The following is a 243,453-nucleotide window of genomic DNA, read 5'->3' on the forward strand; positions in this document are numbered from 1 at the left end:
TGGATTGAGTCCTAGTAGTTCACTTTCAAGCCAACTCCCTGCTAATAGCCTGGGAAAAGCAGTAGAACATGGCCAAGTGCTTGGGCTCCTGCACCCACTTGGGAGAACTCCTGGTTCCTGGCTTTCACCTGGTCCAGAGCCGACCTTTGTGGTCATCTGGGGAGTGAACCAGCAGATGAAAGATCTTATTCTATGCCTCCCCTTCTCTCTTTGTAAAAGTGCCTTTCAAATAAATAAATGAATCTTTATAAAAAATGAGAAGTTAATGTGTGGAAGTCCAAATCTTTCCTTATATTTGACATTAATATGCCATGTCATATAATAAAGCATAATAAGACATCCGACAAGTAAAGACGTTTTAGGTTTATTGTTTCCATGAAAAGGGACTGATTTGTAGAAGGCATGGATCTTCAGAGAACTATAACCAATAAGTAGCAAGAGAATATGTAGATGGCAAAGGTTCATGATTATGGAGGCCAAGAAGTACAAGCGTTTGCCACCTGCAGGCTGAGAACCAGGAAGCCACAGATTTAATTCAGCCTAAGTCTGAAGGCCTGATAACCAGGGAGCTGATGGTGTAAGTAACACCTGTTCTGAGCCAAGGCCTGAGAAGTGGAGTGACAGTAGAGAGATGCTGCTGACCTAAGTTTCAGGCTGAGGCTCACCTACATGGGTGAGGGTGGATCTTTTTTTTTTAATTAATTAATTTATTTGAAAGAGTTACACAGAGAGGAGAGGCAGAGAGAGAGAGAGAGAGAGAGAGAGAGAGAGGGGTCTTCCATCTGCTGGTTCACTCCCTAAATGGCTGCAGCGGCCGGAGCTGTGCTGATCCAAAGCCAGGAGCCAGGAGCCAGGAGCTTCTTCTGGGTCTCCCACGTGGGTGCAGAGCCCCAAGGACTTGAGCCATCTAACACTGCTTTCCCAGGCCATAGCAGAGAACCGGATTGGAAGTGGAGCAGCCGGACACAAACTGGTGCCCATCTGGGATGCTGGCGCTGCAGGTGGTGGCTTTGCCACAGCGCCTGCCCTGGCAGATCTTTATTCACTCTACTGATACAAATACTGATGTCCCAGAAACACCCTCCCAGACACATTCAGCAGTAGTGTTTTACAAGCTTCCCTCCACCTAGTCAAGTATATCTATATAATTAACCATTGCAGTCTTCCTACCAGTTACAGAAGAAATTTCACATTTTTTAAAGTGGACATTGCTGGGGCCAGCGCTATGGCATAGCGGGTTAACCATTCACCTGCGCCGCTGGGAGCCAGTTTGTGTCCCAGCTGCTCCTCTTCTGATCCAGTGCCCTGCTGATAGCCTGGGAAAGAAGTAGAAGATGGTCCAAGTGTTTGGGCCCCTGCACCCACATGGGAGACCTGGAAGAAACTCCTGGCTTCAGATTGGCCCAACTTCGGCCATTGTGGCCATTTGGGAAGTGAGCCAGTGGATGAAGACCTCTCTCTCCATCTCTCTGTCTCTCTGTTTGTGATGCTGCCTCTCAAGTAAAATAATTTTTTTTTTTTGACAAGCAGAGTTAGACAGTGAGAGACAGAGAGAGAGACAGAGAGAAAGGTCTTCCTTTTCTGCTGGTTCACCCCACAAGTGGCTGCTACGGCCGGTGCGCTACGCCAATCTGAAGCCAGGAGTTAGGTGCTTCCTCCTGGTCTCCCATGTGGGTGCAGGGCCCAAGCCCTCGGGCCATCCTCCACTGCACTCCCAGGCCACAGCAGAGAGCTGGACTGGAAGAGGAGCAACCGGGACAGAACCGGTGCCCCAACTGGGACTAGTGTGTGGGACCTGGTGTGCCGACGCCACAGATGGAGGATTAGCCTATTGAGCCGTGACGCCGGCCCACTAATTTTTTTTTTTAAAAAGTGGACATTGCTGATCTTTGTACCTGCCCATTTTTTGAACTTTATTTTTATGTTTGCAAGATTTTCTGCTGTATGAGTTTTGCTGAGAGGCAGAAACTACCTTTCAGTACAGATACTGAATACTCCTTCTCAAAGTAACATTTACATGCACAAGTAGGTTTTGCTCAGATTCAAGAACACAAAAATGAGAACCTGTTGTCTTGCCTGCACAGCCTCCAAGTTTTCTTTGTCGTTGAACCTACAGAAGACACTGTGATCTACTCAATATATTTTTCATATACTCACTTTTCTTAATGAAACAGAAATGAGTCAGCTCCATTTATCTTTGCATCAAGAACTTAATACATGTAGGTGAAGGAAGGAAAGAGGGAGGCAGGAAATTGTGGTTATCTTTCAAGAACTGTACCTATGAAATACATGAAATTTGTAAATTTGTTCTCTTTATACTAATAGGTTTTTTTTTAAAGAAATATGCAAAAAAAAAGTCAACTGAAATGTCACATAGGAGAAATAAGGCTTAACAGCATTTCATGTTATAGAAAACTGGATACATATAATTGATTCTAACTTAATATAAGCCAGCAGTATTATGTGTTCACCTCCAAATCACCCATGCACACCAGAGGGTGGGGTAGTATTGGTAGAATAGAGCTGAGGATAGAAGAAAAAATAGTACCACTGATTCTACAATGCTTCATTGGCCCATGGACACTGGTCCCACTCTTTGCACCCCACATTTAAAAGGTATTTATTTGCTTATTTACCTCTTTGAAAGGCAGAATTACACATGCACGCGTGCACACACACACACACAATCTTCTATCCTATGGTTTACCTCCCAAATGCCACAACAACCATGGCTGGAATAGGCTGAAGCCAAGAGCCAGGACTCCATCGGGGGTTCACATATAGGTCAGGGGCCCAATTGCTTAGGCCATCATCCACTGTCTCCCCAGGCTCATTAGCAGGAAGGTGAATCTGAAATAGAGCAGCTGGGACTCAAACCAGCACTCCAGTAAGAGATGCTAATATCAAGCAGCAGCTAAACTCACTGTGCCACAACATCAGTGCCTGTGCCCCACATTTTAAAGAAAGCTTTGTTAAGTAAGTGTTTTCAAAGAAAACTTTGGAAATCATAAAAACTGTCCAAGCAAATGGGTATTTTCCAGTTTAGAGGAGTTTTGATGAAGGATATGTGAATACTGAGTAATCCAAAAATGTTCTTATGGAAAAGACATTTGAAATCTACACTGATACCATTTTCACAGGATATTTTACTGTTAGCCTCATTTAACAATTAAAGGTACATAAGGGAAAAGATAATGGCATTCAGTTAAAGCTTAATGATAACTCTTCAGTATATTGAAAAGATATTTCTAGATTATTAGCTGGGTGATCCTTGCTAACTTAAAAAATTGTCAGTCAAAGGACTTATAAGTCTTTTACATTTAAAAGAATAAATATTAATTTTCCTGCAATTTAATAATCTATTAGATCTAATAATTGAATGAATCATTCAAAAACATAAATTATATGAACATGTAACAGAAAAGTTCACAGAAGAATTAAAATGATTTAACCTATAGAAGTGGAGTTATTATTAGTCATAGTGATCCAATCTTTTCAGTGTTAAAGATTTATCAAGAGAAACCTAGTTTGTACCTTAAATCATCTAATTGAAATTGGCCACTTATACCACATGAGCTGAATCATATAGTAAACAACTTTCTAAAAATATTTTGAAATAATGAGACACACAGTTCTTATGGTTGATTTAGAATTGGGTATTACATAAAAAGTTTATTAAGAATTTTAAAACATTATTTCCCTGCAAAATTAGAATCAGCCTAATCATCCTGAATACCAATTAATATTTAAAGTCTCTTGGTAGTTTTTCTTTTTTCGTATGCTAGGGTGACCTAAAGTCAATATTACCACCTAATACATAGCTTTCTACTCAGTTTTCTCAAAAGCTTCAAAGACCAAAGACTAAAGGAAGAAATTGGGAACCAGCCAGTCGTTACAGAACATTTCATTTGTAGCTCCCAGCATCAATTTAAATTTTCTTCATTATACAAAAGTTGGAGCTGATCAAATGAGTTTTGGGAGTATTTCATAGTGAGATTTGACAATGAAACCACACCTTTGCACTTTACTAAAAATAGAGAAATGGAGTGATCCTTTTAAAATAGAATAACTGCGGGTTATGTTATGTTTAGTGGTGAGAAATTAGTGGCAATGGATAGAGTAAATCTGCTTTAGTCTGCTTTTACAGGCTCAGACTGTGAAAAGTAAATGTTACCTTATCTATAACACTGAGAGTTAAGAATCAAAAGCACTATTTGCTTTCTATTTTTAAAATTTTGCCCATGACTTTGAGAAAGGTACACAAGAGGGAACATGGTAAACATCTAGTTACAATTGCAAGGGCAGTCAAATAGATGTCAGATGCTTTTTTGTATGTATTATTTTTTAAACTACTAAATAAGAGAAATATTTGTGTAGATTTTCCAAATGAGCTAGAATATGAGTTTTAAAAAGGATAGTGTGGGCCGGCGCCGCAGCTCAACAGGCTAATCCTCCACCTGCGGCGCCAGCACACTGGGTTCTAGTCCCCGTTGGGGCGCTGGATTCTGTCCCGGTTGCTCCTCTTCCAGTCCAGCTCTCTGCTGTGGCCCGGGAAGGCAGTGGAGGATAGCCCAAGTGCTTGGGCTCCTACACCCCATGGGAGACCAAGAGAAACACCTGGCTCTTGGCTTCGGATCAGCGCGGTGCGCCGGCCGCGGCGGCCATTGGAGGTTGAACCAATGGCAAAAGGAAGACCTTTCTCTCTGTCTCTCTCTCTCACTGTCCACTCTGTCTGTCAAAAAAAAAAAGGATAGTGCTGTGGGTATGAATTACAAACCAAAAAAGAAAACTCCTCAAGGAGAGGAACCAAGACAATCCATCTTCTTAACTCTCGTATATCTCACAGATATTTACATAATCAGATATTAAATAAATTTGTTTACAGAATAGGTATATTAATGTATTATTATGCTCTGTTTATAGGAGAGGAATATTCTAATAGTCCTGCAAAAATGTTTTCCCTTATGTCAGATCCAGTTTAATGCATTTTTGATGATATTCTAATCTTGGATAGAGAATATAAAGCTCAAATTTCCAGTTTCATAGGATTTTGTGATTTCTTCCATGTAATAAAATCTACTTTATTAAACCCAAAACTAATTTTGTCTATATACTTTGTCTACTTTGAACTATCAATTTAATCAGAAGACACTGTTTCCCAGCATAGTACTGGGGGAAATGTTTCACAGTTAGCTACTGTTCCTGCAAAGTGACAACGTCAGTCTAAATAGAACATCCCTAAGTTTTTGTGAATAGGTAAATGGATTCTGAAATATTCATGTACAGTGCAGTTCTGGAAGATATTATAAATGGTTGATATGTGAGAGTTCACTGGAGGAGGCAGAGTCATCATACATAAGGTGATGGACTGGATTCAAGAGTAATTGAACTCCAGTCAATGGAGAGATCATCTGAAAAGATATGGGTGGGGACTGACAAAGAGAAAACTATGAGTAGGAAACAACATAAAGAAGAACAGTATTTCAGAGACTAACATGGGCAGCCAGCAACCTCATTAAAATACCAAATGTAGGGATATGCTTGTCCATAAAGGAAAAACATGATACTCCAAATGTCATCATTGACTGGGGTCTGTGATCCAGGTCCTGAGTTCTGTCATCTGGGCATGTGGAAAACCTAAACTCATGGGAAGAATTAGAGATTTGACATTAAATGTAATTATTATGTGCTTGAGTCAGAGTGCTACTGAGGAAACCCTCAAGTCATGTGCATTGGTGGATTCGAGAATGTGGCCAATTTCCTCCTCTAAGCTCATGTTCTCCCATGATACTCTTATCCAGTTCCATGCTTTAACTATCAACACTATGTGGAACCAGAATTTGTTACAGCAGTTAAAGTGTCTCTTGGGTTGTCCTATCCCATATCAGAGTTCCTGGATTTGAGTCCTAGTTCTATTTCCAAATCCAGCTTCCTGTGTATGCACACCCTGGGAGGTGGCAGATGATGGCTGAAGTACTTGGGTTCCTGCCACTCACATGGGAGACCCAGACTGAGTTCCAGATTTCTCACTTTGGCCTGGCAGGCATTGACTGATTGAAACAATATGTGGAAGATATATCTCCCACACACACTCTCAAATAAATAAAAATAAAATTAAAAAAAAAAAACATCGCTATGGTTATGACTTCTGTAAGTACATCTTGAAGCTGTACATATTGTCAGAGCTCCAGAGTTCCCTTATCCTTAATTTGTACATCAAAGTTAGCATGTCTAGAACTCTGAATTTCTATTCCTCCTTCAACCTTTCTCTTCCAAATGTTTTCACTTAGCAAAGAATATTATCACCACCTTTTCTCTCAACCTGGAAATCATCCTTAAAAAAAAGATTTACTTTATTTGTTTGAAAGGTAGAGTAAAAAAGAGAGGGACAGGAGGAGAGAAAGAGACAGCAACAGAGAGAGAGAGAGAGAGAGAGAGAGAGAGAGAGATCTTCCTTCTACTGGTTCACTCCCCAAATACACCCAACAGCCAGGGCTGGGCCAGGTCAAAGCCAGGAGCCAGGAAGTCCATCCAGGTCTCCCACAGGGGTGGCACTCAAGCACTTGGGGCGTATTTACCTGCTTTCCCAGGTGCATTAGAAGGGAGCTGGATCAGATGTGGAGCAGCCAGGACTCAAGCCAGCACTCCAATATGAGATCCTGGTATCACAGGTGGGGCTATTGCACCACACCTCAAGCCCCTGTTAAACATCCTTGATTCTTCCCTTTTCCTTACCGCCTATACCCATTTTTTAGTAATTTCTATTATGTCTTTTTACAAAATACATAGCAAATCTGCTCCCTTTTCTCTTATCTGCTTTACTGATATTTCTGTTCCCATTTGAAGATCATTGTTAACATTACCCATGAAAGTCACCAGAAAGATAGATTGAGTCAAGAAAAGATTTTTCCTTATTTGGAGCTCCCATAACTTTCTGTCAGTGGAAGCTCCAAAGTCTGTATGCTACATCCGTTGGAGCAATAATCAGATTGGGAAGAGATTGACTGGGAGAAGCCAGACAGATGTTTATATTATGACATTGCAAGGGCATGTACTCACTTAAACTGTATATTTATTTTAGTAAGGAAAGAGATTGGAGTGTGATGTCAAACATTTCTGCAACTGAAGCCACCACTTGGCATGCTTAGGTGACTGTCACTGAACTTGAAGTAAATGAAGTATTTATTGCAGGGATGGAGTTGTGGCATAGCAGGTAAACCTCTGCCTGCTACACTGGCATCTCATATGGGCACCCAGTTTGAGTCCTGGCTGCTCCACTTTCCATCCAGCTTCCTGCTAATGTGCCTTGGGCCCCTTCACCCACATGGAAGGAAGCTCCTGGCTCCTGGATTCAGCCTGGCTCTGTCCAATTCATTGCAGCTATTTGGGAAGTGAACCAGCGGATGGAAGATGGAAGAAGTCTCTCTCTCTCTCTCTCTCTCTCTCTCTCTCAAAACAAAAAAAAACAAACAAAAAAATTGTATTAATAGTTTCCAGGGCACTACATGAGCAGTCCTGTGTCTCCTTTTACAAAATCTTCTCAAGCCACTTTCTAACGCCTACCCTTGCCAGCTGTGTTCCAGTCACAGTGTGTCTTTTTTAATACTCAAAGCACATTCCTGACTTAAGACCTGTCCCTGGCTATTCTAACTGCTTGGATTACTTTTTCTTTCTCTCTTTGAACAGTCTTCTCTCCCTTGTCATTTTAAAGTCCACAGCATATGTCACCTCTATCTCAGAAAATGTGATCATCTAATTTGAACTATTTCCTCTCTAACACTCATCCCTTCAATTTCTACCATATTGGATTTTGTTCTTCTTAGCAGTTATTTATTTTTGTGTTAACTAGCGAACTTTTCTATTCCTCCAATAGAATGTAAAATTCAAGGGAAACAGTATCCTATATATCTTGGCGAACACTAGATTCTTCAATTCTAGTATAAATCTTTGACCAAAACTACCCAAAAACTATTGGTAAGTGTTAAAGGTGATTTGTAACTACCAGTAGTAATTTATTTGGTATCATGTTGTCTATCACTTGAACTTCTTTTCAATATATCATTTCACACTGTATGATTATAATAGGAAACTGTTTCATGAACATAATTTTGTATGATTAATCATAATTTGGCCTAGTTTCTCATATGCTATAAATGTATGTTTTAATTTAGATTCATCTTCCTTTGACAATAATTTCTAGCAACTGATAAGATTTTTTCCACACCATGTCAGTAAGTGAATTACATGAAAATATTTAAACATATAATGTGCATATCTACTTTAATAAACTTTGCTTTAATTTTTTGGTAAGTAGAGTAAGCACTTTTTTGTGAAAAACTATAGTAGCATGTATCATAAATATTTTCATAAAATTATTTTTATGTGCTAGATTTTCTCAAAGGAAGGGCAACATTTCTTGAACTAAAGTGACTACATCCATGTGATCCCAGAAAACATGGATTACTATATATATATATATACACACACTATATATATTGCTGATTTAAGATTGTCTTGATAGCAGTAGAAGAGGGCCCAAGCCCTTGGGCCCCTGCACCCGCTCCTGGCTCCTGGCTTCAGATTGGAGTAGCTCCGGCCGTTGCGGCCATCAGAGTGAACTGGAGGATGGAAGACCTCTCTCTCTGTCTCTACCTCTCTCTGTAACCCTGTCTTTCAAATAAATAAAATAAATCTTAAAAAAAAAAGATTGTCTCAAACTTATAGAAATGGGAATATCATTTCAAAAAGGATACTATCCAATAGATTTTCAATTAAAGTTTTTATTTTTGTCTTCACATGAGATTTTATTGAAGAATTCCCACTGAGAAATGAGTAGGTATTAACAAAATTCAAGCTATGAAAAATCCACTTAGATTACTTTGAATATCATGTTGGATGTTATTGCACATTAATAAAAATTCGTGTCGACCCTCAGGAATTCAGATTTATTTTAAACAATGAAGTATAACTTTCCACCTCAATTCAATGCTACATAAGAAATTACTCTAAAAATTCAGTTTCCCTAATTCAAAAAGTTCCAGTTGAATTTTAATTTTCAATAGAAATACACATAGTGTTGTAGTTTGTGCCATATTTGCCAAATATGATGCAAATTTTCAGAGAAAACTTCAGGCACCAACTTTCCTTAAAACCATTCTTCGTATTGTACTTCTCATATTCAGCTCTTAAAATTCAATCCTGATGAGATGTAGGCTAAGGAAAGAGTAATAGCTACATGTTTAATAACTATTAATTTAATTTTAGTAAACACACTAAACTAGAAAGTTTGTCTCTTTTGATTTCCCATCAAACAATAAAGCAATGATCGTTACAGACAGACAACATATTAAGGAAAGCCCTGATTTATTTAAGTCCTGGGAAATAACAGATCCCATCCTCCCAACTGCCATTTAGAGGAAAATGTCAAAATTATGTTTAATAAGCTATTTATGAAATGTTTTCTATTTTCCATTCTTCTTGAAGTATGGTAAAATTCATGACCTAGAAACTGAGAAAGTCTGAACTCCAGTCTCAGTCATCTTTTAGTAGTTTGCTCTGAATAAGTTTCAGTTTTCTGTGCTTTCCTTTTCTTTTTTACAGATTTATTTATGTATTTATTTATTTGACAGGCAGAATGACAGAGAAACAGACATAAAAACACAGAGATCTGCTATCCATTGGTTTACTCCCCAAATGACTGCAACTCCATCCAGTCTCTCACATGAGAGGCAAGGGCCCAAGTCCACTGCTTTCCAGGAAAATTAGCAGGGAACTGGATAAGAAGCCACACAGCAGGGAACAGAATAGGCACTCCAATATAGGATGCATTGTAGCAAGAAGCGGCTTAAAAATGCTACCCCCTGAACTTTGCTTTTTAAATTATAAAATGATGATAGCCATATATATCCTGCCTATCTCACAGATATTTTAATGATATAGTTATTGTAAGGATCAAGTCAGTGTCTACAATTGATCAAAAGAAACATGGATGTAATTTATAAAGAATTTGCTGTTTGCTTCAATAATTAAAGAAAAGGCAATCTTTGAGATACCATTTCCAATTTTACCTATTTACATTTTAAAGGACAGGGAAATAATTGCTATACATATTTTTGTAAGTTGTGTATATTTCATTGGGAAAGGATAAATGAATTTTAGTTTCATGTATTGAAATACTGTGCACTGTGGTCTACAATGTCCACATAAAACAGTTTAAAAAACTAGACAGAATATATCAAAATAATTTTTATAGCATGGATAAGGTAGCAAGGTTACAAATAGTAACAGACTGACAGCTGTCTCCTCAATAGCAAAAAGGAAGTGAAAAGGATGGGATAATTTATCAATGTGCTAGAATCAGATATCTTCTATGTAAAACAATGTACCTCAAGAATGAAACTGAAATAAAGGCATTTGTAAGCAAACCAAAAATGAAAAAAATCATCCTTAGTAAACTTGTGCTAAAAGAAGTTCTACCAGATGAACAATTAGTAACTTAGAGAAAGACAACAGAGTAGAAACAAGCAAATACGTGAAAAATCTAAATGAACATTGATTTATAAACTAGCAGTAAATATAATAATAATAATAATGATTCATGGCATTTCATAGTATATATAGTGTGGAATTTGCCCAGGGACACGGAAATCAATCAATAAGACAGAGGATCCAGTAGCAGACCCAGTGATGTATAAGACGACATATGTATAAGCCATATGACAAAGAGAGTTTGCGTAACAAAGTAACAGTAAATAGTCATAGAACAACTGAGTATTCACTCACATGGAAAAAAGAAAATTGGATCCTATTTCACATTACTAATATTCACAGAACTACAAGTAGAGAGAAAACAAGAGACAATGGAGTGATTAAAGAGTAATAAAGCTGAATATCTTCATGATTTTAGGACTGGGATTTTTTTATTAAATGGGACACAAAAATAAATAATTTTTTAAAAAGATGTATTTTTTTAATTTGAAAGGCAGAGTTACAGAGAGAGAGACAGACAGAGACAGAGACAGAGAGAGAGGTCTCCCATCCACTGGTTCACTCCCCAGGTGGCCACAAAGGCCAGAGCTGGGCCAATCTGAAGCCAGGAGCGAGGAGATTCTTTCCAGGTCTCCCAAGTGGGTGCAGGGGCCCAAGGGCTTGGGCCATCTTCTAGGTGCAACAGCAAGGAGCTGGATTGGAAATGGAGCAGCCAGGATTGGAACCGGTGCCCATATGGGATCTAGCACTGAAGGCTGCAGCTTTACCCTCTACACCACAGTGCTGGCTCCCAAAATAAATAATTAGAAAGGAAAAATATATCAATTAGATTATACTGAAATGAAGAAATTCCATTTACCAAGTGCACCTTTAGGTATAAAAATGTGGATCACAGAATGGGAGAATATATTTACACGTGTAATTGATAAAGAGTTTGTACACAGGACATGTAAAGAACATGCTCAAATAATAATAAAAGTTAACCCAGTGGGAAAATGGGAAAGATGAGGAACGATAATTGCACATAAGGGTATATTATTTGGTTAATGTACATGTGAAAAAGTACAGTCTCATTACATATTTGGAAAATTTCACATTAAAATCCATAATCAAAGAACTATACAGGCACTAACATGGATTTTTCTAAAAAATGTTGGATAACATAAAGTGCTAGAAAGAATGTGGAACAGTAGGAATTCCTGCCATGCTCCTTGGAATGTAAACTGATACAAATACTTCAGGGAGAACATACCCTGGAATTATCATCTACTAATGTAGTAAATATGAAAAACCTAAGACCAGCATATCCATTTTTTTTAAATTTAGCCAAGGAAATTGTAGTACATAGTACATATGCACACGAGAAAATAGATCCTGAAATGTTAACAGCAACATTATAGGAGTAAAGTAGAAGCTTATCAATAATAGAGTAGATGAACATATTTTGATTCATTCACTCATACAGTAGAAGGAAATAAGGTGATAAAAGTGAGTGAATCTGCTACATCATTGGAAAAATTGTTAAAGCAAGGCTGAACAGAAGAAGTCAGACAGAAGAGAAAGACATGTGCATAATATAATCGGTATAAGGTTGTGAAACTACAAAAATTAGATTACATTTCTTTGGATTACATAACTTTTAGATTACATTATCTCAGAAGGTATAGAAACATAAGGCAAAACAGGGAAGCAACTACAGAAAAGTCGGGAAAAGAGAGCAGAGAATGGAAAGAGGCAATGGACACTTCTGGCGCACAGTGTTCTCTTGACCTAGGTAGACTGTCATTCACATTTTAATGATTTAGAGCTGCATACATTTCTGTTATATATGCTCTTCTGTATCTGCAACTTTATTACATTTTAAGGACAAAAAAAGTTGAAGGAAATGACTAAATTCTGAAAATTTAAGGACTAGATAAAAAGCTGAAAAGTAGCATTAAAATTATACACATAAGAAAAATTATGGAATTTTATGCCAAGTGTTTCAAAGGAAATTAATAGTTTTCAAAACATCAATTAAATTTTTAATTAGTAGAACATTTAAAATGCCTTTAGGGGCCAGCGCCATGGCACAGTGGGTTAATCCTTTGCTTGCGGCGCCGGCATCCCATATGGACGCTGGTTCTAGTCCCGGCTGCTCCTCTTCCAATCCAGCTCTCTGCTATGGCCTGGGATAGCAATAGAAGATTGTCCAAGTCCTTGGGCCTCTGCACGCATGTGGGAGACCCCGAGGAAGCTCCTGGCTCCTGGCTTCAGATCGGCGCAGCTCTGCTTGTGCGGCCATCTGTGAACCAATGGAAGGAAGACCTTTCTCTCTGTCTCTCCCTCTTGCTGTCTGTAACTCTACCTCTCAAATAAATAAATAAAATCTTTAAAAGTAAATAAAATAAATGAATAAATAAATAAGTAAAATACCTTTAAGATGTCATAGGAAAATTTCATAACCAAACAAAATTGGTAAGTAGATTTTTCTACTGGTTTTCTAACTATCAAACTGATTGATGTTACCACTAACCTCCCTGTGATAAGAAGCATGTGAGAAGATCACTCTTCATCAACTGTTTCTAAGTGTACAGAAGAAAATTAATTTGTCTTCCATTATGGAAAAGAATTAATGAGGAACATATTTAGAAGGAAAAGGTAAAGCAATGACTAGAAAAAAGGGATTATGGCATTAGTATTAATTTTAATGGTGAATGCAAATGGGAAATAAACAATAAAGAATCAGGATTTCATGATTAAATAACATTTGGTGGGAAAATATCATATCTAAATGTGCAAAAGGTAACTATCCAAAACTGACCAGAGAAGGTAAAATACATTGGTCAAAAGACAAAGCAGTAATAGAACAAAGAAATCTACATAGCATATCTTTGAGATAACAATACGGAATTAGCTGTTTCTGTTAGTTTCTGTTAGTTTCTTAAAAATGAGAAAATGGAACAGACACTGCTGTGTTGTGTGTTTGAGACACATCTGGGGATGCCCATACCCGACACTGGACTGCCTGGCTCAAGTCCCAGCTAACTCTGTGCTTCTGATCCAGCTTCCTCCTAAAGGGCTTGGGAGACAGCAGAAGATGACCTGAGTATTTAGGTCCCAGTGAAGTTCCTGGCTCCTGGTTTCAGCCTGGTCTCATCTTGGCTCTGGCTATTGTGGGCATTTAGGGAGCAAACAAGAGGATGAAAGTTTTCTCTTCCTCTCTTTCTCTCTCCTTCTCTCTGTCACTCTGGCTTTTAAATGAACAAATAAACCATGTCCAAAAAGTGAGAAAGTAATTACAGATATACACACTATCAAAACTTCTTTTACAGTTGAAACAGTGTAAACTTTGAAGGAGGATGCAAAAAAGCATGACATCTTAAAATGAACACAGGTATCTTAACCATTAACTTAACCAGTACACCAAATGCCCACCCCTCATTTATATTTTATTGATAGGAATTCAATTGCATGGAGTTACCTAGTTTCAAGAAAGGTTAGAAATTATAATTTTTAGCCAAATATATTGTTACTTCACCAAATGAAATAGTCGTTCTATTATTAAGGAAAATGGAGAGAATAGATATTAGATAAGCAATTATCAATTGTAATTCCTTTATTCTAAGTGAAATGGAAGCTATGAGTAAATTTATCCAAGGTAGTAGACAACCTAATTTTTTAATTTTTTAAAAATATTTTTTAACATTTTTTGATTGCCATATAGAGGATAGATTAGACAAGGCAACTATAAAAGCAGGGCCATCAGTCAGGGAGTCAAATTGCAATGGTACAGAAAATATTTGAAGTAGGCCAATTTTACTGGAGACAGAGAAAATGTTCATATTAAAGAGATATTTAAGAAAATACATCTCCTTGATATGATGACTTACTGGATATGAGGCTGAAGAAGAGACAGGCTTACTCAGAAAACACTTAAATACTTGTGACTTGTAGCACTGGATGGATAGCGAACATCATCATTTAAAGACTCAAAGACTTTTAGAAGAGAATAGGATTACTGGCTGAAGAGGATTAGTTCTGGTCATGTTTAGTCCAAACTGCTTTTGAGATATTTAAAAGGAAATACCAAGTAGATAGTTAAATATACAGTCTTTAAAAATAAAAATCATTAGCATATAGGAGGTAACTATGGTCACAGACACAAATGAGATTACTGCAGAAAAGTATACAAAGTGAGATGAAAAGCTGGCCAAGGACCAAGCCTTAATAAATTCCAGCATCTAATTTCCTGCAGAAGAGGGTGATGTTGCAAGATGATTAAATATGCCTACACAACAAAGTAGGAGAGAAAATAGGAGAGGGTAGTGTCCTGGAAAACATTAGAAGAGCAAGCTTCAAAAAGAGAAAGTTTTCAAGTGTCACAGACTAGTCATGAAAAATGTAACAGTAATATCCATTGGATTTAAAAGAGGAAGGACATCAAGATTTGCTTCAGTAAAGGGAGGCTGGATAAGCCAGAATGCACTGACTTGAAGGAGGTAGTAAAGAGGGCTGTCTAATTAAGTTACAGATGCTCCTTGACTTATGTGTTGATAAGCCCATCATAAATGGGAAATACCATAAATCAAAGTGCATTTATCACAGCTAAGTTACTGAATAGCCTACCTTAAATGCACTCAGAACATTAGATTATAGTTGGGCAAAATCACCTAAAACAAAGCCTATTTTATAATAATCTGTTGCCTACTTCATATAATTGATTGAAAGATTACAATAAAATTTACAGCACCATAAAGATGAAAAATCCTAAACTGAACCATCATAAGTTGGGTACCATCTGCACTTCATATCGTGATGTCAAGTTGCATTGCATTGCAAAAAGATCATGAAGCATGTAGAAAAAAGTATATTTTCCTTTGAGTGTGCCTTTGGCTTATTCCTTTTTTCAACAAGTTTAAAATTCTGCTAGGGAGGATTTATAAATAAGCAATTTGCTAAATGAGCAAAACTTGGTGAACAAAAAATTGTTTTATGTTTTTTCATTCTACTCTAAAATATTCTATTTCAGACAGTCTCTCCCTATGAAAGACATCTTGGGAAGATTCCGCAACTTTACTCCCAATCTTAAGTCCAATCTCATTTAAGTTAAAGTTCCTTCTCTTCTTGCAGTATAGGACCTTATATCTGGAGACCTGCTTTTATGAAGAAGTAATTATTCTGGTTTTCCTCCTTTGAAGTAGTCCCTTGACAGTAGGGACTCCATTTTGGAGCACTTGAGACTCCATTCTGGGAAAGCACCCCCCCACCGTGAGACTCTGGTCTGAAACTATGATCTCAAATAGTCGGACAATAGCAGTGCACTACATCACCCTTGGCAACGCACAAAAACCCCCTAGCATGATTGCTCAAGCTTAAAAGTAGAAAGGTTGCACCTGGGTTACCTGGGCTAATAATGAAGATGTGATTTGTCTATGTCTTAGATCATAATTGCTGATTTTAAGATTTTAGCAACCGCTTAGCAACCGTGTATTCTCTCCCTCCTCCCGATTTTGCGGTTTTTGTCTTTATAAACCCTATGCTGTAGTTCCTCACTGCTCCTCTGTCCTTGTCAGAGGGCCCCAACATGTTGGATCAATAAATTTAATCCTTTGCTGGTTGCATGAGAGAAAAAGTCTCTTGGAGTCGTTCCTCGGGCGGTGGGCTTTTTCGGACCCTAACACCTTCTGCTGCTGCTGTGTGCACTTATGGGGACAGAGCAGGCATTGGAAGAAATTAGGCAAAGCTCTTACTTTGAGTGTCACTGAATGCAGCCCTGAAGAACTTTCTCAGTTTCCTGATGTGAGCAAATGCACAGGCAAACCTCTTGTTGCCTTTCTTCAGCTCCTCTCTCCTGTAGGTACACCCTAGAGTTTCCCGAGTCTCAATGAGACAACTCAAGCCCAATTAATAGACTTTTGAAGAAATTATGTTCTTTGTTTTACTGAATAGTGGCTGTACAACTTTTGAAATCAATTCATTATTTTTCTTCCCTGGTGACCTAAGTTTCTTGACTCCTTCATTTGGACACCTGAGAGCAAGAGGTAGACACCTATTTCTATGCTTGTATGATTGCAATATATTCCCACATATTTGAAAACCCATATCAAGCCTCCCAAGGGGACTCCCAAATACTCTACTAGTGTTTGATTAAAAAGTCAGGGAAGGAAAAACAAAAGTGCACTGCAAGTCTCCCTTCTCTCTTCCTGGTCTTCATTTAAGCTAGGCTTTTGGGGTGTTGATCATGGTCATTGTCGCCATCATGCAATAGGTCCTTCATGAATGTATTTAGTCTTTTTTTTTTTTATCAGAATTCTAAGACTATTGAAAAGGTCCATCATATAACATCATGTCATAATAATAGCCAACAGTAGAAGCTGACCATACCCCAGGGAGAAGACACAAAGGATACATCTGGACTGTCAAGAGAGTGCCAAAGTGGAGCATTTGCCACAGACAACCAGAATTGTTCTGTGAGGGATTAAAAACAGTGCTTGCTCTTTATCTGTGGCTGATATTCTGTCCGTATTGTGAGACTTTTAAATATATGATCTGTGAAGGAACCTACTGATATCTGTTCTTTAAAATGAAAATGAGAGGGTGAGATGTGTGTATGTGTGTGTGAGAGAGAGAGAGAGAGAGAGAGAGAGAAAGAGAGAGAGCGAGCAAGCGAATGAGAGAGAGACTGTTAGGAGGCTGTGGGAATACAGTTAGGAAAGTAGAAAGTGATAAACCTTAATAAAGACAAGGCAGCTAGAAATGGGAAAAGATGAATTTAGGAGAGATTATGCAGGTATAAATGGCAGGATGCATTGATGGGCTGAATAAAACATTCAGTAAAGCTCTAGTTGGTATGGGAATTTTAAAGGTTAGTTTTGTGAATCCTAAGTATTAGGAATTGCAGCATGTTTTGTATCTTGTGTGCTATGAATTTGGATGTAGTTACTACATCTCTGAGTCACAGAATCTTTACTTTAAAATTTAAATCCTAGTAGCACTTCCATAGTGGCTTGGAGGAGCTAATAAATCTACAAACAAAATGAATTCTCCACCTAAATGACAATTTCTGTTGCTGTCTTTTAAGAGCCTCTCTTTTTTAAAAAAGTAATGAATAGGGGCCTGTAATGTAGTACAGCAGGTTAAGCTGCCACTTGCAACACTGACATTCCATATTAGAGCAACGATTGGAGTCCTGGCAGCTGTACTTTGGGTCCAGCTCCCTATTTATGTCCCTAGAAAGGCAGCAGAAGATGGCCTCGATGCTTGGGTTTCTGCAACACACATTGGTGACCCAATTGAGTTCTGGGCTCCTAGCTTCAGCCTGGACCAACCCTGCCCATTGCAGCCAGGTGGGGAATGAATCAGTGGATGAAAGATTCTCTCTCTCTCTCTCTCTCTCTCTCTCTCCCTCTTCACTCTGCCATTTAAATAGATGAATTCTAAAAAAAGAAACTATTTGTCCATTTAAATGAAGTAGGAAATAGATAAGTAGTCCATACTGTAATACCAGCCAAGCTTGATGCTACCTGCTTTACATATGTTGGCTTTTTTGATTTTCATAATGATCCTATTATGCAATTATTATTATTCACATTTTACAAACGATGAACTTGAGGCCCCAAGAAAGGCCCAAGTCACATAGCTGTTTAGTAACAGAGCTAGACAGAGTTAGACAGTGAGAGAGAGAGACAGAAAGATCTTCCTTCCGTTGGTTCACTCCTCAAATGGCCACTATAGCTGGAGCTACGCTGATCTGAAGCCAGGAGCCAGGTGCTTCCTTCTGGTCTCCCACGCGGGTGCATGGGCCCAAGCACCTGGGCCATCCTCCACTGCCTTCCTGGGCAACAGCAGAGAGCTGGACTGGAAGAGGAGCAACCAGGACTAGAACCCGGCACCCATATGGGATGCCGGCGCTGCAGACGGAGGATTAACCAAGTGAGCCACAGGGCTGACCCGGAGCTAGACTTTCAATTCAAGTTGCCTATGCTTTAATCTCTGCACTCTGCTACCTTGCTGTCCTATAAGAAGCTGTCTTGAGCCCTTCAACTGCAAGAAATTGTTCCATCTATCTTAGCCTGAGCTGCTACACTGCTTGATCTATAATTCTATGCTGGTTTTCTTCTCACCTTGAATTGTAATTATTTACACAAACATCCTAACTGGATCATCTACTTATTAGTAAAGTTATCTGAGGAAGGGACTGCTTCTTGTTTATTTTTGTGCTTAAAACCTGAAAAGGCGTAGCCCAGTTGCATATTTGGAAATCGCATAAACCCCAGGCATCACACATTTTCCTTGACACGCTTTGCGACACAAACACAGAGCTTATGATTTCTGTGCCTCAGTCTCCTTATCTGGAAAATGGAGCAAGAATCTTTTTTTGAATTTTTAAGAAGATGAAGAGACACTGCATAACAATTTTTTTTTTGACAGGTAGAGTTATAGACAGTGAGAGAGGGACAGAGAGAAAGGTCTTCCTTCTGTTGGTTCACTCCCCAAATGGCTGCTTCGGCTGGCGTTGTGCCCATCCAAAGCCAGGAGCCAGGTGCTTCCTCCTGGTCTCCCATGCAGGTGCAGGACCCAAGCACCTGGGCCATCCTCCACTGCCTTCCTGGGCAACAGCAGAGAGCTGGACTGGAAGAGGAGCAACCAGGACTAGAACCCGGCACCCATATGGGATGCCGGCGCTGCAGACGGAGGATTAACCAAGTGAGCCACAGGGCTGACCCGGAGCTAGACTTTCAATTCAAGTTGCCTATGCTTTAATCTCTGCACTCTGCTACCTTGCTGTCCTATAAGAAGCTGTCTTGAGCCCTTCAACTGCAAGAAATTGTTCCATCTATCTTAGCCTGAGCTGCTACACTGCTTGATCTATAATTCTATGCTGGTTTTCTTCTCACCTTGAATTGTAATTATTTACACAAACATCCTAACTGGATCATCTACTTATTAGTAAAGTTATCTGAGGAAGGGACTGCTTCTTGTTTATTTTTGTGCTTAAAACCTGAAAAGGCGTAGCCCAGTTGCATATTTGGAAATCGCATAAACCCCAGGCATCACACATTTTCCTTGACACGCTTTGCGACACAAACACAGAGCTTATGATTTCTGTGCCTCAGTCTCCTTATCTGGAAAATGGAGCAAGAATCTTTTTTTGAATTTTTAAGAAGATGAAGAGACACTGCATAACAATTTTTTTTTTGACAGGTAGAGTTATAGACAGTGAGAGAGGGACAGAGAGAAAGGTCTTCCTTCTGTTGGTTCACTCCCCAAATGGCTGCTTCGGCTGGCGTTGTGCCCATCCAAAGCCAGGAGCCAGGTGCTTCCTCCTGGTCTCCCATGCAGGTGCAGGACCCAAGCACCTGGGCCATCCTCCACTGCCTTCCTGGGCAACAGCAGAGAGCTGGACTGGAAGAGGAGCAACCAGGACTAGAACCCGGCACCCATATGGGATGCCGGCGCTGCAGACGGAGGATTAACCAAGTGAGCCACAGGGCTGACCCGGAGCTAGACTTTCAATTCAAGTTGCCTATGCTTTAATCTCTGCACTCTGCTACCTTGCTGTCCTATAAGAAGCTGTCTTGAGCCCTTCAACTGCAAGAAATTGTTCCATCTATCTTAGCCTGAGCTGCTACACTGCTTGATCTATAATTCTATGCTGGTTTTCTTCTCACCTTGAATTGTAATTATTTACACAAACATCCTAACTGGATCATCTACTTATTAGTAAAGTTATCTGAGGAAGGGACTGCTTCTTGTTTATTTTTGTGCTTAAAACCTGAAAAGGCGTAGCCCAGTTGCATATTTGGAAATCGCATAAACCCCAGGCATCACACATTTTCCTTGACACGCTTTGCGACACAAACACAGAGCTTATGATTTCTGTGCCTCAGTCTCCTTATCTGGAAAATGGAGCAAGAATCTTTTTTTGAATTTTTAAGAAGATGAAGAGACACTGCATAACAATTTTTTTTTTGACAGGTAGAGTTATAGACAGTGAGAGAGGGACAGAGAGAAAGGTCTTCCTTCTGTTGGTTCACTCCCCAAATGGCTGCTTCGGCTGGCGTTGTGCCCATCCAAAGCCAGGAGCCAGGTGCTTCCTCCTGGTCTCCCATGCAGGTGCAGGACCCAAGCACTTGGGCCATCCTCCACTGCCTTCCCAGGCCACAGCAGAGAGCTGGACTGGAAGAGGAGCAAATGGGACTAGAACCTGGCGCTCATATGGGATGCCGGTGCCACAAGGTGGAGGATTAACCAAGTGAGCCACGGTGCCGGCCCCTCAAAATTTTAACACATATGCTGATATGTAGTGAGTACTCATGAAATAGCCGTCGTTTCCAATTTTTGCAACACATAATAGACTCTCAATAAATATTTCCTAATTGTTCATTCCCTCTTATACATGGATCTGATTAAAAAAATTCATAGCCACAGGAGAATTGCCTTGAAATGTAATTGCAATCAAATATTTCTACTTTCATGTATATTGACTAGTTCATCATCCATTCCAAGCTTTAACTTGTAAGGAACAACTGTCAATTACTACTCAATATTTTATTTTTTCCACAGAAAAACGATGTTGATGAGATAATGCTTTAATAATAACAAATGAGAAAGAAGTAGCCTTATTTGTAAAATTTCACAGAATAGTGAAGTATTTCACTATATAATGAATCTTTTTTTTTTTTTTTTTTTTTTTGACAGGCAGAGCGGACAGTGAGAGAGACAGAGAGAAAGGTTTTCCTTTGCTGTTGGTTCACCCTCCAATGGCCGCCGCGGCCGGCGCACCGCGCTGATCTGATGGCAGGAGCCAGGTGCTTCTCCTGGTCTCCCATGGGGTGCAGGACCCAAGGACTTGGGCCATCCTCCACTGCACTCCCGGGCCACAGCAGAGAGCTGGCCTGGAAGAAGGGCAACCGGGACAGAATCCAGTGCCCCGACCGGGACAGAATCCAGTGCCCCGACCGGGACTAGAACCCAGTGCGCCGGCACCGCAAGGCGGAGGATTAGTCTACTGAGCCATGGCGCCGGCCTATAATGAATCTTTAAGTAAGGCTAATTGTATTTTGTAAGTTAGGAAGTTAAGAAATATTATTGATATTCATTTTAATTAAATTGATTGGGACTGAAAACTAATTGGTTTGTGAGATGCTGGTTTTTTAAATAACAATAAAAAAAGCCAGATATTTTTTCCCAGAAATAGGTAGCATATATTTTCATACCACCTTAAGTTGTAGACTTAGAGATTTCCCTTCTTGAATTCTCATCAGAAAACTTCTAAGGAAGAGTGTTATGACTGAATAAGGAAAGTAATATTTGAATCTCTCCTCAGACTATGGAAATGTGTGAGGATGTATAATTCCCCTAATCTCCAAATCCTCCTCTCCTATACAACATAAGCTGTATCCGCAAATGTTATATAAAACACAAAGTGTTGCTCTAGTGGAAAAGCAAATGTATTTCTTGTGCTTGCTAAAAGAATAACCATTGAATTACATTGGGTGGTAACAGAGGCCTTACTTTAAATAAATTTGCATATCACTTGAAATGTCACAATAGCTTCTAATGTGGATCCTCTGTAGCTGCTTTTTTAAAATGTATTTTTCATTTTTAAACTGACCAATAAAACTGTATATATTGATCACATACAACATAATGCCTTGTAGCACACATACACTGTGGAACAGTTAAATCCAGCTAATTAATGTAGGCATCATTTTACATATTCATCGTTTTTGTGTTGAGGACACTTAATATTTACTCTCCCAGTATTCCTTAAAATATGTCATTGGCAGTTGGACATCACTTCCTATTTCCACATCCCATGTAAGGGTGCCTAGGTTGCAATCATGTCTCCACTTCCAGTTCCAGCTAAGTGTACTCTGGCAGGCAGCAGAGGATGGCTTCCTGCAACCCACATGGGGGACTTGGATTGAATTCCAGACCCCTGGCTTTGGCCTGGCCTAACTTGGCTATTGCAGACATTTGGAGAGTGAACATGTGAGTAAGAAATCTGTTTTTGTTTGCTTGTCTCTGTCGCTCTCTTTCTGTCTCTCTGCTTTTCAAATAAATATATAAAATTTGTAAAAGAATACAATATATCATTAACTATGACCACCTAGTATCAGATGCTATACAATAAATTTCTTAAATGCATTCCTCTTACTTAACTCTAGTTTTGTGTCTTTTAGTCAACATCTTCCTAACTGCCTGAGTTCTGGTAATTATCATTCTCCTCTCTACTTCTGTAAGATCAATTATTTTAGATTCCACATATGAGTGCGATCATGCAGTATTTGTCTTTCTGTGCCTGGCTTATTTTATAATGCCCTTAACAAAATGCCCTCCAGATTCATCCTTGTTGTTACAAATGACATGATTTCTTTTATTTGATACTGAATAGCATTCCACTGTACAAATGAAGAAAATGTATATACCCCCCCATACAAATATACATTATATACAACACTGAATACTAATCAGCCTTCCCTTTATTGTTATTTATTTATTTAATGAAGATTTATTTATCTATTTGAAAGGCAGAGTTACAGAAAGGCAGAGAGAGAGAGAGGTCTTTCATCCCCTGGTTCACTCCCCAAACATCCGCAATGGATAGAGCTGGGCCCATCCAAAGCCAGGAGCAGGAACTTCTTCTGGGTCTCCCACGCGGGTGCAGGGGCTCAAGGACTTGGGCCATTTTCCACTGCTTTCCCAGGCTACAGCAGAGAGATGGATCAGAAGAAGAGCAGCCAGGACTCAAACCAGCTCCCTATGGGATGCCGACTCTGCAGGTGGCTGCCTTAGCTGCTAAGCCAAGGCTCTGGCTCAGCCCTTATTGTTATTTATTTTTGATTTGTTTGAAAAGCGGAGATCTTTCATCCTTCCGTCCATCAGTTTATTCCTTAAATTCAGGCAATAGCTGGGCTAGGTCAGGCTAAACCCAGAAAACAAGAAGTTAATCTGGGTCTCCCACATGGACAGCATGAACCCTACTACTTGAGCCATCAATTGATGCCTCCCAGTGTGAGCGTCATCAGGAAGTTGGGACTGAAAGCAGAAACTGGGACTCCAACAAAGCTCTCTGACATCTGACATAGGATGTAGGCTTCCCAAGTCTTAACTGTCATGCCAAATGCAGATAATATTGATGCCCTTACAAAGGATAAAGTGCTAAGCTAGAATAAGATTAGAAGTAAGAAATTCCTTTACAACAGTATCTTAATCATCCAAGGGAAGCTTGATAAGGACTTGAATTAGGATTAGTTTCCATTATCTAAAACCTTTTTTAAAAAACCCATCATATTTTTTTAAGTACAAGTCCTGTTAGTAAAGGTGTTTCCCATTAAATGGACTTAGAATTTAATGAAGCAGTAAGTCTTTTCAATCTAAAATTTATAGAGAGAAAGTAGGTGAGATACTCAGAGTTACTCGGGTTGAAACATAAATTCATTTGATTTCATGAGTCCTGGAGCCTCTCTATGATTGCTCAGTTCAAGTGGGGAATGTTTGAGATCCTTAAAGCAGTGAACTCTGAGAGAAGGAGCTTGCTTGACTGATTGGAAAAGGCAGAAGGTAAAGCCCCAGAGCTGGGCGAGTGGAAGCTGGATTAACACATCATGTCATGTGGCAGCCAGAGCTCTCCTCAGGTGAACAGGAGATGTTCCAGGACATGCCAGAGTCATTTTCTTGGAGCCCCCCGATGTCACTGAATTTAAGTCAGCCTAAAAACACCTGGCACAATTGTGAAGAGGGATGAGATGTCAAGAGAAAGAAACAAAGGTGCAGAGTTAAAAAAAAAAAAAAGAAGAAGAAGAAAAAGAAAAAAAAGAAAACCAGTGTCAAAGTCCCAGACAAGAAAGAAATAGTTCAATCTGTGGTTGCCAAGGGTTGAAGGTAGAGCAGTGGGACTGACATTCTGATCATGACTGGGGTGATGGGGATGAACACATTTGTCACAATTCAAAGGGTAAATTTTCCTCAAAGTGCATTGTATCTCATAAAGCCTGAGTAAAACAGGCTTTAGAAAGATGAGCAGACTATTAGAAGTAGAAAAACATATATGTGAGTAACTTGATATGACATACACACAGAGAGAACAAATTACTGCATGGGAATTGATGGATGACCCAAGGTTTAAGAATATGGCCCTGAAAATAACATAGTTTGTTTTTTTTTAAACTGCCGGCTTAATGATACTTAATGATTCTTTTCTTCAATGATTTATTTATTTATTTATTTAAAAGGCAGAGCAGCAAAGAAAGAGGAAGAGACAGAGGGTGGTCTTCTATCTCCTGGTTCACTCCCTAAATGGCTGCAAAGGCCAGGTCCAGGCTGGGCCAGGCTGAAGCCAGGAGCCAGAACTCTACCCTGGTCTTCAACATGGGTGGCAGAGGCCCAAGTACTTTGGGCCATCTTCTGCACCTTGGAGGGAAACTGGGCCAGAAGCAGAGCAGCAAGATCAATAGGCAAATACAAGGGAGTGTACGTTGCATTACTCCATTTACATATCAAGTAGAAAACCAATCAACTTATGATAACAAAAATCAGATCAGTGATTTTTCTGGGGTGTGGGAGGATTGAAGAAAAATGCAGGAGGGAAGAGTCTTGGGTAGCAGAAATCCTTTATATCTTGGAGTGGTGATTTAATGAATGCAGAGCAGTCAGCTTTTTGCCACTAAAATGAAATATCTAAGTAGGCCACTTTATCAACTTTGCAGTTCTGGAGGTACAAAGTCCTGGCAACGTGGCTCAGGTTCTTATGAGGCCCGACCTAGGCTGTACCACGTCATGGTGGTAGTGCCTGTCTATCTCCATCCATGAGGTCTCCCTCTTTGTAAAAAGCTTCAAGGGTTTAATCATGTGTGCTCCACCTAAAGACCTAATACCATTTTCCAAATGCCCCACTGTTGTGTAAACACAATAATCACATTGAATTTCCCCCTTATAACCATTAATGAAAGACTTTAGGATTAAATTCCTGCAAGGGTTTAAGGATCAAATCATATTTAAAGCATAGCAAGGGGTATAAATTTATCTAAATTCATCAAACTGTTAACTTAAAACACATGCATTTTAATGTATGTGAGTTATTACTCAGCAAAGTTTGTTTAAAATATAGCTAATATGTTACCTAAACCTTGTGCAATTTCTGTTTGAATCTTTAGCATAATGAACAAAGGTCATTCTCTTTCATGAAAGATACTTCACAAAGACTGTAAACATTTTTCAAAAATATGGTTGTGAGTCTCCAGATAACCCTTCAATTCAATAACTAGTATGGACTGTTCCAGTTTAGACTGAAAAAACTTCAGAAACTCAATATCTCAATATATTCTGGGTGAGCATTTATATGCAAACATAATTGTTACTGTATTTAAATTTTTTATTTGTTAATTTTATTTGTTTGAAAGAGAGATTTCCCACCTGCTAGTTCACTCCCCAAATGCCCACAACATGTTGGGCTGAGCCAGGCTGAAACAAGGATCTAGGAACTCAGTTCAGGTCTCACATGTGAGCTGCAGCCACTGTTGCTCCTAGGGCATGCATCAGCAGGAATGGAGAATGGAGCCAGGACTCAAACCCTGGTAGGCAAGGAGGTAGCTAGTGGGGTAGAGCTGAGGTTTGCAAGCACCACCCTGCAGCCCTGCCTGCACTATCCAAGCTTCCCATTCTGTGCACTGCCCAACCCCTTCCTTCCCTGCATTGCTAAACTCCTCCCCTTCCAGTTCTGTGCACCCACAATCCCTCTGTGTGGTGGATAACTGCAACCTCCACGGTTTCACTGCTTAAAATCTTCACCAGCTAATAATATCCAATATAGCAGCAAAGCTGTGTCTCTGTGATGACCTTTAGTTCATTATAATATCATTATAATAAAAATAACATGACTGACATCCCCAATCCCATCATGCACTTGATATCATGACACTTCTAAAATTTCCTTAAAAGGACAAGGAAACAGGAGGTACTCAAATCTGCTCTCTGAATATTCAATCAACACCCACCACAGATACTACCCACTATGTCTCTGGATTTTGTAAAGAGCTAGCCTTAGACCTCATTGAGGCCCATGCTTTCTCTCTTGAGTTTGCACACACTCACTCCTGAGTGTACACTTTTGCTTTGTGGGTTAAAAATATCTTGTTTCTGTGCTGGCTTTCACCTATGTCTCATCCTTGAATTCCTTCTTGTGTCAAAGACAAACACCTGTACCCAGCCATTCCAAATCACAGGCATTCTAATATGGGATCCTCCAGTCCCAAGCAACATCTTAAGTTCTAGACCAAATGCCCACACTGTAAACATAATAATTTGTGGAACGTTATCATAGCACTGGCATCACAGTCAGTCTGAAAGTTAAAGGAATGGTGTAGAGTTGGCTCAAGGGCACCATTGCTTACATCTGAAAAATGTATCATAGTGCCTGGAATATTCATATAATCATTGCTTCAAAAATACCTCACTTCTCTCTCCCTCTCTCCCTCCGGGAAGCGGCAGCGGCGGGGCTTGTGCATTCAGGACCTTCGAGACAAGAAGAGAAGCTGCTGAAAGAGGTGGACCACGGGGAGATAACAGGCGGCACAGCATCCATGCTCTCTCCACCAACCGAGTCCTCCGCGAATCCATCGCCCGAGTTGTCACCGTCGTTAACCAGACCCAGAAAGAAAATCTCAGAAAATTCTGCAAGGGCGAGAAGACACGCACCATGCAAGCACCAGGAGAACCTCAAGACCAAGAAGCAGCAACAGGAGCCACTGTGTCCTCTGCGGAGGTGCCCTTAGGGCCTGAGCCCTACGGAGTCAATACAAACACAAGACAGCTCAAAAAACCACATCAAATGAATGAATGAAATGCAGTGAAGACAAATGTTCCACAACCATCCCTGGATGCCATGACTCTGAACATGCTTTGACAAATGAAGTTCTGTTAAGTCAAGGGGGGAAAAAACCAACAAAGTTAATATTCTGCAAGTGATCATTTGTATTGCTGGACCCCAGCCCACATTACATGGCCAAAGAGCAGAGGCACAAGCAAACAGACCTGCAACTTCCATCACATTTGACATCATAGATTTCATACAGATTGTGTCCTAACAAAAATTGTAACAAGTGATAATTCACGACTGCAATCATCAGACTTACAAAAATGAACCAGCATTAAGAAATTAACTTGCAATATCTAGCAAAATAGCATGAAAATTCCTGGCAGATGGAAAGCTAGAGAACAGTTCCTAAGGAAAACAAAACAGTGATGTGGCCTTAACTTTAAGAAACAAAGCAACTGCAGCTGAGAACCCAGCTTACTGAAAAGCCTGCCGTTTAGAGTATATAGTGTGAAACTCTCTGATGACCTGCAAGGTATTATGTTAATGCAAACAATGACTAACTCCTCAAGGACATTCCAGGCATATAACCTCCAATATAGCAGGTGATATAAAGATTAAAAGTTACACAGATAAACTTATAGTCACATTTAATAAGCATCTTGTTTAACATGGTTCTCCAAAAGATAAGTAAACATTTCTTTTGGGTTGAAAAGAACTCCACATTAATTATATATATATATAATTATATATAAATACATATATATACATATATATATAATTTTAGAAAGTGAGGCTAATTATTAAAGTTCTAAATTCTAAAATTATATATATAAATTTATATATATAATTATATATAAATATTATGTATATGCATATATCTATATATAATTTTTGAAAGTCAGGCTAATTATTAAGGTTTCAAAATTAAAATTTTGAGAGGTTAAGGGGCCCACTTAAAGCCATATGTACCAGCAAATGCATTAAAGTCTAAGTTCCCTAGTACCATATTCAGTCATCATTGATTTATTGAATTCATTTATTTGAGAATTAAATACTCATAAGCCACTGTTTAAAAGTTCTCTGCTGAAAAATTTAGTCTGTGATGAAAACTTTTAATCCAAGTTGCTCATTTATATGGTTTAAGAATAATCAAAATATTCAGATGAAAACACCTATAAAGCACTTAGAATCAATCAAGCTTAGTTTATGAATAATAACAAATAACAACAGATAAAACTTCTAATGTATGATCCATTGAGAGATTTTTACAAACCAAACAGTCACTTCTTCTGACAAGATTGTTCTACACTATTGCAGACACTGAAAGGTATAGTATATAGCAATGCCCATGCAACTGGTTGTGGGTTGTGTTTTCCCTCTTTTATGCCTTGTAAAATTGGACTAGATTTACATTCCCAAACATTCTATGGGAGGTTTCTAGAGAAGAGACTGCCAAAGTAGCTGATGTAGATGTGCTAAAGATGCAAATCTGGAAGCAATGGAGGAATGCCTTTCGTACTCTCTGCATTCTGTTGAGCCAGGTCACAGCAATCATGTTCACAGCTGCTGGCCAGCTACAATCTCAGTCACAGTTTGCTACCACTGGATGGCAGGTGCACAGCTGTTTTCACTCAGATTGAGAGGAATATTAGGACACCAGGTCTTTTGCTCTTAGTTAAAGCCTTTGTTCACACACACACACACACACACACACACATCTTTTTTTCTCAGTCTTATAGTTAAAAAGCTATTTATGAAGGGATCATGAGAATACATTTTAAGCCTTCAGATGAAGCCTTAAAAATTCAATGTTTCATTTTTTTTATGCCACTGTGAGTTATAATCATACTAAGTAATACCTTGCATTTGTTAGAACAGAATAGGCTATCTTCTCAAAACAAATGAAACCTGGAATCTCAAAAGCTAAACACAACAGACTCTTGCTCATATAAAGGCCACTACAAGTTATGCAGTCTTTATTTTTTTGTGACTTCATTTTATAGCTGTTGCATTAGAAACATGGTACTGTTGCAGGGAAAAGGGATGACGAACGAGTAACTCCCTTTACTCCCAGTCTACACGTCACCTCCACTCATACTCTATTAGCTAAAACTAGTAGCAAGAGTCCAGCATAACTGTAGGGGAAACCCGGAAATGCAGACCCATGAAGATTATGCACATTGTGAGCAGTAATAACCTCTAATACAAATGTTTCTAAACTCATTCTATCATCTCTTTCCTACATTTGACACACATGATTGATTACTTTCCTATCTGCAAGTATTTGTACTGGATGTAGAAGTTTCCAAGATGGATGAAATATCATCTGTACCTTAAAAGAGCTTAATAGACTGGAGAGACAGACAAACACATATGATAAATAATATAATATGTGAAAGAAAATGGCACAACTAAAGGCATAAACCGTGTTCTATGCAAGGGTGGGGAAACTTTTTTCTTTCAAGGTCCATTGTATATTTGTAACCTCTTTCATGGACCATACAAAAGAACCAACTTAAAAATTAGCCTGCTATAGAATTATTGAATTTTGAGTCGCAAATGTGGCTGCCTTGGCAGGGCCAGACCAAATGATTTCCCAGACCTTATATGGCCCACGGGCTGGAGTTCCTTACCCCTGTTCTTTGGGAAAGGGCACAGAGGAAGGCGGAGCTAATCCTTAAGGAATTCTAAAAATGCCATAGAGGTGATGTCATATTTGCTGGATTTAAAAGAGGAAAAAGACTTCAAGAAATTTGGTATGAAAAATAGGGCAGCAATTGATAAAAGACAAAAATACGAGAAGATACATTATGACTGAAGATGAGAAAGGGACACTGAGGCTGGAATATGAGGTTGAGGGTATATAGCAGAAGACATCTGTGCTTTATTAGGCTATATGCTATAAAAGTATTATTTGTGGAATGCAAGTTGCTTAGAATATTATGTATATTGCTATTTGATTCTTCTGTTGTTATTTTACCCTATGAATCGAAATCAAAGCAAAAATTACTCCAGAACATTTCATGTTCTGATAATACGGGTTGTGTTTCCCCTAAATTACATGCTGCCCCTCCTCAACCTCAGAACAATGTAAAACTACAATCCTTAGGATAAACTGACTGGATTTATTCTCACCTAAATCTCCTTTCAGATTCCCTTCTAATCTGAGCAGACAGTTACATAGCACATAGTCACATGGTACAACTGTTACCGGAGAAGCTAAGGGTCCTTGTCTTCATGCAAGAAAGAATTCAGGCATGAGACAGAGAGCAGTGGAAAGCAAAATAGCAAGGTTTATTAGGATAAGGACATCAGTAAGAACGGACGGGCACCTCTCCAGACAGAACCTGAAAGAGAGTGCCCAGTTCACATTTCGGCTGGGGTTTCTAAGTGGATGGGTCTTGCCTTCTGCCTTTTCCCTCCCCCTCTCCTTCTTCTCCTCCAGAACAAAGGACTTGTTGGGTGTAAATATGAAACATTCCTTTTTGAGTTTTTCCCCCTGAAGTTATCAGACAGGGGAAGCGTGGCTGGCGATGCCCCACCTTAGAGGAAAAATGTTTATCAGGCCAGGTAGAAGGGGCAGGACTCCCTGGAAGGTCATCAGGACCCGGGTGGGACCCTGAAGTGCAGATACTGGGCTGCACCTGGAAGGTTATTGGGTAGAAGGGGCAGGACTCCCTGGAAGGTCATCAGGACCCGGGTGGGACCCTGAAGTGCAGATACTGGGCTGCACCTGGAAGGTTATTGGGTAGAAGGGGTAGGACTCCCTGGAAGGTCATCAGGACCCGGGTGGGACCCTGAAGTGCAGATACTGGGCTGTACCTGGAAGGTCATCAGGTAGAAGGGGTAGGACTCCTTGGAAGGTCATCAGGATCGGGCAGGACTTTGAAGTGCAAGATGCTGGGCTTCTGGAGCTTCCCCAGTGGGTGCTGGTCTTCAGGCCTTTCTCATACATACATAGGCTCAATTTCTGATTTGCTACCTAATACAACCACAAGGCAATTTAGAAATAAGTACATAAATATGAACTCTGGGAGGTATGTAAATTGGATCTATCATTTTAATTGCTGGAAAAACAAGACTTAGAAGAAAACTTGCTGAGGTTGTGATGCAATGCCGTCAGTAGTGATGTCTGAGAGTTTGGCAGTGGGTTACAGAGGCCAGAACATGGAACGGTAAAAGAAAGACAAAAAAGACTCAAAGAGCAGGAACAGTGAGAATAGGGTCAAGATTCAGGAAATATGCAGTTATGGCTGTTCTTCCTCTTTTTGGAAAGGAAACAAAAGTGATGAATGAGCAGAAAAAATGTCCACAGCAAATACTCAAGACCACAACCTCTGACATATGTCTTTATGTTGTTTTTTTTTTGTAAATGAAAATTGTATAGTCATTGCCAGAAACTCCATAATTATTAAACACCTATTAAATAGGGTATAAATGTCTGTTTATGAATTTATTGGATTAAAAATGCAAAGCACTTTCTGGAATTTATTTTTTTAGCTTTTGTACATCATTCTTTTTATAAAATTATATTACAAATATTTTGAAGGTTTTCTTTAAAGATTTATTTATTTACTTGAATGTCAGAGTTACAGAGAGAGAGAGAATTTTCTATCTGTTGGTTTGCTCCACAAATTACCACAAAGGTTAGGGTTGGACCAGGCCTAAGCCAGGATCCAGGAGCTTCTTCTCAGTCTCTCATGTGGGTGGCAGGGGTCGAAGCATGTGGGCAATCTTCTGATATTTTCCCAATGACATTAGCAAGGAACTGGATTGAAAGCGAATCAGTTGAGAGACAAACTGGTATGTCGCAGGTGGTGGCTTAACCAGCTACACCATGGCACTGGTCTTTGAAGATTTTTAATAGTCAACATTTGTTCTTCCTGTCTTATCTACCGGCCACTCCACATACGTCATCTCAATTAAATCTTATGAAAATAATAAAAACACGCCACGGTTTCTATTTTGTAGCTGAAGAAACTGAAATTCAAGTTTTTCCACACCCACAGATTAGCTGCACCAAAAGATGGTATAAATTTATAAAAGTGACTTACTGGGGCCCATGCTGGCATCCCACTTGGGCACTGGCTGAGTCTTAGCTGCTTTACTTCCTACCCAGCTCCCTGCTAAGGCCTAGGAAAGCAGCGGAGAATGGTCCAGGTGCCTGGGTCCCTGCACCCATGTGGGAGACCCGGAAGAGGCTCCTGTCTCCTGGCTTTGGCCTGACCCAACCCTGGCCATTGCGGCCATTAGGGAGTGAATTAGCGATGGAAAACCTCTCTCTCTCTGTCTCTCCCACTCTCTTTGTAACTCTTTCAAAAAATAAAATAAATCTTTAAAAAGAAATGCCAAGCTCTGTGTATTTCTAAAAATGCAAATAATAATTGAATACATCTAATAGAATGATTATAAAAGGGGGGCAGTTAAATTGACAGAAAACTAGGCTTTCCTTTATTTTTCTGGATAGCTGCTTTTTCTCCTACTAGCCATTCGACTTAAATATATTAAAGAAGCCCTATCTTAGGAGTTGTCTAAATTTTCACTTCCAGTACTTCCTCTTTCTAGCTTCCCCCAAAAGCACATTTTAGACAAGAGAAGAAAGCCAACCGATGACTAGGGAATTGCCATCATCTCCAGCTCTTTTCATTGTCCAATGAGTAAACCTTGTTTTGGACAATTAAATTTTGACCTTGGACATCTGAATGAGAAACTGGAGCTGGAATTATTTCAAATGACTGATTTTCTCATTTCTTTGCTATTTTCAAAGTCTGCATTTGGTGTTCTGCAGGCTCCACCTCCATGGTGTAAATTTTATTTTATTTTATCTTTGGGGTGACTTGAGTCTAACCTTCAACCCCTCCGCAGCCCCGTCTCCCTAAAATGACCTCAACGGTTTCCCCCGCAAGCTCCCAGCGAGGACGTGCTAGGGTCTGCATTCTGCAGGCTGGATTTGCTTGCTGTTCTGTCAGGTTGCACAATTCCTGGGGCTTTCTAAACAGGGTAACCACACACCTAGCTCCCCAGGTAAGGCGCCAAAGCTCTTCTCGTAAAGCGTGTCAGGGCCGATCAGGAAGAATGAATCGGCCTGCCTCTCGGCTTTCTAGCGCAAACCTCAAACCCGAAGCGGAGTGCCCGGAGCCACAGGGGAAAGTGTCTTCAGCGTGGACAGCCGCTAGGAGCATGCTCAGTGCGCCCGCAGTCCCGGGCGGCGCCCCCCGCCCCTCCACCTCCCCCGCACCCCACCCAGACGCGCGCTCCTCCGCACCCACAAGGGCGTTCGGCGGCCGCGCCTCCCCTCCCGCCTCCGGCTGTGGCGGGCGAGGACACGTCAGGGGACATAAATAAATAAATAATTCCATTCATCCGGTGACAGCCAGGCGAGCCGGCTGCCACTGGGGCGGGGGGGAACGGAGAGCCGCGGCGTCCACCCGGAGCCGGAGACGAGGTAGAGTAAGTACAACCCGGGACGCAGCGGCGGCGGCGGCGGCGGCGGAGGAGGAGGAAGAGGCGGCGGCGGAGACGCCCGCCGAGAGGGAGGGGTCGTGCGTCTGCTACCGGCGCGGTCCCCAGAGCCGCACGCGTGTGCCCAAATAATGGCCAGCCCCTGACAGACGCGCCAACGCAGTTTGCCAGAGAGCCCTTATATAGACAAAAACACAAAACCTGCAGCCGGTGCGGGGCGAGGGCTGGCGGAGGCCAGCCGGGCGCGCGGACAGCGGCGCGGGGGCTGCGGGGGCCGCGCGCGCGCCGGGGCAGAGGGGGCGCGCGGGGTCCCGGGTGCCCAGCGCTCCGAGAGTGTCCCTGTCCGGGGCCGGAGGTGCCCGGCTTCTCGGCCTTTTCTCTTGTGAGGCTCAGGCGGCGCGGCTCGCCCCGTTCTCGGCCCAAGGGACTGCGGACGCCAGTTCCTGCCCGGCCGGTCCCTGGCGTGCGCCTCTCCAGCATCCTGCCGCTTTCCCCGCGCACCTGGGGGTGGCGTCCGTGCGGCAGGCCGTGGAGACGGGGTGGGGGTGAGAATGCGTCTAGGGGACGTCGTCTCTTTCAGCAGAAGAGCTGAGCTCTGAGAGGCAATTCATAGGAAGGGACAAACTAGGCGAGGCGAGGAGGGGGCTCATTTTCCGTCTGTTCCTGTCCCCAGGAGGCATGGTGCGGCGGGACTGGAGGGTGTAGGGGGCGAAGCCGGCGCCCTGACGGAAGGCGAGCCCTGCCTGGGCCAGAGCCGAGAAGGGCCTGCTCCTCGCCGGGCACAGGCTGGGTTCCGGGGGCGCTAGGCCTGGCCAGGCAGCGCGGGTGGCTGCGAGCCCTTTCACGTGCGCACTGCCTTTTTCCCCTAGCGGATGCTGCTACCGCAGCCGGCCGCTTTTCTCCCAGACTTCGGCACGACAAGGATTGCAAGCTGCCTTGGCGGGGGCGGTCGTGCACGAGGCCATTTGGCTACTGTAAGACTGGGAGGGGATTTTGCGATTCCACTGCAGGAAAATGAAAAATTAAACACACGCGCAACGCGGAAGAGGGAACAAGGAGCAGTTTCTCTGCAAGTGTTATCTTTGACCCTCTTTCATGGGGACGTAGGACTGGGCTGCGCTGGGTGAGGGCTGGCCAGTGGCAATAGGAAAGCTAATGTTTCTGTGGTCTCCTCCCTTCTCGGGTCAAAAGGAGACACAACAAACAAATAAAAATAGCGAGCAGTGATGAAGATGCCAAGGGAAGAAAAAAAAAAAAACGGTCAGAGGAAATCGTGGGCACAACCGCCTTTTCCTGGCATTGCAGGCTTCATAGCTAAACCTAATCAGAGCTCAAAGGGTTGAAGCAGACAGGTTAGCTTGAATGTGCCTGTGTCCTTGGCTTCACAGATACCAAGTGTGCATGTGAGAATGTGTGGCTGAGAAGTTCCTTGGGTAGAGGCTGCCGAAGGCAGATGAGGGGTGAATGGGGTGAATCATACTTAGCCCTACATGGAGCAATTCTTGCTGCAGTTTCTGCTCCTGGGCACATTGCATTTAAACCAGTCTAAGGGAGAGGGCAGTGGCGTGAGCTCCCTGAAAGGGAAAATGAGAACTGTAGGCTACTCAGTGTATTGAGAACTTAGAAAGCATTCTTTGCAAACATGCACATCAACAGTTTGTAGTTACCCAAGTGTTTTAATAGTGGTGAGTGAACTGAAGTTTCAACACCCATTTCACAAAGTCCCATTTAATGCTCAGTTTATTTCTAGACATGCATTTACTCGTCTGTAGGATCTGGTTTATATTTTTGGCCTTGCGCACTCCTGAAGGGCAGGAGGGCTAAGTGACCTAACAGTGTCTCTTGTCCAGAATCAGATTCTTGGATGAAAAGGGTGTCTCCGAGTTTGCTCCCAATTCTGTATTCATCTGCCAAACATTTTGAGAGATTCACGTGGAAAAAGACAATTAACTTCGGTGATTTAGATCTAGGCTTCAGGCTGGTTTCTGTACTTTCTTGAAGTTGAGGAATTGTTTTAAGATCTTTGATGGGACAATGACATAAGCCTCAGCCATTCTCCCTTATTATCCAAAATAAATACTGGAATGTATTCCTTGCCCTTGAAACTCAGTTGGGTCTCACACCCTGTTGCCTTCATACCCCACCCCTTACAGCCACCTGAAAGACTAGTTGCTCTGAACACCTGAAAGACCAGTTCCAGGAATTCCCCTCTACCTGCTGCCCCCTACCCCACCCCCAACCCCAGCCCTCCTAAAATGTAGAAAGGCCTGGCCCCTGGGGGTTGAGGCCTCTGCCTCTTGTTCCGTCAGTGCCATCAGTGTGCACGTGGGCAGTTGGTTGTTCACCTATACGGATTTATTTTCTCTGAATAAATTCAGTCTGGCTGTAAATTTGTACACTGCCTCCTCTCTAGTCTGCGTCTCTTTTCCTAACAATTTTGGCTTTTTTTTCTTACCTGCAGAATGGAATCACTGTGACCCCCCTGAAATGCTATTGTGAGAAATAGAGTACAAAAAAAAAAAAAAAAAAGGAATATAAACTCATTATTTTTGAGCCACTAAAATTGTTCTAGATACTCTACCAGGACTTCCAAAATGAATGAGGTTAGAATTCTGTTCTCAAGAAATTTACATCCTGCCACCTCGGTTAATCTGTCCCATGTTTTCCGTCAGTTGTCTTCTCAATGGAAGAGACAAACTTCAGTATTTCAAAAAGTTTGTGGAATAGTGGAAATAAAAGTGGTGCACATTTTTGAAGACCCGTTGTACATGCTAAGTAACCAGAAAAGGACTCCGTATCTGTAGGCAGTGTTGGTAAGAACCTTTTTTTTTAAATTTTATTTGAAAGACAGTTACAGGCCAGCGCCGTGGCTCAATAGGCTAATCCTCCGCCTTGCGGCGCTGGCACCAGGTTCTAATCCCGGTCGGGGCGCTGGATTCTGTCCCGGTTGCCCCTCTTCCAGGCCAGCTCTCTGCTGTGGTCCGGGAGTGCAGTGGAGGATGGCCCAAGTCCTTGGGCCCTGCACCCCATGGGAGACCAGGAGAAGCACCTGGCTCCTGGCTTTGGATCAGTGCGATGTGCCGGCCGCGGCAGCCATTGGAGGGTGAACCAACGGCAAAGGAAGACCTTTCTCTCTGTCTCTCTCTCTCACTGTCCACTCTGCCAGTCAAAAAAAAAAAAAAAAAAAAAAAAAAAAGAAAGAAAAAGAAAAAAGAAAGACAGTTACAGAGCAAGGTAGAGACAGAGAGAGAGGACTTCTATCCGTTGGTTCACTCCCCAGATGGCTGCAACGGCCAGAGCTGAGTTGATCCAAAGCCAAGAGCTTCTTCTGGGTTACCCACATGGGTGCAGAGCCCAGGTGCTTGGACTGTCTTCTGCTTTCCCAGGCACATTAGGATTAGAAGTGGGGCAGCTGGCGCTTGAACTGGTGCCCATATGGTATGCCAGCACTGCAGGCAAAGGCTTTAACTTGCTGTGCCACAGCACTGGCCCCGGTAAGAACTTATAAAACAACTACTACAAATTTGAGAAGGGTACCCTGCCTCAGGAACCTGTAAAAGTGGCCTCACTGTGGTCCACGGAGGGTGACGTGATACAAATAGAAAATGGAAGATTTTCTCACTTTTATGAGGGGAGAATTTCCCTTCCTTGAGTAGTACCTGATGGAACAAGGACATATGCCTCAGCCATTCTCCCTCATTGCCCAAAAGAGATAAACTTTGGAATGTATGTCTTGCCCTTGACTCTCAGTTGGGTCCCCCCTACCCTATAGCCTTCATATCCCACCCTCCCACAGCCACCTCAAAGACCAGGTGCTGGAATACCTGAAAGATCAGTTCCAGGAATTCCCCTCTGCCTGCTGCCCCCTACCCCACCCCCATTCCCAGCCCTCCTCCCAGCCCCTGGGGTCTAGGCCTTCTGCTACTTGTTCCATCCTGGGCACCTGGGCAGTTGGTCGCTCACCTCTGCAGACTTATTTTCTCTAAATAAATTCAGTCTGGCTGTAAATTCATACACTGCCTTCTCTCTGTTCTGCACCTCTTTTCCTACCAGTATCTTCGCCAATTTCCGCCTTTTGAAAGAAGAACGTGAGCTGCAATTTCTTCCTGTGGTTTGGACAGTCCAATCCACTTGCTGCTAGAAGCCCGAGAGTAGAGTAGATATGATGACATTTCTCTAATGGTCACCATATTCCAGGCAGTGTGCTTCTACTCCCTGGTAGCATGTAACAACCTGTGAGGTTGGTCTGTCCATATCCATATCCATAGAAGAAGTATTTGTGCAGAAAGAGCTATATAGTTGGTTCTATTGACACTGCTAGTGCCTTAGTCTATTTTGTGTCGCTATAGTAGACTACCTAGTATTGGGTAACGGACAAAGAAAAAGAGCTTAATCTGGCTGATGACACTGGTGGCTGGAAAGTTCAAACAGCATGGCTCCAGCATCTGGCTGCATCACCACATGGCAGAGAGTCTCATATGTGAATTAGAAAAGTTTTCTCTTTGGGCTGACCAATCAGCAAAGGATGCCTATAAGACAGTGACTATTAAAAAAAAAAAAAGTTACTCAAGGTAGACAAGAAAAAGAAAAAAGAAAGGGCAGGCCACCAGTCAAGAACTCTGAGTTTATAATTTCATTTAAGCCACTGGTTGGCTTTGTTTTAGGCATTAAGGGGGTAGGACTTGTATGGTTATTTGAACACCGAAGAAGGTAACAAATACAAAGTCTTTTCTATGCTTGATGAATAGAATGGCATACAAAAGAATATATTCCTTTACTTTTATGCATTCTATTTTCCTCTAATGTATTCTGAAGAAAATGTCCCCTTCTGGGTCCTCACACCATGAGTTGTCTTGTATCTTTATCTGAGCTTCTGTTCAGCCAATTATTCTACTTTACTTTGAATTGTAATTATTTGGGTAAGTATCCTAACTCTCTTCCTAGGCTGTATAGTCATTGAGAGTAAAGACCTTAACAGTTAGTGAATCTGGGAACTCCTGTGGACCCAGGTCACTGGACGGGACGGGTTGAATCAGGAGCCCCAGAATCCGGCCTGTGCAGAGCGTGATCTTGGCTCTGCTGTTTACTGCCTCGGGCGTGTTGCTAAAGACTTTACTTCTTGGTGTTTTCATGTGTGAAAGAGGATCATAATAAATTTGAGTTGTAAATAAGATAGTAGTTTAAATAAAATAGTATCTGTAAAAGTGCATACTTAGAAATAACTCAATATATGATAGCAACTAGTGTTAGGAATTAAGTATTTAGCCATAAGTCTTTCACGTTGCTACAGGGACTGCTGGCTTATTCTTAACAGATTTTTGGAAACCTTTGAAATGCCAAGCCTCCCGTTGGATGGCATAAGAGATTTGAATTGCATCATAAACCACTAAATGGACTCCCTTTGAGAGGTTGTCCTGGTTTATCACAGGCTTTCTCAAAACTGTTCACATCAAAGCAATTAGGAAATGCACATTGGGAAACAAGTGCACAGTGATTCTTAGTGAATAATAGAACTTAAAAAAAAAAAACAGTAGAGAAACTTGACCTTTTCTGTTGCTCCCTTGAAAAGTGAACCCAGTAGCCTTGTCTGCCTATGTGGGAAACTCAGCAGTTTATAATTTGAAAAAAGAGAATACGCAAGATGAACCATTTTCTCAAAAAATGAATACATTTGTCTCCCTTTTGACAATTAGTGAATACATTTGTGGGAGGATATGTACATTTATGTATCAACTGTAATGATCAAAATTACCGTAAAAAATTAAACAAATGCTAAAGAAAACTTAACTATAACAAATGTATACCAACTAGATCTGGACTGATAAGTGTTTGGGTGCATCCCAGATATTTTCAACATATTCACAAATATAAGTGATGGCAAATGATGCAAATATTTTTGGGAGTAAGTTTCCTGACCTAGTAACGAATCTCTCTTGCAAATGTTTTATTAATATCTGTTGAAATCCCAAGCAAGTTAATGAAAATCCTATAGGACATTGAGTGACAGCTCCAAGATGTTAGTGTAAAGGTATTTTTGTGGAAGTTTGCAGTGTGGGCAGTCCCACAAAAATGTCTGTGGTTCAATTATAGAAATCATTTGATTTTTGTTAATACTTGGCATTAAGCCAGTGACTTTCCATTGAAAATATTTAGTATGAATGGTGAACACCATAAAATCTTTGTGTATATAAACTGAAATCTGGGAGGTGAGCTTTTGGCCTAGTGCTTAAAAGAGTTCTTGGCTGTTGGCTCCTGGCTGCTGTGGGTATTGGAGGATTGAACAGTGAATGGGCTATCTCTCTCTATCTTTTTCAGAATAAATCAAATAATTTTAAAAGGCTATATAAAATATTGGCATTTTATAGAATTTTATTTCAAACATTTACTATTTTTCTCTCTGATAACATAATGACAGATGTTGTTATTAATTAGTCTATACCCATGATACAGATTCTGATTAAAACTACTGTTTGAAAGAATGGTATTTGTAAAAAGAAGCTACCCTACTAAGTAACTTACTTAAAGATCCATTTATTTTGGAACTAGATTAGATATGAATAAACAATAAGACTAAAAGACTTTCATTTGGCACAATATTAAAGGATAAACTATGTTAATACTATTTACCTGATTCCCAGATCCCAGACTCTGAAGTTGTATAAGTTTTTCTAACTATGCAAATGATGCATTCAGTGATAAGCAACATTATGTGACCCTGCTTCTTAATGGGTGGGAATATCAGCATTTTGGGTAGGACACGTCTTGGTCTTCACTGTGTTGGCATATCTCTTTCATTGTAGTATATTTATGGTCAATCATCTGTCTCAGTTTGGGCCACTATAAAAATTATTGAACTGGGAGGCTTACAACAGAAATTTATTTCTCACAGTTGTGGAGGCTGGAAGTCAGATCAGCATGACTAGGTTCTGGTGAGGGCCCTCTTATGGGCAGATGGAGTACTTCTTGTATATTCATATAGTGGAAAGAGAATGCATTAAAATCAACTAAAGAGTGTTTAAGGAAATTATCCTCAAGAACAGAGTCTCCTGTTTTGTTTTTCCTCAAAGGATAAAAAATAATCTTGTTTGAAAATGTGTTCTTTAATTCATAAAGATATTCAGTTTTAATGTTTAACACTCAGGTTGTCATTAACTTCTTAAGCTACAAATTCTTGTTTGCCTTAGTGTGTCAACAACCTTTGGCAGTGTTGGCATCTGTTGCTGTTCAACTGCCCTTTTGGCTCTTGTATGTGCTTTGTCCTCCTCTGAGAGCTCATTCGCAGCTCTTTATCTAGCTCTCTGTTCGCTTCCTACTCTCTAAGTTATGTGTTTCTCAATTTGTGCTCCGGGCATTTATTTTGCCTGCATTCTGTTCTTAGGCAAAGCTCGTCTGCTGTTGACCACCACTTTCACCTCCACGAGAGTAACTCCCAGGTCTTTGCCTGCAGCCTCATCCGCCCTTACACTTCTGGCATTTCTAGACATTTCCCAATGTCTGCTGGACAGCTCCTTTGACCCTACTGCTGACCCCTACAATATTGCGGTCTCACCTGAATCTTCTGTGCCTCTTCTTGCCTTTGTGTCTTCTCTGTTTGTATTGCCCCCGATTCTTTGATTTGGCATCATCATTGCTTTAATCTAGAAGCTGTTGCGGTCTCCTTCCCCTGAGTCTTGTATCTCACAGTTGCTAACACCTGACAATTTTACACTCAAAAATACTTTATACAAAGAGTTCAGGTGTCTGATAATCTACCGAGAGCATCCTACCACCTGTCTACATGGCACCAGATACCCTTCCTGGAGCACACTTCCTTTACCTACACCTGAATAACACTTAGTGACCCCCATTTCCTGGGTCCAAGGATCAGCAGTCTGTCCCAGTGTGATGTAATTATAACCAACTTTGCCAGGCTCATCTCCCATTGTCATCATACTCAAGTAAAAGTGAGCTGGCCTGTGTGCCTCATCCTCATTCTGTTTCTCAGCACTGTATCTTTGGTCCTCTGTGCTGTCATCTTGAAATGCACTGACATCCTTCTATTTCCGTTTCTTGCTTTAACATTACGACCAAAGCTGAACTTAAACACTGCATTCAAATTTTCTGGGAAGCCTCTGCATTGGTCAAGGATTTCTCAAATTTCAGTGACATTGCATCTGTAGTGTTTTATTTGTTTCAAATGTTTTGCGGTAGTTGCCTTTGTAGAAGCCTTCAGTTTCTCTGCACTCAATATGCATTTCTGAATGTCAAGAATAATAAAATGTCTACATTTTATTATCTCCTCTACTACCTTATTTGATTTTGAGTCTGTATTTCAACTTTTATATATTATTTCAATTTTAAGATTTATTTATTGATTCGAAAGGCAGAGTTACAGAGAGGCAGAGGCAGAAGCAGAGGGAGAGAGAGAGGTCTCTTCCATTTAATGGTTCATTCCCCAAATGGCTGCAATGTCCAGAGCTGGGCCAATCCAAAGCCAGGAGCCAGAAGCTTCTTCTGGGTCTCCCATGTGGGTGCAGGGTCCCAAAGACCTAGGCCATCTTCTACTGCTTTCCCAGGATCATTAGCAGGGATCTGAATCAGAAGTGGAGCAGCTAAGATTTGGGCCTATGCCCATATGGGATGCTGGTGCTGCAGGCTGTGGATTTACCCACTATGCCATAGCATCCTCTGCATCTGCAATACACAGCCTCTATTGTTTAAGAATACAGGTGACTTCAAAAACTTCATGGAAAAATAGAATAAGAGGGAAGTTTGTTTTGGTGCAAAAATTTTTAAATCTGTGTGTAGATTTTCCATAATATGCACTTGCATGAACTTCTTGAACACTTCTCTAACATATTGAGGCAGCTTGTTCTTCTATTTATTCAAATATTTATATATATATATGGAATTTTTTATATTAAAAGGCAGAGAGCTGCCCCCACAACAGTCAGTGTTGTACCAGACCTGGGTCAGGCTGAAGCAAGGAACCCAAACTCCATATGGATCTCCGACATGGGTTTCAGGGACCCACATACTTGAGCAATTACTTCCAGTCCAGGATTGGGAGTGGAGCAGGGACCTGAGCCCAGGCACTCCATATGGGATGGGGGTGTCCCAAGCAGTGTGTTATCTGCAGAGCCAGGCTGCAACCCCAGCAGCCCATAACTCTTTCCAGTGGTGACTAAACTCCATTTGCTCTACTTAGGGTCTTTATTCAGAATCATAGCACTATACAAAATAAATCCGTTTCCCAGTTGAATGACAGCCTGTGGTGACAGCTCATGTGTCTTTTGTTTTCTCTATCAGTTTAACATATTCAGTTTTTCCACTTATTCTTTACTGACCTGGTTAAGGTCTTTTTTAGGGTTGCAGTCAAGTGCAGGAAAGTCAAGAAATGTACGGACTATCTCAGGAATGACAGTGGGGGCTGTTGTTCCTGACACAACTGCCCACTTCAGGGGAAGTCAGAAGGCAGAAATGAAGGTGTATTTAGCGGTCCACCTCTGGGAGAATCTCACTGCTATCTCAGGGCTGAATATTTTCTGTCCGTGAATAAATGATAAACCACTGAAAGAAAGGAAAGGTCATTTTAAATTTTAATTAACATTAGAAATTAGTGACTCAATAAAATCATTCCCCTTTGTAGAATGAATGCTCTCAGAAATAAAATAAAAAATGTACCCTGGATATGTATAATAGATGAGTTTAGATACTGGACCAGAACTTGGATATTATGTAAAGTTACAGAGTTAAGCTTTGAGTGAAAAGCACTTATTTTTGTCAAAAACTTCTTTGTGCCAGGCAATATTTTAGTATTTGTGCTACTTTAACAAATGTAATCCGTTAAACCCTATAATTCCTTATTGATAGTAACAGTGCTTCTGCATTGTTACTATCCTAATTATAGAGATGAGAGCATTAAAGCACAGAGGTAGAGCATTTTGCCTACGGTTATATATCTTGTCACCGGGAGGGTCTGGATTTCAGTGCATTAACCTCAGTATATCTTTTCAGTACTTGCATTTTTTTTAAACAAATTTGTTTTATTTATATGAAAGGCAGAGTTGAGAGAGAGAGAGAGAGGGAGAGAGGGATGGAGAGAGATCTTCCATCTGCTGGTTCACTCCCCACATGGCTCCAATGGCTGGAGTTTGGCCAGGCCAAAGCCAGGAGCCAGGAGCTTCCTCCAGTCTCCCACATAGGTATAAGGCCTGTAATACTTGGGCTATCTTCTGCTGTTTTCCCTGGTGATTAGTAGGGAGCTGGATTGGAATTAGAGCAGCTGGGACTTGAACTGGCAGCCATATGGGCTGCTGATGCTTGCAGGAGTTGGCTTAACCCATTAAACCACAATGTAAGTCCCAATGTTTGCATTTTTAAATATTCAGTACTACCATGGATTTTAAGACATTCTAGAGAAAAGAAGTTGGAGAATTTTTTCAAAGGAATGGGTCAAATAATCTGATGAGTTTTTCTGTGCTCAAACAGAGGTAGCAAGAATAATAATAAGCATTTCCTACAGTTTGCAGGAGGTATCTGGATCCTAGCCGGTGCTTAGACTGCCTACTACTTATGAACCCAGTGGGGCTGGGGAGCCAGAGGAGACTGCAGGGGACAGTAAGTCCAGGACACCATTCCTTTAGGTTGGTTCCTAGATAGTGCAGGTGGAATGTGTGTGGGGTGGCAGGGTTCCCTAGGGATCCCTGGGCTGTGGTGATCTAGGGACTGGAGGATGTTCATGGATATGTATATGTCAAGTCTACAGTGAAGTGGGATTTTTGAATAAAGCCTCTGGCATATTTCAAGCCAGAGAATGCAATCCTTTAACAAGTATTTATTTGCTTATTGCATCCCAGGCACTTTTTTTAGACATTAGGGAGATGGCTATGAATAAAACACTAAGTCCATTTAGTCTTAAATTATCCAAGTAATCAGATGTAGTCTCAAAGCAAAGTCAAGCAACTTATGTCCTTGAATCAACTTTTTGTGGACCTACAATGCCATTTTTTTCCCTCTGTAGTTTGTTTCATTCTTCTGTTCTGTTCTCTGTTTTCTTTTGTCTCTGCTTGTCATAAGTTATTTAAGAGGCTTTGGGGATAGATAGACTTTGATGGAATTTTGACTCAATGACTTCTAAGCTGTTTGAATAAAATCAATATATGTAAACTTTCAGAGCCTTGATTTTCTTGTTTTGGAAACTATAAAGCCCTTTGGATTATTGTTGGAGAGTAAATAAATAATGAAGGTAATCAATAAATGGTAATCATAACCATTTCATTTTTATTTCTGCCTAAAATTTTGGCATGTACTCAGATAAAGATTATTTCTACAGACTTCGGTTCCAGTGCACAAGTATTTATGAGTTATAATGTTGCTGCTCACAACCTAAGCCAAGTAGGAGTTTCAGAAAACACATAGGTTTGTGACTTTACAATGTGCATCACACTCCAATATGAGCAGAATTCTGGCTTCATATATAGGAGAATACTCAAGTATTGTTCTTCATGCTGTGAAAATATTTAAATGTTGAATTTTTCACTTGGCTGCAAAGTTGTATCAATTGGGAAGTACAAGTTTCAAGAGAATTTTAAGATGGGAATTCCTTAGTTTCCACTTAGATATAATAGTGTACATAAGTACTCTTAAAAGGTACCACAAAAAAAGACAATAATTATCCTATTATAACTGAGAGATACTTATTCATATTAACATACAAATCATAGGTCAGCATAATTATTGGTATCATTTAAGTACCTGCTATGTGTCTGCTCTGTCATACATGGTATCTGTAATCCTCATTGTTACCATGTAAGTTAGATATTAATTTATAGATAGGGAAATAAATATTCAGCAAGATGAGACTGACCATTCGAAGACCCCCAAGATTCAATGCCTCAGCAGTTGTTTAGTGTGTAAAATGCCCATGTCACCTAGATCTTGCACCCACATCTTAAATTATTTCAAATCAGTAAATAATGAATGATTGCTATCGAAAATGCTCTCTGAGATGTCTTCACCATCTCCTTCTCAGACAGACTAATTCAGACACAGTGTCTTGTATCTGTGTGTATTCACTGATGATGAAGTAAGTATGGTCTGGAGAGGATGAGGTGTTTAAATGGTAGAGACCATGATCTTCTAGGACAGCTGTTGACAAATTATACTCTTGGATCAAATCTAGCCTGCAGCCTGTTTCGTAGATAAAGTTTTATTGAATGTAGTCATAGCCTTTGCTTCTGTGTTTTCTGTGACTGCGTTCCTGCTGCAGGGCATAGTTGAGTTGTGTCTTTGCCTGCAAAGCCTAAACATTTACTCTCTGGCACTTCAGATGAAAATATTTGTTGACCCCTGCTCTCAAATTTCAGGAGCAGGAGACTTTGCGTTGTTATGGGAGAATCAAAGAAGGCTTTAATGAAAGAAGTGGCGTTTGCTTTGGAACTGAGAGATGGATGGACTTTGGTTAATTGGAGAGAGTATTTGCTCATCGTAAGTGATTCAAACTCAAAAGCAGGCTCATGGATAAATACAAAAGTCTGCTGAAGTATAAGGATCATATTACTGTGTATAATTTATACAATGGCATAATCATTTTTCTGTAAGTGTACTTTAGATATACTGCAAGTATTCATCTACAGCACTGGTTCTTTTTAATATACCTTAAAAATTTTCAACTGACACACAAAAATTGTACATATTTGTGTATCATGTGATGTGTTAATCCATGTTGATACCACAAAATGTCCTATCTGGGTATCTGTTTCCTCAAACATTTGTCTCTCTATGATAGAGACATGCATCCTTTCTTCTTTTTTTTTTTTCAGATAAATATGCAGTACACTGTCATTATCTATCATCACCCTACTGTGTAATAGGACACCAGAACTTCTTATAACTATCTACCTATAACTTAGTACCTGTTAAATAACCTGACCTCATGCCTTCCTTTTCCCCACTCTATCCTGTCTGCAGACATTTTTAGATTCTACTTATGAGTGAGATTAGAGGTTCTTGTCTTTCTGTTTTTGGCTTACTTCATTTTTAAAAATATTTATTTATTTGAGAGGTAGAGCTACACACAGAGAGAGGGAGAGACAGAAAGGTCTTCCATTTGCTGGTTCACTCTCCAAATGGCTGCAAGAGCTGGAGCTGGGCAAATCTAAAGCCAGGAGCCAGGAGCCTCCTCTGGGTCTCCCATGGGATGCAGGGGCTCAAGCATCTTCCACTGCATTCCCAGGCCATGGCAGAGAGATGGATTGGAAGAGGAGCAGCTGGAACACGAACCGGTGCCCTTATGGGATGCTGGTGCCACCGGCCGAGGCTTAGCCTATTACACCACAGTGCGGACCCTGGCTTACTTCATGTAACATGACCTCCAGTTCTACCCACGTTGTTGCAAAATGACAACGTCTCATCATTTTATGGCTGAGTAGTAGTCCGTTTGTGTACATGTGTCACATTTCCTTTATCCGTTTATCAGTGGCTGGATACTTAGGTTGTTTCTATTTTTTACCCTTTGTGAATGGTGTTTTGAGAAATATGGGAGTGGAGATATCTTTTTTTATATAAAGATTTATTTGTTTTATTTGAAAGGCAGAATTAGAGATGGAGATACAGAGAAATTTTCCATTCGCTGGTGCACTCTGGGCCAGGTGAAAGCCAGAAGCCAGGAGTTGCATCTGGGTCTCCTGCTTGGGCCTTCTTCTGCTGCTTTTCCAGGCACATTATCTGGGAACTGGTTTGAGATCGGAGCAGCCAGAACTCCAATCAGCACCCATATGGGATGCTGGCATTGCAGGCAGTGGCTTAAACTGCTGCGCCACAACATCAGACCCAACAAGATGTCTTTTCAGCACACTGAGTTCATTTCCCTTGGATATATATCCAGCAGTGAACTTGCTAGATCATATGGCAGTTAGATGTATAATCTTTTGAGTAATACCCATACTGTTTTCTACCATGGATGTGCTAATTTATATTCCCACCCAAAATGTACGAGATTTCTCTTTATTCCACATCCTTACTAGCCATTGTTATATTTTGTGTTCTGATATAGCCAGTTGAATTAAAGGGAAATGATGGCTCATTGTGGTTTTGATTTACATTTCCCTCATGATTTATGATGTTGAGCATTTTATCATGTACCTGTTGGCCATTTGTTTTTCTTTGAGAAATGTCTGTTTAGAGCTACTGTCTGTTTCTATTGGGTTATTTGGTTTTTTTTTGTTTGTTTGTTTGCTTGGCTACTGAGTTGTTTGAATTTTGTCTGTATTCTGTGTGTGAAATTCTTGTCAGATGTATAATTTGGAAATATTTTCTGCCATTCTGTAAGTTGGCTCTTCAATCTGTTGTTTGTTTCTTTTCTGTGCAGAAGCTCTTTAGTTTGATGAAATCCCAATTGTCTATTTTTGTTTTGTTTCTTGTGCTTTTGGGGTCTGATCTAAAAAAAAAAATCCTTGTTCATTTGAGTGACCTGAACCATTTCCCCTATGTTTTCTTCTAGTAGTTTTAAAGCTTTAGATTTTACAGTTAGGTGTTTAATCCATTTTGAATTGATTTTTAAAAGTGAGTCAAATTTGGTTAAATGTTTGAATCGATTTGTAAGCTATTTAAAATAAGAGTTTTATTTTACTTAGTTATCCACTCTGCTAACATGTACTCCATATGGAAAATCACCAATCTGGGATATCTATTCATTTGATAAAACTGATTATTTTTTATTGAGAGTAGAAGCTATTTTTTCCGTGTTATATTTTCTCTGTAGTTTCATAAATTTGAAAATGCTGGACACAGCACTTGCAAGTTTTCCTAATCATTGGTTATAGTAAAATAAATATAAGATATTTAGCACACAGCTAAAGGCCAGCTCTGTGCCAAGAGTTTTTTGTGCCTTATCTCATTAAAAATTATAGTATGGGGTGTGCATTTGCGGAATAGCAGATTAAGCCAGCATTTGGAACACCTGCATCCTGTTTCGGGTGGCTCTTCTGTTTTAAACCCAGCTTTCTGTTAATGCGTCTGTGAGGCAGCAGATTATGGCCCTTGTACTTGGGTCCATGGCACCCATGTTGGGGACTCTGATGGAGTTTCAGACTCCTGATTTTGGCCTGGTCCAGCCCTGGCTGATCTGAGCATTTTGGAAGGGAATCAGCAGATGGAAGATCTCTGCTATCTCTCCCTCTCTCTCTATCACTCTGCCTTTCCAATAAATAGATGCATAAAAATTAAAAAAAAAAACAGTAGCCCAGTGTGATAAATGCTTTTATTCCTAGATTATATAAAGTGAACTCTGAGAAACAAATGGATTAAATGATTGGCATAGGACTATGATGAAGAAATCGACTCTTAGAAACTCCTGGAGCTGGGCGCTATGCAGTGGTTAAGCCAGTCATTATGATACACACATCTCATACTGGAGTGCCTGGTGTGAATTTTGTTTCTGCTTCTGATCTAGCTACCTACTAATACATTCCCCTGAGAGGCAGGAGATCATTGATGGTTTAAGTACTTGCCACCCATGTAGGAGACCTGTCTGTCCCCAGCTGAGCCATGCATTTGGGGAATGAATTAGAGAATGGAAAATTTCTCTCTCTCTCTCTCTCTCACTCTTTCCCTCTCTCTCTCTCTGCCTTTAAATAAATAAATCAACTTTCTAGAAGTGACTATCATAATTTATTCCATTAGTGTGGGGAGCAACTGGGAGCAACTCGGACTAGACTAAGTTACTGGAATTAAGACTTATTCTATGCATCTGCTTTCCCACAGTATGGCGCTGAGAAGGGAAACAGCTTCTACACAGCTGCCTCCAGTTCAACCAATAAACTGTGGGACCTGCTCCTGATTGGAGGAGAGCAGCGTGCTCAGCGTGTGGGTAGCAGAGTTGGGATTGGTGGAAGAGGACTATAAAGGAGGAGAGAGACAACATGCACCAGAAACATCTGAGGGAACACCTGTGCAGCCCCCGAGAGAGCCGGCCGGCGGTGTGCCGCTCCCCCGCGGAAGTGGGGAATGTGGCAGGGGGAACCGCCCTTCCACGGAGGTGGAAGTGTCGGTAGCCAACCCAGGAAGAACCAGCAGTAAACCCGGGGAGGGCCGAGCAGACGAAAGAACAGCGCAGGGTCCTGTGTCGTTCCTCCACGAAGATGGGGAGCGACATAATGGTGCCGTGACTCGGATATGAAGCCTAGGCAAGGTTTAGTGTCATTCCTCCACGAAGACGGGGAGCGACATAATGGTGCTGTGACTCGGATAGGAAACTTAGGAGGGAAGAAACGGGAAGAAGTGGAAAATACCGGAGAGAGAGACTAGCAAAGAGCCTAGGGAAAAGCCGGACAGAAAAGGTGCCGGAAGAAGCTATCGAAAGCCTAGGCATAGACTCCGATACGGACTGTGGGAAAGAAGTTAGGATTTAAAGTGAAAGCAAGAAGAAACTTAGACTCAGATACGGACTGCAGGTTGAAAGTGAAAGTGAAACCTATAAGAAACTTAGACTTGGATACGGACTGTGGGGAGAGGCCAGGAGAAATGAGGGAGGAATATTGTTGGAAGAAAACTTAGGGAAACATACCGGGTAGAGAAAAATGTTAGGAAGGATGAAGCCGCGAGTGCAGGCCGAGGCGGAGATGGAAGCCATCTTGGAATTCTTCAAGTCAGCCCGGGGAGCAAGAGGCGAAGATCTGGAACCAGAGGCAGAGACGTGGGCCGCCAGGTTAGAATTCGCCAGGTTAGTCCGGGGAACTTGGATTGAATGCTAGTGGCGGAGACGTAAGCTACGCTGTGTGACTCGCGGAAGCCGCCGCGTGCAGAGAGAGCACGGGGCGTGAATAGATAGGGAACGCGGGGCTGGCGTGAGGCCGTGGTGCGGACGCGAAGGGGCGTGGAGACCGCGGAGTGTGCGCGCGAAGCCGAGCCGCGCAGAGCCAGGAGCCCGCCGGCGGGGCGAGGCGCCGGGAAGCGTGCAGAGCCTTGAAGCTGCCGCGGGGCGAGGTGCTGAGAAGCAGCCTCGGGGCGGGCGCCGGGAAGCCGCAGGGATAAGAGAAACAGAAGTTTAGAAGTAAAATGAGAGAAGTAGGAATGCTGGAAGATAGAAGTAAAATGGGAGAAATAGGAATGCCCAGAGATAGAGAAATAGAGAAATAGAAAGGCCTCCCCACAACATGGCAATGAGAGAGCTTGGATTCGGTCTGCCTGATTAGTGAGGCGATGAGCACCTGCGGGCGGCTAGCAGCTTATGCGCCGCAGGTCACCGAAGACAGGCATGTTATCAACACCAATAAGTCTCCCCACAATACGGCAATGAGAAGGCTTGGATTCGGTTTGCCTGATTGCTAGGGCTTGTAAGCACCTGCAGGCAGAGCAGAGCATGCGCTGCAGGGCACCGAACACAGGCACGCATCAGCGCCTAAAAACCTCCTCACAACATGGTGAAGAGAGGACCCGGATTCGGTTTGCCTGATTGATAGGACTTGTAAGAACCTGTGGGCAACTCTAGCAAGCAGAGCAGAGTGTGTGCCGCGGGGCACCAAAGACAGGCGCGTATCAACGCCAAAAATAAAAAGAAAGGGGGATCTGTGGGGAGCAACTGGGAGCAACTCGGACTAGACTAAGTTACTGGAATTAAGACTTATTCTATGCATCTGCTTTCCCACAATATGGCGCTGAGAAGGGAAACAGCTTCTACACAGCTGCCTCCAGTTCAACCAATAAACTGTGGGACCTGCTCCTGATTGGAGGAGAGCAGCGTACTCGGCGTGTGGGTAGCAGAGTTGGGATTGGTGGAAGAGGACTATAAAGGAGGAGAGAGATGGCATGCACCAGGAACATCTAAGGGGAACACCTGTGCAGCCCCCAAGAGAGCCGGCCGGCGGTGTGCCGCTCCCCTGCGGAAGTGGGGAATGTGGCAGGGGGAACCGCCCTTCCACGGAGGTGGAAGTGTCGGTAGCCAACCCGGGAAGAACCAGCAGCAAACCCGGGGAGGACCGAGCAGACAAAAGAGCAGCGCAGGGTTCAGTGTTGTTCCTCCACGAAGAGGGGGAGCGACACATTAGATGATGTAATCCTTTTCCAGTCAAGACATTGTGCCATATTGCTTTTTAGAATGTTGTGTCAGCTTTCATTACAAATTCTGCAAATTTTCTTTCTTTCTTTCTTTTTCTTTTTTTTTTTTTTTGACAGGCAGAGTGGATAGTGAGAGAGAGAGACAGAGAGAAAGGTCTTCCTTTTGCCATTGGTTCACCCTCCAATGGCCGCTGCTGCTGGCGCGCTGCGGCCGGCGCACCATGCTGATCCGAAGCCAGGAGCCAGGTACTTATCCTGGTCTCCCATGGGGTGCAGGGCCCAAGGACTTGGGCCATCCTCCACTGCACTCCCTGGCCACAGCAGAGAGCTGGCCTGGAAGAGGGGCAACTGGGACAGAATCCGGCGCCCTGACCGGGACTAGAACCTGGTGTGCCGGCGCCGCAAGGCGGAGGATTAGCCTATTGAGCCGCGGCGCCGGCTGTCAAATTCTGCAAATTTTCATTCAAAGTGCTGACATTTAATGGAATCTGAGCTCTGTGCCCTCTGTTTCCTTTCTGTCTCTGTCACTTTCCGTTCACAACTCTTTTCCTCTTTGCATTTCCTGTTAGTGGTTAGCGATTTGTAATTTCCTTTTTTCCCTCTTTATTTTTTGTAATGTCCTTTTCTAATAGTCATATAGGTCCTGGTTACCTGTTGCATAGTCTCTTTGATGTGGCAATAGAGTGCTTGAGTGCATGTTCTTAAAGCAAAGGCTGCTTTCAGAGGAAGAAGAATCAATGCAGTTTAATACCAGTAGTCTCCTTTATCTATGAGAGACACGTCCCAAGGTCCCCAAGGATTGCCTGAAACCTTCAATAGGATCTAGCTTTTTATATGCTTTTTCCTCAGGCATACACATCTATCATAAGTTTTAATTTATAAATTAGGTAAAATAAGAGATTAACAACAGTAACTAATGGTGAAATAGTACAGTTATAACAATATGCTATACCAGTAGTTATGTGAATCTCTTATTATACCATAGATATTAGCAACTTCAGCATACTTTTTTGCTTTTCTTGTTAAATTGAGAACTTTCACCTTTCACTTAGCAGAAGCATTTACTTTTTGGCTTATCTTTGACATGTCTGAATTGCCAGTGTCATCAGACTGTACTGTAAGACCATTATTAAGTAAAAGAAGAATGACTTGAAAAGGGGCACTGTCATACTACACCATTGATCTTGTGCCCAAGAAGGCTACTGAGTGACTTACGAGTGTAGGACACACAGTCTAGACAAGCTGTCCCAAGAAGGACGGAGTAGAATAGTGCAAGATTGCACCAGGCTACTCACAATAGCACATGAATGAAAACATATGAATTGTTCATTGATTTTTAGAATTTTGTATTTAATAGCTTTGGATTGAGCTGAATTTAAAAAGGGACAGCAAAATATAGTTTTAAAAACTTTGTTTTATACCATTGTCAAACCAATGGTGAAGAGTGTTATATTACTATAGTTTAAAGATCAGTGATTACTTTAAAACTTACTGTATATGGATGAAATGGTCATTTTTATATTCAATTTTTGTTTATAGTTATTACCTATTTCCCACTAAACTAGAGTCTTTTTGCTTTTTACTTGTTAATCTTCTTATTTGGTGAAAAAATAATAAATACATAAATAATTAAATACATGGGGCAGCAGGTACTGATAGGATGTGACAAAATAATAAATAGACAGGAAAAGGTGAATGATTCAGAGGAAGCCTCAGGCAGTCTAAGGACATGTAACTCTCTTGGCCCCCAATGGGCTGCATTAGCATCTCTGGAGAGTTACCTGGCCATTTATCCCAAGGGGAGAACATTAATTACACATAGTGGTGACCTGGTGTAATAGGATTTACAGATATCAGATATAAAGCTCATATAAAATTATTTCCTATTTTATTATTTCTTAAGTAATAAATGCTGTTAATTTAAAGAAAAATACTTTAGCGAGGAAATGTGAATTTTAATTGGTTTCTATTTTATTTTCATTAATGACATGTATTTATTACTATGTCTCAGTAAGATACCCAGGTCTGTTACCTACATTTATTTTCAAATGGTCTCTCCCAAATTGAAGGGATGTATCAATAATGTATAAAATATTTTAAATGCCTAGAAATCTAATTATGACTTCATTAGGATACTTCAGTGTTTATGCTCAAGATTATTATGCATATTTGATCTGTAACTTTCACTGAAGAATGAATGTTCCATCCAACTTTTTTAGTCTACAAGCTATTTTAAATTATTTCCCATTTTATTAATTCTCATATTTTATTAGCTCTTGTCTTGAAGCAGTAATACTTAATGTCTGTTCAGTTATACATTCGGATAATGACTTGTGTTCTATGAAATCTAAATTTAAATATATAATTTTTGGTATCTGAAGGATTTTCAAAAGGATTTAAACAGATTTTTGAAGTTGGAAAAGGAGGAAGAGAAATTAAACTTGGTGCTGGTTTGGGGTCATGGGATCTTTTACTTGTATCACTTCACATAATCTGACGATCTCAACAGTCCTATAACCTGGGCATGGTCATCACCAGTGTGGGATGGAAAAGTAGTATCTGATGGTTCAGGTGAGTTAGGTAACAAAGCTGTGTGTTTCCAGCACCCACAAATTCCCCTGAATTCTATATTGTCTCCCTAGGTAAAATCAAATTCTTTCTCTTTGCACACACATTGCATTTGTAGAGAAGAAGGAAATTTTTTGGACAATAAACAAGAGATACTTAAAGTATTTTTTTAAAAAATATTTATTTATTTATTTATTTGAAAGAGCTACACAGAGAGAGGAGAGGCAGAGAGAGAGAGAGAGAGAGAGAGAGAGGTATTCCATGCGCTGGTTCACTCCCCAACTGACCACAATGGCTGGAGCTGCGCCGATCTGAAGCCAGGAGCCAGCAACTTCCACCAGGTCTCCCACATGGGTGCAAAGACCTAAGGACTTGGGCCATCTTCCACTGCTTTCTCAGGCCATGGCAGAGAGCTGGATTGGAAGAGGAGCAGCCAGGACTAGAACCAGCGCCCGTATGGGATGCTGGCACCCAGGCTGGGGCGTTAACCTGCTGTGCCAGAGCGTAGGCCCCAATACTTAAAGTTTTGTACTTTTTTTTTTTTTTTAAGACAGGCAGAGTTAGACAGAGAGAGAGCGAGAGAGAGAGGGAGAGAAGGGTCTTCCTTTTCCGTTGGTTCACCCCCTAAATGGCCACTATGGCTGTGCTCTTCATCAGTCTGAAGACAGGAGCCAGTTGCTTCCTCCTGGTCTCCCATGGGGTGCAGGGCCCAAGCACTTGGGCCATCCTCCACTGCACTCCCTGGCCACAGCAGAGAGATGGACTGGAAGAGGAGCAACCGGGACAGAATCTGGCGCCCCAACCGGGTCTAGAACCCCGGGGTTCTGGCACTGCAGGCGGAGGATTAGCCAAGTGAGCTGTGGCGCAGGCCAGTTTTGTACTTTTAAAATGTATTCATTATTAAAAAGAACATCATATTTTTGGGATGGGCATTTTGCAGAGTTGAAAATGCTGTTTGGAACACCCACATCTCTTATCAGGATGCCTGGTTTGAGTCCCAGCTCCTCTGTTTCTGATCCAGCTTCCTGTTAGTGCACACCATGGGTGCAGTGGTGATGATCATTTACTTGGGTCCCTCCAACCAAGTGGGGAACCCGGATAGAGTTCTGGGCTCCTGACTTTGCCATGTCCCAACTCCAGCTGTTGCTGGCCTTTGGGGAGTGATTCAAAGGCTGCCTTTTGAAGAAATAGCATACAAATAAATCAAATTTTTGCAAAACCAAAATAAAATGCCAGAACTTCATTATGATTTTAAATTCAATGTAAGAATTGATCTTAACCCATTTTAAAGGGATTTAGGAAGTCCCTCATTATGAGCAAGTTTTTTTCTTAACTTTCATCCCATTATAAGAAACTTGCAGATGCCCTAATGAAATTATAGCATATATGTTTAAACATGTGTTTCATTCATAGTAACCCATAATTCCAAAATGCATGATTGAAAATATGAAGCAGTGGTGTCTAACAAAACATATCTTGTTATCACGTTTTATCTTAGCTCAGGCTGCTGTAACAAAACGCCATAGACTGAGTAGCTTATAAACAATAGATATTTATTTCTCACAGTTCTGGAGGTTGGACAATCCACAGTATTGTGCCAACAGATTCAGTGTCAGGTGGGCCCTTGGCTGGGCTGTGTCTTCACATGGCACAAGTAGGAAGGGGCTCTCGGGAGTCTTTTGTAAGGGTGCTGATAGTGTCTAGTTCTACTGTGATTGGGACTTTCTCTTTACAGTTGTCAAGAGAATCTGGTTCAGGCATGGCAATTAAAGTATTTCTTTCTTGACTCCAAGAAGATAACTTACCTGGGAAGTTTGGGAAAATTATGAGAAAAAAAGATACATTCGAACTACTCACTGAGTAGTATTTTACAGAAAAGAGTGCTCCACTGTTAACACGTGTACAGACTGAGATCATCTACTTTTATGACAATCTCTAGTATTTAAACTTTTGTTTAAAGCCAAGTGTCTGAGAGCAATAATTCAAACAAGGAGAAATTACATAAATCAGGTATTCCAATATCCAAGCGACTTTTTTCCATAAAATCAGAACTAGAAATATTGAAAACATGCTAGGATTATGATAAGGCCTATACTAAACAAATATGATACACAAATGAAAGATCAATTTGGGTCTGGAAGTAGCATGTGTTGATAGTATCTTGGAGTGAGAAATGTTTTTACGTGAACAATTTGTCTCCTAAAAAGGATCGCGTTTAATAATCAGATCATCAGTGACTTCAAAGGAAATGATTTGAGTGTGCTCTTAATGTTCTTAAAAGACATAATAATAATAAAAGATGGCAGAAATGCCAGGATTTTTTAAAATTTATTTTATTATGGAATAAAACTTTATGTAGAAAATCATACTTCTTGGCCTGGTCAACTGTATGGTTTGGATGCATTTCTATCAAAATTCATGTGTTGACACTTATTGGCTAATGTGATAGTATTGTGGATGGAATTAATCATTGAATTAAGTTATGAATGGAATAAAGGTTTCATGCACCCTGGCTCTCTTGTCCTCCTTCCTCTGCCTGTGAGGGTGCAGTGTTCCTCTTCTGGAGGATGTAGCAGCAGTGGAGGGAGGAGAGGGACCCTGCTCCAGACATGGAACCTTCTGATGCTGGACCTCCCAGCTTCCAGAACCATGAGAAATAAACTTAAATTCTTTATCAGTTACCAGTTGATTGTATTTTGCTTGGAGCAGCATGAATGGACTGAGGCATAAGGTAGCCACCTTCTTTCTACTCTGCTGAGAAGGCTCCCAAATGCCTGGAAGTCTGAAAATAGAAACACATAAATGACATAAGGTCCCAATTTTCTCGAATAATTTTATTTCAAAAATGGCAGTGATCACGAATAACATTTTTTTTCCCTGCAATTGACATTAACTTTTAACTTTTGTTTCTTTATACTTTCTTGGAGTAGGAATTTTCTGATAGGATTGAAAACATGTATTTTCAGAGAGAAATGTGTGTCAGGATTGGCAGTCATTCAGATGCTCACTTGGCCACCTGTGTGAAATCAGCACACCAACGTGCCACTGAGTAGTCACAGGATTGTATCAATAATCACACCTGCAGGAGTTCTTTTGTGGCTCTGCGCTTTGCACCGCCACGCTACGGATGGCAAAATTGCTAGTGGCCCCAGAAATTTACCCCTGGCCTATTGTGAACTAGAGTCTTAATCTACATCAGACATTGTAAATGTACATGGCAGTGTTTCTGAACTCACTTTCCTCATAAGAGATGCAGGTTTCTCGCTGTGAGTTCCTGTGTCAGACACTCCAAAGGGAACCTGTTGGAGCCTGCTTGTTGCCTCATCTTGTACCCTGACCTGGTTCGTGCTCCATGACTTAACACTGTTGGATCTTGGCATTAACTCTGGCCAGGACCTGGTGACTGTTCTCTGAGTCGTCCTTCAGATTTTTTGGAAGGGGAAACTAAAAATAATAGTCATGGGAACCTAATAGCTCCCAGAAGCCTGACTGACAAAAAGCGTAAAGGACAAACAAACAGTGTGATGCCTAAAGTAACTGGCTTGCTGCTTTACCTCCCCAGGTCTGTAACCTTTAGGGATAAATAGAGTAGGGAGTTCATTGTTCAGCATTTCACATGGCCTATAACAGAAAAGTGGGAGCAGTTACTAAATAGCATTTACTGAAGGTGGGAAACAGCCTGAGAATACCTATGTAGCATCAATTTGTTGGATTCTTTTCTTTTGCTTCCAGCCAAAGCACTTTATCATTTACTTTGAGCAAAACTAAATAAAATTAGTCAACAACAGCAAAAACTCATGCGGTTCAGATATTTAGGGAAGATCAATAAAATGTCGAGATTTGTATGAGTAAGTTCCTGCTTTAAGAAATGTTCTAAGTTGATTTTTAGGTGACCTTACAGACTGAATTGTTGAAAGTAACCCTATGTTCTTGAGTCTTCTTAACTCGATTTCTTAGTTATTCAGTTGTCTCAGCTCAGCTGTTTGAGTAAACATAAGGGACGCTCAATACAATAAGGAAAACTGGGCCACTTTTATTCTGGATAAAATGGTAGTTCATAGAAATTAGAGAAATTTTAACATTTTCAGGGGAAAGCCCATTATATGAGGAAGCTATGATACATGTCAGTCTATTCCCGCAGTTTTTTGAACATTCATTATGTAAAAGGTAACTAGAACTTAGTTCTACTAATGTACTTACTAGCATATTTTCTAGCATCATTACCCAGATGAAAATCATATGCTGCTTGAGGAATTTCCTAAAATAAGTGAGGTTTTATGGATTCTAATTGTTATATATTGTGGCATAAATGCATTCATTGGATAAGTGGCAGAGTAACTTTATTAAATAATTCTCTATATTTTTCCAATGAATGGCTTTTCAGGTTAATATTATAGTGTGAAGACAAAATCGCTTCTTTATTTTAGTATGTTTGTTAGACCTATTTCTTCATCAAGTAAGGAATAAAATTGTTCTATCTGCCTGTATTTTTGGGCTAGTCGGCACATTTTTTTTTTTAAGATTTAGTTATTTTATTTGAAAGTCAGAGTTACACAGAGATAGGAGAGAGAGAGAGAGAGGTCTTCATCCAATGGTTCACTTTCCAATTGGCTGCAATGGCCGGAGCTGTGCCAATCTGAAGCCAGGAGCCACGAGCTTCTTCCAGCTCTCCCACGCAAGTGCAGGGGCCCAAGGACTTGGGCCATCTTCTACTGCTTTCCCAGGCCATGACAGAGAGCTGGATCGGAAGAGGAGCAGCTGGGTCTCGAACTGGTGCCCATATGGGATGCCAGTGCTTCAGGCCAGGGCATTAACCTGCTGCGCCACAGCGCCAGCCCCTGCACACTCTTAATCATGTGAATTTAATAACAGAGTTAATCTACATTTGTAAGATTTTTAAATGCAACATGCTTTCTTCTTAATAGCTATGTGCACAGTCTCATGCATCATTATTATCATAGTACTCATAAGGTGCTCCTGGTCTTGGACTGGTACTTGACTATAGTCTGCAGTCTCTATTCAGACAATGCCTATGTTCAAGATTTCACAAATCCATTTTATTATGGATGCCATTTTAGTAGAGCTATTCCTGGCAGTGGGATTTTTTGAAGCACCATTTAGGAAACGTTTGTTTGTGGAAAACATTTGTTTATTTTGTGGGATTTGTGGAAAGACTTTTGTATTTATAGACAATTAGCGTTTTGAAAATATTATTTATAAAGCCCCTCCCCACACATATCTAAAGAGCACTTAAATTTGGACTTATTTTTCAAAACTCTAAACATGTGACCTATTCCCTGGTATTGTACAATGGATGTCCAAATAGGTCACTCCTTCCTTGGATTCATAATAAAGTGACAGACATCAAGATCATATGGTTTACTGAAGTTTTAATACTGATATAATGAACAATAATCACAGTAGAATCATAAATAGAATTATTGAAGTGGGAATTAATTATTGAGATCTGGAATATAGTGTAGTGGACTCAAAATAATTTTAGCCAAATTGGTCCATAGGTACTAAATGAACATATAGTAATGTGAAACCTCTATGGTTTATCTCATGGAATCTTTATCTTCTCAAATCTAGGTTTTTTTTTTATTTTTTTATTTTTTGACAGGCAGAGTTAGAGAGTGAGAGAGAGAGACAGAGAGAAAGGTCTTCCTTTTGCCGTTGGTTCTCCCTCCAATGGCCGCCGCGGCAGGTGCGCTGCGGCCGGCGCACCACGCTGATCCGAAGCCAGGAGCCAGGTACTTATCCTGGTCTCCCATGGGGTGCAGGGCCCAAGCACTTGGGCCATCCTCCACTGCACTCCCTGGCCACAGCAGAGAGCTGGCCTGGAAGAGAGGCAACTGGGACAGAATCCAGAGCCCCGACCGGGACTAGAACCCGGTGTGCTGGCGCCGCAAGGCGGAGGATTAGTCTAGTGAGCTGCGGCGCCAGCTCAAATCTAGTTTTAATTGTCACAAAAAGCACTAATTTTTGCTGGTGTATTGATCCCCCTTATTTCTGTGGGTTGCTATATCACACATAGAAGCATTCTAAACTTTGGGGTTCATTTGCTAGTAAAAGCTGTTCATTATAGTTTCATTTCACTGTTGTTAACTAGCTGACCCGGTTTTCTTTCATTCTGAGTACATTTTTCTCTCTCATAGAAGACAAGACATTTAGTAAGTACTGCAGGAATGTTCCCCAAAATATATTGAAACCATTTCCTGACATCTGTAATACAAATTATCTTTCGTTTTATAGCCACAGTGTCACAGTTTGTAGCCATATGGCTGTATGGCTTAATTATCAATAACATTTATGTGCTTATCTGCTACACAACTCAACATCTCTAAATCATCTTTCTCATCAAGTTCTAAAGCTTTATTCTTCATACCATGCACTCATGCAATTATTAAACCATGTGACTAACATATTGTGGATTTCAAACTATGGATACTTAATACTTTTATGTCAATTATGTTTTCCTGTAATTTGGTTGCAAAACACCATCAAAACTGATGAAGGAGAACCCTCAATGCTGGGTCCCTAACCAATTACCAACACTGGGATGGTAGGAAAAAAAGAGGTGTTTATTGCAAAGCGCTGATCAAGGAGCCAGGAACTATTACTTAATTGCTAGGCTCCCTGAGGGCTTAGGGGTAAAGTTTCTTATAGACTGAAGTTGGGGCTGAGAAGTACATGTTTAGTTCATGTCTAAGATCCTGGTTGGTCTGGACTGCTTATGGCCCCCCTGCCACTGATCAGCAATTTCATGTTCTTTAGGGAATTTTGATGATGTCAGGGTGGGCTCCAGTCAGTGTAGGGGCTACCTGCAGGTAGTTATCCTTTACAGGGGCCTGGAGTTCCTGGAGAAGAAACCTTTTAACACAAGATGGAATATTAAGGTGTTATCTAGATGGGAGATACATGACCTCATGAGGCTGTGTCCAGCTGCACAACTCCCTCAATTCAGTGAGATAAGTTTGGTAAGAGGTCGATAGGCAATCATAAAAGAAGGGTGAGGAAACTTTAAGATCAAGGATAGAGGCTGGGAGGCTGGAAGCCTTGGACCCAATAAGTGCATCCAAAGCCCTGCTGAGGGTCCTGATCTCCATTTCATTTCATTCTTTCTAGTATGCTTGAGACCTGTGAAATTGAAATATGCTTCTGAATTTGGTGATAATCACTCATTTACAGTAAAATTTTGCAATATTATATTCTTGATAATAGACTGATATTTTACTTGGAAATTACCTACATTTTCTGTAGAATATATGTTAATATAATTTCATGATTTTCTCAGATCTCTGTATATTCTATTTGTAATGCCTTATTACAAGAAAATTTCCTCAGATGCATTTTATTTCTCAACTGCCTAATAATTGAGATACATCTAAAGTGAGCACTTCATCCTTTAGAATGACTTCTCATTTTAACATGAAAATCTTACCAAATATTTTTATTCAATTGGACATTTAGGTTATGCTTAATCTAGTTTGCAAGGTATTTCCTGTATTCTTTCAGATTTGTAAGATTCAAACAAAGGGAAATTTAAATTCCAAGTTTGCATTGAGGACTTCATTTTAGTGTTGTGTAGTGGATTATATTACACAATCTCCCTGTACAAAATTAAATACTGCAATCAAAGAAATTTAGATATTATTAATCCAAAAATCTTATCCAATGAATTAATCCTCCTGAATCAATGAAATGACATAATCCAGCTTCAATTAACATATTTACCAGGTATACAGGGAATTCACCACATTGCAAGTTGCTCATTTTTTTTCTTAGCTAGTTTCATTTGTTTGTAAGTTTATTTTAGTATTATCCCAAGAGGAAATTTAACTGTGAGTTTCATTCTTTGAGTTACTAATATTTGTTAAAATGCATGAATTAGAAACATTCAGGCCGGCGCTGCGGCTCAATAGGCTAATCTCCACCTTGCGGCTCCGGCACACCGGGTTCTAGTCCTGGTCGGGGCGCCAGATTCTGTCCCAGTTGCCCCTCTTCCAGGCCAGCTCTCTGCTGTGGCCTGGGAGTGCAGTGGAGGATGGCCCAAGTCCTTGGGCCCTGCACCCCATGGGAGACCAGGAGAAGCACCAGGCTCACTGGCTTCGGATCAGCGCCGTACGCTGCCTGCAGCATGCCTGCTGCAGCGGCCATTGGAGGGTGAACCAACGGTAAAGGAAGACCTTTCTCTCTGTCTCTCTCTCTGACTCTCTAATTCTGCCTGTAAAAAAAAAAAAAAATTCATATCAGATAATCAGGTTGCTGACTTCCCTCTGAATTTGTTCCTGTCCACTGAGCCAGTGAAGGTAGCCACCATGTGAGCAGGGCTGAATAAGTCACAAGATCAGTATGCATAGTATGCATTTATTGATAAGTGTGTCCAACTGTGCCCCTTAAATATAAATGATTATGGAGTGTTGAGCAAAAACCTTGGAGATGGAAATGCTACTTGACTTGATTTGATCATCACCCACTGAATACATGTATCAAATGTTCATATTTTACTCCACAGGTATGTACAATTAAAGTAAAAATGTAAAAACTCATCACCAGCAACAAAAGGAAGTGGTGGGCACTTTAGTTTGATTTATCAAAAACTCAGTTGGTTGGCTACATTGACACCTGCAAATGGTAGCAACTGGGCTGGCAGAAGAGTACAGCATGTACCTAAAACAAACAATTGTGATTATGATTTACATTTATTGAGTGTCTACTGCCTCAGGCACTATATTAAACATTTTATATGCATTATCTTATTAAATCCAGGCAATAGCAGGGACCATTATTACTTCCTTTTTTTTTCTTAAGATTTTATATATTTATTTGAAAGGTAAAGTTACAGAAAGACAGGGAGAGACAGGGGGTTGCAGAACAGATCTTTCATCTGCTAATTCACTACTCAGTGGCTGCAGTGGCCAGGGTGGGCCCAGTCAAAAGCAGGATAGTCCATCCAGATATCCCACGTCATGAGTGGTAGGGGTCCAAGCACCTGGGCCATCCTCTGCTACTTTCCCAGGCACATTAGCAGGGAGCTGGATCAGGAGAGGAGCAGCCAGAATTGGAACCTAATGCTAGTAGGGGATGCTGGCATTGCAGGCAGCAGCTTAACCTGCTATCCCACAAAACCAGCCCCTGTTGTTCTCTTTTTTATAGAGAAAAAATGAAGGCACAGTGACAGTAAGTGATTTATTAGAATTCAGTTAGCAAATAGAGACTGAATACTCTAGCCTAGGATTTCATATTTTAAGGTAATTAATTTATTTGAGAGAGACAGAGGTTTTACCTGCTGCTTCACTCCTGAGGGGCCCTCAATGGGCAGGACTGCTCCGGGCTGAAGCTGTAGCCCAGAACTCAATCCAGGTCTCATGTTGGCAGCTGGAAGCAAATCACTTGAACAATCACCACTGTAGCCCAGAGTCTTCATTAGTAGGAAACCGGATTCAGGAGCCAGGAATGGGGTGGGAATTGAACCCACGTACTCCATTTTTGGACTTGGGAGTGTTAACAGATGTCTTAATGGCTAGGCTAAACACTCAGGCTGAGAATCCACATTTAACGCTTAGATCACTCTCAGCATCTGAACCGTTCAGGGGCACTTGGAGACAGAATAGCTCCCTGACAGCAGGTTAGCTCTGCAGTTGAGTTCTGTGTAGACACTTAAGGGACAGAAAAGGGAGTGATCCTTGTCCTGCCAACATCTGTATTTCAAAACAGGTTAAGAAGCTAAAAGCATAAACAAATTGATTAGATCGTAGTTTGACATTACACAGGCTTCTTCCAGTTGAAGCCTCAAAGGCCCAGTGTGAGCTCTCCATTTTTATGCTTAGCATCCATGACGCATGGAAAGCTGTGTGGAAATGTCTTGAACAAAAATGTCTTGAGGATGCCCTAGTAGTAGCATTCTGAAGGGAGGGAGATGCAGCAAGGCCTTTCTGTTTGGATTTGTCTTGATCTTTCTATGTAGTGTTCTTTCCTTCCTGGGGTGGGGCAAGATCCTTTCTGTACTGTGGGTCTTACGACTTAAAATCAAACAGGGTAGGTCTGGTGGGTTCTTTATGTCCAACTCTTAAACAGAAAGGAGGGGGAAAGCTACAGTCGGAGTTTTCGGTTTTCGTGATTGGCATTGGGAAAAGGTGTTCTTGTTTCTGTGATCCACCTTGAGAGAGCAGAGCCTTCGTTTTTATTATGGTTGCCTCTGAGAAAGAATGAGAGGCAAAAATCAGGAGAAGGCCAGAGAGCAACTTTGCTAAGGAGGACTTTCGTTTGGAAAAGAATTTTCTGAACCCCAGCAGTACTGCCTTTGTTCCCTCCCCTTACTTTGAGTGGATTTTGATTTCTTGGAAACACAGATACCTGCTATGAAAAAAATCAAACTATTTATGTTATCCTAAGTTCTGTCAGCGTAAAAATCTCCGAGTGTTAAAGATTCATTTTCGAGATTTTAGAAGCAAAGCAAAACAGATTACCTTGGAGATTATTTACTGCTTCACATAAAAACCTTTTGCTCTGAAAAATCCAAATAGTGGCTGAATTTACGATGAGGTATGTTTATGAAAGATGGAACAAGTACAATATGGGCTATGATAGAATTAATATGAAGAAAACAGCTGGCAGCCAAGTAATGCTGCCTGTGAGTTTAGGGCACACTTTTTGCCCTGTGCCGCTCAGAGGTGATAGCATTTCTCTTGGCATTTCCATCAGCCTGGAAAATGGATGACTAAGGCTCTTCTAATTGTTTCTATTCTTGATTTCGTGAAAGGAATGACACGTGTAAACCCCACCCCCACCCCAAACTCCTCGTGACAGCAGGCTGGAAAAAGGTTGCATATCACCATTGGAAGGAGGTGAAGATAGGAAATTGGCAAGACAATGATTATGAACCTTGTAGCAGAGACAGATGTAGGAAGCAAGCATTTGTGAGAAAAATCAAATGTACAGTAAGTACACACCTCAGTAGGGAGCCATATAGGATTTATAGTTTTTATTGTGCACAATACTGCTTTTTAGAAAGTTGCCTTTCACACTCCTTTCTGATTTTATGGCCTTATTATTTTTCTGTTTTTTCAAAAGTTGATCAACTGATTACATTTTTTAAGACCAAATATAGTCTGTCTAGGATTCCTGGAACGGATGTAACTAACCTGGGATGGGTACGCTATTGAGGACAACTGGAGGTATTCAGTTTTGCAGTCTTTCCTTCTAATAAGTCCAGTTCAAGATTTAATGCATATAATTGACCCTTTGCTCTCTGAGTCTGAACCCCTTTTTTTCTTATTGGGGCATTACATTCATACATTCTTGAATTTCCTAAGGCGATGATGTGCCTGTCATTGGGGTTAGATTATGATTATTCCAAATGCTAACTATCGATTACAGAAATCTCTGGGTCTCCAGTCCTTTATGAGTACTCAGGCACCTTCCCTGGGAAGAGGAGTTCTGGAATCCCAGTCCAGGAGCTGAATTCTAGCTGCTGTACATGGATTACATCTGTGACAGCTTCTAGATTGCCTGGACATCAGGCTCCATCCAATGGGACATGGTATGAGCTCTTCCTGTTCATTACCAGTGATTGTCATATGTCCTCTAATATTTAATCTGCTGTGAATGCTTCATTCTCTGTGTAGCTATCTAATGGTCTTCATGTTCTACTGCAACTGCCAAGCTGCTAATTGTTTTCCTCCCATTCTTAGATTACAAGGGTGTTGAGAGGTGAACAGTGTAGATCATGTGGCATAGCATACTTTGGTTTCAAATTTTAACATACAAAAGCATTAGCTTTTAAAATTTAACTTTTATTAAAATATGAAGAAATATATATACATATATGTGTGTGTATATATATATATATATGCTAGGAAAGTGTGATTTTTTTATCCTGTTAATGTTTTTCTGGGGAGTGGATTGGGATGGAGGTAGGGAGAGGGGATGGTACATAGCAATAGTTATTCACGTTATTTCAGTGATGGAAAGTAAGTTATATTTACTTTGAGGAAATCATGAATTTTAGTTATATTTACTGTATTTCTAAATATGTTTATAACGCTACCTCCCTTTTTCCATTCTGCCTTCTAATCACATACAGCTTTATATGCTCTCATTCTTCTCGTAAAAGTAAATATAAAATTAATGCTATCACCTTAAAACTCTACATTTGGAATGAAAGGTGGCGTAAATATACTATTTGCTCCGAAGTACTCTACTCTGAACTTGAAACTAGGTAAATGTGAGCTGGAAAACTATCTTTTAATGAAGGATAAACTAACACTAGACATGTCTATTTAATTATATGTTCAAACATTATTAACAACCTACTTATATGTTGCTGGGCTGCTGTGTAAGCCATTATAAGCTTTCTTTCAGGCTTAAAAAATAAGTTGTTGTTTCCACCTTACTGTTGTTCATTTAAGATAGATCACGTAAGTTTGTCAAACATTTCAGCCACTGCATGTATTGATAAAATAAGTCACTCTGTAATTCTCTTTAACTGACATCAAATAGAATGGAGTGCCTGGTATGTGTTTTGTGCATTTTCTCTATAATTATCTTATTATTAGCTTATATGAATTCATTATATATACTGTGTACTTTATATTTACATAATGCAAGTACCTTCTTTCAGGTTAAGGCTTTCTTTTTCATTTTCTAATGGTGTCTTTTGAAAAATAATTCTGAATTTCAGTAGTTGAGCTTAGCAGTTATTTCTGTTATGGTTTCTTTTGAAAATTTTATTCATTTACTTATTTTTATTTATTTGAAAGACAAAGAGACAGAAAAACAGAGAGCTCCCATCTGCTGGCTCATTCCCCAAATGTCTACAACAGCCAGGGCCGGGTCAGGACAAAACCAGAAGCCAGGAACTCAATTCAGGTCCCCCAGGTGAGTGAAAGGGACCTGACCTATCACCTTCTGCTCCCAAGAGTGTGCATTATCAAGAAGCTGGAATTGGAAGTGGAACCAGGACTCAAACCCAGACACTCCAATATACAATGCAGACATCCCAAGTAACACCTTGCACCAAATACTCACCCTTCTTTTTTGGGAGAACATTTTTCTCAACTCCAAGGTCAAACAGATGCTGTCTTAACTATTTCTCAGTATTATCCAATAGATTTTTCTCCTTGGATGGAAATTTTTTTAAAAGATTTATTTATTTATTTGAAAGTCAGACTTACAGAGAGAAAGGGAGAGGCAGAGAGAGAGACAGAGACAGAGAGAGCACGAACAAGCATCCATCCACTGGTTTACTCCCCATATGGCCACATTGGCCAGGGCTGGACTTGACTGAAGCCAGGAGCCTAGAACTCCATCCAGGTCTCCCATGTGGGTGTCAGGGCCCAAGTACTTGAACTATCTGCTGTTTTCCCAGGCATGTTAGTTGCGAGCTAGATTAGAAACAGAGCATCCAGGATACCAATTGGGGCCCTTATGGAATGGCTGCATTGCAGGTGGCAGCTTAACCAGCTGTGCTTTAACCTGCTGTGGTACAAGGCTGGCCCCCATAGATGGAAACCTTTTGTATTTGGCACTAATACAGTCACCACTAACTATTTGTGGATGTTGAACACTGCTAATGGGGATAATGTAACCAAGGAACTGAATTTAGAATTTTAATTCTAATTTAAACAGCCTCATGTGGGTATTTGCTCTATCCCTTACACTAATATGTCTGGTGTTCATTATTTTGCATTGTGTGTGTGGGGAAAGTCTAGTGTCATATTTTCCCAGAATGACCAGTTGACTTAAAGCAATGCCGTGGTTCACTTGGTTAACCCTTTGCCTGTGGCACCAGCATCCCATATGGGTGCCAGGTTCTAGTCCCGGTTGCTCCTCTTCCACTCCAGCTCTCTGCTGTGGCCCGGGAGGGTAGTGGAGGATAGCCCAGGTGTTTGGGCTCCTGCCTGCATGGGAGACTGGGAAGAAGCACCTGGCTCCTGGCTTTGGATCAGCACAGCGCTGGCCGTAGTGGCCATTTGGGGAGTGAAACAACGGAAGGAAGACCTTTCTCTCTGTCTCTCTCTCTTACTCTGTCTATAACTCTGTCAAATAAAAAAAAAAAGGCAATGTCTTTTCACTCTCTTTCTGTATATGTGTGTGTATGTGTGTATTTCTGGGATTTTTATTCTGTTTCTTGATGAATTAATATATCCTGGCATTCACACCCCATACAGTCATAATCAGTACAGTGTTAAAGTTAGTCTTAGTATTTAACAATACATATGCCCCCAGATTCCACCGTTATTCTGATTTAGAAATGACTTTATTATTCATGAACATTTCTTGAATCTTTAATATGCACTTTAAACAGATTTTCAAATAAAAACAACAATAATAATATTGATTGTTTTGCTGTTGGACATTTCTTGACTCTTTAACATACATTTTAGACCTTTTTCAAATAGAAAGTAATAATAATAATAGAATTTTTCCTGCATTACCATTTAATTTCGTTAAGATCTAGCTATACTTCCTGAAATAGGCTTCAAGAAATTCCTTTCCATGTCTGATGACTGAGTTTATTATTTGAGTTAATTTGTGTAAGACCTGGTCCTTTGTAATAGAAAGCCCCTCCATTGAAAGCATTTGATATTATACAGCAAACAGGAAACAGCAAATAAGTAATCAATGCCCAAAGAGTAAAACTAATTGAAAAGTGACTACTTATCAAGATTTCCTCTTGGGATATTTGATGGACTTAATGGGCTTGGACTTGGGGTTTCACAGACCAAAGTACTATGCAGTGATCACAAAACACCAGACCAGCCAGAGGGAAGTCTTAAAGATGGTGTGCCCTCCTGTGACCCGCTAACCTGTATCATCATTGTATCAGAAATATGCTTTCAGGAGTACACGCATTACACACACAGCCGATGACTGCAAAGAAACCAGACTCCCTCTAAACTTGGCACTAGTATAGAGAAAAAATACCACCTAACGATTCCTGAGCAAGGAGCATCGCTCCCACATCTTTGCAGTCCAGTTTCGTATTCCAGGGTGGTTGAAAACATCAGCAGTTCACAATGTCTGTTAATACTCCAGGCCCTGGAAGAAGGAAATGCATACCCTCTCAACTAAGACTCTGGCTCAACCCAAATTTACAGATAATTCTCAGGTGATAAGGAGCCAAGTAATTCTAATTTATAAGGCATTATTAAAAAAAAAAAAAAAAAACAGGAGAAACTGCAGGTCACAGAATCTGGTCTATAAAGACAGTAGATGGCAGTTTTTCTTTCTGCTGCAGTGGTTCATGACAAGTCCCAGTTTTGATGCTACTTCCCCTGAAGCTTTGTGGGCAAAGACAGACTAAAAACTTCCTTACTCCAACAGACTAATGTTTCTCCCTGGCAAAATTAATGACAAACATCAGAGGTAAAAAGACAAGTAAATAAAAATCAAAAGGCTGGTACATACACAAATATATAATAACTGCATAAAAACACAGCTTCATAATAGATACATACTCCATATAGCACAAAAAATGTAAATACTGGCCTAGTAAGCTTTATATACTTAGGAAAAAAGTCATAAATTTTTTCTAATTAAGTGTAAAATAAATTAAGGGATTTTTTTTTTCACTGTTTGGGATCACATAATGCCACAGGAAATTATTTCTGGTTTAATTCACCAATTGTGTATAAATTCTCTTGAGTTCAGAGTCAGTCTATGAAGCTCGCACAGTGTAGGCAGTAGGAGACCTATAGGGAATGGTAAAATTGGTTTCATTTCTAATGAGGGAAAAGTTTTATTTACAAGACAGCTCAGCTGTGAAACTGGAATAAGAGCATGAATTAATTTAGAGACTCTGCATTTAAAGCCTGAATACTTCTAACAACTTCTCACCATGTTCTTGAAAATGGGGGGGGGGGGAGCTATCATAAATGATATTTATAAATATTTGTAAATACTGTAAGTCTCTTGGTCGTGGTATACATTGAACTTCCACACGCTATGTATCCAGATGAACCATTTAAATCTGTTTTGCTCAGTAGGAAAGGACTTAAAAGTGTCTCCTAACCATGACCATGTCCCTTTCATCTTTGCCAGACTGTCTTCCCTCTTAATCTGACCAAATTGCCATCAGCTGTGAGTCTGAAAGTCCAGCAGCAAAATAATCAGAGGAGCAGGCATTCAGCCTAGTGGTTAAGACGTTTGTGTCTTACATTGGAGTGCCGGGGTTCAATACCTGCCTCCGGCTCCTGACTTCAGCTTCCTATTAATCCGACCCTGGGAGGCAGCAGATGATGGCTCAAGTAGTAAGGTACCTGCCACCTACTTGGGAGATCTGCATTGCGTTCCAGGCTCCTGGCTTATGGGAGGGGGAAGCCTAGTTCTAGCCCTTGAGGGCATTTGGGGCCTGAATGAGCACATTGAGCACTGGGTTGTCTCCCCTTCCCCCCCACTAACAGCCACCTCTCTCTATTAAATAAATCAAAATTTTAAAAATAAAAATCAAAGGCCAAATTAGCAGAAACCTGTACTGTGGACTTACTCTGAGCTCAGGAAAATGTTCTAATACTCTGACAGCAGAATATTCCCTTCTGTGCCAGGATAAGCTGCTGCTGTGAAGGGAGAAGACTCGAGGCTGGATGCTGGCCCCTTGTGTTTCAATCTGGCTCACTATGGAATCTGTTATGTGAGTGTAAGTGAGCCACTTCAGGTCCCGGAGTCTCACCATAGAAATGAAAATCTGTTTTATTTGTTTTCAAGTTACAAAGACCTGGTAATAACCTAGAATATATCTGCAAATACCCATTTGTATGGAATTAGACTAGGTTCACATTTTCACTTTTAAGTTACATCTTCTTCCCTTAAAAACAAAACAAAACAAAACAAAAAAACAGGGGTAGGCATTGAGCCTAGTGGTTAAGATGCCTGCATTGGATGTCAGAGTACCCAGGTGTGATCTCCACCTCGGCTTCCAATTCCCATTCCTACTAAGCAGACCCTGGCAAGGCAGCAGGGATGGTTCAAGTAATTGAGTGCCTGTCTTGCAGCTTCAGTGCCCAGCCTGGAGTCACTGCATGCTTTTGGGAGATGAAGCCTATTTCTGCCTTGAAACAAATCAGCAAATAAACAAAATTGTTAAAAACAAAGAAAACACCTCCAGGTACTTAAAAGAAGGCCAGAGAAAACTGTTCCTGAAATATCTAAACTGTTTCTTAGAATTTAACAAAAATAAGACTCTGCTATACAGTCCTTATGATTTTTGGTTTTATAAGCTGTGATTGTGTCTAATACATTCTTCTCTACCTCCCTTATGCTCTACTCCCATATGACAGTGTTTCTGAAACTGGGCTGCTAATAAATATATGATAAATTATAATAGAAAAAACATGAGGTATGAAATTTTACACATAATATAGCTCAATTAATTTAATTATTTTTTAATCCTCACCTTTAAATAATAATTCTATCACTCCAGTTTTTTTTTTACAAAGGAAATTATATAATAAAGTCTTTTCCCCCAAAGTGACAAGCTGTTTTATTTTTGGTTTATCAGTCTGCATTGACATGATTGCTATGTCTCCCTTCCTTTCAGTTTGAGTCTCAGTGGTGCTATAGGCATATATCCAGGTAGATAATGCTTTTACACTGTCTGAACTCCAGGCCACAGTTCATCAGACCAGAGGGCACATCAAGTTAGGAAAAGAAAGAATATTTATTGAGGAGCTGCTATACAGTATTGAACTTGCCCCAGTACACACACACTTTGCATTTGGAATCCTGAGCCTTCCTTTTATTACACATTTTGATGCACTGCCCTTAATTTTTAGTCTCAACTCCTTCCCCTTCTTTTTTATTTATTTTTTACTTTTTTGACAGGCAGAGTGGACAGTGAGAGAGAGAGAGAGACAGAGAGAAAGGTCTTCCTTTTGCCGTTGGTTCACCCTCCAATGGCCACCGCGGCCAGCATGCTGCGGCCAGTGCACCGCGCTGATCCGATGGCAGGAGCCAGGTACTTATTCTGGTCTCCCATGGGGTGCAGGGCCCAAGCACTTGGGCCATCCTCCACTGCACTCCTGGGCCATAGCAGAGAGCTGGCCTGGAAGAGGGGCAACCGGGACAGAATCCGGCGCCCCGACCGGGACTAGAACCCGGTGTGCTGGTGCCACAAGGCGGAGGATTAGCCTAGTGAGCCACGGTGCCGGCCCTTCCCCTTCTGATCATTCATTCAATGAGTCAAGGGCTGTCGTATGTTAGTCCCATCGAGGACGATGTCTCTGGGGCCAGGGCTGTGGCACAGCGGGTTAAGCCACTGTCTGTAATGCCAGCATGCCATATGAGTGCCAGGTCTAGTGCTGGCTGCTCCACTTCAGATATAGCTCCCTGCTTTAGCACCTGGGAAAGCAACAGAAGATGGCACAAGTGTTTGGGCCCCTGCACCCATGTGGGAGACCAGGACAAAGCTCCTGGCTCCTGGCTTCAGCCTGGCCCAGCCCTGGCTGATGTGGACATGTAGGGGGTGAACCAATGGATGGAAGAGCTCTCTCTGTCTCGCTTTCTGTCGCCATAACTCTGCCTTTCAAATAAACAAAAATCTTTAAAAAAAAAAAAGATTGATGTCTCTGAATTTTGCTCTTTGTGAAATGACCTCTGTAACTTTCTCTAATCACTTGTGTTTCATGATTTGCTTTAATTGTCACTTTCTCTATGAAATTATGAGGGAGTCCTACCCGCAGCATTCAGTGCTTTCACAGAAACCTAACCCACCCATCTTACAGCTTTAGTGCATTTGACTGTAATAACATGCTTAGGTATCTGTCTCTCTCACTATGCAGTGAGAGAAAAACATACGATTTTAGTATGTGTAGGTTTGTTAACCCAGCACCTAGCTTAGGGACTGGCATATGATAGGTTCTTAATTACTGACTATATAAATGAATTAGTTAATTAACATCCCATCTAGTCTTTGATGTAGATTTTTACATGTGTAGGATAGAAAGAGAAATAATCTCTTAAGACGACATTAGATTCTCAAAAGACTTTTTTCTGTTTTTATTTATATGATGTGGAGGTCAGTTTGCTTATCTATGTGCCTCCATATCTGTTTATCAGTCTAAGTCAACTCCAATTGCCATAACAAAATACCATAAGCTGGGTGACTTAAACAAGAGGGATGTCTGATTCTGAATGCTAGGAAGTCCAAGATCAAGGTGCGTGGTCCCTGGTGAAGGCCCTCTTCTCGGCTTGTAGACAGCCGTCTTCTCGGGTGTTCACATGATGGGATGAAGGAGAAGGAGAGCAGATTTTATGGTGCCTTTTTTTTTTTTTTTAAAGATTTTATTTATTTATTTGAGAGGTAGAGTTACAGACAGTGAGAGGGAGAGACAGAGAGAAAGGCCTTACATCCTCCTGTTCACTCCCCAGATGGGCACAATGCCGGAGCTGAGCTGATCCGAAGCCAGGAGCCAGGAGCTTCTTCCGGGTCTCCCACGTAGGTCCAAGGACTTGGGCCATCTTCTGCTTTCCCAGGCCATAGCAGAGAGCTGGATGGGAAGAGGAGCAGCCAGGACTCTAACCGGCTTATGGTGCCTTCTTATAAGAGAACTAATTCCATCATTAAGAGCTGACTATCACCACCTCACCTACACCTGATCACATTAAAAAGGTCCTGCTACCTAATACCATCATATTGAGGAAGAGGGCTCTAACATGTGAATTTTGGAGGGACACAAATATTCAGTCCATAATATTTTTCATCTAACTCTGTGTGTCTCTTTTTCCTTTCACAATTACATTAGTAGAACAGTGCTTGGAGAACCTGGTTATCATTCAGTATTTTCTGAAAAAGTTGTAATCACATTTCCATGTTCCTGACTGTAAAATGATATCCTCAGGTTAAGCCAGTGCTTGGAAACCTCGCATCCCATACTAGAGTGCCCGGGATTGAGTTCCACCTCTGCTTCCCGCACAGGTACCTGGGAAGGCAGCAGATGGTAGTCCAAGTTGATTTCCTGTCTCTCGAGTCAGAGAGCCTGATGGAGTTCTGGGCTCTTGCCTTCCCTGTTGCTCGGCCATAGCTATTATGGGCATTTGAGGAGTGAACCAATAGATGGAAGGTCTCTTTCTCTTTTGCTCTCTCTCACTGTCTTTCTCTCTCCCTCTCTGTCACTCTTTCAAATAAATAAATATTAAAAGAATATGTACAGGTTTTCTGTCTTTTGTAGGTTACGACCAATCCAGAACATTTTGAAAATGATAGTAGTTAGATATAGTTAAAAGATCATGCTTTAGGTGCACTGGCCATTTATCAGTGATATGAACATTGATAACTTGCTAAACCTCTTTAAGATTGCTTCCTCATCTGCAAAGTGTGGGTGATAAAACCTGTTTCATCAAGTTTGTCACAAGCAGTGAATGAAATGCCTACGGAAATCACTGGCTCATGCTCTGTTCTCAGAAGGAGGCTGTTTCTTTCTCTTACAGTTGTGGACCAAAGAACACTGTGAGAAAATTGAAGAGTAGCTCTGTGACATCAAGTTTCGAAAATTATTGCATCAATGAAATATATATGTGTTGAATTTGCAGTATGTTTTTTTGCAATAACTTTCATAAGTTTGTAAAACTAGAATTTAACCTTTCTAGGTTAAGCAAATTCCCTGCTAGATTAAATGATTAAAGTCAGTGGTTTCATGGTATCCACGAGGGAAGGCCTTTAGTTTGTCATTTTGGGAAATTGCATAGAGTCATGTGTCCTCTCACAGCGGAGATACATTCTGAGAAATGCATCGCTAGAGGATTTTGTGTTGTGCAAACACCATACAGTGTACTTTCCAAACTGAGATGGCTTGGTGTCACTAGGGGATATAATTTGATGGGATAGCCATTATATTTGTGCCCTGTCATTGATAGAATTACATGATACTAGAAACATGAAATTTATTGTATTTGTTTCAAGGACACATAACTGAGAGCTTTGCCTGTTTATGTATTGTATTCTTTCTTGAGAGGAGATATTTATAGCTGTATATTAACTACTTAAGCAGTCTAAGCAGATTTTTGGCTACAATTAAAAACTGGAAATGTTTCAGAATAGTTTTAGGGTCAAGGGTAAGGTAGAAATCAATGGAAATGTGCTTTCAGGTTGCATCAGTTTGGTTTCCTGAAGAGTTTGACGTGGACTACAAGGCTATTTCTTCAACTGTTAGTAGTAATGGGATTTATTTTCTATCTGAATTTGGGCCGTTGGCTTAAGCAAAGACATCAGGTCTTCTGCTGTTAGAATAGATCTCTGGAACAAAAATAGATTCTACTTTGTAGGTTTTGTTTGTAGCAAAATGTTGAGTCAGTTACCTGAAGACAATCCTCAAGTATAGTGGGATATCACACTTGAAATACATGGAGAGATCTAGGTAAAGGACATAGGTACTGAACTCAGCAAAGTCTAATGGTGCAATGTTATATTCATGTTTATGGAGCCTGTAGGTAATATGAACTTTAGTTCATGCTGCCTGTTAGATATTACTGTATACTTGTTCCACTGATTCATTTAAAATACACATGAGTTTTACATGTTTAAAGCTCTGTTCTATATAGAGGTGGTTAGGAGAGTGAATATGTGGTCAGTGTCCATCAAGAACTTAAACTAGTGTGTGTATGAGGGGTGTTCAAACTGTTAATGGAAAATTCATATTATAAATTTCAAACCTTTTGCTCCCAGATTAACTTGTGTTTAATTCCATTCTTCCATGCGTTTTCTAAAGCAACTCCATATTTGTGTGCATGTTTGCTTGTAGGAGGAGGGTCAGATAGGAAGAATTAAACAAGTGAATAAATTTCCATAATGCAAGACAATACTATTAAGACCCTCAGGAACAGAGAAGGAGGGGGGAGAGAGAAAGAAATCTGAGACTTTGGTCCTCCTGTGAAGGGCAAGTTCACACTTTTATATCAGTTGGAAGGCAGCTTTGCATCTGGGCTTAGAGGTAGATAGGAGGAGTGACTGACACAGAAGGAAGACTGAGCACAAAGGCTAGGAAAGAAAGGGTTGAGTAATTTCACTTTATCATAGTTTAAGCAGGTTATAAACAGATTAAAACCTAAATGCTAGGCCATTGCCTTGGCTCACTTGGCTAATCCTCCGCCTGCAGCGCCTTCACCCCAGGGTTCTAGTCCCGGTTGGGGCACCAGGTACTAGTCCCGGTTGCTCCTCTTCCAGTCCAGCTCTCTGCTGTGGCCCAGGAGGGCAGTGGAGGATGGCCCAAGTGCTTGGGTTCCTGTCACCCACATGGGAGACCGGGAGGAAGTACCCAGCTGCTGGCTTCAGATCTTCGCAGGGCTGGCTGTAGCAGCCATTAGGGATGTGAACCAACGGAAGGAAGACCTTTCTCTCTGTCTCTCTCATTGTCTATAACTCTCTCTCTCTGTCTCTCTCTCTCACTGTCTAACTCTGCCTGGCCAAAAATAAAAAAATTAAAATTAAAAATTTTAAAAAACCTAAATGCTAGAATTATGTGATTTCACATTGAAGTACATTTCACATAGTATGATTTTTAAATTGATAAAGTTGCAGAAAGGAAGAGAATCCAAAGTTTGCAACACTGTTTTTCTTTAGATTCTTTAAAACTCCCTGAGTTTCTTAACATCAGTACTGTTGGTATCTTGGACTGGCTAATCCCTTTTGTGGGAGATGGTTAGCACCATTCCTGGCCTCTGCTCAACTGGGCCTAGGGTTAGGCAAGGAACCAGCAAGGGCACAATATTTAAGGAGGCACTCATTGTAAATTTTAATTCTGCCCTTCTACAACCCTGCAAGTGAGTGCCTCCTTAAATACTGAGCTCCTTGCACCTTCCTTGCCTCTGCCCAGTACTGGCACTGGCTCTCTCCTCCCAGTTGTGACTGCCACGTGTGTCTCCCAACACTGCTGACTGCTGGGGGACAAAATCACCCCTGATTGAGATGCGCTGTAGTCTTTCTGAAGTGACTCAGCGTGTTTCTTGTTTTGTTTTGTTTTGTAGAATGCCAAGAGGAGCAGCCAGCAGTGTGACCTTTTTTGTACTCAGTGATAACTAAACACAGGTGTACTTTGGGTGGTGAGTGAGTGGCTGAGACACTTGGGAAGTGAAGGTCTGAAGAGAGAGCTGTGGAAAGAAAGCACTGTGAGTTAATGGGCTGCTGGGCATTGGTGATAGGGAGTGCCAGGGCTTGTATGAAAAGTTACCCAAAGGGGGGAATTTATTCTACTATGCATAACAGACCTGACTTTTATGTCTTAGCTGCAGTGAAGAGTAAGAATTCGCATGTACATTTTGGGGTGGATATGACAGGATCTTCAAGTACATTTTCCTGATCTTAATGCTCAAAATATCTACAATAAACTGGAACTTTATTTTCTTTTTACAAAATTAGGCAGTCTTCATGGTTAATACCTCATTGTTCTATTTACTTTGGCTAATCTCAGTTCTATCCTACCTACTTTACTCTTTTCTGTTTTCTTGGGCCTTAAGGGAGGCTGTGGCATTTTGGGGAGTGTGGTGTGTATGGCATAGCTGCCAAGTAGATTAAAGATACATCAGATGGTAATGGACTACTAATCATACTAGTTAGTATGAGATCACAAAACCACACTGAGTAGTATGATGTCTAGGTTTAAAACAAGAGATTGTTACTTCATGTTTAGCAGTAGAATTTAATCCCAAAAATTCCTAGTGCCTCACCTTCACAAATGTGTCAGTCAACACATTGCTCCTTTTTTTTTTTTTTTTTTTTTTTGGTGCACTAAAACAGCAGATGCTAATAGCAACGAATTAAAGCATTCAGTTTAATAATAGCACAACAACTTCTGCCAGACAATGTGCTTTATTTTGTTTGGACTTAATCCTCGGTAACATTAACCCTATTTTATAGATTTGAGCATCAGACCTAGCCAGGTTCATTAACTTCTCCAGAGGCACATGGGTTGGATCATTTCATTGCATATCTGCCAACTCTGGAGTCTGTGTTTTTCAGTGTAGATATCTGTAGATAGACTTAAGTGGTAATACTATACACAGAGTGCACATTATGAACAAATAACATGAAACCATACTGGTAGGTATAGAGTAAGTGTCAATGAATTCCCAGTGTTTTCAGGTATTATTTATTTAAAAAAGTGCACTCAATGATTCCTGTTAAAGCATGATAAGGGAGGCTTTATTTTTTTTTTAACTTTTATTTAATGAATATAAATTTCCGAAGTACAGCTTATGGATTACAATGGCTTCCCCCCCATAACGTCCCTCCAACCCGCAACCCTCCCCTTTCCCACTCCCTCTCCCCTTCCATTCACATCAAGATTCATTTTCAATTCTCTTTATATACAGAAGATCAGTTTAGCATACATTAAGCAAAGATTTCAACAGTTTGCTCCCACACAGAAGGGAGGCTTTATTCAGGATGATTGCAATAGGGATAGGGACCAAAATAATGAGTTCTTGCAGTAGTGGTAGAAAGAATAGACTTAATTATGAATATAGAATGGGCAAGTGGAAATTTATAGCCAAAGTTGGGAGTCAGTGGATAGAAAATAACCAAGAGGAAATTTCAGAGGTAAAGGGGATTCTGGGTGAAGGCAGACCAGGGAGTTGAGACCCTCACAGGAGGGGTGGTGGAGGACGAGGAACCTGATCAGGAACCTGATCCGATATCCAGCTCGAAGAGCATCCTGACGTAGTGGGACCCTGCATTGGTAAAGTTAGGTTTTATATGGAAGTGTACCAGTTGGCTTAGAAGAAGGTTTAGGGGGCTGATTCAAGTTTGGCCAAGCAGAGAGTCTTCGTCAATTTTTAAAATTTCATTCTGAGTGCTGTATAGCGGGTGATGGGCAAGCAGGCAGTGACTCATTCCCTCCTGTCTTTCAGTTCATTCTACAGGAACACGCGTAGGTGAATGATACTGAGGGAAGGCTGGAATTCCATGGAAAGGTGGTTTGTTCCTTACTGAGGTTTTCACGTTCCAGTGCAGCTGACGCGCTTAGAACTACTCCATCAGCTAGTGTTAGTGAAAATTGTATAACAGTAGTAGAGTTCTTTTTCCAAGGCCTAAGGCTGGAATATTCTCTCACCATTATTTATTATTGTCATGGAGCCATTAGCTTTTGCCATTAGAAACTAAACTTAGAGGAAAGGTATTACAGTTGGATGTATGTGCTCCAAATTCTCATTACGTGCTGCTGACCTCTCCCTATAAATCTCAGCTTGGAGTTATCAGCTTTCTACTTGTTGGCCCTAATTGGAAAGTTCTCTGCTATATACAGGTACAAAATGCACTATCAGAGCTTGAATTTCTGCCCCTTATTAACATTGCTTTTGTGACTTATTTCTTCAATTCTCTTTCCATTGGAAACCCAGCTGAAACAAATTCCGCAGTTTTATATACAAAGTGAACTTATGGTAGAACACATTACAAATCATGCAACGCAATAAACAAGAGTACAGTGATACTTCTGCCATTAGAGAATATTAACATGTCCTTTATTAATTAATTACTTGCACACTATTTTTTCACTTAATAATCTAGGGACAAATTCATGAATTTTTAAGCAGTTTGAAACTCATTTTACTGTTTGAAAATCCAAGTAGCAGGTATAAAATAGTAAATTCCATGAAAAGTTTCCAAGAAGTGTGTTTTAATTTCTTAAGGCCTACCTACACTTCTATTCTATTTTGGATTCTATTTTGACAAGACTCTCGGGTAGCTCAGAGGTAGCAGAAGCAGTGTTTCTGACTTAATACATGTGTCCATCAGCAAAATTATTTTCCCGAGAGAATCCTTTGGATTTCCCATTCAAGTCATGAGTTCCTGCTGATGAATTTTCCAGCACTCTGTTAAGAGTCAGGGAGGCCACATTTTATGCAGAAAATCCTCTCCATGGAAGTGTCACTGTTCTATTTAGATACATTAGTTACAGCATTCTAGAACTCAGTGTCACTCACAAATAGTTACCTTCAGTGCCTACTTAGAAGTATTTGTGTTTTCAGTTCATATTTAACTATTTAAGCACTTACTTCACCAATTTCAATTAAATAGCACTTATTTTGACACAACGGTGAAGTGTTGGAATACAAGTTTTGTTCTACTTATGTTTTTATTTTTCTATTAAAACTGTTAAACAGTCTTCAGCTTAATAAAATTTCAGCCTCATGAGGTCATGAAATGAAGTGATCAAAAGTATTTATGGATTCTAAATTAAGATCTGTGATGGACTTATTTTTCACAGCATTAATATTGAGAAACAAAGATGCAAAAAAAGTATAAAAATTTTGTCACTGAAAATTGAGGTTAAATCATCATCTTTTTAAATGTATGGGACAAAGTTTTTCAGGCTTTTCTTGGTTGAGTTACTTTATAGCATGTTTGAATGACATGATTCATATTCAGTGACTATATATGTATATACATATATATATATACACACACAAGCTAGAAATGTATTATTGGGTATTGCTACTTGTAGAATTATAAAGGTGGATAGGAAAATTCAGCAAGATAAACAGTAGGTGGTGCATACTTTTGATACATATTATGGTTGTGATTGTGTGAATTTATAATCAGAGATTCCAGCTTTACATATGTATCATGTAGTGCTAGGCATACTGTATACATCCAGTTGCTAATCTTTAAGCCCATAGACTTGACATACTATTTTTCAGATGGTACATAGATTATGAGAAAATAATTCCTGATTGCACCAACTTATTAAGTTTTTTGTTGTTGTTTCCGCTAGAAACTCAACCCACATTTGGATAGTAGTAATAGGTATAACCTGGGGACCTTTCCCTTGTAATCTGCTACTGAAGCAGACAGCACGCTTGTGGGACTGAGTTCTTACTCTGCGGAGTCTTCATTCACAAGGTGGCAGGCATTAGCATCAGATCAGAATTAAGTGAAATTGTAGCACAACTAGTTATTTTTGCTTGCTATAAGAAGTTAAATGATGGAGATGCTAACAGAAAAAAAAATAGTATTTTCCCTAAAATAGTCTTGGATTCTGTCTACCCAAATAAGAAGTGGATCCATGCCACCACTTACTGCTAAAACCATTTATCATGCCAAGTGTTTGCAATTGTGTAGGATTTTTTTCAATGGTTTTATTCTTTTTTTACCAGTTGATTGACAGATATAATGAAAGCTGTTGGCAGCCCCTATCACAAACAACTGCTGCCATGTATTAATAACAAAATAATACCCAGCTTTCTTTTTGGCAACCTGATAAAGAGTTTGATATTCTAATGTCTTTCCATATATATATGTGTGTGTGTGTGTGTGTGTGTGTGTGTGTATGATATTTTGGTACTTTGCTAAAGTTCTCCCAGGAACTTTTAATTTCACATAGGATAGGTTTTTTTCAGAGGAACTTATGTATTAAACATATGACTTGTGTGGGGCTGGCACCATGGCTCACTTGGTTAATCCTCCGCCTGCGGTGCCGACATCCCACTTGGACGCCAGGTTCTAGTCCCGGTTGCTCCTCTTCTAGTCCAGCTCTCTGCTGTGGCTCAGGAGGGCAGTGGAGGATGGCCCAAGTGCTTGGTCCCCTGCACCCACATGGGAGACCATGGGGAAGCACCTGGCTCCTGGCTTCAGATCGGCACTGTGCCATCCGTGGTGGCCATTTGGGGACTGAACCAACAGAAGGAAGACCTTTCTCTCTGTCTCCCTCTCTCACTGTCTGTAACTCTGCCTATAAAATAAATAAATTTAAAAAAATGGCTTGTGTAGGCAAATTTAGAGGCCTCCAAAGGGTTACAGTTGAACAAAACATTTATAGAGAAACCTTTTTTAAAAAAATGTACATACATACATATGTATTACTTGAAATAATCCTACAGCTCTTTAAGCTTTAATTTCTCCATAAACTGGATGTATGATAGCTGCTAGGATGCACTGTAGTGAGAACTAGATGAAACAGCATCTATGAGTAAGTGAGGATTTCAAAATAATTTTGCGTGACAATGGACTTATCTTTCAATCACATTTTCCAAGCACTTTTTGTAGTGCCCTCTAACAGATTATTTACCTAGGTAAATGTCCATCCCACTGCCACCTCTTGCATCACATGGGCAAAAGGAACAATTTCTCTTACCACTTATTTGTAGAGTTCCTATTTACTTCATACAAAGAAAACCTTTTAGTCTGTCTATAGTTGGATTCCCTACTGTATGTTCATTTGCTACTAAATTCTCCTAAGTCTGCCCTTATACATAGTAAGCATTCATTCATTCATTCATTCAAAAACATTTATTATTGACTTTGTGTTTGGTGGAGATATTGTGTTGAGAAAAAGTGAAGATTTTGCCTTGATAGTACATAAAAGCAGTTAAGTATTCCTAATTGACTCCTGAAGCTCTTGGCTCCTGGCTTAGGCTTGGCCCCACCCTGGGCATCGCGGCCATTTGAGGATGAACCAGCAGATGCTCTCTGTGTCTCTCCCTCTCACTGTGTAACTCTGCCTCTCAAATAAATAAAATAAATCTAAAAAAAAAAAAGGACTGCATCCATGTGCTCTTAAACACTATCATCTAACAATGCACTTGTTTCCTAATATGACTTCACACAGTTATAAGAGGAAAAAATGTTTACATGTACAGATTTTATAATTATTATGTTAATTCATTATCATTTAAATACAATGTAAATTAAACTCTCTCCTACATATTTTAATGATGAACCTGAGCTTTGTTAACTGAGTATTGAACAAGAGTTTTAAAATGGCATCAGTAGAGATGGATTCCATACAGTTGTGAGGAATTTGGAGGAGTGGTAAAATTTAATTAAAAGGTAACTTGTTGAAAAGTCTTAGAGTAATTAGAAAAATAGCATACAGCATTTTGGAAAATTCACTTTAATACATTTTAGAAGATTATAATTTAGAAAGTAAATGTATGTTGTCAATTTTTAAAAGCCCTCGGATAATATAGCTTAATATAACTCATTTAAAAGTTATGTAAAATATTAATAAATGATATTACCAATCTTATTTAGGCTTTGCTCCCTGCTTGGACTTTGCTGTATATTTTATATGCGTATCTTTAATGCTTATTCCAGTACAATTATTACCATTTTATTAACATTTTACAGATGTGGAAAAACAGAGGGTTGAAAGTTTAATACATTTGTATTTGTTTTTGTTTTTTAAAAAATTATTTATGTACTTCAAAGGCAGAGTTATGCTGAGAGAGAAAGCGAAAGAGATCTTCTGTCTGCTGGTTCACTCCCCAGAAGGGCGCAAATGCCAGGGCGGGGCCCCACTGAAGTCAGGAGCCTGAGACTCCATCCAGGTCTCCCACAGGAGTGGCAGGGTCCAAGCATTTGGGCCATCATCCACTGCTTCCCCAGGCACATAAACAGGGAGCTGGATCGGAAGTGGTGCAGCTGGGACTCAAACTAGCACACATATGGGATGCTGGTGTCGCTAAGTGGCAACTTAACCCTCTGTACCACAATGCCAGCCCCAATACACTTGTCTTTGATTTCAGAACTATTTAATACCAGATCTGAAATTAAACCCATTCCATTATTTTATGGTGTACAGTGACACAGAGCTGCATGACACATTTAAATTTTCTGCACAAGTTTAAAGCGACAAACATAAATGTATAGAAGTTATTGCCTTGGCCATTGATTCATTCATTCATTTATTCATCAAACATTTGTTGATCCTCTAGGCATTGTGCTAGGAACTGCATATGCAACACATATCCATATTCTACCACATGTCCTGGTAGAATTGATAGTGGAAGACACAAGAATTAGAAATACAAGTAACTATAAAATAACAATTTTGAAAAATGCTAAGAAGGAAACTGTTGGTGCCTTTTGTTAAGTGGATTACAGAGCAGGGTTCTTATGTCCTTCCTTCTCTGTGGGTAATTGTAATTAGATTTACAATGTAGCTTACGGTAACCCAAGAGGATGCTGAAAATAGCTTTAGATAAGTGCGACTACTCTGTTGTAATCAAGCTGAACAGCCGGAAAGCATCGGTCTTCCTATAGCCTTTTCGTTGCACAGAGGAAATTTTGGTTACTTGCTTGATATTCTTGATGAAAATTATGACATTACACCTGAACAGGTTTTTTTTATTTTATTTTTTTGACAGGCAGAGTGGACAGTGAAAGAGAGACAGAGAGGAAGGTCTTCCTTTTGCAGTTGGTTCACCCTCCAATGGCTGCCATGGCCGGCGCACCACGCTGATCTGAAGGCAGGAGCCAGGTGCTTATCCTGGCCTCCTATGGGGTGCAGGGCCCAAGCACTTGGGCCATCCTCCACTGCACTCCCTGGCCACAGCAGAGAGCTGGCCTGGAAGAGGGGCAACCGGGACAGAATCCGGCGCCCTGACCGGAACTAGAACCCAGTGTGCCGGAGCCGCAGGTGGAGGATTAGCCTAGTGAGCCGGCCCTGAACAGGTTTTGAAAGTTTACCAAGTGCTGCATCTGTATTTCAGTTTTTAAAAGGTGACTTTGGGGGTAATCTCAACAATGACGTATGTCAGTTCAGAGAAAAGTGTAAAACTCCTTGGAGAGGATCGTTAGCACTCCCCTTTGGAGGCCTTCAAAGCTGCCATGAGGTCTAGATTACAGGTGGATTACTGAAATGAGAGTAGAAGTAGAGGTCATCAGTCCTAGGCTATGCTACTGATGGCCGTTCATGGGCATTGTTTAATAATAATGACCATGGTGGAATTTTTAGAATAGGATAAATGGGTTTTGAAGGAGTAACCTGATGCTGCTAAATCCCAGTGTTCAGGGAGATATAGCTTGGTGAAATGAACCTAAATGAAGAGAGCCCTTTGTTTGAAGGTAAAAAAGTGATGACACAAAAGCCACAGAGTAGAAGTAGAATTTAGGCTTAGCCTCTGCCCTGGACACCTAAATGTATAACAAAAACAGCTATGTCCATCAGGTTTTGAAGGAGAAAAGAATGTGGAGTAGACAGTGTCTTAGTTAGAAATAAGGAAGATTGTATATAAACAGAAAAAGGGAAAGGTTGAGAAAGACATCAGACTGGAGAGTATGGACCACATAAGAAGCAGTGCAGGGCTGTGTGAGTAAGGGATTCAGCGAGAGTGTTAGTGATTAGGGAAAACTGGGGCTGTGAGTGCCAGTGAGGGGCATCAGTAGAATTTAATGACTGCAGATACATAAATAGAGCTTTGGCTTAAAGGTGTTTCACTATTTCAGTTCCAAATACTGCCATGACCAGATTTCTACTACATTATTGTTTGAACTAAATGGTGAGGATGACAATGTCTAAAGGTCAGTGGATGCCCAGGCTGGTATAGACACCTTGTTGTTCAGTTCAGTGTAAGGATTGGATGAAGCTACCAGTATTTATTCGAGTTTTGTGGCCTTGCTGGATAGTCTTGTACTTAAAACAGTTTTAAACTTGATAGAGGTACATATTTCATAGACTAATTTTCCAAGATAACACTTTTTTCAGTGTTACACTATACCAATTTGATATTTATTAAGATTTATATACCATAGTTTTGTTATTCGGATAGATTACTATTTGCTATTAATTTCCATTGTCACATTTTAAAACAAGATTGTCTTATTTGAGCATTTGACAATGGCAATGTAAGTTAAAAAATATGAATTGGGTCTATAGATTGGCTTGCTCTGCAGCATATGAGAAAGTGTGCCTCATGTAAAATAAATAAGATATATTATCAAGTGAATTTTAGCACAAAATTCATCAAAGTTTAGCCCTCAAAGTGTTTTTATATATTGCAGAGTCCAACCACCCATCCATGGCTGGTGCATGCAATTGGTGTCTTTTCAGCAAAGATATTTGTTCTCACTGTTGTGGAAATGCTTAGTATGATTAAAATTGGAGTATTGACTCCTGTCTTTAAAGCTGTGTAAGCCTGAGAGTCGGCTGTTGCAAGCCTAGTGCTGTTTCCTCCTCCATAAAGGGAGTTGTTAGTATTTCCAAAGAGTAATTGACAGAATTGGAGCAGCCCATTTACTTGTATAACTTTCAGGTTATATTGATATTGAACAAAAATCCATCTGTCTGTAGTTCTCACCCACATTCTGTAGTTCAGAATTTTGGAATTACATTAGAAAATTTAAAGTTTCTTAAAATTAAGTGTTATGTTTTTCATATTTATGCAGCAACTTAGGCTTTGACAGTTCAATAGTAACATTCACAAAAAAATTCCCCAAAGGGTAGCATTGAAGAAATAAAATTTGCCAGGCAAAACCATCTAGGCGTCTCCTGGAGAAAACCTATGCCTCTGCTCTGCTCAGTGGGTTGGCAGATGTGGGCTCCATGCAAATCCAGCAGTGACTTTCAGGGTGTGGCAACCATGTCCCTGGGTCAATTACACTTCCTCTAGTAGTTGTTCTTTGAGGCCTGTCCTTTAGGGCACCTCGTTACATTTGTCTATCTTAATCATATGTAAAAGTAATAATGCTCAAGACTCTAAAGTACAGTTTACTTCATACAATAACATATGAATGCATATTTTGTATAGAGGATACGGTGGCTAATGGAGGGTCCTGTCTGTGTTGCTGTCTTCACCTGTCTTCCTGTGGAATCCCCCTCACCTATGCATTTCAAAAAGAAGTGTTCATCAAACTCTGCATTTGAGTATGTTTTGGATTTATTCTTTTTCACGGTTAAATTTCAACTACAACATTAAACCAATTATACTTGTCTTCAATATTCGTTGATTTGTTTCATCTTTGACTTTCTCAATTAGAAGAAAAACAGGCCATTGACAGCTCTATAGGATGAGTGAACGAGATTAGTTCAGTATTTTTGCTGAAGTTCTGAGATCAAACTTTTTTGTTCTAGTGTTTTCTCTATTTCCATTTTGAAATAGTATTAAGTCATTTCCTGAGGTTCCTCCCATGTAATTGTATTACGCTTGTTTAGAGCTATGAGTTTATATTTCTGATTATTGGGAATACAATAGAATTTCTTGAAGTAAGCCATGAAAATGACCGCATTCTGTAGCTGTAAATAGGTTCTGTGGTTTTATGCCACAAGCTTTCTAGATATCCTGTGACTTTCAAAGATCACCTTTGATGCTGTGTAAACTGCAAACTTAGGTCTGTTTCTGGATATCTGACAGGATGACGTGGTGTCTCATGCTATTATTTAACTGTGAAAGGCATGTTCCTTTTCAGCTTTGCCTTAATGCCCTCATATTTTTCAACCTTGGTTTAGTCAGCCACTCATCAGCTGATGTAGTCTTGCATTTTTGCCTGTATCATTAATCACTCACTTTAAGTCTCCTTTCAAAGTGCTTGCCAGTTGCTTCCAAAACAAACATGTTTTCTGGGCTTGTGTGGAAAGGAAAGGAGAAGGAAATTTAAAAGAAGATAAGAGCTGGGTTTTCAGTTACTTTGACTTTACTATTAATGTTAACTAATGTCATTCAGAGTACAGAATCGTGATTGAAACATTAATGAGTATTTTATTTAGGGAACCATTTTCCTGAAGCCTTGTTGAACACTGAGAATTTACTAATATGATTGGAAGATGCTGCTGAGTTAAAGGGGAAACGGTCTCTTTCCTGAGCTATAGATCCATCTATTACTTCTGAAACTTGACTTACATAATGTTAAATACTCCTTTTAAATTTAATATGGTTTCTGAAATAGTCCATTGTTTTTGGCAGACTCTTGTCTGTTTTGTTAAATACTAATAAAATTACCTCTGTCAGTTTATGCAATTTTTTATTTTTATCATTCTGTAGATAATAATCAACCATGTGTAAACTTGAATAATGTATTTCCCCATGACATCATACATTCTTAGCTTTTTTAATAAACACCTTTGTAAAAATATATTTTATTCATGTCTTCATTAAAGTTTGTTCATGAGTTAGAAAAGATCATGCACCTTAGGTAATGCAGCTTGGTTATAACTAACATTCTTAAGTCAATTAATTATGAGACACACTAGGCATAGAACTTTGTGACACCACAGGGTATCTAAATATCAGTATGGAAAGAGCTGCCAGATGTCTTTAAAACATATTGCCACTTAAATCACCTAAATAATGGCCTCTGAAATTACAGAATTAAAAGTATAATATTTTAGGGCCTGCATTGTGGTACAGTGGTTTAAGCCGAAGCCTGCAGTGCTGGAATCCCATATCAGAATCACGATTCCAGACACAGCTGCTCTGCTTCTGATCCAGCTCTCTGCAAATGTGCCTGGGAAGGCAACAGAAAATGGTCCATGTAATTGGGCCCCTGTCCACCTGCCTGGATGGCATTCCAAGCTACTAGATTCGACCAGGACCAGCTCCTGCTATTGTGGCTATTTGAGGAGTGAACCAGCAAATGCTGTATCTTTTCTAGTTAATAACGTTCCTAGAACAGTATTGTACAGCCTATGCTTTTACTATTAGTTTTATATTGAGGTGATTACAAAACACTTTTTAAAATAAATGTCTTTCTATAACTTAACTGCTATTTAGACATGTATTTGTGAAGGTCAGATATACTAACATTGGTACTAGGTGAAAGTAACTTGCAAGGTCAAAAGGTATGCTAAAACAAATAGAAAACACTTTATTTCATGTTAACTACCTCTTTTTAAAAAGAAATAAAGTATGATATATATATACACTATGAGTACTACTGAGCTGTAAAAAAAAGCCTGAAATCCTGTCTTTTGCAACAAAATTAATGCAGCTGGAAACCATTATACTTAGTGAAATAAGACAATCCCAAAAAAGACAGATACCATATGTTTTCTCTGAACGAGATAACTAATAAAGTGCCTAAAATGTAATGTATTGGTGTGAAATGGACATTTTAGATTTGATGATTGTTTACAGCCTCTGTCTTTTCTGTTAAAGAGTAGTGTTTTTTTTTTTTTTTCCCTCCATACTATTTGTTGAACTCTTTTTTACTTAGTGTAGGGTTAATTTTATCACTACATAAACTGAAAACAGATCTTTGTAAAATTAAGAATGGGAATGGGAGAGGGAGGAGTAAGAAGGGTTGGAGCGTGGGCCAGAAGGAGGGTAGGGTGGGAAGTATCACTATGTTCCTAGATCTGTATAAATGAAATACATGAAACTTATATAAGAAATAAAATTTTTAAAAAATATTTTATTTGACAGATATCATATAACAAATTACTCCTTTTTTTATACTCATCATCCCAAAACACCTATGTTTTAAGGTGTGTTTTCTGTTTTTTTTTTTTTGATAGACATACCTTAAAGCATATGAGAAAATGTCTCTGTCCTATTTTTTTCTTGATAAAACCTCAGAAATTAAAATTAACTTTGTTGTTCTAATGTTGTAGGGGAAATGGAATTTTTAAACTCACATCATTAGAATAAGTTGTTGACAGAAAAAGAAAATAAAAAGGGAACTTCCTATCACATCATTCCCAAGTATTAGTAATGTAATTTTATTTCATATGTATATCAAAAGATGGGAATTGTTGCTTTTAAGGAATATAATTACACAGAAAAAGTGGGTTGTAGCAAATAGAACTAATATGTTATGACATCTTTAAAATAAATTCAGTATTCTACATTTCAGTATGAGTCACTGAAGCAAGAAAGTTAGTTATAATAAGATGTTTTGTCTTTAAAAATGTTTACAGTACACATCTCACTTATTGTGGAATAATACCATTAATTTTGTGAAATATCTTAATATTGATTCTAAATTCAAATCAAGTTAATTACCAGTATAAGAAGCTTATTTGCAGATAGAATTGATATTTTTTTTATTTATACTAAATGGAGAAAATTGTATGTAAATACCTTGCTTATTTTAGTCTTGGAACTTACACAGTAAACAGATTGTCAGTCTAAAATTCCTTCCATTTTAGACTACAATGTTCTCTTGTCAAATGAGGTAACATTCCAAACACTATCAAAATGACCTCGTATTACCTCTATTCTCTCCTCTTTGTCCTTGCTTATGTGAAATGTATTTGTGTAGCACTGAGCTACTACAAAATAATCTGATTTTTTATTATATCTGAAGGTTGGTTATATTGGTTTTATAATAAAATAATTATGACTGTGTACTTTAATAATTCTCTTATTTTTCAGATGGTGAATTAGCAGGAATGCAGTATGTTTTAACTATATGAACTAATATTTGTTCACTGTCCTAAGTAGCAACTATAAATAATAATTATTATTAATAGTAATTTTTGTTGCTGAATACTGTAGTAGGTATCTTAAAGATGTTATCTGCCTTAACTAATGATCATAATTTTGGGGTAGATACAACCATATGCATATTTTTCTTTTTCATAAAAAGGAATTGGATAGAAAAATCAAAAATTTATGACAAGGCCCATATAATCAAAGTACATGCAAGAAATGGTGGTCCAATTTTGATGATCTTTTCATAGTGTTTCTCATTAATTTTTAGACATGTTAATGAAATATTACTTCAAATTTAATTAATAAATTCAATGTAGGAGCTGGTGTTGTGGTGCAATGGGTTAAGCCACTGTCTGTGACACTAGCATCCCGTATGAGCGCTGGTTCAAGTCCCAGCTACTTCGCATCTGATCCAGCTCCCTGGTAATGTGCCTGGCAAAACAGCAAAAGATGGTCTAAGTGCTTGGTTCCCTACCACCTCATCCACATTCCCTGGCTGTTAAGCCATTTGGGGAGTGAATCAGCAGATGGAAGACCTCTCAATATCTCTGTTGCTCACTCTCTCTCCGTACGTAACTCTGCCTTTCAAACAAATAAAGTACAATAAATTTAATGTAAATATAGTTTTAATGTATTTAAAAATTTCAAGTGTGTTCACACATAAATTATCTTGCTGAAAGTGGAAGAAACATCACACAGAAGTTAATAACAAGTTATTGCTATAAAACCCAGTGACTCTAGATTGAATGAATCTCTTTAATGTTTTGTAGAAACTCCTCTGCGTTTGGGGAAATTTGACTTAAGACAGAAAAAAAAAAGGAAAAAGGAAAAGGCGGGGACAAATAAAGGCAGATACCATTGTTACAGCATGGAATTGTTGATGGTGTCAACTAATTTAACAAATACTCTATCCAAATGTAGAGGAGGCTTTAAGTAAACCTTAGAGTTTGAAGGAGGGAAAATCAGTTTCAGCTAATGTGATAAAGTTGGATACCTTTTTCATTTTTAAATCATGCACCTCAGTATTTAAGTGGATACTCTGTTCTTTCCTTCTAGGAGTCACTTTTAAGGGACAATGCTTTCCTTTGAAGCCTTAGACCAGGGGATCTTGGAAACCAAAGGACTTTAGGATTCTTTGTGCCAAGAGAGCTTCCTTGTGAGTACCCCCTGGCGTGGAGAGCTTTTTTAGTTCATCTAGTTATTTTATGTCATGCTTCTTATGGAGGTGGAGGATCTTAATGTGAATGTATTTTTAAAAAATATTTATTCATTTGAAAGACAGTTACAGAGAGGCAGAGGCAGAGAGAGAGAGGTCTTCCATCCTCTGGTTCACTCCCCAAATGGCCACAACAGATGGAGCTGAGCTGATCCAAAGCCAGGAGCTTCTTCTGGGTCTCCTACGCGGGTTCAAGGCCCCAAGGACTTGGGCCTCTTCTACTGCTTTCCCAGGCCATAGCAGAGAGCTCGATTGGAAGTGGAGTAGCCGGGACTCAAACTGGTGCCATATGGGATGCTGGCAGTGCAGGCAGTGGCATTACCCACTATGCCACAGCACTGGCTGTCTGTGTGATGCATTTTTAATTTGTTCCTTTGATTGCATTTTTATTCCGTACTAAAAGAATGATTGTTGAGATAAGTTGCAATATATCAAATGGCTCTTACTGAATGCATGGTTTACTAAGGGAACCAGTTTATTCCTGCCTCTTCATTATTAAGAGCTTGGACTATAGACTCTGATGCTTACTAATTAAAATCTGTCCAAGCATCACTTTTTTCTCATGTGTAAAATGAAGACAACAAAAAGTATCCACATTCTAGTGCTGTTTTGAGGGTTAACTGTGTTGATTCACATTGTGTATACATCACAGAATTTGGCATGTTATGAGGATGTTAGCTATTAGTATTATTTCTTCCTTAAGTACTATATTTTCTAGACTTACTCTGTTTTTTCAGTTACAAATAGGATAGTGTCTAAAACTTTGAGGGTTAATGCTTCTGATATAGAGGTATTTTCTTTTCTTTTTTAAACTTTTATTTAATAAATATAAATTTCAAAAGTACGACTTTTGGATTATAGGGTTTTTCCCCCTATAACCATCCTCTCACCTGCAACCATCCAATCTGCTACTCCCTCTCCCATCCCATTCTTCATTAAGATTCATTTTCAATTATCTTGATGTTCAGAAGATCAACTCTATACTGAGTCAAGATTTCAACAGTTGGTACCCCACAGACACACAAAGTATAAAGTACTGTTTGAAGACTAGTTTTACTGTTAATTCTTATAGTACAACACATTAAGGAGAGAGATCCTAAATGAGGAGTAAGTGCACAGTGACTCCTGGGTTTTTTTGTTTTGTTTTGTTTTGCTTTTTTTTTGTTGTTGTTGTTGTTTTGTTTTGTTTTGTTTTTTATAGGCAGAGTTAGACAGTGAGAGAGAGACAGAGAGAAAGGTCTTCCTTCCGTTTCCGTTGGTTCACCACCCAAATGGCAACCGGGACAGAATCCGGCGCCCTGACTGGGACTAGAACCCAGGGTGCCGGTGCTGCAAGGCGGAGGATTAGCCTATTGAGCCGCGGCGCCGGCCTATTTTAGCTTTCTTACATTGTGAATCTCAGTGTTTTAATGTTACTGTTTAAGCATGCAAACTTTCTGGTACTAGGAAAAGTGTGCAGCACACTGTAAAAAGAAATCCTAGATAAAAAATATTTTGAAAGTGAGAAAACCCTAGTTTGAATATTGAGTTTTTAAAGATTTTTAAAAATTATTGTTTATTTGAAAGATTGGCTGGGGAGAGAATCTTCTACTTGACCATCCACTTGACCATTACTTGTTGCCTCCCAGGGTGCACATTAGCAGGAAGCTAAAATAGGTAGCGGAGCTAAGACTGAAACGAACACTCCAGTTTGGGGCGTGGATATCCCAAGCTGCATATTAATTGCTCTGCCAAATGCCCACCCAGAAAGACATTTTGTTAAGAGAGGTGTCTCTTAAATAGACAAATAAAAATTGCTACCTCTTGATGCCATGTTCTCCGGTCTTACTATGGGGCTTTTTCTTTAGGCCTGGTAGAAACACTTATTTGGTCAACATTTTAGACCTTCACCACAGTAGCCATGTTTGAAGGCACAATACATACTCAATTCAGCCAACATGTCTTGCGCATCTCCCAGTATCAATAGATAAATGATGCCTATTCAAGGCTTTCCCAGCAAAGTGGAGGAGAACCAAGGGTCACTGAAACAGCATAGATTCTTCTTTTTTTTAAATTTTTTTTTTATTATTTGACAGAGTTAGAGAGAGAGAGAGAGAGAGAGAGAGAAAGAAAGATCTTCCTTCCTTTGGTTCATCCCCCAAATGACCGCTACGGCCAGCGCTGTGCCGATCTGAAGCCGGGAGCCAGCTGCTTCCTTCTGCTCTCCCATGCAGGTGCAGGCGCACAAGCACTTGGGCCATCCTCCACTGCCTTCCTGGGCCACAGCAGAGAGCTGGAGTGGAAGAGGAGCAACCAGGACTAGAACCGGGCACCCATATGGGATGCCAGTGCCACAGGCGGAGGATTAACCAAGTGAGCCATGGTATAGGCCCCTAGCATAGATTCTTCTAGTAGAATTGGGCATGGAAGATCTACTTACTCATTCTAGCTACCTACACAAAAAGGCAAATAGCAGTATGCCAAGATTTCATATCCAGCTTTAAATTGTGCACTGCTCTTAGGGAACAACTTGTCTGTGCCTGTCTTTTGGCTCCCTAGGTTTTCTATAGGAGGAGGGCAAGCAAAACAAAACACAGTCTTTATAAAGATACCTGAAATACAAGGAATTCCACTTCTTTAAATTGGCCTCTTAACTACTGAATCGCAGGCCTTATTGGGTGTTTAAGAAACAAACACTGAAAATCACCCTGTGTGCTTTTAGTTAAGTGAGATTTCTGTTTTTCCTTAAATTATATCTGGCATCTTTGTGGTGCCCTTCTGTCACTTCCTTCTATTTTTATTTTATGACCCTACTTCTCACACAGTTTACTAATAGGCATCTAATTGGCCTGGAAACAGTTAAAAAAATCACAAAATTCAGAGGGCTTTCCCCAAAGGACTTATCTATCTGGGAATACATGTATGTAGATCTTTGGGTGACCATGGAGAACTTTTAGAACACTGAACCTACACAGGATATCACTCATTCTTGCTTCTGCTTTGACTTTAATTCAATAGATTACAGGATAGAAAAAAACAGGAACCATTTGAACTATAGCAACAACAACCAGAAACATCACTGCAGTGATTTAGAGGAAGTTGCCCACTAAATTACCTATCAAATACCTTGCCATGTCTCCTCTGTGTGCTTCTCTCCCTTGAAACAGTGTGAAGACATTGGTAGGGATGGAAGCTGAACAGGCTCAGTTGTATTCTCTGCATTTAAATTTCCTCTAACGCACTCACTGTGTCCTCATTTCTTTCTGCGTAGACTGTGAATTATGTGGGTTGATAGTGATGCTAATAGGCCAATAATTAAGAATCTTCTTCCAGGCTGGATTTGCCACACTTTGGCAAAACTAGGAAAAAAATTAAGTTAAATTTTTAGTCTTCTCCATTCAGAGCCTGGCCCAGAAATCATGAATTGAGAGTTCCTGTTGTGAGTCAGTCAGTCATGTTTGCTAATGTTTCCATGGAAAACCTGGATAATACTGACTATAATGATTCTAAATTCAGAGGAGCTTGTCTGTAATAGTGAACTGGAAATCAAATCCTAGCATTGCTTAACAGCTTTATGGTGTAGCAGCACATGTCTGGAGCAGGTAGTTGTATGATTTGGGCACTTAGCTGTAGTATAGGTTAATTCTGATGGCAATGAATTAAGTCACATGAAGTTCTACAGTACATGAGAACTCTAATAACACTTTATACCTCTATATGGCTTTCATAATTCTGGCTTGTTAGCAACTAATGAACCAATCAAACCTTGGGAGAGAAACTATTTGAGAAAAAGAGAAACTGTTTTATTTATCCAGGCATTCCTACTACTCATAACATAATGGCTTTGGTATCCTGATTACTCACTAAACTAATTAATTAAACAGAAGGAAACATAGATACAGCTAACCCCTGACTGTTGTTTAATCTTCATCAGGCTTCACTAGAGATGTGACTTGACTCTATGGTGAAATGGAATTTTTCATTTGAACTTATTTTTCAAACTATGGCTTTAACATAATGGCTTTGGTATCCTGATTACTCACTAAACTAATTAATTAAACAGAAGGAAACATAGATACAGCTAACCCCTGACTGTTGTTTAATCTTCATCAGGCTTCACTAGAGATGTGACTTGACTCTATGGTGAAATGGAATTTTTCATTTGAACTTATTTTTCAAACTATGGCTTTCCCTTTATAGTAATACAGTGTGCCCTGGTAAAATTATCACACTGTGTAGATCAAACCAGAATGTGTCTCCTCTCCTCTGTAAGACAGCATACCCAGAGAAAGACCGAGTGTGGACATGGCTGCATCAAGCTTGCACAGATTTTCCTTCTGAATCCAGATCAGATGTGAAATGACTCAAGTATTCTTTTAAAGGAAGTGTTTGTGTAACGGAATGTGTAGCCAGAATGTAGGTGAGAAGCTGGAGACAGAGTTAGATGATTTCAATGTAAGAAGCAGAAAAAGAAGTCTTCTAACATCAATCAAGTGCCATTTTCTTTTAAGTAATTTTTAAAGAATAGATTGAAGAAAGGCAGCAAGGAGTTAATGCTACACCCTAGTAGGAAATAGCTGATTTCCCAGAGGAATGAAGCCCAGAGAGGAAGCTAGGAATGTCACTGGGCCAGTCAAGGAGGGTAGAGATCTTTTTTTCTGCCAAGGACCATTTGGATATCTATAACATCATTCGTGGGCCATACAACATTATGAAGTTAAAAACTAGCCTGCTACATAGATTTATTGAATTTGGAGTCTTACCTGTTGCTGCCTTGGTAAGACCATACCAAATGATTTCATGGGTCTTATATGGCCAGTGGGCTGGATGTACCCCAACCCTGTTCCATGTCCTCTTTCTGCTACCTAGGAGGACACCAAGAAAGTCACTTCCACACAGAGACAACAGACAGGAGTAAAAGCATTGAAGTAATTGGACTTTATCTAATTCTAGGGCAGTTATTTTTCCTTTTTTTTTTTTTTTTTTGATTTTTTTTTTTTTTTTTTTTTTTGACAGGCAGAGTGGACAGTGAGAGAGAGAGAAAGAGAGAAAGGTCTTCCTTTGCTGTTGGTTCACCCTCCAATGGCTGCCGCGGCCGGCGCACTGCGCTGATCCGATGGCAGGAGCCAGGTACTTCTCCTGGTCTCCCATGGGGTGCAGGGCCCAAGTACTTGGGCCATCCTCCACTGCACTCCCTGGCCACAGCAGAGAGCTGGCCTGGAAGAGGGGCAACTGGGACAGAATCCGGCATCCCGACCGGGACTAGAACCTGGTGTGCCGGTGCCGCAAGGCAGAGGATTAGCCAGCCTACTGAGCCGCGGCGCCGGCCATTTTTTTTTTTTTTTTTTTTTTTAGATCTATTTATTTATTTGAAAGTCAGAGTTACACAGAGAGAAGAGGAGAGAGAGGTCTTCCATCCAATGGCTCACTCCCCAATTGGCTGCAATAGCCGGAGCTGAGCCGATTCGAAGCCAGGAGCCAGGAGCTTCTTCCGGGTCTCCCACATGGGTGCAGGGGCCCAAGGACTTGTGCCATCTTCTGCTGCTTTCCCAGGCTATAGCAGAGAGCTGGATTGGAAGTGGAGCAGCCAGGACTCGAGCATGCGCCCATATGGGATGCTGGCGCTTCAGGCCAGAGGGTTAACCCACTGTGCCACAGCGCTAGCCCCTACTAATTGACTCCTGGAAACTATCTTTCCATATAACTTTTCCTGTTGTTATTCCCTGATGTTTTCATGTGAAACTTTTAAACTTGAGAGAGACAACGTGAGAGATCTTCCATTTGCTGGTTCTCTCCCCAAAAGGCCACCATGGCTGGGGCTAGCTCATTTCATCTGAGATTTCATCTGGGTCTCCCAAGGGGGTGGTAGGAGTCCAAACACTTGGATCATCTTCATCTGCTTTTCCAGGCACATTAGCAGGGTGCTGGATGGGGAGGGTATATTCTCTCTACCACAATGCTGGCCCCTCACTAAGTTTTACTTAAGATTGTTTTGATGTAGCGGAGAATGTCATATTCTGTATTCTGTGGCTGAGCCAGTAGATTGAATGTTGTCTTAAACTCCACTTACTAATATCTTGTTGGTCAATAATACCTTTGTAGTATTTTTAAAACCAGGATATAAATACTGGCTTCTTATTTTACAAATGGTGGTAGAAAGCCAAAGCACATTACAACACCTACAATAGTATTGGTTGTAGCAATACATAGAACCTACATACTTAATGACAATGTGTTTTATAAGGGATTCCTTGGTATTCTTGTGTGGTTTAAGTGAGGGATAGGGTGATAGGTAGATGTTTGTGGAATGTGAGTAGAGTTGGTTGCTAGGATAACAATTGGGAGACTACTTAATGTATTGACGTTACATGGAGCATGTTGGAATGTCGGAAAGGAATTGAATTTGAGTCCTTAAGGAAGTGGAATCTATAAGGATTGATTCTGTGGTAGAGAGTGGGAAACATGACTCTGGGATTTGTGCTAAATCAGTAGCAGAGTGTTGATGAATTTAATAGAGAGCTGTGAGACCACAGTGTATGCTGTGGGTGATTGCAGGGTGCTAAGTCAAATCAAATATTCTGAGCTAGGAAGATATTTTAAAAGCCTTTTCTCTCTCTGCATGTTTCTTTTATTGGCTGAATAACTGTTGACTGGGTAACAGACAAGGAAGAAAGCATCCTAAATATTCCTAGAACTCAAATCAACCTTCCAATATCCTGCGCCATTAGTGAGCTGCTGTTGTCAGCAAGAAGGAGGAATCCCTTAAGGTAGTGTTATGGGAACGTGTATCTCGGTTTTTATTCCAAGTTCTTGCCTGCACAGAAATATGAATTCAAAGCAGGGACGTAAGTAAGGTGCACAAGCAAGAGCAACTTTCCAAAGAGAGATACCTGGCATGAGTGGGCTAGGGAGTTGCCTATCTGGAGAGCATGGGAGGAGGAGAGAGAAGACAACAACAAGGGCAGGAAACCAAAAGAAACAAGGAGCTACTTCCACCTGTACCAATCCACATTAAGGGATAGGGGTGTAAGCCGACACGAAGGCTCACTAGGCTAATCCTCCACCTTGCGGCACCGGCACACAGGGTTCTAGTCCCGGTTGGGGCGCCGGATTCTGTTCCGGTTGCCCCTCTTCTAGGCCAGCTCTCTGCTGTGGCCAGGGAGTGCAGTGGAGGATGGCCCAAGTCCTTGGGCCCTGCACCCCATGGGAGACCAGGATAAGTGCCTGGCTCCTACCATCAGATCAGCGCGGTGCACCGGCCGCAGCGCGCTGGCCGTGGCGGCCGTTGGAGGGTGAACTAACGGCAAAGGAAGACCTTTCTCTCTGTCTCTCTCTCTCTCTCACTGTCCACTCTGCCTGTCAAAAAATAATAATAATAATAATAAAGGGATAGGGGTGTGAAGTTTGGGTGGATTTTAGTGTGCATGAGTCATCTGGGAATTTCATGGAACCTCCACATGGAGTTTAGCTTCTGTATGGCCATGATACCATTGCCTCCTTCCAGGTCCTGGATGAGACACAAGTGTATCATTGGAAAATGGACATATTGGATTGATAGGTAAGGGAGTGGAGACATGTAAGACAGTGCAGGGCAGTGCAGATATTGTAAGAAATCTTCCATCTTATCTATTCCTACCTAATCTTCCTGCCGTTTCCCCCATATCAGTAGTGATTTGTGTGTAGGGTCACTCCTCCCCATCCATCATATTTTCCTGCGGTGTATTAAAGATTTAAAGGAATTATTGTAAGGTGCAATTTTGACCACTTTTTTTCTTTCATCCTTATCAAGTTTAAAAAAAGAAAAAGATACAACTGGGGTGTAATTAACTCAGGTAATAAGCTTGGATTGTTTTCTCCTATATGCTCATTTTGATCTCCATTATAATTCTAGAATTCAGAAAATAGAATCAGAGCCATTATGCTTAAAGAACATTAAGGTTATTGTTTTCAAGGAATATAATCAAAGTGGAGTAGTATTGGTTCAGGCACTCAAAATGGAGTTGGGAGACCCTTGTTAAGCAGGTCTCAGACACATGCGGGGTTAAACTTTTGAACTGAAGTACAACCACAGTGAATTTCTGAGCTGAACTTTTGAACTTAGCTGTCTTCACATACCCACCTGAGTGTGTGCTGACTTTCTGAACTGGGCTGAACTGCAGTTCTGGGACAAACTTCATCAGTCTTTGTAACAGTTCATGAAGTCATCCCTCTTGCTTGCTCCTCTCTTGCAAACCCTTGCTGTACCGTTCATAATTCTTTAATAAGAAATTAAAGAAAAATTCACTTCAAGAAGAGAAGAAAGAAAGAGAGCTTTGATCTGCTAGTCCATTCCCCAAATGCCTGTAGTGACTGGGACTGGGCTGGGCCACAGCCGGGTACCCAGAATTCAACTCAAGGCTACCACAAAGGTGGTAGGGACTCAAATACTTAAGTTGTACCTGGGTGATTACCATGGTCTGTGTTAGCAGGAAGCTGGAGTCAGGAGTCAGAGGCAGTTGTTGAACCTAAACACTCCTATATGGGATTGCAGGGATTCCCAACCCCGAGCTTAACCATCAAGCCAAATGCCCAGTCCCTCAATCACAAGTCTTGACAAACAAGAGATGTTATTAATAAAGCTACAAAACAGTCTCTGTCTTGTAGAATCTCAGAACCTATCTTCAAGACTGCTTGAATTCAGTGTCTCCTGAATTGCAATCTTATTTAACTGCCAAATAAATGTCATTCTTTGTTCTTGACTAGGTTGGTTTTTATCTTGGTCAACATGTTCTTGTTCTTGAAAAGAATAGGAAAGAAAAAATTTTCATTCAGTTGAGAAAAGCAGTGAATTCTAGAAGATTCAGTCATGTTTTTGAGACATTTGATTTTTGTATCCTCTAATTTACTACTGTTTCCCATCAAAAATGTATACCTATGCATTCTGTTCTTTAAAATTTCTTGCACTTTTGATTCAGTTGAAAAACCTGAATTTTGCACATTTCATTTGTTTTTACTCCTGAGTCATAATGTGAAAACAACGAAATCTCACAAGGGAGATGTGCAAATGCTGCAGGAAACTTGGGAATAACATTACAAACAAATCTTTTGCCAAGAACTCACTGTCATGTTTCAAACGTGGAAATTAATAACCTGTTCCAAGAGCACACTTGCTGTTCATCGGGGTTTCCTCCTAAGACTACCAGCCTCCTCTCTCTTGCCCCCACGTTCCTGAGGACCTTTGGAAACTGGGATTGAAAACATTCTTCACATGATCCTATTTGTGGTGCTCCCCTTGAGAATGTGTCACCTTGGCAAAGGTTAGTCACCTTCAGCCATTTTCTCCCCAGGGCTATGTGAACGGGTCTGTTTGCATTGGAGCAAATGCAGCTGTCTGTGGTTGTCTCCTATACCACAGAATGCAGTTGTTCAGCTTAAATTACCCTATTTATATGTGCTTTACTTAAGATATATTTCTTCTAAAAAGAAATGAATCAAATTCTTGAAAGTTTTGCTATGATACAAGGGTGACAAAAATTGCACATATAATTTGTTGTTGCTGCCTTTTTTTTTTAACAAACACTAATCCACAATTTGCTTTTATAGGTAAAATTGAATTCTTGGTAGATTTGTTAAAAATATTTATGTAAAGTGTTAAATAATTTATTAGTAGTAATATGCAAAGAAACGTGAATTCCACATATAGAAAGCAAATATGCAATTTGTAAGCTGAGGTTTTTGTGACATGCTCTGTAAATGTAACAGGTCATTGCTTCTGTCAGTGGATAGTATGTTTTTAAGGATTTAATACTGAAACAACGATAACAAAAATAATACAAAATAAGTACAAAAGGAATTATGCACACGCTTGCCAATTCAAATCCTTATAGATTTTATGTTATAAAGTCATTTTCTTTATAGCATAATTTTTACATGTCGAACTTAAGTGCATTTTTATATTTCTATTCTTATTTAGCTTTGGAACTTCTTATAATAACACTAAATAAAAAGTTAATTTTACTTACCAGAGATTTTAAAGGTTAGCATTTGTGGTCTAATTAATAACATATTTACTTAATAAAGTTAACAATCATTTCTTTGATAAAACTAATTTTCCTGTCATATTTTTTTTTTAATTTGACAGGTAGAGTTATAGACAGAGAGAGAGAGAGACAGAGAGAAAGGTCTTCCTTCCATTGGTTCACTCCCCTAATGGCTGCCACGGCCGGCACTGTGCCGATCCTAAGCCAGGAGCCAGGTGCTTCCCCCTGGTCTCCCATGCAGGTGCAGGGCCCAAGCACTTGGGCCATCCTTCACTGCCCTCCTGGGCCACAGCAGGGAGCTGGAGTGGAAGAGGAGCAACCAGGACTAGAACCTGGCGCCCATATGCGGTGCCGGCGCCGCAGGCGGAGGATTAACCAAGTAAGCCACAGTGCCGGCCCCTCCTGTCATATTTTCATTATATTAAAGCAGTTAGTAAAACAAAACAAGTTGGCCGGCGCCGCAGCTCACTAGGCTAATCCTCTGCCTGCGGCGCGGGCACCTGGGGTTCTAGTCCCGGTCAGGGCACCGGATTCTGTCCTGGTTGCTCCTCTTCCAGTCCAGCTCTCTGCTGTGGCCCAGGAAGGCAGTGGAGGATGGCCCAAGTGCTTGGGCTCTGTACCTGCATGGGAGACCAGGAGGAAGCACCTGACTCGCGCCGGCCGTGGTGGCCATTTGGGGGGTGAACCAACGGAAGGAAGACCTTTCTCTCTGTCTCTCTCACTAACTCTGCCTGTCAAAAAACAACAACAACAACAACAAAATAAGTCATGGAAATTTTATTCTTCTATCCTTTAAAAAAACAATTTTGAGGTATACCTATAGATTACAAAATAAAGTATTTTAATTAATCAATCATTTGTATTATATCAGTAATTTTACCCAAATAGGTATGCTGAACCTTTACTCACATTAAAAATTACAGGATGTTACTGTTTTGGACTAAGTTCCTCCACAAGCCCCAACAGTTTTAGCCAAAAAATCAAAATGGAGTCACTCAGGCTAAAGTTCCACATCACCAAGGGAAAACCAAACTGTTTATATGGCCTTCTGAGAAATCAGGAGACAGAAATAACCAAATCGCCGAATAGGCCAGTTTGTGTTGGCATGGTAGTAAGTTCCCTCTTACCTTAATCTTTATACAGAACAGTAACCTGGAGTAACTTGACATGAACCAATCAGTTATTTTCCTGTTGTTCTGTTTCCTTGTCCCCATCTTATGGAGAGAGTGGTTTTCTTCCTCTTTTTTTTTTCTTTTTTTTCTTTTTTCAGTCTTTTTCTGTTTAAAAAAACCGACCTCTTCTGCTCAGCCCACCAGAACATTCATTCTGTTTCAGGAATGAAATGTTGCTTGGGTCTAGAATAAAAAATGAAGCCAATTAAGATCTCTAAACTAAATTTGTTGTAATGTTGCGGTTTTGCCCTTGGACACAAGCTGAGTGCCCTGCTTTGTTGGGACAGAGATGCATTTGAGGAGATCTCGTCTGTTTTTTTTTGCTTGTCCAATATATATACTGCATAGTTCTAACACCCATAGTGCAGTTTGTTCACTGTATTACTCTGTGTATGTCTAATTTTGTGTGAGGTAAGGTTTCCTGTGCCTTTATTTCATATTCGTTTTGAAACATGAAGTTTTAGAAGACACAGAAACATACCACATATCTTCTGTTTTTTAGTTTGATTTATGTGAGAGGCAAACTTTCAGAGAGAGAAAGAGAGAGAGAGAGAAGTCCTCATCTGCTGATTCACTCCCCAGTTCCCCACAAGAGCCAGGGCTGGGCCAAGCCAGATCCAGGAGTCAGCTCCCCCTCATTTTCTCCCATCTGGCTGGCAGGGCCCCAAAAACCTGAGCCAGCATCTGTTGCCTCCCAGAATGCACAATAGCAAGAAGCTGGATTGGAAGAGGAGGATCCAGGACTGGAACCCAGGCACTCTGATGTGGGAATACAGGTGTCTCAAGCAGTGGCTTAATCACTGTTCCACAGTACCCACCCCACATATGCAAATGCATTTGCTTTGTTTTATTAAATAGAGAAAGGGGTGGTGTTGTGGCACAGTAGGCTGAGCTGCTGCTCCTGGCTACTTTGTGCTTTGGGTTCAGTTTTCTGCTAGTGTGTCTGGGAAGGCAGCAGATGGCCTGAGTACTTGGGCCCCTGCCACCTATATGGAATACCTGGATGGAGTTCCTGGCTCTTGGCTTTTGCCTAACTCAGCTCTGGCTGTTATGGCCATTTGGGGAGTGATCCAGTGAATGGAAGAAATTTTTCTCTCTCTGCTGTTCACCAAGCCTTTCAATTAAATAAGTCTTAAAATAATTAGAGGAAATTTTTGCAGGTTACTTACGTTTTTACCTGGTTATTGTAACCATGATTTGTATTTAGAATGCATCCTATTAAAATCCTTGGAAAGTCTATCTTGAGCTTGGCTATTGCTTGAATGTCAGATCTAAATGATTGCATTTTTCCCATGGGAAGTCAGATGCCCCTCACCCAGTGATTACATGGAGGCTGGCTTGCTCATCATGGAGAGATACTTGGGGCATGGATCCAGATAAATTAGAACTGGAACCCAGGACCCAGTATTTTCTAGCTCTGTGACCTGACATAGATAATCAAAATTCTGAGCTTCAGTGCCCCCATGTTTCAAGTGTTGATCATAATAGTGTATCTTACATGTTTTAGAGTGAGGTTAGTAGGTGTAAATTGTGTGGCAAAATGCCATCCTGGAGTATACAGAACATTCAATAATAATGGATGGCTCATTGTTTCTCCAAAGGTTACTGTAGTTTTTTCAGCTACCAAGATGCACAGCTGTGCTACCATCAGAATCACTCTCACCTCCTTAGGTTGGGGACCCTTTGTGACAATGAGCATGAATTTCCAGAACAGCTTAACATAATGTGTGATCAGGCAAAGGAATGAAACCGTCTGGCTTTCCAGGGAGTCAACACATGACCTTGGCTTCTTCGTTATTATTCATAATTTTCAGAGTTACCTGGCCTCAGATTGGTGAAGATTCACTGATGTTAATGTGCATTGCATAGTACTTCATGATATTAACTCACATGATGGAAAAATGCACTTGAAAATATGGCTACATCAACATCAGAGAATCAGGAGATTAAATTTAGCAGTTCATACTGGCAGACTTGGTCACCTTCTTTGACCCAGGATATAATTTAAGCCAAGCTGACTTTACATGCTGAAAAGTATGAACTAATTGTGCATGTCAAAACAAGATCTTCCAGAAGAGAGGAGGGCTACCTTTCCCCTATTTGAGAGAAGAGAGAGGAAAGGGCAAAGCAGAGAATCTCTGGAGACTTGTGTGCAAGCTTGCTTCTGGCTACAAGTTAATAATCAATTGCCTCTGTTCTCAGCTCTGAGCCCTGAGAAAGTGGCAAACTCGGATTCTCTCTCTTTTCAGGTAACTTTAAAATTACACGAATTGTACCCGCATTTGGCTACACTTTAGAAGGTAGATATGTGGTTTTAATTTTTATTCCTTTTGCATCATTTGATTTTGTGTTCAAGTTTATTGAAAGAGCAATGAAAAGCTCTCTAAATGTCAGCTGATGAAAAGATTTCATTTTTGAAGAGTACTGCATATAGGCTAGTGAGGAACTCTGTGCTGGTACTGGTATCATGGAATTGAGATTTTCAAATGTTTTTATAAACTAACTATTGTGGTTCTTAATTTTACTGGCTGAAAGCTCTATAATCACAGTGATTTCAAATAATACAGTACATTACCTAGTCTACCGGGTCTCAGTAAGGAAAATTTTTAAAACTTTCTTTGACACTGAAATTTTAAAAATGAAACTGAATCTTTAATCACTAATATTTTATTTGTACTCAGTGTTACATAAAATATCCTCATTTTTCATATCTAAATCAGTATATTTTATAAATTCTCTATGTAATTTTCTGAAAAAAAAAAACCAGTAAACATGTTAGATTTTATTTTGGAACTTAGATTATTTTAGCTCTATATGTTTGGGATGGTATGATGGCATATTTATGAAGTTATTCTATGTTTATATTTCAGGTGATATTATCTGTATGATGTAGATGTAATTAAAGGAATTACACACTAAACTTTACAGTCTACAAATATGGCTTTTAAACATAATAACATCTTTTCTGTACATTTGTAGAGTAATCATTTTCTGCATTGAATTCACAAAGAGATACAGGTTTATTGCTTAGGTCACTGAAGTCACAGTTTAAATAATTTTATATACAGAGTTTGGTTTCTTTCTAAAGTTCCTGGGCATTGCAATCTTTATCCAGCAAGTATGCAGAAACAAGCAAACTGGTTTGGTTTGGATTTATATTCAAAGAACAAAGACAAGTAAACATTAAAAGCTACATGTTTTTGTGGTACTAAAGGTGGAGATGATTACATTTTGTAAATGAGGAACAGAGAGAAGAAGTAACAGCAGTCAGTAGGAGTGCTAGACTGGAAGCAAAGTCTCTATTTATTGGATGACAAATAGAGTTAATGGTTTATTAAGTCAATATTCATGCTGTATTTGAAAAGGAAGTCATGCTTTATTCCTAGGTTTGGTAAATTTGTGTCATCAATTTGCTCTATACAGTCTCACCTTTGTGTCTATATTTGGATTTGTTTAGATAAATTTCAGTTCTGTTACAAAAGGAATTTTTCAAAGCTAGAGAAGAGGGTTTTGCCAGATCTCTTTCAGTTACACACTAAAGCTATGCTGACAGGTTCATAATTTGATCATTAAATATTCTAATGTTTCATATTTAAGGAAATTTTAAATATGTATAGAATCAAAGTATTTGAATAAAAATGAAACTTTTTTAAACTTGAAATATTCATATACAACCTAAAGATAAAACAGTTATTTGACATGATCAAAAATGTATGTGGGGGCCGGCGCCGCGGCTCACTGGGCTAATCCTCCGCCTAGCGGCGCCGGCACACCGGGTTCTAGTCCCGGTCGGGGCGCCGGATTCTGTCCCGGTTGCCCCTCTTCCAGGCCAGCTCTCTGCTGTGGCCAGGGAGTGCAGTGGAGGATGGCCCAGGTGCTTGGGTCCTGCACCCCATGGGAGACCAGGAAAAGCACCTGGCTCCTGGCTCCTGCCATCGGATCAGCGCGGTGCGCCGGCCGCGGCGGCCATTGGAGGGTGAACCAACGGCAAAGGAAGACCTTTCTCTCTGTCTCTCTCTCTCACTGTCCACTCTGCCTGTCAAAAAAAAAAAAAAAAATGTATGTGGGATCCTAACAATTATTAGTGTTTTTTTAAGTTGGGTATATTCATATTTCTTATATTTTAGTAGATTCAACTAGATACTCATATTCAGAAGTTGGCTTGCACCTATTAATAACTAAGTGCTGTTTTAATTCTCTGTGGCCCTTGGATGTTCACTTACTTTTTAATTTCCTATTGAAAAGACAAATTACTAGCAAAAGTTTGTTCCTTTAGCTCTTCGTTAGATATCCTTCATGGATTGCTAAACAGTTCACCAAGGCTTTTTGGCAGTTATCCATCAATGTTAGCGCATACATAGACCCACACATTTATCTAAAAGGGAGACATGCGGAAGGTAGCAGTGCCATCAGCACTAGGAGGGGTGGGAGCGTTGGAGAACACAATGTAGTATTGAAAGTCTCAGTAGCACAGTTACCATACTTTGCAAATCATGGGTAATACATGCAACTCTGGGGAGCCACTGCTTAAATGAGCTACAAATGGGAATATGACAGTAAAGATAATGCTTCTCTCACTTGATTAGTGTAAGAATCATGTCACTATGTGTAAGAAAACTACCTGATAGATCGTAAATCTTTATCCAGCACTTTCTAGTTCTGCCATAGTAAAGTACCACCAACTGGGTGGTTTTAAGCAGCAGAATTTGTTTCTCTTTCCATTTTGGAGCCTGGAAAACTGAAATCTTGAGATCTGGAGGAGACATCTTCCTTGCTTCTTGCAGCTTTTGGTTGACCCAAGCTTCCCTGGGTGTGTGTGTCACTGTAGGCTCTACCTCCATCTTCACCTGCCACCCACTCTGTGCTTCATGTTTTGAGTTAATGACTGGGAGTAAGGCTTCAAAATACCTTTTTTTCTTTGAGAGGCACAATTTAATCCATAGTTAGCTGATTTTTGACTTCTGAAATTTAAGTGTGCAACATGCATCCAACTGATCCCGATATCCTGAAGTGTCCTGACAGGACTGTAAGTTTAAATTCTTTTTTTTTTAAATTTATTTATTTATTTGAGAAGCAGAGTTACAGAGAGGTCTTCCATCTGCTGGTTCACTCCCCAAATGGCAGCAAGAGCTGGAGCTGGGTTGATCCATAGCCAGGAGCCAGGAGCTTCTTCCAAGTCTTGCAGGTGGATCTAGGAGCCCAAGCACTTGGGCCATCTTCTGCTTTCCTGGGCCATTAGCAGAGAGCTGGATTGAAAGTGGGTGGGGCAGTTGGGACATGAACCGGCGCCCATATGGGATGCCGGTGCCACAGGCAGAGGCTTAACCTACTGCACCACAGCACTGGCCCTTGTGAGTCCAAATTCTATGTAAATTAGTTATGGGTGAGAGACTTGGGATATAGTCCAGTATGGGGAAAAATTTCTCTCCGTCTTTGGATTTGTGAAACTTAGAACACAATTCATCTATTTTCAAGGTACCATGGTGGGATAGATACAGAAAAGACATTCTTATTCCAAAAGCGACAGATTAGAGGGACAAAAAGATGGTACACAGTAGGCTCACAACTTCTCAGGACAAATTCCACTAGGTTGTAAGGCTTGAAGATAATTCTGCGTAGTTCTGTGCTCTGTGTTTTGGGCCTGCTGTGGTGGTCCCACCTCTTTAGCCCTGGGCATCAACTGTGCCGCTCAGCCTGGGTGGTGGCCCTAGCCCTGCATTTTGAACAGAGGGCCCATTACCCAAACCCTCTGTAACCACAGTTCTTCCCTCAGAGCCATTCTTTCATTTCATCCTCCTTTCCTTTCCTAAAAAATGCAAAACAAGATTATATTTATTTTTTTTTGAAATACAGAGAGACAGACAGAAACAAACATTTCACATCTTGCTGGTGCATTCCTGATTGCAAACAATAGCTGGGCCTGCTTGGAGTAGGCGAAATACATGATCCTGGAAGTCAGTTTGGGTCTCCGGGGTGAGTGGCAGAGGCCCAAATCCTTGAGCTATCACCTGCTGCCTCCCAGAGTACACACTGGCAGAAAACTGGAGTTGGAAACAGAGCCAGGACTTGAACCTAGATGCTCTGATAGGAGTGTGGGCATCTCAAATGGCATCTTACCTGCTATGCCAAATCTCTGTGCCCCTATCTCTGGTCTTTTTAGGAAGGCTGGCAGTGTTTTTGCTCATATAAAATTTTCAAAAATCTTTTCAGCCTTTTGTGAAATTCATGGGAATCCAAACAAGAGGTCCCTCTATAGATCTTCTCTCTACCTGCATCTCTATTCCTGAATTTGAGGTTTGCCATTCTTCTTGTGTGATTTTATACTGTTACTATATAGTGTTTTATGATGGTTTAAGAGTTAGCAGACCTCATATATTGGTATCATTCTGAATTAGTCCTTTTAAAAAGGTGCATGCTTCATTTGTTCCATAATACGTTTAAAACGACACGGCTGGCATAAAGCTGTAGCTCATTCACTTTAACTCCTGTATATTACATTCTACGAACAGGTGCACTTCATTCTCCTATTGATGTATGTTTAAAAGGGTTCTCTTTTCAACTCTTATATATTGTGCTGTTATAATCATTCCTTTACATTTCTTCTCTTGTACGAATGCATATACCTGAGAGACGTGGATGATAGTAAAATAACGTAGACCCAGCTTGAAGCTCTGAAGAGTTTCCATTGCTCTGCGTCCTGTCCCTCTTTGGAAGATTTGGAAATCAAGGCTTTCAGCCCCGGACTAGCTTCATTCAGTTTTGTTGCAAAGTTCTTCTGCCTGTGTCCCCTTGGCTGTACTGTAAAGAAAGTTTTGTCGTGTAGGTAGCTGGGCAGCAGGTTCTTTTTTGCTTCCTCCATTCAGGAGGCGTTGAGGATGTGGGAAGCAGACCCAGAGCAGCACCAGGCTTTCATCAGAGATGGACTTTCTCATCTCCCATCTTCCATGGAGCACTTGGAGTCCCCCCTGCCACGTGGAGCGTGAACTTCTGTCTCACTCGGTGCTGCAGACCCAGAGGCCAGCTGGCACATTGTTTCACTACAGTGCCGCTGCTCTCTTTCTGGGCAGTGGGGTTGTTTCTTGTTTTTGTTGTTATTTTATTGTCATTTTAGTTAGTTCTTTAATTTGGTTTTCTTTTCAGATTTTATTTTTGAGCATCATGTGCTTGCAGCAGAGGAGTTTTATCCAAATTTTTGATGTATCTTGATGTGTTGGCTTACTATGGCATAGGTTTGATAGCAAATAAATAGGAAGTGGTTGACAGTTCCATATTGCCTATCACACACTATGATGGATCTGCTTTGAATTTCAATTGTGTGGGATGCAAAGATGACATTCCCACATGAAAATCAGAGAGTTTTATTTATATCCTTACCAAGAGAGTTCTGCAAGTACACTTTATATTAGTCCAAGAGCTTCAGTTCAAATTCACTTTTGGATCTAGTCAGCTATTTGAACCAAAGCTTTAATGCAGCCATGAAACCCTACACTATAAAGCATAAAAGAGTGACTTTGGCTTAAGATATTTTATAGGCAGAAGTTTCCATTTCTATTATCTCCATAGTAAAATAATTTACAAGGCTCTTAGAAAATTTTGAATTTTGAGCAGTGTAGTAAGCATATCAGGATGATTTTGCAACATAATGCTCCCACATATAATGAATCTAACCTGATGGATAGAATGTTTAGCATTTTACACACGGGTGTAAAAGAACATTTTCAAAAGATGAGGAGTTGGATTTGGCATGATTAATACTGAGCTGTTCTTTCTGACAGAGTAACTGACAAATAGATTTGGTTGTTTCTGAGGCTAGTTCTGAATTATACCAGTTAGACCATGTCAGCAACAGAGACAGAATAAATACTGAAGGTGAGAATCCCATGATCTTTCAACAAAATTAAGCCCTAACTTTCTAGGTTGAATCAATGTGTCACTTGCAGATTAAATAAGCTGCTGGATTTTATTTTGGAGGGAGGTCTATTGGTAATCCTTAATATATTTAATTTTTGCTAGCAATAAAATATTTTACATTAACATTTAATTAACACATTTTCTTCTCCTTGGAATAATTATAAACCATATGAGTAGTAATGACATCATAACCCGTGAAGACACTGGCAACAATGAAAAAAATCACAATACTTATTTCTTATTTAAAACTTTGGACTTAGTACCAGAACAGCTTTATAAAGATGAATCCATGTGTTTCATTCTCTGTGTTAGTTTTTCTAAGTGACTTCAGTTGACTTTTCTGGGATTCATTGGAGCATCACTGGCTGTCTAACTGGAAAAGAGAATTGATTTTACTGTTAGTTCTTCAAGGATTTCACCATTTCTTGCCAGGTACCTTTTGCAAATATGAATGGTATTCAGACATTTCATGAAAAAAGTGTATTGTGTAAAAGCTACTCCTGAATTTCAAAAAATGTTTGTACCAAAAGCCTTATTTTTTATTATTTTAAAAAATTTTTATTTTCATTTCTTTTTTTTTTTTTTTTTTTTGACAGGCAGAGTAGACAGTGAGAGAGAGAGACAGAGAGAAAGGTCTTCCTTTGCCATTGGTTCACCCTCCAATGGCCGCCGCGGCCAGCGTGCTGCAGCCAGCGCACAGCACTGCCGATGGCAGGAGCCAGGTACTTCTCCTGGTCCCCCATGGGGTGCAGGGCCCAAGGACTTGGGCCATCCTCCACTGCACTCCCTGGCCATAGCAGAGAGCTGGCCTGGAAGAGGGGCAACCGGGACAGAATCTGGCGCCCCGACTGGGACTAGAACCCGGTGTGCTGGCGCCGCAAGGCGGAGGATTAGCCTAGTGAGCCGAGGCGCCGGCCCTATTTTCATTTCATTTGAGAGAGAGAGCGAGCGAGAGGACTGTTTCATCCACTGGTTCATTCCATCTGGCTTAAGCCAGGCCACAGGCAAGAGCTGAGAACTCAATTTATGTCTCCCACATGGGATAGCAAATACTTGAGCCATCACCTTCTGTTTCCCAAAGCGTGTGCTAGCAGGAAGCTGGAATTGAAAGCAGAGCCAGGACTCAAACTCAGACACTGACTTGGAATGCCGGAGTCCCAGGTGGCCTCTTCACTGCTGCACAAAGTGCCTGTCCATAAATTTATTTTCCCACAAAGTGTTGCAGGTTCCTGCACACTCTTGTTGGCTCATGTTACACTTTTCTTGTCACTTGACTTCATTATACTCTTCATTTAAAACTCGACCAGAATGTGTTTATGGTCAACTCAGGCCGGTTTAGTTGTCCAGCCTTATACAATAGTTATTACTATAGACTCATTTTCTTTAACTTTAGTTTGATGAGAAGTTTATGGCCTAAGGTGTATATATTGGATTAACTTTGCTCCTGTGCATTGAGGTGTCTTATATTAATGTGACATTATGAGAACTAAGAAAGTAGCCACTGGGGCCGGCGCTGTGGCAGGTTAATCCTCTGCCTGTGGCAAGGGCATCCCATATGGCCACTGGTTCTAGTACCAGCAGCTCCTCTTCTGATCCAGCTCTCTGTTATGGCCTGGGAAAACAGTGGAAGGTGGCACGAACACTTGGGCACCTGCACGCATGTGGGAGACCCTTAAGAAGCTCCTGGCCCCTGGCTTTAGATTGGCCCAGCTCTGACCGTTGCGGCTGTTTGGGGAGTAAACCAGCAGACAGAGGACCCTTCTCTCTGTCTCTCCCTCTCACTGTCTGTAACTCTACCTCTCAAATGAATAAATAAAATCTTTAAGCAAAAAAAAGAAAGTAGCCACTAAAATAATTTTCTATTTTCAGTTGTTCAAAAGAGAAAAATTGCCACATAGAATTATAATCTTGTCCTTATTTGTTGTTATTTCCCCCCAAAAAATGTATAATCTGTGAAAACACAGGCTTTGTCTTTTCCCATCATTATATCTCTGTTGCTATCCCACTGGACTTCCGTGATGCAGGAGTTGTTTTTGAATTAAATAATAGAGTGAGGGATACTTCCTCTGGCAGAACTTTGATAACAGAACAGTTCAAGATTACCGGTAGTACATATCCACAATGTCCATGGAGCTTTGGATATATGTAACTAGTGTTGACATTTGTTTTCTTTTTATATTTTAATTCATTTATTTATTTGAGAGGAGCGAGCATGCCCACATATGCCCGAGAGAGAGAGTACTCCCATCTGTTGGTTCACTCCCTGAATGAATGGCAATGGGCTGGGCTGAAGCCAAGAGCTGGGAACGCAATCCATGTCTCCATGTGACTGGCAGGAACCCAACCATTTAAACCATGACTTGTTGCCTCCCAAGGGATGTATGAACAGGAAGCTAGGACTCAAACTCAGGCTCTTAGATGCGGGTTGTGGGCAACCCCACCAGGGTCTTCATCACTAGACCAAAGATCTGCCTCATAATATTGATATTTGAAAGGTCCCACTAGAGGGAGAGAGTAGCAGAAATCTCTGAACCATGCTGATATTTACTATCAGGGCATTAGTGTTATATTTGTTGCTAGTACTCACAGTTTTGTTTAGGTTAACGCAGAATCCTGTGCAGTGTCATTAGCTCACTAAAGTAAGAGACATCAGGTGATAAGGGTAGAAAGAGGAAGATGGTGGCAGATATAACAAGGGGTTTATGTTCTAATAAGAAAGACAAGACTTTAGGTCAGGACACCAGTCCGTTGAGAACTGGAGTGAAACCAGCAGTCAAGACAGAAATCATGCTCCCAAGATTGGGTTACATTTGGGAAGACTATACAGTTGGCATTCAGGTTTCGAAGACTGGCCTGAATGCAATGGTGTAGAAGATAGATCATATTAATACACATTGAAGCATCTGGAACTTCTAAAATAATGACTTAGTTATAACTGCCCCAAAGAGGAGTGGGGCTTATCCTCAGCAATCAGTCCTCATACTGTTAACTGAGTGAGTTTGGATCAACAGGTGAAGTAAGGGAAGGCGACCTCATGTCTCTCATTATCCAGCAGCCTATCTTGAGTTCCTTTATAAGGTGTCAGTGACAAGAGTTCAAATAGACCCTTGATTCTGGCAAGAGAGGACAGGCTTAAATGCACAAATAGTTTCCAAGTACCAACTTGTTTCATGTTTGCTATTATCTCATTCAATAGCCACTAAAATCTCAAACACCCAATATGATGGTATTTGGAAACGGTGTCTTCGGGAGGGAAGTAGGTCATGAGGACAATGCTCCCATAAGAAGAGACACCAAAGAGCTTAATGTATCTCAGATGAGCATGAAAGAGAGCCCTCACCAGAACACGACCATACTGGTACCCAGATCTCAGACTTTTAGCCTCAAGCTCTGCAAGAAAATAAATTTCCATTGTTTAAGCCACCTAGGGTATGATATTTTGTTATGAGATCCTGAGAAGATGGATAGACACAGGTCACATTGTAAATCCCCAAAGTAAATGCAAAAGGTGTATTTAAATAGATAGAAGGAGGAGGAATCATTTGGGGCCTAATTTGCAATCATCCCTGATGTGAACAAATATCATCTGTGATATAATAAATTTGTATGGGAATTATACATTAATGATTTATGCTTCTTTTGATATCACATTTTAAAAATGCCCTTTAGAAAAAATGACCTGAGGGCAGATATTCTCATGTTATTCAGTGCTTCTGCCTTATATATCATGTTTGTTCTTAAGTATACTTCAGTATTATTACGTGTTTTTGTAGGCTAGCTCATTTTTCCTAGTGGTTCTGTATATAGAAGCAAATGACAATACATGGTGACTGTTCATGAAATTTGCCTTCACATAATCTGTCCAAGATTTAAAATTTCTATTATTTCGTTGTCAATTGACCTTCAAGCAATTTATCAGAGAATTTATGAGGGTAACAGCATGAATATGTATACCCAATGTCTCTTGTGGAAAATATGACTCTTGGCTTTTTTACTCTTGAGATGATTAAGTCTCAAACCTGAAGTTGACAGCAGAGTCATTGTACAGATTGATGTTCTCAGTGACTAACGTGTGACAGAGTGTGGTTCTGATTTATTATGCTTCTAGACAAAAACAACTTGCTTCATTTTTTTTAGTATGTTTACTATGCTGTTTTGCTAATTGGATGAAAAAATTGAATTTCCATTATATTGAAGTCATGAACATTTTGAATAAATTTATCTTTTAAATTAAGGTTTTATTTTCTAAAAAGTACAATTTCAGTTTGTTTCTTTAGTATGCTGACATGCTATTACTCTTTTCTTTTTTCATGTCAAGTGGTTCTTGATTTTTTTTAAATTATACCTAACAGTAAACTATTTCTCATACAAAAATCTGATAGTAGCTATTGGATTTTGAGTACCAGTTATTCAGTCAAGCACAGCACATGTACTTGAAAAATAATCATAAACAATTAGGTACATCCCCCACTAATGGATCTTATAATTGCTGGAAAATAGAGAAATCAGAAATCATTTTTATCTGACTCCACAGGAATATTTTGAATTATTCTAATGTTTTAAATTTATTTTTAGCAGTTAAAGTATACTGCAATAAAAAAAGAAACAAAAGTGTAAAAAATAGAGGGGATGAAGAGAATATATATATATATATACTTTCATTTACTAATTAGGCACAGAAATGTTATTGTTTAGGGTATATTTCTAAATAATTTAGATAAAATTGATAAATAAAAGATTTTGAGTAACACTTATGTAAGTTAGAAAATGTATTAATAGAACAAATATCCAGAAACATACTATTCTGCTGAAGAATTTAATAGTATGCTGTCATCTGAAATGAGTTCACAAGGGATCTTCAGCAGTTATGGAAATGTATGTTCTGAAAATACTGTGCATGGATTTCAAACACTTTTTTCATCAAACTAAACTTGTCTTTTAATTCTATTTCTCTGCAGTTTTTTTGAAGTGCCCTCATAATTCTCTGTTTTCATCCTCACCTTCTCCTGATACAGATAACTCCTTTTTTAAAACGTTGTTTCAGGTCACTGCTTGTGTGTGTTTTGCTTTCCAGTAAAAAGAAAAAACTGGAATTTATGCTAGTGTAAAGACATGACTGCAATAGTTCATTATTGGACAGATTTGAGGGCTGTTGGAAGGGGTTACATCCAAACTGGATACATTTGGAATATAAATTGAGCAGATTCTTTCAGTGAGTTCTAAACCTTTGTATCCAAATGCTTATTAACGATGCCAATCATGTTTATAAGTTAATATCATCTGCACTCAACCCAAACTAAACATTTTATCTTCTTCCAGCCCAGCTTGTTTTAGTTAATGGTTTCAGTGGACCTCAGTCACTCTCTTTTTTGTTCACTGCTGTTTGGCATCCATTTTCCAAGTATATGCAAGGATTTCATTTCTTCATAGCTCTCAAATCTGCCCTCCTTATGTCTTTCTCCAAGGCTGCTATTTTCCTGTGTCTTTTCTAGATTCCTTTAATAGAACCTAACTAGTTTCTTGCTTTTTTTGTCTGTCTCCAGTCATCTTTTTTACACTATATTTAGGATCATTTTCTAAAATGCAGACTAACTCATTCCCTTGCTTAAAAACCTCAGTGATTTTCAAAGCTTTAAGATGAATGAAACATGTGCTTTTCTAGCCTCATTCCTCTCTAGCTCTGCATGCCATGGTGTTATGGTGCCTGCTATTAACAGGACATACCAACTTTTAACTTTTGTTACCTGTTACCACTCCCAATTCCTACCCCCTCCCCAGTCATCCCAGGTGGTAATCCCATTCCCTTGTCAAAATTCAGCTTGCCCAATTCAGCATGAGTGTTTTAGTCTATTTTCTGTTGCCATACAAAATATGGAACAGTGAGTTATATATAAAAATATAGGTGTATTTCTTACAGTTCTGGAGATTGGGAAATCTGCATCAATGTGCCAACTAGGGAAGCATCACATGGCGAGACAGCAAGCATATGAACTCAGGTCTCTCTTCTTCATATAAAACCACTAATCCTTTTATGTGGTGTCCCACCTTCATGATCTCATCCAACTCTAATTACTTCCCAGAGTTCCCACTTCCAAATATCATTACTCATGAGTTTGGGGATTAAATTTCCAATGTGTGAGTTTTTGGAGGATATGTTCAAACTCTAGCAACTGAAGACATTTCCTTGGCTATCACTGTCTGGGTTAGCCTTTCCTGATCTTATGCCCATAGAAACACAATTTTGTAATTATCTAACTCACAGTTACCTTCCAGGTTGTGTTCATTTATGGGTCAGAATCTGTACTCATGTCTTAGATCTTTGGCATCTGTATTTCCATTGTCTGGCACAGGACCTTGGCATAAAATGAGACACTCAATAAATGCCTGGCAAATAAATGAATACAAGAAACAAGAAGACCATAAATACAATATTCTACCTTAACATCATAAGGGTAGAATTAATATGAAGATGTTAACTTGGTAAAGCTTACCCTAAGAGTAGAAATTCAAGAGAGAAAGTCACTGCTCTGTGTATTATCACATCAGAGAGCAAGGATCTGTAATTGAAGACCAGTATCGTTAATACTCATTTACTGTGGAGCTTATCCATATTTGTCATTTTTACTATCTCCATACATTTCCCCAAAGAGATGGTTGGTAATAACCTTAAAAAGTAAGCAGTTTTCTGCCTAACTTTAGAGACATCAAGGAAAGACAGGTGACGGAGACCATCACAATTTGTAGTCCACACTGCCAATAATAGAATTTTTTGAGACAGAAATAACAGACAGGAAGACCAAGTTCCTGGGACCCATAGCTAAGAAAGAATAAAGCAGGGGTGTCTGAATTGAATCTGAGAGCTTCCAGTAACCCTGGGGCTGAACAGCACAGATGATGGAGGACTTTGTCTAACCTTGAATTGTTAACTAGACTTGGAAAAAAACTTGAAATTTATAGGAATTAAATATAATCTTATGCAAATGAATAATCTTGATTGTTATTGTGTTTGGTGTTGAGAAGAAGGCAGGGCAGAGAAAAAGAGTATCTTCAGTTTCTACTCTTCAGAAGTAAGTTAAACAGTACATCTTCCACATCTTACTTTCCCTGGCTACTTTCTATCTCCCAGATAGGTTAATGTCTGTCATAATATCCTAGTTATTTATTCATATAGAGTGCAGTCTGTAACTTATTTATATTTGTAACGTGCTCGCTTCCTCTCATGACAGTGTACACTCACGGGAAGGAATTTGCCTTGTTCAGCACTGCATCCTCTGTGTTTAGCTCATAGTAGACTTTGAGTTGGTATTTGTTGAATAAATGAATGGATGAACTGATACCTAGAAATGAAGTCACACTGAAAGTAGTAATCCCAGTTCTTCAGATTCTTCACTCTTTATCTGCTGTGCATGATACATTTTAATTCTCTGTGGAGTCCTCCATCAGGTGTTTGTGGGAATCACATGAACTCTGAAAGAGAAGTCAAATGACTTTGTTCACTACTCTTTTCTCATTATTGCTAATACCCTTGGTGGAAAAAAAGAAGCAACAGAAAACACTGCCTGTATAAAGGGCCTTGTCCTCTGGTAACTCCTAAAGTAACTGATTTCCAAGGACTGATTCCCAAGGTTCAGGCAGCTGTGGCAAAAATTCCCTTACTTAAGTCTGTACCATACTTTATCATCCGAATGTTAAAATATTGTGCACAGAGCATCAAAATATTTTATAGAAATAGCTTCTGTCCTTAAACTGTCCATCTTCTATCCTCTGGAACTCCTTGTCCTGAAAGTTGGACAGATGTGGGTACCATGCAACCCATCTTATTATTGTTTAACTCTCTTCTGGACATCAATATACTATTCTTTCTGCTTATAGCCATAGAGTAAAACAAGCAAAGCAAGACTCATAAAATTGTCAGTTTCTGCAAATAGATTCCTACAATGATCCTCAGTTCACTAGCTGTATCAGGGTTCTTACCATGGCTCACTAGGTTAATCCTCCGACTGGGGCGCCGGTTCTGTCCCGGCTGCTCCTCTTCCAGTCCAGCTCTCTGCTGTGGCCCGGGAAGGCAGTGGAGGATGGCCCAAGTGCTTGGGCCCTGAACCCACATGGGAGAACAGGAGGAAGCACCTGGCTCCTGGCTTTGGATTGGCGCAGTGCGCCGGTCGTAGCGGCCATTTCGGGGGTGAACCAACGGAAGGAAGACGTTTCTCCTCTCTGTCTCTCTCTCATTGTCTAACTCTGCCTGTAAAAAAAAAAAAAAAAAAAAAAAAAAAAAAAAAAAAGAAAGAAAGAAAGAAAAATGTAATTAAAAGATGAGCACAGTTTTAAAACTTGCATTCTCTGTTAACTTTCTGAAGATTCCTTTTGCAAGCATAGCTCTTAATCACAGTTTTACCTCCACCAAATCAGTCCTCTGTATAGAGCTACTGTTTCTATTTGAATCTAGCTGCATCAAAGGCTCATTGCAAATACCTTTTTTAAAGATTTATTTATTTACTTGAAAGTCAGAGTTACACACAAAGAGAAGGAGAGGCAGAGAGAGAGAGAGAGGTCTTCCATCTGCTGGTTCATTCCCCAGTTGGCTGCAACGGCTGGAGCTGGGCCCATCTGAAGCCAGGAGATAGGAGCTTCTTCTGGTAGAGGGGCTCAAAGATTAGGCCATTTTCTACTGCTTTCCCAGGCCATAGCAGAGAGCTGGATTGGAAGTTGAGCAGCAGAGAGTCGAACTGGAGCCCACATGAGATGATGGCACTGAAGGTGGCCGCTTTATCCATTACGCCACAGTGCCGGCCCACAAATACATTTTTATTGAACTGCCTCAAAAATTATAAAAAAGGTTGAAATAATTTTTCCTAATCAAATTATCTTTTGTAGTAATTTCCATCTTCACTAGGAGGTGCACACAATTTAGAGAGAGATGGTGGGGAATGAAGAAGGATGAAGAATATTTCTTATTTGGTAGCTCCTCTTAGGTTCTAATGTGTCTAAACTCAATACCTCAAATAGTGATTCAACTGGTACACTTAATCTTTTCTATTTACATGGGAATCTCTCTGTCATTGGCAGCCTTGAGAGGGCCAGCTGTAGACATCTATGGAACCAATGACATTTAGGTAATTTTTTCCTTTGTTAAAGAACAAGGTTCAGAACAGTCTGAACTTCTCGGGATACGATTAGATTCAAAAGTCTGATCATCACTAAGAGGAGCCAGCTTAGAGCCAGTTGAGTACTGAGATCCCAAGAATTCCTGCATGAATTTCATTCCTAAGTTCCTTGGGGATAGAGTTTACATGCTGAAGCCAAAGGAACTGGGTTCACCTTATCCTCACAATCCAAGTGGAATTTAAATGCTCTTTAAAAAATTGTATTGTGAAATCAAATTTTTTTTACCTTTGGCAGCTGTTTAGCCTAATGGCTAAAACACTGATTAAAATGTCCGCATCCCAAATTGATGTGCCTGGGTTTGATACCTGGCTCCTGCTCCTGACTCAAGTGACTGGATTCCTGCCACCCACATAGGGGACCTGAATTTGTTTTCCATTTCCTGGCTTCAGACATTTGGGAAGTGAACTAATAAATAGGAGTGCATGCTCTCTCTCTTTCTCTCTGATTCTTAAATAAAAAGTTCTACTACCTAATTTTACCTAGCATGTGAATTGAACTTTATTTTACTGAAACAAATTCAACCTTTTAAATTGAATCATTGAGTAGCTATACACTTCATCATTATCTACAGGCAATGATCCTATTACTGATGTCTATGTTAAGGTTGTACGAATAATAAACTACATTCTTAGGGTTAATTTTATTTTAAGTCATATTTTATATAATTATATGCAAATATATTTTACTACCTTAAGGTTTAGAAGAAGTGAAATATTGTAAAAAGGAAATAATGTAATGTTTTGCATATCCTGATAAGAAATTATTTACTTGGCCTGAGATTAGTGTTATAGGATATATGGAGAGTACATATTTGATTTATTCATTTTTCACTTCTCTAGATACAATCCAGGATGGAGGGACATAAATAATTTAAAAAATATAATATGAGGGGGCCAGCATTGTGGCACAGTGGGTTAAGATGCGCCTGCAGTGTTGACATCCAATAGGGGCACCTGTTTGACTTCCACCTGCTCTACTTCCTTGTTTTTCCCCTCTGGCTACTCTACTAATTCAGCTCCCTGCTAATGTTCCTGGAAAGCAGCAGAGGAAGCCCAAGTGCTCAGGCCCCTGCACCCACTCGGGAGACCCAGAAGAAGTTCCTGGCTCCTTGCTTCAGCCTGGCTCAGCCCTGGCTGTTGTAGCCATTTGAGGGGTGAACCAGCAGATGGACGATCTCTCTTTGTCTCTCCCTCTCTCTCTGTAACTCTGCCTTTCCAATAAATAAGTAAATCTTTAAAACATATGTACATATAGTATATGATATAATCATATAGCTTCAATTCAGAGTTTAGAGAAGGGAGCTTTTCCTTTCTCTGAAATGAATAGAAATGATTTTGTGATTTTGTTTTAGATGGCATCACTTATTTTTATGGAAGGATGGATGTGATTTCATCATGTGATGATGCAGGAAAGTTGAATAAAGGGAAGGAAAGTGAGTTTCTGATAAAGAAAATTTTCTACAGTAAAACAAGAGTAGAAATTCTATACTTTATACAACTAAAATTGCAATGCGTGTTAACATTGAAGAAATATTGAAGACATTGAGGAAATACGGAATAAATATTCTAGTTAGCAGAGAATTGATCAAATCTTATCGTTTCTGTGTAATGCCTATTAATATCCAGGTGTTTCCTGACACAGTAGTTAGACAATTTGAGTAAAATGTAAAGAATGGTGAAACGTGAGCAACAAAGATTTAATGCATTTGAACTTCATAAAACCTGAATTAAAGATTTTTGAGTGGTGGGGTGACCTAATCTGAGAAGGAACATTAGAAGTAATGTTAGAAGATTAATCTTTTTTTGTTAATTAGATTCTAGGTTATATTTGGATTTTACCAGTATTTCCACCAATGTGTTTTTTTATCTTTTTAAATTTTTATTCAAGTTATAAAAATTTCATATATTTCATACATACAGATTTAGGAACATAGTGACACTTCCCTCCCTTGCTCCCATGCTCCAACACTTCCTCCCCCTCCCTCTCGGATTCCCATTCTTAATTTTTACAGTGATCTATTTGCAGTACACTTAATGATTGTATAGTTTTCCCTACTCTAAACAAAGGAGTTCAACAAATAGTATGAAGAGAAAAAAAATAAGACAAAACATTGTTCCACAATGGAGGAGACAAGGGCTATAAACCACCATCTATTCTCTAAATGTCTGTTTCACTCCAATACATTACATTTCAGGTATCCTATTAGTTACATTGGATCAGGGAAAACATGATATTTATCTTTTTGGGACTGGCTTGTTTCACTAAGTATAATGGTTTCCAGTTGCTACCATCTTGTTGCAAAAGACAGGATTTCATTTTTTTTTTTTTTACATCTGAGTAGTAGTCCATAGTGTATATATATCATAGTTTCTTTATCCAGTCAACAGTTGATGGACATCTGGGTTGATTCCATATCTTAGTCATTGTGAATTGTGCTGCAGTGAACATGGGGATTGTCCATTTGAATGTCCTCTCTTGCAAAATGAGATTTTAAAGAGAAATCAAAATGGGTCATTTGATAGTATCCCATAGCTCTCCAACAGTGTTTTTAAGTTTTCTGTTTTCTTGTTGTTTTCTTTGTTGTCTCACTGTAAGATTTCCAAAGATTTGTCTTCTAGTTTGGATATTCTTTCTTCTGCCTTGCCAAGTCTGCTGTTAAGGCTTTCCACTGCATTTTTTCTTTGATCTATTGAATTCTTCATTTCTAATATTTCATTTTGATTTGCTTCTGATTGCTGCCTGCTGGCCACTGCCACCAGCACTGCCAATCAGGTGTCCCGTCTGTCAGCTGCTATGCCTGCACCCAAGGGTTTTAGTAGCTGCTGCCCTAATCCAAAATCCTAATCCAGACAGTGGGCTCTGTTTTGGAGAGACTGGGGGCGGGGAATCAAGTATCCTCCTCCACTTCCACTGGGTCCATGGGTAACTGCCAACCCCCAGAGCTCCAGTCTGGACCCATGCCACACTGCTGGGGTACATGAAGAGAGATGTTTGTGTGAAGGATTGTGGGGCACAATGATGGGAAACTAAAAAGGAGAAAATGCTCAGTGGACTATTGCAGGTTCTCATACTCAGTGCTTTGAGGGTATGAGCCATGATGTTTAAGAGAAACAGGAAGAAAGATGCATTCAACAGAAGCGACTTCTTATAGAGGAGGAGGAAGAAAGGACTCCAGCATTTTGGTTTCAAAACTGTTATAAAACTTAGGAGTAAGGCAATTATATATTACAGTTGGACACCCATTTAAAAATATCTTGGGAGAGCATAAAAAATGAAGAATTAAAATGCAGGAAAAGGAATACTGCAACAAGGAATAATTGGGACATGCCTCTAATCAGAGTGTTAGCCTCAATTTGCAGAGGTGGATCATGTTATGAGCATATGTAGGAAGAAAAAAGATAGCAATATTGCTTTTATGAGAACCCACAGATGTTGGATCTGAAAAGGAAAAATGTCATGAAATATGGAATAGTCATATAGTAAGAGAGAAGCCAATGACTGCAAAGTCTTATACAAAGCACAAGTACATATTGTTAAATACTATGAGGAATTTTAATGAGATGAGGCTCAATAATTTTAGAAATTAGGAAGTCATAGCCCATATTCAGGAGAAAATACATTCAGTTAAACTTTGCAAGAGAAAAACCTAAAGTAAGAAATTCACAACCATAGGTGGTGAGTAGAGTCCTCTAGGAAACCTGGCCCTCGTGTGATGGTTTGAAGTGAAGAAGATGAAAGAAAAACATTGCCAGTTCATGGGAAAAGCACATCTAAAGCAGGTTACTTTTCCCTGCTATTTTTAGGCATGGGGATATGTACATATTTGGTAGACTGAGGGAAAGAACTAGAAAAGACTGACAAATTAAAAATGATGTATGAAAATTATTGGAACCACTTCCTCCAAAAAAAAAAAAAAGAGAAATTTCATTAGAATCATTATTAAACGGATTGTTGTGAGATAAAAGAAGGATGGCTTTTTCGCTAGGACAGAAGAAAGTAAGCACTGTTTGAGAGTAAGATGGAAGACAGATAGCTCCCTTTTTTTGTCCCAGGTTTGGAAGAATGGCAGCTGGGTGCTCCTGTCTCAGCTGTTGCGGTGCTCTGTATCAACCTTCAGTGAGTAGGGTAGGCAAACAAAATGTCAGAAAAGCACATGCTGTCAGTGGTACATGGAAGTATGTCAAGGATGCAGTAGGACAAGAACAGAGAGCCGTTCATGCAAGTCACAGAAAGGTCAGAATAAGCATAGTGAGTAGAATGGAACAAAAAGGAACTCAGTCAAGCAGGGGATTCTCTGGAATGATGAGCAGGTACAAAATCAAATTAATAAAATAATTAAGATCTTGAGAAATGAAAATGAGATCAAGTCGATACCAGGTGCTTTTGATAACATCCCTTCTAAGTTATCATCAAACTTGGAAGAAGCCCACATACGAATGTTTAGGGAAAAGCCAGAGGGAAGGTAGACACAATGTGCAGAGGTGAGAATTTTCTGATGATTTCATCTGATTTGCTGTCATACAAGAATGCCGTCAGTTCTCAGAGGACTGACTATTTGCATTTTTGTGTCCTTTTTGGGACTCAGAATCTTGACTGCTGCAGTAGAGACTGGAAAATGGAAAAAGAAGTTTTTTCTCTTCCCTGTGTTTGGGGTGGTACTTCTTTCTGGTCAGCTTCCCAAAGTGACAAGCTGGACCCAGCCAGTTGATTTACATGAAGCAGTTCCTGTAGCTCTCATCTAGGTTATATCTAACTTTGGGCCCATCCTTTTTGCACTCAGTACCAACTTCATGATCAGTGCAGATTGTATATTCAAGGAGTTTTGAAAGACTAATAATTTCAATGTATAAACTGTGCATTTTATCTGAATCAGTGATTTTTACAAAACAATAACATGAAATCTTAAAAACCAAGGAGTCATGAATTCTATGGCATATCGATGTGACAGAATGTGACAGAAACCATCTCTTTTGACTCCACTTCCTACTTTAGCAGGTTTTATCAAACCATTATAAGATATGCTTGTAGGTAATAGTTCCCACCATGTCAGTGTCATGAAATTTATTTAAGTGTCTGACAAGGGGAATGTCTTTTGGAGTGTTGATAAATCATCAGCTCTTACATATTAGTAATGTTACATTAGTGACTCTTTAAATGTTATTGAACATGATATTTTCATCCAACAGCGTATGATTGACATGATTCTCATTTGTTAAACAGTAAATTTTACTTAAGAGTGTTTAAATTGGAGCTGGCGCCGCGGCTCACTAGGCTAATCCTCCGCCTTGCGGCGCCAGCACACCGGGTTCTAGTCCCAGTCGGGGCGATGGATTCTGTCCCAGTTGCCCCTCTTCCAGGCCAGCTCTCTGCTGTGGCCAGGGAGTGAAGTGGAGGATGGCCCAAGTCCTTGGGCCTTGCACCCCATGGGACACCAGGAGAAGCACCTGGCTCCTGCCTTCGGATCAGCGCAGTGCACCGGCCGCGGCGGCCATTGGAGGGTGAACCAACAGCAAAGGAAGACCTTTCTCTCTGTCTCTCTCTCTCACTGTCCACTCTGCCTGTCCAAAAAAATAAATAAATAAATAAAGGTGTTTAAATTGGGCAGATACAGGGTACCAAATAAAATACACAGTTTATACATTGAAATTATTAGTCTTTTAAAATGCCTTGAATATGCAATCTGCAAGGTTCTATTTTCATTCTGTCTTTGAGAAAATATTTTATGTGATTGATTTGCAACTAGAGTCAAACTGTTCTAGTTTTATGAGAATGTATTCTGTTGGATAGCATGAAAATATGCTATACTATTTTGATATTGATAAATGGAAAATTATTCAAACATATTCCAGGTTCCCTGAGGTTCTCATATAATAACTTTTATGGAAACTAAATTATGATTTGGGAATGGAATAAAATTCTATTATTAAGAAACTAAGACTTGGCCTTTAGGAACTTCTAGTATTTAACCAGGCTCTGGCTGATTACACAGTGGAATTCCTTCACATGATCATTTCAGATTAACGTTTCTCATTCAGCCTGTGGTTTTTAGAAGCATGGAATAGTTGTTAGGATACTACCTATCTGTGTTGACTTAGGTTTAAATGGCAATAGCGTTTTCTCAGAGCATGGAAGACATTTGTGTTCCACATGCTAAGAAAATCTGCAAAAGAGAAAAATTTTAGTGTCATGGAATCAAAGCTTAGGAGTTCAAAGGGACTTCAGAGAACACTGAATCCTGCCTTGTCTGTATAGATAAAGAAACTAAGATCCAGTGTAATTGCCATTTGCTCAAAGGGTTACGACACTTTTGTGACTTACTGTGATGTATATATTTAAATTTTCTGTAGTTTTATATTTTTGCACATAAAGTAAGTTACTGTATATTGGAATTATCTTTACCATTGTCATTTTATATTTCCAGTGACCATTTTTCCTTACTATTTAGGATAACAGCATATTTTAAAACCTTAAAACATTATTTAGTTCCAGTTTGTGCAAATAGACCATCCATTTGTGATGCCTATCTCTCTATGTATACTTAATTATAGAAAATTTGAGTTTATCAAACCACCATGGAACCACAAGACTGATCCCCATCCTTTTCTCAATTATTTTATTTATTTATTTATTTTTATTCTATTTGAAAGGAAGAGAGACAGAGACAGAGAGGGAAAGACAGAGACAGAGAGGGGAAGACAGAGACACTGCTTCCAACTGGTGATTCACTCCTCAATTGCCAACAAGAGCCAGGGTTAGGCCAGGTCAAAGCCAGGAGCCAGGAACTCACCTGGGTCTCCCACATGGGTGGCAGGGATCCACGTACTTAAACCATTACCTGCTGCCTCCCAGGAGGTGCACTAGCAGGAAGCTGTGTTGGGAGAACTCGAAGGCAGAACTCAAACCCAGGCACTCTGATGTGGGATGTGGGCTCCCCAAGTGCTGGCTTATCCCGCTGAGCCATAGTGTTCACCCCAACTATTTTTAAACAAAAGAATTTTCTGTGTCTGATTTAATTCTATTAAGAGGTTTTTCTAAAAAAATTATTAAGCAAAATTTCAACTGGACAGGAAGAATAAATTCAAGAGATCTATTGTACATCATGATGGCTACAGTTAACTATGATATACTGTTGAGAGAGTAGATTTAAGTGTTTACACCACAAAGAATAAGTATATAAATTAAGTCATAGGTTAAATAACTTAATTTAGCCATTCCATAATTTGTAGATCGAAATTCCATAGATTGAAAAGTCATGGCCACCCCAAACATGTAAATTTTTTAGTTAGAATTAAAATCTATTATTAAAATGCACAGAGGCCTAAAAAATGAGTTAATGAGGCCTCTCTCACTTTTTAATCTTCTCCCTAGCACGGTGACCTTGATTTGTTTTTGCCTTGAAGCAGTGTCTTGAGAATCTTTTAGTAGGCTGAAGATGAGAGAAAAAAAAATTACAGTAGTCCACCCTTACCCATAATTTTGTTTTCTGTAATTTTAGTTACATACAGTCCAAAAATATTAAATGGAAAATTCTAAAGTAAGCAATTTGTAAATTTTAAATTTGGCACCATCCTGAGTAGCAGTGATAAAATCTGCCTTCCTGCTCTGTCTTGCTCTATCTTGCCTGATATGTGAATGATTCCTTTGGTTGCTGTGTCCAAACTGTGTACTCTAATCAACTTAAGTTTTATTTATTTGAAAGGCAGGGTGGTAGAATGAGCGAGACAGAGAGACAGAAAGAAATTGTCTATCTGTTGGTTCACTCCCCAGATGGTCTCCCATATGAGTAGGTGGCAAGGGCCATCTTCTGCTGCTTTCCCAGGTGCGTTAGCAGAGAACTGGATCTTAACCTGAGCAGTCAGGACTAGAATGTGGGCTGCTGGCGTTGCAGACGGCAGCTTAACTTGTGTGCCACAATGCCTGCCCCTCAGCTTTACTTTTCTCAGTATTACAGTGCTTGTGTCCGAATATCTTTGTTTAACCTAACAGTGGGGCTGGTGCCATGGGGCACTAGGTTAATCCTCTGCCTGCGGCGCCGGCATCCCATATGGGCACCTGTTTTGGTCTCGTTGCCCCTCTTCCAGTCCAGCTCTCTGCTGTGGCCCGGGAGCACAGTGGAGGATGGCCTAAGTGCTTGGGCCCCTGCACCCGCATAGGAGACCAGGAGGAAGCACTTGGCTCCTGACTTCAGATAGACACAGTTTCAGCTGTTGCGGCCATCTGGGAAGTGAACCAATGGAAGGGGGGCCTTTCTGTCTCTCTCTCTCACTGTCTGTAACTCTGCCTCTCAAATAAATAAATAAAATCTTAAAAAAAAAAAACTTAACAGTGTACCCAAAGCAAAAGAGCAGTGATACTGGAAATTCAGTTAAGCCAAAGCGAAGTCATAAAATACTTCCTTTAGATGAAATGGTGGAAGTTGTCACCTTAGTAAGTAAAATAAAATAATAATAATAATAATAATAATCACATGCTGAGGTTGCTAAAATCTTTGTAAGAATGAGAAAAAAATTTTTGTAGTATTTACTACTCTATATGATTTCAGGCATTTATTAGGGGTTATGGTATGAACTCACCCTAATGGGGGACTAATGTGTTCTTCATCCCTGCAAATCCTATAATACGTACCTGCCTTCCCTTTTCACTTCTGCTTACAAATGTGCCAAATTTACTGTGCCTCATAGCTTCTCAAGTCTCTTGCTGAGTGTAGCTAGATAAAACCAGCTTCTGCTACCAATATTCTGTCTCCAAGCCTCTTTTCTCAGAACCCCAAATAGCTTCTGTGCATTTAATTCATTCCTGCATATACAGGTGGTCCCGAAGTTATGATGATGTAGCTTAACATCTTCTGACTCCCATGGTTGGAAAACGATGCCCATTCAGTGGAAACCATACTTCAGGTTTTGAATTTTGATCTTTTCCCAGGCTAGAGCTAGGCAGCGTGATACTCCCCCATGTTGCTGGGCAGCAGCACTGAGCACAGCTCTTGGTCTGTCAGGTGATCCCAAGAGGAACAACTGACACTCAAGAGTCTACTGTGTTGCTGAGCTACAGCCAGTGTTCACTAGGTGAAGTATTAAATGCATTTTTGACGTAAGGATATTTTCAACTTACGCTGACTTTATTAGGACATAACTCCATCCTAAGTTGAGGAGCATCTGTGTAGTAGAGGATGCAACTGTTAACTCTCTTAGTCACTTTGTGTTCTGTAGTCCTCTTCAAAGCAGTTCACTCTTTCATGACCATTTGTGCTATTTTCATAAATCTGCTGAATAGTTTATTTTCTTTGGGTTCCAAGTTTTAGTTCCTTTTCCTGTTTCAGCAATTACAAACCAGTTGAGTGAAAAGTGAAGTCACTGACAAAGTACACAGCTTTAATGAGTGAGGGAAGAGAACTCAGGCAACTGACCACAAGCAAAGTATATATTAAAATAGGCAAAATACATTTGGGTGTAGGAGTGGCAATTGGAACACTTCAAGTACTTCATGGATGAGAAGTAAGTTGAAGATAGATAGTAGAAAATCTAGGACGTTTAACTCTTTAAGAACCTGGTTCTGGACTGAGTCAAATACTACAGGTACGCTTAGGACTTTACAAAAGATAATTGACATCCTTCAATTTTCATTTTTCTAAAGTGGAGGCAATAGCTACTAACTAATATTGGAAAACTGCAGATTGAAGTGTCAACTGTCTTGCTCAGTGATCTTGTTCATAACAAGTAACAAATGTTGTTTATATGGGCAACTGGTAATTAGAAAATATTATTTAAATTTATGTATGGTTATCATCTCTAGGTATCCTTGTCACAACTTTACAATTATGCAAGAACCTCATTATTTCTTTTTGTATGTTAAAAACAAACAAAAAATAAACTTTGGGGGAAGGCATTTGGCATAGTGGTAAAGACATTGCTTGGGAGGCCCACATGCTGTAGCAGAGGGCCTGGGTTCAAGTCCTGGCTCTGCTTTTCAATCCTGGCTTCCTCTTCGTGTACAACTCGGGAGGAAGCAGGTAATGGCTCAAGTAGTATGGTCCCTGTCACCATGTGGGCATCCGGGTTGAGTTCCAGGGTCCTGGCTTCAGCCTTGCACAGCCCCAGCTGTGGTAGATACTTGTAGAGTTAACCAGCACATGAGAGATCTGTTTATTCCTCTTTCTCTCTGTCTCTCTACATTTCAAATAAATTAAGAGACAGACAGACAGAGAGACTTAAGAACATGGGCAAAATCTCAAAACATAGCTTACAGTTTCCACACAGTATTACCTTATAATAACCTTACTTGAATCTGTTGTAGACTAGTTAAAACCTATTTTTTAAATAGAGTATGTAACCAATACTAATGGAAATAAACATATGTGTAAAGTGAACTTAAGGTATTTTATATATGAAAACATTATGCCAAGTAAATATAATTAAGAAAATATAATTTTCTTTCTGTACTTACCCTAACATTACAGTCTATGTATTTTCCTTTTATGATCTCTTATTTCCAAAGATTTGAAGTTTTTTTATGGTATATAAAAGTTACCATTTTTTCATTGACCATTTTATAATGCTTCTGATCATATTATCTAATTTTCATAATCATTTTTAATGTGTGTATAATTGTTTTTCAAGTAGATGGCATTAGTCTATCCCGCTTCTGTCAAGAGTTGGATATTTAGATTGTCTTTAATTTCCCCATACTATATACATGATTCTTCAAGTTGAGGTCAGAGATCATAGAATCATGATCATGTAGCTGACAACATGTTAAGTGACAAAGAGATGTGTCATAGATGGAACTAAATATGTTCCAGATTCTAAAGTAAGTAATGGTTCACAGGACGCTTACATCATCAGGTGGACAAAGAAGTCAAAATATCAGGGAAGCTCATCTTTGGAAGACCTTGTTTCTTGATGCCTGTGGCCAGGTTGATTCAACTTGCTATGGTACTTTTTATCCTGCCCCAGTGGTATTGTATTTTATGGGAATGTCTAGGGGATTCTAGAATCTCATCATTTGTATCACAACACCTTAAGGATTTTCTTTTCTTATTTGATATTTTGTCAATGAGCATTTCAATTAAAAAGTCAGGAAAATATTTCCTTGGTTGTGTAATCTTCCCAGAAACATCTAGGATTTCTTAAACTCCTCTTCTTTATTAATGGCATTAATGATCAAATCTTTTCAAATTGAGAAAAGAAGCCAAAAGCCAGAAAATATTAGAAGACTAAATATGGAAGATCCAAATCTCTTAAATAGAATCCTGTTTTGTTGTTGTTGTTGTTGTTTTCTTTTTTCAAAGTTGACCAGAGAATGTCACTAAGTTAGAGAGATGAGAAAGATGTTGTAGATAGATTTCCAGCTGGGCTCCAAAGAATTCTAAGCATTTTAAGAAAAATTTTAGGGACTACTCAGGGAATGTGGATAGGTGGAGATCTAAGCTCTCTGTTTGTATTTATTCTCCTCATCCCTTCATAAACAAGAGTCTCTAACTGGTTTAGATAATAGGATTTTGAGTAAAATGGGCTGCTTTAAAAACTGGAGGAGTAGGGGGAGCAAAGTGACAAAAACACACGTCTTTATCATGGTACACCCATACATAGTTTCCCTGAGCCATGGCTTGAGGAGAGAAGAAAAGACTGCAGACATTCTGAAAACAGGAAGACATATTTAAAAGTTTGGGCTGAGTCTTATCCAGACATATTGGATTGCCAATATTCAGTACTACAGGATGGCAATCTTACTAATAATCACAGTAAACCCTTTATCAAATACTTGATTTATTCTTCAGTGTTTGGATACTTCCTGTTAAAATCCTCATTTTATACTGAAAGGAAGAAATAACTAATCAAGAAAACAGTAGAATTAGGAGTTTGAATTTAGGAACTTTTAACTTCAGAGATAGGAGTGATTATTTTTGTATATTGCATAACTGTATATTAATTCACAAGTGTTTAAAAAATACTTAGGGGTGTGTGTTGTGCAGTAAGTTAAGCTGCTTGTTGGGATGCTTGCATCCCGTTTTGGATTGTCTAGCTACTCTGGGAATATAGCAGATGATGGGTCATGTACTTGAATTCCTTCCACCCACATGGGAAACCCGGATGGAGTTCTTGGCTCCTGGCTTTTTCCTGTCCAAACCCTGGATGTTGCAAGAGTTTGGGGATTGAACCAGCAGATGTGTTATCAGCTAGCTTTATGAATAATTTTAATATTAATGTTGAGGGTCCTTGCTGTTTATCCAGATAAGAATTCTGAATATCAGCTCGAATAAAACAGGGGACATGGTAAGGTTTTTAGCATTTATTCAGTGAGAGAAATACACAGGAAAGTGAAGGCTTCATTTAGGGGAGAAATTAGTCTAGAAACGAAAGTTGGATCCATACCAGGCAGAGAGCAGGCAGGAGCCATGTGGGGCAAAGCGTGCAGTTAGGAGCAGCCACAGGAAGTGTAGCGCAGGTGGGAAAGTAGAGAGAGGCCTGGACACTCCAAGCCTTTTATCTGCCTCCAAAAGGGGAGTGGCTACGTAGTCTGATTGGCAGGTGGGCATACAGGTGAAGTCAGGCAGGGCTGTGAGATCACGAAAAGGGGCAGAGCAAAGGTGTGCTCTTCCAGCTCACGAGTCTGATTGCTTTAACCCTGTCTGGCTGCCTGCATCAGATAGAAGATTGATCTCTCTTTCTCACTCTACATTTAAAATAAATAAATATTTTTTACAAACTTAAAAATTAAAAATATAAACTTTATATTTTAAAATTCATTTTAAATTATTCATCAAATTCAAGACACTGTTGTGAGCAATGATACCAGTCATTAGGTCTATCCCTAAAAGACTGAGAACCCTGGGCATTTAATCACCACAGCGCAGCCTTTACTACGTTATTAACTGAAGAACACTGACTGCCCTTCAAAGATTTCTTAAGGTTAGGAAACAAAAATAAATCAGAAAGAGCCAAATCATGACTGTAAGATAGAAATCTAATGATTTGTCATCAAAAACTCACAAATTGCGCTTTCTTTGATATAGCATAACCCCAAAATTGCATAAACCCCAAAATTCCTCCAAAATTGGAGGAATTGCCAAAGAAATTCTACACCTTGGTCTGCTCACTTGATGCATAAAAAGCCAATCCCTGATACTGGGGTGGTGCAGGACAGGAGGTGGTTGTCACAAAGTGTGGAGCAAAGAGCAGGGCAACTGCTGTTTAATTTCTGAGCTCCCTAGGCGATTAGGCATGAAGGTTTTATAGACTGAGTTTGCTCACATGTTGGCGCTAAGAGGTATTCAGCTCATGTACCAGTGTCCACAGTGCTTAGGACGCTCCTTCAGTTAGTGATTCATGTCCTGTAGGGAAGTTTGATGGTGGCAAAGTGGGCTCCAGTCAGTCCAGGGGATGCTCCTTAGGTAGTACTTGCTTCTTGGCCTGGACCTGGAGTCACCTGGGAAAGAAATCCCTTGGGGCAGTTTGAGCATCAGGATGTTAATTATTGGAGTCATAAATGATCTTGAGTTGGATGATAGCTGATGTACTCCCTCAATTCAGTGAGTTAATTTTAGTAATAAGTTGGTATATGATCAGGAAGACAGCGAAAACACATTAAGCTAAGGGATTTAGTCTGGGAGGCTTGAATCTGGTGGCATCCAGTATCTGCAGCTAAGGTGCTATACAGAGGCTTGGTTTCAAGGTCTTCTTTTGCTGGACTGCTTTTACCTCTTGGAAGCCACGGCCATGATTGTGCTTTGCTTTGGGGATCACACTGGTAAAGCCCTGCTTCCTCTCCAGTTCCAGTCCTTGGAAGAAGTGCTTCAGGCTCTTGATCCTACTTGTTTGAAATTTCCATTGCAAGTTCTGCTCTTGTCTGGGCACAACAGTTTTGGTGCCCAGAGTGAAAAATTTGCTCCCCTTTATTTTTTCAGCCAGAATGGTGTAAGTGGACCCTTGAGATGCCTGTAGTGTTGGCTGTTGTTTCTGCTGTTAATTGTTGGTCCTCTTCAATTAGGGCACTATTATGTTTAATCTTTTTGCAAATTGATTTGGCTGGTCGTCTGCTCTGGCTTCATCAGCAGCATTATTTCATCTCTTCTAATGTTATCCATTTGTAAATTGTTATTTTTTTTTTGGAGTATTGTCCTCATATACTTTTTGTAGAGAGTACAGGTTTTCACCATTTTTCCACACAAGCATCATCGTAAGTTGGATGTTTGTTCATGCTTCAACTTTAGCAGAATTCATGCTTCTCTGATAAGGACACTTTTCAGAAGGATATGTTATCTTAGTGTCTCAGACTAGATCTAGTTCAGACATGATATAACAAGTTAGTATGAATTTATTTCTTGGAAAAGACATTTGACAACCAGGCATAATTTTTCACAATACTCATTTTTCATGAACTTCTTGAAGATTTCCTTGTACAGTATTGAAACATTTAAAAATATATAACTTATACATAATCGCTTTCTAAATATAATTGTTATTAATAGGTTTTTATGTATTGTTCTAATTAGGCTGTATACATATAAAAGTACATGTAGGATGCATTGGTGAAGGGAGTGTCCGCAGTCCCTTCTGAAGGTTCAGTAGAGTGAACTGACAAAAGACAGATTAGTAAAAGAAAAAGGCATTCAGATTTACTTAAGGTGCTGGGGTGGGGGTGGGGAATCATAGGAGTGTGATTACCCGCCCATTCAGTGTATCTATCTTCTTGGGGAAGAGAGAGGTAAGGGAATGTAGGCAATTCTTTTTCAAGGATAATAAATGATTATTGTGGAGGAGGAATGGATCCAGGAGACAAAAATTAATGTGTAAGTGATTCTTTTTGAAATCTGAATGAGCCTGCAAGACACATTATCTTGTGACAAAAGTCTGTCTAGATGTAGTCACATTCCTCAGTCTTCTTTTCTAAAATAGATAATGAGATTTTAGGGAGGGGTGGAAGGTAACTGTGTTCTCTTCTGCAGGTTCAGTGTTAAGGCAGATAAGGGGTTATAGGAGTAAAGACTTTCTCCATACCTTTGAGAGAGAAAGACGACCAAGAGGCCTGGGAACTGTAGGAATATCAGGCCTTGAGTCACTGTTTCTACAACCCAGCACACTGGGGTGCTCACCTTGGTGTACTGTTCTCTGAGCCCCATAGTGTCCTTATGTGCATAATTTAAAGATTAATAGACTCAACTTTTTCTGTTCACAATAATTTTAATAATATAAAGAGAACAGATTTCAAGTATTTCATAGATATAATTCTATGTATTTCCCTCCCTACCTCCCTCCTTCCTTCAATCCCCTCTCCTTTTCTTTTCTTTTCCTTTAATTTTTGTGATAACATAAATTCAGTTTACTTTATAATTACAGGCTTAACGCTTAATGCACCACTAGCCATCATCTTCTTTTTTTTTTTTAAGATTTATTTTATTGATTTGAAAGAGTTACAGAGAGAGGTAGAGACAGAGAGAGAGGTCTTCCATTCACTGGTTCACTCCCCAGATGGCCAGAGCTGCGCCAATCCAAAGCCAGGAGTTTCTTCCGGGTCTCCCATGTGGGTCCAGGGGCTCAAGGACTTGGGCAATCTTCTACTGCTATCCCAAGCCATAGCAGAGAGCTGGTTTGGAAGAGGAGCAGCTGGGACTAGAACTGGTGCCCATATGGGATGCCGGCACTTCTGGCCAGGACTTTAACCCATGCACCACTGCACTGGCCCCATCATCATCTTCAACAAGTAAAAATGGACCATTGATCCACAGGAGTATAGACAAAGGCTAAAATTTTCCTGTTTTACAGCTCTTTTTTTTTTTTAAGATTCATTTATTTATTTGAGAGGCAGAGTTAGAGAGAGAGAAATGGAGAGAGAGAGAGAGATCTTCCATCTTCTGGATCACTCCCCAATACTTACCTGGCAGGGGAGACATCATGATCACACACCTGGATCACTTCCCAAAAGGCTGTGACAGCTGGAGCTGGGCCAGACCAAAGCCAGAGCCAGGAGCTTCACTGCGGTCTCCCATGTGGGTGCAGGGGCCCAAGAAGTGTAGCAGCTGGGTGCTCATATGGTATGCTTAACCTACTATACCACAGTGTCGGCCATACAGCTCACTTCTTTGTTACACTTTTGAGAATACTCCACACATATCAGTTTATAGAGCTGCCTCATTTTTTTGCAGTTTGTGGTAATGATATGGGCTATACAGGGTATTAATGAGGGACAAAGGACCTAAGAGGTTTCCAGCAGTTTCTGTGTCTTAGCCCTTCAATATAAAAAACCTCCAAATCTTTCAAGCCAGTTCACCACACCCACTTTCCCGTGATGCAGCTGAGCCTCCTCCATCGTGAAGACGCCATGATGAACATGTGTACGCCAAGCTCCATATGGAGATGCAATAAAACTTTCCCAGAGGTCATCACATGCTCTGAATGCTGCCCAAACTCTATCCTATTTGTATAATCAATTAAGCCACCACTTTCTACTCTATAAAGTGGGCACTATAAAGTTATAAGATAACATCACGGGTTCTAGGGATTAAAACATGGGCACAGCTAACATTCAGTTTACTATAATTGTTTTTGCACTGCTCTAACAGTACAGTTATTAGAAATCAGGAGAAACAATCAACTGGTAGATCCAGTTCCAATTCTTCATAGATAATTATGCACTGGTAGTTTTTCCTAATTGGCCTCTTACAAAAAGATTTTTAGGTAGTGTCTCTGTCTTGCTATCGATTGTCCCATGGTTTGATGTAGCAAGAATGTCCTCACAGTCCTCACAGGCTATAGGCACCATATTCTTACCCATTCTGTAGAACTCTGAGCTAAATAAATCTATGTGTCTTACAATTAAAAAAAAAATCTTTATTTGGTTTGACCCTTACTATCAATTAGTATTCTTAGAATCATTTTAACTACAGCACTAGTTTGCATATAAAAATAGTATTTATGTTACTGACATTTTGTGGGCCATGAACTATTGATATCTTTCTTGTTTAGATGTCGGAGTAAATAAGTCAATAGGATTAAAAGATGGCTCGCTTTGAAGAATAAAATAGCCTCCCAGGATTAGATTCCAATATTAATTCAGTTACATGTTGTAAAAGATAAGATTTGGTTCAATTGAATTCCTATTATAATTTTGGATGAGTTGTCACCTAAACTTAAACATTGTGCATTAATTTGATTTGGATATATCCTTTTGTGTAAGAAATAGGAAATATCAAAAAGATCAGTTGATCATTCTTTAAGGAGCATGTTAATTTGTACAGGTGAAAACAGCCATTTTATTGGAAGGATGTAAAGAAAAACTCATGTTTTAGCTGCAGGATATCTAGAGGAATGTATGGTATAATTGATAATCCCCTAACACCCATTGATTTTATTTGGGACTGAGTGCATTATTTCTGGACTGTGTTTTGAAACATAAACTTCTAGACGGCATAGACTGTTGATAGAGTTTCATAGTATTGAAACTGGTTTAGGTGTGGAAAGTTGAAGAAAGGATTATTCAAAAGTTTAGGAAAGAACATTTGATAGCCAGTACAACTGCATGAGAAAGAGCCTTGAATATAATAGTGGAGTGTAACCACTGTCACCAATAATTTCATTATCTGTGTCTGATATCTTCTTCTGCATAGATTAATCAACTTACATTGATTCTAGAAGAAAAGGCAAAGTTCTTGGGCTTCAATACACAGCCTACCACATAAATGTTGAAAAAGACTTCAAATAGCTGAATGTTTCCTGTAGCCATCAAATTGTTCTCTAGTAACAGTAATAATATATTGTAGCCTATGCACTCAAAAGCATTATAAAAAATAAGGGTGAATAACTTGGGTTAGTGGTGAATTTCAAAAGATTTTGAAGAACAGTTGTTGTTTTTGAATTCCAAAGAACAACTTACAAATTTTGATTGACAAGACAGATTAAAAACAGAAGACAACGAGAACATGTATAAAAATTGAAGTTTGGCATTTCTCCCTAGGGGGGGAAAAAAAACTTGAAGGGGTATGATTGCATGCAGAATGAACAGCCTATAAGTTGATGTGTAAAACAAAATCAGTAACAGTGGCCCTAATAAAAAGTCTTCGCAGCAATTTGATTACCTGTTAGACATTCCACTTTGAAAAAAATCACTTGGCATCTCTGGTCCTTTATGCTCTCACCTATTAAATATGATTCAAAACACCAGATTCTCTGAGTTCATGGGGTTATGAAAATCAATTCCTTGAGAGCCCTAAAGCACTGTTTATTTTTTCAATACAGCTAAATGAAAACTACCATAAAATATATAGTGTACTGCTAAGAAACTAAATTGGCAGATGCCACAGCAAGACTTCTAACTATAATATCAATATATGAATTATATTTATGTATCTGCATTAAGGTGTACTTAATGCAACTCTAATATTCAAAGAGAAAGGGGTGTAAGATAGATTAATATAGGTATAATTACCAACCAAAACTTCCATAATCACTACCCAACGGTGGACAACATCCATACATGTTGGTCAGTCACTCTGGAAGAAAATGAGCCACTCAGGCTGGCGCTGCAGCTCGCTAGGCTAATCCTCCGCCTTGCGGCGCCGGCACACCGGGTTCTAGTCCCGGTCGGGGCGCCAGATTCTGTCCCGGTTGCCTCTCTTCCAGGCCAGCTCTCTGCTGTGGCCCGGGAGTGCAGTGGAGGATGGCCCAAGTCCTTGGGCCCTGCACCCCATGGGAGACCAGGAGAAGTACCTGGCTCCTGCCATCAGATCAGCGCGGTGCGCTGGCCGCAGCGCACCATCCGCGATGGCCATTGGAGGGTGAACCAATGGCAAAGGAAGATCTTTCTCTCTGTCTCTCTCTCTCTCACTGTCCACTCTGCCTGTCAAAAAAAAAAAAAAAAAGAAAAAAAAAAAAAAAGAAAAAAAATGAGCCACTCAAATTAAGGCACTGTGACATTTCCTAGAAATGTTCTCTGTAGTGTGCACAGAGGAATTGGGCTTCTCAAGCTCTCTAATACTGACCGGGGTAAACCATGAGTGAACATAATCATTCACTGGAGAGTTGGATCCACTCTTCAGAAATGCCTCAGACTTTGCTCAAAACTTTGCCCTGAACTCAGGGAAGTTCTCTCTGCCAGAGGAAATGAACACAAAATACATTTCCTTGAAATAGAAAGGTTTCCTGTCTTTGGATTGGGAATGGTGTAGCCATTGTTGAATTCCTTACCTTGAGAAAAAACTAGGAAGGCTGCTGAGACTGGTAGGACCAGAACTGTTAGCCTCTTCTCACTGCTATTGTTCCAGACCGGTGAGGCACATTTAGTGGGAACTCTTCTTCATTCCATTCCTCTCAATGTCTCAGATTTTATCCCTGATTTTCAGACTCCTTTAATCGTCTTCATTTCCATCCTCACTCAGTTTCTCACTTTAGGAGTTTAGGTCACAGCTTCTCTGTCCTCTCAATACAAATCTCCTGGTGGCTGTATTGTCTGTGTTCAGCACTTGATCTCGAATGCATTGTAGGCAACTGTTTTTTTTTTTTTTTTTAATTGAAATAATTGACTTTAATCTAGGCAAAGGAAGGCTTGGCCAAAGCAAAATAAACTCTTACATACTAGATTCTACATATTCGTATTCCAGTGGAAATAATGATACTTGATATATTAGAGTTTTGGCGTCTTCATCTGCCATCCAAACTCTGAATTTGAATTCTAAATTGGAAGATCTCTAAGTCATTGTTTCTTTTTTACACCCAGTCTGACTCATTGTAAGACTCTATTATGACTTATATGTATTTCTGATAATTCTCTTTTAAACTTTCTCTTGATTTACATTGTTAATGACTATTTAACCTATTTAATAGAATTTTAGAAAAATATTTAAATGGGCATAGGAAATTATTTGAGTGGCAGCTAAAGAATGTCAGTAGATTTTCTTTTTTTAAATCCAAAATTTCTTTATCTTACACTTTTCATTCTTTTTTCCATATAAACATTTGATCATTTTGATCATACCTTAGTTGTTCTGTCAGTGGATTGAGAAAAATAAATAAATAAATAAATAAATACTTGCACATGTTGTAAATACACATGCACACACATGTATGTATATATGTGTATACATATGTATGTATACATAGATAATTTTGTTCAATATAAAAATTATCACAATTTTTAGGATGAGTTAAAGCTAGAGCCTCTAATGAGATTTTTGAAATTTAATTATGAATGTTAGTAACACTTGCTTTTTTATTTTTTTAGGTAATCTGAAGTGTACTCTACCTCTTTTCCTTTGTATTGCCTTCACGTATCACTCACAAGCTATAGTGATTAAGATAAAGTTTCCACCTTTAATCCAAAGAAATCTGTTCAAGGGGGCATCTGTCAACAGGTAAAAATATACCATATGCTCTATTTTTCTTGGCTGGGCTTCCTAAAAAAGGATCAAGGCACAATAGTTATAAATTGCATAAAAGATCACAGATTTGTGCACATGAAAAAAAAATCATGAAGCCAATCAGTGTGTTTGAATTGAATCTTGGCTATTGGTGAATTCAAGAATTGCTAATACAGAAGAGGCAGCAATTTTGGAAGTAGAGTTTTCCAAAATCCAATTTGTTCCTGATCCACTTTTTTCTGAGCTAGTTAGGAGATCAGAAGATGTCACTTTATGTGAAAGAAACAAAATAGTATAAAAGACAAGTAAGTGGCTTGACTTCCGTGACAAAACAGACAATTCAAAGAGCAAAGATGATGCTTTGGACAATATACATTAAAATGAAATGAGTTTAGAAGATAGTAGAAATCAATTTCTAGATGATCTTCCCAAAGGCCATCATCCAGAGAAATAAATAGGTGATTATCTATAGAAGGCTGATGTACATATCATGAGTTGTCATTCAAAATTCTTAACAAAAAATTCTTAATAGCAAAAAGATGTCTGTAGATAGGCATAAAACCTAAAAGAGATAAATATGTTCTTATGTGTATTTGTACTTAAGTATGTGTGTGTGCACATGTATGTTTGTATATGTGTCTATAGAAAGGAGAGTTAGCATATACCATTGCTGTACATATTACTTCTTTTAGATTTTTGGGTGCTTCTGGCTTTTGTTTTTTAGATTTCATTTATTTATTTATTTGAAAGGCAGAATGACACACACACACACACACACACACACACACACCCCTACACACTCAGAGACATCTTCCATCTGCTGATTCACTCCCCATATGCACATAACAGCAAAACTGGGAAAGGCTGAAGCCAGGAGGCCAGAATCTCTAGGTTTCCTATGTGGTGCTCTCTGATGATAACTGGGCAGTTGCAAGCCCTTGATGTTTCTGACAACAAACCAATCGTACACCTTTAGAGGAAGAAATATAAATCTTGTTGTTTGCTGATTATCTTCTGTTGGTATGGTCTTGTTAGTTCAAGAAGGCATCAGTGTCAAACTTAGAGTAACATAAGCAGCATGGAAGAAATTCCTAGAGACAGTAATAGAACACTGTAGAAATGTTGGCTCATCAGTGCTCTTGGAAGCCTGGAATACAATGTAGTGTAGGAAAACACACACATTGCAAATTGTGTGTCAGAAAGGGATTCATTAGACTTGTAATCTGAACGTGTATACATTTAGAAATACTTAATCCAGTTGGAAGTTTTTTCCTTTGGTACATATTTGTATCAATTTGTCATGACTTAAAATTGTCATTTCCATTAGAATGAATTGTGTTATATATAGACACATGTATATAATTGAAACTAACACAATATGATGTTAGGAATACATGTTATTTATATGTTTTTCTTTATTATTTATATTTTTCATGTTTTTATATTTGAAATTTTTAGTAAATACTTGTATAACAGGGAATAACAAATAGTTATTTTAAATTTTTAAATTCATTTTAAATTTCTAAATTAATAACTGAAGTAGAATGCATAACCTCCCAGCTTTTAGAAGAGCATTTTTAATCTTTTTTTCTCTTTGGTACAAGCACAACTAGCAAAATACAAAAAATACTGAATTCACAGAGTGCTCAAAATTATTAATTATTAAAGAATATAAAGTAAAAGTACAATGACGTACTTCACATCTGCAAAATTAAGAAATAAATAATTTAAAATTATACATTGGCCAAGATGTGTGGCAAGGAGAATGCTTGTGCACTGCCGATATCAGTGTAACTTTATCCAGTGAATCTTTGGTGGTTCCTCACCAATATCTCTGGAGAACAGTCTGCTTTTGTACTGTGTGAGAGATTGACAACCAACTAGAAACAATTCAAAGCTCCACATATATGGATGTGAGTTTGCATTTGTGTATGTGGCGAGCTTATTTACACACACATGAAACATATATTCAGAAATGAAATGTAGCTGATCTTTATGATTTGTGAATATGCTTACTCACAAAAATGTATTTGTGACTCACAGCACTTCTGAATTATTTGCAGACATGCACAAAGGAGCAAAGCATCTGAGTCAGCCAACGTTCTGTCATCTTGTTTCAGTTCCCATTTAGATGTTTCTGTTGGTGACTTTGCTGTCTGAAATGACCCCCACGAGTAGTGCTGTGTGGTGTTCCTCAGAACAAGGCTGTGGGGTACCTCACTGAGAAAACCTTTGTTGTGGACATGCCTCACTGAAGCTGGAGTTCGGGTGCTGTTGGCCTTGAATTCAACGTTAACAGATAAACTAAACCTATTTGATAAAGTAACATTAAACAGGAACACACACAAAGCAATGTTATGTATTGATTGGGCGGTGAAAATCTTGAGATCAGGGTCTCACACAGAATCATAACCGTGGAGTTCTCCTATGAGCATCAATCAGTATTTTCTAATTTGGTTTTGATGGTGACTTTTAGATCACGACTCCTATGAATAATGAGAAATGAACTGCATTTTATAACATCGGATAAATAAGTCCATATGTACCATGTGTACATCTGTAATTATAATACAAGGATATAAACAATCAGTTTAGAGAATGGAATGATTTTGGAGGAAAGCATTTTTGTCTGAAAATTTATATATGCCTATATAATATATATAATATATAATAATAAGTTTATATATAAACTTCCTTTTCCCATTTTTTGTAATGGGAGCAGTGTTTTAAGGAATCTAGTACTTTATTTTGATGTGAGAATGTGATGCATCTTTATAGAAGGTGGAGCCTACCTAATATGGAGCTCAAACTCAGAACTGATAAGAGTGCACCTATTCACTGTGTGATTCCACAGGACCCCCTTTCTTCTCTATGTGTACAATTTCCTATCTGTAATCTAGACATTCCAGTGTCAACCCAGATCATTAACACAGTTCAAAGTTCCTATTTGTAACATGACTTACATATTAATAAATTACAATATTTTACAATGTGGATTTCAGATAAAAATGTTATTTAACCTTTGAAATGACTTGGAAAATGAATCTTGTATTTATATTCCTAAGGTTTTATTATATTACTTAAACAGTAGTTTAAACTCATGAATTAGCAAAGACAGACAAATTAGTTTCATTTATGCAAGCAAGAAAACTGCGACGAAGATTTTAAGCCTCATAGCTTTTTACATTTGACTATACAGCAAAACTTAGCTTACCACATAAATGCTTTTTGGTATTCAGTATTCTGTGTGCTTCAGAATACAGAAGCTGTAAGAAAGTTGGATGTCTTAAAGTAAAATAACAAAATTTAGGAATATAGAGATTCAGATTCTTTAAAAAATTTTTAAAAACTGATTGCTGGGGGATGGCGCTGTGGCTCACTTGGTTAATCCTCCACCTGCGGCGCCGGCATCCCATATGGGTGCCAGTTCTAGTCCCGGTTGCTCCTCTTCCAGTCCAGCTCTCTGCTGTGGTCCGGGAGGGCATTGGAGGAAGGCCCAAGTCCCTGCACCTGCATGGGAAACCAGGAAGAAGCACCTGGCTCCTGGCTTCGGATCGGCGCAGCGCCAGCTGCAGCGGCCGTTTGAGGAGTGAACCAACGGAAGGAAGACCTTTCTCTCTGTCTCTCTCTCAGTGTCTAACTCTGTCAAATAAATTTTAAAAAATTAACAAAAATTGCTGTTTTTAGCTTGTTTAATACTTATAGTCTGTCTCTGTTTTTCCTTTCTTAACTACTGTGAATTTTAAAAGATATTTCCAGTGTTTCTGTATTGTAAACTCACCATGTTGGATTAGCTGAAAGCCAAGGAGAAACCAGCCTTTCTTCAAATTGGATAGATGAACAGATAAATGGGTATTTTTGTTGTTTCCATTAAATTAAGGATAATTACAAAAGGAGACTGTAAACAAGCCAAAAATAATTCTTCACATGGTTCATTCTTAACATTTTGGGTTCATTTTAGCAATTTTAGTCTCTGCCAAGAACTGACTGGTAAAGCATCCTGCCCTGACGGCCATGATGGGCCAACGTCTACCTTGTGCACATGATCTGTCTTTACTTAAAGCTCTCATTTAGTATTGTTGCTGCAGTGCCCTTGACGTTTTGGTAGGCTTCTAACACATAAATGTACCTCTATAAAGAATTTTCAAATTATTTTCCTAGTGTTTCAGAAAATCATATGTATGTCTGATTATGATTCATAAGCACAGGGAATATAATAAAAGTGCCAAGGTGTCATTTTGGGGTTTTGTTTTTGTTTTTGCTATCTTATTTCTGACTGTGTTTCTGTTATTTTCAGAATCAGCAGTGATTAGTGAAATCCAATTACTGATACTCTTATTTTACTTGGGTCAGATTTCTTTTTTTTTAATTAATTAATTTATTTATTTGAAAGTCGGAATTACACAGAGAGAGGAGAGGCAGAGAGAGATCTTCCATCCAATGGTTCACTCCCCAATGGGCCACAATGGCCAGAGCTGCGCATATCTGAAGCCAAGAGCCAGGAGCTTCTTCCGGGTCTCTCGCGTGGCTACAGGGGCCCAAGGACTTGGGCCATCTTCTACTCTTTCCCAGGCCACAGCAGAGAGCTGGATCGAAAGTGGAGCAGCTTGGCCAGCACCGCGGCTCAATAGGCTAATCCTCCGCCTGTGGCACAGGCACCCCAGGTTCTAGTCCTGGTTGGGGCGCCAGATTCTGTCCCGGTTGCTCCTCTTCCAGTCCAGCTCTCTGCTGTGGCTTTCTCTCTGTCTCTCTCTCGCTGTCCACTCTGCCTGTCAAAAAAATAAAAAAGAAAGAAAGAAAAGAAAGTAGAGCAGCTGGGACTAGAACCGGCGCCCATATGGGATGCTGGCCCTTCAGGCCAGGGTGTCAACCGGCTGCACCACAGCACCGGCCCCAGGGTCAAGTTTCTTAATATCCGAGATTTACATCATTTAAAAACTAAAAAAAAAAAAAAAAAAAATCTTTTATTTTTGGAAAGTAAATTGAATACTTGTTGGAGATAAGAAGACATTGCTTAGCATAATACCTACTCAGTATTTATTGAGTCAAATACTTTTAACCATTTTTGTATCCTTAGAGATTATAGTATAGATGATCATTCTTTTAAATCAGTAAGCTAGAAACAAGCAGTTTGAGTTTTGAAGCTAGTCCATCAAATTAAAAAATGTCACTGTATCTAGATCCATGCTTTATGAGGCTGTGTATGTCTCTTTAGTTAAGAATAACTTCTGTTTTATGGTGTATTTTTGGAAAGATCAAAGGAGTTTTCCTTTTCCATATCATTAAAAAATATTTAAGATTATAAAACACTTTTACCTACAGTCCCCAATGCAACATTTGGTGCATTTGTCATTCTACCCTGATTGATTCTAAAACATTAATTTGAGATTTCTTTCTGAAAAACATTTCTCAGTGAATGAATAAAAAACCAAGTCCATAAAATACATCTTCAAAGAAAAAATAATATGGCAATACAGAAAAAATTTTCTCATTCAATCACAGTGGCAATCAAGGTTTTACTTGATAATTTTAAGTTCTAATTTAAATTTTTTGCATTCTTCTGTATTGCAAAAAAATTGTATTAGCTAAGAGAAAAATGTTAACAAAGCCAACTAATGAAAAATCACAAAGTGACAAAGAATATTCACAGAGTTATAATATTTTATGGAATCAAAAATATATGTATGTAGAAAAATAATGAAAAGAATGTGTAAAATTATTAATAGTGACAGGATAGTGTGATTATGGGATTTTGGGTTTCTTTTTTTTGACTTTGTAATATGCTATTACAAAGGTAAGTAGGTTGAAGTTCTCATGTTAGTTTGTAAGCAAAATTTTATTGGAGCATAGTGAGGTTCCCCCCTCCCCTTTTTGGTAGTATTGTCTTTGGCTATTTTTGTTCCAAAGCTATTGAGTGAACTAGTTGGAAGGGAAACCATATGGCCAGCAAAGCCTAAAGCATTTATTTATTTATTTATATATTGACAGGCAGAGTGGACAGTGAGAGAGAGAGACAGAGAGAAAGGTCTTCCTTTTTTCCGTTGGTTCAACCCTCAAGGGCCGCTGTGGCCGGCGCACCGCGCTGATCCGAAGCCAGGAGCCAGGTGCTTCTCCTGGGCTCCCATGCAGGTGTAGGGCCCAAGGACCTGGGCCATCCTCCACTGCACTCCCAGGTCACAGCAGAGAGCTGGACTGGAAGAGGAGCAACTTGGACTAGAACCCCGGGGTGCCGGTGCCACAGGCGGAGGATTAGCCTATTGAGCCGTGGCGCCGGCCAACCTAAAGCACTTATTATCTGGTCCTTTACAGGAAAAGTTTGCAAACTCTTGTTTTCTAATATAATCATATCAATGTTATAAAGGAAATAAAATATTACTGTTGATCTTATTCAAAAATAGCAGGGTTGACCTGCTATTTGTGACAACAAAAGTTAATAATCTTGAGGACATTATACTAATTGACTAAAGCCAGACACAGAAAGAAAAATGCTGCGTGATCTCATATTTATGTGGAATCTAAAAAGGTTGAATTCATGGAAGCAGAGAATAGAACAGTGGTCCCCAGAGCCAGGGAGAGCAGTGGGGAAATGATTTGTGGTAAGAGGGAGGGGCGTTGTCAAAGGATCCAAAGTTGCAGTTATGTAGGATGCTAAGTCCAGAGTTCTAACAGACAGCAAAACTATATTGTTATATAGTTAATAGGTCTGTATGTATACTTGATATTTGCTAAGAGGTCATTTCAGGTGTTCTTTCTACAGGAAGGGAGGAAGGAAGGAAGGGAGGAAGGAAGGAGGGAAGGAAGGAAGGAAGGAAGGAAGGAAGGAAGGAAGGAAGGAAGGAAGGAAAAAGAAGGGAGGGAGGAAGGGAGGGAGGGAGATGTGGAATTTGAGAGGGAGTGGATGTGTTACTTGTATAGAGTGTAGCAGTCATTTCATTTTGTATATGAACATCAGAGCATCATGTTTTATACCCTTAATATATTTTTAATTATTTTAAAATGTAACAATTGGACCATCTTCACAATCATCAAACAAGGGTAACAATAGGAGACAATAGAGAGAATAGCTCATGTCAAAAGGCACTGCAAGAATTGTTCCATTATTTGATTCAGTGTTAAATAGAAAGTGATACTCTATACCTGAACGGTGAGTATCAATTAATGATGTCAAAAAATAAATAAATAAAAAAGTGATGAGTGAAGTAGGTTGTGTATGAGATTCCCTCCTAGATATATCTGCCTCGTGTAATGTAAAATAAGTGTTTTAACCTTCAATCCTGATATCTGTTAATAGATGATATTGATTTCCCTTCATCCATGAATGAAGAAATCTTAAGTGTATTTGTCAAGCTAGACATGCAAGAGTTAGAGCAGTCCAGATTGGGCTTTATAGTTAGAGCACCTGCATCTACTATCAGAGTACTTGGGTTCAATGCCCACCAGTGTCTTCTGACTCCAGTTCTGCCTGATGCAGACCTTTGGAGACAGTGGTGATGGCTGAAGTAACTGGATTCCTGCCACCCTTATGAGACTTGAATTGAGTTCCCAGATCCTGGCTGGAACATAGCCCGGTACCAACCATTGCTGGTATTTGGGCAGTAAACCAGTAGATGACAGTGCTCCCTGTTTGATTGTCTATCTCTCCATCTCTCAAATAAATAAAAGCAAAATTTAGTAAGAATGATCATGATGGTGTTTTCTGCATCGTTACTTTCATTGTACTGCTTATCATCTTAGCATTTAGTTTAGCAAAACAGAGCTCTACCTGTTTGCAGCTTCGGATTGTAAATTCTCTCTTATGAGTTTCTGGAAAATAAGTCCTTGGTTATATTATGGTCTTGGATAAATTTGAGAACTCCAGAGAATATTTTTACTAAAACCTGAAAAGTACATATAGAAGAGCACTTACAAATATCTTAGATACAATTTGACATTAAACAAAAATTAAATCTGCTTCTGTTTTCCTATACTTGTTTAGTTTTTGGTAGGTGTTCTGAAGACATGGAAAAATTAGTTTTTAATTAACTTCAGATGTCTTAACAGCATAAGTGTGTTTCTCTCTTTCCCTCTAGATTTCAGTTGAAAAACTGAGTGAGAGTAGTATAAGGAGAATACTGAGAAATTCTGGCAAATATAGCTCATAGCTAGAAAGTAACACCATTCTACAATGAAACGATGTTAAAACAACCAAGATGTCTTTAATTAATTAATTTGTTATATGTTATTATTTTCTCCCACAGGAAGGTGGCTGCTGCTTTCCATAAACCAGCCACCAAGTGTTTATAATCCAAAGAAAGTCCTTTTCCCCACCCTTCTCAAAAAAGCAGCAGTCTATTTATCCAATTAGGAGAAGTTCATTGCTATGAAAAATACACAAAATATATCATTAATAAAATGATAGGTAATACCAGTTTTAGAAGAGCATTAAAATTAACTTAATTCCAGCTTTGGCATTGTGGCATTGTTAAGCCACCTCTTGCAATGCCAGCATCTCATATGGGTGCTGGTTTGGATCCTGGCTCTTCCGCTTCTGATTCAGCTCCCTGCAAGTGCACCTTGGAAAAAAGCAGTGGAAGATGTCCCAAGTACTTGGGCCCCTGCCACCTCAGAGTTCCAGGCTCCTTGATTTAGCCTAGCCTAGCCATGGCTTTGGCAATCATTTAGAGAATGAACCAACAGATGGAAGATCTCATTCTGTCTATCTATCTCTTACTCTGCCTTTCAAATAAACAAATAAATAAGTAAATCTTTTTTTAAAGAAAAAAATCATTGTAACTCCACAGAACTATACAATTTTTTTAAAGATTTATTTATTTATTTTTAAAGGCAGAATTACAGAGAGGTAACAGACAGAAGCAGAGAGAGAGATGGAGAAAGGTCTTCCATCCACTGGTTCATTCCCCAAATGACCGCAATGGCTGGAACTGGGCCGATCTGAAGCCAGGAGCCAGGAGCTTCTTCCGGTTCTCCCATGTGGGTGTAGGGGCCCAAGGACTTGGACTGTCTGCTGCCTCCCAGGCACATTAACAAGAACTAGATCAGAAGTGGAGCAGCTGCGCTTGAACTGCTATGTCTATGGGATGCCCGCGCTGCAGGCTTGGACTTTAACCTGCTGTACCACAGCACCGGCCTCTATACAATTTCTAATCCTTTAGGTTTAGAAAACAGATCAAGGCTGAGATTATTCTCATATTCTCAATTATTGAAAAAGTATAATATATGCCTACTAATTACTTCTTTATAATTCATCAGATTTAATATGTTATCTTTATGAACTTTGTATAGGAAATGTTGAAATAAGTCTTTTGGGTTAAGAGAGCATTCTGTTTAAAGTGGCGACACTTCCGTTTTCCTTAAAGCTTTGAAATAAAATTCAGGTGGCTCTTATTGATTGACGAATTCAGATTTAAATTCTTGTCATCTAAACAAATTAAATGTTTTCAAATTTTAATCCATAAGATTCAGAGTTATATTCCTTACCTCAAATTTTTGTGTACATTTGCTGATAATATTATGAATTTAAGAATGTTAAAAATATCCGTGAAAACTCGCTGTTAAAAAGTACTATATTAGTGACTAACAAGAGTGATATACATATGGAAATAAGGTTTAAATTGGTTTTCTTTTTCTTTTTTCTTCAGGTGATTTGAGGTTCAATTAGAAGAGCAGAAATGCCACCAATGCCAAGTGAGCCACCCCAGCACCCACCTCCTGATGGAGGATGGGGCTGGGTTGTGGTCGGAGCAGCTTTTATCTCCATTGGATTTTCGTATGCATTCCCCAAAGCCGTGACAGTATTCTTCAAAGAAATTCAGGAAATATTCCACACATCCTACAGTGAAATAGCATGGATATCATCCATTATGCTGGCTGTTATGTACGCGGGAGGTAAGGTTCCCTGAAAGTGTGATGTTTTGGATTAAGAAAACAATTCTGTGTTACAAGGTTTACATGCATGTCTTGCTATATTAAAACCCTTGTTTCATATTAGAATCACCTACAACCAATCAAAATTGTAGTTAGAACTGAAGTTTCCATGATTTTAATGATCCAACATCTTGAACTATTCACTTCATTTTGAGTCTTACCAGAGTATTTAATTTGCACAGACCAAGATTTATTAAATTATGGAATTTTCAAGTGAAGCATCATTCCATTTAGTTTGGAATGAAGCCTACACAATAGTGTTGTTTTATTGCCCTACTACTACTGCGACAGCTGATAGAAATGATTTCTGAAGGCAGCTTCATTTGTTGACAGTTTATAAAGCCAGAAAGTGCTTATTCACCTTAAGTTGAAGATCTGACATGTTACCATGTACATCCTGGACTCATTCAAATTCCTATAATTGAAGTAATTCCTGATCTCTGTAGGACTCATTAAAAATGATATCTTATTATTTAATGGGTTTCTGACCATCATCTTGTTATATTCTGTGTTCAAATGAGGTTATGAGTTATGAGAAATATGAATAAATCAAAATACCATCTCGTTTCTGAAAGTTAAAGAAATTATTATGTCACCTGTTTCTTTAAATCAATTTCAACAGCAGACCAAACTGTTGTCTGGATTTTAAAAAGTCATTACTTAAAATAAATGGACTTTAGAGTTACTGTTTCTCAATTGAATATTTAAGGGACAAGTATAATCTCAGGATATTTTACAAATAAGGACAATAAGGCTCTTGGTGATAGAGAAATATACTGTTAGTAATATTATCCTGTATTTATTCACATGTGTTTTCGACAGAGGCCTGCCTCAGTACTTGTGAATGTGATATGTCCTGGTCTTCTCAGTTCTCTATGAAATAAATATTAATTTCTCTCCTTTTGGTGGCTGAGGAAAGAGACAAAGTAGTTTTCCCAAATCCAACAGCTCATTAGAAATTGAGACTCTGAACATGTAATCGCAATGGTCTCTGCCTTTCTCTGCCCTTACTCTTTACATATAGTAACTGATCTTGGGCAGGCCTTTTGCCAACTCCATTCACTTTCCACTACGGTCTAGTGACTTGTGTGCCACCTTCACCATTGTTATTTGTTCTTTGGTGTGATAATTATTTTAAAGATATTTTCTCTCCATTGTACTGCAAAGGAACAAAAATAGATCCTGAAATAACCTCACATGTCTTAGTGTTGGTATGTTTTCTGCTTTGAGATTATCTGTGATTTTAGATTAATCCAACAACATCTCCCTTATCCTTCTGATTATTTTATTCCAATTTCAAAAGATATCTTTAAAATCCATTTGGGCCTCTCAGTGAACAGTTTTGCTTCTACAATGTATCTGGAGAATCTCTGACAGTTGCTTTAAGGATGTAACAGTGTTATTTAAAAATTTACTTATTTATATATTTAATTTATTTGAAAGGTAATGAGATAGAAATAAAGGGTCGAGGGGTGGATCGCCCATCTCCTGGTTCACTCACCAAATGTCTGTAACAACTGGGGTTGTGTCATGCCAAAGTCAGGAGGTTGGAACTCAATCCAAGTCTCCCATGTGGGTGGAAGGTACCTAACTGCTTGAACCATCATCTGTTCTTCCCAAGATACGCATTAGCAGAGCACTGGAGTAGGAAGAGGAGCCTGGGCCTCAGCCCTAGGCACTCCGATGTGGGATTCCCGTGCCCCAAGTGGTGTCTTAACCACCACACCAAACACCTGTCCCAACAGTGTTATTTTTATGACTATACAAGCAGTTGATATTGCAGCAGTATGTCTTATTCCTCTCTCCTGTGCATGAGGTATTCTTTAATAATGCTTTATTAGAACAACACACAGAGTCATCTTGGTCTCGGATCCTACAGGTGCTCATGTTAAGATATGTAGGGTTCTTCCATCTTAAACGCAACTATAGCAGACTTCTCTAGTGAATTGATAAACGTCCACTGAATTTGGACTTTGGGTGCTATCACAATTTTTTATTGAGCACATAGTTGACTAAATAATAAGTAAGATAAAATTTTATGTAGTCTTCTAGTGAAGTCAAGTCTTAGTTTACTTTTGCTATTAGTTTTCAGCAAACAACCTAAAAATCTCAGTGGCTTAAGGCAATATAAGTTTATTTCTTGTTCAAGCAGTGTTTCTTCTGGTGATGAAAACATCTTAGGCTTCATACTGTTCCTCAGGTGTGCTGTGGACATCTGTTGGACAAAGACTACAGACAAACAGTATGGAAGAGCATATGAGATATTTCAGGGGACAAGCCTAGAAAGGATGAAGTGCTGTACACATACCCTGGTCAGAACTCACACTGCCCTACCTAGAGGCAGAGACCATGGGTGCTGGGAAAAGTAGGCTCTCTAGAGAAATAAACTGAACTGGGTGGCCTGCAGCCAGTCCTAGACAGAGTATGCTGCCTCAACAATCATTCACCATTCTATGAAACAGGATGTATTTGTGGACTTGCATGGTCATATGATAGCCTTCCATTCCCTAGCTGCATTGGAATGACAAATTAATTTACCCAAACCACTAAGTTTCTATATGAAATTGTAATAAGTAAATATCTATACCATTTTTATCATAAATGCAGATTTTACTATATTAATAATAATTTTTCCTATTTTTAATATATGTGGTGCAAATTTTTTAAAGCACACAAAAAAATTTTGAAATTCATCACAAAAATGGTAGCTTGGTAAACCAGTTAAAATTTGGGGGGACATGTGTAGAGTAATAGATGAATGTGTCTTAGTTTATTATGGATTTTGTGTTTGGTTATTTCAGGAAGAGTTCTAGGCACATAAAACATTTAGTAGATAGTAATTGATAATGGTAATATCTAGATGAGAACCAAGTTATACTTGGAATATTTCTCAATTATTAGGGATTAAATATTTTGCATGCTCATCTCTGAGCATGGAAAAGTCAGGAATTTCAGAAATTCTGCTACCTTTGGTCTGGCTTTTAAAATTGGAAACACAGTTCTAGGTCCCTTGCCTGCTGTATAGAAAGGTCACTGCCTGCCATATGTGCTGTTGAATGCAGCTCTCATGTGTTTATATAGTTTGTTAGTAATAATTTCTGTGCCTTATCTGATAGTTTTTAATTTTTAACAAAATAAATGGCACATTTAAAACTATAATCTCAGTATATGTGAAAACATTTCTTTGTGTAAATATAGATTTATTTTTAAGAAATGTAACTTTTTAAAACAAAAAATCTGGTAGATTCAGTTCATCTAAGCTACAGGTATCAGTCCTGTTACTCACACTGCAGTGTGATTTCTAGTTGGTCAATAGATTGCCTGCTTCCATATTCTGGGTACATTATTTAAAAAATACATAGTCCTATGCTTTATCCCAAGCCATTTTTTTGTCAGAAGAATCCAGAAACTTGCATTTTAAGAAAGCATCAGTGTGGCAGGCATTAGGCTCAGTGGTTAATGCACTGGTTAAAACTCCCATAGGCCGTATCAGAGCACCTAGGTTTGAGTCCCAGCTGCTGACTCTGGTTTCCTGCTAATGTGCACGCTGGAAGACGGTAACTGACAGCTCAGTAGTTGGGTCCCTGCCACCCACAAAGGAGACCTTGACTGAGCTCAAGCTCACAGATTTTGTCTTTGCCCAGTCATGGCTATTGCAGGCATTTGAGAAGTGAATCAGCAGATGGGAACTCTCTCGTGTCTATCTGTCTGGGTACACTGTTGTAGAAGAAAATATTTTATTTAAAAATATTCAGATTATTATTCTGGTATTTGAAATATCTCTGCTTACAGATGCCTTTTAGATGGATGATTGCAAAATAAATTCAAAGACTATGAGGTTTAAAGGTATATAGTTGACTATGAAGCATGATACTTTCCACCAAGTAACTGAAATACTCTGTTCAAGGTAATGCTAATTACATTAGCCTGGAGAGCATCTAAGATCTGACATACTCATTAGGGCTTAGCACTGAACCCATTAATCACTACAGCGGGGTCACTGAGTAAGATGGAGCGTGTTCTGAGGCCTGGCCTGTGATGTCAGGGCTGGAATCTCTTGTAGTAATTAGTTGGCATTTGAGCCTTGGTAGCAGGGTATTGTCTTCCCATCTGATGTCTGAGTTTAAAAAAAAAAAAACTAATAAAAGTATGCAGGAAGGGTGGGAAAGAATGCAAATTATGTTTATACCTTACTTCATCCTTAGAATAATGGCATTAAATTGTAGCAGCCCATCTGGCTGTCCATATGGTGTCCTGGAGTTCTAGAAAATTGCTGCAAAGAGGTCAAGCAGAGTGGTCACCCCATTAATAATGTGCTAAGTAGAGGTAGAAAGCACATTATAATTTAAACTTTGTACATCATTTAGGGATTTGGTTTGTAAGCAGTGATTTCAAAGGATTAGCATTCAGTGCAATGTTTGTCCTTGTTTTTCTATCACAGGATAATCTAAGCATGATTAGTTGTGTAATTGCTGGATACAGATTTTTAGCTACCAGGCTCTATGACTATCTCTTGTGATTTTTCTAGTAATACCTGTTTAGTCTTGGAAGAATCAACCATTTTTGAGAGCAGAGTTGGCTTTGTCTCCATGGTAACTTACGCTTTTGTTTTATTTTACAGTAGGGGTGATAGTTTTATGTTGGATTACTTTACACAGGGAATCAACCATTAGACCATGGAGCTAACTTTATGGGAGACCAAGAAGCAAAAGGCTTTAGCATAGCAGATTGGTGGCCAAAATATACAATGTGTATTTTTCTATTCCTCTTTAAGTTTACATAAGCTTACTATATTATTCTGCTTTCTGCTCTGAACATTTTTGTGGACTAAGGGAGACTACCAAAATAATTCATATAATGGTATATCTTAGTGGTAAAACAAAAAGAACCTCATTCCATTCCTGGCTGTGTTTGAGATAGCTAGAGCTTTCATCATAGCTTTGCAAAAGCCAGAAAGTACCAAGAATAGATGGACAGTCCTCTGTGAGCAAGCTATGGGCACTTTATACCTATGCTATATTAGATTTTTTTTTCATTCATGAGTATGGGTGTGCTAAAGTTTTACTAGAAAATAGGGTACAGTGTGGCAGGGACTACAGCGCCCATCATGTATCCAAGTGTTCCTCTGTATTTCTCAGCTTCCTGCCCCTTAGGCTGAGGCCAAGTGACTAATTGGGACCAATGAAATGGGAGTGGAAGGAGGTGGTCACCCCTGGACACCTGCTGGACAAGGCAGTTGGAGTTGATGTGTCTAGTCTGTCTAGTCCCCTTCACTCTCCTCTGCTGCTGCATGCTGGTTGCATCAGACATGGCCACGAGGGGAGGGCTCTTGATCGATCTCAGACTTTAAAAGAGTAAATAAATGTTAAGTTTCTGAGAACTGTAGTTCAGACTGGCACTGCACTCACCATGACAAATATGAAGGCTTAGTTTGTTTTATAACTATAACATGAATTACGTAAATTATTACATGGGGATGAGAACAGACTAGGGTGATGTCTGCAGTCAGTTTAGCTTGAGAGAATATTTCTATATGTGCTACATTGTCAGATCTGTGCGAGAGAGGAGGGGGCTGTTAGTATCAACTGAAAAAGGAGTTATAAGTGGCTATCATGATTTCTGGTTTTCATGGGAATAAAAGTGAGAGGCACATACATCAAAACAGAGTAGGAGCTGATTGTGCCCCTCCTTGCCTATCTCAAGGTTAAGGAAGGAAGGAGGCAGAGATCAAGGGAAGATTCCAGGCTTGCTTAGGCTTGCATCTGTTCCAGAAGCTGCTTCCTTGAGAGATGATTGATAATGTAGTGCAGATACTACCAGATTATTTCCAAATGTTTCACCAGAAAATTTGAGAATTTCTATGGAGATCCTTTCTGACGGATATATATGTCTGGATAGTGAAACTGTTACTTACTGATTTATATAAATAATTATTTACTAATTGATAACCTGGTAAGAATATGAATATAACCGGCACCGCGGCTCAGTAGTCTAATCCTCCACTTGCGGCGCCGGCACCCCGGGTTCTAGTCCCAGTTCCGGCGCCGGATTCTGTCCCAGTTGCTCCTCTTCCAGTCCAGCTCTCTGCTGTGGCCCACGAAGGCAGCGGAGGATGGCCCAAGTGCTTGGGCCCTGCACCCCATGGGAGACCAGGATAAGCACCTGGCTCCTTCCTTCAGATCAGCGCGGTGCGCCAGCCGCAGCGTGCCGGCCGCAACGACCATTGGAGGGTGAACCAATGGCAAAGGAAGACCTTTCTCTCTGTCTCTCTCTCTCTCACTGTCCACTCTGCCTGCCAAAAAAAAAAAAAAAAAAAAAAAAAAAAAGGAAAAAGAAAGAAAGAAAAAAGAATAGGAATTCATTCTTGATTTCTTGGCTAAAAATTCATGTAAAGTAAGTTATTTTATCAATATGTACTCTAAGCAGATGTGTTTTGTTTGCAAATAACAGAAATTTTATTTAGATACCCTCAGGCCTACAGGGAAAAGTTCTTGCATACCAATCAGAGGAGGGGCAAATAGCACTGGGGAGTCTGTTGATGGGGCCTGTGGCTCTTTCTCCTCCTCTTTTTCCAGAGGGGCAGCTTTGTGTATTTATAGTGATATCCTCCCTCAAGGTTACCATCCAGGTTTCCATGGCAGCCTCCTATCTCAGGCTCAGATTTGATGCAAGGGAGACTACCCTTGCTCCCTATGTTACATTCTGACAAATTCTAGGGATCCAAACCCAGCCTGCTTTGCTTGTGCCCTGCAGGCAGTGGATGAAACCAACTCTATTTCTGAAATAAGAAAGTAGCAATTCTTCTTAAAGAGATTCATATATTGTTTTTCAAGAACAAAGGCATGTGTTGGTTTTTACTAATCACTCATGAACTTTCTTGGGTGGATTAAATGTCAGAAATGCATTTACTATATTTAGAATTCTATTGCCTAATAAAATGTAACACTTAGGAACCAGCCAGAGGACCCAATGACATCATATATGAGTTTGTCCATAGAGTGGAATTTGGAAATGGGAAGTCTTTAGGTCTCAGACTGCTTATTAATGATTTAATCGTCCAATGAGAGTCAGAAGATTTTTGTAATTAAAATAATGAGCTCCAAAATAAGCTCCGTGTAATTGGGACTTTGTCACTTTGTTGTTCAGGCTGCTTGACAGTTGACCTTGGATCATTGGTTTTCTCATCTGTGTAAAATCACAAAAGACTAGATGAGAATACATAAAAACGTTTGTGGAAGTAAAGATAATTATATTGGTACGAAAACCCTGTATGGTTTTTTTCATAATATGCATTTTCCATTAGCTTTTGGAAGACCCCTTATATGCTTTGTTTTCAAAATATTTTGCAGAAAAATAAATTTTTAAAAATTCAGCTTTCCATTAACTTTAAAAAAATATATTTATTTATTTTTTATTTATTTATTTGAATCATGGAGTTACAGGGGGGAGAAGCAAAAAGAGAGAGAGATTTTCCATCCACTGGTTTACTTCCCAAATGACTACAAAGGCCAGGGCTGGGCCAGGCCCAAGCCAGGAGCCAGGAACTTCATCCAGGTCTCTCATGTACGTGGCAGGGACCCAAGCACAAGGCCATTCTCTGTTGCTTTCCCAGGAAAATTAGCAGGAAGCTTGGTCAGAAGTGGAGTAGCCAGAACAGGAACTGGCACCCATAGGTGATGCTGGTGTTACAGGCAGTGGTTTAACTTGAGAAATTGTTCTGTTTTCATTGTGGTGGTTGTTGCTGTTGTGTTCTTGATATAATCCATTGTGCAGTGAGCAAAGTCACAGGTAAGGAACCATGAAGATATTTTGATCTGAGAAAACTGTGCCACCCAGATTTGGAAAGAGCAGGAAAAGCAAGGACTAAATGGTTCATAATCAGTTCTAAAATAAGTTTTATGTCTTTTTTTCATATGTGCTATGCTATTTCACCTTTTCTTGCTATGATTTGGGTAGTACTGTGGCCTTTACTCATTCTTTTGGACTATCCTATATCATTGAAAAAAATTCTTCATTTGTTTAGAAAATTCCCAAGTTTATCATTTTCTGCTTCCCTAAGGAAAATCCAGAAATTCAGTTTTCCCAGAATTCTTTGTACTTTGAACAAGGCATGTGACCCAGGGCTCATCAACCCAGGAGAAGTGTTTCTTTTTTTTTTTTTTTTTTTTAGATTTATTTATTTATTTGAGAGGCAGAGTTTCAGACAGAGAAAAGGTGAGAGAGGAGAGAGAGAGAGGTTTTCCATCCACTGGTTCTCTCCCCAGATGGCCACAACAGCTGGAGCCAGGCTGATCTGAAGCCAGAAGCTGGGAGCTTCTTCCAGGTTTCCCATGTGGGAGCAGGGGTCCAAAATCTTGGACTATCTTCCCCTGCTTTCCCAGGTGCATTAATAAGGAGAAAGATCTGAATTGCAGCAGCCGGGACTTGAACTGATGCCCCTGTGGGATGCTGGTGCCACAGGCAGAGGCTTAACCTACTACGCCACAGCACTGATCCCAATCCAGGAAAGTTTTGAATTGGAAGCTACTGAAGTGAAGATGCAGATGTTTGAAGGAACACATTCGGATATAGACAATCCAGAACCCATTGGCACAATAGTAGTATCAGTGCTGGGGTCACTGGAGCTTGTGCATGGCTGTGCAGTGTGTTGCTAATCGTGCTGGTGGTGGTGTCCCCCTGGAGCATTGCATTTTATTATTGTGATTTGAACAATGTCCAAATTGATTTTTTTATCCTCCTTGTATTAGATCATCTTCCCCTTGCTGTAACAAAATATCCAAGGCTAATACATACTAAAAGAGAGAGGTGTATGTAGTTCCACAGTTTGGGGGCAGAAAATCCAAGTATGAGCAGCCAGACCCATCAGCTTGGTCTCTGGTGAGGGTCCTTGTGGTTGTGGCACATCATGGTAAATACATGGTAGGAGCACATATGAGGAGGACAGATCACATGGTGGGAAGGCAGCCAGAGAGACTGCGGAGGGACCAGTCTTCCTCTTGTGGAACCACCCACTCTTGGGAGAACTGTCTGGCATCCCATGATATTGGCTTAATCCCTTCTTACAGCATGCCCTCAAATGACCTGACAAATTCCTTGCAAGCTCACCTCTTACATGTCCCACCACCTGTTAGCATTGCCACATTGGGAAACTGAGCTTCTAACAGGTGAACCTTTGTGAGACAAATTCAAACCGCACCCAAATCTTAGTAACTCTCATATTCTGTGATTTAATTTTATGAGCTTTTTGAGTCCTTTCATCTTCAAGTAACTAGGATATTGGATAGAAACATATGGAAAGAAGTTCCTAGAAGATCCTGGTGTAGTTCAGTAGGAAATGGGTTCCTGAACTATACTGATTGTTTGAAAACTTTCTTTGAACGGTTCTTTTAAAGAAATAGCAACTTCTCTACTCCCCTCCCAACACCAGCCTCAATAATAGTTCTATTAGGATAGACGAACTTGCAATTATTTCAGTTATCTTTCATTATTATCTGTTTCCACTAATCTTTTCAATTGACTAATTTTAAAGGGCCTTGTGAAAATAGGAATTAAATTTCATATCTTTATATACTGTGAATGAATTTGGACAATGAGGTCAGAGAATTTAAAGTAAATAATCTTTAATGTTTTAAAATTATATTAGTAGTGATTTTGGCAGAGTAATTGCACTATTCCAGACAAGTCTTTAAATGATTAATCCTGGCAGCTATACTTGAGCAAGAATTTTCTCAGCTGATTGAAATCATATTCCATCAGAGTGTGGTTCACAGACTTGACTCTAAGGTGAGACCTCCAACTATGGCAGATGCTGGTCCTGAACAATCATTGTACAGGTGTCACTTAATTCTGTATCACAACTGGACAGAAAACTTACATGGGTATAATTTCACCCATTCACCTCTAAAATGTTCAAAACACAAATGTGGCCCTGGAAAAGCCATGCCAACAGAGCCATCGTGATATGAGCTACCTATTTACTCCATTTGTTATTTAATGACAGCTGTCATAGGTATTCCCACAGAAACACAGTAGGTGCCGTGCAACTGAATCAATAGAAATTGATTTCATTATTGAGTTATCAGGCAATATCTCTGCTATGCTTTGTGTGTCATTTATACCCAAGGGCTTGTGAGTTGGAATCTTGGTCCCCAGTGTATTGATGTTGAGACAGGGCTTAGTGGGAGATCCTTAGGCCACTGGGGGTGCTGCCCTTCAAAGGCAATAAAATAGTCTCCTGGCCTACTTCATTTTTGGAGAAGGTTGGTACAAAAAAGCAAGACTGGCCCCTGCCAGTCTCTTTGGCTTCCTGTCTCATGTGCTTTCCTCGTCACACATAAGCTTCCACCATGATGACATCTGCTGCATGGTAAGCCAGCCAAGAGGGACCCTCAGGAGAAGCCAAATTGATGGGACACCCAGTCTTAGATGTTCAGCCTTCCAAGCTATGCTGAATAAACCTATTTTCTCCATACATTATTCTGACATGGGTGTTTCCCTCTAAAACCACAGCAAGCTAATAAAATCTCTTTAAGTTGAACTTGAAGGGTGAAGAAGCAGCATAAATATGGGAAGGGAAAAGTTTGAGGTACAGGAAACACTGGAAGCCCTGGAAGAGTTAGGGAGAGTTCTGGTGGCCCCACACTAGGTAATTGTGATCATAGATGGTGACCAGTTGGAGAAAGGTGAAATTAAAGGCCCAAAACGTTGGAAATGACCCTGGGCCACATATTGTGTGTCCACACAGACACAAGAGACACAGCTCAGGCTGTCATGAAACAATACCACAGACTGAGTGGCTTAAATAACAGATTTATTTCTCACAGTTCTGGAAGCAGGAATCCAATATCAAGGTGCCGGTTGGGTTGGCTTCTGGTAAGGCCTCTCCTTGTTCTGCAGATGACTGCTTTTAACTCTGTGTGCATCTCCCTCCTTCCCTCCCTCCTTCCCTTTCTCTCTCTCTCTCTCTCTCTCTCTCTGTACATAGACATCAGTCACAGAGGAATAAGGCTCACCCTAATGTTTCCTGTGACCTTCTTAAATCTTAATTAGCTCCTTAAATGTCATATCACCACAGTCATAGTGAGCGTTAGGGCTTAATACAATTACGTTCATAACAGATATGTCTCAATTGCTTGGATCCATACCACTCATTTGGGAAACGTGGACCGAGTTCCTGGCTCCTGGCTTTGACCTGGTCCAGTGTTGGCCATTGAAGCCATCTGGGGAGTGAACCAGCGAATGAAGATCTCTCTCTCTTAGTCTCTCCCTCTCTGTAAGCCTGACTTTCAAATGAAATAAATAAACCTTTAAAAATAAGCGAATAAATAAAATAATAAATCACAGTTCTGAGTACTCTCTTTTCCATCTGTGTTAGGAGTAGATTCATGATCCAGAATGTGCTCACATATAGGTTACTGGCATTGCTCCTGGTAGTTATGCTCTATAAATTTGCCATGAACATCAAGTTAATAAATTCTGAACTGCGGCTCCAAGAGGAAATACAGGGCTAGGGACCTGTTATACTCTAGTCCTGACATTTTTATAAATAGAGCAATACATGACCTTTTTTTCTGTGTATTTTGTTTCAAAAAACATCTTACACAATATATATGTATTTTATTTATTAACATTGCATTTATGGCTAACAGAACCTGAATGAAGACTGTCTCACACATCTGTTTTCTCCTTAAGCACATCACAGCCTTCTTTTATTTGAGAACATTAACCAGGACTTCTGCATTATGCTTTGGGTTATTTTAAGCAGCAAAATCACCACAAAAAAAGGCACAAAAATTCAGCAAATGTGGCATTACATGGACCATGAAAAGGACACTTGTTTATACTGTGAGAATTGAAACAAGTAGGAAGAGTATCGCCGTGTTTCACATCATCTGGGAACATGTATTTCAAATTTGTCACCACTTGGCACAAATCTGCCAATGAGTGTGACAGCAATTTGAGTATTGATTTTGAGGTTACAAATAAATTTTAGTGAGTAGGCAAATTTGCAAATATGGATAGAATATGTGAGTAATGAAGATCGATCATACCTATAACCTTTCTCTGACAGAATTATTGCATTCTCTATGCTGTATGAAAATATTTACAATTACCCAATGTTTCTATTACAGTTGTTTTTCTGTTCTTTTTGAGAATGGGCAAAACCTGCACAACCACAAAGCTAATTTACATTAGCATTTATGTGGATAGTCATTGATTATCACTCTGGATTTTATTCAAGTTCCTCTGAAAAAATAGACATTTTGGAGCCAGCATTGTGGTGCAGTAGGTAAGGCCATTGCCTTCAGTACAGGTGCCGGTTCAAGTCCTGGCTGTTTTGCTTCTGATCCAGCTCCCTGCTAATTGCCTGGGAAAAACAGCAGAAGATGTCCCAATTGCTTGGGTCCATGCCACCCACTTGGGAAATGTGGACCAAGTTCCAGGCTCCTGGCTTTGACCTAGTCCAGTGTTTTCCATTGAAGCCACCTGGGGAATGAACCAGCGAATGAAGATCTCTCTTTCTCTCTCTCTCAGTCTTTCCCTCTCTGTAAACCTGACTTTCAAATAAAATAAATAAACCTTTAAAAATAAGCAAATAAATAAAATAAAAAGTAAACTTTCTTAAGCTATGAAAATAAAATAATCACCCTTTGGTATTTGCAGGGGCTTGGTTCCAGGAACACCCTGCCCCTACCCTGTGAATACTAAAATCTAAGGATACTCAAGTCCCTAATATAAAATGATATAGTATTTGCATAAAACCTGTGGGGTCTTTCCATATACTGTAAATCATCTCTGAATTATTTATAGTACCTAATACTATGTTAGTGCTATATGCATAGTAGTTTATTACTTAGGGATAAATGACAAAGAAAAAAAGTCTGTGCATAGTAAGTATAGATGCAGTTTTTTTCCAAGAAATTTTGATCTAAGGTTAGTTGAATTCACAGATGTAGAGCCCATGCTGCAACTACACTCAGAATCTGTCAGGTCACTAGGAGGTCATTAAGTGCAAGTGTTAGAAAGCCTCTGTGGAAGCTTTGATGGATTTTCCAAAATTGATGATCTACAGACTTTGAACTATTCTGATTAGGATGTACTGTGTCTATTCCAGGTGTTTGATGACTATAACATTGCTTTGGTTCCTATTCTGCTTTGGCTCTACCTCTCAGAAAATCAGTGATAGGATTAGAGGCACTACATGGAAGTAAATTGTAAATTTTCTAAGCTTCCCAGGGAATGAATCTGCATTCCTGGAAGGCTGAAAAGAAAGCCAAAAAACGGATCTCTGATCTGCTTCAGATTCGTCTCTTTGTTTGGGTCATGAAGGAAATTTGTAGAGTGAAAAAAAAAGGAGACCAATTGGAGAAACATTATATTGTGAAGGCGATTTGGAGTTTCTTTTGATTTTCCCAGTCTTGTGCAATTCATCGTTCATATCCATGACTTATATTGATAGAAAAATAAAGGAATCATTTATATACCATAAGCATTGAAAGTATCCTTTGAATTCTAATAGGAGGGAAAGAAATCATACAGTGAGATCAAAACATTTGGGATTTGTATCTCAGCCCATCTAAATTGTTGTCACTTTGGTGGGAAGATGAAATGATGTGTGTTTTGGCAAGGAGAGTTTCTGAAATCTGGTAGCACAAACAGTAGATTGTTTACTCTTTGTGCAAGTACTGGGCTATAGAAACTGCTCTTGAACAAGATCGTTCTCAATGTTGCAGATTTCTATCATCTTCCAAAGAGTTAACTTGGGTCTGGAGACTGAGAACCCTTAAGTCTCCCTTTGTGTTCTGTTTCCCTTATTGTCTGGGAAAAATATTTTCCCCCTGGATCAGAAATATGCAAAGGGTTGAATTTTAATAACCTCATTTATAGTGCCCTTGAACATTCAGAAGTTGTCATTAACCTTCCAAATCCCTCTTGGGCACCAGGAATATTTCATGATTAGTTTAAAATATATGTAAAATATCAATGTAGAGTTAATTTGCCACTTTCCAATAAAGAAAAACAAATTTAATGAGATGGCTCATATAAAGTAAATTATGTCTTCCTCATGAATGCTGCACCACACAAGAAATATTAAGTATCTTCATGTTGTAGCAAAAATATTACTTAGCAGTTTTTTATATCAAAGGTGATATTTCTTAGAAGTTAGATAAAACTTTGCAAAGGCAGCATATCCCCTGCTTCTTAAAGTTAGCTCCCATATTAGATCAAACGCAATAAGCAGGAAGCCAGAGGCAATTCATGCATGTTTTTGAGACTGCTTTCCCTTACAAAGTAGCCTGGCCCCCCTGTGCTATAAACATTCCAAAATACGCATATGGGAGAGAAAAGGAAGCGCTTTTATTATTCACTTTGTATTTTCAGTTCACATCTGTGACCTTTTGTTTTGTCTGTTTGATCGATTTTATTCTCTTAGGTTTATAGAATGAAGCAGCAGTTATGTCAGTTTATTAGATACAGAATTTTCTTAGCTAGTTGTGAAGAAAAAAATTAAAATAGAAATACTTTTTTGCTGTATATGTTTTTTCAGTCATTCATTATTGCTTAGGCAGTCAGTGATAATGATCAGAAAAACACACTTCAAAGTATTTGAAATTATATTTGGTTTCAGACAGCACTTTTTTGTTGTTTTGCTGAGTTGTAAATATTTATTTTTACTGAATGAATTTAATAAAGCCCAAATTAGGTTAATTAAATATAGCAATGTTATTTTTACCTTAAGTGATACTTATGTAATATGCACAACATTTCTAATGTGACTATTTGTATGATTTTTTTCTAAGATATTTTAATTTTTTCACTAGCAGTCTGTTTCATTCTTTGGAGTGCTTAATCACTGATTTTAAGTGAAAAATCTACAGACATTCTTCTTCCAAAGCATAACCCAAAATCCTCAGATATGAGTAATTGATGTGTTTTTAATTTTTTTAAAGATTTTTTTTATTTATTTGAGAGAGTTACAGACAGAGAGAGGGAGAGAAGAGAGAGAGGTCTTCCATTCGCTGGTTCACTCTCCAGATGGCCGTGATGGCCAGAGCTGCGCCAATCCAAAGCCAGGAGCCAGGAGCTTCCTCTGAGTCTCCCACACAGGTGCAGGGCCCAAGAGGTTAGGCCATCTTCCACTGCTTTTCCAGGCCATAGCAGAGAGTTGGATAGGAAGTGGAGCAGCCAGGACATGAACTGGTGTCTACATGGGATGCTGGAGCTTCTGGCAGCAGCTTACTCGCTATGCCACAGCGCCGTCCCCAATTGATGTTTTTTCACAATGGCCAGGGCTGGGCCAGGCTGAAGCCAGGAGTTTGGAGCGTCTTCTGGGTCTCCCACGTGGGTGCAGAGACCCAAGAACTTGGGCCATCATTTGCTGCCTTTCCAGATTCATCAGCAGAGAGCTGGATTAAAAGTGGACCGGGGCCGGCTCACTTGGCTAATCCTCTGCCTGCGGCGCTGGCATCCCATATGGGCACTGGGTTCTAGTCCCAGTTGCTCCTCTTCCAGACCAGCTCTCTGCTGTGGCCTGGGAGGGCCGTGGAGGAAGGCCCAAGTGCTTGGGCCCCTGCACCCGCATGGGAGACCAGGAAGAAGCACCTGGCTCCTGGCTTCGGATCGGCATAGCTCCAGCTGTAGCAGCCATTTGGGGAGTGAACCAATGGAAGGAAGACCTTTCTCTCTCTCTCTCTCACTGTCTATAACTCTACCTGTCAAATAAAAAAAAAGGACCAGCCAGGACTGATCAGGCGCCCGTATGGGATGCTGCCACTGCAGAGGGTGGCTTAATCTACTACAGCACAGCGCCAGCCCCTACAAAACTTTTGAAAAACCTTTTTTCCTCCTTTTGGTTGTTGTTGAGAAGCATTATGTGGTGGAATAGAGGGTTAAGATATGTGGAAGATTTGGCTGTCTTCGAATTCTAGTATTGCCTGTCTACTAGCTGAGTAATTCTGGAAAGATGCCTAATACTCTGTGATTTAATTCCTTATTCACAAACTATCCACATTTATTTTAAACATTTATTTATTTATTTATCTGAGAGGATGAGGCAGAGGAGAGAAACACTCCCATACTCCCATCCACTGGTTCATTCCCCAAACACCTGTAAGAGCTGGGGTTGCACTGGTGCCAAAGCCAGGAGTTGGGAACTCCGCCAGGTCTCTCACATGGTGGAAGGAATGCAACTACTTGAGCCATCACCTTCTGATGCCCAGTGTATGTGTCAGAAGCTAGAGTCAGGAATTAAAACCGGACCCTCTGGTATTTGGATACTAAGATACTTGGGCATCGTAATTGCTAGATTTAATGCCTGCCCCATGTTTATTTTCATCAGTCTATATTTCTGAACTGTGTTGATTAGTTTTATATCCACCAATTAAGCATGATAAGAGAATAATGTGGCTATAAGGGCAAAGATGTCTTACTATCTAACCGTACAGTTAAGAAAATGTTCCAGCATTGAGCTTATGTAAGCTGTTTTGAAAATTCACAGTTATGTAGTGCAGAAATTAAGAAACATAGGTTAAGCAGGAATGAATGTATCCTATGAGAATGTCTGCATTGCCTTAAGCTTTCAACCTAAAAGAATGATAGTGATAAGAAGGAAAATGATCCATTTTTCTGTTACTTTGACTATCTTTTGCCTATCTTTTGTCCAGGTCCTGTCTGAATCAGACATCCTAACATTTTGCTCAGGCTTTGTATTCTGCCTTCTATATGTCCTGTTGCCCATCTGTGTTTTTTCACTGTAGTAGACAGCAAAGCTGTCTGATGTGGTGATGCATAAATCACAAAATCCATTGTAATTATGTGGAGGCCTCTGTGCTTTGCACCTTTTCCTGGGAATAGCTGTGTATTGTGTTTGAACAGATTTTTATACAATATGTCCACAAAATGAACAGCATCTTCCCTAATGTAATACAGCCAGAGCAAATTCAAAGCAGAGAAGCTAAAATGATCAGAGGCACATAACTGTGAATGTGTATTTGTTTTTGAGGTAGAAAATACCTCTTCTAGCAAGACAGACAAATCAGATTTTGTTTTTGCAGGGCGGAACTACCAAATCTAAGAAGAGCTATAATACAATAATGTGTATTCCTGAAGGTTATGAATTATACGAATAGCTGTGTTAACTAAGTTCCACAATATTGGAGTTATGGTGGTAAAGGAGAAGGAACTGGTGCCCAAAAGAAGCCTGGAAAGGGTTAATTTTAAAGCATAAGGGAACAATAATGCTATAGAGTTTATGGTCTCAATAAAAAAATGAATTAAACCAAAATTTTTAACAGAGTCAAATTTTAGATAAAGTCACTAGTGACAAGTCTAGATATAGAAGGTAACAAAGATATTCAATGTAAATTACTTATCAGTTGCTCCTTATTGGGGGTTACTGCATTGTGATTTTACTGAGAGTAAGCTAACAAGTTCATCTTTCCAGGAAATATTAGAGACAGGACCCCTACCTCGGTTCACCTGCCAATAAAGCTCATGTTCTTGTTTACTTTTCTGTTTCAGTGATGTATGGATGTCTCACTGTTGTGCCTCCATTAGCTTTTCTGATCTCTCCTGTTTTGTATCATGTGAAACAGCCATACATTCCATCAATTTATTTCCATCTCTTATGGCATCACTGGAACACAGAATTGAAAGGACACTACTTCTCTCTCTGTCTGGAATTGTCTTACATTAGAATTACTTTTGTATTTATAGTTAACTAAAATTTCTTATTGGGTCTTACTTTCTCTTACTCACACATTAGTGAATTTGGTCTTTTTTCTCCAAATACATTTCAGTGTTGTGAAGGCATCAAAATACACAGTTTTTCCCCGATACAGTGGTTTTGTAGTACATGAGAGGTTGGTTCCAAGATCCTCCTACAGATATCAACATCTGTGGAGGTTCTGGCCCTTTTATAAAATGGCAGGTTATTTGCATATAACCAATGCACTTCCTCCCATATACTGTAAATCATCTATAGAATATTGGCAATACCTAATACAGTGTGAACACTATGTAAATCGTTACACTATGTTAGAGAATAATGCCAAGGGGATGCTCAAGGAGTAATGTCAAGAAAAAAAAGTACGTGTTCAGTATAAATGTAACTTTGTTTTAGAATATTTTTGATCTGTGATTCATTGAGTCCACAGATGATATACACATGGATACAGAAGGATGACTACAACTCTTTTATTGTTGAAAAGGATCAATCATTGGAGTTAAACTTCTTATATCACTACAATTAAATAGAACACAAAAGTATGACTTGGGAGTCAAGATAGACGTTAGGTATGTTACCTGTCCTTTCTAAGATTCAGTGTGTTCTCCAAATATAGAGGAAAATTATAGACTCCAGCTCTGGTTCTTGTTGTTGTAATTGTTTTTGAAAAAGGTGGCAGAACTATCAGCATCAGCATCATCCAGTTCTCTGCCTTGTAATCCCCTAGCCTCCAAGTTGTTGACTTCCTGTCTCCAAGGGAGATGCTAACTCCCTGAAACCTGTTATTAACAATAAGGTGCAAAACCTTAGTAACCTCAATGACTCTCCAATCATTGTCTCCCAGATCCTGTCTTCCAGCCCAGGTTCTTCAGTTCTGCAACTCTAATAATCCTCCACCCATTGACACTATCAAACTGTTGACACTGCCTCTTTTATTGCTGCTTTTCCAGTTCCATCTTTGTCCTCCTTACCTGACTAAATTTCAGATTCATTGATTATCAATTCCTTGCATACATTATTTTTAAGAAAGATTTATTTATTTATTTGAAAGTCAGAGTTACAGAGAGAGAGAGGTGCAGGTGAGGGGTGGAGGTGAGCCAGAGATCTTCCATCCGTAGGTTCACTCGCTGAATGGCTGCAAAGGCTGGGGCTAGGCCAGATGGAAGCTAGGAGACAGGAGCTTCTTCCAGGTCTCTCAAGTGGGTAGGAGGGCCCCAAACACTTGGGCCATCTTCCGCTGCTTTTCCCAGGCGATCAGCAGGGAGCTAGATCAGAAGTGGAGCAGCCAGGACTCGAACCAGTGCCCCCGATATGGGATGCCAGCTGTTTCAGGCAGTGGCTTTACCTGCTTTGCCACAGAGCCAGCCCCCCTTGTGTACTTTCTTAAGTTACCCACCTACTGCTAATTTTCTGGTATCCCTTGATGCAACCATAACTTTGGTTAAAACCATCTGCTCAGTTCCATTATGTCTATCGCTAGACACAAGAAATCCATCCTACAGGATTTTCTGGTCTTTTTTACTTCATCATTGGCAATCAGAGTTCACCCTTAATACTGCCTGTACTCTATTGCCCTAGCCCTTTCCCTCTCACTCTGGGAGATGCATATTTTTCTTTAGTCTGCATTCCTCAAATCTATTAATATCTCCTTCATTATGCATTCCTGAAAATGAATCATTACTGCTTTATTCAGAAAATTGAAGCAGTCAGAAGAACTATGACATACTTGCATTCATGGAAAATGCATACTATAAAAAAATGTATGGCTCTAAACTTAAACTCAACCTTGCTTGAGTCAGGAACTGAGTTTTTATTGCATTTAATTTAAATTAATTTAATTATGATAATTTTTTTTTTTTTTTTTAAAGATTTACTTGACTATTGGAAAGACAGAGTTTCAGAGAGAGGTAGAGACAGAGAAAGAGGTCTTCCATCCGCTGATTCACTCCCCAGATGGCTGCAATGGCTGGAGCTGAGCCAATCCGAATCCAGAAGCCAGGAGCTTCCTGTGGGTCTCCCATGTAGGTGCAGGGGCCAAGGACTTGGGCCATCTTCCACTGCTTTCCCAGGCCATAGCAGAGAGCTCGATTGGAAGAGGAGCAGCCGGGACTAGAAACGGCGCCCATATGGGATGCCGGCGCTTCAAGCCAGGGCGTTAACCGGCTGCACCACTTTGCCCTGAGAGCAAAGAGGTTTTTTTTCCTTTGTGCTTACTGTTTTGTAGTTGGCAGATACATATAACCCTGGCACATAGAAGCTGCTTTACATTGGTCAATGTCAAAATTATTGTAATAATGATCAAATAATACATTGAAATTTTGAATACATATTATAATGAGTTCTAGTCCTGAATGTAGCCCTTAACAACAGTGTGATTTTTCAAGAGTCTCTTGCTTTCTTGGAATCCAATTTGTTTCATTCATATTGTTTCTTTCATTTAAGAAACATGTTTTGAGTTCTTACTGTGTGTCAGGAATTATAGTAGATACTGATGTACAGAGTTGAAAAAGACATGATCCAAGGCCATCGACATGGTAGAGTGGGTAAAACCGCTGCTTGTGACACTGGCATCCCATTTGGGCACCCATTCAAGTCCCAGCTGTTCCACTTCAATCCAGCTCCCTGCTAATGGCCTGGGAAAAGCAGCAGAAGATGGCCCAAGTACTTGGGCCCCTGCCACCACCCATGTGGGAGGCCCTGATGAAATTCTTGGTTCCTGGTTTTGTCCTGGCTCAGCCCTGGCTGTTGCGGCCACCTGAGGAATGAATCAGCAGATAAAAGATCTCTCTCTCTCTCTCTCTCTCTCTCTCTGTAAGTCTGACTTTCAAATAAATAAATCAATCTTCAAAAGAAAAAAAATAGAAAGAATGAAAAAAGACACAATTGTGATCCCCGACGAGTTCCATCTAATTAGAAAGAAGGGAAATTAAAAAAAAAAAACACAAAGCTGAGTGGTAATCTTAAAGACACAGACAGGAACTTTTATAAGAGAAGTGAGAAGATATGAAAGACAGGCTTCATGGACAAGAGAATAAATGATGGAGAGAAAAAAGCAGGATGTTCTGGTGTTTAGAGTGGATTTGAAATGTTTGGAAAGTGTTAATCCTGGAGTATAAAGGTAGCAGAAATAGAAATTATTTACTCCACATAACACAAAATGTAGGCTATCTAGGTACAGGACATTGCATAAAATCACTGTGTGTGCTATTATGAGGTTACAGGGAACATATGCAAAAAATGCTCATAACTGCTGATAATTCTTCACTTTCTTTCCATTACAAAGTTCTAAAATAATGAATAGTTACTGGTGTTTAACTGTTGTTCCAGTTTGTACTGCTGTTCATTTCAATGCTTTTCTTTCCTTGTAGATAGAAATATTTTCCTACTTATAGTTAATAAGCATTTCACAAATACTCCTTTTTTTATTCCTAATCAAGCATGTTTATATAAACTTAAAATGAAAAGTGTAGTTGTAGAGATCAAAAATACATGCAAGTGACATCTGCTATATATAAATGTATGTGTGTGTGTGATTTTAGTATTATAGATACCTCACCAGCTCCGTAAGCAATCAGACAGACTTTCCAAAACAACTTCACAGCAGAAAATGCTGTGAAAATGCAGAGAAGCTTCTCTCAGACTCTCAACAGCATTCTTCCTTTGTGTGCCTCTCTCCTACCACTGAGGATAAAATGACAGTGGAATAAAGGGTAATGTGATAAAGCAGGGTAACTTTTCACCTTTCACACCAGCCAAAGGCCATATCAGATATCTTCCCTGAAAGCTAAGCTTATTGTCATTGTTCAATACCAGTTTTCAGGTATAGGCATGCCCAAGGAAAGAAGAAAATAAGTTAGTCTGCACATTTTAAAGAGTTATGATTGTACTTGCTTATCTTAGGTCATATTCTTCCCCAGTAGATAAGTGTTATACTTCATTTGGTGGAACTGTGAGCAGACTTGCTGGAACCAGTTGGCTGCTTGTATCTGAAATGTGTGCCACACTGCACAACAGAACAGCACTGAGGTTGAATACATAAATGTGACTGTGTTTAACCTTACAGTGCATTACTAACTGGTGAATGATGCTCTGAATGATCACTCAGAATATTTTTATTAAAGTACACGTTTTTAATTTTTTGATGCTTTTTATATTATTTGAATTTGTGGTATTTTCAGAATAATTTATTTAAAATTTATATATATATATATATATATATGTGGAATTCCTACTTTTAGGCATGTAACAATAATAGAAAGACCCAATACATATTCCTCTGTCTGTTAAATGAGAGAGCTATAGAAAATGTTTATTGTGTGAAAATATTAGTAAATTATGACAGATAGAATGTACTTCCTGCCATCTAATAAATGACTGCAAAAGAAGGGGAACTATTGGTGTCCCACTCCCAAGGGATAACAGTATTTTGCAAAATTATTGTTGAGTGAATGCTCTCCTTCAAGTTCACATCCTTATTTAATTGTATAGATAAGAGAGTAAGTCTTTCTATACAGAACTAATAAAAAGCTGCTGATGAGTTCTTGCCTAATGTCTCACCATGGGTAGAGTTTATCATGAATCAGAATGTACTTCCAACTGCATATAATTTAATATCATTTAAAGAAATATTTCCTGAGGACCAGCTGTCTAGCTGTTAGGAGGTCCACATTCCACACTGGAGAGCCTGAGCGCAGAACCTGACCCCACCCCTGACTCCAGCTTCCTGCTAATGCAGAGATTGGCGGACAGCAGTGATGACCTGAGTGACTGGGCTCCTTTAACTCCTGCGGGAGAGCTGGATTGAGTTTCAGACTCCTGGTCTGGTCCTAGCCCCGCCCTGGCTATTGCAAGCATTTAAGATTTGAGCTAATGTTTGGGAACTCTTCTTTTTCTCTCTCTGCTTCTCAAATCAAAAAATTAAATAAAAGATACATTTCCAACTTTGAATCATAATTATGTGAGTCTACAGACCTATATAGAGTGAAATTTCCTCTACTGCTTTACGCATTAAGGAAGTTAGAAGTTTTTCAATGTCATACAGAATGGCAGAGGCAGGATGAAGGCATCTGCTTCTGACTTACAAGGTGTTTTTTTTTTTTTTTTTTTTTTTTTTTTTTTTTTTTGCTGTTTACCATTTTTTCAGAATGATTTTCTCTTGTTAGGTCAATCTCCACTTTTCCTATTTAAAATAATATGTAACAGTCTTCCATTAGAAATAACTGCCCAGGTTAAACCACTGCTTGTGGTGCCACATCTCATATTGGAGTGCTGGTTCAGTCCTGGCTATTCTACTTCCAGTCAAGTTCCCTGATAATGGATCCTGGGAGTTAGACAATAGTGGCCCAAGTGCTTGTGTCCCTGCGACTCACATGGGAGACCCAGATGGAGCTCTGGGCTATTGGCTTCATCATGGCTGTTGTGGGCATTCAGGGAAAGAACCAGCAGAGAAAGACACTTCTCTCTCCCTTTCTCTCCCTCTCTGTATGTTGCTCTGCTTTTCAGGTACACAGAAATAAATACATAAACATTAAAAAAACACTTTCCTTAGCCAGATTATCTGCCACAAAATAATGTTTCATAGATTTAAAATTTCTGTGCAGCTTAATTATACTCTAAGCAATGCTAGCTCAGAAAAGTGTACCAAAGAAATATAAGCTATATGTTCATTATCATTATTATCCTACTTGGTAAATAATAAATGCTTTTATTTTTCAGTATGGTTAAGCCTTTCAAGAAATATGAAAATTTATTCTCCCGCCCTCCTTAGTGCTCTTTGGCCAAACTACTCTTGTTTGTTTGTTTGTCTTTTGCTTACTCCTCTCTCATTAATCAACCCCTTAGCCTCTTAGTCCTTTCATTTCTTTCTCCCTGAACTGCCTCCTACATGCTATTATTGTAATTTATTTTTTGAGAGTTGACAGTTTACCTGGCATTGCTCAAAGCACAAATTGCCACGTTGTGTTTCGTGTGATCTCAGCAGGCCACAGAATGAACGTACATTAGACTAAACCATCCCAAAGTTCAGGCTATGAAGAAAGGATCAAAGTGAAAAGTCAGCGGTTAGAATTCAGAAACATTTTTTAGCCTCAAGCTCACTTTTCCTCTGACTATGTTTAAAATGATTTCAGTTAAAATGAGGATTGAGTACTTGTGATTAATTTGAGTTGCCTTAGACATTTGAATTATCAGAATGCTACTCTCAATTCCCTTGACAGTTGTGCTGAAAATCAAAGTAATTTGAAATTCCTTTGAGAAATGTCTCTAGAATATAAGGAATGGCTATTTTCTGTTAGCCAAAATGTGTATCTTCAATCAGTCAATAATTTATTTTATCTTGAGTATTTACCTGTTTATTTCCAGAAGGAGAGGAAAAGGAATGGGCAGGGGGAAGGAGAGGGAGAGAGAGTTAGTTCCCATCCCCTGATACACTCCTCAAACTCCCTCAGTGGCCACAGCATTGCAGCTGGGAACTGATGCCCAATCCGTGTCTCCTAATGAGTGGCAGGACCTAAGTGCTTGATTCTTCCCTGATGCACTGGCAGGAAGCTGGAGTCAAGAGCTGTAGATGAGAGAAGAAATAACACTGTATATTTGGGGTTTTTAGTCACGGAACAATGAGTGAGTTTCTGGTAATGACTTCTGAGGTCTCATCATAGTCTGATCTTGCAGAGGGTAGGTAGTGGAGGAGAGAGAAAATAGGTGCTTTGAGAATAGAGGATGAGGTATATATAGCAGTATCAGGACACTGTTGAGATTCCATTTGAAGTTTGAGATCATGAATTTAAAGGCACCATTCAACAAAGTTTCATGCTCCTCACTGCAGTTTACTGCTAGTGCAGACCCTTGGTGGCAGTGGTAATGGCTCCAGTGAGTAGGTCCCTGCCATGAGGGAGACCTAGATTGAGTTCCTGGCTCCTGGCATCAGTCCCAGCCCAACCTCAGCTGTTATGAGCATTTGGGAAATGAACCAGCAGACAGGAGATGTCTGTGTTTGTCTCTCTGCCCATTATTAGAGAAGGAATTAGCCATCCAATTCAAGTTCTATAATAAAGGAAAATAGGAGTAGTTGATAAGGAATGGAGGGATTTGGGGGAAGTAATAACATTTGTGTATTAAAAACCTTGGTTTCATGGACATGTTAATAGTGAATGTGTCTGCAAGTGAAATGTAGACAGTGATCCAAGTTGGTGAGGGCATAACGTTTGCATATAACGGGGGCCAAGGTAAGGAGAAGATAGTGCCATCATTGTTGAAGAACACTTCAGCACATGATTGAGATAGAATGTGACAAAAAAGAAATAAAAGGGCAAAACATCAAGGCGGAGACAAAGGTCAGGAAACTTCAAAGCTGTATGTGTACTGACGGAGCTAACAAAAATGATGTTGAAAGATAAGAGACAGACTTTCAGCCAGTGTGAAAGTGTGAGTTTCAGTAGATGAGAGCAAAAAAAAAAAAAAGGAGAGGCACTGTGGCTTGATAGAAACAGCATCAGGCCGGCACTGTGGCTCAATAGGCTAATCTTCCACCTTGCGGCGCCAGCACACCGGGTTCTAGTCCCGGTTGGGGCACCGGATTCTGTCCCGGTTGCCCCTCTTCCAGGCCAGCTCTCTGCTGTGGCCCGGGAGTGCAGTGGAGGATGGCCCAAGTCCTTGAGCCCTGCACCCACATGGGAGACCAGGAGAAACACCTGGCTCCCGGCTTCAGATCACCACGGTGCGCCGGCTGCAGTGCGCCAGCCGCAGTGGCCATTGGAGGGTGAACCAATGGTAAAGGAAGACCTTTCTCTCTGTCTCTCTCTCTCACTGTCCACTCTGCCTGTCAAATAAATAAATAAGAAACAGCATCAAAGATGCGCAAACATTTACAAAAGAAAGAGCAAAGGTGGAGAGGGAGTTTTGAGGTTGACAGAGACCAGGGAGAACACTCATGCCAACTCTGGTCCTGAAGTACTTGGATGCACGGTAAAACAATTTAGAGAAATTCATCATGGAACTAATGACACTCAAAAAGAGTCCAAAGTTCCACAAACAACAGAGAACAAATATAACAAACCAACCGACCAACAATGTGGTTGTTCTGTAGTGCACAGTAAAAAGATAGAAATTAGTAAGTGGAGTATTAGGTGGTGGGATTGAGAGAGCAGCATGGAAATCAGGGGTCACTGCTGGGATTTGAGGCATACTAGGACAAATCCAGATGGCAGAACATGAGCCCAATTTCCTGACTCCAAATGTTTCCTCGAGTGACATTCTGACATCCATTGTATTTTGTTCTGTTTACCACATACTAGATTATGACCTTGTTGACTGTCAGCACTTCTTTAGGCAACATGTAACAGTTTGTCAATAAATTATCATGTCTTGAATTGGGGTGGAAAGTGATCAATATGATCTTGCCCCTGAGAGATGGATATGCTAATTACTGACAAAAATAATATTTGAGCTATTGAGAGTAAAACCTGCTATCACTATGAAACCCATGGAATGATATTCAGCCACATTTTTCCATGAAAAAGCAAAAGCTTCTGTACACATACTTTTTGTTTTTCTATTAAAAGGAAATAAGAATCTAGAAATTCTGAAAGTTTACCCACCTCCTAAATAGGGAAATATCATAGATGCCCGACCTACATATTTGTCTGAGATTGCTTTTCCAGCTTATCTCAACTTTACTTTAAATTCATTTTTATAAATTAAGGATTGCAAAATACTTTCCTAATTTAGATTATTAGTGGTGCCATTAAGTTGGGTGAAAATCATGCCCTAATTGTATAGTCACTGTATTTTCAACTCGTTACTTTTTGTGTTTTCAGTAATTAAATTAATAATTTACATTCCATTTATTTATTCATTTTTAAACATATTTATTTATTTAAGATGAAGAGTTACAGAGAGAAAGAGAGACAGAAAGAGAGGTCTTCCATCCACTGTTCAATCCCCCAATAGCCTCAATGGCCAGAGCTGGGCCGATCCAAAGGCAGGATCTAGGAGTTTCTTCCAGGTGTCCCCCATGGGTGCAGGGGCCAAAGCACTTGGGCCATCTCCCACTGCTTTCCTAGGCACATTAGCAGGGAGCTGGATCAGAAGTGGAGCAGCTCGGACTCGAACCAGCGCTCCTAAGTAATGCTGGTGCCATGGGCAGAGGCTTAACCTATAGCACCACAGTGCTGCCCCCTTGTTCATTTTTTTAAAACATTTATTTATTCATTTATTCTACACATTGAACTTACTGTTAAAATTATACAATTTCATGGAATCTAGGTCAGGGAATCCATTTATCTTATAACTGACCATGTTGATAGCCAGATTGGCCAGGTGCGTATGGTATTTTCCTTTCCCATAACCTCCTCCTGAGTCCTTACTTCACATATACCTTCAGTGACCTAAACTAAAAAAACAGTACCTTGTCTGGAAAAATGGTGCTGCTTTTCTCATTCTCAGTCTCTTTCGTTTCTGTCATTATTAAACGTCTTCTTTCTATATCAATATTTGTTCAGTGTTTTCATTCTTGATTATAATGTTTTAAATACTTGTTTGCTTGAAAGATAGAGTTACAGAGAGAGGAGAGACACACTGAGAGAGAATCTTCCATCTGCTTGTTTGCTCCCCAAATGGCCACAATGATCGAGGCAGGTCCAGGTTGAATCCAGAGGAGCTGGGAACTCCATCTCAAAAGGGTGACAGTAGCCCAAGTACTTGGGCCATCATCCGCTGCTTTCCCAGGCACACTAGCAGGAAGCTGGATCAGATGTGGAGCAGCTAGGACTCAAACTAGTGCTGTGATATGGGATGCAAACATTGAAGGTGGTAGCTTAACCTGCTGTGCTGCAATACCAGCCCCTAGATTATAATTTGAATGCCGTTAGTTCTTTGATTGCACCTGTGAAAACCAAAGCTTTTATGATTCACCTTTCTCTACCAGAAGCTTGACCCCTTTTCCCCTCCTAATTCTGGTATAAAGAATTACATAGATAGAAGATTTCACTAATCTTATGCTTCTGTGCTTTTTAAAATGATTACATAACAAGGTGATGGTTCTTGTAAACAGATCATTTTCATTAATTTATGGTTTAAATCAAGTTATTTGTCTCTAAAGTTCATCTCTTAAACATTTAAAATGCAGAATGATAGCTCAGGGAAAGTTAAACATAGCTTTCAAATAGTGCAATGAGGTTTGCTGACAATTCGCCTGATTCTGGTACCTGGATAGTGCTATCCAGTGAAAACCAGGTATGGGAAGTGATTCATTCTTTTGCATTACTGAAAGTCATTGTGCATTTTCTTTTGTTGTACCATGTGGCCTGCCAACCTTTACGTCTACAGAAATTTGGTTCACTGTCTACAAAGCATCTTATACCAAAAAGAACTTATAATATTAATGTCACTCACTTGGATAATCAAAGAGTAGGCTCTCTAAAATCAGAAATTACTAGGAAACGCATTCTCTAAAATGATGGACTACTAGAGTCTCCCAAGTTTCGTCCTTCCCCGCAATCATATTTAAATACTTATTAAAGTATAGGATATGTGTTAGCATATGAGTATGTATTAAATATACTATTACATAGTAGCAACTGAGTACAAACATGGTTAAAGCAAAAAATAACACAAGGGAGTCAATAAAACACACAGGGATTTAGTTAAGGAGGAGTAGGTAGTTGGCCTTATTACAGAGGACATTTTATTTGAGTATCTGAGAAAAACCCATCTACTCTTCCCTTTCTCTTCCTAACTTATTTTTTTTTTTTATTTTATTTTTTGTCAGGCAGAGTGGACAGTGAGAGAGAGAGAGAGAGAGAGAGAGAGAGAGAAAGGTCTTCCTTTTGCCGTTGGTTCACCCTCCAATGACCGGCGTGCTGCGGCCGGCGCACCGTGCTGATCTGAAGGCAGGAGCCAGGTGCTTCTCCTGGTCTCCCATGGGGTGCAGGGCCCAAGCACTTGGGCCATCCTCCACTGCACTCCCTGGCCACAGCAGAGAGCTGGCCTGGAAGAGGGGCAACCAGGACAGAATCCAGCGCCCTGACCGGGACTAGAACCCGGTGTGCTGGCGCCGCAAGGTGGAGGATTAGCCTAGTGAGCCGCAGCGCCAGAACCTAACTTATTTTGAGAGGAAGTCTGCTTCAAAATATCTGTATGCTTGGCATCTCTGCCTTGAAATACTTGTCCTTCAGAGTGGAAAGTCACGGTCCTCTTGTACCCCACTAAAATATGACTTTGTTAATAGGGTTATTGAATTTTAACCTGTCAAAGTCTCATTCCATAGCAGTATGTATCCATCCAATCTTTCTTCACATACCCAAAACCCATGAGACTTTGAAATATTGATTTGATCAAGCACAAAAGAAGGAAATGTTATCACTCCATAGAATATATGATCATTAATATGTAATATAAAACAAATATGTTTGCTCATTAAGTTTCCAGGACAGGCCTTAAATGTTTTTATGTCAAGTGTTCTTTCTTGATTTATTTTTTTGGCCTGGCTTAATTCCTTTTATGTAATCGTTAAGAACACATACTGCAAATTAAATTAGATGTACACTATTTGAGTTCAGACATGTCTAGATTTTTAAATACTTTATTCTTGTGTATGTTCAAAACTCATAAATCAAATAAGAAACTACCCCTAAGATGCTTTTTGGACATTGTAAATTAAGTGGTAGAAAGCATTAACACTGTACATTTGGGTAGCGTTTTATACTTTATAGCATCCTTTTACATGTATTACTTCATTTGAATTGTAAATAATTTATGAGTTTGGGGAACAATCTGATCATCATTCTGCAGATGACAAGACTGAAGTTCAAAAAGGTTAAAAGACGTGCAAAAGATCACAGGATTCATCTGTAGAAAGACAAGCCTGGTAGCCCCAAGGTCAGTGCTTTGAAGTGTTGGTTAGTAGGATAAGAGTTCCATATAGAAGTCCCCACTAATTTTTTTCTCTACTTTTTCAAACTTTTCAGTTCGTGGGCTATCTAGGAACTTCGGATTTAAGAAGATCGAATTATAGTCTTTACTTCGTTGTTTATTAGCCGTATAACTCCATGTGAGTCACCTAAATACGCCAAGACTGACTTAGGCATCTGGAACGTGGTTACAGGGCAGTGTAAGATTTGCACCAAAAAAGCAAAAGTGCTCCAAAATGATGAGTGCTCTTCTGAAATACAAAAATTACTGTTTCAGGCCACCATGGCATTTTATAATGAGGATTTTACGCAGAAGCAAAAGACAGTCGTCAGACCTCAAGTCTCCCGGTTGGAGCTATGTGGTTCCATGTGCATTCTGAGAATGTGTGTTTTGTTCACAGTAAAATAAGGATTTTTGAGTAATGGTTCCTGAATCTTTCTGGGATCTGAAGAAAATAAACCAAAGCAGGCAGGGGAAAGGGTGCTTTTCACAGCAAGACCACCATGTGTGGCTAAAGTCTCAGGTGTGACATTTAAGTCACATACCTTGACGTTTCTGCCTTCCTCAGGAAGTTCCAACCCCTCTCTTCATGTAGTAATTTTCTAATATACTCAAGATCCTTATTTCTCTGCTGCTTTATCAGGGACCTGATAAACGTTGAAATCATCCTGACTCCTCCTTTCATGCATAGTTCATTGTCCCACTCACCTTATTAAAGTGACTGACTGCTGGAATCTAATTTAGCCAGACTTCCAACCTAATCAGCTCTACGCCTTCTTTACGTTGCCAGTGTGATTTTGCAAAAGAGGGGCTGGCATATCAAGGATTGACTTGTGTGAGTTGATATAAGAGGTCACTCCTAAAATATATTTGTTGACTGTATGATTCATTCTGATATATTAAAAAAAGAAATTCCTGAAATTGCCAATTTGAAGGCACACTGAGACAGCACAGTGATTATAATGAAATGGTGACTGTGCTGTCTCAGTGTGCAATGGCTATGGGTTACCTCTGCTCAACAAAATACTCTGGGAAATTCAAGGTAAACTCACAATTATTCCACAAATTCCCTTGAGATACAGATTTAGGGAATTTGAAGTTTACATCATTGTCATTCTCTATTTTGTTTGTGTAATTAGATTTTTCAGAAGTTATATAAAGTAAAAATTATAAAAATAATGCATTGAAAAAGGCTTTTCTTTTTTTAAAAAATTATTTAATAAATATAAATTTCCAAAGTATAGCTTTTGGATTACAGTGACTTTTCCCCCCCATAACTTCTCTCCCACCCGCAACCCTCCCATCTCCCGCTCCCTTTCCCATTCCATTCACATCCAGATTCATTTTCAATTATCTTTATATACAGAAGGTCAATTTAGTATATATTAAAGTAAAGATTTAAACAGTTTGCACCCACACAGAAACACAAAGTGTAAAGTACTGTTTGAGTACTAGTTATAGCATTAATTTACATTGTACAACACATTAAGGACAGAGATCCTACATGGGAAGTAAGTGCACAGTGACTCCTGTTGTTGACTTAACAATTGACACTCTTGTTTATGGCGTCAGTAATCACCCTAGGCTCTTGTCATGAGCTCCCAAGACTATGGAAGCCTTTTGAGTTTGCCAACTCTGATCTTATTTAGACAAAGTCATAGTCCAAGTGGAAGTTCTCTCCTCCCTTTAGAGAATGGAAAAAGGCTTTTCATTAGATTTTCTGAAAGCCTCACCTTTTGCTATAAATTCATACATTTATGCATTATTCTCCAGTTTCTTAAAATTCAGCTTGGAGTTTCCATTTCTATGACACCAACAATAAAAGCCAATGCATTTCCTGTACAACTAAATCATCTTGAAAAGAGTTTGAAACATGATACAAAAATGAAAGCAAAATTGTATTTTATAGCTCATGAATATAATTTGAACATTCCCCTGTGCTTTGTGATTTAGATGGCAAACAACTGAGGTATAAATAGTATACCACTAGTAAGTTCCTGAAAAGTGATTTAGATTTGGTATATATTTGACTTCTACTTCAAATACATAGCTTGTATATTGGAAGAAAATGGTTTTTTTGCTACTAGGAAACCTCAATAATTTTTTCATCACAAGCATAACATGCTCTATCTTTCCTGAAGTTGGTATATTTCATTAAATCACTTTAATATGCTCTGACTGAAGAATATCAATATCACTCTTCAGATGAAAGGTGGTTCCAGTAATGCCTGATGCCTGAGCATCATTTGTAATACAAATGATGGGGAGCCTGTGGCTTAATGGCCACTAATTTATTTTGAATTTATGATGCCTTTGAGCCATTAGTAAAAAGCTGCTTTACATAGGTTTATGGGGAATAAGAATTCTGTTTGTGGTAGGTTTTATTGCTTGATGTCAGATGGGGAAATATGCCCATTTCAAGAGGGAAAAAAAAGGAAAAAAATCTGCAATAAAGTGGGGTTAGGTCAGAAATCTACCAGTTCTCTGTAACAGTGCTCATACATCATGCCTTCGTTGTGCTTTATCGTAGGTAACCGTGGGGGTGTTTCAAGATGAAAAACTGTAGCCCTGCTGGTTTTGCATTATGTTCAAACATAAATTTTACATGCAATTTCCACTGTTTTTTTTATGAACACATTTCTTAACATATATTTATCATGAAATTTTTCAGGGTAAGGAATATATTATAAATTTTATGTAAAAGAGATTGCCATACATTTAAATACATACCTACGTTAGAATAAAAGTCAACTGCCAAATAATACTTACCTGTAAATATTCTATGATCGCTGCTATAGTGAAAAGAAAAGCAGAACGTATCATTTACCCTTCAAGGAGCTCACCGTCCAATGGAGATAAAATATCTTGGTAGGAACATATATTTTAATGCATGGTTTTAGTAAGAATTCAAGGCAACAATTGGTGAGGTGTCATCAAGTGGCAAGGGACTTACTCCCCTATTGACAAAAGATGGTATCAATGGTTGGAAACAGAAAAGCAGGTCTCCAAGGACAGAACCATTGGGTTTGAGCTGGATGTTAGAGGAGAAGCAAAATATTTTAAAGAACAACATGCACATAAATCATGGTAGAAGCCAAAGAATAAGAAAAATAGCTAAAGGGGGAGTGGTAAAAGATAATTCTGGGAGCAAAGATTTCATATGTATGGATTAATAGAAGATAGAATAGGATTGAGTGGAATGATTTAAATAGGCACCAAAAGCAAGCTAAATACTATTGTCTTTTTTTAAAAGATTTTTTTTTTAATTTATTTGAAAGAGTTACAGAGAAAGGTAGAGACAGAGAAAGAGGTCTTCCATCCAATGGTTCACTCCCCAGTTGGCTGCAACGGCTGGAGCCGTGCCTATCCGAAGCCAGGAGCCAGGAGCTTCTTCCAGGTCTCCCACGTGGGTGCAGGGGCCCATCTTCTACTGCTTTTCCAGGCCATAGCAGAGAGCTGGATCGGAAGAGGAGCAGCCAGGATTAGAACCGGCACCCATATGGGATGCCAGCACTTCAGGCCAGGGCTTTAACCTACTGTGCCACAGCGCTGGCCCCTACTGGCTTCTAAGAGTAATTTCAGACACCGTCTCCAAAAAGCCAACTCTAAAGCCACTGCAGTCCTTTGAAGAATGAGTTCTGGTGAACTGATTTGTTCCCCAGCCTTCTGGTCAGGCATCACTTCAGGGCTGGATTGGTCTAATTGGCTCTGCCTGGTCTGCACGCCCAAAGCTGCCCCAGATGCTGCAGTGAAATAGTCCCTTCCCCTAGCAGACTGCACAGATTGACTTTAGGACCTTTACAGAAGAACTTTTGGACCTCAGATAACCAGCTTCATTAACCCTGGCTGCGCAGTTCTGCCTGGGAATGAAGACCTGTTAGATTTTCATCTCCCTCCAGCCCTTGGTTCCAAGCAGATCCTCCCAGTCATCTGCGTTGCTTGCTCCTGCCTTCCTCTGTACGGTAACAAATGCTCCTCCAAGGACTTGTAGTCCCATATTGAACCTGCTTCAGTCCTTCCCGCTGAACCCTCTGGGACTGCCTTAGATGTTTCTTGTCCTGTTCTCTTAATCTCCAATTTCTTTCACTGAACAAGCCCTCTGCCTTTTTGTTGTAAGCCCTGACTCAGCTTCCCCTCAGATGGGACAGCATATTGTCCCAATGCATTTCTTTTTTTTTTTTAAGGTTTATTTATTTATTTGAAAGGCAGAGTTACAGAGAGGGAGAGACACAGAGAGAAATGTCACTCCCCAAATGGCCACACCAGCTGGAGCCAAGCCAATCTAAAGCCATGAGCTGGGAGCTTCTTCCAGGTCTCCCATATGGGTGCAGGGGCCCAAGGACTTGGTTCATCTTCCACTGCTTTCCCAGGCTATAGCAGAGAGGTGAATTGGAAGTGGAGCAGCCAGGACTTGAACTGGCGCCCCTGTGGGATGCTAGCACTGCAGGTGGCAGCTTTACCCACTATGCCACAGCACTGGTCCCCCCAATGCATTTCGTTCTAATTTTAGTATATGTGCTGCTGAAGCGAGCACAATCCCAATGCATTTCAACAGTGCGTCATCACCACCTCCATGACCCATCCTAAGATTCGAGATCTGTGCTAGTGCAGTGAGACACAGTTGTAGAAAGGGGTTGGAGCAGTAAATGAGGCACGAAAGACATTGGATTAATCAGTATGCATTGGATGCACAGCTTGTGTCACCTCCTTTACCTAATGCTCCCCGCAAGATTATCTTCTTCAGAAACTTTCACCTAAAAGCTTCGAAAGTGATAATAAAGAGACTGCTCATTGGAAAGCTATAATTGAAATTTCATAATAAATTAAAACACAAGTGTGTTTGGGTGATTGCATTGTTGAGAAAAAGGAATTTCAGACTAGTTTATTGGAGTTCTCCGAAGTGATTTTTTTGCTTAGTAATGGACTTTTAAAATAATCAATGCAATCTCTAAAGACTCTTTCCTCTTGTAACATCATTAAATAATTTTGATTTAAGCTGTGTTCTCTTAGGCATTTGATGACTAACAGAAGTGTTGATGTTTCTAATTGCTTTGGCTGGATGAACAATGTTGACTGCTTGCATAACTGGATAAACTGAATGTGAGTTTTCCTAGTTTTTAAAATGCCATGATGACTGGGACTTCTCATCTTTAGATTCTTTTCACATTTGTCTCTGTTACAAAGTTTCTTCCACCTATGAACCAATGTTCCTGGATCTGGTCAAACAGTAGAGTTGAAAAGTAATTTGGCGGCTGGCGTGGTGCCGCAGCTCACTTGGCTAATCAATCCTCTGCCTGTGGCACTGGCACCCCGGGGTTCTGGTCCTGGTTGGGGCGCCGGATTCTGTCCCTGTTGCTCTTCTTCCAGTCCAGCTCTCTGCTGTGGCCCAGGAAGGCAGTGGAGGATGGCCCAAGTGCTTGGGCCCTGCACCCACACATGGGAGACCAGGAGGAAGCACCTGATCGGCGTAGTGCACCGGCCGTAGCGGCCATTTGGGGGTGAACGAACGGAAAAGGAAGACCTTTCTCTCTGTCTCTCTCTATCTCTCACTATCTAACTGCCTGTCAAAAAAAAAAAAAAAAAAAAAAGTAACTTGGCCATGTTTCTGTTTCTATCCTGCTGAGTTTTGAACCATCCAAAAAGTTCCTTAATTTTCTAAGGGTTTAATGCAGTAGTCTGCATCCCTACATCATTACTCTGACCTAGTATACACTGCAGAAAGAGTCATGGACTGTACACACTGGCAGTGTTTTGTCTGCAGAATGAGATCATAATAATAATAAAGATGATTTGGATGGTTTCAAGTTTTGATTTGGAGAATCACTTTTGCAATCTGTGCAAACATCCATCACAAGAAGGCAGACTTTCTGCCAACCAAAAATAACTTTATCCACAAAGTATGGAACTATACTATGATTTTCTTTTTTTTTGAAATTCATTTTTTTATTTTTATTTATTTTTTTGACAGGCAGAGTGGACAGTGAGAGAGAGAGAGACAGAGAGAAAGGTCTTCCTTTTGCCGTTGGTTCACCCTCCAATGGTCGCCGTGGCTGGCACGCCGCACTGATCCGAAGCCAGGAGCCAGGTGCTTCTCCTGGTCTCCCATGGGGTGCAGGGCCCAAGCACTTGGGCCATCCTCCATTGCACTCCCGGGCCACAGCAGAGAGCTGGCCTGGAAGAGGGGCAACCGGGACAGAATCCGGCACCCCGACCGGGGCTAGAACCCGGTGTGCTGGCGCCACAAGGCGGAGAATTAGCCTATTGAGCCACAGCGCCAGCCAACTATGATTTTCAAAGATAGGCAACTCTTTACCAACAAAAATATAATTCTGGAAAGCATAAGTGTGAATGATTGTGAAATGCAACTATAAATCAGAACTGAATGAGGAATTTAGGGAAACAAATAAAATTAGGATGTTAAATATGAAACATTTTATCTTTAATCTTTTGAATATGTGCTACATAGTAGAATGCAAAAAGCTTGTAGATTTTGTCACTGTAAATTGAAGTAGTTCTTACCTGATTTCTTCTGCATTCTCTAAGTTAGTAGTTTGAGATTATTTGCTGAGTGATAGGGTACAAAAGGAGAAGGCTTGGAAATTGAAAGGGATTTGGAGAGAAAATAGCCAATGAATATAACTTAAGTGACTTGACATGAGAAACTACACTAGGATTGCTGAGCACAAGATACATCATGGATTTCCATTGTTTAATTACAATTTCTTTCTAGACTTTAAGGGGTTAAGTATGAATCAGTATCAGGTGACTAAAGTGTTTCTGATGAGTAGCATTGTCAGAAATCTGAGTGGAGCTGCTCATTATAAGCAATAGGACAAAGAATGTGTTCAAGCTGGGTTGTTAGCGCATTTATAAAGTGAAGTGTCAACAATAGGAACACTTTTATCTTGAAAACGTTCATGATTTAATCAAACTGAAGGATTGAATTATTTCTCAAACATTATCACTATTTTGGCTCTTATATCTGATGACAGATAACTGACTTGTTTAGATTTATGGGCTTTTCAAAGACAGGAGGATGGTTTCAGTCAAAATGGGTATCTTTTTTCTATCAAAAAAGCAGCTCTCCAAATGCGGCTCTGAAAGAATGACCCTGGGCTGTGTGCTCCCTAGGTTCTCCTTCCTTGTCTTCCACTTGCTACTGTGCATTTTTAAAGACAGGGTGACCTTCATGCTTCTCATGGTTATCCTGTTGACTTTTTTTTTTAAATCTTATTTACCAGACCCAAATTCTGACACAGGCCATCGTACTGCATCATTTTCCAAAATAGGCTGTGTTTTGACATCCATCCTACCCTTTGATGGCATTTTAAACTTTTGTTTGCCAATGATTTTGATTCTTTATCTTACTGAGTACCATTAGCTGGCAATAGTACTGACCCATAGTGCAGCCTTATGTCAGAAGGAACCTGCCGATAACAGGTCATAGAGGGAAGATTATGAGTGCAAAGAAATGTAACCTTTCAGTGTAAAACAATCTCCTTGCAAAACTGATCTTTGTAAAGAACAGATTTCTTTTTCCAAAGCATCACAATTCTAATGCAGTAGGTGTAGGATGTAGGCCTCTGTACCTGGGAGCATGCTGGGAACTCTTACCTATGTGTTTTCCATGTGATGTGAGGGGGAGCAAACTTTCCAGAGCTGTGCTGGACGATAGTTGGAATCTTTCCCTTCATGGCTCTAGGTCCTAGAATAGTCCTAGGAATAACGGACTTGCTTGGATTCTTGTAGATACTTTCTAAAAATAGGGCAAAAAAATCTAAAGATACAGTGAAGGGTCTATTCTTTTCATTAGAAGGCAAGGAAGAGCAAACTGTCTTGCAGATAGTGTGTTCATAGAGTTCCCACTTACATTTCCCACCATGCTTTGCATTTGCAAGCAAGAAGACATTGGTTTGAACCTGAAAAAGAAAGGCTCCTGAGGTTTAGCCAGTAGCTAAAAGCAGTACTGTTATGCTATTGATTAGCTAGTTTACAGCTAATTTTAGGACATAGTGGAAAAAGTTGACTGTTCAATATGATGCACTTTGCTTCTAGCCGGTCCTCTACAATGTCACCCAAATACTAACTAAAGAGGAAGGAAAGGAGGTAGTTTGGAAGTGGGGAAATCAGCAGAGAGCTCCCCAATGAAAAGAAGAATTGAGGGCAAGGGAAATATCCTGAAGAAAGTTGATAGGCATATATGAGATCTTTTTTAAAAAAAAAAGATTTATTTTATTTATTTGAAAGGCAGGTTACAGATAGAGATAGAGACAGAGAGAGAGAGAGAGAGAATCTTCCGGGCTTCCATTCACTGATTCACTCCCCAGATGTCCACAACAGCCAGGGCTGGGCCAGGCTGAAGCCAGGAGCCAGGAGCTTTTTTTAGGGTCTCTCATGTAGTTGCAGGGACCCAAACACTTGGGCCATTTTCTGCTGCTTTTTAAGTGCATTAGCAGGGAACTTTTTTGGAAGTGGAACAGCTGGGACTCGACTTACGCTTACTGGATGCCAGCACTCCAGGCAGCAGATTAACCTGTTGTGCTACAGCACTGGCCCCTATGAACTTCTGTAAATATCTTATAGTTCATACTAAAAATAAGGGTGAGAAATGGCTGATGACCTTGGTCTATCAACAGATAAAAATAGATTCTTCCCTTAAGCATTTTTTCTTCTCTATATAAATCTGTGCAAGTTAGTTTCTTTCATGATTTTCCTATTTCAGCTTATTTTTGTCACTAGAGTACACTTACGGATCTTTAAGAAAGAATCTTTCCATCTACAAGAAATCACATGTTTTCATATCATTGACCAAGTGGATGATTCAGAGCTGGTGTTGTGGCATAGCACTTTAAACTGCTGCCTGCAATACTGGCATTCAATATGGGTGCCGGTTCGAGTGCTAGCTGCTCCTCTTCCAATCCAGCTCCCTACTAATGTGCTTGGAAAAGCAGAAAATGATCACCCAAGTCCTTGGGATTCTACCACTCACATGGAAGAGTGTGGTGCAGCTTTGGCCATGTGGCCATTTGGGGAGTGAACCAATAGATGGAAGACATCTCCTCTTCTCCTCCCCTCCCCTCCCCTCTCCTCTCCTCTCTTCTCCTCTCCTCTCCTCTCCTCTCCTCCCCTCCCCTCCCCTCCCCTCCCCTCTCCTCTCCTCTCCTCTCCTCTCTTCTCTTCTTGTTTCTCTTTATGACTTCCCTTCCCTCTGTAACTCTGCCTTTCAAATAAATATATCTTCTTTTTTTAAAAGGATGATTATGCACAGAAATTATTCTGGTTATTCTGGCAAAGAAGGAGCCACTGTCTCAGAATTTAATACGTGAAACGCTAGACTGCAGAAAGAGTAATACTTGTTGTACCAAAGGAAAAATACATGTGAATGCCAGTTCTCAAGGGACTCACATGGTATTTCACTAAATAATTAGCTACTCTGTGGTAAACAGAGACATTTGAGACTCTGGAACTAAAGACAGAGAAGTTAAATTAATTACTAAGGAATGAGGACAAAAGACAAACCTTGTAAATTATTTACCCATAACCTGAAATATAATTGCTCTTCATTGATATTTTTGGAATGCAAAAATACACCAGTAAAATTGCTCTGACAAAACTTAAACATGTCATTTGTCATTTGAAAGTTATTTGGGTAGTTTCTTATCTCCAAACTAGAAATAAATGATACAAGAAAAGGAGACATCATCATAGTGTTGTAAAACATGGTTTACATTTTTAACTGTTTATATAAATCCCTCAGAATATAGAATTTTGGAAGGGAGGTCATCATAACCCCTTCATGCAGCCTAAAAACTGCTCTGAATGAACAGAATAAACTGAATTTTTTCATCTGTATTACAAAACTCCCTACATAGATTTTCCTTAAAACCTTAAAAGGTTTTATACACATTAAATACATTTAGGAAACACTTCAGCCAGATATTACAAGAAATTTATTTATTTATTTTTCCTTTTATTCGAGAGGCAGAGACACAGAGAAGGAAAAAAAGAGCAATCTTCCATCTGCTAATTCAATCCCACAATAGCCAACGGTAGGCCCAGCTGAAACCAGGAGACCGGAACTCAATCTGGGTCTCCCACATGGGTGACAGGGAGCCCATACTTGAGCCACTATGTACTGCCTTCCTGGGTGTGTGCCAGATAGAAATTGGATGGCAAGAAGAATTGTTCTAACTTTTTTTTTAATTTATAGAAAGCTTTTATTTAATAAATATAAATTTCATGGGTACAACTTTTCATATCTGAAGAGAAAGACAAAACCCATTGTCTTTACCCTAGAAGCCTAAACAAGTCTTTTCTGCCATGTCATTGGTGCAAATTAGTTTTCATGTACCTGAGTATTCTGATAGATTACTGACAAGAAGGATGGGATCACTGTCCCTGCTTTGAGTCCTAAACTTCATCTGGGGTTGGAATGGATGTTGGAGAACCAATCACAGTATCCCCTTCAATGATGATAGTGACCACAGAGGTCATGGGGCATTTTTCTATGAATTTATTTGAAAGTGGTTAGGACTTAAATTGATTTAAGTAAAAATTATAATAATGAAGGAAATTCTATGCATAAACATCAAAGTAGAAAAATCCATGAGTTGGTGCCTGAACACCATAAGTGACACCAGATAATTCACAATCTGGTGAGGGAAATGAAAATGCCATAATACAGAATTGTACCAATTATGAGACGTGCACAATGAACAGACAGATGTGTGTTCCTGGGAGAGCAAGAAACATGTACATAGAAACCAATTTAAGAAATTTTTTGGAATTTATGCAGAACTTTCTTATTTTTATAAAAAGACATTCTAGTCAGAAAAAAAAATAGAATGAAGGCACTGAGAGACTAAGAAGTTTCTTCTCTGTTTATTCTGCATCTCCTTGCCTAGAACTATGTCTGAAACATAGTAGATGCTCAATGTTTACAAATAGATTAAACAAACAACTTTCAGAAAGTCAATAGATGGGGAACAAAGTGGTAAGTTATGAATTTGAAGCCAGGTAACGTGATGAGTAAACCATGTCTCATTTTTAATTATGGTGTCTTTGTTCTAAAGCCAAAAGTCACTCAAGGGTTTTAAGAAGAAAAGTGCTGGTCAATAGTAAGGTTTTTGAAAGATCACTCTGGTTGAGTTTGTGCCCAGTTGGAGATGGTGTAAAGTTCGTGTAAGTAAACAGCAAGAAGACTGGAAAAAAAGAATTGGCCTCAAATATTTTCAGGAACTAGAACTTGAAAGTACTTTGTAATTAATTTGATGTCAAATGTGAAACACAAGGAACTGCCCAGGTTGATGCCTGTCTTTTTTGGCTTGATTGAATGGATAGTGATTGCCTCTCAGTGAAATCAGGAATATAGAAGAACAAAATAGAAGTAAATTATACTTAAGGAGACCGAATGAAACAGTATATGTCACTCAATTTATTTTGATGTGTTAGTGACCTATACAGGTAAAAATGCTGGAAGGGGTTGTTTGTCTCATCCTATAATCAGAAAAGAATTCTTGAGTGGAATTTTGAATGTGGTACCCACTGGGTAAAGTCTAAAGAAAGCTCAGAGAGTGATATAAGAAGATGGTTTTACATTTAGTACTGAGCCAAGAAAACAGAGATTATCAGTTACTATGTGCTTAGTTCTGTTACCTTCACCAACAGCATCCTTATGAGGGCTGTAGTTTAGTTCTAACCATATTGGCATTCCTCTTTGGTTCTCCCTCCATGCATCTGAACCTAGCAGAAAATTATTTTATTTTCCCTCAAAGAATATTGACAAAGTAGAGAGCAAAATAATTAAGAATGTTATGGATGAGGAGGTCTTTGTAATCTGATTTTTTTTTCTTTAAAATCAGGAAGGCAATATTGAGTGCTTTTTATATTTAATATGAATGACAGTCACTACCAAGAAATACACATGCATTCAAGGGTACTTCAAACAGTTCATGGCAATTGAAAATGGAAGATTGATTTCAAAAAATGTTTGAAATCCATGCATAGTTTTTTCATAAAATATATTTTCATGAATTTTTTGAAGATCCATTGTTTGCATAGATTTAAAAATTTTTTCAACAAAACAAATTTACTTTTTAATTCTATTTTTCATGACCTTTCTGAAATACTCCTCTGTGTGTGTGTTGTACATATAATGAAAGACTCTAAATATTAAGTTGCTGTTTAATCAGCAATAGCAAATATTAGATTACATCATAATAAATTATCATGCTATACATTTGGATAAATCAGTGATCAAATAGCTGTGGAAATACACAATGGGGAGTGCTGGCTCAAGTACTTAGGCCCCTTCCACCCACACTGGAGACCTGCCTTTGCCCTGGCCCACTTCAAGCTGTTGTAGTCATTTGGGGAGTTAACCAGTGAATGGGAATTATCTCTCCATTTGTTTGTCTCTGTCTCTCTCATTTCAAATAAAATGGGAATGAATTGATTTCAAAATGTTTTTAAATACCACATGACATAGTTCACATCATTTAAGACAGATAATACCATCCATGGGCTTGACACATTGGTACTGTAACCAGCCATATGAGCAATTCTTTCTCCGTAGGCCTGGACTAGGTAGTACGGATGGGAGCTTCTTTTCTCCCAATGGCCATTTGGATATTTGTAACATCACTCATGGACCAAACAAAATTATCAACCTAAATGTAAACCTGCTATAAGTTTATTGAATATCAAGTCAAGTCCCACCTGCTGTTGCCTTGGCAGGACCGTACACAGTCCTCATCAGGCATTTCAGTGGTGAACAGCGAACCTATCTCTCTGCCTGTTTTCTCTCTCTCTCTCTCTCTGTCCCCTCCCCCAAATTAAGAGAGTAGATTACTTGGTAAGTTTGCTTACCATAATAAAATAGAATTTTTAAAAAAAGACTTAGAAAAATTGGAAAGAGAAATAATTTTAAAATTTTAGTTTATTAAAGAATATTCTGTTTCTTTTAGTAGATATTGTATTTTCTGATATGCTTCTTAGTTTACAAAGGAAGATTTCAAATGTTTAGTTGAATTTGAATTTCAAAACTTTGTTTTCAATTAAATCAGCATCAAAATATATATTCAAAAAGAAAAATCTTATCATAGATACTGTAATAGTTGGAGGGTATTAATTCAATCATAATTATCTATAACAAATAGAATAAATTGATAATGATGTAAACCAGGGAGAAGAAATAAGGTGTATGCATCAAATATGAAATGAGTCACTAAAAATATTTACCTAGTTTATATGTATAGAAAATAATGTGTAAACCACTATCCACTCATGTGAGTAGCATTTCCAGGCCTTACAGATTAAGACAGTTTGTTTTTAAATTATTTTATTTATTTGAAAGACAAAAAAAAAAAGTGAGAGAGGGAGAGACAGAGAGAGGTCTTCCTTCCACTGTTTCACTCCCCAAATGGCTGCAACATCCGCGGCTCTGCCAGCCCAAAGCCAGGAGCCAGGAGCCAGGAGCTTCCTGCAAGTCTCCCATGTAGGTGCGGGGGCCCAAGCACTTGGGCCATCTCCCACTGCTTTCCCAGGCCATTAGCAGGGAGTGGGATTAGACATGGAGCAACCTGCGACTCAACTGGCACGTATGTGGGATACCAGCACTGTAGACGGTGACTTAACCATCTATGCCAAAGCGCTGACCCTGACAGCTCTTTCTTAACTGTGAAAATTATCTGTCATTGTTATTGTAGTCTCTGTGCCTCTCCATTTTATGGTAGATGTGTAATTCATGATTAACTAGTTCTTAAGCAACTATTTCTGAAAAATAAATGCATCTTCATTTGTCAGATAGCTTTAGGATAACATCATTTTAATGAGTGTATTTCTTATTTCCTTTTCAAGTCATGTTATTTTTAAATAACAAGGCTGTCAGCTTTATTATATAATTTGATACGAAAGATATTTGGTAGCTAATTATCAGTCTTCATCATGACTCTTCTGGATGGATTTCATCTAATTAAGGAATGACTTCTGTATATTGTGAAATTGGACATGTACTAATCCACTCTCTGATAACAGCTAACTAGGAATATTTTAATGATGTAACCTGTAGATGTTTTCTTTCTTTAGAGTCATGAAACTAAGCAAGCATCCTACATATTTATGTTAAAATGTAAAAAATTATCCAGTATAGTATTTAAAATCAATCTATCTACCTATTACTTAGCCACCTGTCTGTGAAGATCCATTCTTCATATTAGATTATTATAAACACTTGAGTTATTATAATATCATCCTATTTTCTTATTCACAGAATAAATTTCACTTCATATTCATGGACATTTTTTTCTTAAAACTTTCTGAGAGTAGAGATACAAACACATAGATATATCCTTGAATTTCTTATTTTGTGGATTATTTCTGAATTTTATAATTTGCTTTTAAACTGCAAACAACTTTTTATTTATTTTCAAGTATTTATTTGCAGATTACTGGGCTAAAAATACATATTCCAAAAAAATTCATGTTTTATTATTGAATATAAATAAACATCTCTCATGATTTATGAGTTTCATAAACAACAGTAAATAATTTGTGAGATAAATTTGGAGCAAATTTAGGAGAAAATATTTTATTTCAGGTGACTCTGATGCTCTGCTTCTGAGACTAGAACAATGCAGTGATGTGTTTTTTTGGATAAATTATGCAAATATTAAAGACCTTGTCCTTTCAGTGCAATTATTTTAGGTCACTTCTTATGAACTCAGGCTTTTTTGTTACTTAAATTGTACTAGTAACTAATATTAGTATGACATTTTCAACCTAAGCATTAATTTTTCTAATGAGACTTATGTGTGGATCAAAAATAGATGGCCTATGTTCTGAGTGGTCATAAAAAAAACTCAATATGTTCATTTAGCACCCTGTAATTTTTACAGTTCTGTGGATCACACTAGTTTAACATTCATGGATTTTGATGGCTAAGTACATAGACAGTATAACCTTGCTATTCTGAGACCAAAGCAATCTAGGTTTAGCCGTATAAAAGTAAACTAAGTCTAAATGTGAGACTTTCATTTAGGCTGCAGCCAGAATGTACTGTCATTTCCAGGACTGCATCTAGATTTTGTTTCATTTGAGTATTCTCTCACTTGGAGAAATCTATTTGAGAAAAAGATACATAAAAATTCTTACTTTTCAAATTGTATTAAACTGATGACCCCATGAACACATCTCTAGGTCCTCCCAAGGCTTTGAAAAAGGCCTATTGCTGCGTAAGTGTAGGTCAAGCCACTTTAGTTCCATCGTAAACCTGCTTTTGGTTGTAGTAAAAAAAAAACCTGAAGCAAGAAGCAGATTGGTTAACGGTTTCATTATCATTAGTTAAATATTTGGTAACAGGGTTCGTAGATTTTCCTGTTAAATATTAAACCAAGTGTATTTTTTAGACAACTAGTCCTTAAATACTTTCAGTGTTTAATCCAGTTGTAGAATTCACATGTATCTTGGACATCATGATATTTCACTGAAGAAGTTACTGCAAAATGTTCCTGTGTTTGCAGGTAGAATATCTCTAACTCCTTGACCTCTGCACCTTTCGTGATTCAGTGCTGTGTCACTGGAACTTGGAGCATTGTTAAACACGTCATTCATTTATTTATTTGAAAGGCAGAGTGACACAGAGAGAGCAAGAAAAAGAGAGCTTCCTTTTTCTCTGGTGCTGTCCCTAAATGGTCACAGTAACCTGGTTGGGTCAGGAGGAAGCCAGGAACCAGGAACTCCATCCACGACTCCCATGTGGATTGCAGGAACTCAAATACATAAGCCATCGTTCTCCGTTGCCCAGGCACATTACCAGGAGGCTGGATCAGACGCAAAGCAGCCGGGATGAGGACTGCATTCTGATACGGCTTCCAGGTGTCCCAAGCGGTAGCTCAGATCTCTTCACCACTAGTCCACCTCTGGGTCCTGTTTGCTTTTCCTGTGTAAGAAACTTGTGTTGTCTTCTCAATGTCTGACAATGGTTTCTTAATCTGCAAATATTTGGATTGATAAAGTCACTGCTTAAGTTAAATAAGTGCATTATTATTTTGATGAAACACATGAAACTTCATGGCATTTGTGTTTGTCTTTTCAGTAGTCTATTTTACTAGAAAGAGTATGGAAAATGGTGATTTACCTTAAACTCTGTTGCCTCTTCATTCAGTTCTTTCATTGCTTTTACCCTTGTTTGGCAATTATAATTATTTTACTTAATTTTCTATTTTCCTACTTATGATGATGTCAAACCTGAGTTTATAGTTTTATTTGTAGCATATTTTGACCTCTAATCAACATACATTGTGTTCATGTGTATATCAATGAACACTTATCATTTGACATTTCAAACTGAACAGTAACTATTTCATGTGAACAACAAATATTCTTGGCAAGAAATATTAAATGCTTGATACCTAGGATAAAATTTCTTGGAAATGGCAATGCTAAAATGCCCAAGGCAACTCTTGACAGGGTTATGTTCATATGTTCATCTGTTCCTTTGGTGTCAAGACTTTGTAAACACAAATTCAGAGTATTTTCAAGGAGTCTGGGCATAGTTTTAATATTTATTCAAAGAGAAGTCTTGAATATGGTCATTTTGGTGGGGAGAAATAAGTGAGAGATGGAGCTTGGGCAATGCCTTATTTGAGCTTACCAGGTGTACTCACTGCATTTTGCTTTAGGGGACTTTTATCTTTCCTTGGACCCTTACCAAGCTACCACAAAATAAAATAGGTGGTGTACTTTTCTCTGGCTGAATTTTTCTCTCATGCAGTCTGACTCAAGGTAAACAAATGGATGCGCTTTGCCAATCTGTTGCTTTCTATGAAATATCTGTTTCTGGAATCAAAATTTCTCTGGCTTTAACATGCTGAGAGATTCCTTACCTTGTACATCACAAGCCAGAATGCAATGGGTAAGGAGGGAAAGAGTGCTTTTTTGAATACGCTCTCTTGGAATGGCCCACAACAAAGCTTTTTTACTGAGTTGTTTCATTCCAGAATGAGTTTTCAAGTAGAATGTATTAAGATAAATTCATAATTATATTTCCTTTATTATGTATGTGTGTATGGCACATACTGTGAATTGAAGGTCTTGTAAACTTTTGAAAAGCTGTATCATTGCTTAAGTATGATTTATTTGTATGCCTAAAATTAGTCACAGACATTACAAAATGCCCATCAGATATATATTCATCATCAAACAGGTATTCTCAGTACTAAAACATGTCTAAGGTTTTGCCATTCATTTTCACATAGCAATCGAAATTTCTTTCTGAAACAACATTGAAGTCTGGATATCAAAATGATCTGATAAATCTTTCATTCAATCTTAGTTGAGTTTCTATTTCTGTTATACTTCTACAAATTATTTTCATGTTTAATTTTTTAATTCCTTTAGCTTTCTTTGCAAAAAATGTGCAAATGTAACTTTTAATGATCTGGTATCATAAGGCACTATACATGTTTAAAAATCATCCTACTTTTGTTTTATTATAATAATGTAGCACATTTGCTCAAAATATGAAAATCACCAAACAAAACATTAAGCATTATGTGGAAAGGTGTCTTTTGATGAAATGAATGGGCCTCCCATACTCATATATACACGAGTATTCCTTGTTGCTAGCTAAGCAGATATAGGTTTGAGTTTCTCTTATATTCCTGATTTGTTTGGTTTTGTCTTTCTCAAAGTAGTTACCAAGCAGTATCTTGCTCCATATAAAAAATAGATGACAAAGCTGGTGTGATGGCATAGTAAGTTAAGCTGCTGCCTGCAATGCCAGTATCCCATATGGGCACTGGATTCTGTCCCTGAACTATCCAGCTCCCTGCTAGTGACCTGGGGAAACAGTAGAAGATGGCCCAAGTATCTGGCCCTTGACACCCACATGGGAGACCCAGATAAAGCTCTTGGCTCCTGGCTTCTGCCTGCCCCAACCCTGTAATGGCCACTTGAGGAGTGAACCAGCAGGTGGAAGATATCCCTCCCTTTCTCTCTCTTTATAACTCTGACTTTCAAGTAAATAAATAAATATTTATTTAAAAAGTAGATGACAATGGAAATTATTTGATATTCGCAATATCAGTCATTTCTTTGAATTTGTCAAAATCATGTACTAATTTGTTATCAAACGAGTTTTTGTTTATTTATCTGCTGCCTAACAGTTGCATTATGTCCTTGATCAATTTTGGGAAAAGCAGAATTTTGGAAATCACCTTAATTGCTAATGGATTATTTTGTCAATAAATTTGTTAATTTCTGAGTTTACCAAAATCCACTTACTGAACTTAACAAATGATAATTAACTATACTGCTTATTTATCATTTGAAGATAATTTTTAGTGCAGTGTGCTCATAAAAAGAAAATATAGGTGTAGGCATTTGGCACAGCAGTTCAGTTGCAGCTTAGGATGCCGACATCCCATATCAAAGTGCCTGTTTGAGTCCTTGCTTCTCTGCTTCCAATCCAGCTTCCTGCTAAAGCTCACCCTTGGAGGCAGCAGGTGAAGTTTCTAGTACTTGGGTCTCACATTGAGTTTTTTGTTCCTGGCTTCAGCCTGGCCCAGCTCTGGCCATTGTCTTTCAAATAAAATGAAAGGAAAGAAAAATTTTTAAAAAGACATGCTTAAAAAAAAAACTGACAAATATAGACTGAATATTTGTGTTCCCCCAAAATTTGTATGTTGAATGTTTAACCATCAGTGTGGTACATTGGGAAATAGACCCTCTAACAAAGTACACAAGGTTGTAAGAGGTCCAAGGGAGGCTCTTATGTGATAGGATTAGTATCTGTTTAAGAAGAGACTCCCAGAAAGCTCCCCCTCCCTCCTTCTCCCCAAGCCCATGCGTAAGGAAGAGCACACACTGAGATGGCAGCTACCTAAAGTCAAGAGGAAGATTCACAATTAATCTTACTCTACTGGCGTGATGATCTTGAACTTCCAGGCCCCCAGAAGTAGGAGAAATAAAGCCTCCCATCTGTGGTATTTTAATCATGGCAGCTTGGACAAATGATTGTCAGCTCAACATTTGTGACTAAAAGTTTTGTCTTGTCACGTGCTTCAAGTATATAGTTGGAGGAAAATTTGGAGATGCAGACTTTGGTCATTCAATGTTTGAGAAAATGATGTCCTATAACTTAATTGCCGAAACTACTCCCCGCTATCAAATGAAGCAGCTATATTTGATTTAATTTCAGATAGAAAATGTCTGTATTGATTTTTAAGTTCAAATAAATGTTTAAAGTGCATTTGAGGATTACTGTAGAAACATTGAAAAATAAATTATAGAATGCATCTTGTGGAAGCTAAGTCAAAACTAAAATGATATTGATCTAACATCTTTATATTTTTGCAAAAATTTTAAAACAAGAATAAGTCTATATGCTGTTTCTGATATTTATTTTGAAATAATTCAATGTGATGTCCAATTAATGTTATATTTTTATATATGAGGTAAGCACATGATGAAAGGCAGAATAATAAGCCGGCGCCGTGGCTCACTAGGCTAATCCTCCACCTGCGGCGCCGGCACACCGGGTTCTAGTCCCGGGGCGCCGGATTCTGTCCCGGTTGCCCCTCTTCCAGGATAGCTCTCTGCTATGGCCCGGGAGTGCAGTGGAGGATGGCCCAAGTGCTTGGGCCCTGCACCCGCATGGGAGACCAGGAAAAGCACCTGGCTCCTGGCTTTGGATCAGCGCGATGCGCCGGCCGCGGCAGCCATTGGAGGGTGAACCAACGGCAAAAAAAGGAAGACCTTTCTCTCTGTCTCTCTCTCTCTCACTGTCCACTCTGCCTGTCAAAAATAAAAAATAAAAATAAAAATATTTTTTAAAAAAGGCAGAATAATAGTTTAGTAAATATGTATGCTGGAGTATTTTGAAAATCAGGTATAAATTTTGAGAAATGCGTCACTATTTTGATATATATTATCAAACTTCTTTATGAATTTAATGAAAAAGAAGTATATGATGCTGAAGTACAACTAGCCCAACAACTACTTTATTTTATCAAATTTTTAAAAAATATTTATTTATTTTCATCTCCTGGAAAGGCAAAGGGATTGAGAAAAAGAGAGCGATTTCTTCCATTGGCTGGTTCACTCCCCTAATGCCCACAACATGCAGATCTGGGCTAGGCTGAATCCAGGAGCCCAGAACACCGTCTGGGTCTCCCACCTCGGTGGCAGAAGCCCAAGTACCTGACCTGTCACTTGCTGCCTCCCAGAATGTATTAACAGGAAGATGATCTGAAGTAGAATAAGCAGAACTTGAACCAGCCTCTGATAGAGGATGTGAGCATCCCAATTAGCGGTTTAACCTGCTGCTCCATAGTGCCCACCCCATTTTATCTTATTTGGAAATAAGATGTATAAAAAAAGTTTCAAAAGATAAAATGAAAACTGATTCTAGTTAGAATAAATATTTTATGACATAATTTTACAAAATCATTTTAGTTATATGATGAAATAAAAGATGCTGGCTGGCACCGCTGCTCACTTGGCTAATCCTCCGCCTGCTGCACCTGCACCCTGAGTTCTAATCCCGATTGGGGCGCCGGATTCTGTCCCAGCTGCTCCTCTTCCAGTCCAGCTCTCTGCTGTGGCCCAGGAAGGCAGTGGAGGATGGCCCAAGTGCTTGGGCCCTGCACCCACATGGGAGACCAGGAGGAAGCACCTGGCTCCTGGCTTCGGATTGCCGCAGTGCGCCGGCCATGGCAGCCATTTAGGGGGTGAACCAACGGAAAAGCAAGACCTTTCCCTCTGTCTCTCTCTCTCTCTCTCTCTCTCTCTCTCACTGTCTAACTCTGCCTGTCAAAAAAAAAAAAAAGGAAAGAAAGAAGAAATAAAAGATGCTAAGTGAGGTTTTGTAGTATTTTTATGTTTTTAAATAATATTTATGATATTTTGAAATAAGATTTTTAATTTACGTTATAGTCAAAACCTTAATATTCTACTGAGTAAATATTTTAACAAATAAAGAGTAAGCAGTTTCACGTAAGAAGTTGGTGCTCTAGAAAAGATTTCAGTTACAATTAAACAAATAAGCTTCAGTGACTTGAACTGCTCTTTCTTTCCAACAGTGACTGTCCTAGGAGTGAGTAGGGAGTAGCTGAAAAAAATTCTTTTAAATTCCGAAACAATCATCAGTAATTAACTTTTTTAAAAAAGATGTATTTATTTATTTGAAAGTCAAAGTTACAGAGAGAGAGAGGTCCTCCATTCACTGGATCAGTCCCCAAATGGCTGCAACGGCCAGAGCTGGGCCAGGAACCAGGAGTTTTTCTTCCAGTTATCCCACATGGATGACAGGGACCTGAGTACTTGGGCCATTTTCTGCTGTTTTCCAGGCCACTGACAGGGCCTGAAATCTGGATCTGAAGTGAAGGAGCCGGGGCATGAATCAGTGCTTTTGTGGAATGCTGGCATCACAGGGGACAGCTCCACTTGCTATGCCACAATGCTGGCCCCAGCTAACACTAATTTTTATATTTGCTTTGTTCTCCTCAGTGTTCCTTTCAGAGTATTGCATGTTTTTAGTATGGCTAGGATGGAGGAATGAATTAGAAAACCACTTCTCTGAGGATTTTGAGTTCTGTACAGGACCATGTCACTACTTCTGCCGTCTAACATGTTTGCTGTCTCTCCAGTGTGAAATTTTCCCTATTCCCTGAGATACCCACAATGTTCCTTTCTCATAGTTGTGTTGAGACTTCCACAATAACAGATCAGATTTCAGTTCGATTATTTCTTTATGTGTCTGAACTACCTCCTATTACTGTACCCTGGGTTCCTTTGGTTCCAGTACCCCACCCTTGGATACTGTAGGATCTGTTTACCTCCAACAGTGAAGCAAGTTCTTAAAATACCTGGTATATAAACAGTACTCACTATTTTCTGAATGTACGAGTGAATTCTAGAGCAAAGTACCAAGACAGAATTGTCAAACCTTGTAAAGAAAGCTTACTTAGAATGATTTTTAACATTGGTTTACCAAATGGCCCAGACTCTTCCTTGATGGAAATAAAAGCATCTACTTTCCCTGAGAACCTGTTTTGGATGTGAGAGTCTGCAAGAGGTGTCACCACACTAGGCTGCTATAGCACAGGTTGCCGATGGCTGGAGATGATCAGAGAAATCCCCACAGCTGTAGAACTGTATCTTTTAATTTTCTGTCACCCACCATATAATTTTTAGGAGAGCATTCTCTTCACCACTATCCCAACAGAGCACTGAACAGTTGACTCAGGATGAGCAATTAATTAATGGAGTCAATTCCTATTCCTTGACAAAGGAATGAAGAATGTATGCTTCAGAGTGCTTAGATTGACATTTTTTTTTTTAAATGAAGTTCTGTGCTTCTCTAGAAAACTTTAATAACCATGATATTTGGACATATTCAAGCAAATAAATATGTCACAAATGATGATCATTAGCACTACAGTATCAAAACTAAATCACAGAAGGTAGAAAATCTGACACTTTACTGAATAATGAGGCTACACTTTGTGTTTCTTGTAGGAAACACTTTTTGTTAGGGAATGTGCATTGTTTTTTAAGGAACCCAAGCCTCTCTAGTAGACACTGTGACAGTTAAACTGAAAAACAATGTCCAGGCAAGGGCACATGGCGTAGCAGTAACACACTGCTTGGTGTGCCTGCATCCCGTCCGAGAGTCCTGTAGCCCTGCTGCAGATTCCAGCTTCCTACTAATGTGCATCCTGGGTAGTAGCAGGTGACAGCTTAAGTCCTTGGATCTCCGCTACCAACATGGGAGACCTGGATTAAGATCCTAGCTCCTGGCTTTCATCTAGCTCCACTATAGTTGTTGCAGGCAGTTGGGAGTGAGTAACAGATGGGGGTGCTCACACTCACTCGCTGTCTTTCGCCACCATTCTAATACATGAAATAAGTAATTTTTAAAAATTTAAAGATCTTCAAAACACTGAAATTTATTGTATGAAAAATATTTAATCTGACATTTTGTGAATTGTAGCTTTTATTCATTAGAAACTTGAAATAATTCTATTGGAGAAGTTTCTTTATTTAAAGATTTTATTCATTTACTTAAGAGACAGGGCTACGGACAGAAAGGGAGAAACAGAGAGAAAGGTATTGGAGAAATCTTACTGCTTGAGGAAACTTTAGATTGTGAGTTCAGTCCTTGAGCTCCTCTACAATGTTCTTAATTGGCAGCCACACCACGTTTTCTTGAATAGGTTAAAGGCAGGAAGAATACCTTTCCTGTACACAAAACAAACTTCCTGTAACTGCACCCATTTGACAGTTCCTCAGAGAATAAAAGGAAGCTTTTGTCCTCTTCCTAAATCTTCTTTATCCAAGCTAAATTGATATTTTGCAACCACTCTGTCACTCTGTTACAACATTGTATCAAGTGTCCCTCTTGAGAAAATTCATTTCTGTTTATCTAGCTCTGAGTATCTCAAAGGGACTTAAATGTCATTGGATCAGGCAACTCTGGACTGTGCAGGTCCTGCACATTTCAGGAAACAGCACATCTGCTCCCACCTGCCAAACTGTGTTCTCCAAAGTGCCAAGCGCTCCCTTTTAAGAACAGATCTACTCTGAGTAAAGAATCTCTGTCGAGGGAACACTATTATGGTGCAATGGGTTAAGCCAGTGCTTACAATGCCAGAATCCCATATTGGAGTGTTGGCTTGAGTCCCTGCTCCTCCATTTCTTCTCCAGCATCTTACTAATGCACCTGGGAAAGCAGCAGGTGACGGTCCAAGTGCATGGGCCCCTGGCACCCATGTGGGAGATCCAGATGGACACCTGGGCTCCTGGCTTTGCCCTTGACCAATCCCAGCCATTGCAGCCATTTGGAGAGTGAACCATCAGATCTCTCTCTCTCTCTCTCTCTCTCTCTCTCTCAAATAAAGACTTATTTAAAAAAAAAAAAAAAGCTCTTATGCAGTACAGTTGTGTGTGTTGGGAGTCACACGTTCCCTATTGTAGTCAGCATAAAAGTGGTGTTGTGCATGAGTTCCACAGTGGAGTCTGTTGACGGATTACAGAACAATTCTTTTTAGCCAGGTTGATGTTAGTACAGCTCTCCTAATATGCCTGTTACCTTTTATTCAACACCTATTTTCTATGTTGTATACTGGAATTTCATTAATGATCTGGTAAAATGTCTTGAATAAAGATCAGTGTGCTAAGGCAGGTTCTGGTCCAGCAGGTAGAACCCCTGCGTGTGATGCTGGCATCTCTTATGGGCACTGGTTTGAATCCCAGCTGCTCCACTTCCAATCCAGCTCTCTGCTATTGTGCCAGGGAAAACAGCAGAAGAATGCCCATGTGCTTGGGTGTTTGTCACCCACAAGGGAGATGCAGATGGAGTTTCAGGCTCCTGGCTTCAGCCTGGCCCAGCCCTGGCCATTGCGATCATTTGGAGAATGAATGATCTCCCTATCTCTATCTCTCCATCTTTGTTTTAACTCTACATTTCAGAAAAATAAAATGTCTTTAAAAAAAGAAAAAGATGGTGTGCTACTTTCCATATTTCTTTGACCTAAAGATATTGAAAAAACTAGTTTAAAATACTAAATTGCAGGTTTCTCTTGATCATAGCTTTCTACTTTATTTTCAATAATTTATTTTGATTTGTTCTTAGACACCTTCAGAGCTGATATTGAACTCAGTAATATATAAGAAGCATATTTGTTTCTGGAAATGAGTTTATATTTCCATATAAAGCACAGCACCTCTGTTCTTTATACCTCACTTTAATACATTGACTTAATTTCCCTTCCAGCATCTATTGGTGCTTAGTAGAGATACTCCTTACTTTTACATATTTTTCATCCTAAAAAAAATCTTAATGTTTCACCTGAGAGTTGTCAGACCTGTTAAGGAACTGAAATATTACACACTCATTGGACCTCTATGTTCCAGGTTATACTTAGGACTCTGGTTTTAACCTACATCTGCTTTATTGTCACTCTTTCATTTCTTCTAAAAATATACACTCACTTTCTACCTTAGTGATCTTAAACTTTTTTTTAAAGATTTATTTATTATTATTTTACTTGAAAGTCAGAGTTATACAAAGAGATGAGAGGCAGAGAGAGAGAGGTCTTCCATCCGATGGTTCAATCCCCAATTGGCCACAACAGCTGGAGCTGTGCTGATCTGAAGCCAGGAGCCAGGAGCCAGGAGCTTCTTCCAGGTCTCCCACATGGGTGCAGGGGCCCAAGGACTTGGGCCATCTTCTACTGCTATCCCAGGTCATAGCAGAGAGCTGGATCGGAAAATGAGCAGCCAGGACTAGAACCAGCGTCATATGGGTTGCCAGCACTTCAGGCCAGGGCGTTAACCTGTTGCGCCACAGTGCCAGCCCCTCTTAATCTTATTTTTTATCTACTTCCTTTTCTGTATCAAATCAATAGTATACCTCACAGTCTTTCAGTTTTGGCTTGAGCCCACATTTCTAGACATTTGTTCCTTCCCTTTTTTGGTTCCTCCTTATATTCTACCAATGATTTTTTTAAAAAATTTTGGTAAATTTAAATATATTGCAAATACTTTACTCTTCCTTAAGTTTGGTTACAAACTCGCATTTGGAAACTGTATAATGTTCACTGCTCATGTGTCCACTCTCCCCTCTTACTACCAGTGTGCATCACACATGCTGTTTCTACAAGTAATATTAGGTGTTTTTTGGAACTTACTGATTCCTCTTTCAGAAGTAGAAGACTAACAGTCAACATTGTTTTGTTAAACAGTGAGTTTTAGTTAATCCATTCATTTTAGATTTGCTCAGTAAACACTAATATGGGTGAGTCTGCTTGTAGAAATTTCAGACGGTGGCAAAAATATAAAATGCCTAATTAAGATTGATTCATAGTGTTAACTCCTGGACTAGTAGCAATATTACATAGTTTAGAGCATATATGTCCTACAATTAGCCATAAAAATCAGAATTCAGAGACCATTCTTAACATTTGTTAAATTTTTATAATGAGATAATGTGGATAGGAGGGTTTATATAATGACAGTTTCTTGTGAAGAGGTAAATATAAGAGGAACATAACAGGAAGTATAGACAATGTTATATATTTAATTTAAACTCCTATGAGGTTCACAACAGCAATAAACCGTTGTTAATTTAAGGTTCTCGTTTACTTCATGAATGCATGTAGTGCAATAATTTATGATTGACACTTATTTCTTGAAACCTGTTAAATAGACAATTAAAGAAAATACTCAGTTCTTCAAAGTAAAATTGAGTAAGTTTCTCAGTAAGATATATGATTGAACCATTTTTAAAATAACTACTCTTAGTATGTTCAAGTCTTTCCTTTATTTTACCCTAACATTTAAGGAAAATAATAGGTCCTACTGCAGGTTTATCTTTTGGGGGTGCTTCCAGCTGAAAATCTGAATTGGTGATTAAACACTAAGATGCACTTCACTTCATCTAACCATAAAGCAGCACAGCACCCTTCCTGATGCTCTTGAACTGCCCTCCTCTGGGTGTCACCATTTGCTGCAGCTCTTCATGTTCACAAAGGGGATGTTGTGGTCTAGGGCGGCAAATGTATACAGGGCCTCTTGTGTTCCCTTGCATCTCTTTTTAGGAAGAGACTCTTCCCCAGAAATCACGAGCAACTTTCTGTTCTAACTTTTTGGTTATAGTTGTTTCATAAATCCAGCCTTAAATCATTCGCTGAGGTTACCATGCCCAGTCTTTTAGTAAATCAGGATTTACTGTCACACCAACGAAGTTTAATTCTCTGAGCATGTGGATGCTCAATAAAAGGCTTGCTTATGCAGGGAATCCATGTTTTCCCAAAAGAGGAAATAAGAATGAAACAACCTAAATGCCCAAAAAGTGAATGACATAACACACATTGATATATATATATATATCATATAATTGCAAAAATATATTCATGTATATATATTTGCTTCTAACTAATTGGAAATATGTCAGAATCAGTTTAAATGTGCTACAGGTAAATCACACCAATATATTTTTTAAATTAATTAACTTTTCAAGTTTTAGAGAGAAAGAAATTACTTAATGGATGCCAAGTATGAGAAAATATTAAAAAGTTTTATGAAATTATTAGTTATAGTTTAACTTTTTTCTTTTACTGTTAGGATCTTTTAGGCTGCAGGAAAGGAATAATCAAGTGCACACTGGAAAACAAGTCAGGGGGCTCTAAGGTGTCAAATTGTAGTCAGTCTGCAGATCAGACAGCTCCTGGCTTGCTTGGCTCATTGGCTCTGTCCTCTATTCAAGGCTTAAGACTCTGCTTCATCTTTCTAACCTGTTTCATGGTACAGAGATGATTGGCACCTCCAAGCATCACATTTGCATGAAAACATCCAGAAACACTTTCTTTCTTTTTAAGACTGAGGAACTCCTTTCTCGGACACCTCCAGAAAACTTTCCTCTTTAAATTGACACAAAATGCACCTGTTCAAACCAGTATCTGGTAATACAACTGGAATGGTTCCATCATGACTGGCTCCTAGTGCATAGGGTTAATTCTCCAGGAGTTAGGCCTGAGGCCCCTGTTCCATCTTCTTAAAAATTATTACAAAGAACAGGAATGTAATGCATAAATATTGTGTAATATGATGTTAAATGTGATTCCTTAAAAAATTATAAATTTAAAAAAATATACATGTGAAAGATTTTATTATAAGTTACAGGAAAAATAAAATGATATTTGGTAGGCATTATAGCAGAGGCTGGAGTGATACTCAAAAGCTGTTGCTTGAGGCCAGTGCTGTGGCATAAAAGGTTAGCCTCTGCATGTGGTACTGGCATCTCATGTGGACATAGATTTGAATCCTGGATGTTCCACTTCCAATCCAGCTCCTTGCTAATGTGTCTGGGAAAGCAGCAGAAGATAGCCCAAGTCCTTGGGCCACTGAATCCACATGGGAGACCCAGAAGAAGCTCATGCCTCCTGGCTTCATCATAGCCCAGCCCTGGCCATGGTAGCCATTTGGGGAGTGAACCAGTAGATGGAAGATTCATTCTCTCTCGCTCTTGCTCTCGCTCTCGCTCTTACTCTCACTCTCATTCTCTCTCTGCCTTTCAAATAAATAAATCTAATTTTTTAAAAAAAAGCTGTTACTTTTCAACTTAGTTTTCTAATTGATAAAATAGAAACCAAGTAGTAATTTTTTTAACCATCTGAAGGTGCATTTATTCATCCTTTTTTTGAAAACTTTTATTTAATAAATATAAATTTAGAAAGTACAACTTTTGGATTATAGCAGTTTTTCCCCCATAACCACGCTCCCTCCCACAAACCATCCCATCTTCTACACCCTCTCCCATCCCATTCTTCATTAAGATTCATTTTTATTTATCTTTATATAACTCTTGAAGCAGTCATAAGGCTTAAATTTAATTTTATATGTCAAGAACTTAAATAGAGCTAAATCCTCAAGAAATGTTTTTAATTTATTTATTTTAAAAATATTTATCCATTTACTTATTTGAAAGGCAGAGCGACAGAGAAGAGGAGGACAGAGAGAGAGTGATCTTCCAGCTGCTTGTTTACTCTCAAAGTGACAGCAATAGCTGGGGCTGGACACAGAAAACGTGATCTTCCATCCCCTTGTTTTGCTCTCCAAATAATGGCAATGATGGGGCTGGACTAGGCAAAAGCCAGAAGCCCAGAAATCCATCTGGGTATCCCATGTGGGTGGCCAGGGCCCAGGCATGTGGCTCATCCTCTGTTACTTTTCCATTTGCATTAACAGGAAGCTGGGTTGGAAGCAGAGTAGCCAGGACTTGAACCAGCACTCTGATATGGAATGCAGGCATCACAACAGCTTAATCTGGTACACCACAACACTGACCCCATTAAAATGTTATTTTTATTATTATTTAACTGTTGTGCTAGAATTAAACAGAAGGGTATGTTTCTCCTGGAGAATAATATAGCCTGTGAACACAACAAAGTCATTCTGATATCTTTTCTTGGGCATTTAGAATAACAATCACTGTCAGATTTGGAGTCCGAGGTTTTCACATCAGTTTTTCCATTTTTCTGCCCTTTCTCCCGTATGAATAGCATGATCATCATTTTTAAACAGCAGAATTAGCGATTGAATGAATGCAGAAGTAGAAAGAGTTATAGAGAGAGGAAGGGATGTGGAAACATAAAAATTAGTTTTTAACTAAAGTAAAATTGGAGAACTTTTTCCACAACCAGAGCACTGACAGAACAGGCACTGAGATTTGTGAAGAAAAAAAATATTTAGTGTATAAACTATGAAAAGAGAGCTATGAATTTTATGGTGTATTTTAGAACAGCATGCAATACTCATTAAAGATTGGGGGAGTTTCACATACTGTGATGGTGAGAAATGATCTAAGGGGGTTATATATCTGCAAAGATGACAACACGAGGAAAAATATAAAAGTATATATATATTATATATGTGTATGTGTGTGTGTATGTGTGTGTGTTGTGCATACATGTGTGCACGTGAATCTGTAGAAACAGCATTGCAAAGATGAATTTGCAAGCCACCTTACTGTCCAGTACCCTCTGTCCCTACTATGCATTAATTATAAGGGACTTCAAAAATGTGTGGAAAATGGATAGATTCCATGATGGCAGATTAGGGAACAACCTGCTGTGCTAGACTGGGAATAAAGAGTAAGAAAAAAAAAAGTGTCTAAAGTGCACTCTCAGTGGAGAATTGGAGAGAGAACCACACTGGAAATCCTACAAGAGGAAGAGGGACGCTGTGGACCTGTGTGGAGGGTGTGCACGCACAGTATGAACATGAACTCGGCTGTAACAGCTGAGAGCCAGAGCAGGTGGCAGTTTGTAGAAAGAGGTGAGACAGGACTTCAGCAGCTCATGGTGATATAGCCAAAGGGAGAGTGTAGCGTGAGTTCAGACTGCAGCTCTGAGGGTTAGCGGTTGCCAGTGGTTGCCCACAGATCCAGAGGAAGAAGAGGGTTCACATTTATCTTACCACACCACAGTGCCTGCTGCCTGGCAGAGAAAGGGCAGGCATCATTTTGGGTTTGGGCAGCAGCTATGGAAGCCTTTGTGCCAGGACACAGCCACTGGCTGAGATAGGACACCATCTTCTTGGCAGTAAGGAGCAACGTTTGGCCAGTGGCTCTTGTGTGTGCATGTGATCCAGATATTCTAGTGGAGGGAACAATCTGCAGTGCCCACTGACTTTGAGCCTCGCTGGGAGGTGGCTAGGCAACTACATAGCACCATGAGGTGCCCACAGCCTCCCAGGTGGCACTGTCTCCAGGATCATCTGCCTCTCTGTTGCCTGGACAGGCTGGCAGGCAGAGAGAAACCCCTGGACCCAGTGACTGTAGTAACCTTATATGCTGGGACTTTGGGGACTTGGTGGTTACATGAGAAGGGGCAGACTGTAGCTAGGTATTGATATCTACCACACTCAACCTGAGTGTTACCTTGTATATTCGGGCCACCCTGGAGCACTGACCACACCTCACAAACACTGCTTGGTATTCACTGAAAGTGCAGATATTCCACTAAGCCACAGAGGCATGGCTCAAGATAAAAGTCATCAGAGGATAAAAACAAAAGTCAACTCTGCAAGTGCCTAAAAATAAGTGCAGAAATTCAAGAAACAAGAATAAAGAAGACACCATGACCCCCCCATCTCCCAAAGGAACATAACAACAATTCCAAAGATCGAGAGATTGAGGAAATGCCAGAAACAGAATTCAAAAAATTAATTATAGAATTATTCAAAAACATACAGAAGCAAATCCACAAACTAAAGAAAACTTTACATGACATGGATGAAAATTTGTCCCACACATGCTCAAGCTGACTTGCCCCAAATGGTAAAGTTAGAAACGTACCAGGGGATTCCAATTTAATCCCATCAAGGTGGCATGTACCAATGCCATCTCACTAGTCCAAGTGATCAATTTCAGTTCACAATTGATCATAATGAAAGGACTAAGAGTCAAAGGGAGCACATAAACAAGTCTAGTACCTGCTAATACTAACCGATAGAATAAAGGGGAGAGTGATCCAACATGGGAAGCGAGATACTCAGCAGACTCATAGAATGGCAGATGTCCTAAACAGCACTCTGGCCTCAGAATCAGCCCTAAAGGCATTCCGATCTGGCTGAAAAGCCCATGAGAGTATTTCAGGCATGGAAAGCCAAGACACTCTGGCAAAAGATCTCTGTGAGTGAGATCCCAGTGGAAAGAACAGGTCTTCAAAGAAGGAGGTACCTTTCTCTGAAGGGAGGAGAGAACCTCCACTTTGACTATGACCTTGTCTAAACAAGATAAGAGTCGGAGAACTCAAGGGGCTTCCATAGCCTTGGAAACTCATGACTGGTGCATAGGGAGATTACTGATGCCATAAACAGGAGTGTCAATTTGTAAAGTCAACAACAGGAGTCACTGTGCACTTACTCCTCATGTAGGATCTCTGTCCTTAATGTGCTGTACATTGAGATTTAATGCTATAATGAGTACTCAAACAGTATATTTCACTTTGTGTTTCTATGGGGGTGCAAACTGTTGAAATCTTTACTTAATGTATACTAAACTGATCTTCTGTAAAAAAAAAAAAAAAAAAAAGAAGAAATTATCAATTCCCAACTTGACTCTCACTGGGATTAAACATGACAATAGGTCTGATCTGATTTCATCATCATTTTAAAAATCATCTATTATTTTTCACTTTATGTTTCTGTGTGGGAGCAAACTGTTGAAATCTTTACTTAATGTATACTAAACTGATCTTCTGTATATAAAGAGAATCGAAAATGAATCTTGATGTGAATGGAAGGGGAGAGGGAGTGGGAAAGGGGAGGGTTGCGGGTGGGAGGGACGTTATGGGGGGGAAGCCATTGTAATCCATAAGCCGTACTTTGGAAATTTATATTCATTAAATAAAAGTTAAAAAAAATTGCCCCACAAAGTTGAGATTTTAAAGAGAAATCAAAATGAAATATTAGAAATAAAGAAATCAATAGATCAAATAAAAAATGCAGTGGAAAGCCTTGACAGCAGACTTAGAGAGGCAGAGGAAAGAGTATTTGAATTAGAAGACAAATCTACGGGGAAAAAAAATAAAAATAAAAATAAAAAACTTAAAAACAGTCCTGGAGATTTATGAGATACTCTCAAATGACCCAACATCCTTGATCCTGGGTCTTTAGAGTTCCTGAAGGTATGGAAATGTAGAATGGAGTAGAACGTTGATTTAGTGAAATAATTACAGAAAACTTCCACAGTTTGGAGAAAGGGACGTCTAAGTACAGGAAGCACACAGAACTCCTAACAAACATGACCAGAAAAGATATTTAACACGACAGACACATTGTAGTAAATCTTTCCACAGTAAAACATAAAGAAAAGATTCTAAAATATGCATGAGACAAATGCCAGATTACTTTCAGAGGATCTCCTATTAGACTCCTAGTGAACTTCTCATCAGAAAACTGGTGAGATATAGTCCAAGTCTTAAAAGAAAAAAAAACCGTAAGCCCAGAATGCTGTACCCCATAAAGCTCTCATTTGTGAATAAGGGTGAAATAAAGATCTTCTCAGGGGCTGGGGCTGGGGTATAGCGGGTAAAACTATCTCCTGCAATGCCGGCATCCCATTTGGGCTGGTTTGAGTCCTGGCTGCTCCATGTCCAATCCAGCTGTCTGCTATGGCCTGGGAAAGCAGTAGAAGATGTCCCAATTCCTTGGGCCCACATGGGAGACCCGGAAGAAGCTCCTGGCTCCTGTCTTCAGATCAAGCCAACTCTGGCCATTGCAGAAAGTGTCTACCTAGCATGTTACAAAGCCTTTTCCTGATCTCCAGAGATACTCAAACTATTCATTCAAATTATTTTAATATCAACTTATACACTTGAAATACTAGTTGAAAGCTGAGGAACTGGCATTGTGACATACTGGGTTAACCCATTACCTACAATGCCAGCCTCTGACATGGATGTGGGTTCGAGTCCCAGCTACTCCACTTCTGATCCAGCTTCCTGTTGTTGTACCTGGGAAAGTAGAGGAGGATGGCCCAAGTGCTTAGGCCCCTAATCCATGTGGGAGACCTGGCAGAAGTTCCTGGCTCCTGTTTTCAGCAAGGCCCAACCCCATCCATTATGGCCATTTGGGGAGTGAACCAGCTGATGAAAGATCTCTCTCCAACTCTCCCTCTCTCTCTCTGTAACTCTCAAATAAATAAAATAAACCTTAAAAAAAAAAAAAAAGCTGAGTCAAAATGTTACTGGTGAATGGCAGGGTTCTTGTCTCCATGCAAGGAAGAATTCAGGTGTGAGACAGAGAGTAGTGGAAAGTAAAATAGCAAGGTTTATTAAGGAAGGGACATCCGTAAGGACAGATGGGCACCTCTCCAGACAGAACCTGAGAGAGAGTGTCCAGTGCTCGGACTGGGGGAAGGGCGAGGTTACATAGTTGAGTGGAAGACACCTGGGCAGGCCAGGTGGGCAGCTCAACATAGAGGCAGAGGGCTGAGGGTGCTGTCTGGTTGAGGCTAGGGGTATTTAAGGAGATGGGTCTTTGTCTTCACACATCTCCTCCAGAAACAAAAGACTTCATGGATGTAAATACTAAAAAACTCCTATCTGAGTTTTCCCTCTGAAGTTATCTATCAGACAGGAGGAAGCCTAGCTGGACCCGCCCTGGGTTTAGAGGAAGAGTGAACAAGACCCCCTGAGGATCGGGATCCAAGCAGGGTATTTGAAATGCAGATACTGGCTGCATCTGGAAGATTATCAGGCAGAAGGGGCTGAGACCCCCACCTGGCAGGTTATCAGTTAGAAGGGGGCAGGGCAGGATGCAGATATTGGACTTCCCCTGATAACATAATCGGGATGACTTTGAGTTACATATGCTGGACCCAAATGTCTCTTTAGTCCTTTGTCACACACACATAAGCTCATATCTGACTTCCTACCTAACGAAAACACTATGGATATCTTCAGCTGACATGAAGAAAGTCTTAGCCCAAATGAATAAAACTAGAGAAACTACCAGTGAGGATTATGGTAACTGAAGATAATTAACCATGTAATATTTTTCATCTCCATCCTTTATATAAGCAAATACAAGTAGCTGCTTCCTAATGATCCTGTTTTTGATTAACTAAACTAATTTCATTAAAATAAAAGGGAAGTCACATGAAGTAAGTTGATTTTCAATCCCAGCTTCAGTGAAAGCTCAAAAAAGTAGTTTCTGAAAAGGATCCTGTCATCTGTCCAAATTAAAACAGCAATAGTATTCTAATTAAAAAAAAACTCTGAAAATCAATTTTTTTGCTATTTTTATTTTAATTTTTAATGAGTTTCAATATAAAGATTCAGTGTGATTTGTAGATACAATCCTAATAACAAAGGGATATTTTCTTTTTCCCTTCTTCCTTTTACCCTACCCTCTTTTCTTCTCCTTTCTTTGGTCCATTTTTGAAATAACATATTTTTAAATTACATTGTAGCAAAAAATTCAGTACTTAACAGAATAAGAAGCTTAACATGTAGAAAGCAAAAAGACCCTAGTTTTGTGGGATTATAGACACTGGCTATATATAATAATTAATCATTCAATTATTGAAAGTAATTGTTAGTGAGAAAAATACTGTGGTAGGAAACATAAATACATTTCTATAATCACAAACAACTTTCTCCACATTCTGCACTAGTGTTTTTTTTCATTTGTCATTTGATGTTATAGATATCACATATACAAATTTGAAATAAAGCAAATAAAAAATAATTTACAGCAGTTTATCATACTTTTGTCAGTGTTTATACTAGGCATAAAAATTTAATAAAACTCCAATTGATGGTCAACTCCAATTCTTGGTTTTACAGAGATCAAATATATTTTATGAAGTACTTGTTATATGATATATATCCAACTTTTCTCTTAGAGTTTTTTTGTGGATTCATGCAATATGAGAGAAAATAAGAATAAACATTTTGGGTTCATGTTGACAAAGCACTGTAACAGTCTGCAAAAGAATGTGACAGTTCATATATGTGTGTTTATCATACAGTTTTTGAGTATGTAGCAAAGAAATCTGTTTATAATTATATCCATAAGAGAGAAATGATATAGTAATTGTCTTTATCACCACAGGGCCACTCTCAGGTCTGAATAGCACAGATTTTCTAGAAGGAATAACAGGACTCAACTTACTATTGTTCATGGCTTTGGTTTATTACATTGAAGGACTACAAAATAAAATCAACAGTAGGATAAAATCCAGAGAAAACCAGATATAAGCCTACAAAATTTTCTCCTGGTGAAGTCATACAAAATGGGCTCAATTCCACCACCAACTAGTTAAGACAACAGCTATAGTGTTGACTAGCAAGAAACTATAATTAGAGCCTCCGTGTTTGGATTTTTAATTGGTGAGCTGATCACATAGATATCCTTTGCCTACCATGTACCAAGATTCCAGTCTCCCAAAAGGAAGATTGAGCATGAGACATATAAAAGGGATTATCATAAGCGTGTTGTTTGTATAGTGGTCAGCATAAAACACATTGTACATTTTTGGCAGTCACTCTTAGCACTTAGGGAATGATAGAAACACTTTGAAATGCCAGCCAAGAGTCAACCTTGCTAAAAGGCCTTTCTAAGGATAGCAGTCTTATCTCTTGAATGTTAAATCTTTACTGGAAAGAAATTAAAAGCACAAGCTTTGTAATCAGATGACCCTGGACTCCTATTCACATTCCACCTCTTACTACTGTGTAACCTTGAACAAGTTATTTAAACACTTTGCATCTCAATTTCGTTAACTGTTAAATGGCTTTAATTAGGTAATTATGTTATAGGATTGTCATGAAAAGCATTTGTAATAGTGCCCATACAATTCTTAGCACACAGTCTGCAAAGAGTAATACAAATGTTGATAAATCATATTGATATTTGACAGCCACCTTTAAGGAAATCAGAATAGAATGTGTGACCAAAAAATTAAATAAAAAATGTTTATTGTGTGTGTTACCAACTATAAGTGCAACAGAAGTTATATGTATGGGCACAACACTTCCTGTAATTCACAAGAATTCATAAAACCTTCCTTGCCAGAATAAGCTTATGAAGCCACAACCATAAAAAACTGTTTGCTAGTTACTTTTCAGAAGACAAATATGTAGCAGATATATAGGTAATAGTTGTGATCCTGTCACTTTTCACTGATGAAACTATTCTTCATGGTTTCATTAAAATGGCTATGATTCTTGGCACTAAAATTTCTGAGATGGGAGTGGGCATTTGGCCTAGCAGTTGACATGGTAGTTGGATGCCTACATCCTATCAGAATACTCCTGGATTCAGGTTCCAGCTCCATCTCCTGATTCCAGCTTCCTGCTAACACAGACCTTGGGAAGTACTGATGGTTCAATAGTTGGATTCCTGCCACCCATGTGGGAGAGCTGGATTGAGTTCCTGGTTCCAGGCTTCCGCCTGGCCCAGCCCTGGCTATTGCAGGCAGTGAACCGGTAATAGGAGAGTGTGTTCCCTCTCCCACCCTCTTTCCCTTCTCCTCTCCCTCCCAGTTTCCCTTCCCCTCCCCTTCCCTTCCTTCTCCCTCTGTCTCAAATAAATAAAATCAATTTAAATTAAAATAAATAGATAAAAGTTGTTATACCAGTCTGATTTAGATACAGCTTGATTACCTTTGTGAATGTTTTTTAGAAAGAAGACCTTACTGTTATTTCACTTCATGTTTTTGTGTGCTTGATGAGCAAATAGAATAAAGCATTTTGATAAACAGTACCATTCCTCTACTTAGATATGTCTTCAGATATAACTCTGCAGGTAGAACATTTTTCATTTTTGATATAACTAATGATGAAACATTGTGATTATTCAAAAAAGGCATGCTGAGTAAAACTTCCTAAACAACTGAATTAAATAAATGAAGGAATGAGCTTAGAATATACTTCAGTCTTAGGCTTATTCAAAAGGGACACCTGTGAGGGTAGCTCATATTTAACAAGAATTTTATGCTTTTGGGAATGTATTGTTTTTATTGCATTTGCATCCTTCAACATGTTAGGTAGAAGTCAGATATGAGCTTATGTGTGAGACAAAGGCCTAAAGAGAAGACATCTATGTCCAGCATTTGCATCTCAAAGTCATACCGATAAGGTTTCAGGGGCAGCCCAGTGTCCCATCCTGCCCTGCCTCCTCCTACCCAATAACCTGCCAGGTGGGGGTCCCCACCCCTTCTGCCTGATAACCCTCCAGGTACAGCCCAGTATCTGCACTTCAAATGCCCTCCCTGTCCTTCCTCTAATGGGGTGGTGCCAGCCAGACTTTCCCCTGTCTGATAAACTCCTATCTGAGTATTCTCCCTGGAGTTTTTCTGTTTACATCCAAAAAGTCCTTTGTTCGAAGAGGACCAGAGGTGTGGAAGCAAGACCCATCTCCTTTACCCCCCATCCCCCACCCCCGGCCTGGCCAGCTCCGCAGCTCACTAGGCTAATCCTCTGCCTTGCGGCGCTGGCACACCGGGTTCTAGTCCCGGTCGGGGCGCCGGATTCCGTCCCGGGTGCCCCTCTTCTGGGCCAGCTCTCTGCTGTGGCCAGGGAGTGCAGTGGAGGATGGCCCAGGTACTTGGGCCCTGCACCCCATGGGAGACCAGGATAAGTACCTTGCTCCTGTCATTGGATCAGCACGGTGCACTGGCCACAGTGCGCTGGCCTTGGCGGCTATTGGAGGGTGAACCAACAGCAAAGGAAGACCTTTCTCTTTGTCTCTCTCTCTCACAGTCCACTCTGCCTGTCAAAAAAATAAAATAAAATGAAAAACAACAACAACAAAAAAACCCTGGCCTCAACCAGACTGTGAGCTCAGCCCTCTGCCTCTGTTGAGTCGCCCACCTGGCTTGCCCAGGTGTAATCTCTCCACCCAGCCATGTAACCTCGATCTTCTCCCAGTCCGAGCAACTGGGCACTCTCTCAAGTTCTGTCTGGAGAGGTGCCTATCTGTTCTTATGGATGTCCCTTCCCTAATAAACTTTGCTACTTTACTTTCCACTACTCTCTGTCTCACGCCTGAATTCTTTCTTGCGCAAATACAAGAACCCTGCCATTCACCAGTAACAAACATTAATACAGTAAACCAAGCTGCTTGTAGAATGGAGAGAGGTGTTGGGTAGTGTGCATTTTACACTAAAAATTAGCTCATCAAGCTAATATTAAGCATTTAGAAATTCTTTGCAACAAAGTCTTTGTTCTATATGATAGGTTTTTTCTGCAGCTATTACAGATCAGATATCTTTCATAGCATTTGACAATTAGTTTTAAGGGATAAAGAGCTTTTTTTTTTTTTTTTTTGAGATTTAAAAGCAAGATTTATTATAGTCAAAGACCATGCCAGAGTGGCATGGAGGGGGGCTTCCGAGAGAGAAAAAAAACCCAAGTGTTCTGTGGTAGTTGGGGTTTTAAGCACAATTTTGGGAAAAAACTTGACTGTCCGATTGACATTCAGTTACAAGGCAGGGACAAAACCCATCAAAAGACCTTATTAACAGTCCTTTATCCTATCTGGCTTGCTCATGATAAAACAAAAAAACCATCCATAAGAGATAGGTAACTTGTTTTCCAGATAAACTGAGTTCAGGAGGATGGAATCACCACCCCCTTGGAATTCTCATGGTAAATTTGGACATTCCTAAGGAAGGAGGCTGGACATTTTGATCTTGTTAATGTTGTTAACTTTTTTGGGGGAAGTAGGTACTCTGCACCCCAAATTCCACTGGGACCACGCTGACTGGCTGTTAACCCATCTGACTTCATGCTGAAAAGGGGCAGCATTGGGAAGGGCAGCCAAGACAGGGTTCCAGCAGGAGGTGGCTTCTCCAAGGGAACACAGTGCCAGCTTGCAGAAACTGCTTCCCAACGAGGTTTCATGTGCATGGCCACAGGACAGCACTTTTCTTAGGTCCTCGAATAATGATTCTATCCTGTGAGTTTAAACTGCTTGTTAGAGAGTTTTCTCCAGACTTGATTATTTCTAAATATTTCTTCATTCTTTTGCTAGAAAATCATTTTAGATGTAAATACGTGCCTACAGAACATCATTAACTAAAGTATATCATTTAAGTAAAAGTATTTGTTAAAATTCTACTTCATTGTGTCTTAGGAGTTGCTCCTATGGAAATTACTAAAGCATCCTCAAAAAAAATTGCCAACACCTAAATGTTTTCTTTAGTGGCTACTCTTAATTAATCACACTAATGAGGAAAAAAAGCCTTGATGTGATTAGCCCTACCTATAGATAGAATTATTTGTCATACATTGGAGATTAATTTGTGACTCATAGCCTATGTTCAAATTTAAATTTACACAATTTAAGCAAATACATTTATAAACTATAATAATTAATTAACCCATTTGTCCATTTGTTATTCAGGCACCACATAGACAATGGAATACATACTATAAAACGGAGAATAGATCATTTTTATTAGTCTGAATAATTGGTAAATGCCTTTAAATCCATTATAATAGTCAGTTTATCACAGCATCTGTGGGGAGCAACTCGGACTAGACTAAGTTACTGGAATTAAGACTTATTCTATGCATCTGCTCTCCCACAATATGGCGCTGAGAAGGGAGTAACAACTTCTACGCAGCTGCCTCTTGCCAACTTGAGTGATGACCTGCAGGAGCTGATCCTGCTCCTGATTGGAGGAGAGCAGCGTACTCGGCGTGTGGGTAGCAGAGTTGGGATTGGTGGAAGAGGACTATAAAGGAGGAGAGAGACAACATGCACCAGGAACACCTGAGGAACATCTGAGCAGCCCCCGAGAGAGCCAGCCGGCGGTGTGCCGCTCCCCCGCGGAAGTGGGGAAAGTGGCAGGGGGAACCGCCCTTCCACGGAGGTGGAAGGGACAGTAGCCAACCCGGGAAGAACCAGCAGCAAACCCGGGAAGGGCCGAGCAGACAAAAGAACAGCGCAGGGTCCTGTGTCGTTCCTCCGCAAAGAGGGGGAGTGACAAGCATCCATCATGGTCCTTAAAATTACATTGATTATATTCTGTAGACTCTGATGCATTAAGGATTTAATTGTGTGTTATTATTTTATTCTTTGAGCCAAATGGTTTTGTAGAGGATTCTAAGATATTTCATTGAACTGTTTCCGTTAAGCTGAAATGAATCAGGTAAGTAATCTAAAGAAAAGAAGAATGGAGTAGTATGAAACTTGCACACCTAAGCTCAATGTTTGATTAAAGCAAATGAATTCCTTCAGATTCTCACTTTCTCATAGAAAGCTATGTGAGTTAGTTATGTGCTTTTTAAATAAGCTAATTTCCTAATTATATGTGCATGTCCTATATTATACAAAAACATACATGCATACATTTAGATATGTGTGTGTATGTGTGTAATTTCTTCTCATCAGTTTTTCTGTTGACCTGTGCCACTTCAGGGACAGAATTCATTGTTTTAATACAACTTGCACAATTTTCTTTGGCTTTTTTTCTCCCAACACTTGTTTTCCCATGGCCTTTTGAAGTTTTGTTTTGTCTACTCATAGATGCAAAATTTTGTATTCTGTTTTGAAGTTATCTCTTTCCAAAATTATGTGTTATTACCAATGTCCTTTCAAAATATATTGTAGCAAAATATCAAATACTGTTAGGAACTGAAGCTTAATTCTTAAATTACAAAGAAAAGGGGCCGGTGTTTTGATGCATGTGGTTAAGCCTCTACGTGAAACCCCTGCCTCCCATATCAGCGCTGCAGTTCAAATCCCAGCTGTTCCACTTCAGATCCAGTTTCCTGCTAATGTATCTGGAAAGCAATGGAACATGGCCCAGCTGGTCGGCCCCTGCCACCCATGTGGGAGACCCAAATGGAGTTCCAGGTTCTGTGTGCTTGAGTTTGCTCCAGCCCAGACCATTGCAGCAATGTGGGGTGTGAACAAGTAGACTGAAGATAAGTTAGCACATTGATAGGACCTGTAAGATAATAAATACTTTCATTGACTCTAAGATAGCCTCAATTCTTAAGTTCCACTGCTATTTTATGCCACAACAACAATGGAAAAAATGTTTCCCACTAAAGTAAGGACAATATTTTCTTAAATTTAGATATCCTATTTTAATTACCAAAAGCACTTTTTAAGCTTAAACAGATTATTTTTGCGATTTTTAATCATTCCTGACTATTTCATACATACACACACAAATATATAACATATGTCAGAAACTGTATGTGCATGTTAAATCAATTCAGTAAGGCATTCCTAAAACATATTCTCATTCAGTGTCTGACTCTTCCAAGTAACTTTTGAGTTAAGGTCCTTAATGTGTGCGTCTCACACCTTGGTTTGTTCTCTTATGGATGACGCAAACTATCTTTATTCAGAGAGAGGTCCATTATTTTCTTTGCAACGTCATCTAATTAGTTGAACCCATTCTCTAAATTTTGATGCTACTTGTTCTCAACCTTACAAGAAGTTGTCAACAGATTTTTAAGACAAAAATCAGGATTCATTTCATCTCTTTCTCCATATGCTTCTTTTTTTCCCAAATAAACCTTTTATTTAAGGAATACAAACTTCTTGCATTTCATCAATACAACTTTAGGAACATAGTGATTCTTCCCACCATACTCGCCCTCCCAACCACACTCCCACCCCTCTTCCTCCTTCCTCTCTTATTCCCAGTCTTATTTTTTTACTAAGATCTATTTTCAATTAACTTTAAACACAGAAGAATATAATAAGTAAAGAGTTCAACAAATTGTATGACAAAGAAAACTATTCAACAGTTGAGACAGGTAATGGTTAAATTAACAACAGGATTCACTGTGCACTAACTTCCCGTGCAGGATCTCTGTCCTCAAAGAGTTGTATTATGAGAGTTAATAGTAAAACTTGTTCTCAAAGATGTACTTCTTTTTAGTAAATTAAGTGGAGGATATTCTTATAAGTTATAGCTATATCTAAGTGTTTGCAAAATATGTATCATTCTTGGGTTCCTCTTTAAAGTTAATTAAGTTTCCCAAATGCTTCTTAAATGTTTTGATTCAAATTTGAAGGTTTAAACATTGTCCAGTCAAGTCACAATAAATCATAACCAAATTCAGGCTTATATAAACCTTTATGGCTATGCTGCTACCTATGACTGCCACCTGATGAACAGACATTAGAAGAAGCCATCAAATGTAAACTATGCTCACTGTTATTGTGATACAGGATGAAAATAACTGGTATTTTAGAATCAGTGAAATGTATTGAAATTCACAGTGAAAATAATTAAAAATTTTGAGCTGTAATCAATGGCATTTGTGTCTAATGTATAAAATATATAATGTGTCTATATATACATATACATTATTCTGAACAATAAACTTTTAACAGAGACATGTCATTTATGTAATCCCTAGATTTTTGGTACATAAATTTGCTTGTATTTATTAAGATATTTTAGACACTTTAGGTATGTTCTGTTGAAAAATTTTTTCATCAATATCTGAAGGGTTATGTTCATAATAAATTATGTGTTGAATACCTCTAACTTGCTATTTTATGTGCTTTCACATATATGGTGAAAAATAAGTAGTCAGAGTTAAGTCAGTTGGCATGGTAGTTATGACATCGGTCAAGATACCTGTATCTTATATTGGAGTACCTCAATTTGAGTCCCAGCTCAGGCTCCCAGTTCTAGTTATCTGCTAATCCAGACCTTAAGAAACAGTGTTCATGGCTCAAGTAGTCAGATCCCTGCTCCCCTAAGGGTGACCTGGATTGATTTTGAGCTCCTAGCTTCACCATGGCCCAGCCTTGATTGTTACAGAATTTGGGGATGGAAGATTCCTGTCTCTGTCTCTGCCTTTCTCGTTCTCTGTGTGTGTGTGTGTGTGTGTGTATGTGCGTGTGTCTTCCTTTCAAAGACAATGAAATAAATAATTTTTTAAATAATCACATGTTATTTATGCAATATTGTGAGTCGTCTCCACTCCATTCAATGTGAATGAGCATTTTGATGATTAAACTGTGCTTTCTCAAATTAAAAAGTAATAGATATTGGACATAAATAAATAGGTGAATAACGAACAACTGAATATTTCTTAATTTGCATTCCACCTTAGGTCCCATAAGCAGTGTTTTGGTGAATAAATATGGCAGCCGGCCGGTGGTGATGGCAGGAGGTTTACTATGTTGTTTGGGAATGGTCTTGGCCTCCTTCTGTACCAGTGTAATACAGCTTTACCTCACTATGGGATTCATTGGAGGTAAGCCAGGCTTTCTTTTCAGCTTATCTTCTTCTTAATACTTCTGTTGTCTAAAGAACCCTATGAGGACGAACAACAGAAATTCTTGATATTTTCTGTGACTTTACTTTCTATAAACAATGGTGTTTTAAAGTATATTCATCTAGTGCATTGAAGTATATTATCAAATGCTAAAAAGAAAACAACTTAGGCTCGTTTTTAGTTGCTCATTTTTTACTCTTCTGCTAGTTCAGATTGTATGGTGGATACAGACTTTCTGGAGCTAAAAAAATGATTTTTTTTAAACTTAATTTTTTTCTCATTCCCACTGAGAGTATCTGTCTGACTTGTAAAATGTTAAAATTGTGCAAACAAATATTTTCTGGTTACAGTGATTTAATTTCAACAATAAAATTATTATTGTCTGTGTTCTGGTGAACATTAGAGCTCTTTAACATTTCCCTTCTTTTTTACCCAAATGATTCTATTTAAAAGCCAGGTAAGTCACATTTGAAACCAACACAGATATTTAGAATGACAGGCTGTCACTTCGTTATCATTGTTTCTCATACATAGTGTCTTTTTTACTCAAACCGACCTGAATATATACATTTGGAAATTATTATTTTTGCTGTTCTGCATAATAAATTGCTTTTAAAAAGTCTACATTCAAATTTTAAGAAAAATCTGACCAAAAAAATCAGACGTAAATATATAATGAGACTGTTTCTCTGATGTGCATAGATTAAAAGGTGAACACATTTCTCATTAGTGTAGTATATTAGTTACACACTCGTATATCATTTGGTGATCCAAAATACATATATTAAATCGTACATTACATTCTTGCATCTCTACAATAATAGAGATGTTAAGATCTTTCTCTACGCAGCATCTCCTCCTCTTTCTGCCCTTTTGTTATGGCAGGTCATTTATTGATCATGTAAATTAAACCTTACATCTAAGCATTGTCATGATGGAGAAAACACTGCTTTCCTTGTGTGGACTTGATGGTGCACTGGTCCACAGAAGTCATGACAGGTTTACAAATCAGTATATTTAGAGAGAAGATGGTTTCATTGTCCCTGTACCAGATACACCAATAGCAGTATTGTTACTTTAACGTAGAATCCCATTCTTTGAGTCTGGAAGACTTTCATGCTTCTAGAGCCAACCATTGTGTATACCTATGAGGGATTTCCCATAGATCTTTCTTAGCCAACTTCACTTCCAACTTTGATCTCTGAAAGTGGAGAGATCTAGCTTTTAAACCTAATGCTGCACATACTATCTTTGTGGTCATGGGTAGATTAGCCCCTTTATACCTCAGCCTCTTTGTCTATAAAATAAAAATCACCTTTTGCTTAGGAAGTTGGAATGTGTAATGAAAAAAATGAGGGTATCGCTTTACAAGTTCCTAGCTGTTTGTTATTTTAACATAAAAATTGAAAATAATAGTAATCATAATGTCATTTAGATAACATCTTACAGTTCTAGAACTTACTTGATTTTGACAAAATGCTTTTGATGTTGTTGTTGTTGTTGTTAAGTGAATTAGAGTTCAGGAAGTCTGAGTATTTTACCCAGTAGTGCAAAATAGGTGAGTAGTTGGGGGCAGATTCAGATCTACTGATTTCAGGTCTTATGTTCATTTTACCATGCCAGAATGGAAAAGGGAGGGACTCTGTTAACAAACACTGGACATCCCAAGGCACAAGAATAGGGGGACGGAAGGTGGGAAAGGAGGAACATAACAAAGAAACTTTATCTTTGAAACACAATACCTAGGTTGTTTTTTTTTTTTAATGTTTTAAGCATTCGTTTATTTAAGAGACAAATATAGAAACAGAGAACTCCCACCTGCTGATACAGTACCCTCCCCAGATGCCTGAAACAGACAGAGCAGAACAGGCCGAAGCCTGGAGCCAAGAACCCAATCCAAGTCTCTCTCATGGGTATCCTGGACCCAACTACTTGAACCATCACCTGCTGCCTCTTATTAATACCCGGGTTTTAGTTTAGGATTTTGCTTACAAAGCTACTTGACCATAAGCTGGTCAATTTATTATCTCTAAATCAATCTATTCACACTTAGTCTGCATATCCCAGAGGAGCAGCTGAGACAGAGTTAGAATGTATACTGTTCTGTTTCTATCCAAAGCATTGTCTAGGTTCCTTCTTTAGAGCTTTTAGGAATCCTCTTATTCACAGAAAGTACTTGCATGAAGGAGTGCAGTACTCAGATCCCTGTGTTCCAGAGCCTGAACACCCACTTTGCAATATCAGTTCCATTTAAGCAATGTAGGAAATTAAACTTATTTCTCTAGTTTCTAAAATATTGTAGAGTAATACCTAGGCTGAGAAGGTAAAAGAAGCAGTTTGTAAAATTCAATTTTATATAGATTTTAGAGGATCTTATTCATTACTATTGTGACTCATTTCTCAAAGGTGATGTTCCAGACTGCCAAGGAGTTCCCTAGGCAGTGGAAATTTCAACTCATATAAGCAATCAGCTTTAGTCTCTGAAATTAAAATATGTTTCAAGCAAAAAAAAAATTTTAAGTAAACACACATGTGAATCTGTATACATTAAATGTGGAATGTGAGGTGTGCAGAGAGAGCATGCAATTAATGGCATAAATATATTTCTCTGTTTTGTTATTTACATAGTGTTGAAAGAAATGTCTGTGGGGAGATGTAAGATTGTTAGAAAACATGACCTTTTTAATCTGTCCATATTCCTTCAACTCTAGAGGGAAAATACTCACATTCTTAAATTGTGCTCTTTGTCACAAGAAAGACATCTATTCTGTGTGGTTATGTAAACATATATTAAGAGGATGAGATTAATTTATCTGTGGAGCTAAGTGGTTTTAATAAGAACTAACAATGTCATCCTGTTTGAGCCTATTCTGTGATGGTTCACCCATCAGTAGAAGTTCTTGGTTTTATTTCTGTGGTTTAAAATTAAAGGAATGTGAAATTGTCATAGCAAGTGTCCAGTTTTGAGTACCTTTTTGTTCTTACACAATTATGTTTAGACTTATAATTATCCAAAATTAGTACCCACATTGCACTTTTAGTCCTGCCTACTTGAATGCACATTTGGAATAGTAATTTCTGTTGTGGGTGGCATCCTGTGCTTGTGGTTTTATTTTCTCTTTTGTTTTGTTCCTTCTAGGTTTAGGTTTAGCCTTCAACCTGCAACCAGCCTTAACGATAATTGGCAAATACTTCTATAAGAAACGACCCATGGCCAACGGATTGGCTATGGCAGGAAGCCCTGTTTTCTTAAGTACATTGGCTCCTTTCAATCAGTACCTTTTTAACACTTACGGTTGGAAGGGAAGCTTCTTGATTTTGGGAGGTATACTTTTGAATGCCTGTGTGGCTGGGTCACTCATGAGACCCCTCAGACCAAAACAGACTACTTCTAATTCCACGAATAAGATTGGCATAAGAACAGAAGATTCAAATCTGCAGAAAATCCAGAAGAAAACAATGTCAGAAAAAATTAATAAGTATTTAGACTTTTCCCTTTTTAAGCACAGAGGATTTCTTATATACCTCTCGGGAAACGTCATCATGTTTCTGGGCTTTTTTGCTCCCATCATATTCTTGGCTCCTTACGCTAAAGATCAGGGGATTGACGAGTATTCTGCAGCTTTCTTGCTGTCTATTATGGCTTTTGTTGATATGTTTGCTAGGCCTTCTGGAGGGCTAATTGCAAACTCCAAACTCATTCGACCCCGAATCCAGTACTTCTTCAGTTTTTCAATCATGTTCACCGGAATATGTCATCTCTTGTGCCCTCTGGCAACAGACTACACAAGCCTGGTGGTGTATGCTATATTTTTTGGCCTTGGATTTGGGAGTGTTAGCAGTGTTCTCTTTGAAACGCTTATGGACCTGGTTGGTGCTCCAAGGTTTTCCAGTGCTGTGGGACTTGTCACAATTGTGGAATGTGGGCCAGTTCTTCTTGGCCCTCCTATTGCTGGTAAGAAGCGTTCTCTTCAAGGAAAGACAACAGCCACTAAATTATTATCCATTAGTAGAGACTGTCTTTACAGTTAATAATGTGTTTGGTAGTAAGACTAATAGCATGAAATGTGGGGAATAGGAATTTGGAGTTTTATTGTGTATTTTAAAGCTTTTCATAATTAGTCAATTTTATACCTAAATTTTTTCAGAGCCTGAATCTCTGAACTTAATTTTTTAATTAAAAATCTTATTTATTTTCATTTTATTAGAAAGAGGGAGATACAGGCAGATGTGAAGAGATCATCCAAGAAGTAGTTCATTTCCCAAATACTGGGCCACACCAAAGCCAGGGGCCCAAGTACTTGAGCCATCACCCGACATCCCAGAGTGTGCTTTAGTAGGAAGCTCTGTGGGAAGAATAGCCAAGACTTGAACCAGGAACTCAGATCTAAAATATGGGTGTCCCAAGAAAGAAATGATTCATCACTATACCACATACCTAAACTTCAAAAATTAGTATTAATAATTAGTAACATAATTCTCAAGATTTTTTTTCTCTATCAGTTGTTTTGTACATTTGAAAAATACATCACAAGGATAAAGTTGGGGGAGAGGCATTGTGGCATAGTGGGTAGTGTTGCCCTGCATTTCATATGTCTGCTGATTTGTGTCCAGCTGTTCCACTTCCAATCCAGCTCCCTGCTAATGGCCTGGGAAAAGCAGTGAAAGATGTCCCAGGTGTTTGGGCCCCTGCCACCAATGTGGGTGACTAGGAAGAAGCTCCTGATTTCTGGATTTTCCTAGTCCAGTCCCAGTCTTTGCAGTCATCTGGAGAGTGAGCCAGTAGATGGAAGGCCTCTCTCCCCACTGCCCCAAATCCCATAAATCTAATTTCAAATAAACAAATATTTAAAAATAAAGTAAAATGGGATGCTTATTTTATCATTGGTGATACAGATAAGTTTATATTAAGAGGATTCAAAAAATGTAAACTAATGCTCTACAAAGAACAGAATCTTTTTTTAAATTAGAATACATGTTTATATCATTTGGAATTTGTTAAATGCTCAAGGAAGGCATATTTTTACATTACTGCAAGAATGAAGGAAAATCAGGCAAAGTTAATTTTTGATCAGGTACTTAGATTCCGTATTTTTAAATGACAAAGATTACCTTAGTACTTTCAAATATTCCTATAAATGTAGCTATGGTACATTGTTCAGAAAGGAGACTAGCTACGTATTGGGCACCACCAAAGACCCTTTCAAATTGATAAGCTGGTTTGATATAAAGGAAAAATGGAAGGAAGAAAGGGATACAATAGTCAGAATAGAAGCATTAAAATTCTGTTGAATTTCCTTATGATTATTCTTTGGTTTCCTTTTGGATTACAGATGTGAATGCTTTTAGAAGGAAATTCTGATAAATTCATTTCTGCTGTCTGAGCCTGAGATTTCAAGACACATGCATAAATGTATTTTTGAAGTTAAGACATTTTTTTTTTAAATATTTATTTAGCAGAGAAGCAGAGCAACAGGGAAAGAAGGAGAGACAGCAATCTTCCATTTGCTGATTGATCACCAAGTAGCTGCAGCAGCCAGGGCTGGGCCAGGCCAAGGCAGAAACTGCTTCCTGATCTCCCATGTGGGTAGCAGGGTTCCAAGCATTTGGTCCATCGTCCACTGTCTTCCCACACCCATTTGCAGGAAGCTAAAACCAAAACAGAGCAGCTGGGGCTCCAACAGCACTGTGATGTGAGATGTCAGCATCACAAGTGGTGGCCCAACCTGTTGTGCCACGACACCAGCCTCTAGGCATTGTTTAGTCGTAGACTTTAAATGCTATAAGTATTAAATTCTTTTTGTGAGACTGTCTTTTTTGAAAAACACTGTACTTGTGTAATGTTTAATTAACAGTGGAGTTACTCAGATTTTTGGCCTGTCCCCTATGCTCAGCATTAACTGCCAGACTAAATGTAAACTTTTCCATTAGAGAGAGAGAGAGAGAGAGAGAGAGAGAGAGAGAGATCTTCCATCCACCTGTTTACTTTCTCAAAGGGCTGCAATGGCCGGGGCTGATGTGAGCCAAAGCCAGGAGCCAAGAGCTTCATCTGTGTCTCCTACATGGGTGTAGAGGCCCAAGCACTTGGGCTGTCTTCTGCCATTTTCCCAGTTGCATTAACAGGGAGCTGGATCAGAAGTGGAGCAGCTGAGACTAAACCAGCACCCATTACAGAATGCTTACATTATAGGTTACAGTTTAACCTGCTATACCACAACTCTGGCCCCTGTTTAGTCAGCTTTTAAAATGATTTCTACATGACACTGAGAAAGCCTTTTTTTGAAAATGCGAAAATACTTACCTATGTAGTATGCAAAACTAAGTTTGAGGATGAGCTGAAAAAATATTTGTGTCATTAAACCTTCAGACTAAATGACCGCAAGTTAATTTTTTGGTGGTCTCAGTATTCAACTGGAACAAGTAGCTTCTTCCCAATTAGCTTGGCCTTGATCATTTGGAGTCAGATAAAAATGGAAAGATGACGTATTCCCCAAGGTCCCATGGACCTTATCCAAGAGGTTGGGTGAAGCTATGTTGGAGATTTCTTAAGAACTTGAAATTTATACGGACCTCAGTGAATGCCCAGGCTCCATCACTTAGGGGCTATGTACACATGGTCCCATTACTCCTCAGAAATGATCCATTGTAAGGATCAAATGACATCTTACAGATAAAGTGCTTAGTGTAGTACTGAGTAAATGTGAGGGCCTGTCAGGAACTTTGTAAAAGCCCTTCGATCTTTCATCTCTCATAAAGGATATAGTTTCCCTCTCTTTATGGAATAGGAAAGGAAGTGTAGGAAGGCTGAAGAAATCTCAGTGTGTGTGCTATAAGTGAATAGACGATTATGTCTGTATCTACATGTATAGATATAAAAATATACCTCTCACAAGTACGTGTTTATAAACATACACACAGATGCATATTTACTTATTTTGTCTGTGTTGCTTTTTATTGGGGAAAATAATTTTCAATAAATATAATGTACTGCTGATATAATGCTGAGAGGACTTGTTCATGCTTTTACTAAGCATATATAGATGTCGTAATCTAGAATACTTTGTCCTTGCTAAAGTCATTTGACATTAATTTAAATATTCGGGGTATTCAATTTGGAGAAAAACTTACTTGAAAATGTTGTTACTTTATGACTATTTTATTATGCCAGCCTAAATGATGTTCTTTGTCTCCTAGGTAAATTGGTGGACATAACTAAAGAATATAAATACATGTACATAGCCTGTGGGGCTGTTGTGGTAACAGCAAGCATTTGGCTGCTGATTGGCAATGCTATAAACTATAGATTGCTTGAACGGGAAAAGAAGATGGAAGAAGCACAGAAGAAGAAAATGCAGGCGCTTGACTCCAAGGAATGTGAACCCTTGCACAAACCCACACATGATGATGAAGTTACTGTCAAGGTTCCACAAACACAGGATGTTCCTCCATCGGAAAGAGAAACCAATATTTAACAAGAGTCACGTCTCCAGTTCAGTGTTTATGACTTTGCTTAGGAATGGGTTTTTGTGTTTTCAAATATTGGAAAGGTTTTTAGCTGAAATGAGGAGTCACAGTGAAGGGTGAAGATGAGACTGCGGCAAGTTTGAAATTAGTTTTAAAAACTTATGTGGGTAGTTAAACATTGAGAATATGCATACAAAGAAACTACGTGACAGATTTATTTCCAAATACGACTCTGGGTGTGGTGGTTATGATACTAATTTCAAAGTCTTCCAGGTGACTTCCAGTCTTGGTTACTTAGAAAGATCTGCATCCTGAACCCCTGTGTAAGTAGTTAGGAAGATGTTTAACCCCATAAATGAGCCTCTTCTTATTTCATTTTTTATTGAACATTAAGGTATAAAATAGAATTGAAGGGACAAGAATTCTCTCCTGCACACACACACACACACACATTCATATCCAAATGTACAGAGTACCTGGAGAACAAGATAAATAAATTTAAAAAGAATATTATCATAGTTATTATTTTTTAGTAAAAAACAATCCATGGTGACAAAAGAAATGTATATCTGCATGCTACTTTACAGTGTGGATTTTAAACATAAGCACATGAGTCAAAATGAGAGTGACTATAATTTTAAAATACAACAGACTGCTGTAACAAAGCATTTGCATAAACAAAATAAGTTTGATAAAGAAAAGAGAAATCTCAGTTTTAAATCATTGTTACTCCTGGGTATCTTTAGACTTGATTAATCCATGCACATGACTTCCTTGTGTGTGGTGGTGGATCATCAGCACCTGATGTTATAGAGCCCTCAAATAATTTTTAGAATTCTTATCTAATGTGAGAATCAAATTAAACATTCAAATGACACCTAGCAATGAGTTATGTCCAGTGATTTTAAAAGTACTTTAATAATTCTTGATCCAGAAAGTAATAACCAGGGATTTATTTTAACCAGGCCTCAATCTAGATTCAATGTCATACTGAAATATCAAAGTCGAGTATTCTGGAGACATAGTTAACAGGTTTATAAATAGACCAAATGCTCATTTTCCCTATCACATAGCAGTGTCAGAGGTTCCGCTTTGAAGAATTCAACTGCCTAAATGTGGGAGGTGGCTTTAATGAGCCTTCTAAGCTTTTACTCCGTCACTGAAAACGCCTGGTATGATAGGAATGGCAGCATTTGAAAATTCTGCCCTCTCCTGGTGAGGTTTCCTGCTGCCTGTAAACATAACTGAACTAGGAATCTGTTCAGAATGGCTTCTAGAAGTACAGACTGTGTGTGACTTACAGTTGTAAGTTTACTTTTATCGTAATAGCCAGAAGCTTGAAATATTGCACGCCAGATTGCTTTAGCAGTTTCTCATTTTTATATCTATATGAAAACATCTGGGAATCTGAATCACACTTGTATACAGGGGCATATGATAGTTCTGTGCTTTCAAACCTATCAATATCATTTTGAGTGAGAAAGTACTTTCAAACAAGAAAGATATTGTGCATTATGGCTAAAAGTACAAATATGTATATCTATAAATCTAAGATTTAAATTAATATGATTGATAAAAAAGCATTTAGTGCTTAATTATTGCAGTGATGTCACTCTTAAGATGTCAAAGGGAATTTGTTGTTCCTTTTTTATTATTATTATTATAGTAGAAGCAGGTGCTATTTGTAACTCCTGTGAGATTGCACCTGGATACCAAGCTTTCGTAGTAGTTAACATTAAGGATTTGAGTCACGAAATTTATGCACTGATTAAGCATGCAGCTGATATTTAGGAAGCTATATAAAATTCCATTTTTCATTTAATATTGCTTTATGCATATGAAGAAGTATTTGTATTTTTCAATTATTAAATAAAAGAAGATGTGCCAACATCATACATACATAAATCAGGAAAATGTGGCAGGATATGGCTGTTTTTAATTTAGTCTCACCCATCCTTGATTCTTGAATTAGCTGTCTTTTGTTGCTAGTGTTTTCATATTCAACTCTGATTCGTCATAAGAAATCCAACAGCATAAATTGTCTAATACTTCTCCAGTTTAAACATTTCCAGAACATGTTTTTAATTCTCTTCAAATATACTTTTAAATTAATATAAATATCAGACCCCAGGGGAAAATAAATAGAAGAGTAATGATCACAGGGTTTTAAGTCTAAGGAAATCTAAGATTTCCGTTTTATCACCTGTCAGTGAAGACCTGCTGTTGGATGCATTCCAGGGGACTTCTCCGTGGAGATTTACTTACTTCCTGATAAGACAGGTCAAAACCAATTCACATTTGCTTTGCTGCTCTTTGGTTATATTCATTAATTCTTCATTTCTAAGACAATGTATTAAGTTATTAGAGAAGAAAGAGAAGTAAATTTGCACATTCAAAGCACATGTGTGTGAAGTGCATAGTCACTTCTGGCAGTAGTACTGTACTGTACAGTTATAAATGTGTTAACTCCCATACATTGATGTTGAAAAGTAAACCACTACACACTTGAAATCAGTGCTATTTACAGTATTCAGAATTGTTCAGGAGTCATGTAAATGAGTCTGCTTGTTTCTTTGCTCCAGCCTATGAACCTGATAGATATGTTGACTTAACAAAGTCTTTCAAAGATTGAGAAAAGAATATCAGCACAGAAGTTTCATTAGTACATAATAATATAAGTGGAGTTTGAAATATAGGTTGCTTTTGTGTCTACAACAATTAGTACTGAATGTATTTTCCTCTAGAAAACAAAAGGTTTTGGATGTTAAAGACAGCATGAAGCATTGTCAGAGTACGCCACTAAAATCCTTGCTAAGCCATAATTCTCCATCCTGAAATTGTGCAGAAGGAGAGTTGTCATGAACTGGTTCCCAAATTATCACTAGCTAGTTTCAGTATTTTCCCATTTGCATTACCTGAGCATCTTATATTTTTCACTATTGGGCCTTAATTATGCCTCATTAACAGGAATTGAACAATGACTAGGGACTTGTCCTGACCCACCCCCTCCCTCTTCCCTGACCCTTTTTGTTTCCAAACAACACACTTTAAGGGATAATGGGTCAGGTTCTAGTGTATTTCACATTGAACGATGTTTTCTCAGCATAAGTTCACATGATTTTTACGTTTCACTTCTTAATTTTCTTTCAAAACACTTTAGAAAAAAATTTCTCTTTTATGTAGAATATTACAAATGTTTAAGAAAACAATAAAAATCAGTTTAATAGGGCAAAAGGATGCAAGTGCGAAGGGAACTAATATGTACATGCCATGCATTTTGCTTACATAATGCCTTTTAATACTCAAACCAAAGCCATGGTAGAAGTTATTAACTTGATATGAGAGATGAATGAATGCAAAAACACACGTTCAAAGAAGCTAAGAAAATTGTTCAAAGCTAAAAGATAGTATAGGACAGAACCGAATGGAAGCTCAGGTTTATCTAAAAGCAGAAAGAGCCCCTAAAAGCTCTTTCTAAAAGCAGAAAGAGCACCATCACACTGCCTCCTAATAGAAGCAAAAGTAGGTAAAATATAGGCACAGAAATGTAAAGCTATGGATAAGACAATTAGGTATAATTGTGGTTTTGTTATGATTTATTAAGTTTTTATAAGAGACTGCACTTGCTATAGCCTGAATATGTAATATCCAATTGACTTGTTTTCCAGCCAATGCAAATTATTTCAGATATTGATTGTGATTATACAATAGCCATGATTATTTTATTGTGATTTTTCCTCAAAAAATCAGTGATACATGTATATGACTCAATCATAACATATTTTACCTGAAGTTGAATTTAGAAGGTAAATTTTGCTTTTGTGAATAAGTAATTCCCATATTGGTTGTTGTTATAACTCAAAAAATAAAAAAACTTAGTACAGAATATTTGATTTATAATTTTCATAAATATATTTTTAGGATTATCCTAAGTTATCTAAGAAAATGTTATGAAGTATAAATGATTTGGTCCATCTAGATAGTACCTACGTTTTTCATTAGTTAATACAACTTCCCCTACACTAACTTGCTTACAGCTTCCTCTGAACATCTGTAGTATCATTTTCCTCTTGCCCATGTGTTTTAGTGAGAGAACAGGTGTCTGTTTTTGTCGTCTCCCTCTGGAGTTGTGAAGTTCTTAGAATGTGATTCTCCTTCCTTACCTATTTTCGGATGGTGCACATCCAATGCACTGCATTTTTCACAAAGTCATCCATGATCTATCTGGTCTTATTTGCGATTTGCCCTAATGGCCTTATTCCTGAAGCCATGGCCAGGGCCACTCATCTTCACAAATACGAGCACCCAGGTGACAACAGATTTGAAATTTCCTGGTTAAGTGAGGTCCTTATATTATAGAAGATTCTTTTTTGTTAATGTGAGTTTCCTTGTGCAAGACATGCATAAAATTGAATATAATTTTAAGGAATCTAGAAAACCTGATCTTCCTGTTCTTAGCACTTATTGTCCTGGAAATTTCTAATTTTATTCAGGTGCCTGACAATTTTGAGAATTGAAGTTTACTTCAGTTCACAGCACGGTACCACTGCATTTCATCCTGTAGGTTCTGACAGTGCAATGACGTCACTGATACGTCCTTCCAAGTAGATTCTTTCCCACAACATTCACAATAGCAAGCAGCATCAAAGTTACTGAAATTGAAGATCAGAATTGCATTCTTGACTCTGCTCATCTCGTTTTTCTTAATATTTTGATCTCTGTATATCTGTCTGTATTATCTGATATTTGAGATCCGTGTAAAACTAAGAGGCTCAGTTAGGGATCTTTCTGGTACAATTAGAAATTAATAATTTGCTGAACTCACATTTTTATGGTTCTAGTTTCTTTGCTATCAGTTGTATACTATAGACCTTAGCTCTTACAAGGTTGTATGATGTGGTTCATTTTAATATTTATTTCATTCTATTTGAAAGGCACAGAGAGAAAGAGACAGAGGCAGACAGAGGGAGGTATTCCATCTGCTGATTTGCTTCCCAAATGCCTGCAACACCTGGGCCTGGGAAACCAGGTCTCCCACGTGGGTGGCAGGGACCCAGGTACTTGAGCTGCTTCCCAGGGTATGTATTTTCCAGAAGTTGGAGCTGGAAGTAAAGCTGGGACTCAAACCAAGGCCCTCCAACATGGGACCCGGGTATCCCAGGAAATGCCTTAGCCCCTGTGCCAAGTATTCACCCTTGGTTTATTTTAGTTCTCTCTCTCCTACTGCTGCTGCTTTATCATTTCTGTGCAGATCATAAAAGAATTGCTATATTATTGAAAACCATAATTTTAAATGTTTTCAACAGTAAAATTAATATTGCAAAAAATAATTTTCAGGATCGCCTTTCTTCTATAATCATTTTGAAAAATTATTCTTCCTTTGTCTTTTATGATACCTAGGTAAAATTCCTTTTGGCACTTTTTCTTCTAATTATGGACATTTTTGCTTGTTTGGCGGGGTTAGGTACATTTCCACTATTTGTGCGTTCGCCATGTTCTTTCAGTATTCACATATCCTTGTTAGAAAGGTGAGTGGTACTTAAATATTTTTCAGTGATCATAAATTCATGAGCATTTCATCAAATACCTCTTGTTCACATGATAAAGCAGACTTCTTTTGTTTCTTTGTTTTTAATTCAAATGTGGCAAAGTAAACTAGAGAAGCTATATGTGGCACTGTTGTTATTGAACTTTCAGTAAGGCATAAAAAGTGGGCAAAAATTCTTTTGGGAAAAACAAAAGCTTCCATTTTTTATCTCATGAATTACAGGGAGGAATTTTAAAATGTACTTTTTTGACTAAAACTTTGATTCTATTTTTTTTACTTATGCATCATAAAAGTTTTTAGTTAGATTTGTTTTTGTACTTATTCATTAGGGTACAAATTTCTGACATACCATTTAATAAACTTTATTTTTCTATCATGTTCTTTGTATTTCTAACTAAAGTATAAGGATGTCTGGTTTATTAAGACAGGACATATGAGTTGAAATGTTTTATTTGTCGGGCATTAAATAATAGCATTTTGTTTTATATTTTGTTTTTGATATATTTATCTATAAAAAGATACATTTAGTTAATTCATTTCATTTTCAAAAGCATCAGTTTATTTTGTTAGCTATCCCCATTTTTATAGTATAAAACAAGATTACATTCAGAATTTTGTGTTAATAGATATCAGTCCTCTGAGTAAATACAGAGTCGGAGATAGAACTAGGCCTTTTCTCTCCTATCAAACTTTTTGCTCTATTGAACATATTTGAATTTTCCTATTGGTAATGGTGACTTACAGAGTGAATTAAATTTTTTCCCAAAAATATATATTCCAAACCTACGGTTAGAAAATTCTCTACGTCACAAATGAATGTATGTCCCCAATAATACTCTGCAACATTATGTTTGCAAACTGAATTTGAAGAATATTTGCTGATTACCACAGCAGGCAATTTTGGTGAATCAAAAATAATGGGATGAATGATTTTTCACCATATATGCTATCAAAGCAATAGCAAATTAATTGAAAACACACCAGTATTGTGTTCTTAGTAATCATGTGTCAGTATTCCATTAATTTCCTATTTTATTTATGTTCATGTTTTAGAATAAACATTCATTTTTTGTTCCCTAAAGTAAAATGCCAGATTATAAAATACATACTGTTAAATTTTTTTAATTACTTAATTTCATGCAAGAAATACTTGCCATAATGTGATTTGATGTGTTTCTTGATGTAAAAAACTAAAGATAGGTTAATTAATAATATGTATCTATTTCAGACAGTTTTATTTTTCAGTAGTTACTTCCCCTAACTAAACAATACCAAAATCCACAGGATATTTCTGGCAACATGTAAGAAGAACTCCTTTGATACTAAAAAAACCATCTATCTCCACCCACATCTTATCTAAACTGATAGTCTTTCTAAATTTTCCTCTTTTCATTCTCTTCCAGAAACAAACAAAAATTTCTCCTGAATAACAGATTCTGGTGAAAGGCAGATATTAGTAGCTCAGTAGATATTAGGGACTCACCATGTAGAAGTATGCAAACACTAATCTGTACTCAATACTTGTTTGTCCATTCATCAAGGATATTTACCATAAGAATACATCTTAATAGAAGTTTTGATGAACTCATTTGTCAAACTGTAAAATCTTTTATGATTAGGGAGGGCCATAATTACATCTGCAATTTGTGATATATTTAGTTAGTTTCCGTCAAACTGACATCTGTATGTACCAAGTTCTCATTGTCATTCTGACAGGTGACAGGCCTTAACAACTACAGTCAGTGTACCAACTAAATATGTCCCTTTGTTTGAAATGATGACAAAAGTGAGATCATACATTAATCAGATACGAATCAGGTTTAGCAATTCCTCTGTTGAAAATGAAAGAGAAGGATTTTTCCCAAATATTTACTAAAATTGACATACTATTGAAGCTTTTTATGTAAAAACCTCCTTCCCCCAGATACTTTAAACCAGTGTGTTAAATATTTCCTAGAATGAACAATTACCCATTTTGAGGATTTTTTGGAAATATTTTATTTATGACTTACAATCTTTGAAACAATATCTTTCTTATCCCAGCATCAAATTGGAGCATAAAAATAAGCTTGCAATATATAAATATTATGTGTAATAATGTTACTAGTAAAGTGTATGTTAGGACATTGGCAGTAGCCATATCTAGTTAATATTTGGCAAGAATTTTTTATTGAATAGAATTTAGGACTTAATCTGTATGATTATATTTTAAATGTAAGTTACTTTTATGCTATATTTTCTGATTTTTAATTAAGTAAAGTCAAAATGGTAGTTTGTTTGTTCTATAGCTGTCTTAGTGATCATTGAGCAAATAGTCATAACATCACATGCTATATGCTATATCAATGACCCTTACTCTGCTAATGAAATAAACAGAAGGGTAGGTTTGCTTGACATCTAAGATAATTCAATCCAAATAACCTAAATCACAGCTGCACTATTTCATTTGTTAAAAAAAATTAATAAAATGTAAAGGATTCATTTAAATAAATGCCTGTCAAGATTTTTAAATATAAGAAAGAACTATATTCTTTTTGCCTTCTGACAAATGGATGTATTTAAAGTGACTGTGATTTGATTTTGGTATACTTATTTATTTCTGGAGTGTTTTGTATATATAGCAGTACTCACCTTGAGAAATAAGACATGTATAAAAAAATTAACCAAAAAATTTAAGAACTGGCATTTTCATATAAGTATTTTGTTTTAATGAAATAAAATGTAGAATTATTTAAATCAGGAATAGTTAATATTGTTGATGATTTTTAATTTATAGTCAGTTAATTTTGTTTCTACTTCATTTTTAAGCAAATTTGTTTGAGTACTGAATAATTTACTACTTTTAGTTATACTACAGTGTTATATAGACAAAATATTGTAGAAAAACCTCTATTGTAGTTTCTAAGTTTCACTACAAAAATTTCAAACCAAATGTTGTATTCTTGTGTGGGAAAACAAATTTTGCCTGTAATTTTCGTTTGCAAATTCATCTCTTTGTTACTAGACTGTGAGCTCCTTGTGGACAAGGATGTTATCTTAGTCATAAGTACAACTCCGATGCCTAGTGAAGTGCCAGATACAGAATAATCCCTTTATTGAAATGAATTGATGGATCTGGATTATTAAAAGACTACTGCAGTATTCTGTGATGTACACTGAGTGTATATTAGAATAATTCTTTGGCTAATTGCAACAGTAAGATATAGAAAACACCTGTAGCATTTTTGTTGTCTAAAATTAATATTCTGTTTTTGAAGAATTCGTTTTTATTTTGTCAAACATTCTATGCAAATACTGAAATATGCAGCCACTAAATTTTTGGTACATATGAATTAGTTTTACTTTCTTTACAAAATCAGAAATGCTCTATTTAGGCTTCCTGGAAATGTTGACAATCATTTTAATGACCAAAGGTGCTACTTATTTTCCAGCCTTGACCTTGATCATAAGTGCTTCTGTACGCTGAGCTTTATTCTTTTTTTTTTTTTTTTGGGTGGTGGTGTGAGAGGGAGATAAATGCAATAAAATCAGAGTATTTTTTGTGTAAATTATGCAATTTAGCACTGTCAGTGTTCCTTTGTACTCTATTGTTACTGTATTTTAATTATTTCTTACTGCTCACTAATTTTTATTGCAAGCCTGTGCTGTTTTCTTAGAAAGTATATGCATATATATTTCTATACTATGTTTTAAAAAACATGTTGCTTATTAAATTAAAATGACAAATAAATATTCATGTTAAATTTTTGAAATGAGATCTGTACTTCTTGTTCTTAAGGACCATTAAATACTATGGGACTCTATGCTAATCACATAATATTTCTGATAGAATCCACACATTAAGGAGTTTTCACTTATCACTGTCAATGGTACTGAGACACAGCAGAAAATACAGTCCATTTCCAAGGACTTAAATGAATGTCTGCTGTTTGTTTTTCAAGAGAATTCACTTTAATGGGTTTACACCGAGAACAAGCCCATTTCAAAAAGTTGCCCTTGCCTCCCCAACAGAGGCTGTCCACAAACTCCTGTCCGGCCTACTATCATTCCCTTGATACAAAAACAAAAAGGTGATTTATAGAGCAGTTTCACGTTCTCAGAAGAAAGGGGAGAGGATGATAGGAATTTCCCATATACCCATTGCTCCTATACATACATAACCTCCCCCATTATCAATATCCCCTACCATAGCAGCATACTTACTCGAATTGATAAACCTACATTGACGTATCATTATTTTCCAAAGTCCATAGTTTTTGTTTTGTTTTGTTTTTCCTTTATTGCCAGGGTTCACTTAGTGTTGTACATTGTATGTTTTGTATGAATTTATAACGACCTCTATACAGAGTATTTTGCTCTAAGAATCCTGTGTGCTCAACCATGCATCCCAGCCCCTTGTATCCTGGCAACCACTGATCCTTTTCCAGAATATCATGTAGTCAGAAGCATACATCATGCAGCCTTTTTCAGATTGCCTTATTTCACATTGTGATATGAATTTAAGTTGCCCTGCTGTATTTTTATGGGTTGTTGCCTCACTTCTATTCAAGGGCTAGATAGTACTCCAATGCCTAGATGTTCTGGTTTATCCTTTTATCTACTTGGTTACTTCCAACTTTCAATAATTATGAATAAATCTGCTATAAACATCCTTGTAAAAGTATTTTGTGGATATAAAGTTTCAACTCCTTGCTCCAAAGCAGGTCCTTGGGAACTTTGTGAAATTTCAGTTAGCTACAGATATGTGGATTTACTTTTAGACTTTCTACTCTGTTGCATTGATCGGAGTGTCTGTTTTTACACAATAACATGCTATTTTGATTACTAAACCTTTGAATTCAGGTAACGTAATGCAATCTGTTTGTATTACCTGAAGATGGTTTTGATTACTTTGTAGTTTGTGTGGTATCAAGTGAATTTTATGATTGTTTTATCTAGTTCTATTAAGAATATCATTGGTGTTTTTGATGGGTACTCTGTCAGAACTGTGTATGACTTTAGACAGTATGGATATCTTAGCAATATTGATTTTCCAATCCATGAACTCAGGATGTCTTTCTATTTTCTATGTTCTCTTAAATCCAATAATTCCGACAACCGTGTTCATTTTTGTTAAAGTGGTTTTGGTCGCAAGTATTTATTTATTATTTTCTTAGAATCTGCACCTCTCTACTTGCATTTTTTTTATCTGTTCATACATGTTTGCACTATCAATTAGACCTCTTGGAATATTAGTCATAGTCATTTTAAGTTTCCAGTATTATCATTCTGACTTTTCTGCCATATCTAAGCCCGGTCCTGTTTCTCTATCTCTTCCAAATGTTTTTGGTTTTAGTTTTTTTGCCAGAAGTGGAAAAGCTGCATCATCTGATAAATGTATTTTTAGTTTTTTGAGGAATCTCCATATTCTTCTCCATAATGGCTGTACTAGCATTCATTCCCACCAAGAGTGTACAACAGATCTTTACTCCATATACTATTTTTCAATTTATAAAAATATATGTAAAGGGAATGAATTTCATATATTTCCCATGTACAGTTGTAAGAACACTTTCTCCCACCTTCTCTTCTTCCTTTTTTATTTTTCTTTTCATTTTTACAATGACTTACTTTCTGTTTACTGTGTAATCACAAGTTTAACCTTCCAGTAAATAGAATTCAGCAAGTAGTAAATAGAAGAACCACTGTTCCTCAATAATATAAAAAAGGGATATAACAATCATTAAATCTTAAAATGTCAACTTCACTCATATAACATTACATTTTTTCATATTAGTTTTGTATAACTCAACACTGAAGCCTTCCATTCCTAGGTTTTCTGTTGTTAGGAGACTTTTTATTACTGATTCAACCTCATTACATTTTAATGATCTGTTCAGGCTTTAATGTCTTCATTGTTTAATTTTTTTTAAATCTAAATGTATCCCCAAATTTATCTGTTTCTTTTAGATTTTTCCAATTTGTTGGCCTATAAGTGTTTATAATATTCCCTATGATGCTTTGTATTTCTGTGTTATCAATTGTAATATCTCCTTTTTGATCTCATATTTATTCAAGTCTTCCCTGTTTTTTGTGCTTAGTCTACCTAAAGGTTTGTCATATTTGCTTATCTTTTCAGAATTCTAACTTTCATTGAATCTTTGCATTGTGGTCTTAATCTATATTTCGTTTATTTCTGCTTTGGTCTTTGTTATTTCTTTCCAGACACAGTTTACTGCCTCCATGAATTGTGTAATTCCTGAAGTTTCTTTAGTTGTTTACTTCTAGTTTTATTACACTGTAGTCAGAGAAGATACATTATATGATTTCATTTTTTAGCTTATTGAGACTTTTTTTGTGACCTAAATATTGGTCTATTCTAGATAATGTTCCATATGCTGATGAAAAGAATATGTATTCTGCAGTTGTTGAATGAAATGTTATCTAAGTGTCTGTTAGGTCTATTTGACTTGTAATGTAGTTTAACCTCTGATTTTTTTATTTTTTATTTTTTATTTTTTTGGACAGGCAGAGTTAGACAGAGAGAGACAGAAAAATCTTCCTTTTTCCGTTGGTTCACCCCCCAAGTGGCTGCTATGGCTGGCACTTTGCGGCCGGCACACTGTGCCGATCTGAAGCCAGGAGCCAGGCGCTTCCTCCTTGTCTCCCATGCGGATGCAGGGCCCAAGCACTTGGGCCATCCTCCACTGCCTTCCCAGGCCACAGCAGAGAGCTGGCCTGGAAGAGGGGCAACCGGGACAGAATCCGGTGCCCCAACCGGGACTAGAACCTGGGGTGCCGACGCCACAGGTGGAGGATTAGCCTAGTGAGCTGCGGCACCGACCCCCTCTGATATTTCTTTGCTAATTTTTTTTCTGTCGGAATGAGCTCTCTATTGATGAAAATGAGATGTTACAGCTCTCTAATATTATTGTATTACGTCTACCTAACTCCTTAGATCTAAAATGTTTGCTTGATAGTATTGGATGCTCCAGCATCAATCATTATTTTATCTTTTTATTGACCTGTTGATCATTTTAAAGCAATCTTTACCTTTTTTTCTCTTTTTACAATTTTTAACAAAGTCTGTTTTGTCTGATATGAACACCGCTGTTCATGTTGCTTTTGGTTTCTATATGCATGGAATGTCTTTGTTTAATCTTTTTGCTTTCACTCTGTGAGTAACTTTAATGGTGAAGTGGGTTTCTTGTACACGGTATATTGTTGAATGTTTTGTATATTACTCATTTGGCCAGTCTATACTTTTTAACTGGTAAATTTAGTCCATTTATGTTGAAAGTTATTACTGACAATTAATGACTAGGCCTGTCTTTTAAAAATTTATCCTGTTTACTTTTAATATCCTTTGCTTTTTTTCTAG

General features: G+C 39.0%; 1 protein-coding gene across 21 annotated transcripts; it reads left to right on the plus strand.

The window, feature by feature from the left end:
- The first annotated feature begins 33,397 nt into the window (after positions 1–33,397).
- On the plus strand, positions 33,398–239,845 carry SLC16A7 (solute carrier family 16 member 7). 21 transcript variants are annotated; one of them, XM_089307426.1, is made up of 8 exons: positions 33,534–33,742; positions 77,321–77,461; positions 91,499–91,598; positions 140,116–140,245; positions 149,890–150,136; positions 222,917–223,060; positions 226,221–227,036; positions 230,276–239,845. In XM_089307426.1, the coding sequence occupies exons 5-8, from the start codon at positions 149,920–149,922 to the stop codon at positions 230,551–230,553; spliced, it is 1,455 nt and encodes a 484-aa protein (XP_089163552.1). In that variant the 5' UTR covers positions 33,534–33,742; positions 77,321–77,461; positions 91,499–91,598; positions 140,116–140,245; positions 149,890–149,919; the 3' UTR covers positions 230,554–239,845. The 21 variants fall into 21 exon arrangements, with proteins under 21 accessions (XP_008272461.3, XP_008272462.3, XP_089163552.1 ...); XM_070052537.2 differs by having other exon boundaries at positions 33,587–33,737; XM_070052542.2 differs by lacking the exon at positions 77,321–77,461 and adding an exon at positions 105,078–105,128 and having other exon boundaries at positions 33,600–33,737.
- Positions 239,846–243,453: the final 3,608 nt, after the last annotated feature.

This window comes from Oryctolagus cuniculus, chromosome 11 (assembly GCF_051225735.1).
Source record: "Oryctolagus cuniculus isolate XC-2025 breed Fujian yellow rabbit chromosome 11, ASM5122573v1, whole genome shotgun sequence".
In the NCBI taxonomy this organism is placed as follows: Eukaryota; Metazoa; Chordata; class Mammalia; order Lagomorpha; family Leporidae; genus Oryctolagus; species Oryctolagus cuniculus.

Excerpts from the sequence above, each read along its gene's own strand:
- SLC16A7 (XM_008274239.5), top strand. The coding sequence starts at position 149,920 with ATGCCACCAATGCCAAGTGAGCCACCCCAGCACCCACCTCCTGATGGA. Across the intron at positions 150,137-222,916 it reads GGCTGTTATGTACGCGGGAG|GTCCCATAAGCAGTGTTTTG; the intron begins GTAAGGTTCCCT and ends ATTCCACCTTAG. Across the intron at positions 223,061-226,220 it reads CACTATGGGATTCATTGGAG|GTTTAGGTTTAGCCTTCAAC; the intron begins GTAAGCCAGGCT and ends TGTTCCTTCTAG.